The sequence below is a fragment of the Balaenoptera ricei genome, chromosome 7 (assembly GCF_028023285.1).
Source record: "Balaenoptera ricei isolate mBalRic1 chromosome 7, mBalRic1.hap2, whole genome shotgun sequence".
In the NCBI taxonomy this organism is placed as follows: domain Eukaryota; kingdom Metazoa; phylum Chordata; class Mammalia; order Artiodactyla; family Balaenopteridae; genus Balaenoptera; species Balaenoptera ricei.
This window is the reverse complement of record NC_082645.1, coordinates 10,190,112-10,478,469: the sequence shown is the minus strand read 5'-3', so window position 1 is coordinate 10,478,469 and position 288,358 is coordinate 10,190,112.

Sequence of the window (288,358 nt, the reverse complement as noted above, 5' to 3'; positions counted from 1 at the left end):
AAGTGAGGTGGTGAGACTCAATCACACAAAAGTTCCTTTTTTCTCTACCATTATATGGGTCCTCAAGATTATGGTGACCCCAAGTACGTGTTCTTGCCATAAGTACAGTTGGTCTGATTATTTTTACTCTTATGAGGCCTGTCTATTGGCAAGCAATAGCTAATGTGCAGCAAAAACCATAGGAAGAAGGTGGAAAGGCAAGGTGCTCACAGGCAATAGCGATCACACCCTACAGCTTAGGTTGTAAGCACAGCCAGATTACCCTGTGCTCGTCTGCATGTATGGAGCCTGCAAATTATGCACATCAGCAGGCGCTTGATGAAATTTCAGGTGTATTTGGACTCACGTTGAATTCTCTATGAAACTGTACATTTTGACCACGGTAGCACTGCTGTAGGAAAGAAAGGATGAAAGGCTAACTCTTCCTCCTCCTCCACCCATCCCCTTCCTTAAAAGTGTATCAATCCATGGAGACAGGAACAGGTTCTTCCTTGCCTCCTTCAACCCAGGGAGCAACCAAAGAATACTCATCACAGATATTTGTTTAGATCTCTGCTGTGCAATAACATAGGCACCAGCCACAGGGAGCTATTGAATATTTACCTTTAAATTGGATATTGATAGTAAATGGGAATGACTTGCGGCAAAGTATGTCCTAAAAGTCTTGGCACCTTATGCTGCTTCCCTTACAGCATACCAGAAGGATGGTCACGTAGGACTTCTGATAGAGCCTGTGTAAGGGGCAAATCAGAGGAGTGGGTGCAAAGAGTTTGATGGGGGACCCAGAACACTACTGAACTGTCCCCAAGAAAAGGGGTATAATTATTTCCCCAAAATTTATTTGACCATGACTCTCTTTGTGCTTTTTTTTGGGGGGTGTGTGTGTGTGTGTGTGTGTGTGTGTGTGTATATGCGCACATACATATATATTATATATATATATATATATATATTTACTGAAGTATATTTGATTTACAATGTGTTAGTTTCAGGTATACAGCAAAGTGATTCAGTTATATATATATATATATATATATATATATATATATATATATATACACACACACATATATATATATCGATTATTTTCCATTATAGGTTATTATAAGATATTGAGTATAGTTCCCTGTGCTTTATGTTAGGTCCTTGCTGGTTATCTATTTTGTATATAGTAGTGCGTATATATTGGGGGAAGGATAAATTAGGGGTTTGGGATTACTATAGCTCTCTTTGAAACAGAATTATCTCTCATGACTTACAGAACACATTTTTTTTCTTTTTTTGGGAAAATGTTGCTCTACAAAATGTACAATTTTGTGTCTCTAGATCTCCTTGTCCTCACTGGATTTAAATCTGGATTGCATCTACAATAGATAAAAAAGAACTATTAAAAAGACCTCTTTCTACAGAGGGAAGAAACTGAGACAGACCTTCTCAACTTCTTGGGGGTCAGAAGGGAAAACAAGGGAGTTATAGTCAGGGCACAAACCAACCAAGTCATTAAGTTTTGCCCCAGTAAACAACTGTTATATTACTTTTAACGTACAACATTTTTTTTCCCCCTCTTTGTAAGCCTGATGAAATTCTACAGATGAAGAAAGAATGTTAGATTTTCCAGAAAATGTTCTTTCTGTCACGTCAGCCCTTCTTTTGCCCCAGGTTGACCTTTCCCTTGTGATTGGTGAGGATTGACACCTGAAAGAAATCAGTACTCACCTCAAGGCTGGTCAAGTTAATGTTCGGCTTTAAGCTTCACAGTTTTATGTTCTATTGGATGAACTTTCAAAAAGAGAAAGAGAGGAAAATGTAGCTATAGTGGCATGCAGCGATGTACCACCTTAACTTAGGACACTTAATAGAACACCAGTATTCACTCCAAGAAACACGGTTTGTTTACTGCTGTCATTTCTCTTTTGAAAGACTTGGGGGCCTGCTGGTACACACCATGGACATTTTTAGCTTGTTTTCCTGAAGCATTTTCTAACACAAAATTCCAGTGTTCCACTACAACAGCTGTGGCTCTACAAAGATTTATTGTACCAAATATTAACTGTTAGTGTGGCATACAATTGTGGTATTAGTTTCTTACGGCTGCTGTAACAAATGACTACAAATTTAGTGGCTTAAAATAACACAGATTCATTCTCTTATGATTCTGAAGTTGGGAATCTTAACATCAAGCTGTCGGCAGGATTGCATTCCATCTGGCAGCTCTAGGGAAAATTGATTTTTCTTATCCTTTTCCAGCTTCTATGGGTGGCCCATTTTTCTTACCTTGTGGACCCTTCTCCATCTTCAAAGCCAGCAGCATGGCATCCTCAAATTTCTCCATCACTCTTTTATCTGTTTCTGTCACCACATCTTTTTTCAGACTCTGACTCCCTCTTATAAGAACCCTTGTGATTACATTGGTCTCACCCAAACAAACCAGGAGTTTAATCTCCATCTCAAGATCATTAACTTCATCCCACCTGCAAAGTCTCTTTTGACATGTAAGGGAATATAATTGCAGGTTCCTAATATTAGGATGTGGACATCTTTGGAGGGACCATTATTTAGCCTATCACAGCCATCTTAACTCTGAATCACAGGTTTGTTTGTTTCTTTGTTCCTATTGGTCTTCCTGAGGGAATTCTTACTAGATTAGTAGCTGATTAACATTTCTTTGATTGGGTCCATAAAGCAATACTCAATTAAGTGTCTTAAACTAGTTTCAGCCACGGAACAAGAAGCTTGTTTTAAAGAATATGTTTTAAAAATGTACTGGGCCTAGAGATTGTCATACTGTATGAAGTAAGTCAGAGGAAGAGAAATATCGTATGATATCGCTTATATGTGGAATCTAAAAAGAAAATGATACAAGTGAACTTATTTACAAAACAGAAACCAACTCACAGACTGAGAGAATGAACTTATGGTTACGGGGGGGACGGTGGGGAGAGGGACAGATTGGGAGTTTGGGAATGACATGTACACACTGCTATATTTAAAATGGATAACCAACAGGGACCTACTCTATAGCACAGGGAACTCTGCTCAATATTATGTAACAACCATAAATGGGAAAATAATTTGAAAAAGAATAGATACATGTATATGTAGAACTGAATCAGCTTGCTGTGCACCTGAAACTATCACAACATTGTTAATTAAAAAGTTTTAAAAAATTTAAAAAATATGATGAATTGAGAATTAAGACTTAACTGCATAATGTTAAAGGAAGCAATGGCAAATGGCAACACACTTTTAAAGGTCCACAAGTTATTCTCCATTGATTTTAGGACCTGGCTATGCCTCAATTTGAACCATTTGTTAAAAATCTTTGGGATTCTGAACACATAAGAGGTGAAAACAAAGTTGTCCTGCCCTTTGAATTGCAAAACAGAAGCATGTTTTCATACATATAATAATTGTTTGAGCTTGTAGGAGGGAAATTCCTCAAGCCCTATTAGAGAATGGGAGTTCTACAGAGTGATGGAGAGGGCAAACAAGAAGAAGTTCCCGGAACAGAGGATGGATTTCACAGCTTCGTCTAAGGCCACCCCTGAAGGATATTTGATGCCAGAGACCAAAGTAATTTAATGGTTAAGAGAAAGATGACCTGGAAATAGGCAAGCTTTCTTCATACTCAGAGAGAAATACTTAGCCACTTCCAGTGTCTGAGGCTTGTTCTACAAAACAATAAATGAAATATACAAACAGAAAAGTCAGCTACACCCCCCCCAGCGCGCCCTCTCACCACTCACGTAAGAGATGGAGGTATGTTTAAACCTCGTTATCTATATCCTAATAGGAACTCTCCAGGCATTGACTCCGTAGGCTTGTAGCTCAGAAACTGGCATGAGACTACAATGAAAAACACAGAAGACCTGGGTACTAAGACAGCTCTGCCACCAAAATACTATACGATGTTGGGTGTCATAGTTCACTCCTTGAAGGACAAATGATGTAGTGGAAATAACATGGGACTCGATATTTTCAGAGTCCATTTAGATTCTAGAAAATGCTACCACTTCTGAGAAACTCACTACGTCTCTCTCAGTGTTTCTTCCTTTAAAGAACAGGGTTGACATGAGAAGTGAATTAAGTGGTGCTTGCAAATCCCTGATAAGAAGGAAGTTGTTGAGCATTAGTTTCGGTCTCAACTGCTTGTGAGAATTTTTAGGAATCTTACAGTCATTTCTTCCCTCCTGCCATCACCTCTTAATGAATAGTGTGTCATTAAAGTGTGTGCCTGTTAATAAGATAATACCTACAGAAAGTGTCAGGTTTAACAGGAACTTAATGGAGAGGAGCTAAATCTTCAGCTAATCTGCTTTAATCATGGGCAACGTGGCTTATTTGTTCCATGGTCTTTCAGTTGTTGATATAATTCCATAGAGCCTGCACCTACCACAGCTCCATAATTTCCTCTTTTAAGTGAGGCAAGGCACCCAAGGGCACCTTGAAGATGAGTGAGTTATGGGGGAGCCCCTTGGTTCACACCCACAGCATCTCCCATCCTGGTGTAGGCCGCCAGTAATTACTTGGTTGTGCACTGATTGACCTCAGTGTTCAAACATGCCTTATATCTCGCTGCCCTAGTGGGAAGCTTATATTGTCTGCTCTCTCTCCTGAATTTTATGTGATTTCTGTGTGTTTCTCCAGTCACACCTGTTGTGGCTTATGACTTATCCATCCAGTGTCCTTTCAAATATAATCATGCATAATGGCTGAGACTAAATATAAAATAAATGTATATTTAGTGGTTCTTTGTATGCGCAGTTAAACTGCCCTCATTAAGTCACATTATTCAGGGTCAGATTCTATTTTATGATAGGGACAAGGGAACAGTTTAAGCAAGGGAATTACCAAGGACTCTTGTCCAAAGACAAGAAAACCATTGGCTGCACCTGTGTTTGGAATAAGAGCCAAACTGCTCCCGTAACCCTTTCTTGCCCAGATACACAGGAACCCACTAAACAATTTCTCAGTAACAGGATTGCCAAAGACATTAATTACGAATAATTTCATTGGCTACACGCTGTCACAGCCTCTTTGTCCATATAGCCCTTTACAAGTTTATTCAAAATTCTACCATTTCTGCTACCACCCCAATAGGTACCACCATCACTTTTCCCACGGATTGTTGAGTAACTTGCATCCTGACCTTTGTGGCTGCAACCATCCACTCTTAGCCTAGTGGTCACGTCACTTATCCAAACCCTCCCATGATTTCCAGTTCAAGTTGCCAACAATACCCCAGTCAGTCCAGCCCCTCACCTTGGGGGCAAAAGACCCTCCCTTACCATTTTCTTCCCACTCATTCCTCTCTGAATTCCTTGGTTCCCTCTCAGATCCTCACACACGTAGGGTTTATTCCCCAGTGATTTGCTGACTCACTCTCTCACTTGCTTTACATCTTTCCCAGGTATCATCTGCTCATCAAGACCTTTCCTATCAACCTGATTGGGAATTAAACTCTCACTCACAGCATTTCTTTTCCAATGCTTTGCTCTATTATTTTTATCAGAGAATTTAACATGATTTAAGATATTTTATTCCTATACATAATATATTTTTAATTTTTGACTTTCTCTATTCAAAGGAAAGTCCATGAAGGCAGAGGTATTTGCTAATGTGTTGCTGTTCTATCCTGAGCACCATGCCTGGGCCACAATAGACATTCACTATGTATGTGTTGAAAGAATTAAACTATATGAGTTATCTTCAAATGTTAAAAAGATTTTTGCAAACATTTCTTCAAAGGTATCTGAAATTAAATCTGAAGATATCATTATTGAATCAAACTTGGATCTGCTCACCTGGGCATAATAAAGCCAGTCTACTGACACTGGGTTGTGGTGATGAAAGTGAGGCCTTTACTGCAGGTGCCAAGCAAGGAGTATGGGCAGCTAATGCTCAAAAGACCTGAACTCCCTGATGGTTTTCAGTGAAAGGTTTTAAAAGACAGAGTGAAGAAGGGGGATTGTGGGGTATGTGATCAGCTCGTGGACATTCTTCTGATTGGTTGGTGGTGAGGTAATTGGGAGTCAACATCATCAACCTGGAACCTGGTTCCAACCAGTCTGGGGTCTACATGCTTGTGGGCAGCATGCAGTTACCTTCTCGCACTCGCTGGGGGTTTCAGTATCTGCAAAACAGCTCAAAGTATATGGCTCAGAATAGTATCTATATTCCTTAAGGAGGAACTAAAGGTCCTTGACTTTTGTTTTTTGGCTAAGCTATTTTTATTTTGTCTTGCTTGACTGTTTTCCTTTGCTTCTGTATTTTCTCACTTCTTTGATTAAATTTGCTCTTTGGAACTCAGAGAAGGCTAAAGTTTTTCTATAAACAAGATTGGGGGGAACAATATTCAATATCCTGTGATAAACCATAATGGAAAAGAATACGAAAAAATGTATATATATGTATAACTGAATCACTTTGCTGTAGAGCAGTAATTAACACAACATTGTAAATCAACTATACTTTGATAAAATAAATTTTAAAAAAAGAAAAAGGAAAAGAAAATAGTTGCATTTAGGAGCATCCTACTCAGTTACAATGTAAATAGGTAAAAAGTTCTGGAAAAAGTGTGATCCTGTGATTAAAGTGTGATCATCATAACATTGGCTGATAATACATGGCACTTACTATATGCCAAGCTTTGTTCTAAGAACTTTATATATATTTATACAATTTACCTTTACAACAACCCAGTGATAGAGTTATGATCATTTCTCCCATTATACACGTGTAGAAACAGAGCCACAGAGAGGTTAGGATACTTACCCAATGTCACAGAGCTAATAAAATGGGTAACTGGATTTTGTCTGTTCATCAAAACCCTCCACAGTTCCTGTAAGTCCCAGGCCTCACAGAGTGATAACTGAGAAACTCACAGAATCACTGGAGTTCCCAGGGGCCCCGTTTGGCAACCTTCATCTACAGGCTGGGATAGAGACTGAGTGAGACCCATGAGGGACTGACTGTATGGTCTGGCCAGGTCAGTCTTCTCACGCTTGTATATCCGTGCATTTGGTACATGTCGTGTCTTTTTTCTTTTCTTTGTTTTTGAAATGGTCATCTCATCCTCATTTGCCTGGTAAACTGCTGGCATTCTTCATGTGTCTCATTATTACAAGTCTTTGCTATAAAACCCCACAAAGTGCATTTGTCCTTCAATAAATTGTGCACACTCATTAATGTGGTTTTCACATTGATTTACTATTATTTGTTTATGAATTCTAACTCTCCTAATAAACCATGAGCCCCTTGAGTATAAAAACTGTGTCTTTGTTTCCTCTGCATCCCCAGAATCAAGCATCATGGCAGAAGACCTCAGAGACTCAGAGCAAATGCTCACTGTTGTGTAGTGAACCTGCCTATCAAAGGTCACCAACCTGGAGAAGAGAAAATATAGAATTATAACCTGCTCTACTATATTATAGGATAGTCATAATCCCCTAAAATGACTCTGCTTCTCTCTACATCTATCACTTTAGGTACTCAACAAATCATTAAAATCCATTATCTTTCCTCATCCCTGTAATGTCTCTATGGCAACTCCAGAAACAAACCCGACATTCAAAATTACCCTCAGCTAGAGTATTGAAACCACAACTCAGCCCCTTGGTTACAGGTACCCGTGAGGATGGTTTTTTCTGCAGAGTGCCCAGTTCTCATTGGCTTAAGCCATAAAGAGGTTATTATCTATTATAACAAGAAGTTCAGAGGACATAGAGTTTCAGGGTTTTCTCATGGGTCAAGATGACCAAAACAATTTCTAGGCCTCCTGCATAGAAACACAGCATCCAGCTAAAAAGGAGACGAGGATTTTCTTGAATACATCTGTTTTTCTCAAGGAGATGAAAAATAACAAACAATTCTGGACCTAGGTAATGGGAGACTGTATTCAAAAATATAGCACTAAGTGGAGGGGGATATTGCCATAGGGGAAGCACTTACACCATGAGATGTGCAAGCACTATAAAGGTCAGCCAGAAAAGGGTTTTCCTTGTATAGGGAGGGGTAAACAAGGTGGAAAGAGATGAAGAATTGGGTGTGGGGAGGTGGGATGAGCTAGGGTGGTGTGAGAGGACCATAGATCAGAGAATGTTTCACCCAAGGCTCACCTGTTCTCAAGAAAGGCTGTTAAAGAGGGGTCATGTGTGGGCTCAGCCCCACGTTTCAGGACCTGGTGGCAGGAGAGAAGCTCAAGTAAATTGTGGCCAAGTCAAGGACTTAAGTCCTTTGCCCAGATTGGTCAGTGGATTGAAGCAGTTCAGCTACTCATTTAGGAGGCAAAGAATGGGAATTTGGGGAACCTGTGTCTGGCCTGGTCACAGGTAGACAAGGGAGCATCCTGAGTCATCTAAATCATATGGGGAAAGGTGGATCTTTGCAGTGAGCTGTTTCCCAGAATATAAAAGTGGGGGATTTCTTTCACCATCACTGTTTTCCAGGATCACAAGACCAAGTTAAGTTCAACATTGACAGAGAGAACCCTTTTACCCAGAAGCTCAATATGTTGACTACCCCTCAAGATTCCCTGGGTAGCACTGAGTGGCAGGCCAGGCTGTAGCTGCAAGGAATCCTGCCAAAGAACATGGAGCATTTTCAGTGGTTCCAATGGAACAGGGGTCCTGCCGTAGAGGAGGAACAGGGAGAGAGATACACCTTCCACCTCTAGGGACTGACGGACAACAGCTAAAGTGAGGGTCATTACTACACAGTTGTCTTGCTCACTGCACATCTATAGCACTTAGCATAGATCCACAACATGTACTAATCAATATTTAAGTATGATTACATACAGATAAGGGTACATGCCAGAAAATAACTAAAAACCTGAGATTCATTTATTCATGTGATTCATTAAAAGGTAACCAGTTGATTATTTTAATATATCTGTCACCGAATTCTCAATATTTACACTCTCTTCCAGAATCTGGAAGTGTTGCATGATGATTATACATGAAAATCAATCATCTTGCAATTCTGTAACTCAGGCCAGGTTCAAATGACAAGAATGTTTTAAAAATTTTAGTACCCCCTAAAAGCCAACAAGAATTTCTATCAAACTGTGGTTGTCGCTATTGTTGCTGGCATTTGAGTGAATGAGGGTGAGTAGATCTTGTCTTTCTAAGTATGGGCACAGGAGGTCCTTAAACAACAGCAAATTGAAGAGAAGGAAGCTTGGACCTGAGCTGACTTCAGAAGAAGTAGTGAGAAAAGCTGGGTCTCTCCATAACGATACTGTGATTCCTGATAAATGTGGCCTCTCCATTCACGCTCGTAACACCATTAACTGGGGCAATGCGGAACCAACCTAGGTGTCCGCATCCAGGGAGATGTGCAAAACTAACCACATAAGGCCTGTAACACAATGTCACTTATGTAACTAAACATGCATGTAACGTTACACACTTCCCATGAGAATATACAAGCTTGTTAGAATATTTTCCTGTGAGGAGGAAATGGAGGAAAAGGAAATAACCAAGCAGAGGCCTTGCATGGACCAAGTGTGCCATGGGCCAGAAATACAATCACCATCTACTCCTGATCAAAACAATTCCTCTTCACTGGAAGAAGGCAAGTATTAAGTCAATGAAATTTATGAGGAAGAAAGTTAAAGGTCCAGGAGAAAATTTCTACCACATTTTAAAGAGGGCTATCAGCAACAATGCAACTTTCTTTCTAAATAATTTCCATAACTTCCCAGTGCGCCTAGAATAAAGAACAAAAGCACTTATCTGGAATTTAAAGGCTTTCTTTCGGTTGACCCCAGGCTACCTTTCTGGCCATGCCTGTCAATTTCTTTACCTGTTTCTCCTGTGTGTGGGCCAAATAGAACTAAGTGTTACCTCTCATTCATTATTTGAGGACCTATTATGAATTGGGCAAAAGACGGTCATCTCCGCCCACATGGAACTGACATTCTAGTGATGGTAGATAGACAATAAACAACAAACTTTATAAGTAAGTAAAAATATGGTGCTCTAGAAGGTTCTATGTGTGCCAGACAAAAAAGAAAAATCAGGAGCAGACCTGGGGTATCAGGACCGGCAGGGACAGAGGATGGAATTAAATAGGATCCCCTCACTGAGAAGATGCAATTAGAATAAAAGTTTCAGAGGTAAGAGAATCACCAAACAGGTTTTGAGGGAAGAAATTTCCAGGTTGAGGAAAGATGCAAGAGTAAGGTTGATGCATACATGATGTGTATGAAGTACAGCAAGGCCAGTGGGGTTGAGCAGGGCGAGGCAAAGAGAGAGGATGGAAGGAAGTAGAGAGATCAGCCAGACCAAGAGGGAGATTGTGGACTTGGCTTCTACTCTGAGTAAACGGAGAGCCAGAGGAGGAGGTGGTACGTGAAGTACAGGGATGACTTGTGTTTTTTTTATTTTATTTAATTTGTTTGGCCACACCACACAGCATGCGGGATCTTAGATCCCAGACCAGGGATGGAACCCAGGCCCCCTGCAGTGGAAGCACAGAGTCTTAATCACTGGACCACCAAGGAAGTCCCATTTGTGTTTTAAAAGCCCAATCCAGCTTTCCTGTGGAGAATAGATTGTAGAAGAGGCAAGGCTAGGATCAGATTTGCTAAAAGGCTACTGCAGCAATCTGAAAGTCAGTGGTGCCTCAGTGGTTTGGAATGGCCAATATCTGAAAGTATTTTGAGGTAAAGCCAAATGGATTTCCTGATAGGCTGGACATGGGCTGTAAGAAAAAGAAAAAGCAAGGGTGACTCTAACGTTTATAGGCTGAGAGTTAGAACATGCATCTGCTGAGTTAGGAGAGGCTGCAGGAGGAGTAGTTTTGGACACATTCAGTCTTTGATGACCATAGGCAGCCATATAAGGGAGTTCTTTGTCCCCAGGGTTCATATTCTATCTACCCAATTCCCTGTCTTCCACCCTTTTTTTTCTTTTTTCCAATCATTTATCTATCAAAGCCCAGCTCCAAAATTATTTCTTCTAGAAGCCATCTTTTATACCCACCGCTTCTATAGGAAAACAAAACAAAACAAAACACCTGTTCATTTAAACCAGAGTCATTTTCATTAATTCATCCATTTATTCTTATCCAATTCACATCCATTCAACTATGATTGAGCAACAACCACTTTTTTAAAAAGCTGCAGATATAGTGGGAAAGAAGACCAGGAAGATCACTGCCTTTGTGAAACTTTCATTTTTGTTGGAAGAAAGAGAAAAAAAAAATCAAGAAATAATTGGAAAGGGAATTTCAGATAGAGACAAGTGCTATAAAGAGATCATGACATCATGAAACAGAGTGCCCAGGAATGAAGAGACACCTCAGTAGTATAGTCAGAAAAAGGCTTTCTGAGGGAACGAGGGTGGAGGTGACCCAGGGAAGTTAAGAAGGTGTCAGACATACAAGGATGGGGACATTGAGGTATGTAGAGCAGTCCAAATGCAGTGAAAAGCAAATGCAGAATCAAAGAAGTGTGGAAGGGTTTGCTCTGTGTCCAGAACAGCATGCAGGACAGTGAGTGAAGCAGAAGTTCAGTCCACCAGGACCAGGACACGCTTAGAGAACTGCCCTGGGACCAGATTGCCCAGTGCCTCATTAAGCCCGGGGAGGAGTCTGGATTTATTCCTGAAGGTGAAGGAAAGCCATCTCCTCTTCTCCAGTCGAACTTTCTTGAAGACAAGGCACTTGGATGATTCTGAATAGAGAAGAGTACTTCATTTCTCATGTCAAGGAGATGTTATCATTAATAATAATAAATACCACTCATTATGTATTCTGGATCATCACCTTCCATCATCACCTTTCATGTACCCTAGCAATATCGTTCCCCAATCGTCACAAAATCCTAAAGGTCTCTATCATGTTATAGAGTCATGAAAATGAGACTCAGGTAGGTGACTCACTGAGCTTCTGATGAGAGCAGAACTCCAGCTTGGAGCAGCCCCACACTGAAGTGACCCTGTGGAAAATAACAGGGTCATTCCTGAATCCAGGTCTGCTCCCCCCATAGACAAGCACTGCTTCCCTTGTACCTGGCTAATGCCTCTGTGTGCAGTTCTCAGTGTAATTAAGCATATAATGAACACTTATGTTGTGCAAGATCATGCTATTTTCTAAAAAGAATAATGAATATATGGAATAAGTTTTTGAACAAAGAGAATCTACTGGGGTATGTGAAATTAAAATGTTGCCGGAAGGTCAAAATTAATTTTGGAAACATTGGTGAAACAGAGAGTTTCACAAAGAGAAAATTGAGAAAACAAAAACTGCATGAGCTCAATGAATAAAAAGGGTAAAACATCTATCCAGAAGTCTTTTGCCTTTGCCGGAATTCATTAACTTTTATTTTGGCTTCAACTCTTTGAAAAAGTTCTGCCTAAAGGAATTCCATAATTTGGATTTAATGTGACCTGTAGAAGCAAAGTGAGGGTTGGAGGGGCTCAGAGGCTGAGCAGATGCTGGGAAGAGTCCAAGAGCACCCAGCGATGTCCAAGATCAATGGGGTGCCGGGGGCAGAGCAGGGAGGAGGGGCTTTTTGATGTTGGACAGTGTGATAATGACTGCTCCTGAGCCAGAATCTATCTTTCTTATAAAGGCAGACGCCCTCAAAGAACACGGCACCCAGAAACTCTAATATTTATCTTGTCTGTCTCTGTCCTCTGGAGATTGACAAAGTCTGAACACTACGAGTCTGCTCAACTGCAGAATCAGGATTCAGCATTTTCAGGTCTTCAAGGATTGTTTCACCTCTCCTCATCACCAGTTGAAAAGAGTCAACAGTTTTTTCATAGACAAACACATGACCTTTCAATTAATCGAAAAGGAGGAAAGGAAGCAAAGTCCCTATAACCTCCACCACACAAGCACATTTTGTATTTTGTAACACATTGCATTTCTTTTACTGTTTCCTTACATGGGTATCGTTCATTGATCTATTATATACACACTCTTGTTGCTTCTCTGTTTTTCTAATTTGCAGGAATTCTCCTTACCTACACGATGGCAGGATTATATAGTATAACATATTCGTTAAAATTATCTTCTTGAAACCAGGTTGCTTAACATTGAAGGGTGGTGCCACTAACTCCTAGCAATATTACCTGGACAAAAAGAAATCATAATATTTCCCCGATAGTAAGAGCATAATGAATAACCACTCTCACAATAATAATCATTATTTATTTATTTATTTTTTATGGCTGTGTTGGGTCTTCATTGCTGCACACGGGCTTTCTCTAGTTGCGGCGAGCGGGGGCTACTCTTCCTTGTAGTGTGTGGGCTTCTCTTTGTTGTGGCTTCTCTTGTTCTGGAACACGGGCTCTAGGTGCGCGGGCTTCAGTAGTTGTCGCACGTGGGCTCAGTAGTTGTGGCTTGCGAGCTCTAGAGCGCAGGCTCAGTAGTTGTGGCACACGGGCTTAGTTGCCCCGTGGCATGTGGGATCTTCCCGGACCAGGGCTTGAACCCGTGTCCCCTGCATTGGCAGGCGGATTCTTAACCACTGCGCCACCAGGGAAGCCCAATAATCATTATTGTTGTGATTATTTACAAAATATCATCACATAAATTCTCTTATATTTAAGGGTTCTGATACAAGAAAAGGCATGTTCTTAGTGAAGCTTTACAAGAAGTCATTATCAGAATTTGAACACAACAATATTTTTTTCCCATATGATGTGGAACATGCTGCCTGTCATAACCTTTTTGTGCATGTCAAGCCCAGAGCTTCCCACTGAAGTTGGGTCTGTCTATAGCTTCTAGAATGTATGTCATGCACCAAATGTGCCATAAGTGCTGTAGAGTTAATACTCCTGAGAAGAGACCCCCACCAGTGACAGAGCTGGAGGCCAGAGATGGACACCAGCGTACTGGTCCCTCGGATGGAACAACTCTGAAGCACACTTTGTGTATCTCTAAGAAGTCTCCAGTAAGACTGAGCCCCAGTTTCCCATAGTGACAAATTGTTTACCAACCATTATTTTTAGTAGCTTCCTTATTGTCTACCTCAATTCTTGGCACCTCTTACTGTGCTCCGTGTTATCATTTCTCAAACAAACAACTGGGACAAATCCTTATCTCAGGGTCTGTTTCTGGGAAGAACCAATCTAAGATACATATTATCAAAGGTTAACTTTGCTTCTATTTTTTTTTTCACACACACACACTGTATTTTATTTTTACGAGATAAATAAACTGACACCAGGCATTGTAAATGGATGACCACAACAAAAGCAACAGTGATTGCAATTACCAAACACGAAACACACTCATACTATGTCATAATATTGACGTTCAGTCCAGTATTTTCTTCTATTTTATTACACTCTTTTGAAATACAAATTATAATGACCATGCAGTATTCAATGGAGGGGAATATCATAATTTCTTTTACTAAAATCCCACTGTTGGGCATTACATTGTTTCCCAATTCCAATGTCAAAAACACTGCTAGATTAAATAAATAAATATATCAGTGTAAAAAGGTTTAAAAAGTCAAGTACAATTTCCAAAGTTATTCTCAATAATAAGGAGTTCCTGGGTCAAAAAATACAAGCTCTTAAATATTTCTTGAGTGTATATTTTGAAACTGATTTCCAATAAGGATTCACTATTGTCATTAGCAAGGTAGAATGCGCAAAATCTTCAAAATTTTGTTTTCAGAGAGTGCTTGTTTTACTTAAACTGTGCTTATTTCAAAGAATAAATTCATTTCTGATTATCAATTTTAATGTCAGAAAGAGAAAAGCATGGTGCTCAAGAACCTCACTTTGGAGCCAATTAGTTACATCGCAGTGTTGCTTCTTAGTTTAGTTCACCACCCACTTAAAATAACATGTGACCCTTCCTGCAGAGGCTTACTGAAAAGTTATCAGCCACATTCTTCCAGAAGTTACCACTCCCTCTTCTGCACAATATCCATGCTTCTGGGAAGCATTTATAACACACAGCCTAGTAAATAGAATAATAATCATTCCTATTTGCATACTGTAGTTTCCTTGTATACTCAACACCTAAAACAGAGCAGACCTTGAAAATATATTTAAGAAAATGAGAATATCCAGACCAATCTTGGTCAGGAATAAAGATAATTATAGTGGTATCCCTAAAAACAAACAAAAACTATGGATCATTTAAAATGTACCAGATATTTTACATGACAGTTATTCAGTCATGATAACGATCCTACAAGTTAGGCATCACCAGCTCCATTTATAGATGGTTAAATAGTGTCCCACCCAAAATACATGTCCACTCAGAACCTAAGAATATGACCTTATTTGGAAATAGGGTCTTTGCAGAAGCAATTAGCTAAGTGCCTTGAGATGAAACCACTTTAGGTTTAGGGTGGCCCTTGAAACCAATGAAGGGTGTCCTTATACACAGTGGAGCAGACACAGAGACACAGGGGAGAATGTCACGTGAAGAAGGCAGAGAGTAGAGCATCCAAGAGCCAAGGAGTGGCAGGAGGAACCAGAAGCTGGAAGGGACCAGAAGGAGTTCTTTTCTGGAGCTTTCTGAGGAAGTATGGCCCTGCCCACATCTCAGTTTTAAACTCCTAGCCTCTAAAACTGAGAATAAATTCCTGTTATTTTAAGGCTTCGAGTTTGTGGCAATTTTTTATGACAACCCTAGGAATGAATACAATGTGTGAGGAAAATGATGCTCTGAGCATGTCAATTCCCTCCTCTTCAGTTTTCATGCTGGTATGTGAAGGAGCTTGGGTTTTCCTGGGTTTCCAGGATAAATACCACATCTTGTGCAAAGTTTCCCAAGTTACTAGAGATGGACAGCAGGAGTTTTACAGCACATGCAGGGAATGGGATAGACATCAGCTAAACGATGAGTTTAAGACACAATCCAAATTAGCCTGATTTTAACGTCTCCTTCATTTCAGAAACAGTTTATGTTAAATATTCCCATCCCCACCTCCTTTTAGAGTTTCACAGTTATGATAAATGATACAGTCATTTGGCCTTGTGACTCTTGTTTTCATGATTTAATAAAAGTACGCCCACATTTATCAGTCAATCAATCATCTCTCTCTGTGTTTGGATCCCACTTTATATCAACAGTACATGCTCTGATGACATTAATACCTCCATCCTCTCTCCATCAGAAATATCAAATAAGCAGGATCTGTTTTCTACAGTTTTAGTCACACTAAAATGGCACTCCTTTTCTCATCATTGAGGAAGATAATGTTAAACATGTAAAGGATTATTCATTTAAAAGCACTTGAAGTTTCCCTAGAATGATTTCTTTCGTTTTAGGCAATAGAATGACTACCTTGTTTTTTGGGACAGTAGAAAGAAATTTGAGGTGGGACCTATCCATTTGCCATCATGAAGGAAAGATTCGATTTGGTACAATGTGAGTTTTCAAGATGTCACTTTCTACAGACTTGTCATGATACATTTTCATTATCCAAATATGGTATTTTTTTTTTTTTTTTAATTTTTGGCTGTGTTGGGTCTTCGTTTCTGTGCGAGGGCTTTCTCCAGTTGCGGCAAGCAGGGGCAACTCTTCATCGCAGTGCGCGGGCCTCTCACTATCGCGGCCTCTCTTGTTGCGGGGCACAGGCTCCAGACGTGCAGGCTCAGTAGTTGTGGCTCACGGGCCTAGCTGCCCCGCGGCATGTGGGATCTTCCCAGACCAGGGCTCAAACCCGTGTCCCCTGCATTGGCAGGCAGACTCTCAACCACTGCGCCACTGGGGAAGCCCCTATGGTATTTTTTGTGTGTGTGTGTGATCACAGACTCTGTTTTTCAATTTCCCAGAATTGTCCAGAGGTTACTAAATTACCTTATTCTATTTTTAGCTCTCTTGCTTTTTCCAATAGAATATGAAGTAGTTAGGAAGGAAAGTCAATGAGATGCGTTTCCATACGTAAATACGTAAATCCTCTCACCTGACTCAAGATTTGAGGAGATTTGAGGGTGAAAAGGTAAGCAAATTTGAATACAATGAGAAAAACACTAATACATTGTGTGCTACTCAAGTAACATTATTATTTTAAGGCTAGTTCATCACTTCCTTATTACCCGGAAGCTAGAAAGAACTCATTTAAAATATAGTATCTACTAGTGAATATGAGATTTTGGATAAGTCAATAGACTTTCAGGGCCTCCAACTCCATGAAGTTTTACTTGCAAAATTATATCTAAGAATGTCTAGTACCATAACTAAATAAATATTTTGGGAACTCAATAAAAATAATAACTCACAATCGCATAGGGCCACAACTCCTGAGTTCTACGAAATCCAATAATAATGAAATAATAGAGTTGGGTTTCAGTTTCTACTATCAGAAAATCTCAGGCACCAAAATAGGCCATCTGGGGTGAAGGCTTTGTAGGGTGTCCAGTTGGCTAAGACAGAGCATAATTACTAGGGAGGATTAATTACTAGCTAGACCACCATTGTCTCCCTCCAGGCCCATCAGAATAATCTGCTAGTTGGCCTCTCACTTTTCACATAAGCAGTATTTCAAGACTGTCTCCAACAAAAAAAATGCTATTAATTGCTACACAGCCTTCAGTCATAATCCTTGTGTAAGAAATGAATTTCCAAACTACTGACAGTGGTCTTCTGGATTTTTCAAGTTCTGGTCCTTACACACCCTCCATGCCCAGCTTGGGCACTTACCCATCTTGTTCACCACAATCCAGGCTTACAGATTTTCTTTCACTTCTGGAAAAGTTCAAACTTTCCTTTACCAGACTTTGACATAACGTTCCTTTGCTCTAACTTGAATACTCTTTTCCTCAACTCTTGACTAAGTCTTATTCATCATTAAACTGTGAAATGAACATCTCCTGCTTTTGGAAAGACCCACACTATCTAGAGTATCTGCCCTATCTCTTTGTGTCTTCCACAAAGACCTAGAACCTAACCCAAGAGCCTCACTTTTCCTCACCATGAGGATCCATGAGCTTTCCTCACAGGCCCTTCAGGTTTACCCAAATGAACCTCAATTATTATCCAAGTAATCACCTGTTTTTTTTTCCTGTTAGCATCTTTTATAATTAGTGTGGTCACTTGTTTTTTTCTTAATCCTTTTTAATGCTAGACAATGTAAGTGTCGTGAAGAAAGAATTGCTCTCTCTCTTACTCACTATTGCATCTCCCAAGCCTAGCATAGATTTGGCTGGTACATTTGTTACTTAAAGGAATGGATGGGATGGTCAAGGAAGAAGCCTATTGGAGTGGGTTCAGTAGGAAGTGGATAGTGCAAAAGTAAATCACTCTTGAGACTCCTTCTGTGAATCTGAGGCAGACAATTATAGAGGTAGCCAAACAGAAATGAAGAAAAGAAAGAATTCTTTATTTTTAATTTTAAATATAGAATGCACCAGCACATGTCCATGTGCTAATGGAAATGATTCAACAGAAATATGGATGCTTATGGTTCAGGAGAATCACAATAACCAAATAGAGCCAGGAGGGATGGAGCACTGGCCCTAGATGTGCAGGAACTGACCTTCGATAGGATAAGGGACAATTCCTTCTTTGTATTCAGATTAAGAAAGTAAAGCTGAGTAGAGGGAGACTACCAGTTGGTAATAGGGAAATGATGTAGTTTGTCGATTTCTTTTTCTTCCAGTGTCGTGTGAGCAACTTCATAGTTGAGATGAGAGGTAGAAGGAATGGTTTGGCAATCTTATGGAGATAGATATCATACAATATTTATTCCCAGGAGTGAAAAATGATCCCTCTAGAAAAACTCAGAGGGTGTCATGATAATATTGAGTGCCCATTTTGATTTTACTACAGCTCTGAAGTGAAGCTACTGAGAATGGCTGTGTGACTTTCCCCAGCAGCACAGCACCCAGACGAAGGTTTTACCCTGCACTTGAACTGCGGCAAGGATTCTATTGTTTGTCATCAGAAATACTGTTAATTCAATGATTGCAGTGAATGAAGCTTGTAAGTGTTTTACTTACTGAGTCTAAGTAAACTGAAGGTCTTCTCAGGTCTTTACTAGACCTGAGATGAGTGGTAAAATACCACAAGAGAGATAAAATACTTTAAATATTTTAATATGAGTTGGTCACTATTATTATGCCCATTTTACTGATGTGTAAACTAAAGTTGAGAGTGTTAAGTGACTCACCCAAGCTCATACAGTTTAGACGTGGGATAATCAAGATTGCAGAAGCGTATATAAAAGTGAGAAACACAAAGGTTAAACTCAGGGGAAAAGAAGGCAGAGGAGTCAACTGAAAGACCAAGGCTCTAAGCCGGAAGGGAGGTACATGTCCCCAGAGCACTCCAGAGAAGAGAGGTTTCGAGGGCACTTGGTAGGTTCCTTCCTAGCCCATCTTACACCCAATGCTCAGAACCCAGAGCGTCCCTGACAACGTGGCATGTTTTTATTTTTATATTTATACAGATAGAAAATGAACCACTTAGAACTGAGCTTGTTCGCTCTCCGTGGTGGCACCTGCCTCTCCTGGTCAGCCTCTCACTGTCAAGCACCATCTCCTCTGACAACGTTCTGTCCTTGACGATCTGCTGCCTTCGTGTTCTCTTTATTTAAACTAGGAATAAACCAAAGTCCTTCACTTTTATGTAACTGATAAAAAAAGGAACTAAATGATTCTCGGAAATGGGAGCCAAGTGTACAAGTTGAGAGTGACATATTAACATCACGTCAGAAATGAAAAAGGGCTGCTTTCTCCCCTTCAAACACATCTATTCTCATAAACACATTCTAAAGAGTGTATTGTTCATAAAAACTATACCTTTATCTCATTTTTTGTTGTTGTTAATAGGCCCGATGTCAGCAGTGACTGTTAGAAGAAAAACACATGATTTTCCTTGCGTGAAGACAATTCAAATCTCATTTTACCTTGATATGGCGAAAGCTGTGTTAAGTGGACATTTAAAGCTATTAACAATGAGCATCAATTTGATCTTATTTTAATTAGGAAGAGAATATGGCCTTGGGTCCACAAGTGATCATATGTTGGGAGATAACTCTTGAGTGTGCAAATTGCCAAGGAAGAGGGTGAGCTCTCATACGGGTCTCCAGCAGGACTGATGCCTCAGTGAGGGTCTGCAGACCAGTGCTGAGAAACATTGGGTACTTGCTAGAGATGAAAGTAGTCAGGCATTGTAATTACAATACAACTGATGAAATTATCATTTCAAATAGTATGCAATGAAGTTTGCCATGTTTCTTACACTGGACTAAAGCCATTTAACCGCTTTTCTAATTTAATCTTTACAACAAACCTCTCTAAGCTCTAAGTTTCATGGGTGAGAAGAACAAGGCTCTGAGATGCCAGATGAATCTTGATCACAAAGATGGCAAGTGGCTGACCTATGATTCCAATCTAGGATTTCTGCCCTCATGGACTTCTTAACTGTTCTATACAGATTGTCTCAGGGAATTGTGAAGACCCAAACCAGGATGCTAAAGTATTTCATGAAATCTGAGGAGCAAATTTAGGACTAAAATGAGATAAAATTAAGGCTAAGAACCAAGTAAATATGGTAAAGAAAAAGGCTTAGAACAAAGTTCATGCCTGAAAATCGTTCTAAAAATTCTGTAGTTAAAAATTCTGTAGATAAAATTTGCAATGACAAAATCTGTCTGATGTAACCATTTTGGAACTCTGGAGTTTATTGAAGGCTTGCAACTTCTAGATGAAGGCTCAGACAGTAAATTGTGGTTTATTTCTGACAATTTTAGCTCTTAGTATACTAGCAGCAACCCATCTGACATGCCAGCCGTGTGTCAGGCAGCCATGCATGTATTCCTGAAGCGGAAGCCAGGGTGGGCAAAAAGGACGTTATCCTCCAAATATTGGACATCTGTGTTTGATGGCTGATTGCTGCTTCTGATCACAGAGGTGCAGACAAGAAGTGGGCAGCCATTGTACCTGCGCCAACCCCCAATATTTCAAGACCCTCTTCCTCAGACTGAAGAAACTTCCAAGGAATTTAAAGGGCTGGCACCCTTTTTACTGCTCTTCATTTTTCTCTTTTTTCCCCTTTTTAAGACAAAGACATTAAAAACTAGGACATTTAAAAACAACTGCCTGTGTGGGGAAATGTAGAAAATGGCACTGTGTACCCAGGAGAAGGTCTAGTAAAGACCTGAGAAGACCTTAAGTTTATTCCTCAGGCTGATAATCAGCAAGAGATAGCCTAAAATAATAATAATAATAAATAAGCAAAGACAATAACGAAAAACAGCAAACCCCAGGGAAGGGGAAAGTCTGATTTCCAGAGTTACCACATGATTAAATTCAAATGTCCAACTTTCAACAACAACAGCAAAAATCACAAAGCATACAAAGAAACAGGAAAGTACAGCCCATTTAAAGAAGAAAATAAATTCACAGAAACTGTCCCTGAAAAAGACCTCATGGGACATATACTAGACAAAGATGAAAACAACTTCTTAAAGATGCTCAAGGAACTAAAGAAAGATATGAATAAACTCAAGAAAATCATGTATGAACAAGATGAAAATGTCAATGAAGACATAGATAACCTAAAAAGAAACCAAAAATAAATTCTGGAACTGAAAGGTACAATAACTAAAATGACAAGTTTACTAGAGGAATTCAAAGGCAGATTTGAGCAGACAGGAGAAAGAATTAGTAAACTTGAAAGCTTAATGGAAATTATCAAGTGTGAGGAACAGAAAGCAAAAAGATTGGGAAAACTGAAAAGATCATAAGAGGACATTTGGGACACAATCAAATGGACCCAATATGCACATTGTGGGAGTCCAAAACTAAAGAAAAAAAAGGCAGAGAGAATACTTTTTAAAAACCATAGCTGAACACTTCCCAAATGTGATGAAATACATTACTATAAAACTCCAAAATGCTCAACAAACTCCAAGTAGAATGAACTCAGAGACCGTACCAAGACACATTTTAATCAAACTTTCAGAAGACAAAGACAAAGAGAGGATCTTAAAAGCAACAAAAAAGTGAATCCAAACACAAGGAGTGTCCCAAATAAAACTATCAGATTTCTCATCAAAGATGTTGGAGGCCAGAAGGCAGTGGACCAAGGTTTTCAAAGTGCTAAAAATCAAAAAAGAAGCTATCAAGAAGAATTCTGTATCTGGCATAACTATCTTTCAAAAGTGAGGGGTAAGTAGGATATTCCCAGGTTAAAAAAAAAAAATTGGAATTACAATTGCATCAAAAAGAATAAAATACTTACGAATTAACTTAACCAAGAAGGGAAAAGACTTGCACAATAAAATCTTTTAAAAATTGCTGAAGGAAATGAAAGAAGTCATAAGTAAGGAAGCACATCCCATGTTCATGTATTAGAAGACTTAATATTGTTGAAATGTCCATACACTCCAAAGCAATCTACAGATTCAATGTCACCCCTATCAAAATCTCAGTGATATTGTTTGCAGAAATAGAAAGACCCATCCTAAAATTCATATGGAATCTCAAGGGACCTCAAAGAGACAAAGCAATTTTGAGAAATAACAAACCTGCAGAACTCACTTTCTGATTTCAAGCCTTACTATAAAGCTACAGTAATCAAAACAGTGTGATATAAGCAAAAAAAAAAAAAAAAAAAAGACATATAGGCCAATGAAACAGAATAGAGGGCTCAGAAATAAATCCTCACAAATACGGCCAAATGATTTTTGACAAGACTAACAAGACCAGTCAATGGAGAAAGACCATTCAATGAGAATAAGACAGTCTTTTCAACAAATTATTCTGGGACAACTGATAACCACATGCAAATAATGAAGTTGGACCCTTTACTAACACCATATGCAAAAATTAATTCAAAATGGATGAAAGACCTACATGTAAGACCTAAAACCATAAAATTCTGAGAAGAAAACATAGGACAAAAACTTCATGACATTGGATTTGGCAGTGATTTCTTAGATATGACTCCAAAGGCATATGTAACACAATAAAAAATAGACGCATTGGACTTCATGAAAATTAAAAGATGTGTGTATCAACAACACTATGGATAGAATAAAAAGGTAACCCACATAATGGAAGAAAATATTTGAAAATTATATACCTGGAATATATATCCAGAATATATAAAGAATTCCTAAAACTCAACAACAAAAATACAGATAAGCTGATTAAAAGTGGGCAAAGGACTTGAGTTGATATTTCTCCACAGAAGACATCAAATATCCAATAAACACATGAAAAGATGCTCAATATCACTATTCATTAGCAAAATGCAAATGAAAGCTACATGAGATACCAGCTCACACCCATTAGGAAGGCTACTATTCAAAAAAAGAAAAGAAATGTTGGAGAGAACTTGGAGAAATTAGGACCCTTGTGCACTGTTAGTGGAAATGTAAAATGGTACAGCCATTATGGAAAACAGTATGGTAATTCCTCAAAAAAAAAAAAAATAGAATTAATATATGATCCAGCAATTCTACTTCTGGCATATACCCAAAATAATTGAAAGCAAGATCTTAAAAAGATATTTGTACACCATGTTCATAACAGCATTATTTACAATAACTAAAATGTGGAGGCAACCCAAGTGCCCATGGACAGATGAATGGATAAACAAAATGTGGTGTAAACATACAATGGAATATATTCAGCTTTAAAAAGAAAGGAAATTCTGCAATATGTTTCAACATGCATGAAACTTGAGGATATTATTCTAAGTAAAATAAGCCAATCACAAAAAAACAAATATTGTATGATTCCTTGTATATGTGGTACTTCTAGTAGTCAAAATTATAGAGACAGAAAATAGAATGGTGGTTGTCAAGGTCGGGACGGGGGGAACAGGAAGTTACTGTTTAATGGGTATAGAGTTTCAGTTTTGCAGGGTGAAAAGATTTGTGAAGATGGATCTTGGTAATGGTTTCACAACATTATGAATGCATTTAATGCCACTGAACTATACTTTAATAATGTTTAAAATTGTAAATTTTATGTTATCTGTGCTTTACTACAACAAAGAAAAACATTGAAAAAAAATATTCTGTCGTGCTCAACTCTCATTTTTATTTGCTCTTAGTATTGTGTATGGATGAACAGGCTTGGTAGAGCCCAGGATCAGGGTCAGTTGGACACCTACTAATAGGCCAGCAATCTGGGCATCTGCTGGATGCATTGATCTATAAGGGGTACTAAAATATCAGTGAAATAAATAGAAAATATGGTACCAGTTAACATGGGTTTCTGCACATAATTCAAACAAATAGCAAATTATAAATTGCTTTATCTTGCATTGAGCAGACATAATAAAGTTCTTGCTTTGAATACTGGCATAGAACAGGAAGAAATTATTCGCCATTTGTTATAACCTATTGCCTTCTGGAGAGGAAGAGCCCTAGCAACCAGATCACCTTTCCTTTAAACGAGGAACACAAAATACAGTAGCTGGGGCAGAGTGAAATGGCTCTGGCAGAGAAACCTAGAAGACCGTGGGAAGAAGTGAAGAGAAAGAGATGTCAGAAAAAGAGGCAAGATCCAGGAAACCTAAGCACAGGAAAGAAAAAAGAGACTTAGCCACTGATGCAGCAGGGAAGAGATATTGCTACTTCAAAGCTCAGTGCTGGGCCACCTCTACTTCACTTACAGAATCTCCAGTAAACCTTGCATTTCTCCTAATTTCCTAGACAAGTGCAGCTTTGTTTTGGGGGAGCCTGAAAATTTTGAAGAGAGAACATCTTCTCTGTGAGTAACAAACATAAGTAATGAGGTATTCCATTTAGATTAATTGGAAATCTAGTTTCTCTCTGTTTTCAATGTAATAGAATGTTGGGTTGAAGCAGAGTAGAGATGATGTCCTTGTCAAGAGCATCTTAATGTTCTGTTTGGCCTCAGCCTTAGTTTACTTACCAGAGACCTATTCGAAGACATCACTGTCAGTCCTTTCCAGGGGCTAACTAAGAGATACCCATAATTGTGTTTAACTAAGTCAGAAAAGCATAGGCCGTGACTAAGACAGTACCCCCAGGACAGTACAGCATGATATTCCACCCTATAAAATTTGAGTTTTTCCAGCTTACTGATGATTTTGTTGGTTCTGGGTTTTCCTGTAAACTAATTCATTAAACTGGGAATTGGACAGCACATATTGGAAGGTAGAGAGACTTCCCTGGTGGTCCAGGAGTTAAGACTCTGTACTCCCAATGCAGGGGGCCCAGGTTCAATCTCTGGTCATCAGGGAACCAAGATCCTGCATGCCTCACAGTATGGCCAAAAAACAATATGTGTGCATATATATATGAAGGTGGTGTCTAAAGAGAGATGTGACCAGGATTTACAGAAAAATGGCAAAGTCCTGCTGAAATGCCTTGGTTGGTCTCCCCCAGAGTAACCCTATAGAAAGCAACCCCTGGGGAACATGCAATATTCTGTTCTTCAAATGTATTTTTTCTCAGCACAAGGAAGAGGAAAACCAATAACTCTTTTTGAAACAGGAAACAAGATCTTGAAGATATGGAGCTATTCTTGAAACCATAAAATGATTGTAAAAGAGTGTCTATTGGAAATCTGTGTAGGAGAAATTTACAGTATTTAGGCCCCAATATGCCACCATCCAGAAACTATACATTATACAATGGTCATAAAGGAGAAAGACAGAGGACTACCTGTTTGGTGTGAACAATGTAGCTACTGTTTCTGCTGATAATAATATTAGCTACTGTAATAGAATTCAGAGTGAAATTTTCCAGTTGCCCTGTAATTGGCATTTAAGGCCTATAATCAAAAGAAGGTGATCAACAAAAGGGGTCAGATATAGACCCCTGAGGCTTACAAAGATGGGATGGAAATATTTCTGAAACAATCAACACTGGATAACTTGTCAACCCAGGATATATAATGGATGACTGAACAGGGGCAGAGGTGCATTGTGAGACAGTTCTTGAGGAGCTTGACATGTGTGCCTTTGGGAATGTAAACAGAGACGTCTGTCTGGTTCTTGCCAGGCAAGATAATATCTGAACATGGGAGGTGTACAAGAGTAGCCCTAAGCAATGGGAACAAATATGCCATTCCCCATCCCAGATCCCTAAGAACCCCAGAAGACACAGAAGGAAAAGGACCTCAGTAACTCCAGTAGCTCTTTTTGAAGAGAGAATGTGGAGGGGTGTATTGTTAATGGTGGCAGCCAATGAAGGGACATATATGCCCCTCTAAAACTGGTCTTCAAACTAGAAACCTTCTGCACAGCAAAGGAGATCATCAACAAAGTGATAAGGTAACCTACTGAATGGGAGAAAGTATTCACAAATTATACATCTGATAAGGGGCTAATATACAAAATATATAAAGAACTTATACAACTCAATAGAAAAAAAATCCGATTTTTTAAATGGTCAGAAGATTTGAATAGACATTTTTTTCAAAGAGGACATAGAGATGGCCAACAGGTACATGAGAAGATACTCAACATCACTAATCATCAGGGAAATGCGAATCAAAACCACAATGAAATATCACCCCACACCTGTTAGAATAGCTATCATCAAAAGTACAAGAAATAACAAGTGTTAGGAAGAATGTGAAGAAAAGGAACACTTGTACACTGTTGGTAGGAATGTAAATTGGTGCAGTCACTCTGGAAAATAGTACGGAGGTTCCTCAAAAAAATAAAAATAGAACTACCATACGACCCAGCACTTCCACTTCTGGGTATTTATCCAAAGAAAACAAGAACACTAACTCAACAAGATATATGCACTCCCAAGTTGATTGCAGCATTACTTACAATAACTAAGATACAGAAAACAACCTAAGTGCCATCGACAGATGAATGAATAAAGAGAATGTGATTTATATCTATATCTGTATCTGTATCTAAATCTTTATCTATATCTATTATTCAGTCATAAAAAATGAAATCTTGCCATTTGCAACAAGGACAGACCTTGAGGCCATTATGCTAAGTGAAATAAATCAAACAGAGAAAGACACATATTGCATGATCTCACTTACGTGGGGAATCTAAAAACAAACAAAGAACAAGCTCATAGATACAGCGAACAGACTGGTGGCTACCAGAAGCAAAGGGTGAGGGATGGGAGAAATGCATGGGGGGAGTCAAAAGGTGCAAACTTCCAGTTATAAAATAAATAAATCATGGGGATGTAATGCACAGCGTGGTGACTATAGTTAACGATACTCTATTGCATATTTGAAAGGTGTTAAGAGAGTAGATCTTCAATTTTGCATCACAAGAAAAAAAATTCTGTAACTATGTGTGGTGATAGATGTTCACGAGACTTATTGTGGTGATCTTTTTGCAACCTATGTAAATATCAAATAATTACGTTGCACAAGTAAAGCTGATATAATGTCGTATGTCAATTATACCTCAAAACAGCGGTCTTCAGTGAGACACAGGCTAGAGGAATCTGGATACCTCTCCAAGAAAATCAGACGCTTCATACACAGACTGCTATGTCTTCAGATGCCCCACACATCAGGGGAAGGCCAGGGGCAGTTCTGCATGGTGCCAGCACCCCCTCAGTTGCATATGGCCATAGCTGTCTCATTACAGCTCTTCACACAAGGTCCGGAACATCGATGGCTAGAAGTGAAAAAACAAGCCACGCTCAATCTTCACTCCAAGTCTTTTCACCCTCAGTTATAGTTAATGATGGAGACAGAAGCTTTAAATTTGACACAGGATTGGATTTATAAACTGCCCTGGACTAAGTATAATAATCATAAAGGGCCAGACAGTTATGAAATTTTACAATGTCATCCTCTGACCGGAAAATGAGCTTCTATTCAGCAAGTTGAAAACAGTGAATGGAGAAGAAAAAAAAAAATATTTTCTGAGTAACTCCATGGTCTAAATGTTTCACACATCCCGCAAACTCTAAGACATGACATTATTATATCCATTGTGCAAATAAAGAAATTGAGAATGAGAGCAACTTGGCCAAAGTGACACAGAGCATAACTTAGATTCAAACTTGGCATTGACACTGTCAAATGCTATGCTCTTCTATACATAGCACTGTTTTCTCTGGCTTCTTTGACCGAAGTCACATCAATTTCTTTAACATAAAAAACACTAAGATAAAGTAATGTGTATATGTATATGTATATATATATTCCAGCCAACTGGAAATGGTTTTAGGTTCAATTTGGTACATTTGAAAAATATCTCCTCAATACACCTCACTTCCACCAGTCACCCAAATCAAACGCTCACAAGGCAAATTGTGTCAACCCCCTTATTAAACGTTCTGCATGTGATCACATTTACCCCATGCAGTAAGGATCTGTGACAGTTAATTTTCTGTGTCAACTTGGCTAGTCTATGGTACCCAGTTGTTTGGTCAAACACTAGTCTAAATGTGGCTTGTTAAGGTATTAGTGCCCATGATTAACATTTACAATCAGTTGACTTTAAGTAAGTATGTGTGGGTCTCATCCGATCAGTTGAAGGCCTCAAGAGCAAAGACTGAGTTTTCTCAAAGAAGTAATTCTGCCTCAGACTATAATATAGAAATCTGGTCTGAGTTTCCAGCCTGCTGGCCTGCCCTACAAAATTCAGACTCAAATGGCATCAATCTTTATCTGAATATCTAGCCTATGGAATGCAGGTTTATCAGCCTTCACAGTCTTGTAAGCCAATTCTTTTTTTTTTTTTTTTTTGGTAGAAATGGAAAACACTGCTTTTAATCAGAAAGCCAGCAATCTGGGGAGAAGGCAGACTCAGTGTCCCCAGAAAACCAACTCTGAAGGTTTTGTTGGGCCATGAAAGTTTTTAAAGGGAAAAAGGGAAGCGATCTCAGTTAATCATTGAGATGGGAGCTCAGGGCCATCGCCATCTCCCTCTGTGTGCAGGCTTGTGTGCAGACTTGTCAACTCCTCATGATCTTTCTTTAGCTAATATCTTGTTCACACAGTTTGTGAGATTACTGAAGGGGAAGCTAGGGAAGAGATCTGGTCACCTGTTCATTACTTATTCTTTATTTCTACTTCTTGATCTACAGAAAGAACCAACAAGTTAGGCAAGGTATTGTGTGAGCAAAAGATTTGAAAGGTGTGCTTGGGCCAGAGATGAGCAGGGCATGGGGGAGCCTGATTTAAAAGTTAGTCACGATGTAGTTTTGCTAAAGTGACAAGAGAAAAGGGATTTCCTGCAGAGGACTGTTGCCTGCAAAGAGCTACTTAACAAATCCCCCCCTTCAGATATCATTCCATTTCTATGGGATTAAGGACGATCTCGTCTCTGTCTTTGTTTCTGTCCGTCTGTCTCTCTCATCTTCTCCCTCTCTAGGGAACCCTGATTAATATAGTATCCATATTTTTAATTTAGAGATAAAGTTTAGAAAATTTAAGTTATTTTCCCAAAGAGCCAAATGATGGGTCCAATAATTGAAAGTGGATTTTTCTCTTTGATATCTTTTTCTTGGATGCCAACTGATGCCTCAAATTATATCTACCTCAATATAAAGCACTTGTTTTCTTACTTGTTCATATCTTCCCCCAAATACTCAACTATACATTCTTTCTTGGAAGCCAAACAATATTCTGCCTTGTGTCAAAGGAGGTAACTCATGGACACATGTACCTTCTCACCTACACCCTTTTGAAGTGCCAAGGCTGGGCATCTGGGGAAAAAGTACCAGTGATGGAAAGGGAGGTCCATGGATGACGACTCCAGAGAGGTCAGTTCAGCTACTTCTGCCCACCCTTCACTGTTTAAACACAGTGGGCCTTTCAAAACCCCATGCTCAACAATGCTCATTTCAGCCAGAGCCTTAGACTCTTTCTCTGTTTAATCTCTCTATTTTCTTACTATGGACTGATTTTCTTGCTTCTCATCTGTTTTTAAAAATTTTTTAAAATTGACCTATAGTCAGTTTACAATGTTGTGTTAGTTTCAGGTGTACAGCCCAGTGATTCAGATATAGATATATATATATATATATATATATATATATATATATATATATATATATATATATATATATACTTTTTGAGATTCTTTTCCCCTATAGGTTATTATAAAATATTGTGCTACACAGTAGGTCTTGTTGGTTATCTATTTTATATATAGTGATGTGTATATGTTAATTCCAAACTCCTAATTTATCCTTCACCCCCCCCCATCCCCTTTGGTAACCATAATTTTGTTTTCTGTGTCTTTGGGTCTATTTCAGTTCTGTAAATAAGTTCATTTGTATCATTTTTTTTTTTAGATTCCACATATAAGTGATATCATATGGTATTTGTCTTTCTCTGTCTGACTTATTTCACTTAGTACAATTATATCTAGGTCCATCCATGTTGCTGCCAAAGGCATTATTTCATTCTTTTTTATCAGGAACCCTCTTGCACTGTTGGTGGGAATATAAATTGCTGCAGCCACTGTGGAAAACAGTATGGAGGTTCCTTTAAAAATTAAAAATGGAGTTATATGATCCAGCAATCCCACTCCTGGGTATCTACCTGAACAAAACTCTAATTCAAAAATATACATGCACCCCAATGTTCATAGCAGCACTATTTGCAATAGCCAAGACATGGAAGCAACCTAAGTGTCCATCGACAGATGAATGGATAAAGAAGACGTGGTACATGCATACAGTGGAATACTACCCAGCTTCTCATCGATTTTTCACCATAGACCAGCCTGTTTTCTACTTTGTAGTTCCCAGATGGTCCCTCTATTCAGTGGTTGGAACCCTGGACCTTCACCTTGGATTGTACAACCTGAGGTGATTCAGCAAACGCCTTGGGTGGGAGCATGTTCTGTAGGAGAGTCTGATTCTGTACTTCATTTACATCTTTTTGTGGCAGCAGATGTCTACCAATTGTACAAGGTGGCCCTCATAACAACGTTGTGCTTTGGGAAGATCAGTGTCATCTGAACTTGACAAATAAGGACAGTGAGATCTAAAAAGTGTAATATGTTTTCCTACGGATGCAAGTAGACAGAATCCAAATTGGGGCCCAGGTGTCTTTTGGCCTCACCAGATGAACTTACTTCCACTAATAGGCTCCATTTCTTTGTCTTGATGGGACATATGTCATCCAATTCGGAATTTTGGTTGCAACTTCTGAAAAAGAGGCTGAAACTGACTTTTGATTTGGGATAATTAGCTATACAGGGTCACATGTTGTAACTGAGTAATTTTCTAATCCTTTATTCTGTGTTTGGAAAAATAAAATAACAAAAATTTATATTGTAGTGGGTACCTACAATATAGCTAAAACCATTACTAGTTATTTTAGAAAACACTATTGATGTGCAGTCTGCACACAAAATGTGCAGTTGTCAAAACTCAGGTACTTCCTAGATAATATAGTCCTCTCATGTTCAAAAGGGTCATGAGTAGGAACAAGAAGAATATGCTGAAACACTAGTGATTTTTTCAGATTTAAAAAAAAAAAAATGTAATTGCCATAAAAATCAAAGTAGGTACTTTTACTTGTAAGCTTACTTACTGAACAGAAAATCCAAATTGATTTCACTATTATTGTTACTTTTTTAATGAACAATACCATAGGCCAGGCATTATTCTAGAAGTGGTATATGCATAATATAAATTAAGAAAACCTTTTTATGCATTTTACACAGGAGAAAACAGAAGCCCAGAGAGGTCAGGTAAAGTGCCACACTGACTCATTTGCAGAGCTGTGGCTTCATTCGGAGCTGAAAATCTTCAAAACCTATACCATTTACATTCCACCTGCCTGTAAATGATAGATTTTCTCATAAATTGGCATTACTTTTATGCTTTTGCATGTATCTTCATTCCTTCATTTTCCTTTATTGGTCCATGAAAATGGGAGTATCGGAAAAGAGGGATATTTAGATTTTACTCTTAAGGTATGTGTCTCAGGTATGTCATTCCAGGCTTTATAGAAAAAGTAGATCATTCTCTGTGCCATTATTCACAGAGGGAATGACCCAAAGCATTCAATGATGGCAGAGATGCTAATGTAGATGGTAGCAATAGCGTTGCTGGTGCAAATGACTGGTACAATGGTGCCTTTTCTTGGGTAAAATTACTAGAGGAATCTCATACAACATTTGAGGGAGAGTCTTGATGCTTTTTTGTCTCATTTTATACAGGCTGCCAGCATTCATCAACAGCTCTGCTGGCAGAAGAACTGCCAGGAGCTCAACTCCTTACATGGTAAAAACAAAAGGTGTTCCTTTTTCTTTACCTTTTCACGAGGTGAAAACCTGAAAGGTACATATATATTACAAGGGCAGGAAAGGGATTTGTGGGAAGATTCTGGAGCAAGTAAGGATTTGAAGTTTGAAATGTAATTGGATATAAACTGATGTTGAAATCTAGGAAGTATAACAGCAGAATGTGAAATAAAAAGTAGCTAAGAAATATAGGGAAGAAGGGTCAACAACAGCATATCTTCGTGTTCTTATCAGAGCAGGAAAAAAGCTTACATCAAATAGACCATCTTTATTTTCCAAGAAAATGAGGCATCTTCTCTACAAACTTGCTTTGTTTGGGGCATACCGAAAAGAGGATGTGAAAATACTTTAAATAATGCCTGATGCAACTGAAAATCTAATGAAGACTCATCCATGAAATTGCACATGGTTATGTATTTATAGTATGTTGTGCTGTATTGTAGTGCACACAGTCTTTAATTCCACCGATTGGAAGGATCGGCAGACGATTCACTGTTGGGTCTCTTTCTACCCTGACACAGGCAACGCCATTCCCAGCTCCTAGCCACAACCATAAGCTCATAAATTCAGTGAAAATCAAGCACCAAACCATATTTCTTGTAGTTTCAGCTCCAGCCCTTCCTCTAGGTATGTCTCTGACTCTATTTCTTGATAGATTTTCTTTTTTTAAGTTTTTTTAAATTGACGTATAGTTGATTTACAGTGTTAATTTCTACTGTACAGCAAAGTGATTCAGTTATACATATATACATTATTTTTTAATAGTCTTTTCCACGATGGTTTATCACAGGATATTGAATACAGTTCCCTGTGCTCTAGAGTAGGGCCTTGTTGTTTATCCAGTCTGTATGTAATAGTTTGCATCTGCTAATCCCAACAACCCACTCCATCCCTCCCCCACCCCACTCCCTCTTGGCAACCACAAATCTGTTCTCTATGTCTGTGAGTCTGTTTCTGTTCCATAGATAGGTTCATTTGTGCCATATTTTAGATTCCACCTATAAGTGATATCATAGGATATTTGTCTTTCTCTTTCCAACTTACTTCACTTAGTGTGATAATCTCTAGGTCCATCCATGTTGCTGCAAATGGAATTATTGCATTCTTTTTATGGCTAAGTAGTATTCCATTGTATATATGTACCACATCTTCTTTACTTGGTGGCTTTTCTATCTCCTTGTCTCCGAACCCTGGAATTTGAAATTTGATACCATTCTGGTGCTCTGAGAATAGCTCACTTTCCTTCCTCCACTGTGGCTCTCCCAACTTGGATTATACTAATTGGGGCCAAACAGCATCTCGCCCCAGATTTCACAATCCAAAGACACTAGAATTCATTTTGTCTTGTATTCTATTTGTTCTAGATATTGGCAAAACTTTAGCTAGCTGGCTGGCTATAAAAGACATGTTCAAAAACTAAAATCACAGGCTTCATTTATATTTTCCAGCTCATGTTTAAAGGAGTGTGGTATCATGGAAAGAAAAGAGGCTTTGGGGAACAGAAATATCTAGGTTCAAATTCAACTTCTGTCAGTCTAGGAAAACTTTCACTTCTAAATGACAAAAATGATAATTTGAAAGTCATTTCTAAAGCTACATTGCAAAAGGAGAATCACAAAGGTAAAAGTGAACAGATTTGAGTATGTAAAAATCTGAAGAGAAAAAAGTTCTATAGGTACAGTCAAAACAGAAGTAAAGAGCAAATGGAAAACTTGGAACAAACGTTAGCAGCAAGTACTGACATTTGAAATGTCATTGTTTTTAATACATGAGGAACCTTTGAATATAAGTAAGAAAGCCACTAATACTCTAAACCATCAGTTGATAAATGACAAGATAGGACAATCACAAGGCAAGCAATTCAAATGATCAGTAAGTATTTGAAAAATAAAGTTTTCCAAAATAATAAAAGGATAATTTTTAAAAATAATAGTGGGATCCAATTTCCATGTAAATATCAGAATTTTTTAATGAGTACTGTTTGGTAACACTATGACTAGCCACACAATTATTTCCTTGCATGACTAGCTCCCAGGTTTCATTTAGATCTTTCAAAGTCACCTTCTCTAAGAGTTCTCAACCTTCTCACCAATGTTTGCACGCTCTCCCCCACCACTGCTTTGTTTCCTTCACAGAGCTTATCACTATCTGGCATCTTATTTTTTGCTACTAGTTATTATTGTCTTCCCACTGGAATATAAGAATCCTGAGAATAAGACCCTATCTGACTTTTTTCCCCCAACATCTAGAAAGAGTTCCCATTACATTGTATAACTCAGTAAACCTACACTGATTGAAAGGCTGGAAGGAATGCATATTTTACACTTATGAATCACAGTTCTGCAATATACATCAAAAGCTATCAAAATAGTCTTCCTTTTAACTCAAGAATCCCACTTCTACAGATTTATTCCCCGCAAATAATCAGAAATACACATTAAGATTTATGTGCAATGATAGTCATCTCAGTATTATTTATAATAGCAGAAAATGAGAAAATGATATCAATATCCAAAAATACAGAAATGGGTAAAATAAATTATAGTGCATATCAAGTATGTAAAATTATGCAATCATCAAAAGTCATGCTTTTGAAAATTATTTTATGACCTAATTTTTTAAAACTGAAATAAAACCATACATAAGATTTTATACGGAATAATCTCAATTTTGCTAATGCATGTATATAAAGAAAGATATCCTGTATATACCGTAATTCACTGGCCTTTGAGGTCGTTATTTCCTTTATGCCAAATTACAGTTGTCTAAGTAACTGTTCCTGAAGTAACCCTTGTATTTTACCATGTTAATTTCCCTAGTCATTCCTAAGTTGCCTGGTAAATGGTTCTAAGTCTCATAAATCCATCCTAGTTATCACTTGCTATCTCCAGCATTGACCTCATTCTTTCTGAAGCACCAGTCTTGCCAGGCTCAAGCATCTTTCTTTATACACGTGTAAGGTAAACATGGGATGAGCCCTTGCCTTTGGATAGCGGACCAGTCAGCTCCCTGTAAGAAAAAGTATATGGGAATGGAAGTACAATACAGGAAAGAACTTATAAAACCCTGCCTTTGATTGAGTTATCTGTAAACAGACTCTGAGACAGAGAACTAGGTGCAGAACATTTACTGAGGAATGTTCTGAGATAAATTTGTAGGAAAGTGAGGAAGAGAAAATTGGATGGAGGGAGACTCTGTCCCACTAATACACTTACAATGTTCCACTGACCCTACAGGGAGCTCTAGAGCTGGGATGATCCTCCAGAATTATTCCAAATTGAAGTAAGAGGCTGAGGCCTTTGATCCCCATATCAGCTACCTAGGCTGTGAGCCACAACCTGGGAGAAAGCACATTCTTGCACAAGGTGATTCCCTTTGGTGGAAGGTAACATACAGTGAGAGTAGGTGAGTCTTCAGTCCCTATGGGATGGGTGTGTTGGAGCTGAAAAGGGAACCTGGGTTGAACCCCTCTTCTCAGGCTGATACCACAGACTGTGTGGCTAAAACTCTAGGGATATATCTTCTCACAGTTCCAGAGACTGGAAGTCCAAGCTCAAGGTTCTAGCCATTCCATTTCTGATGAGTGTTCCCATCCTAACTGCAGATGGACTCTTTCTTGCTGTGTGTTCACATGGTCTTTCCTCAGTTCTTGAGCAGGAAGGGACAAAAAGCAAGCTCTCTGGTTTCTCCTCTTTTTTTAATTTAATTTTATTTATTTATTTTTATTGGGGTATAGTTGTTTTACAATGTTGTGTTAGTTTCTACTGTACAGTGTGGTGGAGTTGCCTGTGCTATACAGCAGGTTCTTATTAGTTTTCTATTTTATATGATTTCTCCTCTTAAAAGGACGCTAATTCAGTGGGATCAGCACCCCACCATTATGACCTCGCTTAACCTTAATTACTTCTTTAGAAGCCCCATCTCAAGACATTGCCGTGCTTGAGATATGGGGTTAGGACTTTTAACATACAAATTTGCGGGGGAGGCATTCAATCCATTCACTACACAACTGTTACCCACACACTGACAACAGCAAATTTTGGTGAGAACGTGGAGCAACAGAAACTCTCATAAATTGCTGGTGAGACACAAAATGGTAAATCCTTTTTGGAAAGTACTTAAGTGGTTTCTTACAAAACTAAACATACTCTTACCATATAATGCATCAATCATGCTCCTTGCTTTTTACCCAAAGCATTTGAAAATGTATGCCTACACAAAAACTTGCACACAGATGTTCATAGCAGCTTTCTTCTTAATTGTTAAAACTTAGAAACAACCAAGATGTCCTTCAGTAAGTGAATGGATAAATAAACTGTGGTACATCTAGAGAATGAAATACTCTTCAGGGCTAAAAAGAAATGTGCTCTCAAGCCTTAAAAAGACATGGTGGAACCTGAAATGCACATTACTAAGTGAAAGAAGCTAATCTGAAAGGCTACATATTGGATAATTCCAAATATATGACATTCTGGAAAAGAAAAAACTATGGAGACAATAAAAATATCAATGATTGACAAGAGTGGGGGGACAGAAAAAATACGCAGAGCACAGAGAATTTTTAGATCAGTGAAAATACTCTATGATATTATAGTGATAGATACATGTCATTATACATTTGTCTAATCCCATAGAATGCATAACACCAAGAGTGAACCCTAAGGTAAACAATGGAATTAGGGTGATTATGATGTGTCAATATAGGTGTATCCTTGGTAAAAAAAAAAAATATATCAATCTGGTGAGTGACACTGATAATAGGGGAGGCTAAGAATGTGTTGTGGCTGGTGATATATGAGAAATGTTGTCTCTTTCTCCCAATTCTGTTGTAAACCTAAAACTGCTCTAAAAATTAACTTTAAAAAAATTAAAGCAAATCGTTGCAAAAAAATGATAAAGACAAAATGGTACAAAACATAATGTTATCACTCTAATAAATGTCAGGAAAGGAGAAAAAGACAACAAAGAGAAAAATAAATGACATGACTATGAAAGCCCATTGCATAAATAGCATATGATAAGGTGTCTAGAATAAATTCAAACATTCCATAATCACAATAAAAGTGACTAAGTTAAAATCCTGTCCTCCACTCCTTAATACATAAACTGTCAGATTTTATAATAGAAAACAAAATTGGGACTATGTTGTTTACAAGACACACCCAAAACAAAATGGCTCAACAAGATTGAAATAGTTTTATAAATAACACACATGATAGAATTTGTCATTTTAAATATCACTTACAGTTAGGAAATATGAGTGGGAAAAAAAATATGACCTAAGCATTTGCTCGAGGACCTAGAAAAATGACAATAAACAAAATAAAGTAGAACAAAGAAAATAATAGGTAATGGTTGAAATAATAAAAATGTGAAATGGTAGATAAAATCCAAAAGTTAATCCTTTTAAAGGACTAACAAGTGGAGCTAGAGGAAAGACGGTGGAATAGAATCCATTACATGGAAACACGAAGAAGCAAAAAGAAGAGCTTAGCTTTATTTGAAGCAAATATGAGGCAGATCATTCCAATGACACACTTCCACCTTACACATGTTTTTGAGAGTATTCTCTGCCCTTATAATTTTCTAGCACATTAGGGGAAGAGCACTTCGGCTGATAATATCTGTTTCTTTCCCAGCATCAAACAGCATCAAACCATTTTTTTTTTTTTTTTGCAATTGCTGGAAATTAATAACTGTTAAGTTCCTGGCTTTCAGAAAACATCAAAACTTAGAAAAGTGAAAGATAATTAGTAACTCATTACTGAAATACAGCACCATGATGAGGATCCTTTAGGGCGCTCTGTGAAAGGAAGAAGACATGTAACTCATGTCCTCTCCTCACAAAAAGTTACAGTAAGTCCCCTACATATGAACCTTCAGGTTGTGAACTTTCAAAGCTGCTAACCTGCCCCTGGATGCCAGCTGTTGTACTGTACTACTGTACTTTTCAAGGTACTGTACTGTAAGATTTAAAATGTTTTCTTTATTTTTTGTGTTTGTTTTTTATGTATTATTTGTGTGAGGAGTATTATAAACCTATTACTGTACAGTACTACATAGCCGATTGTGTTAGTTGGGTACCTAGGCTAACTTTGTCGGACTTATGAACAAATTGGACTTATGAACGCACTCTCAGAACGGAACTCATTTGTATGTAGGGGACTTACTGTACAATCTCATTAATGACAGAGTGCACATAAGAAATGGCCCAGCCAATGGATGCGACATTCCCGACCCGCACTACAGTGCTGACAGGAGCACAAGGGAAGCTCGTTGCAGTTACATGAATTCGTCTGGAATGTCTCCATCTCTTACTTTCCCTTCCTCCAAAATAGCTCATCATTCCTGTCTTCAAATCTCAACTATCCCCTCCAGATAGCCAGCCATTCTAATTTTTACATGTATAAGACTGTAGTACTATATTTATTTTTAAAGTCTCCCTCTTGAATTAGTATACTATAAATGCCTTGAAACTAAAAATTATTGTTTTTATTCTTGCAACTTTTGAACCCTGGACAGTGTGTATTAAAAAATAAAAGTTTAATAAAAACAGACTGGGGGAGGGCCTTGAGGAGTGGGTAAAATTAGGTAAGCAAGAGAGAGGGCATCTCGGGGATGAGAAGATAGTTTGATTAATGCAAAAAGGTGGGAGTGAGTGTGGAAACCAAGATACCTTCCACGGAAGGTATGTGTTGAATAGCATCTGGATAAATTGAATGGAATCAAATCTAGGAGGGCCTCCCAAGTTTTGGCAAATAAAGTTTATTCAGTGTGGATTTTAGCAAAGCCTAATAGGATATGTGATTGAGGTTCCTCTTTCCTCCCTTTTTTATTTTTTATTTTTTCACAAAGCCAAGGCACCATATGTCTAGACCATGACTTTTGGCTGGTTTGTTTGATATGTGCTGAACCAAAAGAGAAAATGGCATCATATGACTTAAATCATTACATGTACATTAAATGGACAATTTTGGAATTTATTAAGAGAATTTCCATTAACTGCCCACTCCCTCAATATACAATTAAGGACAATGAAGTATTCGTTGGAGCAGAATTTCAATTCTTTGGCAATATTTGATAGGATCAGATAGAGACGCTTCCCTAGGAATTAGATATTGGTACTAAGAGGAAGTTATTATGCCTGATGATGGAAATAGTAACACATAAGCTCAAGAATTATTAGAGGCCAAGCTCTACTTCACAAACAAAAGAATCAGAAGAAAGCAGATTGAGACATAAGAGAAGAATGGAGAACATTTGTGGACCAAAGCAAAGATGAGTGAAGTCAAAAGAATCTGTTTGGTAGCCAGTCCTCGCTTCAAGCTCATTTCTGAGACTGGTGCTTCTCAGCCTTTGTCACTCTGATATGATTCTCTATCCCCTTGTAAGTTTTCTCTTTTTATTTTTCCAACCCAGGTTGTATTGTAAGTTTTGCAACTAGTCATGTAAGTTCTGCAACTAGTAAGTTTTGCACAAATTACAGACATGACGGGGTGTGGCTTCCATCTCAAACACAAATATCAAGAAACATGGGATGAGACCGAAGGTTTTCATATACATGCAATTTTGATGAAACAATGTTTGAAACAACTAGTTAGACTAGGAATTGAGATATGCCATAACACAAGAATGAGGAGGAGATACACCATCACTTTTATATTTGCTTATTCTTGTAGAAGCACTTGTAATAGAAAATGGACCATTAATGTTACATAGCTTTTTTTCTCCAGATTTCCTTTGCTTCTTTTCAGTTGATGAGACTGTATGAATAACTATTCTTACTTAAAAATATGCCCATGGACACGTGCTTATAAGGATGTGGAGGTTAGGTTAGGGCCAACCCATTGGGGAAGTAATAGTGCCCCCATGATTTAATAATAAGCAGCTCTGATGCACAGAGTCTCAAATTGCTTCTCATAATAGTGAAATACAAGGGTAAACTTTATAACTAATGTTCAACTATACAGTGCAATCATTAGCATTGGCTGAGTAAAGACAGATGAAAAAAATGGGAAATCACATTGCAACAAATTTAGGGGAAAAAAATAAGAAAGAATAATGTTTGAAAGTCTAAATGACCATTAGTCATGTGTGTGTGTTACAGATATACATAAACTATATATCAATTGTAGTGCTTTAAGAATTTGCTGATAGATTGTGTGATGTGTGCCTAGTACACATCTAAATGGATCTGTTGAGTTTAGAATTAAGTGGAAAGATCCACGCTGGAGATATAAATTAGAGTCTTCAGAATATAGGTCATATTTATAGCCCAGAGACTTGATAAGACCTTCAAAGGTGTGAATATAGGAGAAGAGTCCAAATAATAAGACCTGGTGAAAGTATATGTATGTATAACTGAATGACTTTGCTGTATAGCAGAAATTAACACAATGTTGTAAATCAACTATACTTCAATAAAATAAACTTTAAAAAAATTAAATAAATTCATCTTCAATTGTGACTTCTGAGTTTAACTAAAACAGCCCAGACTTTTATGTTCTAGTATGCCATTTGCTAGCTGAGATCTAAATAATGTTTTTTGTTTGCGTTAACATTGCCTTCCTCAACTCAAAAACGGAACAGGTCTATACACTGCATGATGTTCTTGAAAGGATTAGGTGCTTTAAGCCAACCCTCGTTACCAAGGAAGTACACATCCAAAAAATCTACCACCCTTTTGGTGACTGTGATTAGGCAGAAGTAGGGTGAAGAATGAAAAAACAAAAATAGAGGAAAAGGATGAGGTTTAGTAATGTTAACATATACTGCAACTCGGAACTCCCACTTCTAGGTATAAACCCTAAAGGACAACTTTAATACATGAGAGTAAAGAGATAAAGATATGATGTTTATTGCAACATTTTGTATTATAAAAAGTTGGGAATAAGTTTAAATGTCCATTAATAGAGAAATGTGTAAATAAATCATGGTACGTTCATAAGGTACAGCATTTAAGTAAGATGACTTAGATCTAAATGTTTAATACTCAGTAAAATGGCATCTTCTACAAAGGGAAGAAATGAGAAAACTCACACAAAGAAGGGCAGTACAAAAGAGACTTCAACTACAGCTCTTTTATTTCTTCAGAAATATGGAACCAATATTGCAAAATATTAAAATGTCTTATGTCTGAACAGCCTATTTATTGATCTTGGTATTTTTATATTAAATGTTAAAATTATTGTATATGGATATCATCTATATTGATTTTGTATTTAAAATCTGCTGGTGCCTGTGTATGTATGTGTGTATGTATATGTGTGTGTGATAGAGAGAGAAAGAGAGAAAGATTCCTCAATTTGAGAAAGACTTTCTGATTGAATTTTGATAAGAATTTTCTCACACGTTTGCTGTTTCCAGAGCCTTTCATTAGCTTAGCAAATAAGGTGATTAAGTCAAGAAACCTGCTATTTCTTATTGGTCATTAAGTGAATTCAAATTTCTTCCTCTTTATTTGCCTAAATCCTAATATGTTTCCCCAAAATTACTGGAAAAACAAGTTTTATTTTCTCTAAATTATTTTGTAAGTGTACAGTCAGCTTTATAGATATATTATCTTTTCATTACTTCATTTCAAATATTGTCTTAGGTGTCTGTTTCTGTGCATTAGTTATAAGCTTGGTTTTAACACTTAAGAATAATAATTATTATCTTTCTTCCCTGTGCTTAGAATTATGATTGTTTGCATTGGTTCCTTTAGCCTCACTCCTTACCTGTAATTTTCAAGATTGCCATCACTTAAAATACCAGCTTTGGCCTCTTTAAAGTTATTAGTAGGTCTGGGATAGTTCCCATACATCTGAACTTTTTAAAGTTCCCAAGAATTATTTTTTTATGGACAGGCCTGAGAAACATTGACTTAAGGTAGTTTCCTGTTACTTTTTCTTTATTTCCATAGCACCATTTTTAAATAATCATGTTAAATTTTGCCTCTTCCTCCTTAGTCTGTTATAGCCCTCCCCCTAGTTATTTACCCACATAATGCACTTGTCCTTCAAGTTTCAGTATAATTTCCCGAGGAAGCCTTCCCTGAACCTCACACTTGAATTAGATTCCCCCACTTTTTGCCCTCTTATTGCCTTCACATTCAGTTGAGATCCTCATTTAAGGCTGGTTTTCCTGAGGATAAAAAAAAAAATCCATATGTATATATCTACATCTATGTTGTATGGATGATAGATAGATAGTTGATAGATACATAGATACATAGTTTAGATATAAGTAGATTAGATGATAGATAAGTTGATATAGGTAGTTGGATGGATGGATGGATGGATAGATATATAGATGGATAGATAGATAGATAGATAGACTGATAGATAGGTAAATCTTTAATCTGCCAGTGCTGAATACAGGGCTTGATACAGAATATTCAATGAATATCTGTTATAAGAAAATAATGTCTCAATAAAAAGACATTTTACCAGCTTTTATAAAAGTACAGGTGCCTTCCTGGGCAGTCAGTATTAGTAGGACAAGCTTGCTCTTATTTTCTATGAAAACTACATTTAAAATTCTCAGGCTGATGCTTCAGAATATTTGGCTAACCCTTGTCAATGGGTCACTTTGCAGGATTATAGACCATAATGTACGTGGAAACAAAACCATCATCTAAAGTCAAAGCAGCATAGAAGGAAACCAACTCTCATCGTTTAATTTTCAAGAAACACTTTTTGCAATCCAAGACAATAACTGACGCCATGAAACAGTGCCTGTTTTTCTGGAGGTAAAATTTCTGACACCCTCAAAGATCTAGATAAAATTAGGTGGGGCTGATAGGAGCAGCCTTCACAAAGCCTGTGCCCTGCATCATGAAGACAGATTTCCCCTCAGTTCCCACTCAATGTATGGACTTTAAAATTGCACCACATTTATTCTATATTTGTATGCATTGTTATTCTGGTGCTAGAGACACTTTGTTTTAATCACCATAATAATTATATTGAGATTTTATATCAAATATAATAAAAAAACAAAAGGAAACTGATCAACTGAAAAATATTTGCAACATGAATGGCACACAAAGTCTAATGAAGGCTAAGAAGGCTAGGAAATTTATAAAAGAACTTCAAATATTCAATAAACAGGTGAAAAGATATTTTGTTTATAATAAAAATTCAATAACCATATATCACATTTCCTATAATTTTGTCAAATAGATATTCAATGTGATCAGTAGAAAGATGCCCTTGTCTATTATTGGACCACATGCATTGTTACAAACTTTCTAAAGGACAATTTGGAAATGTCTCTCAAAGTCTTAAAATGTACATTCCCTGCTTTTCTTGTGCATAGAGATACACAGGGATGCTTATGTAAGCAATTTTAAAACAGTAAACCTATGAAAATGTATTTTAGTAACTAAGAAAATAATTATTGAATAAATGATGGGAGGTTACTGTCACTGAATGGATCATTTTATAGCAAATAAAATCATTTATTGACATATTTATTATGTGCAGAGAAAATGTATGGCACATGTTTTTAAAAAGGAGTGGTTTTTTTTATAGATAACATGCTCAGATGTTAACACCCACCTGTCATAAAATAATAATAATAATAATAATAATTCTGTGTAATGATTTTGTAATTAGTGTTTAGCTCAGTACCAGAGCATGACATCTGGATTTGTGACATGGTACAAAGCACCAAAGTGATCTCCATCTATATAGCCGGGTTCAGTGATGTGACTAATTGAACAACCCACACTTTTCATCGTCATTATTTAAAGGAAAAATAGTTATAATATGACCTGCCAATGACTTAAAAATGGTGAGAAAAGTTTATTCTTTCCAGAATTTTCAGAAAAATTCAAGATTAGATTGAAGCAAAGGAAAGGCATGTTTATAAAACTGTATATAATCTTATTCTGACATTTGTTGAGCTAATCCTATTTATATTAAAACACTCTTATAATAACTGGTGAAAAGGTAATACTTATTGTCCTTGATAAAATAATAATAATAAAAATAAAATGAAAGTGAAAGAGAAATTGAACTAAAATTCAGTTAATAAAACTATCTACCTTTTACAAATTAATATAAGGAATAAGATATATTTCATTCTCTTCCTGAATTATAACTTTGAGAGGTAAAATAAAATAGCTAAATAACATTCCAATCAAGAAATCTGACCTTCATCTTCTTCCCCCTCACAAGATACAGTCGCTAATACACTTGTTTTTTGAAAATTCAGACAGAAATTGATGACCTGGAACTCTTAACAAGCTCTCATGCTGACTCTTCCTGTATTTTCATGAGAGGTGATGTAACTCACCGTTACCACTGATGTGTTCAGAGCTCTTGGCCAGCATCTTTGCTATTCATTTATTCAATCTAGAGTAATCTGTGTTTAATAGAGTGCTGGAACATCCCAGGAACAACAATTAAATATGATTGTTGTCAGTGACAACTGGCAGTTATTGCTAAAAATGTCTCAGGCAGAAATTTGAGCACTGAGGTGTTTATTTTACATAAAAGAGAAGTTTAAATGAAGTAGCTGTTCCAGATAATGACAATTAAATGCTCACATTCAAATCATGCATTTCTCCTCCAGACTACCAGAAATATTAGCAGAGTTGATTTTTTTTTCTTTCCTTACTTGCTAGCATGGGGGACTCATTCATTACCTGGTAAGCCTTTTGACTGAGGGTGTTGATCTGTAATTATTTGGCTTGTCTGCTGGGCAAGATGGAGTGCTGGGTGGGAGTGGGGTGGGGAAGGTGATCATTTCTCAACAGGGCAAGAAGAGGACAGGCCCTTGAAACAGACTATAGAGGACAAAAGACCTCTAGGTAAGCACAGAGAGAAAAACATTGTTTGAAAAGTGAAAAAATAAAATGAGATTTAAATACTTTTTTATTTTTGGCTGCATGGCTTGTGGGATCTTAATTCCCTGACCAGGGATTGAACCTGGGCCCACAGCATGAAAGCACTGAGTCCTAACCATTGGACTACCAGGGAATTCCCAAAAAATATTTTCCGTGGATGTCCTTCTTTTGCTCCAATTATATATCTAAAATTCATGTGATATTTATCAGTTCTCACATGAAATACTTACTGTGTGTGCATGAGTGTGTGTGTGTGTGTGTGTGTGTGTGTGTGTGCATGCCCATCCCGCATACATGGCAGGAGGAGCAAAGGAGAGGGTGAGTGGGGCTGATGTAAGTAAATGCATCTCCTTGGGTGAAATCATTTAAGCTGCTGAAGAGTATAGTTGTACTTTTTATAACCCCTATAGTAGGGCTGCTAATAAAATTTTCCAATATGGAGATAAAAATGTTTCAAGATAGAAATTTCTCATGGTTGACAATGACACTGGACTCTTGAGAGTAATATCCAAGGATGGGTATAAGCGTCGCACTCTGCCAAGAAGGGAAAAAAGAAGTGACCACATGGAGGGGCTAGTGAGCTACTGAAACTGTGTAGATGGTGACCTCAAAGGACAGGCCACACCTGGGCTGGCCACAGATGCACTTTGGGAATCAAAAAGTGAAATGAGAGAGCAATGTAGAGGAAATAACTGGGGGGAGAAAGTCTCTCCTAGTCCCCACTCTCACAAATCCTTGACAAGATGGGATAAATGGCAGATCTCTCATTGGGTATCTGATGTCACCCTCTAGGAAAATTTAAGTGGTGTCTTGTATTTATTTTATCTGGCAACCCTGCTCTCAGAGCAAGCCCAGCTCTTTTATTTTTTTAATTAATTTTATTGGAACATAGTTGATTTACAATGTTGTGTTAGTTTAAGGTGTACAACATAGTGATTTAGTTATACATATACATATATTCATTCTTTTTCAGATTCTTTTCCCATCTAGGTTATTACAGAATATTGAGTAGAGTTCCCTGTGCTATACAGTAGGTTCTTGTTGGTTATCTATTTTATATATAGTAGTGTGTATATGTCAATCCCAATCTCCCAATTTTTCCCTCCCCCCCTTTCCCCTTCGGTAACCATAAGTTTGTTTTCAAAATCTGTGAATCTGTTTCTGTTTTGTAAATAAATTCATTTATATCATTGTTTAAAATTAGATTCCACATATGAGTGATATCATATGATATTTGTCTTTCTCTGTCTGACTTACTTCACTTAGTACGATAATCTCTAGGTCCATCCACGTTGCTGCAAATGGCATTATTCCATTCTTCCTCATGGCTGAGTAATATTCCATTGTATATATACGTACCACATCTTCTTTAGCCATTCCTCTGTCGATGGACATTTAGGTTGCTTCCATGTCCTGGCTATTGTAAATAGTGCTACAATGAACACTGGGGTGCATGTATCTTTTTGAATTAGGGTTTTCTCTGGATATATGCCCAGTAGTGGGATTGCTGGATCATATGGTAGTTCTATTTTTAGTTTTTTAAGGAACCTCCATTCTGTTCTCCATAGTGGCTGCACCAATTTACATTCTTACCAACAGTGTAGGAGAGTTCCCTTTTCTCCATAACCTCTTCAGCATTTATTGTTTATAGACTTTTATTGCTGGCCATTCTGACTAGTGTGAGGTGAAACCTCATTTTAGTTTGGCCAAAAAGTACATGAAAAGATGCTCAACATCACTAATTATCAGAGAAATGCAAATCAAAGCCCAGCTGTTTTCTTTTGCTTATTTCTGTGTCTCTGTCTTTCCCATGATAAAAGATACTTCAACCATGGCAGGGTTTGGCAGTGGGCTCTTACAAGGTCATGAGATTGGACACACAGGTGGGAGAAAGCCCAGTAGGTCTTTGGGCTTCTCACATGTTTTAGCTCAGTTTACCTGAGATCAGCAGTGTGGTTTCTGTGTGTGTCTTCGGGAGATACCTCATCTGGAAAAGAGGTGGCTATGGTTTGGGACAGGATTCTGACCATTCTGGTTTCCCTGCTATGATACCATCTAATAGTAGCCCACATTCTACCCTTCTTCTAACATTTGTCATTTCTCTTCAGAAGTTTCTTTCAGCCTTTTCTGACCAACACAAAGAGGCATGAAGACTCTTGGTTGACGCTTTCCTGGATCTATTTCTCATGAGCTGGACTCCCAGAGGCCCACTCTATTAAAGGTACATAAAGGTGAAGGAAAAGCCTTGATGTATTCCATTCTAGGGATGTCATATGGAAGTGTCTGAACAACATTTTATTTTCTTAACATTTTACACTGGACCCTTTCTAGGTAATTCTTCAAACTACTTGTATTTCAGTCTGCCTGAATGTACCACCTGTTGAATAACCAACCACCTATTAGTAACTGTTTAGCAACTGATAGATAAACTAGAATTTTATTTTATCAGTTGCACACTATTGCTTTTAGACTTTAAGCCTCACCCTCACCATCAAACCCAGGGAGTAAATCCTGGAAATTTATTAACAGGTCTGTTTCCCTACTTTCTGTGGTGTCTCAAGTTGCATCTTTCTATACTGAAGGGAGGGATGAAGGTGCTTTTAACCCATCTTCACAGAGCAAAGTACTAGCCTATGCTACCACACACACACACACACTCCATTATTCAATTAACCAGTATTTACTTCATCTCCTTTGAGGACTGAATCAATAACTAGAAGTATACACAGTCACCCAGTTATCTAGGCCTCATGGTTCCTGTCATTGGTATTTGTTATTGATTTGTTGCTGAGACTAGAGCCCCCAGTCTCCAACCCCAGATAAGAGGCTCCATTGCACTGCTCTGTACTGCTTGAAATGCTTATTTGCCACTATCTTTGTATTTCATTTAGAAATACCTGATTTTCTTCCGAAATCAATTTTAAGTTTTATTTTTTTAAGGTAGAGAATATATTTTTTTGATATCACTCCAAAATTGTTTTGTACACTAGAGGAGGTGTAGAAAATATTTGTTGACTAAGTAATTGATAGACTGCAAAGCATATAAGTATAGGCAATTATCAATTACCCCAAGACTCCATAGTTAGGATTTTATTGACACTTTTTGCATGCTTTTATTTGAAACCTTATTTTTATTATTATTTTGAGCCTAGTGTAGTAATTTATAAATAAAAAAACCTCCCAGGAAATAGTATCGATTGATTGTTTACTATCAGTAAGCTGAAAGTCAAACTATTGTTTATTTTTCTTTAAAATTTTCTTCTCTCTCATGCATTGTATGGAACACAGCTTGCATGATAAGTGAAAGCCTTAAAAGTAAAATAGTAAATTAAACCTTTAATCTAATGAACCAGAAACAATTAAAAATAAATAAGATAAAATATATCAAGTGGTAGAAATAAAATTGAGAAGGAACATGTAAGAGAGAAAGCTATATTTTTACATGATCTTTCTGTTAATCTTGGAGAATTTTCAGAATAGAAAAGAATTTTCTGGCCACTTTCAGAATAGAGTAGAATACAGGTGTCCTCTGTACAACATAAGTTTGAACTGCACTAGTCCACTTATATATATAGATTTTTTTTCGTGAAATATGTACTGTAGTACTACATGATCTGAGGTTGGTTGAATCCCAGGATGCAGGACTGTGGATCTGGAGGACAGACTGTAAAGTTATAGGCAGATTTTCAACTGTGCAGAATCAGCGCCCTAAACCCTGCACTGTTCAAGGGTCAACGTGATTTAACAAAGTTAAGTTGAAGGAGCATACAGTAAAGAAATTAAACGTATACTTAAATACATTTTCAGAGTTCTGGGGACATATCACATGCATACTAGTTTAGAAATGCCAAATATATCCCAAGAACAAAAATAAAGAATTATCTCCTGTTCTGAATACCAGAACTCCCCTCTCACAGTTGGAAACAAAACGGTATCTGCCTTGTTGGCTGTCTTTCTTCAAACATTGCCCTGCCTGGAAAGGTTCCATAGGGGATATGATGAATGAGATCAAGACCCTTGAACAAGACACAGAAACCACAGCAGACAGAGGGCAGTAAGATACCCACATGGTAAGAAGCTCTTGCTAAAAGAAGAACATCTCTGCTTATGTAGACATCAAGTGCATACCTGTCTTTTAGTGGCAGAGTTTGCTTATCTCTTATCCAGCTACAGGATACACGTTATAATTGTAGGCAGGAGCAGAAAGTGAATTACACTTTTTAAAAATTATATACACAGAGTGTTCACGACATGTCAGGACTCCAGCATTAAACATGGCACCTTGAGTTGGGATTTGTCAAAGATACTTCTTAACGAGGTGGCTGTTTACCAAGGTGTGAGCAGAGCTAGGGAACCCACAAGTCCCTATCTAAAGACTAGCAGTAGTGGAAAAATTTTTCCACCCCTAAACGTGATGGAACAGAGGGAAGAAGTGGTGTTATTGGAGCATGATTAGGAGCTGCCCTCATTGCTATATTCCTATGGCTGCAGACATTGCCAGGCCTGAACTAAAGCAGGGACCATGTGGGAGGGCTAAGGGCTCTGATCTTTCTGTTTCCCACTCTCTCATTTCTTTCCCGTGATTTCCATCAGCCTCGTAGAACAGAAGAGCAAGGCACCCAGTTGATCCATCCTTGATCAGCCTCCAGAACACGCACAGCAGGAGAGAGTGAGTTGAAGAATGGAAATGGAGAGTAAATGCTGAGAAAACACCACCACAGGGATGACGCCTTTATCTAATTAAATATTATGAAGAAATCATAAGTTATCCTTAGAGCAGCATGTTCCTGCTGAAAGGCAAGTTGAGACCTGAATTCAAGTTCCAAGTCTGCCTTTGGCTTGCTGACAGCCTTTGAAACAGTCCCTTAAATCCTCTGCGCCTCAATCCCTAGCACTATTTTTACTGACCTTTTCTTAAATAAAAGGGTTTGTTCAGAAATATGTGACAAGAGTTTCAATAAGCCACTCTTCTTCGGGGCAGGGCACGGTGTGAAGGACCTCCTAATTGCCCTTGGCATATGAGTGATCAGAAAGTAGAATGTAAACTTTGCTGTGTTGGGGGCCTGAGAACTTTATGAACTGAAACTTGGACATACTCCAGGAAACCTTGGAAAAAGACTCCGCTAAGGTTAAGCTGTTGAATAGTGGTGCTCTGGGTCTGGAGCTGGGTTCAGCTCCAGAAGGAAGTTGGGTTCTATTTTCAACACACCCATTAATATGCCTTTTGAAATTTTTTTAGATTTCCAAAGAGTGTTTCAAAAGGTAATTGGGGTTGAAGTTACAAGTGGGCAAACAGCAGAGTGTTCCTTTTCTCATAGTTTTCTATTCATCTACAAATACCTTTGGTCTGCAATTTACTTTTGGAAAATGCATGCAATTTTCTTTGATAAACGGAAAACTCCAGCTTCATGCTGCTCTTTTGGGGGAAATCACCGAGGCTCCTACAAGAATAGGTAAACAAAGCTTGACAACTTGTCAAAAGTACTAACATTTGAAAAATTAGAATTGCAGTAATTGGATACATCTATTTTTAAGGGCTCCAGGGAAAATAATCACCTAACACTATTTAACTCAAAGGATTTTAATATCCCAGCTCTGGTGCTCTGGGGCTACCATCAGGGCCAAATATATATCCAAGACAGAGAGATAGAGGTCTCCTGGAGAAAAGCTGAAAGAAGAAACAGCAGCCTGCACTGGGGGGGTGGGGTGGGTGATTTCGTGGTAATCGAGGTTTCATGGAGTCAAAATAGGACCTTAGCATCTCCCAAAATAGTGCAGAAACAAGACATGAGACACATGTGAACATTTTCCTTCCCATGTCTAACTTTGTCCTATGTTTCTTTCATTTGGAACCCTCCTCTTAAAAACTTACAGGTCTTAAATATATTAAATTATTAAACACTAAAAATAGTTTCACCTTGGCAATGACATTTTTTCAGATTATTATCTGTTTATATAATATTGAGATGATCATATGGTTTTTATTCTTCAATTTGTTAATATGGTGTCTCACATTGATTGATTTGTGTATATTGAAGAATCCTTGCATCCTTGGGATAAACCCCACTTGATCATGCTGTAAGATCTTTTTAATCTGTTGTTGGATTCTGTTTGCTAGTATTTTTTTGAGGCTTTTGCATCTATATTCATCAATGATATTGGTCTGTAATTTTCTTTTTTTATAGTATCTTTGTCTGGTTTTGGTATCAGGGTGATGGTGGCCTCGTAGAATAAGTTTGGGAGTGTTCCTTCCTCTGCAATTTTTTGGAAGAGTTTGAGAAGGATGGGTGTTAGCTCTTCTCTAAATATTTGATAGAATTCACCTATGAAGCCATCTAGTCCTGGACTTTTGTTTGTTGGAAGATTTTTTATCACAGTCTCAATTTCAGTGCTTGTGATTCATCTGTTTATATTTTCTATTACCTCCTGGTTCAGTCTCGGCAGTTTGTGCTTTTCTAAGAATTTGTGCATTTCTTCCAGGTTGTCCATTTCATTGGCATAGGGTTGCTTGTAGTAGTCTCTTATGATGCTTTGTATTTCTGCAGTGTCCCTTGCACTTCTCCTTTTCCATTTCTAATTTTATTGATTTGAGCCCCCTCCCTCTTTTTCTTGATGAGTCTGGCTAAAGGTTTATCAATTTTGTTTATCTTTCAAAGAACCAGCTTTTAATTTTATTGATCTTTGCTTTTGCTTTCTTTGTTTCTATTTCATTTATTTCTGCTCTGATCTTTATGATTTTTTTCCTTCTACTAACTTTGTTTGTTCTTTTTTCTCTAGTACCTTTAGGTGTACGGTTAGATTTTTATTTGAGATTTTTCTTGTTTCTTGAGGTAGGATTGTATTGCTATAAACTTCCTTCTTAGAACTGCTTTTGCTGCATCCCATCGGTTTTGGATCATCGCGTTTTCATTGTCATTTGTCCCTAGGTACTTTTTGATTTCCTCTGATTTCATCAGTGATCTCTTGGTTATTTAGTAAGGTATTGTTTGGTCTCCACATGTTTGTGGGTTTTACGTTTTTTTCCCTGTAATTGATTTTTAATCTCATAGCGTTGTGGTCAGAAGAGATGTTTGATATGATTTCAATTTTCTTAAATTTACTGAGGCTTGATTTGTGACCCAAGATGTGATCTATCCTGGAGAATGTTCCGTGTGCACTTGAGAAAAAAGTGTAATCTGCTGTTTTTGGATGGAATGTCCTATAAATATCAATTAAGTCTATCTGGTCTATTTTGTCTTTTAAAGTTTGTGTTTCCTTATTAATTTTCCATCTGGATGATTTGTCCATTGTTGTAAGTGAGGCGTTAAAGTCCCCCACTATTTCTGTGTCACTGTTGATTTCCTCTTTTATAGCTGTTAGCAGTTGCCTTATGCATTGTGGTGCTCCTATGTTGGGTGCATAAATATTTATAATTGTTATATCTTCTTCTTGGATTGATCCTTTGATCATTATGTAGTGTCCCTCCTTGTCTCTTGCAACATTCTTTATTTTAAAGTCTATTTTATCTGATATGAGTATTGCTACTCCAACTTTCTTTTGATTTCCATTTGCATGGAATACCCTTTTCCATCCTCTTACTTTCAGTCTGTATGTGTCCCTAGGTCTGAAGTGGGTCTGTGATAGACAGCATATATATGGGTCTTGTTTTTGTATTCATTCAGTGAGCCTGTCTTTTGGTTGGAGCATTTAATCCATTCACATTCGAGGTAATTATCAGTATGTTTGTTCCTATTACCATTTTCTCAATTGTTTTGGGTTTGTTTTTGTAGGTCCTTTTCTTCTCTTGTATTTCCCATTTAGAGAAGTTCCTTTAGCATTTGTTGTAGAGCTGGTTTAGTGGTGCTGAATTCTTTTTGCTTTTGCTGGTCCGTAAAGCTTTTGATTTCTCCATCAAATCTGAATGAGATCCTTGCCGGGTAGAGTAATCTTTGTTGTAGGTTCTTCCTTTCATCACTTGAAATATACCATGCCACTCCCTTCTGGCTTGTAGAGTTTCTGCTGAGAAATCAGCTGTTAACCTTATGGGAGTTCCCTTGTATGTTATTTGTCGTTTTTCCTTTGTTGCTTTTAATAATTTTTCTTTGTCTTATTTTTTGCCTATTTGATTACCATGTGTCTCCTTGGGTTTATCATGCCTGGAACTCTTTGCATTTCTTGGACTTTGGTGGCTATTTCCTTTCCCATGTTAGGGAAGTTTTCGACTATAATCTCTTCAAATACTTTCTTGTATCCTTTCTCTCTCTCTTCTCCTTCTGGGAACCCTGTAATGTGAATGTTGGTGCATTTAATATTGTTCCAGATGTCTCGTAGGTTGCCTTCATTTCTTTTCTTTCTTTTTTCTTTATTCTGTTCCGGGGCAGTGGATTCCACCATTCTGTCTTCCAGGTCACTTATCCGTTCTGCCTCAGTTATTCTGCTATTGATTCCTTCTAGTGTATTTTTCATTTCAGTTATTTTATTGTACATCTCTGTTTTTAATTCTTCTAGGTCTTTGTTAAACATTTCTTGCATCTTCTCAATCTTTGCCTCCATTCTTTTTCTGAGATCTTGGATCATCTTCACTATCATTATTCTGAATTCTTTTTCTGGTAGGTTACCTATCTCCACTTCATTTAGTTGTTTTACTGGGGTTTTATCTTGTTCCTTCATCTGGTAAATAGTCCTCTGCCTTTTCATCTTGTCTATCTTTCTGTGAATGTGGTTTTCTTTCCTCAGGCTGCAGGATTGTAGCCCTTCTTGCTTCTGCTTTCTGCCCTCTGGTGGATGAGGCTATAAGGGGCTTGTGCAAGTTTCCTGATGGGAGGGAGTGTTGGTGGGTAGAGCTGGCTGTTGCTCTGGTGGGCAGAGCTCAGTAAAACTTTAATCTGCTTGTCTGCTGATGGGTGGGGCTGGATTCCCTCCCTGTTGGTTGTTCAGCCTGAGGCGACCCAGCACTGGAGCCTACAGGCTCTTTGGTGGGGCTAATGGCGGACTCTGGGAGGGCTTGCACCAAGGGGTACTTCCCAGAACTTCTGCTGCCAGTGTCCTTGTCCCCGCAGTGAGCCACAGCCACCCCCTCCACCTCTGCAGGAGACCCTCCAACGCTAGCAGGTAGTGCTGGTTCAGTCTCCTATAGGGTCACTGCTCCTTCCCCTGGGTCCCGATGCACACACTACTTTGTGTGTGCCCTCGAAGAGTGGAGTCTCTGTTTTCCCCAGTCCTGTCGAAATCCTGCAATCAAATCCTGCTAGCCTTCAAAGTCTGATTATCTGGGAAATCCTCCTCCCGGTGCTGGACCCCCAGGTTTGGAAGCCTGACGTGGGGCTGAGAACCTTCACTGCAGTGGGTGGACTTCTGTGGTATAAGTGTTCTCCAGTTTGTGAGTCACCCACCCAGTGGTTAGGGGATTTGATTTTATTGTGATTACACCCCTCCTACCATCTCACTGCAGCTTCTCTTTTGTCTTTGGATGTGGGGTATCTTTTTTGGTGTGTTCCAGTGTCTTCCTGTCGATGATTGTTCAGCAGTTAGTTGTGATTTCCGTGTTTTCACAAGAAGGAGTGAGTGCACGTCCTTCTATTCTGCCATCTTGAACCAATCTCCTGAATGAAGCCATTTCTGTTCCACTTCTCATGCTATGAAACTTGCTAAATTCTAAAAAAATGACCACAAAGAAGAAAGCTCCATCTTCATCACAATATGGAAAAGTTCCCAACTCCAAATGTCATGCTTTGATGATCATTTGCCAAAAACACTGATATTGATTTCAGAATGAAGAAGAAGGCTGAAAGACAGTGCTTAATTCAGACCTTGGGCAGGATTCAGCTCTCCCTAAAGGAAGAATATTGGCCTCAAACAGCCTTTCAACAGTTCACGGTGGAAGGAGGGTACAAAGGAAAAACGGGGGATATCCACATATGGACATCATTTTAAAATAGGTACAGATGAAGAAGGAAAACCCTCATGTGTCATTTTATGACTTCAGTCTACTTTCTGGTTGAGGAACTGCTGGAAATGAAGTTGAAAAGAGGCAAAATGGAAGAGCAGAAATCATGAGATCTCAACACAGAGAACTTAGGACTTCAAGAGGGTTCCTGTGAGCTACACTGATCCACTGGATCTCACACTGATCCAGAGACATGTTCTCAGAACCTAGTACAATAGCCTTCCTTGTCCTCATCTTCAGACACATCTGTCCTGAGCTCACCTTCTACCCTCTGCCTTCCTGCCTCCAGGTACAGCTCAGGTTTATCAAATGCTAACAGTGATTCATTCTCTTTCATTGCATTGGGGGCTTCCTTTTGGATTTTTAATTGTTTCCTTCTACTTTTTGTTTTGTTTACCTTTTTAAATACAAGTAAATCATTTTAAAAATAAAGTGTCAGATAGGGAACCAAGCAATCCAATTTTTCATAAAAAGGAAGTCATTAAGTAATGGCTTAAAGAAGACAGAAAGAATTGTTGATGATGATTGAAATCATACTCTATCATAATTCCATAATTTTCAAATCTACTGAATGTATATAATATGTGTACATATATTATATGTATGTATATAAGCCCTGTGTTTCTATCTATCTATCTATCATCCACCTAAGGAGATTGATAGAGAGAGAGATTCCTCCTCCCTGGTGGTACTTTCGGCCAGTGGTACTGAAGAGATGGTTTATGTGCTCACACTGTATTCTCCTCATGCTCCAAATTCTGGTCCCTCACCCAGAGATGTCTATCCTTGGATTCAAGGTCCTAACTAGCAATTACAGATCTTCCTTAGCTTTCGGCTGCTATTTTTGCTCTCTCTGTGGAGAAGAATTTAACTTGAAAATAAGTCTCCTATTTATTAGTTTAAACATATATTCCCTCATTAGCACATTAACCATCTCACATCAAAAGTAATTTACCATCATCTCGAGCCCAATACCAAGGAAATCATATCATCATTCCCAAGATTGCTTTGCCTGTGTCACAACTGACCTTCATTTTCTCTTGATCCGTAGAATTGTAGACTGTGTGAGCCTAAAGAAAAGGAAGGAGGGGAGTGATTAACATTTTTGAGCACTGTTCGTGGGGCATGCATGTGTGAGCTCTTCACATTTCTCATTTCACTGAGACCTAAAAACAACCTTTCCCAGATAGATATCATTGCCCACATTTCATGGATGAGAAAGTTAAGCCTTCAGTGGGTTACATAACTTGCACAGGGAGTTTGAGTTAATCAGTGGTGAGCCTGGGATCTTAGCCATGACCACAGGCTCTGAGGTCTTGCTGAGTTCACCTCACCGTGCTACCCCAGCTGAGGCTATGGCTTTTATCACTTCATCTTTTATGTTAGGGAGCCGAGGGGCAGAGTGGATTATGGGTCTTACACAAGTTCACGTGGTCAGTTGGGGCTGACCCTCAACCAAGTCCCCTGAATCTTGTCTCAGCTCTTCCACACACCAAGCTGCCTACTCCCCATAGCAGGCATAGCAAGGTCCAAGCCTTTTACACAAGTGGTTATACTGAGCCTGAAGCTCCCCTGGCAGCTCCACTCTTTTATTTAATTGGAGCATAGTTGATTAACAATTATAGTTTCAGGTGTAGAGCGAAGTGATTCAGTTATATATACATATGTACAACTGAATATATATATATATATATATATATATATATATATTCATTTTCCCTTATAGGTTATTATAAGATATTGAGTATAGTTCCCTGTGCTATACACTATGTCCTTGTTGGTTATCTATATTATATATAGTAGTGTGTATCTGTTAATCCCAATCTCCTAATTTATCCATCACCTCCTTCCCCTTTTGGTAACCATAAGTTTGTTTTCTATGTGTGAGTCTATTTCTACTTTGTAAACAAGTGCATTTGTATCATTTTTCAGATTCCACATATAAGTGATATCATATGATATTTGTCTTTTTAATCCTTAGGTCATCCTCATTCTTGCCTATCTTCCTGAGCACGGTGACCATGCACAGTTACTAGGTTCTTTCTGAAGACCTCACTAGCATGGCCCAATAATGGGAGATAAGTGAGAATTAGCACTCCTCCTTTATAATTTCTACTAAGAAATTATAAAATCGAGTCCCAGACCAAACTCTGTCACACATACAACCAATGAGCAAGCATTCAGCCTCAGTGAAATCCCACTAATCTCTTTTGAGGCTCTGAAAATGCCTTGCATGGAAGTTTCTCTGAAAACAAATGATACAGTATTCCAGTTGTATATTTCAGTGAATCATCTCTTCAAGGCTATGACCAACACTCTGCTAAACCAGCAGCAAGACACTAGCTCATTTATGAACCAAACCTCCCATGTAATCTCTAAGGGTATATGGTGAAGGAGACACTAGATTTTAAAGCTCTATTCCTTAAAAAGCAGGGAATGTTTTAAAAATATTTTACCTTATCCACCTGTATGGAATAGCAAAAATGTTCCAATGGAAGCACATTTCTAACCCTCCCTATTCCTAATCAACAACCTTTCTAACACCCATCAACCTTTCTAGTGAATTAGCATAGCCTCTGATATTATTTGGTGAGAAAGGAATCCAAATATTTGTAGTAGCCACCCCTGGAATGTGGGTTTTCTGATTAAACGCTGCCAGATCTTTCTGACACATTTAGAGCAACTGATTAACCCTGGCATGCAATGGGACCAAACTCATATTCACATTTATATCACATGGCCCAAGATGAAGAGCTTTAAAGTAAACTACTACTTACAGTCTTACTGACTCACTCCTTCTCTCGGCCTGTGAGCCTTGTTCCCTTAACTGCTTCTTCTCTGTCTTGCTTTGGGCACCGTCCTCTGCCCTGACCTTCAATACAAGTGTGTTTCCAGGACACTGACACTTGCTCCCCTCTTGTACCAGCCAGTCGCTCTGGGCCTGAGGCTATGGCTCTGGAGGATTTCTGGACCTGCCCAGCCCTGCTTTCTCCCAGCCTCTGTTGCTCACTCCCAACTATGGGATGCACTGTGCATCCCAAGTGTGTTTTTCTGTCCTATCAGGGTGATGAAGCCCCAAATTTCAGCCAAGTCGCTACCTTAGTGGGAAAAAAACCATTTTCTCAGGGGAGATTCAGAGGCCAAGTTGGTTCATCTCTCTTTGTTATCTGGGCTGTAGTGGGAGCTCAGGTCTCGACTTTCTCATCACTCTCAGACCCGACACCACCACCTCCCTCCCTCCCTTTTGCAACAGTGGACTTTGGAATACTAGATGCTTCCAGCTAGTTGTCACTCTTGACTATAAAATAAGGTTCACAAGATGCAGTATGAAAGCTCTATGGCGGCCCTAAGACTGGGTGAAAATTTGCATCAAATAACAAGGGTTCAAATTTTAAGAAAAACACATTTAGTTTAAATATTAGTGAATAAAGACAGACAAGTTTTCAGAACTATTACATTTCTGAGTTTGAGCTGAGAAATCAACCAGATAAGTAAGTAGGGAGCAGGGTCGGAGCTGGAACAGTCCTTTCTGAAGCGGCAGTTGAATGGCTCACCTTTGCCTCACCAGAAGGAAACCTGGTTTGCAGACCTTCCAGTTTTCACAGAGAGGCACACCATCGTGGTTTTTAATATGAAATCAAATTATTTTAAAACGTTTGGGGGTGATTTTCATTTAAAGAAATGCGGTGCAAACAAAATATCACCATTGGTCCGCCTCCCCTGGTGTGGCTGAAACATTGGGCTTCTCAGAACATCTTAGGTTGACAACGAGGGTCGAGGCATCCTAAATATGAGGACAGAGATGTGAGCCACTCTATTGGGGTGGTAAAATGTTTCTCATAATGTGTAGAATTAAAACTGTTTTATGTAAAACCTTTGAAAAAAAAAATGAAGAAGCAGCTAGCCTCCCGTGCTTCCAACGTAGGGGGCACCGGTTTGATCCCTGGTGGGGGATCTAAGATCCCACAGAACAAGCGGCACGGCCCCAAAAAAAAGAAAGCTAGCCTCTTCTAAAAGGCTACTCTATGGAGGATGTAATAGAAGGTTCCTTATCTAATTTAATTATCACAGCAACCCAAGAGGCAGATCTTATTATTTCTGTTTTTCAGATAAAGAAACTGGGAAACCCTGAGGAGTAAGTAACTTCTGCAGCATCCTACAGATATGCTGTACTAGCACTTGAACAAAAGTTATATGTGACTCTACGGCCTTAGCCCAAGATCTGACTCCCTAACTCAAAGTTACTTAAGTCACATTTGTTACTGTTATTTTCTCAGTCAATAACTACTACCGTGTGCCCACATGTCCCCTTCTTATTCTTATTTCAGAGAGGTCATTAGGTACTCCCCTCACGCCTGTTCTGGAAACATGGGTACAAAATCAGCCTCAGTTGTCTGAGCTATATCTATGTATGAAACGTTGGGGGAGCTCATTTCCATTTTGATCCTTTCATTGAAATTTTTTCCACCCTAGGACCTAAAATAAATGGTGTCTGGTTTATTTACTGATTTTAATGTAAACCTATGAAAATAGGTTGGAAGAACCTTCCACAGGATAGAAGAACACCCAATGGCTCAGTTACCTGAATACTTGAAGGAATTCAAGAATCTTTGCTGAAGTCACTGATGCTCCTCTTGATGGCTGGTAGCAGCTTTGAAAAGGCAGAGGGAAAGGCAAAGTTGAAACAGAGCATCAAGTTATCTGTGGTGAGATTTCTGTTATCACTGTGGATCACGGGGAATGGGTTTAGGGAGGGAACGCCTTTCCTGGACACCCCAAATTGTTCCACTAAGTGTCAGGGGATTTTCTCCTTGCCTCCAAGCCATGAGGTTATCCCACCTTGTGACGAGGACACGGAAAGGGGTGAAGAGGAAGTAGAAGGAGTCTCAGGGATGAGCTGAGCACATACGAAAGAGAACTTGCTTATGAGTCAGAGGACCTGGCTCTAGTTCCCTCATTAGCTGCTGTGTGACTTTTCACAAAAACTCAGTTTTCTCTCCCTTCATTGTGAAGACTGAGTAAAATTTAAAATAATCATAATAATCATAGTAATAATAATAACAGCCACATTGGTTAAAACAACAGTAACCACAATTTGCCTGTCACTTTGCATGCGTTATCTAGTTAATCATGGTAACAACCATGAAAATTATGTATCATTCTCCCCATTTTGTGTTACTCAGTTACTCAGTTACTGGTCCAGAAATACACACAGAAAAGGCTAACTCCAAATCCCGTACTCTTTCCACTCAGCTGGAAGGGAAAGTTTATTCCAGTTGTTCACAGGATTCTACTTCCTCCCCCTCTACCCACAGTTCATTTTATTTCCACTGAAATATTGTTTTCTCCCTGAGAGTCATTATGGTGTATGGGAAGATGAATAATAGCAATTTAATAAAGTACATAGTACAGATCTACAATGCCAGGAGCTATCCTTTTACCTAAACGTGTCTTTGTTTAGCCAAGACTAAGAACAGAGTAGGTGCCCTCCCCCAATTTTTTTTGTTCCAGTTTGATTATCTGATGTAATTCAAATAACACCTTGATCTACTCAGTGGCAAATACAGTCAAACGTTTCTCAACTGTTCTCGCTCTACTGTACTTCCCCTCTGGCCTGTTTCCTGCCTCACACCGCTCCTTCCCACAGTTTTCCCACAATCTTTTGGGTGCTTGTGAGTCCAGGACACAGGCAGCTGCCTGCAAAGAACAGGGCATCACACCACACAGGCTGGACAGTTACGCCTTTCCGGAGCTGTTAGCACGGACTAAAATACCTGCGGTGAAATATGCCAAATAAATCCTCCAAATAATCAATAAACAAGGACAATACTAATAACTTCACATGATAAAAAGGCAATTTGTGGTCCACGGTTGGAGTCTCTCCCGCACCCTGCAGCTTGTTTCTTCCTTAGGAGAAATCACAGCAATTCTAAACTATGTTTCCCTTTTTTTGTTAAGAGTTTTAAAAATTAATTTATTTTGTTTATTTATTTTTGACTGTGTTGGGTCTTCGTTGCTGCGTGTGGGCTTTCTCTATGTGTGGCGAGCGGGGGCTACTCTTCGTTGCAATGCGCCGGAGTCTCATTGCGGTGGCTTCTCTTGTTGCGGAGCACGGGCTCCAGTAGTTGTAGCACAGGGGCTCAGTAGTTGTGGCTCACGGGGTCTAGAGAGCAAGCTCAGTAGTTGTGGCTCATGGGCTCTAGAGCACAGTCTCAGTAGTTGTGGCACACAGACTTAGTTGCTCCGCAGCATGTGGGATCTTCCCAGACCAGGGCTCGAACCTGTGTCCCCTGCATTGGCAGGCGGATTCTTAACCACTGCGCCACCAGGGAAGCCCTATGTTTCCATGTAAAGTAATTAAGCAAACACATAAACAGGCACTTAAGGAATAATGAGACAAATAGTTAAAGTTCTTTTTTTCTTCCAGGGATTTCAACAACCATGAACCATACATATTTATATAACATTTGGGAGATAGCCTTGGGATGTCTACTTTGATCTTCATTCATTTATTCATTAGAAAATGAGACCACAGAAAGCCAAATACCATATGACATCACTTACATGTGGAATCTAAAATACGACACAAATGACCATGTCTACAAAACAGAAACAGGCTCACAGACATAGAGAACAGACTGGTGGTTGCCAAGGGGGTGGGGGTGGGAGAGGGATGGAGTGTGAGGTTGGGATTAGCAGATGCAAACTGTTATATACAGGCTGGATAAATAACAAGGTCCTACTGTATATAGCACAGGGAACTATATATTCAATACTATATATATTCAACTACTATATATAATCAATATCCTGTGATAAACCATAATGAGAAAGAAAGTGAAAAATATATATATGTGCCTGTCTGTGTGTATAACTGAATCACTTTCTGTACAGCAGAAATTAACACAGCATTGTAAATCAACTATACTTCAACAAAATTTAAAAAATTAAAGAAAATGAGAGCACAGAGATAGAGATAAGGGAGAGACAGACAGACAGACAGAGGCTACTATTTGTGGAGTCAGAAGAGTAATGGCAATGATGAGTAACTGCATTCAAGCCTCTGTCCAATCCACACCCCTCCCACTCTCCTCCCCAGCTGCACTGAACACGCCCAATTTTCTGAGCCCAGCTGTGCTGTCACCAGGAAGACTGCACAGCCACTGCTTCATCTGCAGGGCATGAGGGGTCCCTGCCCCTTACTCCCAGCCTTGCTCCTTGCCTCAAGTGATCGCTAATCTTTCTGGACTCCACTTAAAGTGGTCTGCTCCAGGACTTCCCTGGTGGTGCAGTAGTTAAGAATCCGCCTGCCAATGCAGGGGACACAGGTTCGATCCATGGCCCGGGAAGATCCCACATGCCATGGAGCAACTAAGCCCGTGTGCCACAACTACTGAGCCTGTGCTCTAGAGCCCGTGAACCACAACTATTGAGCCCACGTGCTGCAACTACTGAAGCTGCGCTTCCTAGAGCTTATGCTCCACAGCAAGGGAAGCCACCACAATGAGAAGCCCATGCACCACAACGAAGAGTAGCCCTTGCTCACCACAACTAGAGAAAGACCACGCACAGCAACGAAGACCCGACCTAGCCAAAAATAAAGTAAATTAATTTAAAAAATAAATAAATAAAGTGGTCTGCTCCAGCCTGAGTCTCCTCACCTCTCAGCCAGATAAGGTGCCTCTCCTCTGAGGACTCATAGGCATTAGCCGACCCTTCAAGCAGTCACCAGACTCTGCATGTTTACTCGTCTGGGTTATTGTGAGTGACTTGTGGGCAAGCGACTGCAGCTCTATCTTATTCATTTCTTTGTTTCACTTCTTTTTACTTTGGGAGCTAGTCACAACTCCCTAGCAAATAGGACAAGCTCAAAACAGTACATGCTGAAGGAATAAAGGGAAAGATAGTTAAGGAAGTCACAGCTTAATGGTAGAGACAGAGGTGGCAGGATAAGCAGAATGCAATAGGACAAGCTCCATGCACGTGTGGAGGATGCCTGAGCCAGGGCTCGTGTGCCTGCAGCACAGAAAGCCAAACCCTGACAGCAATAAAGTAAGGGTTTATTTGCAGGGAACCCAGCAAGGGAGTAGGGGACAAAGATCCACTTCCACTTGGTCCTTGAGTTATCGGTTTTTTAACAGGGAAGAACAAAGAGGCTGGGATTAATCCTTGTCTGGTAACATTTCTTAATCGTAGTTTCGGGAGCCAGGATGACTCTGGTTTAGGATTCTCTGTCCAGGTGGTCCGTGGCTTGGAGTCTGTGAGCTCATCTTGCCCTGGGGAGACAGCCTGTATGTTAATGATGATATCTATACTAGCAATTTTAGTACGTGAATGATGTTTTTGACAATAGCAATCTTAGTCAGCTGACTCTGGTTGATTAGTGTTCAGTTAGCACAGGACTGAGGTCAGAGGAGGGAAGAAAGAGGATAAAGTTTTAGATAGAGAGATTAATCATAAACTCGGTTTTCAAGTGGGCTCATTTTCACCCACAGAGTTAAGGAAGGTTTCACTCCCTTTATCTTTGATAGCGACCAGGGTTCTTGGCCTTCCTTAATCAATAGAAATTGATAAGAAGCCAGGCAAGAAATTTAGGCACTGCTTTATTGGGGCCCCTGAGGCAGCAGGGGGGAGCGAGAACAAACAACAGGGTTCTTTGCTCGCTCTCTGAGGGGGGGCTAAGCCGGTTCCTTATATGGAGTGAGGGTGTGTCCAGGGGTCTGGCCGGAGGGGTGGCTGAGGTGGTTTGCCCACCCTTTTGGTGGTACTGTGTGCAGGGGGCATGCTCAGTGCCCTGCTTTTGCTCCCGACCCTCTGCTTTGGCTGGCTTTTCAGAAGTGGAAGTTGGAGTTTTGGTCTCTTTGTATCTTGTTGTCCATAATTTGCCCCAGCTGCACATGCACTATTTTTAGTCCCTCATAACTTTGTAACTGTTGCTGGAGGAGACATCTGTCCAGGTGCCAGCCCTGCAGCAAAGGGTCCCAGGTCCCAGGCCCCACCTGTCTCATCTTCACTCCCATTTTACCCAGGTAAGCTGTTCACCTCCAGCTTTCATAAGCAGGCTCAGTATTGATGTCTGCCCCAATGTAAAATGCAGGAGAGAGACAGTTTACAAATGAATGTAAACTTGAAGGAGTAAGGAGTTCATAGAGGGGCTATTTCTGCTGTCCAGCCTGAGAGAACACACTGCATCAAACATGAGGGCTGGCTGGGGAAGAAAGACAGGGTATGTTGACAAGGGGAGCAGAAAAAGGTTGGAGGGCGGCAGGGGGGCATTCTGGACAGAACTTAAGCTGTGAACCTGTGTTTTAAGTAGTAGGAGGAAGGTCTTTACCACCCACGAAGATGTTCCTTCTCATTATTTCAAGCTCAGAAGGTTTCTACGAGGCCACCTAATGTTTCTTCCCATGTGAATAAGCTGAGTTAACCCCATGCCTCCCAGGACAAGCCTAAGAAGGTAGGAGTCGGCAGTATAAGGTTAACGTTAAGAGTATAAGGCAGGGGTTTTGGTGCACAAATTCTACCACTCACTCATTCTTTCCACAGTTTCATAGGGAGGAAACTATATTTGCTCAGACACAATATTTGCACAACAGCCAAACTGAACTTGAAAAAAATTTTTTTAAAAAACAACACTTTACTTAGTAGCTAGGTCAGAGCATGACCACACTGTCATGACAACCCTGGGCAGACCTTTTCCCAACAGCTCTCAAGCTTGGGTTCAGATTCAGGAACCTATGTGAGACTTCTTACTTTTCTTTCCCTCTAGTCTAGAAGAGCTGGATGTGTGGAACCAGATCCCAGACAAATGCCCTGTGGACAGGCTAACCTGGCACCTTGTTTCATCAAGCTGAGAGGCTGAAGCAGAAAATGCACACGTAGCTGGGCTCTTTACAGAGGGGCTCCACCGATTTGGTTTTCTCTTGGAGCCAAGGAGCACAAGGGGAAAAACACAGAAGGCGAGAAGTGAATGCAAAGCTCGGGCTTTACTGTGTGCTCCTCATACGAGGAGGTCCACTGTCTAGTAAAACATTGCCTAGTGTCTCAGGCTCTGCCCATTCAGACAAGGAGTTCTTACTGTCTTGGGGTGAGATGGTTAAGAGAGTAAATAACAGAACAGAGAGAGTTTCTTCATGTTCTTTTTCTAAAGACACAGGAAGAGATATGACGAGAGGAGAAAAGGCAGAATCTGAGAGTACCTTTCGGACAAGTGTGTAACTTTCCCAAGACTTATTTTCCTGAAATGTAAAGCGAAGAAAACAAACAAAATTTCCTTACAGAATGGTTGAGAAGATTGAATGAGATAATTTACTGAACAATTATAATATGAACTCAAGTTGGTGCCTCTAACAGGCATGGACTCTTTTCTCTGATGGCTAAGGAATGATATTTTGTGAACACTATTTTTGAATCTGGCTTCTTGGTTCTCTGATTTTAGCAGTGTCCAACCCTGAGACTTGTGTCTCAACTTTTTTGGGTCTCCGTGCTCTAGGAATCATGCTGACTCTGTTCTCACGTCATACATAATACAAGAGTGCCAGGGTGGGGGAAATTAGTATAGAAAAGAAATTAGTTTTCAAGGTGTATTACCAATTCTCCTTTACAGCAATAGCTTGGGGGAAAAAAATTAAATGGATGAAAAAAATTAAAACCTTGGAATTGTTTACTGTGTAGTCAGTGGAGAAATCTTGCAGGGCTAGAGAACAAAGACAATATAAATGGACATGGAGCAACTGGAACAAATAACCATAAGATCTGTGTAATGCAGCAATGTCACATACTTGCTGAAAAAAGCAAAGGCAAAGCAAACAGGTATTATCATAGGAATATACACTCCAAAATAAAGGTGATGATTGTCTCACTGTGTTCTGTAAAGGGCTAGTTAAATCAGGAACAACTTTGTCTGTCCTGGGAAGGCCATGGCTAAGCAACAGAGCATTCAGGAACAACCACCACAAATGTCGGGACCAAGCAGCCACTTAGCCCAGCAGAGGAGTGTCTGAGGTAACTCGGCTGAATCTTCAGATGTGGGCTGCCGTATAGACAAGAAGCCATATTTCTCCTCTGCTTCTCCAAGAGGTAGAGCTGCAATCAATGGTTATAGTCATAGAAAAAATGAGTACAATTCACCTGTTAGAAAGAAAATTTAAACAGCTTTGGCAGTCCAATAATGGAACGGGCTAGCTTACAAAATTATGGGCTTTGTACCGTGAAAAATAGACATGTTGCCATATTGAGGCTACCCCCCTATATATCTTAGCCACTGAAGATGTGTTCTATCTAAGACACAGTAAAACATCTGAAAATGGCTCTAATTGAGAAAGGAGAGAGCTTAAGCATAAAGAACAGGTGCACTCAAGAGAGGAACCCATTTCAGGCCACATATTAAATGGAAAAATGTAGGAAAAGAAAAAGTTCATTTATTGCATCAACTATATTAAGAATCTATTACGTTCAAAAACATATTTAGTTTCAGCACAGTGGAAGATACATTAGATAGATTAGTCAGAATACAGTTCTCATGAAATTTACAGTACAGTAGAAGAAAAGCATGTTCATAAACTATGATATTATCATGTGGAAAGTGACATAAATATGACACATATAAAGTCCTCTGAGAATTAGACTTTACATAAGAATAGAAAAATCATCCTGTGTTTTCCTTATTAAACAATTAAGGGATTAGAAATAAATTACTTCTGATTTGCAAGAAAATTAAATGTAGGCCAAACCAGGTTGAATCAGAGAAACAAAAAAGAAAAAAACTTTAGAAAAATGTTTTTGGTTTCACCTCTCTCATGTTATAAACCTTATTGAATCTCAGGTTTGGGCGGGCTACCCAAGAATACATTTTTAATGTTATTCCAAATAGCTCCCCATTGCTTCTTGAAGAAATACTAGAAAAATTAAAATAAAAATTAAATCATTTCTAAAGAAACTATAACAGCCATTCTTAGGTTTATGCTAAAAATACAAGCTTTTTCAATGTTTTTGTGGCATAGTTCACACATGTATAGAAATACCTTCCCCCATTAATAAAAATGCTCTGTGACATCATCCTTCATGGCTCATTCTTTTGTTGGATGCACTATAATACATTTTTATAAGCCTCAAACTGGAGACACAATTTGTTTCCAGTTTATTATTATAAATGTCACACACCAATAAATATGCATATTTCAAATTATTTTATTTTAAATTTTCCTTCACTTCTGTGCTAAAGTATAGATGAGTGTCTATTTTTGCACACTCCTAGAAACAGAGTACTTCTATTATGTATTCTTTATGTATCTGACAGGAAAAAAGTGGTATCTCAATGCTGTAGGATTTACATTTCTTTTATTTTCAAATAATATTTAATGTTTTTATATCTTTGTAAACTGTATATCATATGACTTCTTTCTTTTTTTAAATCACCTCCTTATATATTCTATGTCCATTTCCAAAGGGAAGTTTTATTTTTCTTGTTTATTGATAATAGCATGTTTACATATATTTCTCAGCGTTGATTTTTAACATTTTTTTGAAGTTTATTAATTTACTAGACTAATAATTTTATATCCTACATTTGATAGTGCTTTAAAATCTATAAAATTACATTTTCATGTGCTATTTAATTAAGCTCCTATTTTAGATATGAAACCCCAGTTTTTTTATACATTCTTTTTTATATATTTTTAACATTTTTAAACTTTTTTGGTTATTCAAACACATTTAAGTTTTATGCAATTAAGACTATTAATATTATTCTTCATGGCTCCTATTTTGGTTTTGTGTTTTTAAAAGTTTTTTCCAACCACCCAAATTATAGATATATTGTTAAAATATTTTTTAATTTCATAATTTACATTTAAATATTTAGAACATACGGCATTTATTTTGGAGTTGTGTAAGGTTGCATGCTCCATGTAATTTTTTAAAGACGATTAACTCATTAACCCATCATAAAGTACTAATTTCATTCTGTTTATGCTGAATTGAGATTCTTCATAGACCATCCTTACTGCCAGGCACTGAGAATATAATAAAAAAAAAATGGACAAAATTACTTTTTTCATAGAGCTTACATTGCAGTAAGAGAAACAAATATTAAACAAATTATCACTAAAATATTTCTAAAAAAAAGCCATGGAGAACAGCCTCAGTTTGGAGACTGGATAAAGATTAAATATAATAAATCTTGCATGGTGATGTGGGCAGAAATGTAATTTTAGAGAAGAAACAATACCCTATTTAAAAGTCCTGGGTCATCTGAACATGCCTCCTTCAGGGAGCTGGAAGAAATCCTCCTTTGGCTTGGGCACAGAAGGCAGGACACCACATATGTTCTGAAGTACTTGGGTCCATTCCACACAAGGCAAAGCTAATCCCTTGACCCAAGAAAGACATCAGCTATTCTAATGTGTTTCTTCTTATAGATACATTTGAGAATCACTTTTTAAACTTCAGCAAAATATTTTGATTGGAATTTCTTGTAATTGAAATATTAAACTGTGAAGGACTTTTTTTTAGGATTCAATGGAGAAATTATTTTTAACTGAATGAATTAAAAGATGTTTGTTTTAGATTTAACACATACTTCTTTTGTTTTATTCATACTTGCCTGTGTGAGCTAGTGTGTGTGTGTGTGTGTGTGTTTTAATGTGACTTGGTTTGTCAAAATTTATTATGAAAACTACATAGCAATTATTTTTCTAAGAGAAATCCTGGCATACATCAAGAAGTGAGCTTATAGGAGATTCAGAGACACTTTTAACAGGCATCCTAAATCATTGGATGGGAAAGGGTAAGGCTATTTTCCAATTGGTTTGGAAGAAACACACCCAAAAGAATACCAAGTATTGCTTAAGATCAAGTAGTCTGTAAGCACGACTTTTCCATGGAGAAAGGGGCTGGCTTGCCGATTTTGAATGATAGTTATGAACACAAGAAATTAGAACACTAAAAATGTTTAACAAGTGGAAGATCAAGATAAAAATTGAGGAGATCTTAAATTCACCTTGTCTTAACTTCTTGGCACTGGGTATTTGGTCAGTCCAAGATTTATATCACAGCAGTGGTTGAAGAGAAATTTAGCCTTTTTCATAACTTCTATTTTCTATTTTTCTTTTTAAGTGGGAAGGTAGACCTTTTCATCTTAGTTTTTTTTTTCCCTCAAGGCTATCTAGAAAGTGATTAACACATGCTGCTCATGAGCTTTAGACATAAGTAGAGTCCAAGTAAGCCAAGAGGGTTGTATTATAGACAACATTTCCAGACTACCAGTCATCACGCCAACGGAGTTCATTTGTTATAAAGCGATGTTCATGCTGCCTTGTTTTTCCTGTTGGTGTTATGCACCAACTCCCAAGTGTGTTTGTGGAGAGCTGCCCCCAGGAGGTGTGGGTTTCTTGGCATATGGGCACATCAACACATCAACAGGGCAGCTTCCCACTCTTTCACGGGAATGGTTCTCAGGCACAAAGATGCAGATACTGGCCTCTGGAAGTTGTCAGAGCACTCTGAAGGGCTGGAGGCCTGTGGAGGTGGGGGCTGGCTGTGTCTGCTACAGCCAAGGCCAATCTTCCTCTGACAATGATAAATTACTGCTAAAGTGTTTCATTTCTTTTTTCAAACATATCTTTACTACAAATACTGTGCATGGAATTTTGTTGTTTGGTGATATTTTCCACTCATATTATTTACATTCTCCATATTGTTAGACCTGTTCCCATCATTCAAGGACCACATAGTTTCCTTCTGGATTGCTTTATTCTAGCTCATTTGGACTAGTGTTTGTCCACTGGCACATCACAGCAAGGGGGTGTGTTGGGAACCCTTCACAGGCCAGCTGCCAACGTGTGAAGAGTTTTTGTTATAAGTATGCATTGTGTATCGACTAAGGATCATATTCTTACCACAGTGTCTCCTAGATGGAACATGCAACTGAACACAAGAAACTGATAAAAAAAACAACATTAAGATTGTCATAGATACACTAACATATATAAAATATATAACTAATAAGAACCTGCTGTATAAAAAATAAATAAAATTTTTTAAAAAAGAAAAAAAAGAATGGATACTCAACAGGGTCCTAATGTATAGCACAGGGAAATATATTCAATATCCCTTGATAACCCACAATGGAAAAGACTATAAAAAAATAATGTATATATCTGTACAACTGAGTCACTTGGCTGTATAGCAGAGATTGGCACAACATTGTAAATCAACTATACTTTAATAAAAATAAATAAATAAATAAAAATTTTTTAAAAACATCATTTGAATAGTAAAGAAAGATTACCTAATTAGTAAAGCACTTGAAGATTTTGCCCAAAGACTACAAAAGGAATTCACATCAGGGAATAAATTCTTTTGCCCGACAAGGAATGAAGATAATGACCAAACAAAAAGCATAAGAAATATGGAATTAACCCAGCCTTTCAAAATTCCAGTGTTCTTAACTGCAGAGAGACACAAGTATATTGTGCCCTATTAACTGAAACATCTTCTGGTTACTGGGAATTTTCTTCTTTTTTTTTTTTTTTTTGGTCTCAGCTTTAGAGTTAAAAGTATAACTTCCAGTAGGGTAAACCATTCTCATTAGCTTATGGAAGATTTTATTCTCTTTTATTTTCTTTTCACTATTGCTGATCCCCAATCTTGTTCTGTATTCCCACATAGGCACTCAATCTGATATATGTGTTAACATTTCCTTGGATATGTATATAACCTTATAAAAATGCAGTGGTCCTCAAAAAATCTAAAAACAATAAATGCTGGACAGGGTGTGGAGAAAAGGGAACCCTCTTGCACTGTTGGTAGGAATGTAAATTGATACAGCCACTATGGAGAACAGTATGGAGGTTCCTTAAAAAACTAAAAATAGAACTACCATATGACCCAGAAATCCCACTTCTGGGCATATACCCTGAGAAAACCATAATTCAAAAAGAGTCATGTACCACAATGTTCATTGCAGCTCTATTTACAATAGCCAGGACATGGAAGCAACCTAAGTGTCCATCGACAGATGAATGGATAAAGAAGATGTGGTACATGTATACAATGGAATATTACTCACCCATAAAAAGAAATGAAATTGAGTTATTTGTAGTGAGGCGGATGGACCTAGAGTCTGTCATGCAGAGTGAAGTAAGTCAGAAAGAGAAAACAAATACCGTATGCTAGCACATATATATGGAATCTGAAAAAAAAAAAAAAGGTTCTGAAGAACCTAGGGGCAGGGCAGGAATAAAGACGCAGATGTAGAGAATGGACTTGAGGACATGGGGAGGGGGAAGAGTAAGCTGGGATGAAGTGAGATAGTGGCATGGACTAATATACACGACCAAATGTAAAATAGATAGCTAGTGGGAAGCAGCCACATAGCACAGGGAGATCAGCTCGGTGCTTTGTGACCCCTTAGAGTAGTGGGACAGGGAGAGGGGGAGGGAGAGGCAAGAGGAAGGGGATATGGGGATATATGTATATGTATAGCTGATTCACTTTGTTATAAAGCAGAAACTAACATACCATTGTAAAGCAATTATACTCCAATAAAGATGTTTAAAAAAAAATGTTTAAAGTCATACATTCTGCCACATAAAAAAAAAATTACAGTGGTCCTTTTTATGTGTTTTTAGGTTATGTAAATGGTATTGTGCTATGGAGATTTGTATATGTACAATGCTGTAGCTTTAAGTCTTCATGCCGTTGTATGTATACCTAAGTCATTGCTCCTAAATGCTTGTTACAGTGAATGTATCCATCATATTTTATTTATTTAGAGATGAACACATAAGATGGCTACAAACAGTAGCTACCACAAACAATGTTGAAAAGAATTACCTTCATACATGCTTTTTTGAAACATATACATAAGAATAGGGTTCCTGGGTAACAGGAAACATAACATATACTACGGAACTACTGCCAGTTGCCCTCCATTTCAACCATGCAAACTCTTTTTAAAGGTTAAAATGATGTTGAATTTATTATGCTGCTTGTGCAAATGTCTTTTAAGACTAGTCAGCAGACCTCAGTTTTTAAAACTTCACACACTGAAAACTTTATGCTGTTATTATCTTGATTCTTGAACACAACAAACTCTTAAATGTCCAGCAAAAATCCTTGGACTATTTTTTCAATGATAAACTGCTAATTACATAGTATGCTTCTCTTAAAAACCAGGCAGCTGTGTCACTAAAGGTATAGTTACAATATTGTAATTTTTGTCCTTGACATAATTTTAGAAGATGGAACTCTGTAAGAAATTTGTATAATATTTAAAAATCTGTTATAATGCAAATCCCTGGGTCAATATTTCTCTGGAGAATTGCTCTAGAATAGATACCACTTTTAAATATTTTACACATTGTTTGCCATGGGCTTATTTTATATATATATATATATATATATATATATAATTTTATATATATATATATAAAATTATAAATATAGACTCATTTATTCAATCTTTCATTGCACATTTTTCTACATGGCCTACATCCACACATACCCTCATCCACATCAACAGTTGCTATGATGCAAATCTTAATTATTTTCTAAAGGGTATATTTTAATATTAGTAAAATGATATACCAGATTGTTATTGCTGATGTTGAATACATTTCCATATACTTCTAGATATTTTTCTTTGCTTTCCATGTTTCCCTGTTGATTCATGGAAGTCCTTCTATATTCAAGATATTAGTCCTTAAGTGGATTTAGTTGTTGAAAATAATGCCTTCTAATCTGCCATATGTTTGCTAGTTGTCTAGATTTTCTTCTTTAATGGATTTCTGAATTCTTATGTAATAAAATCCATTAACTCTTTTTTTCCCTGAAGTTTTTGGTTTGGGGATCTGGGATACTGTCTCTTTCCTCCACTCTTCTTCAAGGCCCCCTGGATATTCTCCTAGATTTTCTTCCTTTAGATTTATAGTGTTTTAGATTTATAAGCACTCTGAATTTCACATTTATGTATTGAATGAGAGGGATCCAACTCCACATTTCTCAGTTTAATGGGCTTATATCCTTAACATTTTCCTATTATTCTGGCATGCCAGTTCTGTCATATATCTCATTGGCTATAAATACATGGTTATATTTCTGAACTTTTAATCCTAAGCTCTCAATCAATTTTGGAATCAGCAGTATATGGACCACACACACCCTTGATGGCTTTTTAGAAACCCTGTGTGTATTAGAATAAAGATTACTGTAGCTTTGTAAAATGAGCTGGGAAATTTTCATTTTTTTTCCTGTAAAAATTTATATTTTTATAAATTTTATAAATTAATATTTGTAAGTTAATAAATAGTGATTCCTTGAAAGTTTGTAGAAGTTATTGGTTAATCCTTTGCTGGCCAGCTCAATTACTTTAACACTTACTGAATGGCTCATACTCTCTATTTCATTGACACTTTTTCATATTTCATGTTTTTGTTGGAATTCACCATTTCATCTAAGTTTGCAAATGTATTAGCATATAATAGCTCATAATATTCTCAATACTTTCAAAATCTCTTTGGTGTCTTATTTAATTATCTAAAATAGAATTTTGAAGTGGGTCTTTTATTATTGAGTGCCAATTGTATTGCATTCTGGCTAAAGACCTTAGTCTACATGATTTTGGGTCTTTGAAATTTATGCAGCTTCATTTGTGGCCTGTATATGGTAATTTTTGTGAGTTTTACCTATGAACTCAAAATATTTATTTTTGACAGTATCTATCTATCTACACATGCATTATACATATGTATAATTCATTAATTGGGTTATCTATATTTTCTGTAATTTTATTATAATCCAATTGATTGACCTGTTAGTTTCTGAAAGATGTATGTTAAATTACCCAACTATAGTTATTAGTTTATCTATTTGTTCCTCAACTTTGTAAGTTGTTGCTTTATATATTTCAAGTCTACATACCTAGGCTCATGTATGTTCATGATTGTTATATCTTCTTGATCTGTTGTTCCTTATTATGTACTCTTATGATGTTTTTAAACTTTGTTTCTATCTTTACTGATACAACATTTTAAATATTCTCTGGATTGAATATGTTGTAAATAATAATCATCATCTTGCAGCCATTGTTGCTCTTGGGATATCTGATATAAATTTGCTTCTTACTTCCAGAAGCCTTTTGGGATCCTCCTTTGTCATTTGATCTACCTAAATTTCACTATTATGTCAAGGATGTTTTGTTTTTCTCTATTTCCATTGCGGTGTCTATGAGTTCCATCAATTTGAAGTCATCAACTTCCATTATTTATGAGAAATCTTTCAGCATAATGTATTCAAGTACTGACTTTTTCCTCCATTTCTTTTATTTTTTTCTTCTGGACCTACTATTTTATTAATCATGTTTTTTCTTCTCCTTTTACTTAGCTTATCTTTTATACTTATTTTTCATGCCTTCTCAGAAAGGAAGCTCCAAATCATTCTTCTTTTTTTAAGTTTATTATTCACCCATATATCAGTTCTCTTATTTCAACTATTATAATTTTATTATTCAGTATTTTAATTTAGTTTTTCTTTTTTTAATGTAACTACTGGGCCTTCTTTTTTCTCATTACCAATATTACCCTCTCTATCTGTGAATATCATTTTAAATTCTCATTCTCAATGGGTCATCAGATAGAGGTTATTTATTTTTTTCTCTTTATTTTTAAGGTTTATGATCCTTAAGTGTCTTGTTATTTTCCCCTGTAGTCACATAATTTCTTGAGACTTTCAGCTACTTTAACAGTTGATATATTCTTGGGGAGAAGAAGCAAACCCTTAAGCTTGAATATATGCTATACTTGAAGTGTGAGAAAGGCCTGGGCAAGAGGAATGTGCCTGTATTGAGAAAAGGATACACTCCAAGGTGCAGAACTACTACTTATTTGCCACATCCCCCTTGCAACCCTGGTCCTTGGGAGGCTTGCTTATCCCTCTTTCCTGGTTTGTAATTTTTGGTGTGATCACCTAGCCCTTGGAGCTATGTGCTAGATGGGTGGACAAGGGATTTCTCAAGTACCAGCTCTCTTACCTAAACTCACTGAGATTTACTTTCCATCAGCTATTCTCAAGGGCTTCTATGTTGATATCTCCAGCATCTCTGAACAGCACGTGGACAGTGTTTCTCTTCCGGACCAACCATGTTGGGTCAACGGATGGGCAACAGTCTATTCTAGGAAATTTGGGGGAGAAAAGGATATCCCCACAATGAAAAGGGTATCCCAACATAATCTCTGACTATGCATCTGGATACTTTTTACTCAAAGCTGCTACTTTTCCCTCAATGAGACTCAGTCACTTTCACTCTTCATAATATTTTCTCACATGATTTTACATTCATATCTTTCATCTCTCTTTTCATTTTTACCCTTCACATCATGCATCTCAGCTTTCAGTTTAGTGTGTCACAGTCTCTGGAAGCAGAACTCAGGAAAAATATTTTCATCCCCATTTTATTTATGAGGAAACTTAAGTTCAGAATTAAGTTAATTTGTCCTACATCACTGGCCAGTAAACAGCAGAGAGGGAGCAAGCACTCTTAGATCTCATTACAAAACTCATGGTCTTTCCCTGGAAATTTATATTGTATAAGATGTAATATACAGGAATCATTTCTAAGAATATCATTTGCTCAATAAATGAAAAAAATTATCTTGTTTTTACAAACTCTGGAGCTGGAAAATCACTTCATATTTTCCCAGCAAAATCATACACCTAGAAGATATTTTCATTCCCAAAGGTTCATTCCCACTTGACGGAGACGAGGAAAGGCTGTTGAATAAGTGTAAAGATAATTTTGAGTTTCATTTACAAAGACAAATGATGCAGAAATTGCATGTATAAACCTCATAAGTGGACACTGAACTGTTTATAGTTTAGAACCTCTCTAGTGACATGCACAGAGCAAATGGAAATCAGTCCTGCTCTCCACCACTAACAGAATATTAGCTCTTCTTTTTGGGTAAGTGCTTTTCAACGTAATGCCCTGAACAACAGATCTTGAAACAATGCAAAACATTTCATTTTAATTACCACATTGTTGCTTGTTATGAGAGTGCCGAGTACTAACATATAGGCTAGTCAAACGGAAAATACCACCTGAGTTGTCATTTCTTTGAATTATTGATGGCAATGTTGAAAAAACTTCCTGGAGTGTTTGCTAATTTTTGTAGGGTTTTTGTCTTTTTATTCCTGTGCATTTCAATTTGGGGAGAAAAATATACTTATTTGAAGGCAAGGGGGATTTTTTTGAGTAAGTATTGTGATTCAGTTGGCAGTGAGCGTTTTCTTTGTAAGTGCTTTAACAGATATTTGGATGACAAATCAAAGACTTTTCATTGGTCTGTAGAACAATCAGTCAGCAAAGCCGCAAGACCACAGTCCCACAATTCATCCTGGATGATTCATTCTATTTTAAAAATTTTTATTGGAGTATAGTTGATTCATAATGCTGTATTAGTTTCAGGTGTACAGCAAAGTGAATCAGTTATATATATACAACTACCCATTCTTTTTTTTTTTTTTTAGATTCTTTTCCCATTTAGGCCATTACAGAGTATTAAGTAAAGTTCCCTGTGATATACAGTAAGTCCTTATTAGTTATCTATTTCATATGTAGTAGTGTGTATATGTCAGTCCCAATCTCTCAATTTATCCCTCCCCCCCCTTACTCACTGGTAACCACTGGTAACCATAAGTTTGTTTTCTACATCAGTGACTCTACTTCTGTTTTGTAAATAAGTTCGTTTGTACCCTTTTTTTAGATTCCACATATAAGAAATATAATATGATATTTGTCTTTCTAGATCTACCCATGTTGCTGTAAATGGCATTATTTCATTCTTTTCTATGGTTGAGTAATTGCTTCCATGTCCTGGTTATTGTAAATAGTGCTGCAATGAACATTGGAGTGCATGTATCTTTTCAAGTTATGGTTTTCTCAGGATATATGCCCAGGAGTGGGATTGCTGGGTCATACGGTAGTTCTGTTTTTAGTTTTTTAAGGAACATCCATACTGTTCTCCATAGTGGCTGTATCAATTTACATTCCCACGAACGGTGTAGGAGGGTTCCCTTTCTCCACACCCTCTCCAGCATTTATTATTTATAGATTTTTTTGATGGCGGCCATTCGGACTGGTGTGAGGTGATACCTCATTGTAGTTTCGATTTGCATTTCTCCAATAATTAGTGATGTTGAGCATATTTTCATATGCTTTTTTGGCCATCTGTATGCCTACTCTGGAGGAATGTCTATTTAGATCTGCTGCCCTAGATAATTTAGTCTTTATGACCAATACTCTACAGCTTTAGCCAAGTCGTGTCATCAATCTGATAGAAGAGTCAAAAGTACAGCTTGTAGCTGAATACAGGATGCAAAGCACACATGACCAATCTGTTTACTTTCTTATTGGGGTGAAAATATTGCACAAATTGGAGAGGAAGAAAATGCCATGTGGAGCAGCCTGTGTGCTAAATATTTTGCCAGTTGCCTAACATTTGTAACTCAACCAGGTTGGTGCAAATCTGTGATGCTGTTGTCAACAATCAGCTTCCCCCTCACAGTGTCCCCACCTTTTTCTGAAATTTCTGGAGGGAACAGGCTCACAGTGTGCCCACCCCTTCCTGTCTGCACCAGCACAGTACTGGCTTTCTAGCTGACAAACCAAGCAGTGCTTCACTGGACAGAACTCACCTCCAGTGAGGACCACACTGTTACGGCTACTCTGGAAATTAGAGATGGGACATCACTTTCTCCCTGTCACATTTTACCCTAGCATAGGGTAGTAGGGAAGTTTATCTACTTCCCTACAGATAACTGACATCAGGTAATAACTCTTTATGAAAATTGTCAGAACTACCATGCATCACCTTCTACTCAGGGACTAGCTTATTCCACAGACAAAAGTAAGAGCTGCCCATAATGTCTTACTTGGCATCCCTCTGCCTCACTCCAGGCTGCTTGCACAGTTCATAGGCACGTTCTCCCCAAGTCCTCTATATTACAGAACTCCAGTCAAGTAAAAGGATGAAACATTAAAATAAAATAAGAAGAATTCACCACTTATTCAACATTTCTATACAAGTATCATTTCATAGAGTGCTAATTTAATCTTTTTTAATATCTGAGGAATGGATATTATTATCCCCCCTTTGAACAGATGGGAAACTATAGCTCAAGGAAGTTAATAGCTTGTCCAAGATCACACCAAACTCAAGTTTGGCCAACTCCATGCTTGATACCTTCAAACATGTATGCTCGATACCTGCTTTCCTAAATATCATAGAGATCTTAGGATAAGTGCTGAAGAAGGAATCTTGTAGATCTGTTTTTGTAAGTCATTTATATAAAAATAGAACATCCTTCATGACGTTATCTTCCTTTTATGGCATGTTGGTTTGTACTCCCATTACCTGGTGAAAGAATACGTCTAAAAATACTCTGGAAAGTTTATAACCCTATTAAAATATAAAGCATTATTATTCTTTTTAAGGTTTAATGGTCTTCATTTAAAGAATATTTTTATTTATACAATGATCTCAAATCTATGCTGTCAGTGGAAGAAAATAATATGGATTTTCTCATTACTTTGCACATATTATGAGGAGGGCTATGAAGTATGAACACTCCAAAGCTGATTGCTTCAAAGTCCTTTATGCAAAATATGCAAGGACTATGTATATAATTTACACAATGTTCAATCTTTAGAAACCCCTCACTGTTGATAAAATGGAGCAGTCACCTGGCTTTGTTTCAAGAATTCTACAACTATGTAGTCATCTATATTGTGAATATATAGTGAGTTAATGCTTATGAATGCATGCATAAACCATTAAAACTTAGGTACTATTATTACTAATAAAATCATGCTAGTGATTTAAGTGAGAGCACAGCTAAAATAATACTAGCTACAATTTATTGACGATATTTTCTGTGCCAGGAGGTTAGATTGTAGATGTTCTATCTGCCTCATCTCACTGCATTTCTTTCTCTCAGTAACTCTCAGAGGCTGGATGCTGAGGCTTAAAGAGGCGAAGCAATGTACTCAGAGTCACACATCTACAAGTTGTGCAGTGCAGAAAGTTTAAATCCCCGTTTATCCACATCTGGAATTCCTTCCTTTTGGCAGACAGCCTCAGAGTTCTGCAAGTGCTTAAGACTGAACCAGAATCAACAGTGCTCTCTCTGCTCACAGCTTTGACATTTCTGGTTTTTTGACCCTCTTGGCATTCTGTTGCTACCTCAAGGTAAACTATGCAAAGTGAAGACTCCTCTCCTAGACTACAGCTGTCATTTCCTTTCTTCCACATCTCCCTCTTATGAATCTAAGCAATAACCTAATGAGCGAAAACCTGTACCTAGGGTTACCCAAGGTCAGTACAAGGTACAGAATAATTTTGGCATGTTAAACTGAAATCACTTTCTTAGAGTTTCTTAAGGATTATCTGGTCTAATGGACAACTTACTAGAACAGCCTGGCCAATGGCACTGTCCCCAAAACAGTGAAATTGTTAAGTCATATGTTGGACTACAGGCTGTCAGAGGCAGAAGGGACTTTAAGAAATGGTTTTATAATCTGTATTTAGAAGTGGAGACCTTGAGTCCTGGCAGGGTGAAGGGACGGCCCCATGTAATTCAATACAGAGGCAGAGCTGGGAATAGATCCTTCAGACATTCAGACTTATACTCTTCATTCTGTTGAATGTTCATATTTTTACCTATTAAAAAATCAGAAAAGTACAAGGAGAATATAAAAACACATATGTATCCACCATCCCAAATGCTCCCAATCCTTTATCCTGTTACCCCAGACACAGCTTCTATCATGAATGTAGGTGTGTGTTTAGTACATTTTGTTTTTACTACATATGTGTTAAGTCAATAAACTACATGAACTGACTTGAGAATCTAGTTTATGTAAGAGGCATCATGCAGTGTATTAGGTTGCACACCATGATTACTCACTCAAAATTGTATTTTAGCAACTTGTTTATACATATAGACATATTTTCATCTCTTTTACTGCTCAATTCTACACCTTATCTACACATCGACCACATATTATAAATATGTCTCATAAATGTATCACAATCTATATTTAGTCATTTCCTTACTGCTGAAAATTTGGTTTTGTCCCCCCCAACTTTTTTTTTTGCTATCCCCAAACCATGCTGTTTATGTACTGCTTATGCTTTGCATCCCAAAGCATACAGTATGTTGTTTTGCCTCTTTCTGTAATTTATACAAATATTATACTTTGGTATACAGTCTTCCATGTCTTGCTTATGTTTCTAACAGTGAGCCATGCTGACTAACAAAGCTATATTTATTCATTTTTACTCATGTATAGTATTCCATTACATTAACATATACAAGTTATTGATCCATTATTATTATTGATAGACATTCAAGCTGTTTCCCACTTTTTGTGATCATGAACAATGGTGCTACAAATATTCTTACACAGATAACCTGGTGCACATTTGAAGGAGTTTCTCTGGAGAGTGGCACTGATGTGATGCATGAAATGTTTATGTTCAATTTTGGAAGACATAAATTAAAACATTGTGTGAGCTTCTCTATATCACATGTTCAGCAACATGTTAATTTTTCCCATGTTAAGTAAAAATAAGAAGAGCTATAAAAATATTAAAATTCCCATTTGTCAGGACTCTTAAATGTTGTCCATTTAATGGATATAAAAATGCTTCTCATTGTGGTCTTGGTTTGTATTACCCAGCTTATTAAAGAGACTGCAGCTTTATATGTATTTATTTATGGCTCATGCTTCTGTGAAACACCCATCTTTTGTTCAGGTTTTCTTTTTATGGTAGTTACCATATATTATACATACACATGTGTCTCTAACTTTTTCTAATAATCTCTAAATTTATTACATTATCTTGATTTTTTTTTCCTAAATGAGATGGAGAACAAAGCAGATTTTAAATACCATTATTGTTTCTTTGCTCGTTTCCTATAAAATCTTCCCTGTTATTTTTGCCTAACATTTGAATTCAAATGCTTTATTCCCCTAAATAACTATGTTTATTTAACTTTTAAACCATTTTTAGTAAATTTTACCAGATTCATTGCTCATCTTTGTTTCTTGCATTCTACTTCTTGTCTTTGGATTCACTTTTATTCCCAATAAAGTACCTGTCTTTGGTAGTATTTTTAGTAAGTTTTAGAAGTTACTGGTAAATTCTCTTCATTTGTGAATATATGAAAATATCTTTATTCTGCTTGAGTCATGACCAGGCATACATTGGTAATGATGCTTTGCAAGCAGTCTTAGGGGATATTTTCATGTTTTCGTGCATGTGTCTCAGGCAATGAGAAGTCAGAATGCACAGCAGCCCCAGTGCTGGAGTCTCATGCTGCCGTGCAGGTGTCCACTCTCTCCGGGCCTGTGTCATGGGGAGATCCAATGTTTCCTTAAGGAGGAGTTGGCAAGTCACAAAGGGCCCTGGTGAAGAGAATCTGAGGCTCAGGCTGGAGCAGTTTAACAATTGGATAGCAAGTACTGCCACACCAAGGTAGACCAAAGGAATGCTTACTGTATATCTTTTGTTGACCTAGTTCTTTCCATTGGTGAAAAATAAGTTTATACCCTTAATGTTCTTTTTATCTTTAATGTTCATCAGTTTCTCTATGATGTGTCTAAGTGAAAGACAATTTTTTTTACATTGTTTAGCACTTAGAGTGTAGTTTCCATCTGCAGATACTTGTCTTTCAATTCTAGGAGATTCTCGGTCACTGTCAATATGAATATTACCTCTCTGCTATTTCATTCTTTCCTCCTGGAACTTATATCGGGTGTGTATTTTTTCCCTTTATTTATTTATTTTTACTTGGAGTATAGTTGATTTACAATGTTGTATTAGTTTCAGGTGTGCAGCAAAGTGATTCAGTTATATATATATATATTCATTTTCAGATTCTTTTCCATTATGGGTCATTACAAAATATTGAATATAGTTCCCTGTGCTGTACAATAAGTCTTTGGGACTTCCCTGGTGGTCCAATGGGTAAGTATCCATGCTCTGTGGTTGGGGAACTAGATCCAGCATGCATGCTGCAACCGAGTCCGCATGTTGCAACTGAAAAAAAAAAAAGATTCTGCACACTGCACCTAAGACCCAGCAGAGCCAAAATAAATAAATAAATAAATACTTATGCAGTAAGTCCTTGTTGATTATCTATTTTATATATAGTAGTCTATATATTTAATCCAAAACTTCTAATTTATCCCTCCTCCACTCCTTTCCCCTTTGGTAACAATAAGTTTGTCTTATATGTCTGTGAGTATATTTCTGTTTTGTAAATAAGTTCATTTGTATCATTTTTTTAGATTCCACATATATGTGATATCATATGATGTTTGTCTTTGTCTGACTTACTTCACTTAGTATGTTAATCTCTAGGTCCATCCATGTTGCTGTAAATGGCATTATTTGTTCTTTTTTATGGCTGAGTAATATTTCATTGTATATATGAATCATATCTTCTTTATCCATTTCTCTGTTGATGGACATTTAGGTTGCTTCTGAGTCTTGGCTATTGTAAATAGTGCTGCTCTGAACATTGGGGTGCATGTATCTTTTCAAAGTATGGTTTCTTCTGGATATATGCCCAGGAGTGGGATTGCTGGGTCATATGGTAGTTCTATTTTTTAAAGGAACCTCCATTCTGTTCTCTATAATGGCTGTGACAATTTATATTCCCACCAACAGTGTAGGAGGGTTCTTTTTTCTCCAGACGTATATTGGTTCTTTGAAATAGATACTCCATGCCTCTTACCTTCTCTTTGATTGATGTCATGTTTTTATCAGCTGTAATGTATTCTAGACAAATGTTCACCATTGTCCACCTCCCTAGTTTGCTCTTTCTGCCCAGCCAAGAGTTTATCCCATTTGCTGACGTCTTTGTAATTTCAACAACTCTTTTTTATTGTCACGACTTCCAATTAGATCCTTTTTCTCTCCTTCTCCTTTGATTCCTTATTTATATATGTAGATATTATTTCTTTCTTACTATCTGAAGATTTCATTAATATCTACTTTAAAGTCATTTTGAAATGGCTCCAACACCTTCAATTGACTTCTAGACTGTGTCGATAGTGGCTCTCTTTCTCCATGGTAAAATTGGAATGAGCTCGGAAGAGCAGGTGCCAATTTTTTTTTTTTAAGTGTAAAGAATAAATATTTATAAATTAACTTTCATTTGTGAACTGGGGAAAGATAGCCATGGCTTGCTTTGAAGGCTGGGATGCAAAGGTTCTTCTTCACATATTCCATCTGTATGTACAGACTCCAGGCAGTCGTATACCTGCCTCTATCTTACAGGTGAGAGTGAGAGCATCATGAAACTATGACCATCTCTCAGTAGTCTCCTAACTCTTGTACACCCTCGCCATGATCTGTTCTGTACACAGCCAGCATCCTGTTAAAAACTCAGCCACTGCCAAACCGATGGCTTTTCATCAATAACGATAAAACTCAAATACTTTACAATGTTTTTTATCTGTACTCAGTGTTTTTTGAAACTTTAATGAGCTAATTGAATCACCTAAACATCACCTGAGGATCTTGTTAAAATGCTGATTCTGACTCAGCAGGTCTGAAGTGGGGCCTGAAGTTCTGGATTTTGTATAAGCTTCCAGATGATGTTGATGCTGCCGATCACACTGAGTTGCAGTTTCCTACATAATCTGGCCTTAGCCTCCCTCCCCTCCCTCATGTCACACGACTCACCTCTCACTCATTTAGTGCTGTCTGCATTGAACTGGCTGTCTTTAAAAACACTAAGATTATTAGAGCTTTGGACTTTTCCCCAAGTATGGGGATTGATTTCTAGTCTACTCCCTCACCTCTTTCAGGTCCTGCCTGATATTACTTCCTCAAGAGATCTTCTTTGAGTAACTCACCTAATATGCTTCCCACTCTACACTGCATCACTCTTTTCCATGTCTTGCTTTCTCTTCATAGCACTTACCATTAATTTAAATTATATACAAATATATACAATATATATATATAAGTATGAATACAAATTAAATATATAATTAGATTAATGGTAAATGCTATGAAGAAAAATCAAAATATAGATAGATAGGTACTTAGATACATAGAGACATAGATATTTCTTTAATTATCGATTTGTTTGCCTTATTAAAACATGCTTTCCATTAGACTTCTAATCTTCTACCTTTGTTATTCACTAAAGACTAAGCTCTCTAAAGTTCTAGAACTTGGTTATCTCATTCAGCACACAGTGTCTCATGAATAGAATTGTACTTAACAATATAATGTAGACAATAACAATTTGGTGAATGAAAGACTAAATGCAAATACTTTGGAATCTTACTTGTGTAATCAGCTCCTAGTATAAACACAGGGAAATTTCAGAGGCTGTGCTGATTCCCACTTTAAGTGAGAATTTGTCCTTGACTTAGAAGGTGTGTTAAGTGGAATTCTAAGACAGTCTCCCAAATTCCTGGCCCCTGATGTACATATACATGCTCTCGGTCATCAAATTGAACACTAATCTAGGTGCTGTAAAGGAATTTTGCAGATGTGATTAACACCCCAAATCAGCTGACTTTAAGATAGAGAGATTATCCTCCAATAGACTTAACATGATCAGGTGAGTCCTTAATATGGACAGGATCTTCAAGAGAGAATGTGAAGCACAAGAGGAATCCAGCATGGAAAAGATTCTCTGTTGCTAGCTTTGAAGAGGGAGAAAGCCACATGGCAAGAGGTGGTTCATATACACAGTAAAGATCGAGAAGCACTGATCTACAGAATATATATATATATATATATATATATATATATATATATATATATAAATATATACAGTGCTATGATAGCCATTAAGTCTGGGGACAGAGGGAACTGTAAAACATAAAAGAGAGTGGCTCTAACTATACCTGCAAATCTTTTCTTTAAAGAGTCAATAAATATGTAAAGGGTTGTATAAGAAAATTTGGAAAAAAATAAATATAACATTGATTAATTCTACTTGGCAGGTGCATGTCATGCATATTGCATTATTGAAAAATTAAATTGTAATTTAATTTTAAATAAAAACTGATATATACCAAAAAATATGAAACCCATATACCTAGCTTCATCCACTAGGATGAAAGGAACCTCCCTGACCTCCTTATTCTGGAGTATAACAACCCCAAATCCCAGCTATGCAAATTAGATGTATGTCTATCTACTGTTTTATGAGTTTCCAGTAGAATTTAAATTTAGATGAGCACCACTGAGATCGGGGAATCCACTCTTCAGAGCTGCTCTTGTTGCTGTAATATTCTAGTAAGAGAGTGACATAAAAAGGCAACTGGATAAGCAGATAAGCCAGCTGAAGAAAATAAAAAAGTGATAGCTACCTTAATTACAGTGGTCAGGAAAGATCTTATAAAGATCATTTGTGCTGAAAACAAAAGATGAGGGAGAGGCAGTTCTTCAGCACTCTGGGGAAAGTGTTTTTGGCAGAGAGAAAGGCAAGAGCAATGGTAATGGAGGAGGTGGACTTGTCAAAAAGCAAAAACAAAACACACATGACTTAAGGTTGGGCAAAATGTGGATGATGGTATATTGTGAGTTCAGAACTCTCGGAAGTATTAAGATCATGTAGAAAATGGTAGCTCTTGATCAGAAATGTTGATATTATTTTAAGGGCAATAGGAAGCCTTGAAGGATTTTTAGTAGAGGCATTAAATCATCTAAGTTGTGTTTTAAAAGCCTCCCTTTGGAAGATGGCAGAATAGGAAGCTTCAGGCTCTTGTCTCTCCATAAGAAACATGAAATAAACTATGGAAAGACCAGTCAAAGATCTACATCAGTCAAGCAAATATATAATCAAGAGAAAGGTACATTAAAAATGGTAGAAGGTGGTTGGTGATTTTACTCACCTAGCCCCATCCTCTTTCTGGTCTGGAGGAAATGGCTCAATTCTCAATTCCCTCCCTCAGGATGAAAGGAGCAGAATGGAACTTGTTTACAATGTTCTAGCTTCTCTCTGGGCTGCCTGGGGGACTGGTTTCAGTCTCATCTGACTTGGAGGTCAGACAGGGAACAGTGGAAACCATGGAAGGCAATGATGGGCATCATGGTTTGTGAACACTGCAGGGAGACTGCAGGCCTATGGATACATTGTGGCAAGAGACTATGGACAGATAAATATAATAGAACTTCTAAGGCCCCCAAGAGAAAGCTGGGGTGAGATACTTTGGGAAATTAAGACATTAAAAACAGCTGTGGGTATGGAAGGAATAAAAAGTGAACTTCCAGTTATAAAATAAGTAAGTCATGCGGGTGTAAAGTACAGCATGGTGACAAGAATTAATAATACTGTATTGCCTATTTAAGAGTTGCAAAGAGGGTAAATCTTAAAGATTCTTATCACAAGAAAAAATTTTAACTATGTATGGTGGCAGATGTTAACTAGAGTTACTGTGGTGACCATTTTGCAATATATACAAATATTGAATTATTATGTTGTATACCTGATACTAGTGTTATATGTCAATTATACCTCAATTAATAAAATAATTTTTCTGTTCTCATTGACGTTATTTTGTGTTGTAAAGCAGAATAGCAACTATAGTAATAATATCTTCCTTTTGAATACAACTTTAGAGAAAGCACTGACAATATAACCTATAATAATTTCTTAAATTTACTTATTATAATAATTAAATAAAATTTTATTTAATTATAATAATCCAAGCAAGATGTTCATTTTGATTCTATTTAAGAAAGTATAAAAAAAAACAGAAATAAAAAAAAACTAAACTTCTATAAAAAGTAAATAAAATTGTAAGATATTTGCATCTGATGGAATATGAGGAAAAATGAAAATAATGGTTTACAAACTTTATAATAATATACAAAGAATAGTACTAATAAAATCCTAATATACAGGTTTTTGGAAAAATTAGTAGGTATTTATTTAGAAAAATTGGAAAGTAAAGAAGAAAGACAAGAAGAAAAGGAGAGCCTAATAGTCATCTCTGTTCCACTATGTGCCAATATTTTAGGAAAACTTAGTTCCTTGGTTTTGTTTTAGCTCAATACATTTAAGTATGAAAATAAAAGCTAACTTGGATCAAAAAACAAAACAACAAAAAACCGAAAAAATAAAACCCTAAAACAAACAAACAAACACACACACACAAGCACACACACAGGCTCAGAGAGGATACATGCCCAGAAAAGACTAGAGAATATCTTAAGCTTCTATCCAGGGATGATTTCAAGTCTTAGGAACCTATTTTTAGTAAAAGTTTTCCATGCCATTGTGAGAGGTAGCTTCTTTTTTAAATGTTCAATTTTCAGCAAATGATGGCAAAGCTTAAAAAGAAAAGGAAAACATGGCCCATTCAAAGGAACAAAATTAACCTCCAGAAACCATCCTTGAAGAAACACATCCATTTTAGTAAACAAATATTTCTTAAACAATTGTCTCCAATACACTTGAAGTCAAGGAAAACATAGACAAAAAACTAAAGGAAATCAAGAAAAATGGTGTATCAAGAAAATAACAATATCAACAAAGAGAAATTATTAAAAAGAACCAAAAAATTTTGGAGCTAAAAGAACACAATAGCTGAATTGAAAAATTTACTAGAGGAGTTTCACAGCATAACTGAACAGGTAGAAAAAATAATCAACAAATTTGAAGGCATCCTTTAAAATCATCAAGTCTGAGAAGCAAAAAGAAATAATGATGGAATGTGAACAAAACCTAAGGGACATAAGAGACACCTTCAAGAAGACCAATATACACATTCTGGAAGTCTCAGTAGAAGAAAGAGTCAGAGAGCTTATTTGAAGAAATAATGGCTGAAAACTCCGCAAATGCTAGGATATATGTGGATATAAGTCCAAGCAGCTCAACATCTCCAATTTGGGTAAACCCAAAGAAATCCACACCAATACACATTATAAGCAAACTGTGGATAGTCAAAGACAAAGAGAGAATTTTGAATGCAACAAGAGAAAAGTGACTCATCAAATAAAAGAGATCCTCAAAAAGATTATTAGTGTAGTTTTCAGGTTAAACTGAGAAATGTATGCCATAAGGCAGTGGGATAATATATTTAAAGTGCTGATAAAAGAATATCTGTCAACCGAGAATACTGTATCTGGTAAACTACCCTTCAAAAACAAGGTAAAAATTAAGACATTTTCAAATAAACAAAAGTTGAGAAGTTCATTACCACCAGACTTCCCTACAATAAATGCTAAAGGGAATTCTTCAAACGGAAACAAAAGGATGTAAGGCTGTAACTCAAAGCCATACAAAAATATAAACTTCTCTGGTACAGGTAAACACATAGATAAACATAAATAAGTATTATTTTATTTTGGTGTGTAACTCCACTTTTAATTATTTCATAGGTTTTAAAAACATAAGTGTAAAAATAACTATAAATCTAAGTTAACAGCTAAACCATACTTAACATGCAATTTGTGACATCAATACCAGAATTAAGAGATAGGGCTGAAAAGGAATAGAGGTTTTGTATGTGGCTGAAGTAAATTGTTAACAGTTTAAAATAGTTTGTTGTAACTATAAGATATTTTATGTAATCACCATGGTAACCACAAATAAAATATCTACAGCATATACACAAGTAAATGAGAAATCAAAAAACAACAAAAAAAGTGTCCCATAAAAATATCAACTAAACACAGAAGAAGTCAGTAGGGAAGAAAATTAGAAACAAAAAATTTACAAGGTATAGAGAAAACAATTACAAAAATGACAATAGTAAATCCTTTCATATTAGCAATTACTTTAAATGTTAATGGACTAAACTCTTCAATCAAAAGCCACAGAATAGCAGAATGATTTAACAAATAAACCAAAGAAGATCCAACCAAGTCTTGTGTACAAGTGACTCATTTTATATCTAAGGACATATATAGATTGAAAAAGTAAGGATGGAAAAAACATATTTCATGCAAATACTAGCTGAAATAAAGCAGGAACAACTTTAATAGTACCAGCCAAAATAGATGTAAGTTAAAAACTGTTACTATACAAAGAATGACATTATAAAATGATAAAATGGTCAATTTACCAGGAAGACATAACAATTATAGATACTTTTTACCAAACATTAGAGTTCCAAAATCATCAAACTTTTGCAAGATTGAAACAAAGTTTTACAAGTTTGAAGAAGAAATAGGTAGCTCTATAGTAATAGTCATCAGCCTGTAATACTCCACTTTCAATAAGGAAAGAGAATACATGAACAACACTATAGACCAATTGGAGCTAAGAGACACAAACAGAACACTCTACCAAACAATAGCAGATAGACCTTTTTCTCAAGGGGCCATGAATCATTCTCCAGGATAGATCACATGTTTGGCCACAAAACAAGACTTAATAAATTTTAAAAGATTGAAATTATACATAGTATATTTTCTGACAATAATAGATGAAACTAGAAATCAATATCAGACGGAAAACTGAAAAATTCAAAAATATGTGGAAATTAAACAAAACACTCTTGAACAACCAGTGAGTCAAAGAAGAAATCAAGAAGAAAATTAGAAAACATCCTGAGACAAATAAAACAAAAACACAACATTTCTAAATTTATGAGATGCAGTGAAAGCAGTGCAAAGAGGAGAATTTATACATGTAAACTCAACATTAAAAAAGAATAAAGGTTTTTAATCAATGATCTAATTTTACACCTTATAGAGATGGAAATGGAAGAAAAAACTCACCCCAAAACTAGCAGAAGGAAGTAATAAATATTAGAGCAGAGATAAATGAAATTTAAAATGATAGAGAAAATCAACAAAGCCAAGTGTAGATTTTGTGAAAAGACAACACAAAATGACAAACTGTAGCTAGATTGATAAGGAAAAAAGAGAGAAGCCCAAATAACGAAAATCACACATGAAAGGGAGGGGTCATTACTACCATTTTTACATAACTGAAAAGGATTATAAGATACTATGAACGGTTGTACATTAACAAGTTGGATAACTTGACAAAATGGACAAATTCCTAAAACTACAAAACCTACCAAGACTGAATCATGAATAAATAGGAAATTTGAGCATATGCATAACCAGCAAGGAGATTGGATTAGTAATCAAAAGCCTCCCAAAAAGGAAAAGCTCAGGACCAGATGGCTTCATACATAAATTCTACCAAACATTTAAATAAGAATTAACACTAATCCTCCTAAAACACTTCCAAAAATTCAAGAGGAACTATTCCAAACTCATTCTATGAGACCAACATTAACATGACACCAAAGCCAAAACTAGTACATGAAAAGAATAATATAGAATAATATCCCTGATGAATATTGATCCTTAATAAAATATGCCAAACCAAATTCAACAACATATTAAAATGATCTTACACTATGACCAAGTAGGATTTATTCTTGGAATACAAATGGTACAACATATAAAAATTGATCAGTGTAATACATCACATTAACAGAATGAAGGGGGAAAAAAAAACACAAGATGGTTTCAATTCATACAAAGTATTTGACAAAAATCAACACCCTTTCATGATAAAAACAACCAAGTAAAAAGAAGTAGAAGGAAACTACTTCAGCATAAGAAACGCCATACATGAAAAACCCACAATGAATATCATACTCAATAATGAAAGACTGAAAGTTTTTCCATAAGATTAGAAACAAGGATGCTCACTTTTTCACTTCTATTCAACATAGTATTAGAAATTCTAGCCAGAGTAGTTAAGCAAGAAAAAGAAATAAAAGATATTCAAATTAGAAAGAAAGAACTTAAATTATCTGACTGCAGATTACATGACTTTATATGTATAAAAACTCTAAAAATTCCACAAAAAACCTGCTAAATCTGATAATTGATATAGCAAATTCACAGAATGAAAATCAACATAAAAAATCAGTTGCCTGTACTTCTCTGGTGGTGCGGTGGTTAAGAATCTACCTGCCAATGCAGGGGACATGGGTTCAATCCCTGGTCTGGGAAGATCCCACATGCTGCGGAGCGACTAAGCCCATGCACAACAACTACTGAGCCTGCGCTCTAGAGCCCGCAAGCCACAACTACCGAGCCTGTGTGCCACAACTACTGAAGCTCACATGCCTAGAGCCCATGCTCTGCAACAAGGGAAGCCACCACAATGAGAAGCCCACACACCACAACGAAGAGTAGCCCCCATTCCCCGTAACTAGAGAAAGCCTGCACGCAGCAACGAAGACCCAACGCAGCCAAAAATAAATAAATTTTTTTAAAAAAATCAGTTGTCTTTCTCTATATTAACAATGAAAATCCCAAAAGAAAAGTAATAAAACAATTGCAATAGTATCAAAAGAATAAAATACTTAGGAATAAACTTAACCAAGGAGGCCACTGACCCTGATGCTAAAATTACGATACGTTGCTGAAGGGAATTAAAGAACACATAAATAAATGGAACACCTCAATTAAAGGATTAAAGGACTTAGTTCAGATGTTAATCCTACCCCAAATGATCTACAGACTTAATGCAATCCCTATAAAAATAAAAATGATATTTTTTGAAAAAACAGAAAAATCTATTATTAGATTCATACAAACACCAAATAACCAAAATGGTCTTGGAAAAGAAGAACAAATTTGGTGTCACAATTCCTTATTTCAAAATTTATTACAAAACAATAGTAATCAAAACGGTATTGTGCTGGCATGAAGACAGACATATAAACCAATGGAAAATAATAGAGCACCCAGAAATAAACCCTCACATGTGTAGTCAAATAATTTTCAACTTGGGTGCTAAGACCATTCAATGAAAATAAGATAGTCTTTACAACAAATGGTGCTGAGAAAACTGGATCTACACATGCAGAAGAATGAAGTTGGACCATTACCTTATACCATACACAAAAGTTACCTTAAAATGGATCAAAGAGATTAATGTAAGAACTAGTACTACAAAATGCTTAGAAGAGAACATAGGGGGAAAGCTACATGACACTGGATTTGGCAATGATTTCTTAAATATAACACAAAAGCACAGGCAACAAAATAAAAATATCAGTAGATAAATAGGGCAACATCAAAATTAAAAGCTTTTGTACATCAAAGTTCATAATAAGAGTGAAAAAGCACCACCAAATGGTATAAAATATTTGAAAATCATATATTTGATAAAGGATTAATATTCAGGATATAGAAAGTGTTCTAAAACTCACTAACAAAATCACACACACAAGAAAACTAAATGATGGGGAAAGAATTTGAATAGACATTTCTCCAAAGATGATATACAGATGGCCAATAAGTACATGGAAAGATGCTCAACATCACTAATCATTAGGGAAATGCAAATACAAACTATAATGAGACACCATCTCAAACCCATTAGGTGACTACTATTGAAATGAAAAAACAAACAGAAAATAACATGGTTGGCAAGGATGAGGAGAAATGGAATCCTGTGCACTGTTGGGGATGTAAAATGGTACAGCCACTGTGAAAACAGAATGACATTTCCTGAAAAAACTAAAAATAGAATTATGTGATCCAGCAATTATACTTCTAGCTTTCTGCCCAGAAGAATTGAAAACAGGGTCTCAAAGAGACATCTGCACACCCATATACACAGCAGCATTATTTACAACAGCCGAAGGATAGAAGCAACCCAAATGCCCATGGATGGATAAACAAAATGTGGCATATACTTACAATGGAATATTATTCGGCCTTAACAAGTAAGGAAATTCTGACACATGGTACAAGATGAATGAACCGTGATGACATTATACTAAGTGAAATAAACTTGTCACAAAAACACAAATACTTTACGATTCCATTTATATAAGGAGCCTAGAGCAGTGAAATTCATACAGACAGAAAGTAGAACATTTGTTGTCAGGGTCTGGGGAATGAGGAAATTGGGAATTAATGTTTAATGATACAGAGTTTCAGTTTGGGATGATGAAAAATTCTAGAGGTGGATAGGGGTGATGGTTACAGAACAATGCGAATGTGCAAATTGCCACAGAACTGATCACTAAAGGTGGCTAAAATATGTATATTTTACCACAATAAAAAAGATGAAAAACAAAGTCTCTTTTTGGCTGAGGAGTGGATAACGGATTAGGAAAAGATAAAAGCAAATGCAAATATACTAATTTTTAGTACAAGCCTTGTGTGATGATCATAGCGGTACACCACATGGATGGTACACCGAAAACAACACTGCATCACGGGGTAGGGGATGGAAGTAGGTGGGAGAATGGCATAAAAGTAACACCCTAAAGCTCTCTAAACTGGTAGTCCCAACAAACACCATTTGATTTATCAGTTTAGTTCCTGTAGAAACCAGACAGATCCCAAAGGAACACATTAAACTATCATAACAAGCTAAACTACAAACTCAAGCAAGTAGTTGTCCCAGTTGCAGCCACAATGCCAAATGTTTATCTTTACAAAAGCACATTAGCATGGCTTCAGGTAAACATATATGGTCATTAATTTGGCCATTAATTTTTCTATTGTTATCAGAAAAAAAGTTCAGACACAATTTATACTGGCAAGGAATGAACATCAGTAAAGTTTCAAGTTTTGTCACGGGACTATATTCACTACCCCAACTTCTGTCATAATGTGGTTCAAAGAGATCTGGATCATCTAACTATACATACCACTCAACATCACGTGATCCAAAACATTGATGACATCATGCTAATTATCATGATTGAGCAAGAAACAGCTAGCATATCAGAAAAATTAGTATAACATGTATTTCTGAGTGTAGGAGAAAAATCCTACAAAGATTCAAGGGCCTTTCATATTAGTAAAAATATTAGGGGTCCATATGTTGGGGACATGCTGGGACATCTTATCCAATTTAAAAGACCAATTATTGCATCTCCCACCTATCACCATGAAGAAGGATTGATAATACCTGTCTTAGTCTGCTCAGGCTGCCTTAACAAAAACACGTAGACTTGAATGGCTTAAACAACAGAAATTTATTTCTTACAATTCTGGAGGCTAGAAGTCTGAGATTCGGGTGCCAGCGTGGTCAGTTTCTGGTGAGGGTTCTCCCCCTGGGTTGCAGATGGCCACTTTACTGCCCTGTGCTCACATGATCTCTCCCTTTGTGTCTGCAGGGGGAGACAGAGGGAGGGTGAGTGAGGTTAAGGGGAAGGGAAAGAGGAGAGGTGGGGAAGGCAGAGGGGAGGAGGGAGAGGAGGGCAACAGTATCTCTCTTCTTACAATGGCATCATGATGGTCCCACACTCATGACCTCATCTGACCCTAATTACCTCCCAAAGGTCCCAATCTCCAAATACCGTCACAATGGGGGTTAGAGTTTCAACATATGAATGGGGGGAGGGAATCACAAATATTTTATTTCATAAACGTACCTAATAAGCCTCTCAAGGATCTGGAAACTGCATCTTACACACCTTAGAACATTGCTTTCACCTACAACCAGGTCATGCAAAAGGTCCCCAGATTTGACATTGGCCCAGAATAGGAAAGGGTCCTGCAGCAGTCCAGACTACGTACAAGAGGTCCTGCCACTTGGCCCTTAAAATGCAGCTGGTTATGATAGCACGGGTAGGAATAGTGGGGAAATATGATGAACAGAATTTCATCACACCCCCACGGGAGAATCACAGTTCAAGCCTCCGGTCTTCTGGGAAAAGACAATATCATAGTCAGTGGAGAAGTACACATTTTTTGAAAAATATTTCTCTTGTGCTTTTGGACGTTGGTAGATGCTGAAAATCTAGCCATGGAACACCAAGTGATCATGAATGTGGAACTGATCACGAGTTCAGTATTGACTGAGTCCTGAATGGAGCAGGCCAAGCACAGCACATGATGCATGATGAATGTAGTGTATCAGTACCTGAACATGAGCAAGACCAGAGGACACAGGCAAGCATCTCAGGATCCCATGTCATTCACCACTGTAGCGCCAGAACTGACCTCGGTCAGCCCACACAAGCAGCCCTATGAGAGAGCCCTTATAACCAAAGAACAGAGGGAAAAAAACAGCTTAGTTTATGGATGGTTTGATTAGGTATGTGAGTGCCAGATGAAAATAGACTGCAATTGCAGTCCAGTTTCACTCAGGGATGACCTCAGTATAGAGTGGCAGAGGAAAATCTCCTCAATGGGCAGAGCTTCGAGCAGTATAACAGGTCATATGTCCTGTGTGGAAAGAGAAATAGCCTGGGATGAGACTATATGGAAATTCATGAACAGTGGCCAATGGATCACTTAGACTGGTCATCTGGCCAAGGGCCTGAATAGAGGAAAGTTGGAAGACTGGGAACAAGAGGGCTGAGATGGAAACACATGGGCGTGGGCACAAAGTTTGAAGATTTTTTATCACATGTTAAGGCCCAACAAGGAAAAGGCACGAAACCACTAACTGACAAAATGTCTCATCTTGTTGACACCAGCCAGCCTCTGACATTGGGCTTCCATCCAACGCTGGCATGAGGGCAACAGGGTCAGAGCAGTGGGTTTAGCAGAGATGGAAGTTACCCATGGGTCCTTCTCCCTGGACTCCTTCTAGCCACGGCTAATCTAGCTTCCTCCTGTCTTATTCTCAAGTATAATTTCTTCTTACAGTGACTGACACTGAGAATATCCATTTCCTACTGATTTATTCCAGCCTCACCCAAAGCAAAGTGACCCAGACCAATATATCAGTTCACACTGTGTTTCTCTGAATAAGGCCTCTTACAAGTGGGTAAAGAAAATGTCACTGGGATTTAGGAAATGAGAATCTTTTTTCCTAGGGAAAGCAAAACTAAGGAGTTATCAATTTAATTGGATGTTCAAGAACTTGCAGGTGCATTTTTTAAATCGACATTGGATTTTATTGTTCAAAATCTATTCCCTGGCTCTGAGTAAGAACATGCCTAACGAATATGTGTTAAAGCACTTCTGAGATCATAATTATCACTGTTTTCAAAACATCCAGATCTTGACAAAGTCTCTTCAGAATGCTTCCACTTCAGGCAAAAGAAGTAACCAATTTTTAGACAAAAACAAGTGACCAACAAATACCCAGTGAGACCTTCTGACTTTCCCAAATAAGAGAAATTAATGACTCAGCACCTACTTTTTGTTCTGATTTTTTTTTTTTCTAAGTTGATAATTCTCTCTGCTATTTAAAATCATGTGTCCAGTTGCCAAAGTATTTAGGTTTTCCTTTTTCCTTTTTAAAAGCCTTGGACATTCAAATGATTGCCACCTGAATGACCATGGAATATTTTAATACCATGACACTCTAAGAGTAGAGAAGGTGATTATTTTTGAGACTGTCCACATGTATTAGGAGTTCATTTGAACCAGATCACTCAGTAAAGCAATCAGTGTCCTTTCTCAAGGTCTTCATATGTTAATATTTCTCCTGTTCTGTGTGGAAATTTTCATTTTCTGGCATGCTGTCAAAAAAAGATGATTCTTCCTCAGATGTGCATCAGTAGTGACTGTATTTTAGGAGAATAACTTCTGATTCAATAAATAATTTTCCCTTCACAGCCAAAGCCATGACATGAAGTAAGTTGTGGTTATGAAGCTTATTAGCTCAAATGGGATTCCTGAGGAAAAAGAGACCAGTTTCAATATAAGCTTCCTGAAATTCATAAGCAGAAGAACCATAATTAGTTTTCCTATTTTCACCTGCCAGCTGGACAGTATTGAATGACTCAAGGGCTCATTAGAAGCTATGAAAATTCAGTCATTACCACATCTCTCCCTGCCCTACGTTCTCATATACGAACAGCCATCAAGGTTCACCATACTATATCACCTCCATGTTTAAATTTCCCCTTCTTTCCTTCCACACTGTTTTCTCTACCTTATTAATCTTTGTTAATCTTTGTTTCGCTTTAGTAGCCTAATTTAACTTTCTGTCTCTGGTCTCTGTTCCTTTGAGAATTTCCTCTGCCCAGCTGACTGGATTCTGTTTCCAAAACAGTAAATTTTTGTATTTTTCCCAGTCTGTATATGCTTAGTTGGCTACCTAACACCCATAAAATGAGGGATAGTATAAAGGGCTCAGGCTTATCCTGACTTCCAGCGTCTATGCTAATAGTCCTCACAAGACAGTCTCTCCATCAGTAAGACAAGATGATTTTAGTGACTCAGATATCTGGTCTTCCATGGAGTGGTGTGCAGTTCCGTATCTATCTTCGCATAGACCTCATCTTTCAAGAACCCTCTGGAATGTGAGATCTTCCCCAGTACCCACAAATAGATTCTTTCTTTTGAACTACAGTAGCAACTTGCATTTATTCCTAGAGGACTCATGACATCTCACTGAGACAGGGTGAAACTTCCACGTGTGAACTGACAACAGCCTAGATAGAGTACCATACCTAGTGCTTCCTCAATAAATACTTCCTGAATGAGTGAACAGATTAATAAAAGAATAATTATCTCAGATCTCCCCTTCCTTTCTTCTCCCCTCCCCCAACTCAAAAGCTGAAATTAGATAGATGAACAATTAACATTCTAGAACACCTGTGCCAGAGTCTATATATAAAATCGTATCTATGTTTGGATTATATACACATATATGTATACTTTTAATATATTCTTTATATATATATTCTCTGCTGAGTCATTTTCTATTTTAATAAATATTAAAATTTGTTCTTCAAATTGTATACTAATTTACATATCCACCAAATTTCTAAACATTAGTATAGATATTCTAAATTTGTTTTCCTAATTGATTATATTTCCTGTAACGTTGCTTGCAGTGTCTTTTTGTTGTTGTCTTTGTGCTTATAAATGGATTATATTTAATGAAGTCAAATTATACTACTTGTTTTCTTTGATTAGGGATTTTATTTTTACTTTCTTCTTGAAGAATATATTCCCCTTTATTGCTTCCAATAAATAAATATATTCCCCTTTATTGCTTCCAATAATTTTGACTCCTCCTACCTATATTTTGCTTTTAAATCCATCTTTAATTTTTTCACTTATAGTATGGGTTGAGAAAATATTTTCATTTAAAATTATATCACATCAATTACACACCCTATATGTTTGGGGGAGGGGTTGTTATATCCTTCAATTCTCATTAAAACACATTTATTTCGTATAATTTTTAAGTAAACATTTTATTGACATGTAATGTACATTCTAAAAGGTACATAATATCAAGCACACAGTTTGATAAATTTTTACCACCACTCCAACCAAAAAATAGAAGAGTATAGCAATACAGAAATCTTCCTTAAACCCTCTCAAAGCAATTATCTCCAAAGGTAAACACTTCTTAACTTATGACACTAAATATACCCGTAATCACAATTCATATAAATGAGCTAAACCCAATTATGAGAAAGAAGATTCTCAGATTGCAAAAAGTAAAACAAACTAAAAATAATTAGCTACATGCTGCTTAAATTATATACATCAAAGATAATAAATAATTAGTTCATAAGGTTATTAAAAAGAAAAAAGATAAACCAGGTGTATTCTAATCAAAATGAAGCTGATTTAATGTGAATATAAGTAATAGAAATTAAACAAACAGGCAGATAAACTATTAGAACCATTAGAACTATTAGAACAGGCAGATAAACTATTAGAACTATTAGAACCATTTTCTTTTATGTCATTTAAAATTTTTATAAATGGTATCATGAAGTATTATTCATTCATATATGGCTTCCTTTGTTTATGCTTTTGGATAGAGCAATGGCTTGTATATTTTCACTGCTTTATGGTATAACATTGCATGAATATACCAAAATGTATTTATCTACCCTAGTGTTGATAAGCATTTGGGTTGTTGCCACTTTGGACTCAAATATCGCAGCTTTGAGCATATATATTTATTAATATATATATATTTTTTTCCACAAATATATATATATATCTTTTCATGAACATATGCATGTCGTTATTTTGGGTATATGCTTGTAGGTAAAACAGATTTCCAAGGGACTGTACCAATTTACACTCCCATCAGCAGTATATGAGAATTTTAATATTAAAGAATTATTATTGTTTTGCTTTTGTTTTCAATTCTAGTTGTTCTGATAGGTAGGTAATAGAAACAGATGGTAGTGTAATTTTCATTTCTTTAATAACTAATCATGTAAGCACATTTTCACATTATTAGCTATTATTTATAAGTTTTTTATTCTGATAGACTTTTAATAAACTGCCTTTTAAATCTTTTCCTCAGTTTTAAAATTGTGTTGTCTACCTTTTTCTTAGAAATTGCTAAAAATTCAGAAGTCTCTCTGTAGTGGTTTGATTTTCACTCCCTTAATAGTATGTTGAGCAGAAAGTCTTAACTTTAGTGTAATACAATCTACCAGTTATTTTCTTTATGATTAGGACTTTTTATGTCCTGTTTAAGAAAATTTTGCCTACCCCAAGATTATAAAATTATTGTCATATATAACCTTCTGTAAGATTTATTGCTTTACTATTCATATTAGATCTACAATCTACCCACCTCAAACAGATTTCTATGTATGGTGTGGCATAAAGATTAGGATTCATTTTTTTCTGTTTAGATATTTAACTGATACAGCATTATTTATTAAACAAATCTATTATTTTTCCCTTCATTGTTCTATTTGTCTTTTTACATTAATACAACACTCTCTTCCTTACTATAGTATTATAATAAATCTTGATGCCTACAAGTATACATTATCTAACTTGTTCCTTTTCAAGTTTTATTTGGCTAACTTTGGCCTTCTGCACTTCCATAAGCATTTTAGAATCAACGTAAAATTTTTCACCAAAAGAAAAAAGAAGAAGCTTAGATTTCAGTTGAGATTATAATATATTAATAGGTCGATGTAAGGAACACCGACAATTTTATTTCATTGAGTCTTTCATCCCTTAACACGGAATATCATTCCTTTTATTTAGATCTTCTGTACTTTCCCTCAATAATATTTTGTAGTTCTCTGTGTCAATGTTTTGCAAATATTTTCTAAATTTATTTCTAGAGTTATTTTGCAGTATTATAAATGATATCCGTTTTTTAAAATTTTATCTTCTAATTCTTTGTGGCAGTATAAGTATAAAAATTATTTCTCTTTATTGACCATGAATCCAGCAATCTTACTAAATTAACTCAATAATTCTAACAATTTATCTGTAGTTTCTTTTGGATTTTCTAAGTAGATAATCACACCCTGAATAGGCGCTATATTACATCAAATGAAATTTCTGCAACTATTGAGGTGATCAAATGAATTTCCTCATTTATTTTGCTAATATGATGACTCACATCGTTTGAATTTCTTTTTTTTAATTGGAGTATAATTGATTTACAATGTTGTGTTAGTTTTTATTGTACAGCAAAGTGTATCAGCCACACATATACATATATCCCCTCTTCCTTAGATTTCCTTCCCATTTAGGTATCCACAGAGCACTGAGTAGAGTACATTGCTTGATTTTCAAATTTTAAAGAAACTTTGTATTCCTGGAATAAAAAATGTATTTATGATGACATCATCCTGTTATCCTATTAATATACCTCTGGATTTAAACTGCTAATACTGCATGCAGAAATTTTTGCATCTAGACTCATGAGAAAGATTGGCTAGTAATTATTCTTTCTTGTAATATTTTGATAGGTTTTGTTTTCGAGGTTATTCAGACCTCACAAAAGGAACTGGATAATTTTCTCCCATTAATTATGAATCAAATTTCAAATTGATTCACATAGAGTTGTTTATGATGTCATTTTATTAAGTTTTCATGTATGCAAGTTCTAATGTGGGTGATTTGTGCATTATACATATTTTTTTTCTAGTTTAGTTTTGCTAGGAGTTTATCAAATTTATTAGTCTTCTCAAAGGATCAAACTTTTCCTTTGTTGATTTTCTTCATTGTGCATTTCCTTTGTCTTTCAATAATTTTCTACCTTCTATTTTTTTAAAATTAATTTGATGCTCCTTTGTTAATATAGCTCCTCTCCCTTGCCTTTATTTTAGCAGAAATATAACTACTGTTTCTATTTTCTTTTTATAGTCATTATTTCTTTAGCTCTATCAACATGCATGGTCAGCAGAATAAAGGTCCCCCAAAGATATCTATATTCTAATCTGTGGAATCTGTGAACATGTTACTTTACATGGCCAAAAAAAGGTCTTTGAAAATGTGATTAAATTAGAGGATTTGAAATAAGGAGATTATCCTGGATTATCTGTGTAGGCTCAGAGTAATTAAAAGAGTCCTTATAAGAGAAAGAGGAAGGCAAGAGAGTCAGACAAGGAGATATAACCATGGAAGCAGAGGTCAGAGAAGGCAGAGGTTTAAAGATGTTACCCTGATGGCTCTGAAGATAGAGAAATAAGCCATGTCCAAAGGGTGCCCGTACTCTTGAGAGGCTGGAAAAGGCAAGGAAGTAGATTCTCCCCTAAGGTACCCAAGGTGAACCAGCCTTGCTGACACCTTGATTTTAGCCTAGTGAGAATGTTTTTTGACTTCTTGCCTCCAAATTTTAAGGTAACAAATTTGTGCTTTTTAAGACACTACATTTGTGGGCATTTGTTACAGAAACAATGGGAAAGTAATACCACATATTTTTACTTTTTTTGTTACAGTTTCATATGAACCTCACTTTTCCACCTAGACACATTATTTTCCTCCTCAGCTACATCATTTAGTGGTTTTTTCCAGGAGGATAGATGAGTAATAAGTTCTTGTAGTCTTTATATTTCTTAAATGTCTTGACTTTACTCTGATACTCACCATGTAGTATAATGGTATAACTAGTGTAAGCATTCTAAGTTGAATACTTTAAAGATAATAGTTTATTGGCCTTGTTTATTTGTAGTGATGAAAAGTCTGTTGTCAAGCTAATTGCTATTACTTTGTAAAATTTTGCCTTCTTCTCCCTCTGGTAGATGTTTAAAGTAATTTTCTATTTATTCTTGATATGAGCAGAGATCTCCCTTTCCCTTTTTAAAGGTAAGTCTATGTATTCTATTTAACATAAAAATACATTTTACCTGCCTTTCATATTTGTTTGGAAGAGATAGGAAAGGTTTTATTTATTCTCCCTCAGTCATATGGACCTAGAAGAGGTTTAGAGATATTTAAATGAGAAATGGAACAGCTGTATTAAGACTTCTTAAAATATGACACATAATAAAAACACATCTCTTATTAATTTTAACACACCTGTGCATTCTTGGGTAAATGGTAATTACCTCATTTGCATTGTTTCAAGTTTCTTAGTATTACCTATTCTGTCCTAACCTTATTTTTCCTCTTAACCACTTTTTCTAAAGCCTCTGAATAGCTTAATATCCAGGCAAAATACATATTAATGCTTCAGTTTAACAACTGTAATAAATTTCTTTAAATTATATAGACAGTGGCAGGTTTCTTAACTTATTTTATTTCACAACTGAATATTAAGGAAGAAGATGATGTTATCTTGTTATCCTTTAAGGAGAAAATGGAGAAGATGGAAGAAAGCAAAAAAAAAATTAATATTTAAATTTTCTGAAGTTTTCTGTAAAATGTAGACAATACATTTATTTTTGTATCAAAATGATGCAAGATTATTTTGATAATTAAGTGAAATAATTAAGTAAAAATAATTCTGTATAATTAGCAGAACTTCCATGTCTGTGTGTATGCACATACACACATGTTAGTTCTCCCTTTCTTGTGAAAAAGCAAATTTTCTCTTTGAAAGTTAAATAAATGTCATTGCACTAAAAAATAATTTTGTTTTAAAATTATGAGTTTTGTATTTTTCTCTTTTTAAGAGTGACTAGTTGTGTAGCATCAATAAATGTTGATAGCTTATGAGACTAGTTCAAAGATATCTTAGGTCAAAAATGACAGAAACTGCTTACTACAGCAACTGCAAGCACATTGGAAAGGAAAAGATATTGACCGTAATAAACTCCTCAAAGCCAGGTCGCTTCCTCAGGCCCCAAGATGTTCTCACCCAACTGGACTCTGAACTTTGAAATACTCCCCCTTCTCCTTGCCAACTCCATCACCAAAACATTCATGTGTGCAGTTGCCTAAGTCAGTAGTTGCACAGAGGAAAAAATCTGTACTAATCCAGAAAGAAACAATACAAAAATCATGACCTATGGAGCTATAGCCTTGCAGTTAAAATCCTAGTGTCACCACCAACCAGTAAATTCACAATCTACCTAGATCTCAATTTCTGCTTCAAGAAAATAAAGATAGAAAATGAATACAGAAATATTGCCTTTTGCAATAATTATGAGGAATAAATGAGATCGTTTGTGAAAATGAACCATATGTGAGATGTGGTCTGCAGATACAGCATGCAGACCCTAAACTAAGATTACAGTATGTAGAAACTGAGCCCTCAATCTGAAATTTAGTCCGAATCCAGTACCTGCATTGAATGTTATTATTTACAATTTTTAGAACACTACATAATAGTTCATTGTCATAATAATATTCTCAAGCAGTATAAATACCTATCATGTTTTACAAGAATTTTTTTCCAATTGTAAGATTCAGTGGCTTTTAAATTGAAGTCTAGTTGATTTACAACATTATATTAGTTTCAGGTGTAGGACATAAAGATTCAGTTTTGATAGAATGCTTTGGCTCTACGTAGTGCATGGGTACTGGCAAGTTACAGAAACTGAAAGCCAGACAGGAAGTACAGATACTGGAGAGAGGGCAGTGTGAAAAAAGCCTTAGAGTGTTGCTTAAATCGTGCATAATTTTTGCTTCCATTAAACTAATTCTTGTACCAGCATTTACATACAACCCACTTAGCAAATTTATTTTCATTCAAACCTTAATGACATTCAGTGCAACATTCTACAGAAATTAACAGCTCTCCCGACAAGCAGCAGCCGGCAGTTTATGTGGCACTAATATGCAGCTAAGTAGTTTGGGCTAGTCAGACATCTGGCCCATGTGAAACAGCTGGAAAAGCACAGCGATTAACCTTTTGTTTACAGTAAGAGGTATTCCTACAGATGCCAAAGCATTATGGTAGGTTCTAAAATGACTCGTAATAGCTCAGACAACTTTTCTAATCGCAGGTGATGGTGTTATGCCTTCTTTTCCTCATCATTGGGAAGGAGAGTCCTGTCTAGTTTTTACTGTTTTATCGATGTCTTTTTGTGTAAGGCTTGTTTAATTTAAGCTCTTCAGATTCAAGCAGAGAAAGGCTTTACAGACAAAAAAAAAAATCCCATATCTAAAACCAAGAAGCACTCTCTTAACCAGAGAGGACATTTGATGAAAGAGAATTTAAATCAGCTTATTATAGGAATTGCAGGGCTAGAGAACTATATTGGATGAGAGCTAGCCCAAAGGATGTTGGTTATTTATTTACTTATTTTCATTTATTAATGTTCACTGAAACATTATAGAAGAAAATGAAGCAAGGAGAGCTTGTGTGGGTTGTCCAGAAGCAGACACTTAGAACATGGCCATTCTGAGATGGAACCCAAGCAATCCTTATAGACATTCCATACAATTCCCTAAGTAGATCAGATTCTAATTTTTGTCCGTAAAATTTTCATATCTGATTAATGTTTTTAATGATCCAAATAAACTCTATATAGTAGTATGTTTGCCTGAACTGCCAAGATCCAGGTATTTCTAGATACTTGGTGTGTCTCAGCGATTAGTTGTGGCAGAAAAAGATGTAGATAAGCAGTGGCATCTCCCTCAGCATCTAAGGTAAAGAGGTTCATATGTGTAAAAAATGAATTTTTAAAAGCCCGTAGCAGTAGGAATGTAAAGGGGGAAGGGGAAGCATCAAAGCAAAATGAACTTGGAGAGGTAGACAAAGGTTAGAACATCTGGGGACTTAAAGATTACAATAATTTTTTTTTCTAGGAAATCCATTACAGTGTTTAAACAGATGCGTGGTTGGTAACATGACTCAGTTAGCATTTTGAAAAACTTTCTTTGGCTGTGGTGGTGCAGAGTAGGATTTGTGAAGGAAGAAAAAGCAGAAGATGAAGGTATGTTGGGCTAGGGTGATGGCTTGGGGAAACAAGTCAATGGATGGATAACGGATTAGACTTGGAGGGTCCTGAAGTAGATACATCAGATGGGAATTGTAGGTTTCTGGCTTGCATAGCAGGATGGATGGAAGTGGTCTCCGTTAGCCCAGGAACACTGGAAGAGGAACTTGTATCAAGAGAAGTCCTTGAGTTCCCTTTGGGACATAACAGTTTGAAGTATATTTGAGACACCCAACTGGGGATATCAAGCAGCCAACTGATAGGAGTGTGTTACACAGCAAAATATCCTGGGATGGAGACATAAGTGTGTAAACAATTCTTATTTTGAAGCCACATGCATGATGGAGATTGCTGAGGTACAGAGAACCAACACAGATGAAAGACTAGGACGGAGATGAGTTATTTCATTACATGCCATGCCAGGTAGCAACACTCAGCTTCAAAAAGCACCAGTCCCTTGGACTGTGTCATAACTGAGCCCTTTGGAGTTGTTCAAAGGGGCAGTCCTGGATGAGGTCTGAGTTCCTAATGACCGAGAGAGAGGAAGATGAGCTAGTAAAGTGAGTGCCTGTAAAGAGAAATGAGGGAAGAATATGGACAAGGCATGGCAGTCAAAGGGAAGATACTATTTCAAGAAGAATGGCAATGAGAAAAATCATGGCTGCTGCTGAGACATCAAGGTTATGATGATTTTAAAAATGACATTGAGCTTGGCGACATAAAAGACATCAGAATGGTTAGCTGGAATTATCTCAGTGGACTTAGAGAGGTGGAAGTCAATTAGAGTAGGCTGAGGAGTGAGAAGGAGTCTTAGGGGTTACCCTTACCTCTCATAGCACTCTGAATTGTGTAATAACACTTAGCTCACTGCATTGAACTTGTATTCATTTCAGCCTTTTAAATGGAGTGTGAGTTCACTGGCATTGCAACTGTATTTGACCCATCTTTGCATTCTAGTCTCATCATGGCAGTCAGAGTGGTCCTCCTAAGTCATAAATCAGATCAGCTGTTACTCTGTCAGCACCCTCCAGTGGTTCCCCATCTACTGAGAGTAAGTGGCAGAATCCTTCATATGCCCCTCAAGACCCTCCATCAGCCATTCCCTTTACCTCTCTGGCTTTATCTTCTACTTCTCTTTCCCCTCACACCATTTACCAAATGGCTATGACATCCTTACTCTTCCTCAAGATGTTAAGAATCTTTGCTTCTCACCTTCTATTCCTTCTACCTTGTGTATTCTTCTCCTAGATACCCTTGTGGTTAATTTCTTGGTTTCTTCTTAGTTTTCATTCAACTGTCACCTCTTCTGAAATTTCTTCCCTGGCACTCTTACTGAAATATGACCCCCTCAGCATCCCATCACAATAGTATCTTATCCCCTTTCCCCTTTTACATTTTTTCTCCTTAGTACTTAACTCTTTTAAGCATATTGCATTCTTATTTATCCTACCTATTTTGCTTCTTCTCCATTAGAATATAAATTCCATGAGAAGAGAAATCTTGCATGTGAGTTTTACTGCTGTTTCCCCAGCTCCAAAACAATATCTGGCACAGAAAAGCACTCGATAATTATTTGTTGAATAAATGAAAATTTCTAGTGCCTAATACAGTACTCTACACATAATAGACACATGATAAATTAATGAATGAATAGACTTTTGTATCATGACCAAATTGCATTGTTAATTACTAAGATTGTATTGAATAAAATAATGCCACTATTTTTTTTTTAATATGTCTGTTTGCCTGTCATTAGTTTTTGGTATTTTTTGGTACCTCATCAAAATTGCAGTACAGTCATTATGGTGAAATTCTTTGAAGCAATTTGAAACTGTAGGGTTTCATTGGTCATCCATATCAATCTTAAAATTATACCAATGTAATGCTTTGCATTCATTTTAATCAAATGCCTCTCCTGGAGCCCCAGAATAAAAAAAGTGGTTTTCATTAATTTCCATAATAACAACACCAAAAGACATGGATTGTTGGAGTCTAATTCCTCTATCTTTTAATCTCATTCTGATCATAAGCTTGGCTTCACTAAGTAGAAAAGAAATATAATGCCATACTCTCAACTTGACTAAGCGTGTAAATTAAAAAATTGGGTGGAAATGTTTCATGACATCTTTACATCTTCTACTGATAGTGATTTCAAATGAGTCAGTGTTCCAAACATTTCAGCTTAGCACAGTTTCACATCATCTTCTCACCAAGGAAAATAAAGACAAGGTTTCTGAGCCATAGCCCAGTTGGCTTCATAAATTTTTGACCTGACATCAAGTATAAGTGTGTGAAAATTGTCCTAATGGCAGGGATTAGTCTCATCAGGGCAGAGGTGAGGTCTTGATGCATAACTTCTAAGATGAATAAATGATTTTCTATGAGGAGTTTCGTGAATGTTTTTTAAGAAATATAGTTCACTGGTGATAGTGTCTCAAAAAAGCTAGCTGTGGTTTTTGGAGAAAAAAAGAAAAAAAAAGATTTAATGATGACAAGGAGTGGCCACTGCTCCCTGAGGTCCAAACACTATAGAAAATGTGTTTTGAGAGTGTATGTCATGGCCAAAGATCATTGTGTAGTTTTCATGTCAAAAGTAAGAAAGGAAAAATTGTAAATTAATTCCCCTGGGATAGTTTCTAGTCCTCTGCCTTTTATCTTATCTGAACTAAGATAACCTAATTCTTTTAATTCGTTAGCACTCGTGATAAATCCTTTTCCAGAGCCTTAAGATGAAGGAAGGAATGATTCTACTCTGATTCCTAAAACTGTAGAAATAGAGCAACTGGGATTCCTCATCCTCTAGCATAATAGACACTGTCATAAAAATCACCTTCTATAGATGTTTTTGAAAGGAAATGGCTGTACAGCCAATGTGCAAATCTCCATGGTACAGCCACTGCATTCACCTTTGCCAGCACAAATCTCTGATGTATCAACTTGCTCAGGATGGATCCAGCTCTCAAAGCCCCAGTGTATTTATTCATTTAAATTTTTATTTTATATTGGACTATAGTTGATTTACAATGTTGTGTTAGTTTCAGTTGTACAGCAGAGCAATTCAGTTATACATATATCTATTCTTTTTCAAGTTCTTTTCCCATTTAAGTTATTACAGAATATTAAACAGAGTTCCCTGTGCTATACAATAGGTCCTTGTTGGTTATCTATTTTATATACAGTAGTGTGTATATGTCAATCTCAAACTCCCAATTTATCCCTCCCTGCCACCTTTCCCCTTTGGTGACCATAGTTTGTTTTCTAAGTCTGTGAGTCTGTTTCCATTTTGTAAATAAGTTCATTTGTATCATTTTTTTAGATTCTACATATAAGTGATATTATATGATATTTGTCTTTCTCTGACTTACTTCACTTAGTATGATAATCTCCAGGTCCATCCATGTTGTTGCAAATTACATTATTTCATTCTTTTTTATGGCTGAGTAATATTCCATTGTGTATATGTACCACATCTTCTTTATCCACTCCTCTGTTGATGGACATTTAGGTTGCTTCCATGGACAGTGGAGCCCCAGAACAAGCACAGGCCACAGACTCAGAAGATGTGGGTTCACGTCCCATCCCTGTGTTAATACTAAACCTCAGTGTATTTAAAAATATCCTTTTCACTTAAATGGTTAATGGAAGAGAGGTGTGACGGTGCTGTCATTAAGGATTTGCTTGCTTTGGGGTCCACGCAGTTGTATACTGATATGACTTAGGTGTGTTTATCCATAAGAAGTCTTTTCCATAATGAAGGACATTTACTGAAGGCCTTATGTCACCTGCCTAATTAGAATAGCTCAGTAGTAGGGAGTGTAGGCTGTAGAGTCTGAAGAATCTCCCAAAGATGCTTTGACAAATTACTATCTGGGTCACTTTGGGCAAATTACTTGAACTCACTGAGTTTGACATGTTTCATACAAAATGGGAGTAAATGATAATTTTTACTTCTGATGGTGGTTGGGGCAAGTATTTGAGTGACTAAAAAGGTTTTGGTTCAGCTAATATCTGACAAGGCAGCCAAGGATACCAATGGGGACCAGATAGTCCCTTTAATACATGGTGTTGGGAAAACTGGACAACCACATGCAAAGGAATAAAATTGGACCCCTATCTTACACCACTCATAAAAATTAACTCAAAATGGATTAAAGACTTAAATATCAGACCTGAAACCATAAAACTCCTAGAAGAAAACATAGGGAAAAAGTTCCTTAACATTTGTCTTGGCAACAATTTTTTGGATATGATGCCAAAAACACAAGCAAGAAAAGCAAAAATTAATAAGTGGGACCACATAAAACTGGAAGCTTTTACACAGCAAAAGAAACAATCAGTAAAATGAAATGACAACCTACGGAAGAATAGAAAATATTTTCAAATTGTATATCTGCAAGGGGTTAACATAAGAAATATATAAAAACTCATGCAGATCAATAGCAAAAACAAACAAACAAAACATAAAAACAACCTGTTTAAAAAATGGGCAGAGGAATTGAATAGACATTTTTCTAAAAAGGACATATGAATGGATACAGGTACATGAGAAGGTGCTCAACATCACTAATTATCAGAGAAATGCAAATCAAAACCACAGTGAGATATCACCTCACAACTGTGGGTATAGCTATCATGAAAAAGACAAGTGATAAGAAGTGTTGGCATGCATGTGGAAAAAGACAACTCTTGCGCACTGTAGGTGGGAATGTAAATTGGTACAACCACTATGGAAAACAGTATGCAGGTTCCCCCAAAAAATTAAAAATAGAACTACCTTATGATGCAGCAACTCCACTTCTGGGTATATATCTAAAAGAAATGAAAACAGGATTTTAAAGAGGTAGCTGCACTCCTATGTTCATTGCAGAATTATCTGTAATAGCCAAGATATGGAAACAACCTAAGTGTTTGTCAACAGATAAATGAATAAAGAAGGTGTGAGATATATACATGCAATGGAACATTATTCAGCCATGTGAAAGAAGGAAGGAAATCCTGCCATTTGTGACAACATGGGTGAAACTTTAAGGCATTATTATAAGTGAAATAAGTCCGACAGAGAAAGACAAATACTGTATGATACCACTTATATGTGGAATCTGGAAAAAAGTCAAATATAGAAACAGAGAGTAGAGTGGTCACTACCATGAGCTGGGGACTGAGAGAAATGGGGAGATAGTGGTCAAAGGGCACAAACTTCCAGTTATAAAATGAATGTGGGGCTTCCCTGGTGTTGCAGTGGTTGAGAATCTGCCTGCCAATGCAGGGGACACGGGTTCGAGCCCTGGTCTGGGAAGATCCCACATGCCGCGGAGCAACTAGGCCCGTGAGCCACAATTACTGAGCCTGCGCGTCTGGAGCCTGTGCTCCACAACAAGAGAGGCCGCGATAGTGAGAGGCCCGCGCACTGCGATGAAGAGTGGCCCCTGCTTGCCACAACTGGAGAAAGCCCTCGCACAGAAATGAAGACCCAACACAGCCATAAATAAATAAATTTAAAAAATTAAAAAAAAAAATGAATGTGTTCTGGGAATCTAATGTTATGTATGTTGATTATAGCTGATAATACCGTACTATATAAATATTTGAAAGTTGCCAAAAGAGTAGATTGTAAATGTTCTCACCACAGAAATGAAATGGTAACTACATGAAGTGATACAGGTATCATCTAATGCTGTGGAGGTAGTCATTTTGTAATATATAAGTGTATCAAATCAACACGTATGTCTTAAGTTTATACAATGTTAAATATCAATTATATTTCAATAAAGCTAGAAGAATAAATAAATAGTGCCTGGCACAGATTTATACTTCAGTGGATGTGAGCATTCTTAATGTCATCCTCCAAACAACAATATTATGGAACTATCCCATGTGGATTAATTGTGCATGTGACATGATAATCCAGTAATGAACTCCACAGTTGCTTTATAAAAGTTAGACTCCTAGAACCTAGTATTAGCAAGAGCATTAGATTATTTGAAAAAATGTACACATGCCAGGCAGTAACAACTCTCAATTCGTTTCCACTTGACTAAAGTTGTTTGACCTCTATTTGTAAGCCTAATCCTGAGAAAATGTTAGATTCATAAGTTCCTTATTTTGCATCACTAGAGATATACATTTCTATCATTTAAAGATTCATGTGTAGCATCCCTTGTTGCAATATGTTATGATATCACACTGTGAAATGTGAATCTAAAGCATCAGGTAATTTGTAATTCACTTCTAGGCTCCTATGGAATGAGAAGAGGTTTGGAAATGGGCTATTTATAATCAGGCCATCTAGAATCACAAGGTAAAAAACAGTTTGTTGGAACTTGTATTTTTATTCTGAACTACATTACATTCCTAATACTCACAAAAATGAACATAGGATTAAGAGAGCTGTCTATCTTTGCATACGTACATACTCTCCTGACCTTTACAATGACACTTCAACATTGTATTTAAACATTCAGAAGAGCCAAAGACCACATTCTCAAAAATATATAAAGCAAGTAAAAATATTCACTCATTCATCTATTAGATACCAACTGTATACAAAAAAGAGAATTAAAAATGGGAGGTAAAAAGCTGGGACTACTGCAGTAAATATGAGAAACATTCCACTTTAAGAGGGACTTGCAGACTAAAGAGAGTTTACAGTAAGTTAAAAGGAATTGAATTGTGCTCATGGTATCACTTTCTCACCTCAAAGTGGCTGTTTATTCAAACTATGTCTAGATGTTGCCTTTAGTGAATGGAAATGTAAACAAGAATCCATTCTGGCTGCGATGCACAAGTTATATAAATTAAATATATCACATTTGTGTACATAAGTTCTATATACCTGCATCTTCACTTAACCAATGGTTAAGAAGACCAAAATGATTATTCTGTGCCATTTCACTGAGGAATAGAATTGTGATCTTTTTTTTTTTTTTAAACAAGGCTGAGAGAGTGTTTCTTTTTCTTTTTATTTATTTATTTATTTATTTTTGGCTGTGTTGGGTCTTTCGTTTCTGTGTGAGGGCTTTCTCTAGTTGTGGCAAGTGGGGGCCACTCTTCATCGCGGTGCGCGGGCCTCTCACTATCGCGGCCTCTCTTGTTGCGGAGCACAGGCTCCAGACGCGCAGGCTCAGTAATTGTGGCTCACGGGCCCAGTTGCTCCACGGCATGTGGGATCCTCCCAGACCAGGGCTCGAACCCGTGTCCCCTGCATTGGCAGGCAGATTCTCAACCACTGCGCCACCAGGGAAGCCCTAGAATTGTGATCTTAAACAGAATTTGATTACCTGTCTTTCTTGCTGTATACTGATTGTTACTGCTATGGAGGAAATATCTACATCATATTTAGAAACTCTCCCTTCCATCATTTAAAAATTACACAGCTGATTTCCCAAAGCTTTGTCTTCACCAGTGATTCTCAGAGTGGTTCCCAGATTAGTGGCACCAGCACAACCTGGGAACTTGTTAGAAACAGAAATTTGGGGTCTCACTCTAGACCTATTGGAATCAGAGCCTCTTGGCATAAGGTTCAGTAATTTGTAGATTTTTTTTTTTTTTGGCTGCTTCGGGTCTTAGTTCAAGTACACGGGATCTTCGATGCGGTGTGCAGGATTCTCTCTAGCTGTGACATGCGGGTTTTCTCTCCCTCTAGTTGTGGTGTGTGGGCTCCAGAGCACGTGGGATCTGTAGTTTGCAGCACATGGCTCTTAGTTGAGGCGCGTGGGCTCAGTAGTTGTGGCACGCAGGCTTAGTTGCCCCTCGGCATGTGGGATTTTAGTTCCCTGACCAGGGATCGAACCCACGTCCCCTGCATTGGAAGGTGAATTCTTTACCACTGGACCACCAGCAAAGTCCCAGTAATTTGTATTTTAATAAGCTTTGCACGTGATTCTGAACCATACTCAAGTTTGAGAACCGTAATTTCCATCCAAAGCATTTCTCTTGGATTGGTTGCAAGCCTGTCGTTCACATTTCCTAGAGCTGCACAGTCCCGCACGGTAGCTAGTGGTGTGTGTGGGTCACGTGAAATGTGACTAGTCCAAACTAAGATGTGCTGTAAGGGGAAAAATGGTTTGAATTTCAAAGTCTTTATTAAAAAATGTAAAATATTTCAATAATACGTTTTGATGAGTAAACTTTATCTTTAAAAGAAGTTTTAGGTTCATAGCAACATTAAGAGGAAGGTACAGAAATTTTCTATATACCCCCTCAGCTCCCAGCCACCACCTGCCCCAGTGGGTGAGCAGACAAGCCTCTCAGCTGGTTAGTGCTGGCTGGCACCGATCCTCTGTGCGGGAATCTCTCTGCTTTGCCCTCTGCACCCCTGTTGCTGCGCTCTCCTCTTTGGCTGCAAAGCTTCACTCCCGCCACCCCCCATCACCACCAGTGAACAGGCTTCCAAGTGTGTGGAAACTTTTCCTCCTTCACTGCTACCTCCCAGAGGTGCAGTTCCTGTCCCTATTCTTTTGTCTCTGTTTTTTCTTTTGCCCTACCCAGGTACTTGGGGAATTTCTTTCTTTCTTTTTTTTTTTTAAATATCTTTATTGGAGTATAATTGCTTTACAATGGTGTGTTAGTTTCTGCTGTACCAAAAAGTGAATCAGCTATACTTATACATATATCCCCATATCCCCTTCTTCTTGTGTCTCCCTCTCACCCTCCCTATCCCACCCCTCTAGGTGGTCACAAAGCACCGAGCTGATCTCCCTGTGCTCTGCGGCTGCTTCCCACTAGCTATCTATTTTACGTTTAGTAGTGTATATATGTCCATGCCACTCTCTCACTTTGTCACAGCTTGCCCTTCCCCCTCCTCATACCCTCAAGTCCATTCTCTAGTAGGTCTGTGTCTTTATTCCCGTCTTGCCACTAGGTTCTTCATGACCTTTTTTTTCCCCTTAGATTCCATATATATGTGTTAGCATACTGTATTTGTTTTTCTCTTTCTGACTTACTTCACTCTGTATGACAGACTCTAACTCCATCCACCTCATTACAAATAACTCCATTTCGTTTCTTTTTATGGCTGAGTAATATTCCATTGTATATATGTGCCACATCTTCTTTATCCATTCATCCGATGATGGACACTTAGGTTGTTCCCATGTCCTGGTTATTGTAAATAGAGCTGCAATGAACATTGTGGTACATGACTCTTTTTGAATTATGGTTTTCTCAGGGTATATGCCCAGTAGTGGGATTGCTGGATCATATGGTAATTCTATTTTTCGTTTTTTAAGGAACTTCCATACTGTTCTCCATAGTGGCTGTATCCATTTACATTCCCACCAACAGTGCAAGAGTGTTCGCTTTTCTCCACACCCTCTCCAGGATTTATTGTTTCTAGATTTTTTGATGATGGCCATTCTGACAGGTGTGAGATGATATCTCATTGTAGTTTTGATTTGCATTTCTCTAATGGTTAATGATGTTGAGCATTCTTTCATGTGTTTGCTGGCAATCTGTATATCCTTTTTGGAGAAATGTCTATTTAGGTCTTCTGCCCATTTTTGGATTGGGTTGTTTGTTTGTTTGTTATTGAGCTGCAAGAGCTGTTTATAAATTTTGGAGATTAATCCTTTGTCCGTTGCTTCATTTGCAAATATTTTCTCCCATTCTGAGGGTTGTCTTTTGGTCTTGTTTATGGTTTCCTTTGCTGTGCAAAAGCTTTTAAGTTTCATTAGGTCCCATTTGTTTATTTTTGTTTTTATTTCCATTTCTTTAGGAGCTGGGTCAAAAAGGATCTTGCTGTGATTTATGTCATAGAGTGTTCTGCCTATGTTTTCCTCTAAGAGTTTGATAGTGTCTGGCCTTACACTTAGGTCTTTAATCCAGTTTGAGTTTATTTTTGTGTATGGTGTTAGGGAGTGTTCTAATTTCATACTTTTACAGGTACCTGTCCAATTTTCCCAGCACCACTTATTGAAGAGGCTGTCTTTTCTCCACTGTATATGCTTGCCTCCTTTATCAAAGATAAGGTGACCATATGTGGGTGGGTTTCTCTCTGGGCTTTCTATCCTGTTCCATTGATCTATATTTCTGTTTTTGTGCCAGTACCATATTGTCTTAATTACTGTAGCTTTGTAGTATAGTCTGAAGTCAGGGAGCCTGATTCCTCCAGCTCTATTTTTCGTTCTCAAGATTGCTTTGAGTATTCAGGGTCTTTTGCATTTCCATACAAATTGTGAAATTTTTTGTTCTAGTTCTGTGAAAAATGCCAGTGGTAGTTTGATAGGGATTGCATTGAGTCTGTAGATTGCTTTGGGTAGTAGAGTCATTTTCACAATGTTGATTCTTCCAATCCAAGAACATTGTATATCTCTCCACCTATTTGTATCATCTTTAATTTCTTTCATCAGTGTCTTATAATTTTCTGCATACAGGTCCTTTGTCTCCTTAGGTAGGTTTATTCCTAGATATTTTATTCTTTTGGTTGCAATGGTTAATGGGAGTGTTTTCTTAATTTCACTTTCAGATTTTTCATCATTAGTGTATAGGAATGCAAGAGATTCCTGTGCATTAATTTTGTATCCTGCTACTTTACCAAATTCATTGATTAGCTCTAGTAGTTTTCTGGTAGCATCTTTAGGATTCTCTATGTATAATATCATGTCATCTGCAAACAGTGACAGCTTTACTTCTTCTTTTCCGATTTGGATTCCTTTTATTTCTTTTTCTTCTCTGATTGCTGTGGCTAAAACTTCCAAAACTATGTTGAATAACAATGGTGAGAGTGGGCAACCTTGTCTTGTTCCTGATCTTAGTGGAAATGGTTTCAGTTTTTCACCATTGAGGACGATGTTGGCTGCGGGTTTGTCATATATGGCCTTTATTATGTTGAGGAAAGTTCCCTCTATGCCTACTTTCTGCAGGGCTTTTATCATAAATCGGTGTTGAATTTTGTCAAAAGCTTTCTCTGCATCTATTGAGATTATCATATGGTTTTTCTCCTTCAAATTGTTAATATGGTGTATCATGTTGATTGATTTGTGTATATTGAAGAATCCTTGCATTCCTGGAATAAACCCCACTTGATCATGGTGTATGATCCTTTTAATGTGCTGTTGGATTCTGTTTGCTAGTATTTTGTTGAGGATTTTTGCATCTATGTTCATCAGTGATATTGGCCTGTAGTTTTCTTTTTTTGTGACATCTTTGTCTGGTTTTGGTATCAGAGCAATGGTGGCCTCATAGAATGAGTTGGGGAGTGTTCCTCCCTCTGCAATATTTTGGAAGAGTTTGAGAAGGATAGGTGTTAGCTCTTCTCTAAATGTTTGATAGAATTCTCCTGTGAAGCCATCTGGTCCTGGGCTTTTGTTTTTTGGAAGATTTTTAATCACAGACTCAATTTCAGTGCTTGTGATTCGTGTGTTCATATTTTCTATTTCTTCCTGGTCAGTCTCGGCAGGTTGTGCATTTCTAAGAATTTGTCCATTTCTTCCAGGCTGTCCATTTTATTGACGTAGAGTTGCTTGTAGTAATCTCTCATGATCGTTTGTATTTCTGCCATGTCACTTGTTACTTCTCCTTTTTCATTTCTAATTCTATTGATTTGAGTCTTCTCCTTTTTTTTTTTTGATGAGTCTGGCTAATGGTTTATCAATTTTGTTTATCTTCTCAAAGAACCAGCTTTTAGTTTTATTGATCTTTGCTATCATTTCTGTCATTTCTTTTTCATTATTTCTCATCTGATCTTTATGATTTCTTTCCTTCTGCTAAATTTGGGGTTTTTTTGTTCCTCTTTCTCTAATTGCTTTAGGTACAAGGTTAGGTTGTTTATTTGAGATGTTTCCTGTTTCTTAAGGTAGGGTTGTATTGCTATAAACTTCTCTCTTAGAATTGCTTTTGCTGCATCCTATAGGTTTTGGGTTGTCGTGTCTCCATTGTCATTTGTTTCTAGGTATTTTTTGATTTCCCCTTTGATTTCTTCAGTGTTCACCTCGTTATTAAGTAGTGTATTGTTTAGCCTCCATGTGTTTGTATTTTTTACAGGTCTTTTCCTGTAATTGATACCAGTCTCATAGCGTTGTGGTTGGAAAAGATACTTGATATGATTTCAATTTTCTTAAATTTACCAAGGCTTGATTTGTGACCCAAGATATGATCTCTCCTGGAAAATGTTCCATGAGAACTTGAGAAAAAAGTGTATTCTGTTGTTTTTGGGTGGAATGTTCTATAAATATCAATTAAGTCCATCTTGTTTAATGCATCATTTAAAGCTTGTGTTTCCTTGTTTATTTTCATTTTGGATGATCTGTCCATTGGTGAAAGTGGGGTGTTAAAGTCCCCTACTATGATTGTGTTACTGTCGATTTCCCCTTTTATGGCTGTTAGTATTTGCCTTATGTATTGAGGTGCTCCTATATTGGGTGCATAAATATTTACAATTGTTATATCTTCTTCTTGGATCGATCCCTTGATCATTATGTAGTGTCCTTCTTTGTCTCTTGTAATAGTCTTTATTTTAAAGTCTAATTTCTTCTGATATGAGAATTGCTACTCCAGCTTTCTTTTGATTTACATTTGCATGGAATATCTTTTTCCAACCCCTCACTTTCAGTCTGCATGTGTCCCTAGGTCTGAAGTGGTCTCTTGTAGACAGCATATATACAGGTCTTGTTTTTGTATACATTCAGCCAGTCTGTGTCTTTTCGTGGGAGCATTTAATCCATTTACATTTAAGGTAATTATCGATATGTATGTTCCTATTCCCATTTTCTTAAATGTTTTTGGTTTGTTATTGTAGGTGTTTTCCATCTCTTGTGTTTCTTGCCTAGAGAAGTTCCTTTAGCATTTGTTGTAAAGCTGGTTTGGTGGTGCTGAACTCTCTCAGCTTTTGCTTGTCTGTAAAGGTTTTAATTTCTCCATCAAATCTGATTGAGATCCTTGCTGGGTAGAGTAATCTTGGTTGTAGGTTTTTCTCCTTCATCACTTTAAATATGTCCTGCCACTCCCTTCTGGCTTGCAGAGTTTCTGCTGAAAGATCAGCTGTTAACCTTATGGGGATTCCCTTGTGTGTTATTTGTTGTTTTCCCCTTGCTGCTTTTAATGTTTTCTTTACATTTAATTTTTGATAGTTTGATTAATATGTGTCTTGTGGTGTTTCTCCTTGGATTTATCCTGTATGGGACTCTCTGTGCTTCCAGGACTTGATTAACTATTTCCTTTCCCATATTAGGGAAGTTTTCAACTATAATCTCTTCAAATATTTTCTCAGTCCCTCTCTTTTTCTCTTCTTCTTCTGGGACCCCTATAATTCGAATGTTGGTGTGTTTAATGTTTTCCCAGAAGTCTCTGAGACTGTCCTCAGTTCTTTTCATTCTTTTTTCTTTATTCTGCTCTGCAGTAGTTATTTCCACTATTTTATCTTCCAGGTCATTTATCCGTTCTTCTGCCTCAGTTATTCTGCTATTGATTCCTTCTAGAGAATTTTTAATTTCATTTATTGTGTTGTTCATTGTTGCTTGTTTCCTCTTTAGTTCATCTAGGTCCTTGTTAAATGTTTCTTGCATTTTGTCTATTCTATTTCCAAGATTTTGGATCATCTTTAGTATCATTATTCTGAATTCTTTTTCTGGTAGACTGCCTATTTCCTCTTCATTTGTTAGGTCTGGTGTGTTTTTACCTGGCTCCTTCATCTGCTGTGTGTTTTTCTGTCTTCTCATTTTGCTTATCTTACTGTGCTTGGGGTCTCCTTTTTGCAGGCTGCAGGTTCGTAGTTCCTGTTGTTTTTGGTATCTGTCCCCAGTGGCTAAGGTTGGTTCAGTGGGTTGTGTAGGCTTCCTGGTGGAGGGGACTAGTGCCTGTGTTCTGGTGGATGAGTCTGGATCTTGTCTTTCTGGTGGGCAGGTCCACGTCTGGTGGTGTGTTTTGGGGTGTCTGTGGCCTTATTATGATTTTAGGCAGCCTCTCTGCTAATGGATGGGGCTGTGTTCCTGTCTTGCTAGTTGTTTGACATAGGGTGACCAGCACTGTAGCTTGCTGGTCGTTGAGTGAAGCTGGGTCTTTGTGTTGAGATGGAGATCTCTGGAAGATTTTCACCATTTGTTATTACGTGGAGCTGGGAGGTCTCTTTTGGACCAGTGTCCTGAAGTTGGCTCTCCCACCTCAGAGGCACAGCCCTGGTGCCTGGCAGGAGCACCAAGATCCTTTCATCCACACGGCTTAGAATAAAAGGGAGAAAAAATAGAAAGAAAGAAGGAAAGAAAGAAAGAGGATAAAATGAAATAAAATAAAGTAATATAAAATAAAATAAAGTTATTAAAATTAAAAATGAAAATAATTATTAAAAAAATTATTATTAAGAAAAAAAATTTTTTTAAGTAAAAAAATAAACAACAAAATGGACGGACAGAACCCTAGGACAAATGGTGAAAGCAAAGCTATACAGACAAAATCTCACACAGAAGCATACACATAGACACTCACAAAAAGAGGAAAAGGGGAAAAAATAATGTATCTTACTCCCAAAGTCCACCTCGTCAATTTGGGATGATATGTTGTCTATTCAGGTATTCCACAGATGCAGGTACATCAAGTTGATTGTGGAGCTTTAATCCACTGCTTCTGAGGCTGCTGGGAGAGATTTCCCTTTCTCTTCTTTGTTTGCACAGCTCCCGGGGTTCAACTTTGGATTTGGCCCCACCTCTGCATGTAGGTCACCTGAGGGCGTCTGTTCTTCACTCAGACAGGACGGGATTAAGGGAGCAGCTGCTTCGGGGGCTCTGGCTCACTCAGGCCGGGGGGAGGGAGGGGTTCTGATGCGGGGCGAGCCTGCGGCGGCAGAGGCCAGTGTGACGTTGCAGCAGCCTGAGCAGCGCTGTGCGTTCTCCCGGGGAAGTTGTCCCTGGACCACGGGACACTGGCGGTGGCGGTCTGCACAGGCTCCCGGGAGGGGAGGTGTGGAGAGTGACCTGTGCTCGCACACAGGCTTCTTGGTGGTGGCAGCAGCAGCCTTAGCGTCTCCTTCCCGTCTCTGGGGTCTGCGCTGATCGCCGCAGCTCGCACCCGTCTCTGGAGCTCCTTTAAGCGGCGCTCTGAATCCCCTCTCCTCGCGCACCAGGAAACAAAGAGGCAAGAAAAGAGGCAAGAAAAAGTCTCTTGCCTCTTCGGCAGCTCCAGACTTTCCCGGACTCCCTCCCGGCCAGCTGTGGTGCGCTAACCCCTTCAGGCTGTGTTCATGTCGCCAACCCCAGTCCTCTCCCTGCGATCCGACCGAAGCCCGAGCCTCAGCTCTCAGCCCCTGCCCGCCCCGGTGGCTGAGCAGACAAGCCTCTCGGGCTGGTGAGCGCTACTCAGCACCGATCCTCTGTGCGGGAATCTCTCCGCTTTGCCCTCTGCACCCCTGTTGCTGCGCTCTCCTCCGCGGCTCCAAAGCTTCACCCCTCCTCCACTCGCAGTCTCCGCCCGCGAAGGGGCTTCCTAGTGTGTGGACACCTTTCCTCCTTCACAGCTCCCTCCCACTGGTGCAGGTCCTGTCCCTATTCTTTGTCTCTGTTATTTCTTTTTTCTTTTGCCCTACCCAGATACTTGGGGAGTTTCTTGCCTTTTGGGAGGTCTGAGGTCTTCTGTCAGTGTTCAGTGGGTGTTTTATAGGAGCAGTTCCACATGTAGATGTATTTCTGATGTATCTGTGGGGAGGAAGGTGATCTCCGTGTCTTACTCTTCCACCATCTTCTCCTCTTTCCCCATAATTTCTTCCCTTTTGGGAAGTCTGAGGTCTTCTGCCAGCGTCCAGTAGGTTTTCTGTTGCATATATATTTTTAATTTTAATATCTTCTTCTTGGATTGATCCCTTGATCATTATGTAGTGTCCTTCCTTGTGTCTTGTAACATTCTTTACTTTAAAGTCTATTTTATTTGATATGAGTATTGCTACTCCAGCTTTCTTTTGATTTCCATTTGCATGGAATATCTTTTTCCATCCCCTCACTTTCAGTCTGTAGGTGTCCCTAGGTCTGAAGTGGGTCTGTTGTAGACAGCATATATAGGGGTCTTGTTTTTGTATCCATTCAGGGAGCCTGTGTCTTTTGGTTGGAGCATTTAATCCATTCACATTTAAGGTAATTATCAATATGTATGTTCCTATTACCATTTTCTTAATTGCTTTGGGTTTGTTTTTGTAGGTCCTTTCTTCTCTCTTTTTTCCCACTTAGAGAAGTTCCTTTAGCATTTGTTGTAGAGCTGGTTTGATGGTGCTGAATTCTCTTAGGTTTTGCTTGTCTGTAAAGCTTTTGATTTCTCCATTGAATGTGAATACGATTGTGCCTGGGTAGAGTAATCTTGGTTGTAGGTTCTTCCCTTTCATCACTTGAAATATATCATGCCACTCCCTTCTGGCTTGTAGAGTTTCTGCTGAGAAATCAGCTGTTAACTTTATGGAAGTTCCCTTGCATGTTATTTGTCATGTTTCCCTTGTTCCTTTTAATAGTTTTTCTTTGTCTTTAATTTTTGTCAGTTTGATTACTATGTGTCTTGGCGTGTTTCTCCTTGAGCTTATCCTGCCTGGGACTCTCTGAGCTTCCTGGAATTGGGTGGCTACTTCTTTTCCCATGTTAGGGAGGTTTTCGACTATAATCTCTTCAAATATTTTTTCAGGTCCTTTCTCTCTCTCTTCTCGTTCAGAGACACCTATAATGCAAATGTTAGTGAGCTTAATGTTGTCCTAGAGCTCTCTTAGGGTGCCTTCATTTCTTCTCATACTTTCTTCTTTATTCTGTTCTGCAGCAGTGATTTCCACCATTCTGTCTTCCAGATTACTTATCCTTTCTTCTGCCTCAGTTATTCTGCTATTGATTCCTTCTAGTGTATTTTTCATTTCAGTTATTGTATTGTTCATCTCTGTTTGTTTGTTCTTTAATTCTTCTAGCTCTTTGTTCTTTAATTCTTCTAGGTCTTTATTAATTATTTCTTTTGTCTTCTTGATCTTTGCCTCCATTCATTTTCCAAGGTTGTGGATCATCTTCACTATCATTATTCTGAATTCTTTTTCTGGAAGGTTGCCTATCTCCACTTCACTTAGTTGTTTTTCTTGGGTTTTATCTTGTTCCTTCATCTGGTACATAGCCCTCTGTGTTTTCATCTAATGTATCTTTCTGTGAATGTGGTGTTTGTTCCACAGGCTGCAGGATTGTAGTTCTTCTTGCTTCTGCTGTCTGCCCTCTGGTGGATGAGGCTATCTAAGGGTCTTGTGTAAGTTTCCTGATGGGAGGGAGTGTTGGTGGGTAGAGCTGGCTGTTGCTCTGGTGGGCAGAGCTCAGTAAAACTTTAATCCCCTTGTCTGCTGATGGGTGGGGCTGGGTTCCCTCCCTGTTGGTTGTTTGGCCTGAGGTGACCCAACACTGGAGCCTACCCATCTCTTTGGTGGGGCTAATGGTGGACTCTGGGAGGGCTCACGCCAAGGAGTACTTCCCAGAACTTCTGCTGCCAGTATCCTTGTCCCCACAGTGAGCCACAGCCACCCCCCACTTCTGCAGGAGACCCTCCAACACCAGCAGTAGGTCTGATTCAGTTTCCTATGGGGTCACTGCTCCTTCCCCCTGGGTCCTCGTGTGCACACTTTGTTGTGTGTGCCTTCCAAGAGTAGAGTCTCTTTTTCCCCCATTCTTGTTGAAGTCCTGCCATCAAATACCACTAACATTCAAAGTCTGATTCTCTAGGAATTCCTCCCTCCGTTGCCAGACCCCCAGGTTGGGAAGTCTAACGTGGGGCTCAGAACCTTCACTGCAGTGAGTGAACTTCTATGGTATAATTGTTCTCCAGTTTTTGAGTCACCCACCCAGCAGTTATGGGATTTGATTTTATTGTGATTGCACACCCCCTACCATCTCACTGTGGCTTCTCCTTTTGTCTTTGGGTGTAGGATATCCTTTTTGGTGAGTTCCAATGTCTTCCTGTCGATGATTGTTCAGCAGTTAGTTGTGATTCCAGTGCTCTTGCAAGAGGGAGTGAGCGTATGTCCTTCTACTCTGCCATCTTGAACCAATCTCTCTCGTTGTTTTAATTTGCAATTCTCTTGTGACATGTGATGTGGAGTATGTTTTCATATGCTTAATTGCCATCTGTAGAGCTTCTTTGGTTGAGATATGTGTTCAGATCTTTGGTCTATTTTTAACTGGGTTGTTCATTTTCTTATTTTTGAGTTTTATGAGTTCTTTTAATATTTTGGATAACATTCCTTTATCAGATGTTTCTTTTGCAAATATTTTCCCTAGTCTGTGGCCTGTCTTCTTATTCTCTTAACCAGTAATATTCTTTCATATTGATTATAGATTGAAATAATTGAATTAAATAAAATATATTACTAAAAGTATTTTTATTTTTTACCTTTGACTTTTCTTAATGCAGCTATCAAAAATGTTTAAAGTTAATAAGTGACTGTTTTTTGTTATTCAAATTATATTCCTATTGGACAGAGTAGTCTTAGAATCTAACACTTGTCTTGAAAAAATCTCCCCTTTCACTGTGAAGCTTCTTGCAGAAAGCAATAATGTCAGGAATTCTGAGATAAATAGTATAGTAATGAATTGAAATGAATTGTGAAAATCTTTGAAAATAATTTACTGGAAAAAAAAAATCATTATATGTTACTGCAGTCAAGTAAACTACCGTGAAAAAGGAAACAGTTGCCCCAAGTCAATTCTACTAGCAAAAGTAAATGCTATTTTTTTATTCAAGGCTAAATATCTACTAGGATTCTGACCTCATACTAGGAAATAAATGTCAAACAATGCCTTCATTTCAAAACTCACGTGTCTATATTCTTTCTCAAAACACCTGGCCCATATGTATCCAACATCACTGCTCACCTCCTTTATCAGACCCTCTTGGACTCTTCTGTTCTTAGCGTCTTGTCCTCGTGCTTTGCCTGAGCAGCCTTGAGCAGTCATGGAGGCCATGGAGTCCCAGAAGCTCTGGCTGCTCCTGCCACTGGTAGACTGGAATGAAGAAACACACTGCAGCATATGGGATCTGGTAATCTGGGCAGCTGCCAGTGTTGCCAGGACACAGTCCAGAACCATCAAGGGGGAGAGAGGGGGGTCCCCTTGAATAGATCTTGATCAACAGGAATCATAAAATGTCAAATATGCACAGATTCATCTCTCACTCTTAATTCTCTCCTCCAGTACAGCCATCTGGAGAGGTCCTGCAAAGCATCATAGAGCATAGGTCAGTACACTGGCCACTCCCCAGGTCTTGCATCCCTGCCTAACATCCTGCTTCTGCTAATATCTGATTCCAAGCATAGGATGTGAGTGCTAGGTGGGACAGAGAAGAAAAGCAGCAATAGGTTAATAGACAGTGAAAAAGTGGTTGGGGTCATGGATCAGAGGCCTCATGACATGGAGATAATGTATGGAGTAAAGACAGAAAAAATATATTTCTCCAAATTAAAAAAAAAAATAGTGTTTATTTCAAATTAAAAGATTTTTAAATTTACATGTGAAATAAGGGAGACTACCTTTCCAAGGCTTATGTCCAAATTCAGTTAACTTTCCCAAGTCGAACTGAACTAATTTCTGTAAATACCAATTGACCCACTTTTTTACTATTATTTAGAGGTAAAATAAAGTTCCTCCAATAGAAAGATTCTCTGACTTATTCTTAGGTCAGCTCCTGCTAGTTGTGAATGTGACAGGAAAGCTAGCTCATTAGTGCTCTGTAGATGCTTGTGTGGGAAGACTTAGCATCCTATTTTACTTTGCTATTTGACATTTTTCTCTCTAATGTGTAATCTATTGAGAGAAGTTAATCCTCAACTCATCCTGCTCAGTGGGAAGTAAAGAAACTGCTAATTATCTCTTCGTGAATCCATAAGTACTGTAAAATTTGGTTTGGGTGTTTTGTATACAGCATTAGTGAACTAACACTCATTCTTCCATGTGTTGATCTAAAGGCTGAATGTCTACTGATACCAGCCTTTGTATCTGCACTGGGCATAAAAATTTGGAATACAGAGGAAAAGTTCCTTCAAATGTTTAGAAGTGGCTGGGAAACTTCTGGCACATTTTCATGGGAGCAAAGATAAAAGAAGCTTCTGAGGAAAAAAAAAACAAAAAAACAAAAAACAAAAGCTGGAGAAGAATATAATATACCCATATGAAGGGCCCCTTTCTAAAAGAAAAGTCACAAATTGGCCATTCTTTGGGCTGAATTCAGCTCACAGACAAATTTTTCTTCAGCTTATTCATTGTTTTTAATAAAGTGAATAAGTTGCCAAAATTTAAAAATTGGCAGGCTTCACATACAAATACAATCCATATTTCTGACTTCCGAAAAAGAGGTTAATGGAGCAAACTGGTCCCTCGTTCCATGTGGCTCCTGTTGGCAGGAGCAGAGGACCACACTCTGGCTGGTTCACCCCTGTTCCCAACTGAACTGCTTCCCTCGTACATTTTAACTGCTTGCCACCTGAAGCCATTGATGTTTACGCTCTCTGTTAAGAATTTCTAAACTTATGGTTACCAGGAGCTAAGGGTGGGGGGAGGGATAAATTGGGAGATTGGGATTGCATATACACACTACTATATATAAAATAGATAACCAGTAAGTACCTATTGTATAGCATGGGGAACTCTACTCAATACTCAGTAATAACCTATATGGGGAAAGAGGCTACAAAAAGAGTTGAGATAGATAGACAGATAGAGGGATAGATAGATGATAGACAGATCGATGGACAGATATAAATACAGATATATATGTATAACCGATTCACTTTGCTGTACAGCAGAAACAAACACAACATTGTAAATCAACTGTACTCCAATAAAAAATAATAATAAATAAATAAGTTACACCTGAGCTCACAGTCATGTCTTTACCATTGGGATCTTCTAGGACAGTGGTTCTCATAATTAACCACATTCTGGAGTCAACTACAGAGCTTTAAACATTCTTATGTTTTACTTGAAAATGGCAGCCTAACTCCTGTGTATTCATTTTGTCTGAAATTGATGAAAGTGACCATTCTCAGGTGTCCTCCAGAGGGCCTACCACAGGGGTAGGTACCTATAGTTGTTTTTCTACAACTTGTTTGTGGATTGGGCTCCATGGCAGATTGTATTTTCTAAAGATAGTCTTCAGATATCTTCCAGTCCATATATTCTTAAAACTTGCCCTTCCTTTATAGGGAAATGAAGTTGACTTCTTTTGCCCTCAGGTCTGGGCAGGCTGCTGACTTGTTTGTAACCAATGGAATGTGATGGGAGTGACTCTGCTTTTGAGACAAGGAAATAAAGGTAATGTAACTTCCACCTTCTTCCCTGAGACTCTTACCTTTGGAGCCCTGAGACATCGTGTAAGAAGTACAACTACCAGGAGACCACCTTGTGAGGAAGTGCAAACGAGCTGACACAGAGAGAACACCTGGAGAAAAAAAAGAGAGAAGTAGGGTCAGCACAGCTGTCTCAGCCTATCACAGTTCTGGCTCTAGCCATCACCTGACTGCCACTGATTGAGAGACCCTTAGCTGGAACTCCCCAGCCATGGAATCCCGGAACTATATACCAACAGCACTTTGAGTTATAATAATAAAATCATAGGTGTTGCTTTAAGCCACTAAGTTATGGGGTGATTTATTTATTTAGCAATAGTCAGTGGAATGCTTTTATTCCATTTTCATTCCATTTTTATTCCATTTTCATTCCTTGGATAGGGAAGGTCCTACTTAATCAGTGGTGTGCTGGTAAATGTTTAACAGCCAGCTGTCTGGACAGGAAAGCCCTGATTTGTAGTAGTGCTGGCTGATCACCTAGGGGTCTTTTCAAACTACCAGTGGGATACAACTCACAGTAGAGCTGGAAGGAGTTACACAGTAGCACACCATTGTAGTTTTTCCACCACAGACTCTCGATAGATGTAAATACCCTCAAGAGCATAGATAGTAGTAAATTGTAGAAAATAATTTTGATTGTTTATCTTTGTTTTTAATACAATTTACTTAATGTTAAATGTCTACAACTTAGTATCTACTACTAGTTGTGTCTAACAACCAGTTCACCAAATTCCTGAGCAGTCAGCTCTCCCGCCAGGACACCATTGTGCTTCCCCTTCTGTATCATTGTGTGTGCTTCTCAACCTTAAACACTAAGGCTAAGGAGAACCATCTCAAATGACAGATAAGGTCTCTTTTGCACACATGTGTCTCACATCCAATCCATTATTCTCCCATTGTTTCACTGACCTTCAACAATCTGATTATCCATAATCAACATTGAAATCCATATCCCAGATCACTTTACTAGGATTTATGTGTAGTATGTCTCACAGGTACCTCATATTCAGTTGAAGAAAAACTGAAGTTATTGTCTTTCCCATCACCCCTTTTCTTCTTCAATCTTCCTTATCTTGATTAATAACATCATGAAAGAGCTGGTCCCTGAGTATCCTTGAATTCCACCATCTCTCCCCACAGTCAGTCATCAGGAAAACCTGCTACTCCACTTCCTTCAGGTTTCTCAACTTTGTTTAATCCTCTCCACTTCAGATTTGACTATCATAGGTCAGGTATTGAGTCTTTCTTTTTTCTTTTTTTTAATCAAAGTATAGTTGATTTACAATGTTGTGTTAGTTTCAGGTATACAGCAAAGTGATTCAGTTATAAATATACATGTACCTATTCTTTTTCAAATTCTTTTCCAATTTAGGTTATTACAGAATGCTGAGCAGAGTTTCATGTGCTGTACAGTAGGTCCTTGTTGTTTATTTTATATATAGTAGTGTGTACATGTTAATCCCAAACTCCTAATTTATCCCTCACCCCACTTTCCTCTTTGTTCACCACAAATAAGTTTGTTTTCTATGTCTGTGGGTCTATTTCTGTTTTGTAAATAATTTCATTTGTATCTTTCTTTTTTAGATTTCACAAATAAGGGATATCTTATGACATAAAATGGAATATTAGTCAGCCATAAAAAAGAATGAAATAATGCTATTTGGAGCAACTTGGATGGACCTAGAGGTTATCATACTAAGTGAAGTAAGCCAGAGAAAGACAAACAAATATCATTTGATTCTTTCTTTATAGATTATTTCAAGGGCTCCCCTAGAAGCCTCCCTACCTCTGGTCTTGTACTGTCCCTTCTTCACCCTGACCTCAGGGTTAATTTTCAATCATGCCATGTTTCTCTAGATTGTTCCCATTCTTTAAGGCTGTGAGAAGCAGTGGCACACATCACGAGCATTCCTTCTGTGTGATTTCATTATCCAGTGAAGACAAACAGAGGAGTCCCCCCTGGGGCACATGCAGGATTTATATACACATCTGCATCTATGCAGTGCCTTAACTCAGATTACATATTTAGTCTGACAAATAGCCTGAATTTTCCTTTAAACCTGTACATATGCTGCTGGTAGAATTTCACTACAGTTGAGGTAAATTGTTCATAGCTCATTTCAGAGATATTTCATCTTTGTATTTATATTCTCTAGCTAACCCAACCAATGGCAGTTGAAATATATCTGAGAGATATTTGCTATTGTCTACAGATTAGTCTTAAGTTTTCTCCTTGATTACACCCAGGGATAGAGCTGGAGTAATACAGTTATGGGCACCTGATTTAATGTCTGGAGAAAAGGTTCCCTAGGGAGCTGTGTCACTTTGACCAAACTTAACTTAAACAACAGGACCATCTGGGGCTTATTTCTGTGGACATCATATTAAAAAGAAAATCAGTTCATTTACCCAAACTGCACCTCTAAGCCATATCATTTTATTTAAGTGACAGCAGCTGCATAAGCAAAAATATATTGGATTTTTTATTAACCCTAATTCATATACTCAGTATTTTAATCTTAATCCTAAAGTACTTAGGTTTAACACAAGTTGCTAAAATGAATAAAATTCGTTGGATCATGAAAGAAGATAGAAAAGTTAAATGATCTGAAATACATTTTATACAAGACTTTCATTTTTCAATAAACCTTCAGAAAACATGCCTATATTCTACAGGATAGAATATATTGCAGTCACATTGGAGATTTCAATAACTTCTGATGTTCACAATGGATTATTTAGATGTTTGTAACAGAAGGGGAATGTTTTCCATCAAAACCTGCTTTATTATGTTTTCCATGGATATTTTTCCAATACAATCTTCATATAGTGGGCAAAAAAGAAAAAGCTTTAGAAAACAGTCTGTCTTAGAAAGAATAACAGATTTTACTGAAGGATCTTCATGTTCTCAATTCTCATATGGAGAGTTTTTCAGTTCTTTAAAATCTACCTCAATACAGACAGCAACACATAAGAGTTGTTTTCACTTTCTGGTGCCTGCCTACTGAATGCTATTTTGTACTTGTCAACCACGACTAAGTGCTGTCAGTCTCCCCTTTATCAAAGGCACAAATGCTACTTGCAAGGATTTACCACTTCACTGTAAAAAGAAAAGATGGCATTTCCACACAACTGTCATGGGACTTCTTGGTATGCCACTTTGTTTTGATCGTTTCCCATATAGATTGTGATGGATCCTGAGTTTAGGGTAGAAAACAAATTAGGATGAACTATTATAGGGTGTTATTTAGATTCTCATGGTGTGCCACTTTACCAAGAACACTGATGTATTCATTCACTACCCATCTATGTTTTCATGAAACATTTATTTAAATAGTGGTTGAAAGTTACTGAGCACTTACTATATGCCAGGCCCAGTGTTCAGCATTTCATATACTATATTGGTATTGTTTGTTTTCGGCCGCACCATGTGGCTTGTGGGATCTTAGTTTCCTTACCAGGGATTAAACCCTGGCCTCAGCAGTGAAGTGCCAAGTCCTAACCACTAGACCTCCAGGGAATTCTCTCAGCATTTCATATATTTACTAATATATACATATTATATATAATATATATATTCCCCTACAAACTGTAGGAGGCATAGACACTATGGTTATGCATTGAAATTTATTTAATACCATTTTTGGAAAGAGGTTTAAGTTAATTCAAAGAAGGGTAACGTCTCATTTATCAACCAGGAAAATGTTGTTGCATGATCTTACAGCTCCTAAACGTCAATATTGATCCCCTACCTAGTATTCACTTATTCTTTCTGGTTAAAAGTCAGTCAGATATAATATATCCCATTTTGAAGTAACAGTGTACAGGAGCAATGGATTAGAAAGAACAGAGACCCGAACTCCAATGCCAACTCTGTCACCCACTGTGTGATCCTGCGTGGATGGATTCATCTCTTTGATTCAACTTCTTTGCATGTAAAATGGTTAGATATTTACTGAAAAGATTGGTCACAGATTTAAAAGGTAATGATTTATAATTGGCTGACACCTAGTGAGTTCTTCAGAGATATTTGTTCTCGGAACTCTTCTGTCCTGGCAATAAATTTTTCTTGCATTTGAGGTTAATTAAACTTAATCTTCTGTATGAAAATGTACATAAAGCCTTTTTTCAAAGACCATCTGTAATTGCAAAGTAGAAAGAACGTTAGACTTGAATCCAAGAGTCTTGGGTTTGGGTCTTAAATGGACCAAACACTATCTCAGGTAGAGTCATTTAACTGCTCTGAACTAGCTTCATTGTCCGTAAAAATGTACATATAAGAAGCCCTTTTCCTTACAAATATATCATTAATTACCCTGCAGTCAAGACCACTGAAAAAAACTCTTTGAATCTCAATATAGTGATATTTGTGAAATGCCTTTGTGTCACAATTGTCACAGGCATTTTCTTTTAACATCTTTATTGGAGTATAATTGCTTTACAATGGTGTGTTAGTTTCTGCTTTATAACAAAGTGAATCAACTATACATATACATATATACCCATATCTCCTCCTTCTTGCATTTCCCTCCCACCCTCCCTATCCCACCCCTCTAGGTGGTCACAAAGCACTGAGCTGATCTCCCTGTGCTATGTGGCTGCTTCCCACTAGCTATCTATTTTACATTTGGTTGTGTATATATTTCCATGCCACTCTCTCACTTCGTACCAGCTTACCCTTTCCCCTCCCCGTGTCCTCAAGACCATTCTCTATGTTTGTGTCTTTATTCCTGTCCTGACCCTAGGTCCTTCAAAACCTTTTATTTATTTATATATTTATTTTAGATTCCATATATATGTGTTAGCATATATTTGGTTTCCTCTTTCTGACTTACTTCACTCTGTATGACAGACTCTAGGTCCATCCACCTCAGTACAAATAATATAATTTTGTTTCTTTTTATGGCTGAGTAATATTCCATTATGTGCCACATTTTCTTTATCCTTTCATCTGTTGATGTACACTTAGGTTGTTTCCATGTCCTGGCTATTGTAAATAGAGCTGCAATGAATATTGTGGTACATGAGTCTTTTTGAATTATGGTTTTCTCAGGGAATATGTCCAGTAGTGGGATTGCTGGATCGTATGGTAGTTCTATTTTTAGTTTTTTAAGGAACCCCCATACTGTTCTCCATAGTGGCTAGGTTGTTTATTTGAGATGTTTCTTGTTTCTTTTGGTAGAATTGTATTGCTATAAACTTCCCTCTTAGAACTGCTTTTGCTGCATCCCATAGGTTTTGGGCCGTTGTGTTTTCATTGTCATTTGTTTCTAGGGATTTTTTGATTTCCTCTTTGATTTCTTCAGTGATCTCTTGGTTATTTAGTAATGTATTGTTTAGCATCCATGTGTTTGTATTTTTTACAGATTTTTTCCTGTAATTGATATCTATCTCATAGCATTGTGGTCGGAAAAGATACTTGATACCATTTCAAATTTCTTAAATTTACCAAGGCTTAATTTGTGACCCAAGATATAATCTATCCTGGACAATGTTCCATGAGCACTTGAGAAGAAAGTGTATTCTTTTGTTTTAGGATGGAATGTCCTAAAAATATCAATAAAGTTCCCTTGTTTAATGTATCATTTAAAGCTTGTGTATCCTTATTTATTTTCATTTTGGATGATCTGTCCTTGGTGAAAATGGGGTTTAAAGTCCCCTACTATGATTGTGTTACTGTCGATTTTCCCTTTTATGGTTGTTAGCATTTGCCTTATGTATTTAGGTTCTCCTATGTTGGGTGCATAAATATTTACAATTTTTATATCTTCTTCTTAGATTGATCCCTTGATCATTACGTAGTGTCCTTCTTTGTCTCTTGTAATAATCTTTATTTTAAAGTCAATTTTGTCTGATATGAGAATTGCTACTCCAGCTTTCTTTTGATTTCGACTTGCATGGAATATCTTTTACCATCCCCTCACTTTCAGTCTCTCTGTGTCCCTAAATCTGAAGTGGGTCTCCTGTAGACAGCATATGTACGGGTCCTGTTTTCGTATCCATTCAGCCAGTCTATGTCTTTTGGTTGGAACATTTAATCCATTTACATTTAAGATAGTTATTGATACGTATGTTCCTATTACCATTTTCTTAACTTGAAGGGGTTTGTTATTGTAGGTCTTTTCCTTCTCTTGCGTTTCCTGCCTGGAGAAGTTCTTTTAGCATTTGTTGTAAAGCTGGTTTGGTGGTGCTGAATTCTCTTAGCTTTTGCTTGTCTGTAAAGCTTTTAATTTCTCCATCAAATCTGAATGAGATCCTCGCTGGGTAGAGTAATCTTGGTTGTAGGTTTTTCCCTTTCATCACTTTAAATATGTCCTATCACTCCCTTCTGGCTTACAGAGTTTCTGCTGAAAGATCAGCTGTTAACCTTATGGGGATTTCCTTGTATGTTATTTGCTGTTTTTTCCTTGCTGCTTTTAATATTTTTCTTTGTGTTTACTTTTTGATAGTTTGATTAATATATGTCTTGGCATGTTTCTCCTTGGATTTATCCTGTATGTGACTCTTTGTGCTTCCTGGGCTTGAATGACCATTTCCTGTCCCATATTTGGGAAGTTTTCAACTATAATCTCTTCAAATATTTTCTCAGTCCCTTTCTTTTTCTCTTCTTCTTCTGGGACACTTATAATTCAACCGTTGGTTCATTTAATGTTGCCCCAGAGGTCTCTGAGACTGTTCTAAATTCTTTTCATTCTTTTTTCTTTATTCTGCTCTGCAGTAGTTATTTCCACTATTTTATCTTCCAGGTCACTTATCCGTTCTTCTGCCTCAGTTATTCTGCTATTGCTTCCTTTTAGAGAATTTTAAATTTCATTTATTGTGTTATTCATCATTGTTTGCTCTTTAGTTCTTCTAGGTCCTTATTAAACGTTTCTTGTATTTTCTCCATTCAATTCCCAGATTTTGGATCATCTTTACTATCATTATTCTGAATTCTTTTTCAGGTACACTGCCTATTTCTTCTTCATTTGTTTGATCTGGTGGGTTTTTGCCTTGCTCCTTCATCTGCTGTGTGTTTCTCTGTCTTCTCATTTTGCTTAACGTAATGTGTTTGAGGTCTCTTTTGAGCAGGCTGCAGGTTCGTAGTTCCCATCATTTTTAGTGTCTGCCCCCAGTGGCTAAGGTTTTTTCAGTGAGTTTTGTAGGCTTCCTTGTGGAGGTGACTGGTGTCTGTGTTCTGGTGGATGAGGCTTGATATTTTCTTTCTAGTGGGCAGGACCACGTCTGGTGGTGTGTATTGGGTTGTCTGTGACCTGATTATGATTTTAGGCAGCCCCTCTGCTAATGGGCAGGTTTGTGTTCCTGTCTTGCTAGTTGTTTTGCATAGGGTGTCCAGCACTGTAGCTTGCTGGTCATTGAGTTGAGCTGGGTCTAACCATTGAGACGGAGATCTCTGTGAGAGCTTTTACTGTTTGATATTACGTGGTGCCGGGAGGTCTCTGGTGGACCAAATTCCTGAACTCGGCTCTCCCACCTCAGAGGCACAGTTTTGACACCTGGCCGGAGCACCAATACCCTGTCAGCCACATGGCTCAGTAGTAAAGGGAGAAAAAAGAAAGAAAGAAAGAAAAAATAAATAAAATAAAATGTTATTAAAATAAAAAATAATATTAAAAATAAAAAAAAAATTTAAGTAATAAAAAAAGAGAGTATAACCAAACCAAAAAACAAATCTACCAGTGATAACAAGTGCTAAAAACTATACTAAAAAAATAACCCTAAGACAAATGGTAAAAGCAAATCTATACAGACAAAATCACACAAAGAAGCATATACCTACACACTCACAAAAAGAGGAAAAGGAAAAAATATATATATATGTATGTATAAAAAAAAAGGAAAAAGGAAGAGAGCGACCAAATCAATAAACAAATCTACCAATGATAATAAACTCCAAGTACTAAACTAAGATAAACATAAAACCAGAAACAAATTAGATGCAGAAAGCAAACCCCAAGTCTACAGTTGCTCCCAAAGTCCACCGCCTCAATTTTGGGATGATTTGTTGTCTATTCAGGTATTCCAGAGATGCAGGGTACATCAAGTTGATTGTGGAGATTTAATCCGCTGCTCCTGAGGCTGCTGGCAGAAATTTCCCTTGCTCTTCTTTTGCACAGCCCTTGGGGTTCAGCTTTGGATTTGGCCCTGCCTCTGCATATAGGTCACCTGAGGGCATGTATTCCCTGCTCAGACAGGACGAGATTAAGGAAGCAGCTGATCAGGGGGCTCTGGCTCACTCAGGCTGGGGGAAGGGAGGGGTACAGAATGTGGTGCGAGCCTGCAGTGGCAGAGGCCAGCGTGATGTTGCAACAGCCTGAGGAATGCCATGTGTTCTCCTTGGATGCTGTCCCTGGATCACGGGACCCTGGCAGTGGCGGGCTGCACAGGCTCCCAGGAGGGGAGGTGTGGGTAGTGACCTGTGCTCGCACACAGGCTTCTTGGTGGCGGCAGCAGCAGCGTTAGTGTCTCATGCCCGTCTCTGGGGTCCGTGCTGATAGCCACAGCTCACGCCCATCTCTGGAGCTCATTTAGGTGGTGATCTGAATCCCCTCTCCCCTCGTCGCCCTGAAACAATGGTCTCTTGCCTCTTAGGCAGATTCAGACTTTTTCCCGGACTCCCTTCTGGCTAGCTGTGGTACACTAGCCCCCTTCAGGCTGTGTTCACACAGCCAACCCCAGTCCTCTCCCAGGATCTGACCTCTGAAGCCAGAACCTCAGCTCTCAGCCCTCACCCGTCCCAGTGGGTGAGCAGACAAGCCTCTCAGGCTGGTGAGTGCTGGTCGGCACCGATCCTCTGTGCAGGAATCTCTCCACTTTGCCCTCTGCACCCCTGTTGCTGCGCTCTCCTCTGTGGCTCTGAAGCTTCCTCCCCGTCACCCAGCTCCCGTCTCCACCAGTGAAGGGGCTTCCTAGTGTGTGGAAATTTTTCCTCCTTCACAGCTCCCTCCCAGTGGTGCAGATCCCGTCCCTATTCTTTTGTCTCTGGTTTTTTTTTTGCCCTTCCCAGGTACGTGGGGAGTTTCTTGCCTTTTGGGAGGTCTGAGGTCTTCTGCCAGCATTCAGTATGTGTTCTGTAGGAGTTGTTCCACATGTAGATGTATTTCTCATGTATTTGTGGGGAGGAAGGTGATCTCCACGTCTTACTCTTCTGCCATCTTGAAGGTCTCCCTGTCACAGGCATTTTAAGCATCTTTTTTTGTTTTTTAATTAGATGGTTGACCACAACAGTTTCTGATCATTAGCAACAGAACCCAAGCCAAGACCAGTCAAGATTAACCTAGAACAGCCAAGTCAACAAGGTGGATTTAAACTCTTAAATATATAATAAATGCCTGTTGTTATGTTTTTAAGACTGAAACTGTTTGTTGCAGAATGGCTTACTGATACATTGTACTTTAAATTCTGGTCCATCTCCTACTGATTCTCAGCAGAGTTCCCTAATTCTCCTGGTTCAGAGTCATTTCTTCTTCTTTTGAATGTCTATGGCATACAACATTTCCACCATTAATTGACAGTCAATACCTTGGAGCGCATGCATATATTTTTATATCCCTAATCTGGTAGTACTTGCCTTGTTTAAGAATATCTAGTCCTCTTTCAATCCATAGTTCCTAACTCAAGACCTTATGCAGCTCAGGGAATATATAAATATTTATTCCTTTGATTAATACACTCTTTTTTAAAACCCCATCTGATTTTTTAAAATAAAGTGGCATTATATTCATTCTACAGCACTAGTTCTCAACAATTCTGACTTAATTAAATTAGGGTGAGTCCTGGGCATTGGTATTTCAAAAGTTTTCCAGGAGATTATAATATATATCCAGGATTAAGAATCACAGCGTTCAGCTTGGCTCGGAATGGATTAAGTCTTTAGGGTCCTTTATTAAAGGCAAAGGGGACTTCCCTGGCAGTCCAGTGGTTAAGGCTCTGCACGTCCACTGCATGGGATGCGGATTTGATCCCTGGTTGGGGAGCTAAGGTCCCATATGCCTAGCGGCCAAAAAAAGCCATTTATCCGGTCATGTTCACTTACTCCAGGTAGTAATCATTGACTGCCCCTTACAAATCTGCTCAGTCTTTTTGTTCATTAACATCCTCTTGCCCCAGCCAGTTCCCCTGTCTCATTCCTGCTCCCAAGCAGAGCTATATGAACTCCTTGGTTCTCTTTATACTTTAAATGCAAACAAATCCTTTAAAACCAGATTGATTCAGCAGAGAGGAAGAGATAGCACCGAGTGGTATGTTGGTATTTTTATAACTTCTAAGTGAACAATCCATTTTAAATGATTAATTCCATTACACTGCAATTTATGTCTAGTGCCAGCTAATGAAATAAATTAGTTTTAACATCAATTCAACACTCTTCCATTTCTCACATGTTCTCATTAACTTCATCCTGAATGTTTTGCTACAACAATTTCTCTGCCACACCAGCTGCACCATTACTGGACTTTTCTTATTGATTCCTGAAAAGTCAGATGTAAGAAAGACAATTGAGCAGGGAGTTGGTTACCATGATCAGTTTACAGTCTAGGGGGGAAAAAGTCATCAACAAGGTATTTATTCTCTTGCCTATTTATTTTCTAGAGGAAATGGTATATTTCTGACCCTACGTATATTAAGAGGCTCTGATAGATATGTAGCTTCTACAACAGTTTTCAGGAATGATTTATTGATTTATTCCATTAAATAATAATGTTACAAATGTTGCAATACATTTCTGTTTTTATAGTGCTTTCTCATCCACTACTTTGAATCTTCATGGAAAACCTAAGAAATCAGAAAAGTAGACATTTTAGCCACATTCTGTTAATGAAGAAACTATAAGTCAGAAGGCTTATGCAAGTGACCTTAGGCCCCTTAGTGGCAGAGTTGGAACCAGACTTTTCCTTTTCCCCATTATCCTTCAAAGTCAAGAATCATAAGTTAAGAAGGTGGGTTTGGAGAATCTTACTGGTAAGTTGTGTAGTAAGGAGAGATAATTCTGTGTAGAAAAGAGCTATATCCTACACACTCTTAAATGTTAGAAAGGGAAAATTGACCCTAAATGCTCCACTGAATGACCACAGTATCAGAAATGCCAACATATAGGGTACACGTTGTCTGACACCTCAAGCAATGTTTTGAATACCTAATCCATTTACTTTCATGGAGACACCATTTAAATCCAATTGACCCCAGATGCAGCACATCATATTAAATTAATGTATCTATAAAATCAGTCAACAAGTCAGTAAAAGCCAGTGAGACGGTAGTCTAGAATGAATACATTTTGATAGTCAGGTGAGGGGTGGATTCAAAGACCATTTAGGAGAGAAGAGCCAGAGGGATATTGAAACGAGCATCCTTGGAGTTGGTATTCAGAGAAGCAGGATGGAAAGAAGGTGATGTACCAAGCACTTCGAGGAGGATGTGGGGCCAGTGTTTCCTGTTCCATTAGTTTGCAGAGGGTCATATCTCAATAGCATGGAGTAATGTAAAAGATGTCAACCTTGCAACCAGAGAGGCAAAATTCCTTTCATCATTGTACCAGCTGAGAGATATTGAAAAGTTGTTTCATATTTCTGAGTCTCTGTGTCATCATTTCAGAAAAATATGTTACCATTGATGAAATGAACTAAGAAATTTAAAACTTCCCCAGAATATAATGTGTGCTCAAAAAATGTTTTCTCCCTTCATCTCTTCCCCTTAGTAACTATTACAGTCCCCCAAACTTCTAAGTTTTAAAATATTTATCTTTGTAGTGGTTAAAAGTTCAGAATATGCAGTCACATATACAAAGGGGCAAATCTTGTCTTTATCACTTACAACTGTAATCTTGGACAAGCAATTTAATCACACTATTTAAGCAATGTCTGAATTCCTTATTTATAAAATAGTGCCTACTTCATATTGTTATAGTAAAGAATACATGAGGAAATATAGGAAAGGTCTCAGTGCATGGCTTACAGCAAGCCCTCAGTAAGCCCTCCTCATTCCCTGCATTACTTTATACTATTTGCAGGATCTTGACCTTCGCTCTATCTCCCTCACAAGCCTCTCCTTGGTAGTGTGATAGTCACCACCTGTGGACAACCTAGGTTTGGCTGGTGTCCCTTTTTTGAGGCAGAGTACCTTTGTCTCTGTCTGCTAGCATCTCTTTCCTTCAATTTCCCCTGGATGGACACACTGGCCACCTACTGACTGAAGCACAGCTGTATCTTCCCACTGAGCATATTTGCTCCAGGCAAGCTCAGCCAGGTGCTTTTAGGCTTTTGGCATGTTTCTAGGTAATGGCTACCCACATAGCAGTTTGCAAGTTGAAGTTGCATGCTTCATCGTTCTGTGATTTGCATACGTAAGGTGAACTGGCTCATTTCAGCTTTAAAAGTACTGTGATGGTCATATTTTAAAGTGAAAAGAATTCAACTTGAAATATAATATTGATATTTTTCTCTTTGGTGTGTATTCTCAAATGGAATATCTCTTACTTAGATATTCATGATTGAGATAGAATCAGCATGTGAAAACTGTTCAAAGTCAGATAATATATTGGAATATATTGGATCTGTTTTACTTTAAAGTCTAGATGATTAAAACAAAAAGACGTTTAGCTATTCAATTTTTAAGCTAAACTAATTTGGAGGAGTCTGGCAAAATTGCAGATAGCTGGTTTTATTGCTAACATTCTAATAGTCAATCAATCCCTTGATGACAATGGTTTTCTTGTCTCCTACCTGCATTTTGTTCTGGTTTCAAGCACACTTCAGCATATTACGTGTTTGGAAATTTTCAATACTCATTCACCGCATCTTAAAATTTTTAGAAAACTCTTGTCTCACATCAATTTAAAAAGGTTTTGATCTTTGATCTTATTCCTGGATTCCTGGAGGACCTGGAGTTTAGAGACTGAATTAGAGGAAAGAGTAGATGGTTCACCTCTCTGCTCCTTTCCTTGCTCACTCTTTGACCTTGGGTGCATTGTGGAATCTCCCTGAGGCACAGATCCCTCCAACAGCTGGCTCTGAGCTTTGGATGGGACACAGTGTATGGGAGCTAGCCCTCACATGAGGCCCTTGGAAAACACAAGAGAGAAGAGACCATAATATATGCTTGTTTGTGGGTGGGGAGGGATTCTTGGTTCTCAGCCTCTTCTCTCAGTATTTAGCAATAACCCCAAAGAAATAATTTGTCACTAAATAATACTACAAAAGTTAACTAGTTGCCTTTACATTCTCCTGGAGTAAGAATTACTAAACATGTTCACACTGATTTTTCATTAAATTCAGAAGTTCAGGACTGGTAGTCATATGTGCGTTGGATAAATAAAGTTATTATATGTTTGAAAGCTGTCGTGAAGTCTAAATCATGAAAGTCCTAGAGGGAAAATAATAAAAGGGAACCTTAATGCTAAAATATAAACTACTGACCTGAACCTATAGGTTGAACTTAATCATTTTAATTTGTATTTCAATTACTTCTCATTCTTCTCATCAATAGAGAAAAAATAAGTGGTTTATAGGAGAGTTACCTCTACCCACATCACAGAGACAATGCTACCCAATTCTATTTTCCCCTATTTCAAATCTCTCAAACACACGTTATCTCATTGAATTCTTTTTTTAAAATTTATTTTTTTGAAACATAGTTGATTTACAAGGTTGGGTTACTTTTTGCTGTACAACAAAGTGATCCAGTTACACATGTATATATATATATATATATATATATATATATATATATATATATATATATATACATACATTCTTTTTCATATTCTTTTCCATTATGGTTTATCGCAGGATATTGAATAGAGTTCCCTGTGCTCTACAGTAGGACCTTGTTGTTTATCCATTCTCTATATGATAGTTTGCATCTGCCAATCCCAAACTCCCAATCCATCCCTCCCCCACCTCCCCTTGGCAACCACAGGTCTGTTCTCTATACCTGTGTATCTCATTGAATTCTCATAACACACTTGAGGGTTCCTACACAGAGATTGGGACAGATGAGGAAACTGAGACCCAGGAAGGCCAAGAGACCTTCATAAGATCAGAGAATTATGCGGTGACTGGCTTTGGGCTAGAGCTAAGGTTTTGATTTGCCAAAGAGCTGCAGTTAACACATGTGAACTCAGCATAAATTGGACTGATCCCATGATCCCCCTAGCCAGAAAACACCTCCCTTGAGTCTCTGTCCCATGCCTGTTCCCCTGCACCCAGCTGGGTTTAGATATGTCTGGTCCTTCAAGAAATTAACATCCCAGCTCAGCCAGGACCATGTTTGCTGCTACAGAGCAGAGAGAAGAGGACCCCCAGGGGCGGTTACTGCCACCTCTGCACTTAAAAACCTTCTGTTTCCTGGTCAGCTTCCTCTATGGCAATGGCTCCTTTTCAAATTATTATCAAGAGTATTAATTTCTCAGACATCATGCTGAGTGATGTCCTGAAGTTTGTCTTATTTTTTCTATCAGTATTTCTCTCCAAAGCTGCAGTCCAGAAAAGTCTAAATCATTACTGCAATGATATAAAAAGATCAAAGAACTGACATTAATTTTTATCACTGGACAGTTTAAGAGTTCAATTGAATTCCTTTAAATTTTACTTCATTATTAACAAATATCAAATGTTTTCATCAAGTACTCAAAGAGTTTCACTTTGTCTTTGTGTTTCCTTTAAAATTTGAAGTTACATTTAGACCATCTGTTCCTTGTGAGCACAAAACAGCATGCTTATTGGTCCAGGCTGAAGGTTACAAGTTGCACATGAGATCATGGGTCTTATTCACATCAGGCTCTTGGGCGTATAGAGCAAACAGTGACCATGGGAAATGGAGCCCAGCAAACCCGTCTTCAGTTCTGTTAGAAAAGTGAAGTACAACTTCTTACATTTGGACAAACTCTTCATGTGTTTTGTATTTGTTTGAGTCTCCTAACATCTTTGAAATATAAACAGTGCAGGTGCTACCAAAAATCTTTAGCTACACAGATCAGGTTCTAGTTCTCTGGTCAACCTGACCAGGCAGTTCACCCAAAGACCATATGAAAAGAGAGCCAGGGAATGCCCATGGTGCATGGGTGTGGATTGAAACTGTCCTGTGACTCTTCCAGTTCGAGGCTAATGGATCCCTGTGACACTTAAGAGGCAGCTCAGGTGAAGCAGTCAGCACCCAGGTTGGCACTGGACAGCATGCAGTACGGAATAGATCTTTTTATCATCAACAGTCGTTAGGAGACCAGCCCGACATTGGGAGCCATCCATGCAGGGACGGGTGAATAAGAGGAAGTACAAAGGACACGCGACCAATGTGACCTGGAGCTGGCAGGACAGCAGGCTGGCAAGATGGAAGAGGACCATTTATCAGGATGCTTATCTCCTGGAAAAGTTGGAAGAAGCACAGTGGGAAAGGATGCACAGGACCCCGGGGACACTGACCCGGGCTACGGCAGCAGCACAGGCAAGCCAGGACCAGCAGCGACAGACTGAGGTCCTCCTGACACCGAGTCCCTGAATCCTGCAGGTCCCAGTGCCCAGGATTCTGCACCACGGCAGACCTCATGCCCAGGGACTTACCCTCTGCTTCCAGACACCAGCTGGTCTGCAGAGACAAGACACTAATTAGAATCATTAGGACAAATCATCACAGTGAATTAATGACTCACCAGCCTCCCCCTGAGCGCCATGGTGTGTTTAACAAAGAGGGCAACTCCTAGAATTGCCACAGACAATAAACCTTCCTGAACTTCTGCAACACTGCACGTGTCCAGGCGACAGTTCATCCGGAGAAAAACAACTTTCCCTGTTCCAGTTTTGGCTGATCTGGTCAATAAAGACACTTGTTTAACTGATTTTTTTTTTTTTTTTTCAGATAAGATCTTGGAGGTTAGCTGGTATGACAGCACGAAGGCATTACACACACCATTACTGCAATTGAACCACACACAAATGTTCTCTTCCTCAAAAGAAAGACGGAAAAAGAAAAAAAATACTACAGTGTTCCTTCTCCTTCACTCTTGTTCCAGAACTACAGGGAGGATTCTGGTATTTTGACAGACATTATATTCTGATGTGTGGTTATATTTCCTTCACCAGAAAGCAGTGAGTGCAAAGCAGTGAGAACACGAAACTCATACCTATGATACTGACACCATGCTAGGTATGTTCTACTCTTTTTAAATTTTTAAAAAAAATTTCTATGGGAATATAGTTGATTTACAATATTGTGTTAGTTTCAGGTGTACAGCAAAGTGAATCATTTATACATATACATATATCCACTCTTTTTTTAGGTTATTTTCTCATATAGGCCATTACAGAGTATTGAGTATAATTCCCTGTGCTGTACAGTAGGTCCTTATTAGTTATCTATTTATATACAGTCGTGTGTATATCTGGTCAGAATGACCATTGTCAAAAAATCTACAAACAGTAAATGCTGGAGAGGGTGTGGAGAGAAGGGAACCCTGCTGCACTGTTGGTGGGAATGTAAATTGATGCAGCCACTATGGAGAACAGTATGGAGGTTCCTTAAAAAAATAAAAATAGAATTACCATATGACCCAGCAATCCCACTCCTGGGCATATACCCTGAGAAAACCAAAATTTGAAAAGATACATGCACCCCAATGTTCATTGCAGCGCTATTTTTTTAATACAATAATTATATAAAGTAAATATTATCTCCAGATGATGTAAGAGAAAAGTCAGCAGGGGATCAATTATGCACCTTGCCAGTAGTTTATACAGAGAGGGAATGACAGAACTGGAGTCAAGGGCGCCTAACTTCACAGCCTATGTGCTTTCCAATGTGAATCCACATGTCCGTCTTACTAGCTCCATCTTGTTAAGAACTGAATGCCCATGCGCCTCTGCTCTGAGACATTTGCCTGAAAATTAAAGGCTGATTAGCTATGAATTGAGACATGCAGTAAAACATTCAATATTCTGCATTTGGAAGATAAGGTAAAATTCCCACCTCAAATTCTTCCTGCCCTCTGAATACTGGAAAGTCAAAACACTCTGAGTTGCTGACTTTCAATCCAGAAAATTAATTCTGAAGAAACAAACAAGAAACCTCTATTTTTTCCAGGTGTGTACAGTGTCATCAATTACATCCCAGACCGACATCTGTCAACAAGGTTGGAAGTCCAGTGTAGAAAAAAGAGCTTCCAGAAAACCTCAGGTCAGTGGGGCCGTGCCTGTGGCCTTTTCAGTGTCAGCAAATAACCCACATTTGTAAGGTGGTGATAAAGTCATCTAAAAGGCATTGAAAAAGACTGGCATAGATTACATTCTTCATGAGGGTGAGCCCATGGCTCTAGCCAACATAGGTGTGTGAAAAGGTAGTCAAAAAATAACTTCAAGTTCCTAATGGCTTTGGGGAAATAGCATAATTACCCATCACACTATTTACTCTCAAATTCCAATGATTTTGAGACCCGATGATGACACCCATGCGTTCTTATCTTTCAGGCTAGAAGAACTAGCATTATACACGTTTTCTCATTTAAATCCCATAATAAAGTTATAAAGTAGATAATATTTATTCCCCTTATGAAGAAAAAAAAGGAAAGAAAAGTCGAGTTTTGCAGAGATTAGACAATACCAAGAAGGCCACAATTAAAACTATTAAACTGGGCTTCCCTGGTGGTGCAGTGGTTGGGAGTCCGCCTGCTGATGCAGGGGACACGGGTTCGAGCCCTGGTCTGGGAGGATCCCACATGCCACGGAGCAACTGGGCCCGTGAGCCACGACTACTGAGCCTGTGTGTCTGGAGCCTGTGCTCCGCAACGGGAGAGGCCACGATGGTGAGAGGCCCGCACACCGCGATGAAGAGTGGCCCCCGCTCGCCACAACTAGAGAAAGCCCTCGCACAGAAACGAAGACCCAACACAGCCAAAAATAAATAAATGAATAAATAAATGTATTAAAAAAAACTATTAAACTATTAAAATTGAGGTTCACAATTGGCTTTCATGATAGAATTTCAGGCACCTGAAAATGAATGAGCGTGTGTGTATGTTTGCGTATGTACATGTCTGTGCACGTGTATATATAAACACACTTTGAAGACTGGAGTGATTTGAGTGCTTTTTAAATCACACCACATTACTGTGAGTAACCTCCTAGCTATTATCTTGAAATGTGTTCTTTCTTAAGTGTAATTGATAGTGAGATTATAAAACTGTAAGGGGGCCAGGAGATCATATTAGCCAAGGCCCTTATTTTATAAAGAAGGACTCAAAGCCCCCAGGGTAGTGCTGGATTACTCATGACCCACATTCATCAAATCGAATGTGTTCCAAGCTCAGTGTTTATCCTGCTTTTAATACACTGCCTCATAGATGGCAAAACATTCTCACACACACACACACACACGCACATGTGCGTGCGCACGTGCCAGTGAAAGAAAAGCTATTTTTCACCCCAGATTACGTTTCCTTTTACTGAAATCTCCACTGATTCTTCTCCCTGAATGCCCAAGTGTTTACCCCATTAGCATCCTCACTGGGGAAAAAGAAAAGATGATTAGAAACAGAAAGTGGCAGAAAAGCCAGGAAAACTCCCACTCCTGCCTGCAGCTTTGAATGCCTACTACGGTCTCCTTCACTTTCTTTCCTTCTTCCCCAGGACTCCTCGTTAAGAAAAACACTCATTGCTCGCCTCTTGCCGGCACTGAGGAGTCCTGGCCCTCGCGGAGGCATCCCGAAGGCGCTGTGAGACGCAGGGCCTTCTCCTTGGGAGGGATGGAGGGAGAGGAGATGCCCAGCGGAGACTTCCACCACCCCCTTTCTTTTCTTCTGTCTTCAGAAGGAGAAGAGTCAGGGAGGAATTCAGTGACAATTCAACCAAACACAAAGGCAGTCACACTGTAGCAGCTGCCACAGGAAGATGGGATGAAGAGTGGTGCATCCTGCGGGGACCCCTCCTCTGCCCCGCCCACCAGCAACGCAGCCAGCATCCGGATCATCGTTCCCTCGCAACAGCCTCTTTGAGAAGCCGCGCTCTGTGTGCAGCGCTTTGCAGAATTAGAGAAGGGAAAAGTCCACGGGCCGATGCCCCTCTCACCCTGGCGTTTGTGGAGCTGGCGGTTTTTACTGCCCCTGGAGGGTCAGGATTTGTGTCTGAACTGCAGCCAGGGGTGAACGGAGTGCTAGGTCCCTGAGGTGAAAGTTTTGTTAAAGCTGCTGGTTCATTTTGACTGAGGCTGGGGGCTCAGCCTTACCCAGTCAGGAAACTCTAGATCACTTCGCAGGCCCACTGTGTGCCTTTCAGGGCCGAGGTCCTCCCCGGGACCAGGGGTTTGACCGTAGTTCAGGAACAGAGAGGACGTCAGCCTGGGTCTTCCTCGGACACTAAGGCGCACAGGCATCCTTGACTAAGTTACTTCTCCCCTCTGGCGCTCACTTTCCAGCTGTGTTAAATGAATATTTGATCAAAGGAAGCATTTTTAGATACGAACCCCCATCTCCAAAGAAAAATTGATAGGAAAGCCCTATATGTGGAACAAACACAAACTACTCTGGTCGAAGCAGCAAGAAGACAGGCTGGGTGCTGATGAAGGAGAGCCCTTAGAATCATGTCAGAAATGAAGAAGATGTCCAGAAAATGTGCCATATTCTCTCTTCCCTCATTTTATGTTAGACTTACCCTAACATTTGGAAAACAGTCATTTGAAATATAACTCTTGGTTCTTGAAGCTGCCAATCAAAGAATATATATACCTTATGTAAAATACCCAGCCGTCACCCTCCATCCACTTAATTTGAATACATTTTTCTTCATAGTACTTACTGTTATCTGACATCATATTGTGACTTTATTTGCTCATGTGTTTATTGTACGTGTCTCGCATTAGATTCACTCTCCATGGGGATCTGGATTCCATCTGCTTTGCTAGTCACTATGTTTCTAGCACTTAAGATAATGCCTGGCACATAATAAATATGTATTGAATAGATGCCTGGATTTCCCAGAATTTGATTGGAATTCTTCTTTGCCCCCCTCACGTGTATCTATACACGGCCAACTTAAAGTCTGAGCAGTGAGAGAAGCTCCCTTGCCTCTCTCAAAGGGTCATTTTCTTTGAGGGATTAAAAAAAGTGAGATTTTAAAAAATTTCCAAACAATGCCAATTCTACACATTTTGTTGTACTCAAAAATAATCATCCTCTTCATCAAAATTTTAAAAACTCAGAGAGGAATCTGGGCACAGGATCCAGTAGAAAGGCTGACAAAGGCAGAGCCGTAGCAACTGGCTGGCCGGCTGCCCACTGGCCTAGGGTGGGCATGAGCATGAAGCATCCATCAATGAACGGAATCCAGGAAGGATGCAGCTCCGTAATCAGCAGCAAAGAGAGGCAGGCCACGGCTTTCAGCTTTCTGAGAGCTTTGCTTGCCTCCAAGTAGAGCCTGGCAATTTGGAAAAGTATAAGTTACTGGATTATTAACACAGCTCTCCAAAAAGTTCTGGGTGCTCTCAGATTTCTTTCCCCTCCCAGGGGTGATGCTGGTCTTCCCCCTAGGAGGTTCGTTGTGCCATAGAATGAGGCTAGGCTTGCCTTAGAGCTGTGTTCAGTCCCAGTTCAGTGCTACTACAGTTGTGCTGGGTACTTCTGCAAAATACTAAACCTCATCTGAAAGCAGGCGTAGCTCCCTGGTAGGAGTTTGTATCATTGGAAATGATGTTTACAAGGTAACCAGAGCGTTATTATTTCCCACCAACTATTACCATTACCATAGTTGATGTCAACTTAGGAGGTATGATTTATATATTAATTTCAACCAACATAAATAGGCATTCCACATGATCACAAGGCAACATAAACCAAGGATGAAATGTAAACCTTGTAAAAATGTAATACAGCTATATAGATGTCATTGCCCACAATATATAAGGTAAGGAAAATATATTTTCTCTCGCTATCCCCTTCCTTCCTTCTTTCCTTTTGCTTCACTTTTCAAATTGACAGGAAACATCCTTTCCCATTTTTCTCATGATTCAATTCACAAATATTTATGATGTCTCAATATATGACCAATAATGTTAACACATTTCAAATTTGTTTCAGATGTATTTTAAATAATGAAAATATGCCCAAGTGAAAAGTTTTCACTTAAAATTTTAAGATAGCAGCTGAATCACAAGGTATAACTAACAATCCTTTGGTAGTATTTTTACTTTCTCTCTAAGAAGGCAATATGCTTAGTGGCTAAAATCTTGGGGCCTGGGGAAGACCAGAACTGTTAACTTAAAAGCTGTGTGAATTTGGGCATGTTAATAATCTTTCAAAATTTGGTCTAACTGTAAAATTGTTCTACTAGCTCCTATCTCTTGGAGATGTTATAAAAATGAAATTAAATAATCCATGTAAATCATTTAATATAGAGCTTGACATAAGCCTTCAAGAATACTTACTGATGTTATTATTATTACTTTATTGTGGTTGTTCTATTTTTATCAAATACTACAAAGGACATGTTGAATAAACAATCATATCTTTAAAAAAATCTGGCAAAGATTTTAAAAAGTGGGTTTTTTTTTGGTATGGAAGGTAAACAATAAGGACCTTTGATTCATGCCTTTTGGGCAAAATACTGTTCCAAACACTATTAAATTTCTCAAAGTTAATCCTCAAATAAAGCAGAATGCTGTTTATATAATAATAAATATCTGGGTACAAAGGAAAACATTAATGATGTATATAAATTTTCTCCAACATGAGTTCAGTCTCCTGAAGATAATTCTGTACATTTTTAGTATACAAAGACTTAGATATGTTAATTTCTTAGAGCTAGTTATATAACAATCATTAATCTCAAGATGTATCTACCCAAAATACAAATTTGTCAAAAAAAGCCAAGAGTGATTTTTATCAATCAAGATATTCATGGTTGGTTAAAGAAAGAGCCAAGAATATGAAACAAAGTTTGGATCAGGATCAGAAAATCCTTCAGTGCCTTGACATTCTCATGATTGTCTTAGAATCACAGAGGGTGTGTTGCAGGAAGGGCGACCCCTTCCAGAGCCCGAGAGTGGGCTCTTGTCTAACACTCAGAAATGAATTGTCCGAGGAGACACAAGTGCTGACAAAGCAAGAGACTTTATTGGGAAGGGGCCCCGGGTAGAGAGCAGGAGGGTAAGGGAACCCAGGAGAACTGCTCTGCCACATGGCTCACAGTCTCAGGCTTTATAGTAATGGGGTTAGTTTCCAAGTTGTCTCTGGCCAATCATCTTGCTTGACCCATAGCTGGTCTGACTCAGGGTCCTTCCTTGTGGCATGCGCCTTGCTCAGTCAAGATGGATTCCAGCAAGAAGGGCCCTGGGAGGTTGGTAGGACATATGGACTGGCATCTCCTCCCTCCTTTTGACCTTTCCCGAATTCTTCTGGTTGGTGGTAGCTTGTTAGTTCCACGTTCCTTACTAGGACCTCCTGTGGTAAGATAACTCATGCAAGTGGTCACTATCATGCCTGGGCAGAGCAGACGGTTTTGGTTAGTGGTTCCCCTAACAGGTGGAGTGAGAAATAATCCCACCCAGCAGGTATAGGTGTTAAGTACACACACTATAAAAACCAATAGGCTTGGCTTCAGGGCTCACCTCAGCTATTGATGAACTTTCTCTGATGAATGGCCCAGCTCAGCCACTGATGGACGTTACCTAACACCATTAAGCTTCAGTGGCCTCACCCATAAAATGAAGCTAATTCCACCAAGCTCACAGGGTTGTTGGAGAGATTAAATGAAGGGAAAAAAAAAAGAAAAAGGATGTAAAAAGGATGTAAAGTGCTTAGCACAATAGCAGAGCTGGGGCTAAAAATCTGATCTGATTTTTAGCTGGGGCTAAAAATCTGATCTGATCTGATATCTGAGTATCATCTGAAGATGATACTCATTCCAAAGTTGATAGGATTAGCATCAGAGGGTATGGGGTACAGTATTTTTCCAGGAAAATGATACATTTTTGGAAATAGTAGATATTTAACAAAAGCTGAATAGAAGATAAATATTAATACTAAATATCACAGGCATTTCTAGTATGAATATGAAAAAAAGTCCATTTTTTCTCACAAGATCATGATCCTTGTGGTGGGTTTGGTTGTTTTGTTGGTGGGGGTAGAGGGTTTTCTTGTTCGTTTGTTTATTTGCTTATTTCAGTTTTTTTGGTTTGTTTATCTGCTTATTTGGGTTTTCTGGTTTGTTTTGTTTTGTTCTATAAAAGGTTTATCTATCTGAAACAGCAAGATTTAACATTTCACTTACTTTGCCTTGCATTTTAGGCTCTGCTGAAGAACCCTTGAAACAAATTAGAGTCACAGTAACAGAAAATATAACCATAGTGGCAAAAGCAAATATCCAGATGCATTGGCAGTAATGGCTCTGGTTGCTAGTTGCTGGAAGTCCCTCATTTTCTGGCTTTTCTAGTCTGTCCTGTTGGCACCATCCTCCCAGGACTCCAGTGGAGAGAACATCAGCCACAGTCCCTACTGCTAAATTGAAACTCATTCTACTCTGCTGCTTTCCTAAATTGCCAAACGACATTTCACATTTGGAAGATGGATTATCCATTCCCAGAAAATTCCTAAATTCCCTGACCCTTTTATATGTTTGTCTTTCCATAAAGGATCTGGCATTCCTTTTTTGTTTATTCTCAAGAAAAGCCTTAAGTTTATGTTCTTGATATCACTTTCCTCAACCCAGATGCCTCTGTCTGCAGGAAAAATGCTTCCCTTCAATGCACAACTAGCAAAAGCCAATTTCTCACCCCAGGACGCAAGTGTTACCCTGGCAGGCCCTTCTGGCACAAATACAGCAAACAGAATATTTAACAGTAGTTTTTTGGGGTTTTTGTTTGTTTGTTTTCTATCTCAGAGTCAGGGTTTTTCACTGAAAAGGATCCCTTTTGGATCGTTGGCAGAACAAACCAGTGTGGGAATGGCACTCCCAACTCCAGAGTCCAAAGCGAAAATGAGTCTACACCTTCATCTGTCATCTTTCAAAACTTTGCTCCATAACTGACTTGAACTAATTTTTGAACAGGGGAGACACATTTCCCAAAAAGAAGCAACACCAGTTTTCAGAGACTGCACTCCAAATCCAATTTAGGTGACAACACAAAACACATACAATAATTTTACCTGACTCTTCAGGGACACCATCTTGTTAATAAACGCAATTTGCATGACTAATGAAAACACTTAACCTCTTGGTTTCAAGCAGTTTTCTCATGCATTTGCATAACTAAAGTGACTCCCTAACGTGGCTCTTTTTCTGGACAAAGGGAAGATGCATTCCAAAGAAGACAAATACGCCTGTGTCCCCTCGGCAACCACCAATGACAGAGCTTCAGCAAACATCAGATATAGTCCTAGTGAACACATCATCCATTTTATTTTATCTCAAAACCAGTAACACTTGCTGTCCTATAACCATTACTGATACAAGACAAAGTTGAAATTCATTCAGCAATTCCTATCAAGCATTTATCGAGAACTGTAATCTACTGCTTTCTAATCCAGAGAGAGAAACATACACACACATGGCAGAGGTTTTGGCATTGGGGACTCACAGGCTATAAGAGCAAAAAAAGAAGCACACAAATAACAGCAATTCAAAGTAAGAAACAATTGCCACAGTAGATATTAAAAAAACTCTGAATGTTCAGAGGAGAAATAAATTACCTTGTTTGGAAAATCAGAAAATCTTCAAGAACAGGGGCTGTTTGAATTGGGTTTTGAAGCACTGAATAGATTTACAGGCATCTTGATAGAAAAGGTAGATGAATATTCCTGGTGGAAAATCTAACATGATCAAAGTTATGAAGAGTGGAGAACATATAAAATGAACAGTATATACTAAATTAGCTTGTCAGTTACTGGTAAAGATTCAATGAATAACAGAAGTTAAAAAAAAAAAACCTTCAATATCTTATTTGAACACTCAAATGTCATTTAATTGCCTCTACAGAAATAATTTCATTTTTTCCTCATCAGTGCCTACACAAGAAAGGCAGGTATTAATGTCCCTATTTTTCTGAGGAGGCAACTGAGAGCAGAGAAATCAGATGACTTGTCTAAAATCACAAGTTACAGGCTTATCCTGACAATTCACTGATTTAATTCATAGAGAGCTTTGAGCAGAGGACCTGATATTTAGTCAGTGCTCAGAAGATGGTGGCAACTATTGAAATTGTTAGTAGTGAGCAACCCCAGAAATTAGTAATTCAAAATCCTTCTAAAGACTGGGCTCTTCCCATAAATGTATGCTATTTCTTTTTTTTTTTTTTTTTTTAAATATTTATTTATTTATTTTTGGCTGTGTTAGGTCTTCGTTTCTGTGCAAGGGCTTTCTCTAGTTGCGGAAAGCGGGGGCCACTCTTCATTGCGGTGCGCAGGCCTCTCACCATCATGGCCTCCCTTGTTGCGGAGCACAGGCTCCAGACGCGCAGGCTCAGTAGTTGTGGCACACGGGCCCAGTTGCTCCACGGCATGTGGGATCTTCCCAGACCAGGGCTCAAACCCCTGTCCCCTGTATTGGCAGGCAGATTCTCAACCACTGCGCCACCAGCGAAGCCCTGTATGCTATTTCTGATTCAATAAATATATATTTGAACAAAATGTTAAATTCCAAGACCTAATTGAAATACTTCATCAATGCAGAACTTCTCTTAAATGAAACTGGACCTAAGGGATGCATTACAAAGTGAGAAAATAGTTAAAATTAGTATTGGGAGTGGACTTCTCTTTAATAAAGACACCAGCTCCTCCTAGATGAAGGTCCAGGCAGGTGAAAAATACCAAAATGAAGTTAAGAGCTACAACAAGGATGCTCTCCTGGAAGGTCTAGGGACAGATGGAGTGGACATTCAGCCCCCATGTGCCCTGTGTGATGGGTGATTCTGCAGTCTACTGTGTTAGTTTCATCTGCTTGGGATGATGGATGACTTCCCTTTAAGCTTTAGCATTCTCAAATCCTAGGTGTCACACGTTACTGGTTACTGAATTTGTATCCAAAATTTGTGTTTAGGAAAATATGTTTTATATTAGATGTATGGGAGACAATGCTTGCAATCAATCACAATTTTGTGAATGATATTTACCCACTTTTGTATTATGGTCAGGCAGTATATATACATATGTCACTGATAAAATAAAAAGGAGGATTCTAGTCCTAGGTGAGTTCTTCCAGGCTTGAAATTTCAATGATCTGTGAAAGTATGCAAATCGCTCCTCATTTTTCCCTGAACAAGGATTAAATTAGTATGTATTGTAAATAACACCTCACAGAGCAAAACCAGGCTGAACAAATAGCTACATTTGGAAATAGAAACTAAAGATGATAAAATGAAATGCAGCATGAAAAAATGCTAAGAAACACAGCCGAGAAGAACATAAAACAGCAAATCAGCAACGTTTATAATACATTAAGGGAAATGAAAGAAAATAATGAGACCATTTGGGCATATTGGCCTAAAGAATCGAGATGGTTGAGTTCCTCTAGGCCTGCTCTTATAGTATTTAGAATCATACAGTATAAAGAGTGCAGGACCAGGATTAAAGAGACATAGGTGTTGCTTTATGACCTGTCTCTAACTACTTGTGAGTGAGAGCAGTTCTCTCCTGGCATCAGTTTCCTCATCTGTAGAATGGGCAAACTACACCCACCTTTCAGGTTTCTATGGGAATGTTATCTATGTAAAGATACTTTGTAATTTGTAAATTGCATTATGAATTTCAGTCGTTAAAATTATCATATTATTTTATATAGAAAGGTACGTGATGCAATGTTATTATTGTATAACATAATACTCATTTTTCAGGTAAGGAAATTAAAACTCAGTAAGGTTACAGTCATAAAGTAAATATAACAAGTACAGTTTAATGATTGCGTAGTGAACTCCAGGCACTGTGTCCCTTTATTCTTTATATAATTTTTACAATTATCCTACAAGGTGGATTTTCTTATCTCTATATTACAAATGAAGAAAATGAGGCTTGAAGAAGTGAAGTAATTTTGCCAAAATCAAACAGCTTTTAAAGGGTGAAGATGAGATTTAAAACCAGTACATCTATTCTAAGGTTTATATTATTAGCCATTATATTTCAATGCAGCAACATCAATAATTAAGTGTCTTACTACATGCAGGAAACTATACCAGCCAAAAAAAGGCAGTGTGTGTTGGTTGGAGGGTGGGGGGAGATACAAGTCAGAAAGGGTTTCACTGTGCTCATATATAATGCTGCACAAAGAGAATCTCATTGACTAAGCATGGGTCCTGGACCCCAAACTAGGACCCCCTACCTGGCAGCCATGGAAAGCAACTTGAAGTCAAGAGGTTAACAAGAAGTTAAAACCAAAGTCCTTAGAACACCAGAGATCAAAATCAGGAAAACCAGGTTCAGTCATCAAAGTCAAAGAGCTGATATAAATTTAGAAGTAAAACAGAAATTCTGTCAGAAATCACTATAACAAAACAATTACAATGAAAATATTAAAGGAGCTAATGGAAAGTACGGACAACATGGGTAAAGAAATGGGGAATTTCAGCAGAGAGATGGAAACAATAAAAAAGGAGAGATGAAAATACTAGAAGTGAAAAATATAATAAAAGGAGAATTCATTTGTTGGAGTTAGCAGTAGACCAAACGGAGCAGAGGAGAAGTTCAATGAACTTGAAAACACTTCTATAGAAACTATCAAAACTGAAACACAAGGATAAAAAAGGGTGAAATAAAATAGACACAATATTAGAGATCTGAGATATAACATCAAATATGTAACATATGTGTCATTGGAATTTCAGAAGGAAAAGGAGGAGAGAATGAGGCAGAAGAAATATTTGAAGAGATAATAAATAACCAAGAACTTTCTGATCTAAACATGAGCAAAATGGTAAACTAGGCAGTTCCATCCTCTCATCTCCCCACAGAAACACTGGAGAATAAGCAGAAATTGTCAGAACACTGGAAAACAGTCAAAAAGTTGGCAGTAACCAAATACTGAATCAAGAAGAAGTCACTTCAAAATGGTAGGTATTTTTGTGACAATTTTATTTTTCCTTGCATCACCACCACTGCCCACCCCTGGTGCAGAAATGGACTTGGTCTTGAAACAATAGTGGCCTGAATTCACAATGTGGTACTCTTTCTATGACTCTGGAGGGAAAAGAAAAAGTATCATGAGCAAATATCATGTATGTCAGTTCTAACTTGTCTGGGGTTACCTGAAAAACAGATGCAAGGTGTTCATCTCTGTTTCATCTAACTCAGAACTCATGCTGGAAACGCAACGAGCTTTGGTTGAAAATACTGCAAGACAAACTAACAGCCCTCAAGATGCTTGTGGCAAAAGTATAGAGTCAAAGCATAAAATAGACTGCATGAAGTCTGGAGCAAAACCTGGGAGAGCTTTTTTAGAAAATTAAAACATTCAAAAGTAGCCATGTATGCTGCGGAGTTTAGAAAGCACATGTATAACCAGGGCAAGATGCCTGCAGGCTGAGAAGACTGAGCTTTCACCTGGTGTGGATGCCTCAAGTCAGTACAAACCTGGCTAAGTGTTCAAGGAGGACACCATTGTAGAGTCAGTCTTCAGACTTGAGAGATCAGTTTTCTATCTCTCTCTCATTTTAGTTTTATTTTTTTGTTTGTTTGTTTGTTTTTCTGTTCGTTTTCTTTGTTTTTTGTTCTTTTAGGATCAGTGAAATAAATTTTTTGAAAAGATAAAAAAATTGGCAAATCTTACAAAGAAAGAAAGGAGACAAGACACAAATAACTAAAATCAGAAATAAAAGTAGGGACATTACTACCAACCTTACAGAAATAAAAAAGATTATAAAATAATACTATGAACAATTGTATACCAACAAATTTTATAACCGAGATGAAACAGACAAATCCTACTAACACACAGATTGGATAAGCTGATTCACAATGAAGTAGAAAATCTCAACAGACCTATAACAAATAAAGAGACTGAATCAGTAATTTAAAACCTCCCAACAAAGGAAGTCTAGGTGCAGGTGGCTTCACTATTAAGTTCTATCAAACATTTAAGGAATAATTAACAAAAATCCTTCTCTAATTCATAAAAAATAGAAGATAACTCTTCCTTATTCATTCTATGAGGCAAACTGATAACAAAGACAGATAAAAATATTGTAAGAAAATTACAGTCCAATATCCCATATGAATATAAGTGCAAAAATTCTCAACAAAATATCAACACTAGCAAATCGACTCCAGAAGCATATTAAAAAGACCAAGTGAAATTCATCTCAGAAAAGCAGGGTTGGTTCAACATAATAAAATCAATCACTGTAATATATCACATTAATAGTACAAAGAAAAAAAAACATATTATTATATCAATTTAGACAGAGCAGACATTTGAAACATCCAAAACCTTTCATAATAAAAACACTTAGAAATGTATGAATAGAAGGTACCTCCCTCAACATGACAAAGGGTATTTATGAGAAAACCACAGCTAGCATCATATTCAATAGTGAAAGACACAAAACTTTTCTTAATATGAAGAATAAGACAAGGATTCACACTTTCACCACTGTTATTCAATACAGTACTACAAGTTCTAGCCAGAGCAGTTAGGCAGGAAAAAAAATGAAAGGCATTCCAATTGGAAAGAAAGAGCTGAAACTATCTCTATTCACAAATGATATGATCCCGTATATATAGAAAATTCAAAAAATTAACAAGAAATCTACTAGAGCTAATAAATAAATTCAGCACACTTGCAAGGTATAAGATCAACACAAAATTCAGTGGTGTTTCTATATATCTGCAATGAGCAATCTGAAATTAAAAAGAAATTAAGAAAACACTTCCATTTATAATAGCATTAAAAACTATCTAAGAATAAATTTAACCAAAGAGATGAAAGATGTGTACACTAAAAGCTTTTTAAAATGTTGCTGAAAGAAATTTAAAATGAGCTAAATAAATGGAAAGACATCCCATGTTAATGAATAGTAGGATTCAATATTTGTTAAGATATTAAAACTACCCAAAGTGTCCACAGATTCAATGCAATCCTTATCAAAATTCCAAAATCCATTTTGCAGAAACAAAACAGTCAATCTTCAAATTTATTTTCAAAGGGAATTACAATGGGCCCTGAATAGCTAAAACAATCTTGAAAAAGAACAAAATTTGAGGTTCACACTTCCCAATCTCAAAACTTACTACAAGTCTACATTAATCAAAAGAGTGTAGTACTGGCAAAAGGATGGACATATAGACCTATAAAATAGAATTTTTAGTCCAGAAATAAGCCCATATATATATATGACCAATTATTTATTTTGACAAAGGTATCAAGTCCATTCAACAAGAAGAGTCTCTTCAATAAAAGGCACTAGCACATGAAAAAGAAAAATGAAGTTGGACCCTTACCTCATACCATATACAAAATTTACTCAAACTGGTTCAATGACCTAAACATAAGAGCTAAAACTATAAAACTCTTAGAAGAAAACATAGGGATAAGTATTCATGGCCTTGAATTTGGCAATGGATTCTTAGGTATGACACCAAAAGTATGAGGAATAAAAAAAGAAATATAGATAAATTGGATGTCATCAAAATTAGTTTTTCTTTGTGCTTCAAAGGACATTATCAAGAAAATAAAAAGACAACCTATGGGAGCTGAATAGAAGATAATCCTTGCAAATTATATATCTGTAAAAAACAATAATATCAAGAATATAGAAAAAACTCCTACAACTCAAAAACAAAAAGACAACCAATCCAATTTAAAAATAAGAAGAGTATTTGAATAGATGTTTCTCCAAAGAAGATTTACAAATGGCTTATAAGCACATGAAAAAAAATGCTAAAATCATTAATCCTTAGGGAAATGCAAATCAAAACTACAATGAAATACCAATTCACATCTACTAGGATGACTGTAATAAAAGAAAAAAACTGAAAATATTGGCAAGGATGTAGAGAAATTGGGACCCTTATGCATTGCTGGTGAGAATGTAAACTGGTACAGCTACTGTGGAAAAAAGTTCAGTGGTTCCTCAAAAATGTAACCGTAGAATTATCAAATGACTCAGCAATTCCACTCCTAGGTATATATTATAATGAGTTAAAAACAAGGGCCCAAATACTGTATGCCAGTATTCACTGCAGTACTATTCACAATAGCACAAAGGGAGAAACAACCCAAGTGTCAGTCAACAAATGAATGGATAAACGAAACGTGGTATATATACACAATGAAATATTATTCAGCTATAAAAAGTAATGAACTTGAGCTAAAACACAGATGAACCTTGAAAACATGCTAAGGGAAAAATCCACATAGAAAAGGACAAATACAATAAGATTTGACTTATATAAAACATCCAGAATCAGCAAATTCATAGAGGCAGAAAGTAGATTAAAGGTGACCAAAGGCTGTGGAATAGGAGAAATGGGGGTTATTGCTTCATGGTTACACAGTTCCCATTTAAGAGGATGCATAGTTTTGGAAACAGATAGTGAATATCATTGTACAAAATTGTGAAGGTAATTAATGGCAGTGAACTGTACATTTAAAAAATGGTTAAATGGCCAACTTTAGGTTATATATATTTTCCCCAATGAAAAAAAAGTACCATACATGTTAGTGAAAAAAATAAAAAGTAAACTAGAGTTTCTCAACTAGACACCTCCTTTTTCCTTTGGGAGCCAGATTCCTGCAGAGCGTTTTTGTTTTTCTGCTTTTCCTTGGTGTGACTCACCAGGTAGGGTCAAACCCATGCCTGAGATGGGCTATCCCAGCAATATCCCCATCCATTTTTCCAGCTGACATTGCCTGGTACAGAGGGAGGGAGTGGCTGCTAAATTAATTCAGCTAGCAGCCCCTTTTCCGCTAACAGAATTCTGCATCCTCTACCTTCCTCTTCATGAAGAATAAAGATGAGGAACCTCCATACTGTTCTCCACAGTGGCTGCACCAGTTACATTCCCACCAACAGTGTACAAGTGTTCCCTCTTCTCCACATCGTTGCCAACATTTGTCATTTCTGGTCTTTTTGATGATAGCCATTATGACAGGTATTAGCTAAAATCTCATTGTCATATTGTTTTGCATTTCCTTGATGATTAGTGATGTTGAACATCTTTTCATATGCCTGTTGGCCATCTGCATTTCCTCTCAAAAACTAAAAATAGAACTACCATATGACCCAGCAATTCCATTCCTGGGTAAATATCTGGAAAAACAAAACCACTAATTTGAAAAGATACATCCACCCCAATGTTCATAGCAGCATTATTTATGATTGCCAAGATATGGAAGCAACCTAAGTGTCCATCAACAGATGAATGGATAAAGAAGATGTAGTATATCTATACCTATATCTCTATCTATCTATATCTATATCCATATCTATATCTATACAATGAAATACTACTCAGCCATAAAAAGAATGAAATTTTGCCATTTGCAGCAACATGGGTGGACTTGCAGAGCATTATGCAAAGTGAAATAAGTCAGACAGAGAAAGACAAATACTTTATGCTATCGCTTTAATGTGGAACCTGAAAAATACAACAAACTAGTGAATATAACAAAAAAGAAGCAGACTCACAGATATAGAGAACAAACTAGTGGTTACCAATGGGGGGGGCAATTTTGTGTGGGGAAGCGGGAGGTATGTACTATTGAGTGTAAGAGAGGTTCAAGAATGTATTGTACAACACAGAGCATATAACCAAAATTTTGTAATAACTGTAAAGGGAAAGTAACATTTAAAAATTATGTAAAAATGTTTTAATTTAAAAAAGGATAAAGGTGGTATTTTAGCTACCCTCCAAAAAAAGTCTCAAGAACTCCAAAATTGATGAAAGATATCAGTCTAAAGCTACAAGAAATTGTGTGAACTATAAATAGGATAAATATAAAGTGTCCCCAATCTAGGCACATCTTAGTAAAATTAGTAAATTTAGTAAAATTACTGATACCCAGGAGAAAAAGCAAATATTAAAACTAAACAAGGAAAAGGGACACAATTCATGCAGGAGAACATATATAAGAATTACAAATGACTTGCCACTGTAAACAATGGAGGCCAGAAGACAATACAACAATGTCTTTAAAGTTACATGAGAGAGGGAAAAAAAGTCTAGAATCCTATATCCAGCATGAATATGCCTCAAAATGAAAGTGAAATAAAGATGTCTTCATTAAAATAAAGGTGAGAGGTGTTTACCTTCAGAAGACCTGCACTATGGAAAATGTTAAAGAAATCTTCACATCAGAGGGAAATGATTCTTAGACTTGCAAGGTAGAATAAAGAGCATCAGTGAAGAAGGTATCTGTGTAAACATAAAAAATATTTTTAATGACTTTAATGACAGAGAAAGAGAGAGAGATTTTAAAGACTGTATAAACAAAAATAATGACAATGTAATATGGAATGTGTGATATTTATAGAATTCAAATGTAAATAAGCAGAGCACAAATAGCTGACAGAAGGATAGATGGGATTAATCAGTAGTAAGATTTTCACACTATGTAGGAAGTAGTGAGATTTTGAAACAGCATTATACGAAGGCAGACTATAATAATTTAAAGATGTATACTGTAATTTCTAGAGCAACTAGGAAAACAAAACACAAAACTAAATCTGAAAAGTTGATGTAAGCTATAAAATTGAATGCTAAAAAGAATCAACACAAAATAATCCAGGAAACAGGAACAATCTAACATGGAAAAATTGGATAAATAAATATAAAACAAGCAAAAGATATTAGAGTTAAACCTAACCTTATTAATAATTATAATAAAATGCAAATGAACTAGACTTCCTCTGATGACCGAGATGAAGTAACAGAGACCAATTTCCCTCTCAATGGAAAAAACTCAAAAGTTAGACAAAAATGTATGAAACAGCAATATTCAACTGGACATCAAGCAATGATGGGCAGTGATCCTGACAGAAAGAAAGCAAAAGAAATGAGTCCAAAGATTTGGTAACTACAAAGCGTTGTCAGGAGAAAATTAAGGGTACCTAAATAAATGCAGAGATATACCATTTTCATGAATCAAAAGTAAACAATATTGTTAAATGTCAATTCTCCTCAAATTAATCTACAAATTCAACACTGTCCCAATAAAAATGATAGAGGTTTTTATTGTAGATATTGCCAAGCTAATTATAAAATTTATATAGAAAAAAAAAGGAACTAAAAAAAAAAAAACTAAGGGAAAAAAATGTTTGGGAACTAATGTTATCTAATTTCAAGATGCATAATAACCAAGACAGTGTGTATTCAAGTATTTGTAGACAAATAGATCAGTGAAACAGAACAGAGATTGCAGAAAGACTCACACATATAGCATCACTGATTTTCAATGAAGACGCAAAGGCTATTTAGTGGAGACAGTATGGTCTTTTTAACAAATGATGTTAGAACAATTAGATATCCATATGCAAAAAAAGAAAAAAAAAAGCAAAAATAAAAAACACAAATAAAACTCTAATACATTCTTTGTACCATATACAAAAACTAACTCAAATTGAGTCATAGGTCTTTTAAAAATAAAAACTAAAAAACCACTGGAAGAAAACATGAGGAAAAATATTTGTGCCTTGAGTTAGGCAAAAATATTTTAGATATGATACCAAAAGCCCAATCCATAAAAGAACAAATTGTTAAACTGGAATTTATCAAAATTAAAAACTCATGCTCTTTGAAAGATATAGTTGAGATAATAAAAGACAACTTAAATACTGGTAGACAATATTAGCCATATAGATGATAAAGAACTTATATCCAGAATTACCTGAAAACAACAAGCCTAATTTTCTTAAAAAATGCAAAAGATTTTAATAGACTCTTCTGCTCATCAAAAGCAACCATTAAGATATCTAATAGTCATACACATGCTCAGAAAATAGTTTTAAATACATATATCTGACAAAGCATTAATATCTAGGCTATACAAAGAAGTCTAGCTTATGTACAATAAAATGATGAATATCCCAATAAAAATGGCTGAAAATACTTGAACATCTCACAAAAGAAGACATATGAATAGACAATAACCACAAGAAAAGGTCCAGAATATCAGTGATCACCAGAGGAATGCAAATTATAATGCCCGTGAGACACCATTTCATATCCACTCGAACGCCACCCCTGCTCTTCATAAAAAGATTACTTACCAAGCCAAATACCAGTGAAACTGTGGAGCAACCAGAACACTATGATGCGGCTGGTGAAGATGTGAAATGGTAAAAACCATTTTGGCTGTTGTTCATAGAGTCAAACATATACCTACCCTATGACTCAGCATTCCTACTCCTAGGTATTTCCCTAAAGGAAATAAAAACATATGTCCACAAAGACTTCTATGAGATTAATAGCAGCTTTATTCACAATAGCCCAAACTGGAAATGACCCCAAACATTCATAGCAGGAGTATGAGCCCACATATTGCACTATTATATACCCATTAGATGGAAAATCACTTAACGATAAAAATTTCTTAACTAATGATGCATGCAAGACCATGAATATACAAGATGCAGACAGTATGCTGACTGAAAAGGGGCCAACAAATGAGAGCTCATATTTTATAATCCTATTTAAAACTGAATTTCTAGACTAGGCAAAATTAACTGATAGTAGAAGGGGTTGCCTGGGAAAGGATTGACTGGAAAGAGACAAAAGGGCATGTCTGTTGATGATGGGAAATATTCTAGATGTTGTTTTAGGTGGTGGTAACATAGATGTATGCTATTGTAAAAATTCATTGATCTGAGCACAAAATATCCATTTTATGATACGTAAATTATACCTCCACAAAAATGAATAAAAAAGAGAGATGCAGATAAGAATTTGCTAGTTTTATAGTAGTGTTGATCAGAGCAATTATTTCTTATCTCCACTGGTAAAAAATAAAGTTGAGAACTGCTTTGAGCTGCACTACGATATGAGCAAGAATCAACCTTTAATGCTGTAAACCAATGATATTTTGAAATTGTTTGTTCCTAAAGCATAACCAAGCAGAAGGTGATTAATAAACTGATCAAGTCTTACTTGTTCTAAGGCAAATTGCCTTCCTATTTCTGCCATTTTGAGATCTCACCATCTTTAAATGTTTCAATGAAATGTATCAATTACCTATAATGTCTTTTTTCTTTTTAACTTGTTGTGTACTGTATTGTTCTTTCCAGTGAAACTATAAAATTCTACACAGGGGAGACCAAGTGACAGGAAGTGTGGAAATTGATATTAGAAGCTGGAAATATGGCATTCAATGGCTTATGCTTTTTAAAAAATAATAACTTGTAAGAGTGATCATGGCTATAAATGGCATTTTTTTTTATATTTGGCAGGGGCGCGTGGGCACCAATTTCTTTCTTTTCTGGATTACTGAAGATTAGAAAAAGAAAGAAGTTTCCCTACATATAATCCCTTCTCCTAACCTTCTTCACTCCCAGGAAAATGTTGAGAGTTAAGATTGGGAGAAGAGAAGGGATTTAAAACTAGCATATGCACTGAACATTATATACTTGGCATTTGCAAGATACTTTGCATACATTATGTCATTTAATCTCCATTAATCTTCATTTAAACCTACAAATTAGGTATTATCTTGCCTGTTTTGGAGATGAAGAAACTGGGGTTCATGAATTAAATAACTTGCCTGTTTTTCAAATACTACACTTTAAGAGCTCAAACTCAGCTGAGTGATGCTGAATCATGTCCTGCCATGTTTCCTGTCCTTATTTTTCCCAGAACCATTTCCAGGAGCTCTCTTCCCTGAGTTATGGCAGCCTTCTGACCCCCAAACCACAGTCCTAGGAACAGGAAGAAAAAGTGTGACTTGATTTGTGGTCAAGACAATATATCAGATTGTTTAATTGCTTCTTCATTATTTAGCTCTCAGAAACACTCTCTATTAATCACCTGAGAGTTAATCATACTAAATTTCATCCATTGAAAGCAGAAGCCATTAGTCTGAGAGCCAACAGCAAAGACAGAGCATACAAGAAGCTATCATTACCTTGGGTGTGGGCCAACATTTACTCAGCTGCCTGTTGGAAGGAAGTGGCAAACAGGAGTAAGAAATTTTATTTGTTTGCCAAAGAAACCAAAGAATAAAAAGGGAAAATGGTACTTTGGTGAAGTTTTTTAAAAACTGTTCTTCTGAAATTTCTAATCACCTCTGAGTTTGTCGTGGCCCACCAAAGATTAAAAAGGCACCAGATGTGATCTGCAAGCTATAAACAGATGGATTATCATGAAGAAGAAACTCTAGGGGATGAATGAGTAAAAAATGAAAACTGGAAGATAGAAGACATACCAGTTTTCCTCTTATTCGGCAGCATTAGAGGGACAAGAATTACATTTCTAAGGAGAAGATTTACATTGATTTTTAAAAACATTTCATCCAATGTTATAAGATGTATAATAGTATATCACTCAAACCTATCCCTACCCCTTCCTTCAAAAATCTAATTGATTTTGAAAGAGTTAAGAGTACTTCTTTAGAATACTGTTAATAAATATATTTAGGCAACCTTAAAAAGAGTAATTCTATACACAATTAGCAAATGCCATTCTTGGGTTCTCCGTTACCTAGTAGTCTGTGCGGAGTTATGTGAGGGGCTCCAGAACACCCTTCACCTACAAGAAATCTATTTCACAGAATGTTCTCAAACTATAAGCTTCTACCACTCAAGTCACAGTTTTAAGGTCACAGCTTTAAGGTGTGCTGTTAATCTTGAAAATGTACTGTAGAGCTGGGTTTTTCAAAGTCTGATACTGGAACCCACTGATGCTGAATTTTGTGGAAGTGGAATCTAGGGATTTGTATGAATAAAATCATACCAAGCTTCCCTGACGATTCATGGGTACACTAATGTCTGAGAACAACTACTTACACCTTCAATATCTTCATTTCTATCCATCATATTCAGCTTAGCTTGTGTGATTTTTTTTCAGGATCTTTCCTCAAAAATGCTCTAAGTGATGTGCTCCAGCAAAAATAGATGGAGCTCAGTAAAGAGAGAAAAGGAAACAATCATTATTTTTTCTAATATTTCAACTTTTCCTGGTTATTCCCATGCTGAATGTCTATAAAGATGTTCTGACTTAGCCTTATACACAGTTATATAATGAAAGAAAATGGAAATTTAGGAGGATAAATATTTATTGAGCTTTTATATAATGTATCAAAAATTTACACATTATCTTATTTAATCTTATCAACGATTGTGTATATGTTCTTCCTCTAAAGAAGTAATCTGAAGATCAGCTAGGTTACCTATTTTGCCTAAATGCATGTTGAACTTTAATTCAGCCACTTTTTATTAACAAATTCTCATGTCTTTGCAGGCATACCTTCTCATTATTTTATAAAGGTATAAGCTCTGCCCCCAAGGAGGTACTGAAGATATTCAGAATATCTAAACATTGGTAACAGCTTCATACATGCTCATCAATGGAAAGACACACAATAAGCAATACTCATATCAGCTTTGTCAGGTTGCCATTTGAAGTTATGGGCTGAATTCTTGAGTGTGGTGATGCCATGCCAAACCAGCTCATTGAAAGAGGAGAAGTTGGTAAACGTGGTAACCACAGGACTTGTCACTTAGCGCAAGTCCCAGGCCTGCCTGCCCTTGGCAGATGGACAGCACAGCATGTCACATAGCTTCACTATTCAGATTTCACTATTTTTATTTTTAAAAAATTAAATTGGAATGTAAGATCTCTCCTCTTCCAGATTGGTTTTCTAGTAGCTTCTGTTATTTTTCTCTGGATTCCACTAGACTCCATTCTTTCTATTGGAGAATAGACTGTACAGCATCTTTCTGATTTCAGGAAGAAGGTCCCTGACTTCTAAACATCCAATAGTCCCCTTAGGTACCACCAATGCCATCCCCTTACCAGACAACACATAGCCTTTATTGTACAAATAACCTTTTGAAGCAAGTTTGTTACTTATATATTATTGAATCCCCAAAGCACAGAACAGAGTCTGGACCCTAGTAAGTACTTGCTCTATATGTGCTGTTTTCCATTCACGCAATAGATATGTATTAAGAATCTTGATATCAGGAGCTATGGTGTCCGTGGGGGCACAGAGATGAACAGGCAAGACAGAGATCAAGGTGAGAATGTGGACATCTATATAACAAGGTCATGATTAAAAGGATACCTTGGAGTACTTGTGAAATGTGAAATGCACATTTCCAGACCCACTTCACCTGACTCTTCCTTGGACCAACCTGAATGAGGCAATCAAGTTAATTCTTGCATCAGACTAGACTGGGACATAGGGTAGAATTTTGAAGGTTAACAAGTGGAAAGAGGGGAATCAAAAGAACAGTTGGAGACAGCTGCCCTTTAACCAGGCAATTGCTCAGAAATATTCTCCACTTATTTTCCTTCCTGGGATTCCAATTCATGAAACATTCACCCCTAAGATAAGAGGTGGAATCTTGTTCTAGCCTGTCTATTTTTTAAAATTTATTTATTTTTTATTTATTTCTGGCTGCATTGGGTCTTTGTTGCTACGCTCGGGCTTTCTCTAGTTGCAGTGAGCGTGGGCTACTCTTCATTGCGGTGCGTGGGCTTTTCATTGTGGTGGCTTCTCTTGTTGCAGAGCATGGGCTCTTGGTGCGCGGGCTTCAGTAGTTGTAACACACGAGCTCAGTAGTTGTGGCTCATGGACTCTAGAGTGCAAGCTCAGTAGTTGTGGTGCATGGGCTTCATTGATCCGCGGCATGTGGGATCTTCCCGGATCCAGGGCTTGAACCCGTGTCCCCTGCATTGGCAGGCAGATTCTTAACCACTGCGCCACCAGAGAAGCCCTCGCCTGTCAATTTTGACAACCTTGACAATCATCAGATGGCCCTCTCTAGTGCAGTCAGCTCAATGTCTGGCTCCACTCAGAACTCTGAATGCTGTTTTGTTGCTGGAGTCTCTTGATACTTCAAATGAGATATGTCTTCCAGGAGACCTACCAGATGTGCTAATGATGATTCCTTATAAGACAGAAGAGACACCAGTTCAGGAAAGAATAGCAAAGAAAGCAGATGATGGCAGGCTTCATCTCAGGATCCAAGCCCTGCTAGCTGGGCCAGCTGGTAGTCACATATCAGGGGAAAGAGATTTCAACTACATCCATTGTATTCAATAAGGAAAAAAATATTAGGTATGTATTTATGTTGATCCATTTTAGAGGAAGATCCAGGTAAAGATGTTCCTGAAGAAAGGGAAATTGTGTTAAGAGAGAAGAAGTCAAGGATGGAGAAAGGAGAGAGAGAGAGAAACTTTCCACCAAGCGTTCCTGTTCAGTGAGAGTAGCTAAAACAAGGCCTTGTCTCTGCCACACACAATGAAATGACCTGTAAATAAGTGCAAGTTTTTGAACTGTTAGTTCAAGAAGAATAATTATGATGTAAACTAATTCTTTTCCGTAACTGCAAAGTAAAGCCAGTCTCTTTACAGATGCACTCCCATCTTCAAGATGCAGTCGTGTGCAGCAGTCAAGTGAAGGCAATCTCTCAGACGTGGAATCCCATTTTGACTGCAGGCATGTAATCAACTTCACCAGGCACTCAGGAAACAAAATCAGCAGACTCTCTTTCTCTCCTTTTCCCTTCCTAGACTTAGTACTTCCTTCTCTCAGATGATAAATTCCTGCTTTCATCTATGTAAAGACAATATTACAGGTTTTGCAAGTACTTACAAGTATCCCAGCTCTGATTCTCCTCTGCTTCCATCTCCTGGGCAACTAACAGACCCAATCCATCTCTGTTCAAATTCTGTTTTGACCCAAATCTTTGGTCCTTACTCCAAGAAAGATTAGAATAAGTATCAGAAATGAGAGAGAAGCAATAAAAATAAATATTCCACTTTGATCTGTCCATTTTGAATATTTTGTGGTGCAAACAGAGAACAGCAGAGAAAGAAGTGGATCTCTTCAAAGCAGCATTCTAAACAGCGTATGACAGCCAATTACTGAATTTAGCTGGGACTTTCACACTTTTACTTCAAATGAGAATCTAAAAAAAGCAGCATGCCTATCCATAGATAACTTCTTTGCTGAGAATGTTTAACCATTAGAAGAAAAAGAATAGGATTATAATGGAATTACACAAATCACTGTACTGCCTTTACAGAAACCATCTGGTCTAGGTGTTATTAAATATTGCAATTGTGTTGACATATATTAAACCACTTGACTTAAAATAATCTAGGGATTTCCACAGTGGTCCAGCAGTTAAGACTTTGCCTTCCAATGCAGGGGTGTGGGTTTGATCCCTGGTTGGGGAGCTGAGGTCCCACATTCCTCGCAGCCAAAAAGCCAAAACATAAAACAGAAGCAATATTGTAACAAATTCAATAAAGACTTTTAGAAAAGGTCCACATCAAAAAAATCTCTAAAAAAATAATAATCTAAAGCCACTGGTTGGGTGTATTAAATATTTGAAAAAGTACCTAGGTGAATATCAGGAAGAGATCATTTACATTGAAACAGAGACAAAATAACGAAACGATAGCTTTACCAAAAATCTATTTTGGAAGATCTTTCTTTAAGAAAATAATTGATTATCACTTTGCAGTAGAAGTTAAGACCGTTGAAACAACAGTGAAGAGAAGACAAAAGATGGATAAATAGTACTCCATGAGAAAATGAGAAGAGAAAAAAAGAGAAAAGAAGGAGGGATGGAGAAGGAAAAAGGAAGAAAACAGAACCCAGGACATGGTCTGAAGCTGTGGATAAAATGGAATGCAAAATTTTCCCCAGTGGGATGGTCAAAGGACTCTAAAGAACAGGGTCTATCAACCATTTAGTGGATTTGGGTTATCTTCTATGAGGACACCACTTCCTCTCTCTCCTCTTAACCAGGTTTCTAGTAAGAGTGGCAAAATACAAATGCCTGTGAATGAGAACCTTTTGCCCATATTATTAAACAGGCTGAATTTTACATCTGGGTTTACTAGCACAAAACTCAAAACATCACAAAGAGAAGGGAATAACATCAATTAATAAATTAAACTTTGCAGAAGCCAGATTGCAATCCAAAGCTCACCATAAAGACACAATTCACTCCTCACTCCACCTCCCACACATACTTTGGTTGCTATTAAAAACCATCCAACAAGAAAACAAAACATGGGGAAATACCACTGACTATTGAAGTTAAAATATTTTAATATTGTTCTGAAGGGCTGAGAGGTACCAGAAGTCATCTGGGTTATGCTGTCTTGAATCTGACCCAGGTAGACATAATTTAAACTCTTTATATGCTCTTGACCTTGCTACATGCACTGGCTCCTGGCATCTAAGGTCCCTGACTGGACAGTTCTCAACCATTCATGAACTAGGGTGGAGAGTCTAGCATGGGCAAAACCATGGCTTGTCTGGCAAGATGCTTAACTCTTGACCTAAGCCTGAAATGATTTCCTGAATGAGAAGATATATGTGGACCCTAATATACCACACATGACCCTGACCTTGACTTTGAGAGAAATATTGGTAAAGACTGTTAAGGACACAGATACATGTACCCATAGATATAGATATAAAAGTAACTTCCTCAAGTGGTTTCATTCCATATTTATTGAGCTCTGTGCACCTAACACTGAAGCAGGTTTATGAAGTTAAATGTTTGAGAAACTATTTTAACTGGATGACAATCTAGAGAAAACATAGCTTTAGTGTCACCTTCATTTTATAAGTCAGTATTTATGTTATCTGCCTAAAACTGGAATGGTAAAACTGAAACTCAAAACTTTACCTCTCTGACCATAAAGTCTACAATCTTTCCATTATTCTACACTTTCCATGTTTCATACATACAGTAGTTTGTAGGACATGTTCAATCTTTTCCTTAATCAGAGTTGTTTCTCAAGTCCATTTGGGATGCACATCTGTAGTCTGTATATGCACATTAATCCATAAAATGTAGCAATTCTCATCTTAGTGCAGAAAAAGGCAACTGATGCTTTGATGTTTTCAAAGGCAGCATGATAAATGAAAAGCAAACGTGGCCTTTAGAGTTAGACTTGGATTTGTGTCCACATCCTGCTACTTCATAACTGAGTGTCTCCTTGAATGTGTCACTGGACTTCTCTTAGCCTATTTCCTTTTTTGTAAATGGGACTTAAAGTATTTATTCTTCATGTGGGTAAACATTTCACATGGATGTATTATAATTTGTTACCAACATTTTGATGGAGACATTTGGAAGGGAGACATTTTAATTCAGCCTAAATAAATGAAGCCAATTAAAAAAAACTGATCAGTGTACACAGAGGGTTTATTTGTTTACTTATTTGCCCATGAGGAGTATTTGATTCTGTCCACTAGCATGACTTAGTGGCACTTTAACCTCCTCTGATTCCCTAGATGGTAAACCTTGCTTCCTGCCTGCACTGCCCAAAGGTACAGTCTTTCTTTCTCTGCATTACTCCCCTGCCTGGATTTAACACTTTCTTTGTCTGAGCCTGCTGTGTCAGCCAAGTGCCTTCCCATATCCTCAGCTCTCTGGGTTTCACTTTCCCGTAGGATATAACTTGTGAGCCAACCCTGGCTATATCATCTGGTACTTCTTGATGCTGAATTAGAGCTGCAAGTTGTATCTACTTGGACTTTATTTCTCACAAATAAACATTGCCAAGGATCTGCAATTCAAAACTTTGCCCCATTTCTCTAATGCACTTTCAAAAATAAGCTCCTGTGTTCTTACATCCAAAAAAGAGGGGATATATGTATACATATGGCTGATTCACTTTGCCGTACAGCAGAAACTTACACAGCAGTGTAAAACAACTATACCCCAATAAAAAAATAATAAAAAAACAAAAATAAACTCCTATGTTCTTTAATAAATAGCCAAAAACTTTAGTTCATGGATACTTCTATGCATAAGAACTAAACATGCACAAAAACATAACAGTTTGGAAATCAAAATACACTCGTTTATTTGTCAGTCAGTCTGGACAATTTTCATCCAGGAATATTCATTCTATATTCCCACATTTTACTAGTCACTACTGATCAGATGAAAAAACCTTTTAACTAACAGACTTCTTGGGTTGTCTCTAATCATTGGTTAATACTTTCTCTTCAATGAAACATGTTAGAAATGTTATTTTATTCATAGTGACATTTAGACACTCCTGATTACTTTAATGTCTGACATAAAGATTTTATTTTTGTCTAATACAGCATAAAACATCTGGATGAAAGCTTAGCATTTAAGTAACTTAGCTCTATATTTTTAATTATCCTCATGTTTGACATCATATGGAGCAAACATCCAGATGTGTCACTGGAGATTTCAGTTTTCAACCAGGTGTTTTAGTATCTACCAGACATTTTTCAAATGAAAAAAAATAGATTTTTTTAACTTTTCTTAATAAACAACACTTTCTCAGCTTTTTAGGTTATAATTGATCGATTCTGTACTCAACAGAAAACCCAATTTCCTTGAAGCTTGTTTAAAAAAAAAAAAAATTCACCCTCTTCTCACTGTACCTTTTCTTTCCTAACCGTGATAACGACTCTTACCAACTGATGTAATAGGAAAATCCCCTCAGTTGTGTGTTGCAAAGAAATTGACTTAGGAAGACGGCTGCTACATAGAAGTGTAGTCTACTTTACATTTGGTAGTGTGCCAAACGTAAAATAGAGAGCTAGTGGGAAGCAGCCACATAGCACAGGGAGATCAGCTCGGTGCTTTGTGACCACTTAGAGGGGTGGGATAGGGAGGGTGAGAGGGAGACACAAGAAGAAGGGGATATGGGGATATATGTATAAGTATAGCTGATTCACTTTTTGGTACAGCAGAAACTAACACACCATTGTAAAGCAATTATACTCCAATAAAGATGTTAAAAAAAATAATATCCATAAAAAAAATAAATAAGAAGTGTAGTCTAAATCATTTCAGAACTCATTTCTTCACAATGCTGAGTATTCAGATCAAATATTTGTTGGGAATCTACTCAGTTCAAGGTTCAGTGACAAAAAGGGAGGAACTTCTACAAGTATGTAGCAACTTTTCTCTCCATCACTGAATTTAAAAGACAGCCATAAGTTTAATTGTCGACCAAAAGACTGTCTTCGCATCATGATCCTTCAGTTGCAAGGACATAAACCAATTCAAATTGACCCCAAAATGAGGATTCGTTGGAGAGATTTACTGAAATATCAAGATAATATGGGGCAGAAATTTCAGCTGTGTCTAGTGAGAACTGAAGCTTCCTGGCTCTCTCCTTCCCCATCTCTCTTTTCTCTGTGGAGGTACAAGGTTCCTCTTGACCTGCACATGTCTTGTCAAATCTGCTCAATCTCAGTTCCTCAGAATGACTTTTCCTGAGTCTCTAAGCCACCCTCCTGTAGCCTACCTGTATTGGCAGCTTTCATTCATGTTTCTATCAACTACACTCATTTATTTCTATATGATGTTGCAACCCAATGAATATATCCAACCCACTTTCCTAAGAAAGATTGTCTAAAAGGCTCAGTGCCTGCTGTGCATTATTTCCACTCTCTTTGAGGTTCCCATCCTGGGGCCAGCAGTCATGACCAAAGGATTGGGTTTATATGGTACAGATATAGGAAGCCTCCAAGAATATACAAGGTGGAAGAAATATTTAAGAAAGGGGCATGATTGGACAGTCAATAATAGATAGATTCCCCCTCCCCAAAATATTTTAACAAAGAGGGACAAGATTAAATACAAACTTAGAGACCAAATATCCAAAACTTCTCTTTTACATTTAGGAAAAAGGACTTGCAAGAAGAAATAACTATAAATCAATTTAATTACTGTCTTTGCTTAATATGTGTTACTTACAGATTAAATAAAATATAAAGTATATTTAATATAATACATAGATTGTGAGTATAATCATAAACCCCCCTCTATTCACATAACTTAGTTTCCTGAATCTGTTTTTCAATACTTTATTTTGGAAAGAGAATTGTTAGCTTTATCCAATGCAAAGAGCTGGTCCACATAATCAAACATCCAACTGTGACCAAGAGTTAATATTCCCTAAATTCTGTATTATTTTTAACATAACCTGCATTAAACATGACTAAGGTCAGGATAAAGAAAACATTAGCCTATGAGACCAAGAGTCAGGCTTCACTTTTGTCCTGCTAATATTGACCTTGAGCACGTCAGTTACTTCTCTAAGTTTTAGTTTCCTCATCCATCATGGTTAATGATTAATGGCTGGTTTATTTCAGCTGCATTGAAACATCTCCCGTCAAATCAGCTCCTTCAAAATGGTGAGCACAAAATACGATATATCCAATGTGTGTATTCAATAATGTATTTGAAAGTGTGTCCCAAATGATTCCATACCACACAAATGCCCTAGGCTAGTTACTTAGCAGCCAATCTCTATTGAAGAGTAATCATTATTAACCCCATTTGAACAGCAGGAAACTGAGACTCAGAAAGGCCCAGTAATATGTCCCAGAAAAACATTCAACTATGAAGAGATAAAATATGAAATTAAATGCAGATTTGGCCAACACCAAAGACTGCAATTTTTCGCCTGCCATGTTGCCTCTGAAAACATCTTAAGCTTGTCTTATCTACCTTATTCCAGACTGAGACAAGTCTTAGTCTAATATCAGGTAGAAGACAAAAAGAAACTTATTTGCTATCGCTGTGGGTGAAATAATCTCAGAGAATCAGCCAAAATAATGTTGTTTGTAAATGTTGATTAGATTTCCTTCTATTGATTTATATGAGAAATGTCCCTTGTGCCAAAGGAACCACATTTTAACTCCATTAAATACCATTTTTTCATTTATAAGATTTTAACTAAAAGAGTAGGGCAAAATAAATGCAGGCATAAAATAAATTTTTTTTTCAGCAGGCCAAGTTGAAAAAGCAATAATCAAAGTATATACTCAGAGTTCCTACATCTAATCATTTTTATTTATAGTTTCAGCCATAAATGAATGATTAGATGATAAATTACTTGATGCATCCTGATGTTCATTCCTAAAAAAATAACTACTTAACAAGAGAGAAGAGAGATAGAAAAGCCACTTAGATTAAAATAACTAGACGGTGGTCATTCCTAAATCTGAAAAATTATAAAGATCAATGCTTTTCTTATGGTTTTCTTTTAATTTACTTATGACAAGAATGAATGTCCTTGTTCTTCATTCCATTAATATTGTTAGAATACTGGTGTTATCCCTTATGTTAACATGTTTAGAAACTATACGGAGAGCTTCCAAACATAATCAATAGTGGATAAGAAGTAGCAAGCAAAATTTCATTCAGTGTTGAGAATATAATCTTTCTTCAATAATGTTTAGGAGAGGATTTGGTACCTATAAACATCTAGAAAAATCGTTTGTGACCAGTTAACTAATGCCAATGAGCAGGCATGGGAGACATGCCTTGCTGAATAGAACTGAAAACGCTGAGCTCAAGGCCATCTGAGATTCAGAAAACCTCTATAGTGATTGAAGAAAAGCCACAGTTTTTTCTTTTTTCTTTTTTTTTTATTGGAGTATAGTTGATTGACAATGTTGTGTTAGTTTCAGGTGCACAGCAAAGTGAATCAGTTATACATATACATATATCCATTTTTTTTCAGATTCTTTTCCTAGAGTATTGAGTAGAGTTCCCTGTGCTATACACACACACAGTTAGTTATCTATTTTATATATAATAGTGTGTATATGTCAATCCCAATCTCCCAATTTATCCCTCTCCCCCTTACCTCCTGGTAACCATAAGTTTGTTTTCTACATCTGTGACTCTATTTCTGCTTTGTAGATAAGTTCATTTGTACCTTTTTTTTAGATTCCACATATAAGCAATATCATGTGATATTTGTCTTTCTCTGTCTGACTTACTTCACTTAGTATTATAATCTCTAGGTCCATCCATGTTGCTGCAAATGGCATTATTTCATTCTTTGAAAAACCATAGTTTAAAGCTGGAAATCAGTTATGAAAGGGGAAGGAAGACCAAAGCCTGAAATTTGAGAAAGAATAATGATTTAGGAAGTTGGGGGCACAGGTAGTACAAGTCAGAGGTATGATGTGTTGAAACAAGCAGTTCAAAACAAAGAACATAAATGAAAAGATGGAAGTACAATTTTCCTTTAACATCAGACCATGTGTATGACACTCTTGGGATGGGGGTAGCTTATAGGAATACTATGGGAAAAGACAAACTGTGAGACAATATTTATTTATTAAACATTTGCACATTACAAATGTTGAGAGAGAGAGAAAATCCTACTTCATTGCTCATGTGTGTCCTTACAGCTGCCAGGTATGGGGCGGGGGGGGTCAGCATTTTCTGATCCCTATTAATAGCCCCTGGCTCTTAGTACTTTTTGGCAGCAATGCAAGCTGGTAATATTATTTCCTTTTCTGAAGAAGGAAACTAATGCCAATTTAGTGAGGAAACTCAGAGTCATGGGCTCTAAGCATGACATGTTTTTATTTGTCCCAATATATACCACCAATGGCTTTATGTCAGTCTTCTGTCATCATGAGTAGCAGGGTCCCCTAACAAAACTTCATCCTGAGTTCAAACAGTTATGACTTTTTTCAGTTATTAGCAGAGTTGTTGCATCTTAAGGCTCACTGTTGTTCACTTACAAACTTCCATCTCACTTCCCATTCAAAATCCCTAGATATACCAAGCCTGTAACTCTAGCTGCTTGGCATGGAGGGAGGAGGGTCTGCTTTTCCACACCCCTCCTCCTTTTCCTCATCTCCCAGCATCCTGGTGTGGAACAGAGGCTGCAGAGAGGACAGAGAAGTTCTTACCTCCTGGCCCGTGGTGCTGGCAAACTCCTCTCCCTTTCTGCAGTAGCACTATCTATCCCTTGGGGTACAAGCAGTTGTATTTATTGTCCTCTTCATGACAGTCCATTAACAAAGAACACCCAACATCTCCCTGTGCACACCTCAGCCCCTTATTGTTAGTTTCATGCAGAAACCGATGCCATGGACACCAGCAAAACAGCTCAAGCCTCCAACCCAACTCCTTCCCATAGCATACAAGACCACATCAAACAATGGGCTTGCAGGTTGTGCACCCAACTCTCACACCTCGACTCCTAGCCCCACCTTTTCTCCACACACCAGGAGCAGGCATTCGGATGGTCTAGTGGCTCAGAACATTCCAGTAAGAGACTAACGAGGGCCCACTAGAATCATGAGCTTGTCATGTTTCCACTCTGGGATGCTAATTTAAAGAATCACTGCAAAGAAGGGACACACAAAGAAAAACGATATGCAAAAACGAAATCCTTGTTTTTTTAGAATGGTTGCTTACAAATCATATTTTTTAAATATTATGTGAAAAACAGTAATTTACATATGAAATATCACATTGAAATATATGAGGTCAGTGTGGGCTGAAGGCAGGGTTATTGATTATAGGAAGTGGGAATTATGTTGGCCCTTGAAAGACAGGGTGGTGTATAGATAGTGAAAAAAAAGGAAAAGAGTATTGGTGCATAGAGATTGGATATTTGGGGGAAGATATCAGAGGGGTAAGTGCCTACTATGAATTTATTTGGGAAAGAATAGACAGCTCTAGCCAGAGAGAATTTTGGAAGTTATTTTTAAGTCCTGATCCTTATTAAAAACACAGTAGGAGGATAAAAGTAAATAGCACACTTCAGGAAGTTGTTTCCATTGATTTCCATTAAAGGCTTAAAAACTGTCAGGCATTTAAGTATAATATTTGACCTGATCAAGGACAATTGTCAGCTATTACTTCCGAAAAGTTAATTAAAAAAATAAAATTGAACTATTTGCACATTCATATTTTAAATGGCATGCTATTGGTTAGAATTAACTCTGTGATACAGTTGCCATAAATTATTTATTTCTAGGATCCTTCTTTTAAAATCAAAGTACAACAGAAGTCAATATGGACATCATTTCAGTTGATATGATACAAAGGTTTGGTTTAAGTAGAAAAATATGAAAACCTAAATTATCATTTTATTCTGGTATTGCACTGTTTTGATAAAGATTTCTCAGCATTGAAGATCAGGGGAAAAGAAGACACTATCACCACCAATGAGAATCAGATTTCCTAAATGTCATGGCTGACGATATTTACCACTTCAGTTGTTGGCAACGAACGTTTCCAGTCTCAAGTCAAAAACTTTGGAATCACCCTTGAGTCTTTCTCTCATACTCTACCTCTGATCCATCTGCAAGTCCTCTCAGCTCTTCCTTCAAAATATATTCTGTATCTTATCACTTTTCACCACCATGGACCAAGCTGCCATCACTCCATATAGGGTTTATTGCAGTCTCCAGGACTCGGAGCTCTGACAGCCTTTGCTCAGCTGTAGCATTGGCCATGTCCCCGCCATGCTGGTTCTGTGGTGTTTATTGGCCGTAGTTCCCTTTTCCTGCCTTGTATCTAAGCCTGGTTAGCTAGCAATTTCTACAGTTTCAGTAACCTGTTTGCAGATTAAACAAACTGTAGTCAATTTCTGTTATTGCTTGCTTTTCTTTTATTTCTTTCTATGAAGTATCCTATCTGATGAAAATACTCTGTGTATGTGTGTGTGTTTATAGGTATACAACTCCATATAAGATATTAAAATTAGAAAATGCTAAAATGATTAGGATATACTAGAATATAAACTTCATGAAAGCATGACTTTATGAGTTGATGTCTCTGTTGTACCAGATATTCAATAAATACTTGTAGAATGAAGGAGTGAATGAATGAATCTTTGCTGTTTGAATATCTGGATGCACATATCTTGTGTTACACTTTTCCACAATTGGTGGATTTATACCCGAAGAGAAATTTCACATAAACTGCGTAATCTTCGTGTTTTAAATAGCGTCATGGCTGTCTGCCTTAAAATATCCCAGAAACTTGCAAGAACTTGACATTACTAAGGCTGTCTTGCAGAATCACACTGATAGCTCGTAATGCCTGAGGGAAATGCCAACGTCCTCCACCTGGTCACCCCTCCAGCCTACCCTCTGCCCCCTCCCCAATCTTCCTCTCTCTGTGGGGCAAACACAAACCTCAAGGTAAATCTTATAGAAGTTCCCCACATTTCTGAGATGGAATGCTATAGGTTTGACTGTCAGTGTTCAAGGGAAAAGGGAACAGATTTCTGCTAAATAATTTGTCATGCCCTTAACATTACCATTCTCTTCCTCTTTTCCTTACTCACATGGTGGGGAGGTACAGGAACACACAGGGTGCTGCACTGATTCCATTGCTTTTGTTTTGCACACATTGTGCTGAGAAAAGGTCCTCAACACAAGCTGAGTTATGGATGTGCAGCCTGCTTGTTCAAAGCCTGATAGGATGGTACCCACTGCAGCCCTCACCTGCTACATGCTTGCCCACACATCGAAGCAGAGATGTTAGGTGAGCCTTGCTTCCACCCCACCAGTAGAAACCTACCGACTTACTTCCCAGAAGGTCAGCATCATTAATGAGAATTTCATGCAATTTCTGAATAGTAATTGTAGAACAAGCTGGCAAGTCTGAATTTTCAAGAAAAATCCATGGTTAAAAAAAAAAAGCTAGCCTATGATTTCAGTTAAAATAACAATTAATAGCAGTACGACTGAAGATGTCTCCTTTCTCTGACCATCAAACCCATTGTATTGACATAATGACGGAGATCTGTCTTTCTCTCTGATTGTCAATTACTTTGCACTGACAATTGTATCTTTATTTATTTTCACCTACATTTGAATACATTTGAGGAAAGGCTCTGCAACGGTGGAGAAACCTATTCTGCAAAAACATTCATTCTGAAAATAATAATTTAAAACATACACACAAACCCTGCTTTATTCATTTCCCCCTGTAATATTTTTAGATGATCGCTTGTGTATTTTCTCATTTTAAAATGGAAATGAAATGTCTGATGACTTAAATTGATTTAATTTTCCCAGGGAAAGGAACTCCTACCCCAGTTCTGTGTTAGGAGCTTGTTACTGTTTCATTGCTCAGTCTACAGCAATGTTGATGGTTTATTTCAGGTTTTAAAACACCCGCTAGGTAGTAATTTAAATCATCAAAAACTATTGTCCTGACCAGGTCATATGTTCTCTCTTTCACTGTGTTTTGACTTATGTAATGTCATGTAATTACATTAATTACATGACATTAATGTAAACAGAAGATAGAAAAAACCCTAAAGCTCTCAAGGTCAGAAAGAATTTGAGATACCACTGAGCTCAACATTGGTTTGAACATACAGAGAAACTGAGACTCAAAATGGAAGCAAATTGCCCAAAGTCAGATTGTTAAGCAGCCCATGAAGCCTGACTGGCTCCTGGTTGGCTACTGGTCCAGAGCTCTTCCCAGCTTTATTGTCTGGTGGTTTGTTATCATGATCTTTGTGAAAAAAAAATAGATGCCCTATTAAAATGATGATGATGATGATGATGACCTATGAAGATGATGACCTATGGAAAAGAAGATGCTGACCTATGGAATAAGAGATAATTCTCTAGGATATTTTTAGAGAAAAACTTCATGTGTGGCCTCATCAACAAGAACTGAGACGTCATACTTACATACATGTATACAATTTTGGATGACATCTACCTTTCTCTTTAGATGCGGTATGAACATCTCTCAAACAGAGTCTTCATTTTGACAGTAATGTGTGTAGTACACACAAGTCCTACACTTCTACGAAACGGGGCTCCTAATGTGTCTACTGATTTCTAATATAAATGCCTATTCCTGCTTTTCCCAACTTCTAGATTCCTCTCCCATGATTCCTCTTTTCTGTCTGCCTATACAGCTGTCCAGGAAAAAATGAATGGATGCCTTTTCCAATGCGGTTCTATCTAGTCCTCTCTGTTCCTCTAAATGCTCCTATTCTATCTCAGTATTAGAGTTGTAGAACACCTGTCTTAGTTTAGCAACCCTCAAAGCGTCTAGCATTTGTTTAGCAAACATTTATTGAGGACATGCTCGGTTTCTCAACACTTTGATAGGCACTCAGCAATGTTGCATGAATGAATGAGTAAACAAATGGCATCTATAAATCCATCCAGGACCATTCACTGGAGAGCAAATTCGCATCTCTTGCTTCTTTCTGCACTGCTCTATTTGATCTCCCATGCCCTGGTTGTCCTATGTCATAGTGCGAACACTACATAAAAATTGGTCTCCAGAACCATCAGATTGTTTTTAGTCTTCAAACTGAATGGTACAGACCAACTTATATTCCACTTTCTACATATTTTCAAGCTCCTTGATTTTGAATGTTACTCTTTCATTCCCTCATTTATGGCTTTCTTCTCTATTCAGACCTAATACTTAATCTTCCTTTTTCAAATCTGAGTCTAGCCTTCCTTCCTTGATTGCACTGTGCCTCTGCCTTTGCATCTGCCTCTGTATCTCTTCTAGACGACTAGTATCTCCTCACACACAACATGTTAAAATCAGCTCTTTTGCCCCTTTCCTGTTTGCCCATTTCTGCTCCCCTCTAACCTTGAAAGAACCTAAGTAACCTGTTGATTCTTTTCCTAGATAAAAAGAAGTAAGAATAAGTAGCTCTCTACTCCCAAGGGTCCCCTTAGCAATCTTGCAGGCAGGTCACTCAGGCAAGATAACATCTGAGGAGAGAGTCAGCCATTCTGCACGCAGTGGAGAAGGATGCAGAACCCAACTTCCTGCCTCAATGATTCACTGAGATTCTTCCCCCCTCCCGTCATTTTTCCCTTCAAAAACGGTCATGGCTGAGCAGAATCTTTGGAACTGGTCTCTGGACACTAGTTCACCGTGTTCCAAAATTGCCGTTTTTTTCTGACTAAAGCAGCTTTCCTTTCTACTGACACTTGCCTCTTGAATTATTGGCTTTGAACAGCAAGCAGCCAAACCTGCATTTGGTAACAATGTGATTAAAAGAACTCAATTTCTTCCTGGAAAATCCGAAGTCAGTGACAATACTGTGTACCAAAATCATGCTTCCCTTCATATTGAGGCCACTATTCCTTAGGTCAATGTTGACACCTCCTCTGTTGCAGGCCCTGCATTGCTTTTTGGGCATCACCAAGATGAATGAGACATAGTTCCTGCCTTCAAGGGCCTCACAGTATAAAGTGAATGATGTGCATGTAAAAGGTAATTACAACAGTGTGAAGAGCACTTAACCTTGGAAACCATGGACCTGGGCACATGGACCTGGGCACCAATGTCAAAGAGGTATGGTGTCAGAGAAGACTTTTTCCAGCAGGTCAAGCTTGAAATAAATCTTACAAACAATAGAAGTAGATGTGAGACAGTTAAAGATGCCTGAGACATCTTTGGATCTTCAGAAAGCATCCCACACAATGTCCAACAAAAAATTGGTGATTGAATGAAGGATGAATCTATATACGCTCCTAACCTTCCATTTCTACTATATTAGTTCAAATATGAGTTTACACCTCACAGTTATATTTCTGTAGTGCTCTTTCTGCCTTTAGTATCTCTTCCTACCCCTCTCCACCATCCATCCTCTGGACTGGCATCATTAATCTCAGCAAACCATCATGTTTTTCATGTGGAGCCCCAGGGCCTATTTAATAAGCTCCAAACTTCACAGCCAAACATTTGAGGCCCCCATACTAAGACTCCAATCTACTTCTTCAACATTACTTTTCTGTGCAAACCATCCGCAGGAGTCAATTTGGTCTACATCTTTCCCCTGAGAGGCATTGGGCAGTCCTTCAGAGGGTGCAAAGCTCCTTTAAGAAGTTTATAAACCAGAAAAATACATCAGTAGCAACAAGAAACAGTGGGTTCCAGGGAAGATTTTCAGGAATACAAGGGCCAGGATGTGACCAGAAGAAATAATGGGGGAACTAGAAAGGTTAGCAAAAATTTTTCTCCTTTGTTTACTCAAATTATGTGGAACCCCTGGGTTTGCAAAACTGATCAAGGACAAAGTTTTGCAAAATTTTCAGCCCTTTTCATCTCTTAGCTTTTCCAAAATGCTGCAAAAAGATATTTTTCCTTTTTATATTTGTAGCTGTACTCTCTGTGACTGAAAGAGCAAAGGCAGCATGAAAACACAAATTAATAGAGGAAAAATATGTCAACTATTTTCAACCATGCCAGGAATCATTGGAATTGAAAGTAGGGGCTTCAAGTGTTATCGGCTTTGACGATTCATTCTGTCCTAGTGCCTGCTTTCTTGCTTTGCTCCTAACCCCTCCGTACTGTTTCTTGCACCTTCACCTCTGTGAGCACTGGCATCTGAAAGAGCCTGAATTTTTCTTCCAGTTGCATCAACTCATTTGCAAATGTGAAACTTCAGCCTTTATTAGTTCCCTCTTTTTGTTTTTTTTAACATCTTTATTGGAGTTTAATTGCTTTACAATGGTGTGTTAGTTTCTCCTTTATAACAAAGTGAATCAGTTATACATATACATATGCCCCCATATCTCTTCCCTCTTGCGTCTCCCTCCCTCCGACACTCCCTATCCCACACCTCTAGGCAGTCACAAAGCACCCAGCTGATCTCCCTGTGCTATGCAGCTGCTTCCCACTAGCTATCTATTTTACGTTTGGTAGTGTATATATGTCCATGCCACTCTCTCATTTTCTCCCAGCTTACCCTTCCCCCTCCCCATATCCTCAAGTCTTTCTCTAGTAGATCTGCATTTTTATTCCCATCTTGCCCCTAGGTTCTTCATGACCACTTTTTTTTTTTTTTTTAGATTCCATATATATGTGTTAGCATACGGTATTTGTTTTTCTCTTTCTGACTTACTTCACTCTGTATGACAGACTCTAACTCCATCCACCTCATTACAAATACCTCCATTTCATTTCTTTTTATGGCTGAGTAATATTCCATTGTATATATTTGTCACATCTTCTTTATCCATTCATCCGATGATGGACACTTAGGTTGCTTCCATGTCCTAGCTATTGTAAATAGAGCTGCAATGAACATTTTGGTACGTGACCCTTTTTGAATTATGGTTTTCTCAGGATATATGCCCAGTGGTGGGATTGCTGGGTCGTATGGTAGTTTTCCTTTTAGTTTTTTAAGTAACCTCCATACTGTTCTCCATAGTGGCTTTATCAATTTCATTTCAACCAACAGTTAAAGAGGGTTCCCTTTTCTCCACACCCTCTCCAGCATTTATTGTTTGTAGATTTTTTGATGATTGCCATTCTGACTGGTGTGAGGTGACACCTCATTGTAGTTTTGATTTGGATTTCTCTAATGATTAATGATGTTGAGCATTCTTTCATGTGTCTGTTGGCAATCTGTATATCTTCTTTGGAGAAATGTCTATTTAGGTCTTCTGCCCATTTTTGGATTGGGCTGTTTGTTTTTTTAATGTTGAGCTGCACGAGCTGCTTGTAAATTTTGGAGATTAATATTTTGTCAGTTGCTTCATTTGCAAACATTTTCTCCCATTTTGAGGGTTGTATTTTCATCTTGTTTATGGTTTCCTTTGCTGTGCAAAAGCTTTTCAGTTTCATTTGGTCCCATTTGGTTTTTTTTTTTGTTTTTATTTCCATTTCTCTAGGAGGTGGGTCAAAAAGGATCTTGCTGTGATTTATGTCATAGAGTGTTCTGCCTATTCTTTCCTCTAAGGGTTTGATGGTGTCTGGCCTTACATTTAGGTCTTTAATCCATTTTGAGTTTATTTTTGGGTATGGTGTCAGGGAGTGTTCTAATTTCATTCTTTTACATGTAGCTGTCCAGCTTTCGCAGAACCACTTATTGAAGAGGCTGTCTTTTCTCCACTGTATATTCTTGACTCCTTTATCAAAGATAAGGTGACCATATGTGCATAGGTTTCTCTCTGGGCTTTCTATCCTGTTCCATTGATCTATATTTCTGTTTCTGTGCCAGTACCATACTGTCTTGATTATTGTAGCTTTGTAGTATAGTCTGAAGTCAGGGAGCCTGATTCCCCCAGTTCCGCTTTTCTTTCTCAAGATTGCTTTGGCTGTTTGGGGTCTTTTGTGTTTCCATACAAATTGTGAAATTTTTTGTTCTAGTTCTGTGAAAAATGCCAGTGGTAGTTTGATAGGGATTGCATTGAATCTGTAGATTGCTTTGGGTAGTGGAGTCATTTTCACAATGTTGATTCTTCCAATCCAAGAACATGGTATATCTCTCCATCTGTTTGTATCATCTTTAATTTCTTTCATCAGTGTCTTATAATTTTCTGCATACAGGTCTTTTGTCTCCTTAGGTAGGTTTATTCCTAGATATTTTATTCTTTTTGTTGCAATGGTAAATGGGAGTGTTTTCTTAATTTCACTTTCAGATTTTTCATCATTCGTCTATAGGAATGCAAGAGATTTCTGGGCATTAATTTTGTATCCTGCTATTTTAACAAATTCATTGATTAGCTCTAGTTGTTTTCTGGTATCATCTTTAGGATTTTCTATGTATAGTATCATGTCATCTGCAGTGACAGCTTTACTTCTTCTTTTCCTATTTGGATTCCTTTTATTTCTTTTTCTTCTCTGAGTGTCATGGCTAAAACTTCCAAAACTATGTTGAATAATAGTGGTGAGACTGGACCACCTTGTCTTGTTCCTGGTCTTAGTGGAAATGGTTTCAGTTTTTCACCATTGAGGACGATGTTGGCTGTGGGTTTCAAATATATGGCCTTTATTATGTTGAGGCAAGTTCCCTCTATGCCTACTTTCTGGAGGGTTTTTGTCATAAATGGGTGTTGAATTTTGTCAAAAGCTTTCTCTGCATCTATTGAGATGATCATATGGTTTTTCTCCTTCAATTTTTTAATATAGTGTATCATGTTGATTGATTTGCGTATATTGAAGAATCCTTGCATTCCATGGATAAGCCCCACTTGATCATAGTCTATGATCCTTTTAATGTGCTGTTGAATTCTGTTTGCTAGTATTTTGTTGAGGATTTTTGCATCTATGTTCATCAGTGATATTGGCCTGTACTTTTTTTTCTTTGTGACATCTGTGTCTGGTTTTGGTATCAGAGTGATGGTGGCCTCGTAGAATGAGTTTTGGAGTGTTCCTCCCTCTGTTATATTTTGGAAGAGTTTGAGAAGAATAGGTGTTAACTGTTCTCTAAATGTTTGATAGAAATCGTCTGTGAAGCCATCTAGTCCTGGGCTTTCGTTTGTTGGAAGATTTTTAATCACAGTCTCAATTTCAGTGTTTGTGATTGGTCTGTTCATATTTTCTATTTCTTCCTGGTTCAGTCTCGGAAGTTGTCCATTTCTAAGAATTTGTCCATTTCTTCCAGGTTGTCCATTTTATTGCCATAGAGTTGCTTGTAGTAATCTCTCATGATCCTTTGTATTTCTGCAGTGTCAGTTGTTTCTTCTCCTTTTTCATTTCTAATTCTATTGACTTGAGTCTTCTCTCTTTTTTTTCTTGATAAGTCTGGCTAATGGTTTATCAATTTGTTTATCTTCTCAAAGAATCAGCTTTTAGTTTTATTGATCTTTGCTATCATTTCCTTCATTTCTTTATCATTTATTTCTGATATGATCTTTATGATTTCTTCCTTCTGCTAACTTTGGGGGTTTTTTGTGCTTCTTTCTCTAATTGTTTTAGGTGTAAGGTTAGGCTGTTTATTTGAGATGTTTTTTGTTTCTTAAGGTGGGATTGTATTGCTATAAATTTCCCTCTTAGAACTGCTTTTGCTGCATCCCATAGGATTTGGGTGATTGTGTTTTCATTGTCATTTGTTTCTGGTATTTTTTAATTTCCTCTTTGATTTCTTCAGTCATCTCTTGGTTAATAAGTAGTGTGTTGTTTAGCCTCCCTGTGTTTGTACCTCTTACAGATTTTTTCCTGTAATTGATATCTAGTCTCCTAGTGTTGTGGTCAGAAAAGATACTTGATACGATTTCAATTTTCTTAAATTTACCAAGGTTTGATTTGTGACCCAAGATATAATCTATCCTGGAGAATGTTCCATGAGCACTTGAGAAGACTGTGTATTCTGTTGCTTTTGGATGGAATGTCCTATAAATATCAAAAGTCCATCTTGTTTAATGTATCATTTAAAGCTTGTGTTTCCTTATTTATTTTCATTTTGGATGATCTGTCCATTGGTGAAAGTGGGGTGTTAAAGTCCCCTACTATGATTGTGTTACTGTCAATTTCCCCTTTTATGGCTGTTAGAATTTGTCTTATGTATTGAGGTGCTCCTATGTTGGGTGCATAAATATTTACAATTGTTATATCTTCTTCTTGGATTAATCCCTTGATCATTATGTAGTGTCCTTCTTTGTCTCTTGTAATAGTCTTTGTTTTAAAGTCAATTTTGTCTAATATGAGAATTGCTACTCCAGCTTTCTTTTGATTTCATTTGCATGGAATATCTTTTTCCATCCCCTCACTTTCAGTCTGCATGTGTCCCTAGGTCTGAAGTGGGTCTCTTGTAGACAGCATATATACGGGTCTTGTTTTTGTATCCATTCAGCCAGTCTATGTCTTTTGGTTGGAGAATTTAATCTATTTACATTTAAGGTAATTATCAATATGTATGTTCCTATTACCATTTTCTTAATGGTTTTGGGTTTATCATTGTAGGTCTTTTCCTCCTCTTGTGTTTCCTGCCTAGAAAAGTTCCTTTAGCATTTGTTGTAAAGCTGCTTTGGTGGTGCCGAATTCTCGTAGATTTTGCTTGTCTGTAAAGTTTTAAATTTTTTCATCAAATCTGAATGAGATCCTTGCTGGGTAGAGTAATCGTGGTTGTAGGTTTTTCTGCTTCATCACTTTAAATATGTCCTGCCACTCCCTTCTGGCTTGCAGAGTTTCTGCTGAAAGATCAGCTGTTAACCTTATGGGGATTCCCTTGTGTGTTATTTGTTGCTTTTCCCTTGCTGCTTTTAATATTTGTTCTTTGTATTTAATTTTTGATAGTTTGATTAATATGGGTCTCAGCGTGTTTCTCCTTGGATTTATCCTGTATGGGACTCTCTGTGCTTCCTGGACTTGATTGACTCTTCCCTTTTCCATATTAGGGAAGTTTTCAATTATAATCTCGTCAAATATTTTCTCAGTCCCTTTCTTTTTCTCTTCTTCTTCTGGGCCCCCTATAATTCGAATGTTGGTGTGTTTAATGTTGTCCCAGAGGTCTCTGAGACTGTCTTCTTTTAATTCTTTTTTCCTTATTCTGCTCTGCAGTAGTTATTTCCACTATTTTATCTTCCAGGTCACTTATCCGTTCTTCTGCCTCAGTTATTCTGCTATTTATCCCTTCTAGAGAATTTTTGGTTTCATTATTGTGTTGTTCATCACTGTTTGTTTGCTCTTTAGTTCTTCTAGATCCTTGTTAAACGTTTGTTGTATTTTCTCCATTCTATTTCCAAGATTGTGGATCATCTTTACTATCATTATTCTGAATTCTTTTTCAGGTAGACTGCCTATTTCCTCTTCATTTGTTAGGTCTGGTGGGTTTTTGCCTTGCTCCTTCATCTGCTGTGTATTTCTATGTCTTCTCATTTTGCTTAACTTACTGTGTTTGGGGTCTCCTTTTTGCAGGCTGCAGGTTTGTAGTTCCCGTTGTTTTTGGTGTCTGTCCGCAGTGGCTAAGATTGGTTCAGTGGGTTGTGTAGGTTTCCTGGTGGAGGGGACTAGTGCCTGTTTTCTGGTGGATGAGGCTGGATCTTGTCTTTCTGGTGGGCAGGTCCATGTCTGGTGGTGTGTTTTGGGGTGTCTGTGGCCTTATTATGATTTTAGGCAGTCTCTGTGCTAATGGATGGGGTTGTGTTACCATCTTGCTAGTTGTTTGGCATATGGTGTCCAGCACTGTAGCTTGCTGGTCGTTGAGTGGAGCTGGGTCTTGGTGTTGAGATGGAGATCTCTGGGAGATTTTTGCTGTTTGATATTACATGGAGCTGCAAGGTCTCTTGTGGACCAGTGTCCTGAACTTGTCTCTCCCACCTCAGAGGCACAGCCCTGATGCCTGGCTGGAGCACCAAGAGCCTGTCCTTCACATGGCTCAGAATAAAAGGGAGAAAAAAATGAAAGAAAGAAAGAAGAAAATAAAATAAAATAAAATTATTAAAATAAAAAAATTATTAAGAAAAAAAATTTTTTAAGTAAAAAAAAAAAAAAACAGACAGAACCCTAGGACAAATTGTGAAAGCAATGTTATACAGACAAAATCACACACAGAAGCATACACATACACACTCACAAAAAGAGAAAAAGGGAAAAAATATATATATATGTCATTGCTCCCAAAGTCCACCTCCTCAATTTGGGATGATTCGTTGTCTGTTCAGGTATTCCACGGATGCAGGTACATCAAGTTGATGGTGGAGATTTAATCCACTGCTCCTGAGGCTGCTGGGAGAAATTTCCCTTTCACTTCTTTGTTCGTACAGCTCCCAGGGTTCAGCTTTGGATTTGGACCCGCCTCTGCGTGTAGGTGGCCTGAGGGCATCTGTTCTTTGCTCAGACAGAACGGGGTTAAAGGAGAAGCTGCTTCAGGGGCTCTGGTTAACTCAGGCCGAGAGGAGGGAAGGTTATGGATGCAGGGCGAGCCTCTGGCGGCAGAGGCCAGCGTGATGTTGCACCAGCCCGAGGCGCACCCTGTGTTCTCCTGGGGAAGTTGTCCCCGGATCACGGGACCCTGGCAGTGGCGGGCTGCACAGGCTCCCGGGAGGGGCGGTGTGGAGAGTGACCTGTGCTCGCACACAGGCTTCTTGGTGGCGGCAGCAGCAGCCTTAGTGTTTCATGCCCGCCTCTGGTGTCTGCGCTGATAGCCGCGGCTCGCGCCTGTCTCTGGAGCTCGTTTAGGCGGCGCTCTGAATCCCCTCTCCTCGCGCACCAGGAAACAAAGAGGCAAGAAAAAGTATCTTGCCTGTTCGGCAGCTGCAGACTTTTTCCCGGACTCCCTCCCGGCTAGCTGTGGTGCGCTAACCCCTTCAGGCTGTGTTCACGCCGCCAACCCCAGTCCTCTCCCTGCGATCCGACTGAAGCCCGACCCTCAGCTCCCATCCCCGCCCGCCCCGGCAGGGGAACAGACAAGCCTCTCAGGCTGGTGAGTGCTGGTCGGCAGTGATCCTCCGTGCGGGAATCTCTCCGCTTTGCCCACTGCACCCCTGTGGCTGTGCTCTCCTCCGTGGCTCCGAAGCTTCCCCCCTCCGCCACCTGCAGTCTCCGCCCACGAAGGGGCTCCTAGTGTGTGGACATCTTTCCTCCTTCACAGCTCCCTCCCACTGGTGCAGGTCCCGTCCCTATTCTTTGTCTCTGTTTTTTCTTTTTTCTTTTGCCCTACCCAGGTATTGGGGAGTTTCTTACCTTTTGGGAGGTCTGAGGTCTTCTGCCAGCGTTCAGTAGGTGTTCTGTGGGAGTTGTTCCACATGTAGATGTATTTCTGATGTATTTGTGTTGAGGAAGGTGATCTCCACGTCTTACTCTTCCGCCATCTTGAAGCTCTCTCTAGTTCCCTCTTTTTTCTGTTGTTCCGTAATTAAGTTACAGTCTGGTCTGTAATCTGTCTCTTCATTCTCTGGCTTTCAGTGTGGTGCAATTGTATTAAAATTGTTGGGCAGGAGTTGGCCATGTATTTTGTAGACCAGTGAATTCAATAAAGGTGTACGTAGAACGTACCAACGCATGTGCACATACACATGCACACACACACAGAGCAAATTTCTTTCCAGAGAGCTTTTATAGCTCTTATGAAGACAGACCCCAAACATTCTCATACCCTGGTCCCCACTGCACTCAATATTTACTGGTTCTAAAATACTCAGTTCACTGTATGATGCTTATGTCTTTACTTTTCACCTCCTCCTCCTCTGGAGTGTGAGCTCCTGGAAAGTAGGGAATAAAACTTTCATTTCTGTATACCAATACCAGCCTAGTTGTGGTATGTCCCAAATGTTTAATGACTCTGGACTGAATACCAATTGAGTTGTGAACTATTTTTTGGAATTGAGAACTAGATATGATTTCCTATGAAAGAATTTCTCTAAAGAAGAAACTCTAAGCCCTTACTTTAAAATAACTTTTTCCTCACATTCTTTAGAGTGTCTCTAAATTATTTTAAGATATTTTGAGAAATTCTCAAATAAAAGTTGCTTAAATAGTAAAAGAAAAAAATAGTAAAAGAAAAAAAGACCTATGATTAATTTATTTCATTTAGGCAAATACGTGTTTTTGCAGGGATGAATACCAGAGCAAACACCAGGAATGTGTCCACATGGCCTTGCTGGTCCATAGCAGGTGTTACAACACACACACACACACACACACACACACACATGCCTGGCCTTGCACACGTCTGATCCCCTGGTTCCCTGTGATCAGAGATACTGGCTTTCTACATGTCTGGCTGAGTTCAGGAGTATAGGCATGGATTAGAGAAAAGCTCACTCTGTAGTAGATTCATTTCCTAGCCAGAAAGATATTAAATACATATTCAAGCTCATTAGTAATTGAGAAAACATAAATCTTAATAAAATGAAATGCCATTTTTACTTGTCAGACTGAAAATTAAAAAAAGAAAACAGAAACCACCCAGAGCTGGCAAGGATGAGAGGAGGGGACACATTCATATCCTGCTAGTGGAAATGTGGTTGTGGAAGGGCAATTTGTGCACACCCTTTACCCAGTAACTACTCCAAAGAATTGTTCTCCACATAACAATGTATCTGCAAAAATATCCATTGCAGGGTAGCTGGACAAAGCTAAAGAACAAACACAAATGAGTCTGGATGTACTCTGGATGTATTGTATTGAATACAATAGTATTCAAATAATTCATAATGTACCCATATGATGAACACTATGCAGCCAATAAAAAGAATTAAAAGGCCTTTATGTATTAATTTGTTCACATGTATTATTAAGCAAAACTCAAGTGACAGAACAATATGTCTAAAATGATATCCCTCTGTGTATGTGTGTGCATATACATTGACATTTCCTTGTATACATTTCTAGAGGGGTACACTCAATATTTTGCAGTTGTGAATTGTAAGTATTACTGCAATATAGGTTTGAAGCAGAGAGAGGCAATGAAAGCACTTTTACGAATTTTATTTATATGCTTAAAACCAGTGAAAACATGGAGGAAAAGTTTCTGGAGGTTTCTTATTTTATATATGTATATATATATATGTGTGTGTGTGTGTGTGTGTGTGTGTGTCTATAATACTTTCTGAATGGTAAACCAATTTATTAATCAGTTCAAAATTAGGGGTACTTTACAACCATTATGGAGAACAGTATGCAGGTTCCTTAAAAAACTAAAAATAGAGCTACTATGTGATACAGCAATCCCACTCCTGGGCATATATCTGGAGAAAACTCTAATACAAAAAGATACATGCACCCCAATGTTTTCAGAGGCACTATTTACAATAGTTAAGATATGGGAGCAACCTAAATGTCCATCAACAGATGAATGGATAAAGATGTGGTACTTATATACAATGGAATATTACTCAGCCATAAAAAATAATGAAATAATGCCATTTTCAGCAACATGGATGGACCTAGAGATGATCATACTGAGTGAAGTAAGTCAGACAGAGAAAGATACTTATCATATGATATCGCTTATATGTGGAATCTAAAAAATGATACAAATGAACTTACTTACAAAACAGAAATAGAGTCACAGATGTAGAAAACAAACTTATGGTTACCGGGGGTCGGGGGGAAGGGGAGGGGAGGGATAAATTGGGAGATTGGGATTGACATATACACACTACTATATATAAAATACATAGCTAGTAAGGACCTACTGTACAGCACAGGGAACTCCACACAATACTCTATAATGACCTATATGGGGAAAGAATCTAAAAAAGAGTGGATATGTGTATAACTGAATCACTTTGCTGTACAGCAGAAACTAACACAACATTTGTAAATCAACTATACTCCAATAAAATTTTTTTAAAAATTAGGAGTACTTTAATTTTAAAAAAAAATTGAATAATAACATTCTTTGAGCATCAGAATATTGTATCTCCTCTTCTCAATGCAGGTGTGGCTTAAAGCAATATGCCAGCACCTCCCATCTTCCAGAGAAAAGAGCCTGGGAACAGCATGCCAGGCTGCTGGCCTGTGTTCCCACTTTTCCTATTTCTGTAGCTGTGATTTAGGCCCAGCTATAACATTAGGGTTGAAAGAAAATCAATCCCATTCAGAATCCCCCACAGGGACTTATTAGCTGGTCCAAGGGCCAGAACATGGAGATATATACATCTCTTCATCTCTTGCAGTCTTGGCAATTCTCACTGATGGTGCAAGCTACAAATCTTTAGGGGACGCATGATACTCCAAATAAATTACATTTAGTTAATGTAAAGTTCAGATGACTATAATCTCAAATGGTGATGATTCTTCAGTTCAACCAAGAATTCAGACATTTCATATGGACAAAAAAACAGAGTTTAGAGACAAAATCCTATGTCTAGGTAAATACATATTATTTTCTTTCCTTATCCCAACTGGAGAAATTAGGTGTATGTTCCCAGTTGTATAAAGGGGGAAGTTGAGGCTGAGAAAGATCAAGTATCTCAAAGTTACACAGTTATAAAACCAGGATTGGAACTTAGGTTTGTCCAACTCTGAAACCTGTATAGTTGTCCCTGGAAAGTGTTGCCTTCCAAAGCATTAAGATTTAGTGTAGAAGGTTAGTGAACTTGCCTTTTCACTCTCCTGGCATTTTTTTTAGAGCCAACTATTTTAATTTCAGTTGTCTGTGTGGTTAGTAATTGGATAGGCATCCACCTGTCCCAGTTGTATTAGGCTGGGATCCTTCTCATACTGATGTTGCTACTGAACTCAGGTTCGGCTGCTCACCACTCAAAAACCAATAATTAGAGAGGCAAGTGTCAGTAGAAAGGAAAGTTGCTTTAATCAGAAAAGCCAGCAATCTAGCACAACCTTCCAAGACTGAACCAGGAAGAAATAGAAAATATAAACAGACGAATCACAAGCACTGAAATTGAGACTGTGATTAAAAATTTTCCAACAAACAAAAGTCCGGGACCAGATGGCTTCACAGGTGAATTCTATCAAATATTTAGAGAAGAGCTAACACCTATCCTTCTCAAACTCTTCCAAAATATAGCAGAGGGAGGAACACTCCCAAACTCATTCTATGAGGCCACCATCACCCTGATACCAAAATCAGACAAAGATGTCACTAAAAAAGAAAACTACAGGCCAATATCACTGATGAACATAGATGCAAAAATCCTCAACAAAATACTAGCAAACAGAATTCAACAGCACATTAAAAGGATAATACACCATGATCAAGTAGGGTTTATCTCAGGAATGCAAGGATTCTTCAGTATACACAAGTCAATCAATGTGATACACCATATTAACAAATTGAAGGAGAAAACCATATGATCAGCTCAATAGATGCAGAAAAAGCTTTTGACAAAATTCAACACCCATTTATGATAAAAACCCTCCAGAAAGTAGGCCTAGCAGGAACTTACCTCAACACAATAAAGGCCATATATGACAAACCCACAGCCAACATTGTTCTCAATGGTGAAAAACTGAAACCATTTCCACTAAGATCAGGAACAAGACAAGGTTGTCCACTCTCACCACTAATATTCAGCATAGTTTTGGAAGTTTTAGCCACAGCAATCAAAGGAGAAAAAGAAATAAAAGGAATCCAAATCGGAAAAGAAGAAGTAAAGCCGTCCCTGTTTGCAGATGACATGATACTATACATAGAGAATCCTAAAGATGCAACCAGAAAACTACTAGAGCTAATCAATGAATTTGGTAAAGTAGCAGGATACAAAATTAATGCACAGAAATCTCTTGCATTCCTATACACTAATGATGAAAAATCTGAAAGAGAAATTAAGGAAACACTATCATTTACCATTGCAACAAAAAGAATAAAATAGCTAGGAATAAACCTACCTAAGGAGAAAAAAAAACCTGTATGCAGAAAACTATAAGACACTAATGAAAGAAATTAAAGATGATACAAATAGATGGAGAGATATACCATGCTCTTGGATTGGAAGAATCAACATTGTGAAAATGACTCCACTACCCAAAGCAATCTACAGATTCAATGCAATCCCTATCAAACTATAGATGGCATTTTTCAAAGAACTAGACAAAGAATTTCACAATTTGTATGGAAATACAAAAGACCCCGAATAGCCAAAGCAAACGTGGGAAAGAAAAACAGAGCTGGAGGAATCAGGCTCCTGGACCTCCGACCATATTACAAAGCTACAGTAATCAAGACAGTTTGATACTGGCACAGAAACAGACATATAGATCAATGGAACAGGATAGAAAACCCACAGATAAACCTACCCACACATGGTCACCTTATTTTTGATAAAGGAGGCAAGAATATACAATGGAGAAAAGACAGCTTCTTCAATAAGTGGTGCTGGGAAAACTGGACAGCTACATGTAAAAGAATGAAATTACAACATTCCCTAACACCATACCCAAAAATAAACTCAAAATAGATTAAAGACCTAAATGTAAGGCCAGACACTATCAAACTCTTAGAGGAAAACATAGGCAGAGCACTCTATCACATAAATCACAGCAAGATCCTTTTTGACCCACCTCCTATAGAAATGGAAATAAAAACACAAATAAACAAATGGGACCTAATGAAACTTAAAAGCTTTTGCACAACAAAGGAAACCATAAACAAGATGAAAAGACAACCCTCAGAATCGGAGAAAATATTTGCAAATGAAGCAGCTGACAAAGGATTAACCTCCAAAATTTACAAAGAGCTCATGCAACTCAATATCATAAAAACAAACAACACAATCCAAAAATGAGCAGAAGACTTAAATAGACATTTCTCCAAAGAAGATATACAAATTACCAACAAACACATGAAAGTATGCTCAACATCACTAATCATTAGAGAAATGCAAATCAAAACTACAATGAGGTATCCTCACACACCAGTCAGAATGGCCATCATCAAAAGCATCTACAAACAATAAATGCTGGAGAGGGTTGGAGAAAAGGGAACCCTCTTGCACTGTTGGTGGGAATGTTAATTGATACAGCCACTATGGAGAACAGTATAGAGGTTCCTTAAAAAACTAAAAATTGAACTACCATACGACCCAGCAATCCCACTACTGGGCATATACCCTGAGAAAACCATAATTCAAAAAGAGTCATGTACCACAATGTTCATTGCAGCTCTATTTACAATAATCAGGACATGGGAGCAACCTAACTGTCCATCAACAGATGAAAGGATAAAGAAGATGTGGCACATATATACAATGGAATATTACTCAGCCATAAAAAGAAATGAAATGGAGGTATTTGTAGTGAGGTGGATGGAGTTAGAGTCTGTCATACAGAGTGAAGTAAGTCAGAAAGAGAAAAACAAATACCATATGCTAACACACATATATGGCATCTAAGCAAAAAAAAGTGGTTCTGAAGAACCTAGGGGCAGGACAGGCATAAAGACGCAGACATAGAGAATGGACTTGAGGACATGGGAAGGGGGAAGGGTAAGATGGGACAAAGTGAGAGAGTGGCAGGGACTAATATACACTACCAAATGTAAAATAGATATTTGTGGGAAGAAGCTGCATAGCACAGGGAGATCAGTTCGGTGCTTTGTGACCACCTAGAGGGGTGGGATAGGGACGGTGGGAGGGAGATGCAAGGGGGAGGAGATATGGGGATATATTTATATGTATAGCTGGTTCACTTTGTTATAAAGCAGAAACTAACACACCATTGTAAAGCAATTATACTCCAGTAAAGATGTTAAAAAAATAAACAAATAAAAAGAAAAAAGAAAAAGAAAAGCCAGCAATCTGGGAAGAAGATGGACTTGTGTCCCGAGACCAACTCTAAAGATTCTGCTCAGCCATGAGAGTTTTAAAGGGAATAATGAGAAAGAGAGAATCTCAGTGAATCATCAAGGCAGGAGGTTGGGGTCTCTATACCTCTCTATAGTTAGATTTTTAAGGTTAGAGGGGAACAGAAATAGGCAAACAGGAAAGGGGCAAAAGAGCTGATTTCATTGTTACTCTGTAAGCCCTAGAGTTTCCAAACGTAGTCTATAGAATCTGAACTCTCTGGCCCTGTTTTTGCCTGAGAGTTCAGATTCTCATTAATTAAACACCAGTTAATGAGAACACAACTAATCACAACCTCAGCTAACCAAAAGTATTTGCTAAAAAACAATTTAGAAGCAGACAAAAGATTATCCTAATGTGGAAACAGACACACATCTTTCAGAGGTTGACCCAAACCCATGAAATCCCTCTAGTTCTTGAGCTTCCTGCAATCCAGGCCAGTGAGCCTGTTCTGGCAGATGGAACTGCATCATGGTTTGAGCACTGGAAACAACCCAGGTTGGATTTTTAAAATGTGGCTTGGAACCCAATTTCCTTATTTTTGTCTCAGTGTTACAATGTCTAAATGACTTAGACTCCTTGAGTCTCAGTTGTTCACCTGTAAAATGGGGTGATAATTAATGCTGCCACAAACAGTTTGCAGCAGGTTGGAGATGTTTACTGTAAAAGCCTTACACAATATATTGGAAATCAACTCTTCTGCCCCTTTCTTGTTTGCCCATTTCTGTCCCCCTCTAACCTTGAAAGAACCTAATTATTGGAATGAGATCACTAGGCAGTTGAACCTAACTCCTGACTTATGCTCTCCTGAACGCACAACATGCCTTGCCTAACCTGTTGATTCTTTTCCTAGATAAAAAGAAGAATGAAGAATTAAGCAGTTAAAAAATGACTAGCTCTCTACTCCCAACACCCACCCCCCCGCCCCAAGGAATCCTGAGGACAGATCATGTGGGCAAGATAACACCTGAAGAGAGAGTCAGCCAGTCTGCACGCAATGGAGAAAGATGCAGAACCCAATATCCTGCCTCAATGATTCACTGAGATTCTTACCACCTCCCCCCATTACTTTCTTTTAAAAACTGTCATGGTTGAGCAGAATTTTTGTAGTTGGTCTTAGAACACGAGCCCACCTTCTCCCCAGATTGCCAGACTTTCTGATTAAAGCATCTTTCCTTTCTACTGACACTTGTCTCTCAAAGTATTGGCTTTTGAGCAGCGAGCAGCTGAAGCTGAGTTCAGTAACATGTTCATTGACAAATGACTTCACAAAATCGTTCACAATTAGTTCTGAGTTCCTCTTAAGTGCCTGGCACATACTTGCAGAGGTTCAATCCTGGATTCCTGGGGGGGCGGGGGTTGAGAGAAGGGGTTGGGGACAAGCAACTGCAAATATGTTTGGCATATAGTACCTGATCATTAGATAATGGCTATTATGACTTCCTTCATATCACACAAAATCCTTAGTGAGACAGATAAAGATCTAGTATCATAACGGCTTTGTTGCATTTCTCTGTGGGGCATGGAGCCATGGGGGCTTGATTTAAATATTTTAACAAGATTTTCAAAGAGGAATTATTTTTAATGTGGTTTAGCTTAAAGCTTTAACTGAGAAATTCAGCTAACTGAAGGCCTCACTTATATTCACCGAGATGATATCAGAATGATTTCTCTGATTTTGGTGAAAAAACAATTGAAGAAAAAATGGTCCCAATGACACAAGGCCAATTTTCTTTTCTTTTTTTTTTTTTTTTAGAAATTCACGTTCTTTTTATTTATTTATTTATTTATTTATTTATTTATGACTGTATTGGGTCTTCGTTTCTGTGCGAGGGCTTTCTCTAGTTGCGGCAAGTGGGGGCCACTCTTCATCGCGGTGCGCGGACCTCTCACCATCGTGGCCTCTCTTGTTGCAGAGCACAGTCTCCAGACGCGCAGGCTCAGTAATTGTGGCTCACGGGCCCAGTTGCTCCGTGGCATGTGGGATCTTCCCAGACCAGGGCTCGAACCCGTGTCCCCTGCATTGGCAGGCAGATTCTCAACAACTGCGCCACCAGGGAAGCCCCAAGGCCACTTTTCTTAGGTAAAAATTAGATCCAATCTCCATCCTACACAAAATAGATGCTATGCTCGTAATATTCTTTAACCTATGGTGGGTTTATAGAAAAAGTAAACAAGATATTTTATAATCCATATTTAGTGACGTGTTTATATAATTAGAGACGTTTATGAATCATCTTCATTATGCATTTAAACAGTTCATAAAAGTTATGAGTCCAATGTACTTACAGCTTTTTGTTGTTGTAAACCTTTAACTACAAATGCAGTAAGAACAAAGGAACCAAAATGTGCATATTCTGGAGGCTTCACACCAGCCCCTGTTTCAATCTTGCATGAATTAACAGAAGTGAATTTGCAGCATTTTATTTCTTGGTGTAATGGAGCTCAAGTATTTCGTAAAGCGTAACTATACAGCAAATTCCGAGCTCATTTTAGAATAATTAGCACATTGATGTTACTTGTGTAGTTAAAAGGAAATGTTAAAATTTTCCCCTGGTAAGCACTTTTTTTTTTTTTTTTTTTAGCGTCTTTATTGGAGTATAATTGCTTTACATGGTAAGCACTTTTTGAAGGCTCACTCTGTTCTCCAAAGTGAGCAATCTTTCACTCAGAAGAAAGCTGGAAGCTCTGTTTTTCCTGCATTTCATCTTCTTCCTCTTGTACCTCGATTACAATACTAGTGTATATTCAGACAAGTCTTAATTACAGCCTGGAGCAAGTGAAAGAACCCCTGCAGATTAAGCAGATAACTTTTTAAAATGATGCATTTACTCCAGTTCCTCCAGCTCAGTCCTTTGAATAATTAAGGCCGAACTACAGGAGACCTAACATCTGCACAAGAAGATGCCTTAATTTAACATTCTCACCACAATTTGACAGTCTTATATCTCTTTCCCCCACCCCTTCCGTAAAAGGAAAGTCATCCTCCTGGGAGGAAGAAGAAACTAACACTTACAGAGTTTCTACTATATGTCAGGCAGTACTGTGTGAGGTCTGTCACCTTCCACACTCTTTGAATGTTCACACAATTCTATGAGGTCAGCAAGGAGCTTAGTCATTCCTGTTTTGCAAATGAGGATAGTAACGCTCAAGAATGTTAAGTAAACGTCCCAAAGTCACACACCCCGGGGGCAAAGGGAGGATTTAATTCAAATTGGTCAAAATCTGGACTCTGTTCTTGCTACATTCTATGCCAGCCCAAGATGACTGACAGCTTAAGGGAACAGAGGCTACTTGAGCATGGTCAGCAAAAATCTCATCAGAAATTCATTTACTTTTATTTAATTCACTAAAATTATACATTGCATAGAAAGTTGTTAGAAAAGCTAATAAAACTGCAACCTCCTAACTCTAGGAAATATGAGCACAAGATGGTGGAGGGCTTTACTGCCAAAACCAGAGGGGTGGCCAAGGGGAACTTGGCAAAGTCCAGGAGCTTCTTTCCATTATTGCAGAGATCTGACTAAGAGATTTGCACTATAAATTATTTTGACCTCCTAGAGATAGCTTCCCAGATAAGATTTTGATATTTGAAACTATGGCAAACAAAAGGAAAAATGAATAAGAAATGGTCTGATTGTTTCTCATAGCCATTGACTAGCACTTACTGAATGACTTCAACATCATAAAAGTGATGCTGGGTTTTGGGAATAAAACTGAAAGAATTGGATGGATCTTGTTCTTACACAGCTAGAGTAAGCATGAGAGATAGACAAAAAAAGTAGATACTTGACAATCTAATGAGGTGTATGTAAGGCAGGCACCTAGGGAGATAGATGCTAAGGTCAGATGCTTTGTTTTGTTCACTGATGTAACCCAAGAGCCTGGCACAAAATAGAGTCTCAATAAATACCCACTTAACAAAAGAGAGTTGGGGAGCACCTAACAGGGACAGTGCATGCAGATTTGGTAGTGAGTGGGCGGGGAGGTGATGTGAAGTTTCCTGAGAGGGAGTGATATCTTAAAAAAAAAGAGAGAGAGAGAGTAGGAGTTAATCTGGTGGTAGGTGATGGCTGAGAGAATGATATATGCAAAGGTCAACAAGAGATAAATGACATCTTCTTCTCTGGGAAAGAAAATGCTTCCACAATCTTGGTGCATAGGCTCTCAGGGCCAAGTTCAGGGGCTGAACAGGGAGGTAAAGAGTGCAGTGAATGCTTTTAGCAATGAGTGTGAGGAGCTGGAAGCCCTCTGGTTTAGATTGCTGGGTCTCATCTGCTGATTACAGCAGGACTTTTCAAAATACATTTCAAGGATTCCTTTCTTAAGGAAATTTAGAAAATGCTGGGATAAACAAAGCTTGTTTGTTTGTTTTAACTTACTATAGAAGTTTAATAAATCCATCAGATGGAAATTTTGCATATATCATTTTTAAGCTTATTTGACCACAAGAAGTAACTTAGGAAATCAGTTTAGAAAACACTAAACCTTAAGATGTTGTTCAAAGTCAACTACAAAGCTCAAATCTGCCCTATCCATTGGTCAGTTCTGAGATTTGTTGGGTAGTGTCAACTGAAAAAAACACACAACCTAAAACTTGAGAATTATATATTACTCGGTAGACAAGACTGAGGACCTAAGCCCAGGAGACAGCATCTCAGATGCTCTGAGGGACTGCTTCGAAGAGGAAAGGGAGGGGCCAGGATCTATGGGAGTTTTTGTAACAAAGACCAGGTAGTCAGAACATCAAAAGATTACTGTTAATTACAGAAAACCAGACATCTCAGGTTAAGGAATTTAGCTCTTTTCTATGTATGGGAAGATGCAAGAGTCTGGGCTCACTGAAATCATTCCTTTGATATGCACCTCAGCTCTCTGGGGCCAGCATCCTGTGCTTTCTCATCCTGAGTCTCCTCAGGGTGCATGGTTGGGGGTGGCTGTAGTGGCTGACTGCTAGACGGGGGACATCCTGTCTCCACCATGAGTTCCCTCAGGGCTCACCTTTGGGAGCAGCTGTAATGTGATGGCTTGATGGCTGCAACATCCTTTGTTTATGGATATGGAAGCAAAATTTTCTCATTTCATGTGGTTGGGGTGACCTCTGGACACACATGTGCCCATGAATCACTGGTCTTTTGGGCATTCTGCCATATGGCCAAATCTCTACTCCTTGGTTTGAGCTTCATATTTCTACTTACCCACTCCTACTGGTTTCATATTCTTGCTGGGAATAGATTTTTGGCCAATCCTTCTCCATACATTTGGAATCCCATCACTGTTCCTAATTCTAACAAAGTATCCTTTTGTTCCCAGTGAAAGGCTCTTGTCTTGTCACATAAAGAATTCAGAAATGCGACAGGGATGAGAAAGTAAAGTGAGGATTTATGCCCTGAGTTTCTTTGGCAAGCTGGTTATGTGAGGCATAGAATGAAACGGCAGAATATTCATTGGGGAAGGAGGGGTTTGGGGTCGTATTCCCTGACTTTCATCTCAGCTCCACCTTCACAAGGGGAGGAGGGATTTTTGTCCTTATTTAGTCTTTTTTTTTTTTTAATTAATTAATTTATTTTTGTCTGCGTTGGGTCTTTGCTGCTGTGCGCGGGCTTTCTCTAGTTGTGGCGAGCAGGGGCTACTCTTTGTTGTGGTGTATGGGCTTCTCATTGCGGTGGCTTCTCTTGTTGTGGAGCACGGGCTCTAGGCTCAGGGGCTTCAGTAGTTGTGGTACATGGGCTTAGTTGCTCCGTGGCATGTGGAATCTTCCTGGACCAGGACTCAAACCCGTGTCCCCTGCATTGGCAGGCAGATTCTTAACCACCGTGCCACCAGGGAAGCCCCTGTCCTTATTTAGTCTTTATTGGAAGGGTCATGGTCTTGGTGCATGATGGGAACTTCCTATCTGCAAGGCTAATTTTATTGTAATGAGAGCATAATGAGCAAAAATTACATTAGGATGCCGGAGATTCCCTCCTTTTCCCATCTTTCTTTGTCTGCCTTCAGGACACTGATCACCCCAACATGTGTGGTTTCCTGCCACCTGGCCTGTGCCCTCCTTTCTCTGCTCATATCTAGCTACCTGCCTGCTTTAACACTTTCAAATGACTGGAACTTGCTTCTCTATGTTCTTGTGATGTACTTATCACCAGAGATTCCCCACTCCTGGCTTACATGGATTATGGTTCCATCGTGAATACTCTTTGTATGCTGACTGAGTCTCTAATAGAATTGAAGCTCCTTACATATCAAAAGTTCATGCATCACAACCAGACCTACCACCAACCTTTGAATGATACTGCTTACAAAACTGCTGATCATCCACCTTGGAGTCTGGCCCCTCAGTGAAGTCAGAGACCTCAGCTCTGGTCTTCCTGGTCTGGGCACATTCTCTCCAACCTCCAACCCCCACCATGCTGTCAAAAGCTGTCGTGCTTTGAAACAAAAACACCCTGAACAATACAAGAGAAAAAATAGGCACAAATAGTTACTAACATAGCAACATTTGTTTTCACAAATGTAATGTGTTTTAAAAATGCAGCTTGTTTTATAAAACTACGACATTTGCTCTTACGCATTTGTTGACTCTGGTTTATTTTGCTCCTTCTAGATCATTGCTACTCAGTGGGGCTAATTTCCACAGGAGGCGATGACAACCCCATTGTCTTCAAATTCAAATTTCCTTTTCCGTGGTGCTTCCATAGTAGCTGACTCTGTCTTCTTCAGTCACAGGTGATGATCTTCATTTCTTATCTTCCCAATTGAAGGTCTTTATACTTCTTATTCATCAGAGTTCTTTGAGTAGATTTTAGATAAGCTTCAATGACATGTTTTGGGCATCTGATAAAAATGTCCACAATGGTGGTTGTTTATTGCTAAATTCCTCTTACACCTCTTATAAATATTGAGATTATTGTTCTAAAAACACTTAACTTGAGGAATATTGCAATGGTGCTATAGACAGAAAGCCAATAATTTCCCCAAATCTAACCTAAAATTTCCCATAAATTTTTCCAAAACTTTGACAAAAGTTCTCAAAAGAAATAGCAAGTTTTTCACTAAAATATTAATATCTGTACAATTCTATGAAGAATTCTGATAAAATGTTAAATTGAGGTAACCCATATTCAAGGCCTAAAAAGGGCCTGCCCTTCTGCCCGTGTGTCTATAGAGAGAGCCAGCCAAGGCCAAGAAGGATGCTGAATCCACTTATAACCAAGCTGCAGGGACCAGGAAGAGAAAGAGAAAGGGAGGTGACAATTCCAAGAAAGGCTGCATTCAACCTCAAGTTAAAAAGAGTCAGGGAACCCAGGCACCAGGTCCCATGGCTGTTTGGGCTGATCTCACATTGATGGTTTGAGTTATCAAGTGTGGTTCTAACTACTAGTGTTAGTAACAAAGAGAACCAAATTGTGGGTGAGAGAAAGTCTGTTTATGATCCTAAACAAAGCAAACTATAATCTGGCCTTGGCTTGAAGAGGAATTTGGTGGGGAGACAGGAAAGATGTTATTGGAGACTTTGGACAGCCAAGGCAATCTTTCTTATCTTAGAGCCCCATCTGCAGAGGCCAAAGCAGAGGCTCAACACAAAAGGGCAGAACTCTGGAGTAAACATGTGGCTACCCCCAGATTCTGTTTTCTCTGCCAGCACTGAGGAGTCTCAAATCAAAATCCTACTGCAGCAGGAAATTTTGAGATGGAAAGATAATGTTTATGATATTAGTGTAGTAGTTAAGATAAAACAAAACCAAAGGAATAAGAAAAGTTGTGTGTGATTGAGATGTGACAAAAGTAGAGGCAGCATGTGGCTTAAGAAAACTTTGGCCTTCTCCCCAGTTTGGGGGAGAATCACATGCCAAAGTCATTGCTCATCTCAAGGCCTCTGAAGACAGTCTGAGGGAAGGTCTGTACTAGCAGGAAAGGCCTAAGAAGTTCTTGAGTCTCTCTTCAGTTTAGGAAAAACCTTTGACAGAAAACAATGTGATGGGGGACTTATCCCCACTTGGTTTGGGATCATGATCCTCCAGACAATTTGCCTCAGATGCTGGGCATCCTGAGATAAAATGGTACATAAAATGTAGAATAGTCTTTTCAAGAATTGGTTCAGGAACAACTGGATATCCACCTACAAAAAAATGAAGCTGAACCCCTACCTCACACCATACACAAAAGTCAATTCAATGTGAGGCGATTGAATCAGTAACCAAAAACCTCCCCACCAAAAAAGTCCAGAGCTATTCTATCAAATATTTTAAAAAGAATTAAGACCAATCCTCTAGGGACTTCACTGGTGGTGCAGTGGTTAAGACTCCATGCTCCCGATGCAGGGGATCCTGGTTTGATCCCTGGTCATGAAACTAGATCCCATGTGCCTGCTGCAACTAAGAGTTTGCATGCCACAACTAAGGAGCCAGGGAGTCACAACTAAGGAGCTCGTCTGCTGCAATTAAAGACCCAGCACAACCAAATAAATAAATATTTTTTAAAAATTCAAAAAAAGAAGACCAATCCTCTAAAATTCTCCTATAAATAGAGTAAGGGCTACCATTTCTAACTCATTCTATGATGTCAACGTAATTCTGATACCAAAACTAGTCAAATACATCAAAAGAAAACAAAATTACAGTCCAATGTCCCTTATCCAAATAGATGATAATGTGCTTTAAATATACTAGCAAACTGAGTCTAACAACATATTAAAAGAATTGTATCATGAACAAGTGAGATTGATCCTAGGAATACAAAGAGTGTTCAATATATGAAAATGAATAAAAGTAATATACAAAATTATTGAAATGAATGAAGAAAAAACACATGATCATCTTAATTAATGTATAAAATGCATTTGAAAAAATCCATCACCTTTTATAATTAAAAAAAATGAGTAGAAGTTAACTTCTTCAACATGATAAAGGCCATTTATGAAAAACTCAGAGCTCATATCATGCTCAATGGTAAAAAAGTGAAAGCTTTTTTCCTAAAATCAGGGAAAAGAAAATTATGCCTGTTTTGTCATTCTATTCAGCATTATCCTGAACATTTTAGATAGAGCAATTAAGCAACAAAAAGAAATAAAGCAATCCACATTGGAAAGGAAGAAGAAAAAACTGTTTGCAAATGACATGGTCTTTCATATAGAAAATGCCCCAAAGTCACAAAAAATATTAGAGTTAGTAAATGAATTCAGCAAATTTGAAGAGTACAAGATCAACACTCAAAAATGAGCTGTGTTTTTATATACTAGAAATGAATAATCCAATAAGGAAATTAAGAAAACAATTTCATTTATCATAAAGAATAAAATGCCTAGGAATAAATTCAACTAAGGTTCAAGACTTGTACACTGAAAACTACAAACATTGCTAAAAGAAATCAATAAAGACTTAAATAAATAAAAAGACATCCCATATTTATGGATTGGAAAACAGAAGATTGTTATGATGCAATACTTCCCAAAGCAATCTACAGATTCAAAGCAATTCCTTTCAAAATCCCAATGACCCCTTTTGCAAAAATGGGAAAGCCAATCTTAGAATTTATATGGAATTGCAAGGGACTCTGAATAGTCAAAACAGTATTGGAAAAGAAGAACCATGTTGGAGGACTCACACTACCTAATTTCTAGACTTACTCCTAATGTACAATAATCAAATAGTGTAGTACTGGCATAAGCGTAGACCAATGGAATACAATCAACTTCCAATTTACCCTTCTATATACAGATGACCCTTGAACAACACTGGTCTGAAGTGTGCAGGTCCACTTATACATGGATTTTTTTTCAATAAATACTTACTATAGTTCTTCATAATCCGAGGTTGTTTGAATTCCCAGATGTGGAACCACAGATACAGAGGGCCGACTGTAAAGTTATATGCAAATTTTCCGCTATGCAGAGGGTCAGTGTCCACTAATCCCTATGTTGTTCAAGGGTCAACTGTATTACCATTTGATTTTTGATGAGGGTGCCAAGGTGATTCAATGAATACAGAACAGCCTCTTCAACAAGCGATGCTTGGGTAACTGGATAGCCACTTGCAAAAGAATAAAGTTGGACCCTTCCTTCACATCATATGCAAAAAGAACTGAAATTTGAGTAGAGAGCAAATGTAAAAACTAAACCTAGAAAGCTTTATAACCTTGAATTTGACAATGATTTCTTAGATATGACATCAAAAGTGTAAGCAACAACAACAAAAAAAATGAATTGAGCCTCATAAAAACTTAAAACTTTTGTGCATCAAAAGAAACTAACAGAAGACTGAAAAGACAACCGAAATCATGGGAGAGTATGTTTGCAAATCATATATTTGGTAAGGGACTTCTATCCAGAATATATAAAGAACTCAATGACAACAAAAAAGACAATCAAATTTTTAAATGGGTAAAGGACTGAGATAGACATTTTCCCAAAGAAGATGCGCTCTTATTTTTAATCTTTAGAGAAATGCAAATCAAAACCACAACAAAGTGTCACTTTACACCCACTAGGTTGGCCAGAGTCAGAACAAAGGAAAATAACAAGTATTGTCAAGGATGTGGAGAAATCAGAACCCTTGTTTACACAGCTACCGAAATCAACAGCTAACACACATCTCCAAAGCCTATTAAGTAAGAAATCTGTTAATCTTACATATAAATAAAATAAGCAAGCTCATAGAATTACGTGTGGTTGATTTATGTCAGTTGGGGCTAGAAGAGCCATAAGTTCAATAAACTCTGGGTTAATAATGAGAACCTCTATACGGCATTTCTAATTTCACCACTATGACCTCTGTAGCTATAATAGTCAATGAGGTAATGTATTAAACAACTGTTTTGACTTTTTCCCCTGTCGATGAATTGACAACTCCACAGGGAGGAGAAGTTACTCAGTAATAATACTTCTTTTAATTTATGCAATAGTACTATGAAATGTGTATCATATCCTCACTGCTTGAGGTTCAGATAATTTAAGTAGATTGTCTAATGTTACATAGTAAGTGTCCAGGAATGAAAGCCTTTGATATCTTGCTCTTCCTGAGAAAACATACTGCTCCCTGTAGCTCTCATGGAGTATTTGCAAAAGAACTACCCTTAAATTTTCTCTATCATGTTTCTTTCAGAAGATAAGCCCACTTATTCTCTCTCTGAGGGGAGGAAGCTGGAAAGGGGTATAGGTAATCTGGCTGGTGAGGGCCTGACATGCCCAGGGCCCTGGTAAGTGTACATAGGATTTCTGTGCACAAGTTGCACCTCATCTTTTGTGCTTGTTTCATGGGTAAGTGGAGCTGCCATGGCCTTCTGAGCTTCTGGCCTATATTTAGGCTGGGGAGGGATCTGTTCTTTCTGGCCCAGCTTCTTCAGCTGCCTCTGCTTAGGCCTTTCTTTCAACGGGGAGGAACTAAAAACAGGCAGTGTGGACCTCAGGTTACAGTTATGCTCTGCAGTCATTTTATCTCAATAAAGCTTATATTGCTACCCCCTATTTGGCCATCAGTTTTTTTAAAGTATCTTCTAATATTTTGAACTCTGGAGCAAAGAAAGGATGGGTCTTGGCATTTCAAGTTCCAAGAGATCAGACACCAGTCCTCAAAATGTTTGGTGCTTGAAGACCATCTGTAACTTGAAAACTATGCGTGTAAATTTGCTTGTATTTATAAAGAAATGTTTGAAATGTTTTGAAATGTTTACATTTCTGAAATCCTAGAGTTCCTTTCAAATACTTGTTACCCATGTATCAAAAGCATTAACAACAGTCTCTGACACATAATAGATACAATATATACATATATGTAAAAATGAATGAATGAGTAAGCAATCTGAAAAGCAGACCAAGATTTACACACAAAAATGTTTATGGGACCATTACGTGCTGAGATAAAAAACGTTGGAAATAAGTGTCTGAAAAACAGAGCTCTGGTAGGCCTTATGATGAATACCTATCATTCAATAAAATATGCAGCCAAAGATTTGCACTTATTAAAATATAATGACATTTTAAAAATGGAACTGATACAATACAACCAAACAAAATAGGACACACAGTTACTTATCTGCATTTTAATTCCCTGTAACTTAAAAGTATCTGTGGGAAAGATGTAGACGTATTGGAGAGCATTCTAAGTTGGAAATCTGAGTTCACATCTCTCACTGTTCCTTCCCAAATCCCTCTGTGGAATAACACAGTAATCAAAAGTAACCACCTGTTAGCAGACAGAGATGCAGCGGATGGCCTGACAGGGTGCTCACTGCAATGGACTGCCCTGATGAGGGGATTAAAGGGCCAAAACCCAGCCCAGGTTCCTCTAAGTCATTCACCCTGAACAATACAGCAGTCACCTGGGGGAAACGCATCCTTACCAACACCATGTGGCTCTGTGTGTCAGAGCCTGATCCCAGCTCTCCTGAGATTGACTGCAATTGTAGGTCTTCTCTTTCCATACCACCTAGTGAGAGCTGATGGCTCAGTAATGGAAAAGATGGTTAGCTTCTCCCAGACTATGCAACTCAAACACAACGTAACTTCCTTCTTTGATAGGCAGGAGGTTAATTTGTTGAAAGAGTAAATATATGATTTATCAAGCAGGAATATGATCAGAATTAACTAGTTGTGATATAGTTTGCCTCAAATAACCACCTGTAGGATTCATTTTGCACCTTCTGTCTGGAGTAAAGTTTAGGAAATGAGATACTGATGTTTGATGCGCGAATGGATTCTGGCCTCTGGTTAGTGAACCTCCAATGCCTAAAGGACTCCTGCAATATTTGTGCAATTCACATTTTTTAGTCTCTTTAACATGTGAATTGATACCAAATAGTCTATCCAAGAGACCCCTACCTCTTGTCTGTTGTTCAATTCAAACAGACAGTAGGACTATGACCCAATAATCTTTATCAATCTTTCAAGGAGATTTGAAAGCAAATACCTCCTCTGGTACTGACTGCATTTTGCAGACTATCACAGGTGTGATAGCACCTATCTGTAGCAAATATTCAAGGAAGAAGGCCACGTAGCAAATCCCACCCCTTATTTCAGTAACAGGAAAAGCAAAGAGTAGCAAATAAAAACAATAGATAGACTTTATAGGGTGCTATGACTTGAGTAGTTGCACCATTCAGACAGGGAAAAACCAAGGACAGCAGAGAACACAGTATCCCTTTCAGCTGGAAAATGTGACTTTTCTGCCAGGCTCTGAATGATGATCTGGAACCCGACTAGCTGGCAATTTGACAAGTACATGCAAATACTTGTCTAACATGGCATACAAAAGGCACAACCAGTTTGGAGAGACTTGGAACACTGTCTCCTAAATTTTAAGTACATACCTTACAATTCAGTAATACCACTATTAGTTAGCTATCTTAGACTCTTAAATACTTGCACAAGGAGACATGTAACACAGTGTTCTTTTCAGAACTGTTGATAATAGGAAATAATTACAGGAAATTAAAATGTCTACCAGAGGAGAAAAAATAATTAAGTTGTTGCTCTTCTTTCAATCCATCAGTTTAAAATAACAAATTAAATGAAGCACAGATAAATAAATTACATATACATGTATCAACATTGGTATGTCACTAACATAACACTGTGAAAAGTTGCAAAAGGGCACATTGTACAATGTCAGATATAAAAAACCACGTAAAATAGTACTAGACTTTTTTATAGACATAAATATATGTTGTAAAGAATAAAGCAGCTACAGAAGGCCACACACCAACCTCAGTAAAATGGTTACTTCTGGCAAAATGGAAGGTTGAGCGGCTACAACTGTACCTGAAGCTTTTATTCCTACAAACAAAAATAACATGAAACAAATACAGAAAAATGTTAACATTTCCTAAATCAGAGTGGTAAACTTGGATTATTTTTATATTAATGTCTGTCCTTTTTGTATGACTGAAATGATTCAAATGAAAACAAATTTAAATGTCATAGAAGTTAGCCATGGCATGGTTGTCCTCAAGAGTTTATCGCTCGCCTCAACATTAAAGCCTACCTACTAGACACTTGCATTTGAAGTTTTCTTCCCAAAATGTAGACCGATTCAATAGCTCCATTGCTCACCCTCTTGGAAGGCAGTGTGCAATGGTGGAAGTTACATGGAAATCAGAGTCAGACAGATTTCATGGCACGAATTTCTTGGATTGATTTTAAATGTGAGAAAACAAATATTGCACAAGACAAAGATCTGTATCCTAACGGCTGTTAATTCCTTACTTTTCCCAAGACACACTTTCTAGATTGGTCAAGTAGATCTTGGTTGAGAACAAGCTACCCGTACATTTTTATAGACTGTGGTATCCCTATTTTAAGTGCTTTCCTATATTTTTCTGTGCTGTGAAAGTTTAAGTGCTCTGCAATGTTAACTAGCCTTTAAATAATTCAAATCCTTTCCATTTCTGCCTTCTGTGTAATTGTTACCTACAGCACTCATTTCAGTATTTAATTCTTCATGTCCCCATTATGCTGCCTCATTATGTGACCCTGGAAAAGTCAATATACCTCACAAACCCTTAGTTTCTCGGTCTTTAAGTTGAGGTGTTGTAAACGATCATTCAGCTCCTAAGGGATTTTTGGCATTAATATTTTACAATTTCAGGATCTTATAAGTGTATAACTTGTCTCTGAAGTAGAAAGGGATGTTATAATGTTATGCTCCCGTCATGTAGAGCTGCACCTTATCTAGGGTGGCAGATGGGAAAGAGGAGTGAGAGGACCAGTATAATCCCCTAGAAACCTATCAAAGTTCTTTGATGGAGAAGGGTATTTTCCATTGAAACAAGCCTATTCTATATTGTAATGTAAATTTATTTGAGAATCACTGAAATATATACTTATATAAAAATGCACTTATTGTTTGAGAACAAATATGATAAACACATGTGTGATGGTGAAGAAATAGAAAAAAATGAGTGAGGAATCATTCCAGTCCAAACCAACTGTTAACGAGGGGCATGATATGTCTGTTAACTCTGAGAGATGGTCTTAGTACACTACAGTTTAATTTTAGAATGCTGCTGTATATTACAAGTGTATATAAGGTTGTTTTTTTTGTTTTTTGTCTGTAAGTATAGCTAAGTTAAAAGACAAACTATTTCTTGTTTGTGGGTCTTAATAACTACATTGGGTTTGAACTCTAAGAGATTATTTTTGTCACATTTTCCATTTTTAAAACGTTCTTCTTGAAATCTCTATGCTAGAAAAGAGGATTTTATCAAATTAAGGGCATTTTAATCTGCCTTTGGGCATCATTAAATTGAGTCGAGTGTTAAATGGCTGATCCTGGTTATAAAACTTTAAAAAAATCTTGTTTCTCAGGTTTCAGAAATGAGTAAACACTACAGATAGCCAAGCCAAGAACAATGCCATTTATTTCTCCAAAAGGTAATTTATACAACCTTATTAATACTCCTCATATTTATGTTTTGGAAGAAGTAGGGATAAATAAAGTCTTTGGCAAGAATGAACATTTTACAATGTCCATAATAAGGTGCAGTGAATACATATTTTTGCCAAATTGTCAAAAAAGACCTAGTTTTTAAAACTAGCTGAACCTTGAAGCCAAAACTGATTATCTCTATCATAGAATTAACTTCTGAGATCAAGAATAAATCTGGAAGGGTGAGGTCAGCAAACTGATGGAGTAGGAAGCTCCAAACTCCTGTTCCTTTGCAAAACCATTAAAAATAAGCAGTACTTGTCAGAATCTACTTGGTCAGAACTCTGGGAAACAATCAAAAGTTTACAGCAACCAAGTGAATGCTGAATCAATATGAAGAAAACTTAAAAATGGTAGGAAAGTTTGTGGTGATTTCACTTGCCCTTGGTCACCCTCTTCAGCTTGATATTGTCTTAAAGATGGCACCCTGAAATCCCAGTGTGGAATCTTGGTTCCTGGTTCCAGATGGAGCTGAATAGACCTTATTTGCTATGACTGGTGTTTATATAAGAAAAAATAATTTGGACATGTTCAGAGGGAAGACCATGTGAAGAAACAGGGAGAAAAGCCTATCTAAATGCCAAGGAGAGTAACCTCAGAAGAAGTCAATCCTGCCAACACCTTGATCTTGGACTTCTAGCCTGTAGATCTAGATCTGTGAGAAAATAAATTTCTGTTGTTTAAGCCACCTAATCTCTGGTAATTTATTATGGCAGCCCTAGCAAAATGATTCTAGTGACAAGACCATTCAATGGGGAGAGGATGTGTTAATAGAAAATTATTGTTTAATGGTACAGAGTTTAGGATTGAGGTTATTAAAAAGTTCAGAAAATGGACAGTGATGATTATTACCCAACAGTGTAAATACATTCAATGCCACTGAATTGTACCCTACATATGGTTAAAGTGTTAAATTTTATGCTATGTATATTTGGTCATAATTTAAGAAAGAATAAAATACATAGAAATTACTTAACCAAGGAGGCACAAGATTTACACATTAAACATTTTGAAACATTGCTGAAACAAACTAAAGAAGACTTAAATAAACAGTATGGCATCCCCTTGTCATGGATTGGAAGACTTAATATTGTTAAGATGTCAAAGTGATCTACAGATTTAATGGAATCTCTGTCCATACTCCAAGGGACTTTTTTGCAAAAATGGAAAATCCAATGCTCAAATTTATGTAGAATTGAATTGGGCTCTGAATAGCCAACATCCTTGAAAAAGAAGAACAAAACCAGAGGATATACACTTCCCAATTTCAAAACTTTCTACAAAGCTATAGTAATCAAAATAGTGTGGCACTGGCACACATAAACATATAGATCAATGTACTAGCATTGAGAGTGCAGAAATAAACCCATACATCTATAATCAATTGATTTCTGACAGGGTCCAAGATCATTACGTGGGAAAGAATAGTCTCTTCCACAAATGGAGTTGGGAAAACTGGATATTCACATTCAAAAGAATAAAGTTAGACCCAACCTTTTACCATATAAAAAAATAATCTCAGAATGGATGAATGACCTAAATATAACAGCTAAAACTGTAAAACTCTTAGAAGAAACTATAGGGGAAAATCTTCATGACATTGGATTTGGAAATGGATTTTTAGAAATGACAAGGAAAGCAACAAAAGAATACAGAGATAAATTAGACTTAATCCAAATTAAAAGCTTTTATGCATCAAAAGACCTCAAGAAAGTGAAAAGAAAACCTAGAGAATTGAAGAAAATTATATACCAATTATAATTCTGATAAAGTTCTAGTATCCAGAATATAAAAGAAATTTTACTAGTCAACAGCAACAAGACATATAACTAAATTTAAAAATGAGGAAGAGACTTGAACAGACATTTGCCCAAAGGAGATATGCGAATTGCCAAAAAGCACATGAAAAAAATACTCATTATAGAGCAGTGCGCAAGTGTGGGCTCTCAGAGCTGCTAGCGCCCACGCACTGGGTCAAGGGTCAGCCTGCAAGGTGGCTGCGGCAGTGACCCTCCTCCGGCTGCTGGGGTTGAGGCGCGGTGGGGGGGGGGGGACGCCAGGTGCTTTGGGGTGTTGACCTCGCAGATCACGGAGAAGGTCGCACACACACCGGCCAGGTTTATGATGATAAAGACAACAGGAAAGTTGGATTTGTAAGTCGTCAGAAAGAGGTGAATGAGAACTTCACCATCCATCTGATAGCAGAGCAGCCTGTGAGCCAAGTCAGCAGTCGAGTGATATCATGTGAGGGCGCTGGGGGACCCTTGCCCACCCCAAAGTGTACATAAACCTGGACAAAGATGGGCCGTGTGGCTACTGTGGACTCCAGGTCAGACAGCACCATCACTAGGGGGTGCACAGGAGTGTTGCAGGAAGGCTTACCCCTTCCAGGGCCTGAGAGTGGACTCTTGTCTAACACTCAGAAATGAATTGTCCAAGGAGACACACGTGCTGACAAAGCAAGAGACTTTATTGGGAAGGGGCCCCGGGCGGAGAACAGCAGAGTAAGGGAACCCAGGAGAACTGTTCTGCCACGTGGCTCACAGTCTCTGGTTTTATGGTGATGGGGTTAGTTTCCTGGTTGTCTCTGGCCAATCTCTGGCTTGGCCCATAGTTAGTCTGACTCAGGGTCCTTCCTGGTGGCACGTGCGTCGCTCAGCTGAGACGGATTCCAGTGAGAAGGGCTCTGGGAGGCTGGTCATCTCCTCCTTCTTTGGGCCCCTTCCGAATTCTCCTGGTTAGTTTTCAGTGGCAGCACCATGTTCCTTATTGGGACCTCCTGTTGTGAGACAACTCAGGCAAGTGGGCCTGGCCAAGGCGGGTGGTTTCAGTGAACTGTTCACTAACAGTAACACTTCCATGATGATGTGACTCATGAGACCCTCGTGCTGTAAGTATCCCATCACTAGTGCTGAAGGAAAGGTGTTGTTCTCAAGGAGAAAACCAAACCAAACCAAACCAAACAAAACAAAACAAAAAAACTCAATATCATTCATCATTAGGGAAATGCAAATTAAAATCACAACGAAGTACCACTTCAGTCACAGTAGGGTGATTAAAACCAGAACACCATAAAATGACAAGTTTGGCAAGGGTATGGAGACATAGAGCCCTCATAAAGTGCTGGTGGGATCCTGTAAAATGGTTCAACCATTGTGTAAACCGTTTTGGCAGTTCCTGAATAAATTAAACATCCAACAGCCATATGAGCCCATAATTACACTCTTGTATGTCCAAAACAACTGAAAACAGCTACCCAAACTAGTATACCTACATGCATGTTTATAGCAGCAATATTCACAGTTAGCCAAAAGATGGTAACAGACTGAATGTCCATCAAAAGATGAATGTATAGGCAAATTTTGATATATATACAATGGAATATTACTTAGCCATCAAAATAAATGAAGTACAGTGTGAATAAATCTCAAAAGCATTATGCTAAGTAAAAGAAGCCAGATACAAAAGTTCACATTGTAGGACTCCATTTATATGAAATATCGAGGATAGTTAAATCTATAGAGACAGAAATCAAACAGGTTGATGGTTTCTAGGGTCAGAGGGGAGCAGGGAAAACTATAATGGTAGTGAGTTCTACTTTGGCATGATGGAAATGTTTTGGAACTACATAAAGGCTGTGGTTGTAGAATATTTTGTGAATGTATCAATACCCACTGAATTGTTCACTTTAAAAGGGTTAATTTTATGTTATATGAATTTCACCTCAATATATTATTTTCTAAAAAAAAGAATAATCCAGAATTTTGTTTTTAAAGTAGTATTAAAATATAATACAACTTTTAATAATTTTCAATCTTTTCTAAATTTTGTTAAATCAAAAAGAAAATATTATATCTAAATTAACTACTTAATGCACTCTTTTTTTTTACATCTTTATTGGAGTATAATTGCTTTACAATGTTGTGATAGTTTCTACTGTACAACAAAGTGAATCAGCTATATGCATACATATATTCCCATATCCCCTCCCTCTTGAGCCTACCTCCCACCCTCATTAACCCACCACTCTAGGTCATCATAAAGCATCAAGTTGATCTCCCTGAATTCACTCTTTCTTAATATTTATGTCACAACCAATTTATGTTGCTATTTAATTATCTGAGAGTTCTCATTGGTTTTTTTTTTTTTGTTTTTTTATTGTGGTAAAAGTCACATAATATAAAACATACTATTTTAGCCATATTTAACTGTACAGTTCAGTGGCACTAAGTATATTCACATTGTTGTGTAACTCTCACCATCATTCATCTCCCAAAATTTTCACCTTCCTAAACTGAAACTGTCATACAGAGTGAAGTAAGTCAGAAAGAGAAAAAAACAAATATATTAATGCATACATGTGCAATTTAGAAAAATGGCACAGATGAACCTATTTGCAAAGCAGAAGTAGAAACACAGACATAGAGAACACATGTATGGACACCAAGGGGGGAAGGGGAGGTGTGATGGATTGGGAGATTGGGATTGACATATGTACACTACTATGTATGAAGTAGATGGCTGGTGAGGACGTACTGTATAGCACAGGAAAAAAAAAAAGACGGTACAATCTGTTTGCAGGACATAGGAATGGATAAAGAAGATGTGGTACATATATACAATGGAATCTTCATTCGTTTTTAATTTTTATTTATTCTTTATTATTTTTAACAGTGTTAAGAACACAAAATGGACTCTACCATCTTAGCAAATTTTTAAGCACACAATACAGTATTGCTAGCTATAGGCACAATGTTGTACAGCAGAGCTCTATAACTGAATCATCTTGTATAACTGAAACTTTATATGTGAACTGAAACTTCCCATTCCCCTCCCACAAGCCCCTGATAATCACCATTCTACTCTCTCTCACTACAAATTTGACTCTTTTAGATACATCATATAAGTGCAATAATACAGTATTTCTTCTTCTGAGTCTGGCTTATTTCACTTAGCATAATGCCCTCAAGGTACAGCCACTTGTCACTAATGTCAAGATTTCCTTCCTTCTCATGGCTGAATAATAATCCGTTTATATACAAATACGACATCTTCTTTATCCATTCATCACTTAGGTTGCTTCCACATCTTGGCTATTGTGAATAATGCTGCAATGAACATAGGAGTACAGATATTGCTTTGAGACTCTGCTTTCCATTCTTTTGGGTATATACTCAGAAGGGGAATTACTGGATCATATGGTAGTTCTATTTTTAATTTTTTGAGGAATCTTCATACTGTTTTCCATAGCGGTTACACCATCTCACATTACCACAAACAGTATACAAGAGTTCCAGTTTCTCCATATTGTCACCAGTACTTTTTACTTAAAAAAAAAAAAAAAGTCATTCTAACAGATGTGAGGTGATAGCTCATTTTGGTTTTGACTTGCATTTCTCTGAGGATTAGTGATGTTGAGTATCTTTTTATGAACCTATGAGCCATTTGTGTGTCATTTTGGGGAAAGATGTCTAGTCAAGTTCTTTGCCCATTTTTAAGTTGGATTATTTGGGTTTTTTGCTAGTGAGTTGTAGGAGATCCTTAAGTATTAAGGGTCTTAATCACCTACCAGATATATGGTTTGCAAATATTTTCTCCCATGGGTCTCCTTTTTATTCTGTTGATTATTTCCTTTGCTGTATTGATGCTTTTTAGCTTGCTGTAAACCCCCTTATCTGATTTTGCTTTTGTTGCTTGGGCTTTTGGTGTCATATCCAATTAGTCATTCCTAGACTGGTGTCATGAAGATTTTCCCCTATGTTTTCTTCTAAGAGTTTTACAGTTTTAGGTCTTATGTTTAAATCTCTAATCCATTTTTATTTTATTTTTTGTAGTTATAAGTATACAATTTTATTCTTTTGCATGTGGATATCCAGTTTGTGAACACCATTTGTTGAAGAGACTATTTCATTGTGTATTCTAAGCATCCTTGTCAAAAATTAGTTGACAGTATGTGTATGTGTTTATTTCTGGGCTCGCTATTCTATTAGTCTGTATGTTTGGTTTTATACGAATATCATACTGATTTAATTACTGCAGGCTTATATATATTTTGAAATCAGGAAGTGTGATGTTTCTAGCTTTGTTCTTTTTCAAGGTTGCTTTGGTTATTCAGGGACTTTTGTGATTTCATGTGAATTTTAGGATGGGTTTTTCTATTTCTATAAAAAATGCCATTAGGATTTTGATAGGGATTACTTTCAATCTAGATCACTCTACGTAGTATAGACATTTTAACATTATTAAGTCTTCCAATCCATGAACAGAGGATGTCTTTCCTATTATTACTGTCTTCTTTAATTTCTTTCATCAGTTGTTTGTAGTTTTCAGAGTACAAATCTTTAAACACCTTAGCTGAGTTTATTATTAAGTATTTTATTTTTTATGCTATTGTAAATGAGATTTTTTTAAAATTTTCTTTTTGGCTAGTTTGTCATTAATGTATAGAAATGAAATTGATTTTCATATGTCAATTTTGTATTCAGCTACTTTACTGAATATATTTATTAGCTCTCACAGTTTTTTGTGTGTGTAGCCATTAGAGTTTTCTACAATAAGATCATTTCATCTGCAAAGATAATTTTACTTCTTCTTTTCTGATTTGGACACCTTTTATTTCTTTCTCTTATCTAATTGCTCTGGCTAAAAGTTCTAGTACTATGTTTAATTGGAGTGGTAAGAGTGGTCATCTTTGATCTTAGGGGGAAAGTTTTTGGTTTTTCTACCATTAATTATGATGTTAGCTGTGGGCTTTTCATAAATGGCTTTTATTATGTTGAGGTAAATTTCTTGTATACATAATTTATTGAGAGTTTTTTTATCATGAAACAATGTTGAATTTTGTCAAATGCTTTTTTTGCATCAGTTGAGATGATCATGTGACTTTTATCCTTCATTCTGTTGTGATGTATCACATTAATTGATTTTATATATTGAACTATCCTTGCAACCCAGGGATAAATTCTGCATAGTAATTATGTATGATCTTTTAAATGTGTTGTTGAATTCAGTTTGCTAGTATTTTATTGAAGATTTTTGTATTTATGTTCATCAGGGATATTGGCCTGTAGTTTTTTGTACAATCTTTGTCTGGCTTTGGCATCAGGATAGTAGCAGGCCTCATAAAATGAAGTTGGAAGTGTCCACTCTTCCTAAATTTTTTGGAAGAGTTTAAGAAGATCAGTGTTAATTCTTCTTGAATAACATATAGACCAAATGTACCTACAGATATACAGAGCATTTTACCCAAAAGCAATAGAATACAGATTTTTCACAAGAGCCTGTGGTACATTTTCCAGGGTAGATGACATTTTAGTTCACAAAATAACCCTTAATAAATTTTGAAAATTTTAAATGATACCAAGCATCTTTTCCAACCACAAGAGTATTAAAGTAGAATCAATAATAGAAGGAAAACTGGAAAATTCACAAATGTGTGAAAATTAAATAACTAACTCCTGAAGAACAAATGGGTCAAAGAAGAAATCATAGGAAAATTAGAAAATATTTTGAGAAAAATGAACATGAAAACACAACATATCAAAACTTAAGGGATGCAGCAAAAGGAGTAGTAAGAGGGAGGTTTATAGCTATAAATGCTAATATTAAAAAAGAAGAAAGATCTTAAATAAATAATATTTCATACCTCAAAAAACTAAAAAAGGAAGAAAAAAACTAAACCTTAAATTAGCAGAAGGAAGGAAATAATAAAGATTCAAGCAGAAATAAAGCATAGAATAGAAAAACAATATGTAAAATAATCAACAAAATTGAGTTGGTTTTTTTGGAAAGATAAACAAATAGACAAAATTAAAGCTAGATTAACTAAGAAAAAAAAGAGAAGACTCAAAATTAGAAATGAAAGAGGAAAAACTATAAATGATACCATAAAAATAGGATTATAAGAGACAATTAGGAACAATTATATACCAATAGGTAGGATAATCTAGAGAAATGGATAAATTTCTAGAAACATACAACCTATCAAGAATGAATCAAGAAGAAATATAATATCTGAACAGACCAATAATGAATAAGAAAATTGGATCTATAATCAAAAACCTCCTAACAAAGAAAAGCCCAGGACCAAATGGTTTCACTGATGAATTTTTTATTGGTTTTTAACATAAATTTAACAGGCTTCACATCAACTTTGATGATTTTACAGCATTTTATAGTTGCAACAGTAAGGTACATTTATACTTTAAGTAAGTAGAAACTTTTCTATGTATAAAGTAGGCAGAAAATTGTTTACTTCAACTTATAGGTAGAAGTCTTTCTATATCTGAAAAAGAATATTTAGGCATTAACAAATCCAAATGGTATGTGTTATTTAGAGTACTAATGACATTACTGTGTTTAAATTGATGGTAATGTATCTGATCACAGAATCAAAATTACATTGAAGTAGACAGTCAGCCTTTTGAAGACCAGAGTAGAAGCCAAATACCTGATTTTGGTCAAATATCAAGGTCAATGCCAAGCTTTAGTGCATTCCTAGTTTGTATTTATTATATACATTGCAAGAACTACTGTAGAAATTTTTCTGTGTTGTATATCTTAAACTTGACCCAAGCTCTCTTGTCTTAAAATGATTTGAATAAAAAATGTTTACATATTATATTTTTAAATTTTTTACAAAGCATTTTTCCTACGCATGAAGCAAGGCAGTACTGGACTAAATAATAGCAGGAATCTACAGACTCAGAAAATTTTTATGAAATAAGAGAGACTATTTAAAAAATTTAAGTCATATCATTGGAGAACTTATAAAATTTGCAAACTAACTGCTTTGGAAAATATTTCTTGGATTCTAAATTTTAAAAGAAATTTTAGTTAAGTGCCAAAATTGTAATATAGCCAAAGAGATCAACAATATTTTTCAAATGTATGGCTGTCACTCTCTTTTGTTTTTAGTTTTAATGCCTCCACTGACAACATGAATTGTACTCAACTGTGTGCAGAAGAATTGATGCTTTCTGTAGCCTAGGATACTACGTTTTTAAAAGCTGATTTTTTTTTCTTTAATTTTGTGTCAAATGTCCTGGAGTGAATGGGTTGAGTTTGAAATTAATGAAGAGTTCATGTTCTAACCAAATCAGTCATGCCTTAATAGAGTGGTCAGAATTTCCAAAAGAAAAACAAAAAGAAAGAAAAAGAAAAGAAAAACAAAGCACTTTAAATGCACACTCACAGGTGTACTTTAGTTTTTAAAAGTCCCCCGCCATTATTCTCTACCCCACTGTGACCACAAAAACTCTGCCTGCTAATTCACAAGAGGCCTTCAGCCTTGCTGTGACAGCTGTAAATCAGTGACCTTGAAGACAAATATATTAAAGATAAGAATGTTTGCCCTTCTCTGTGCAGATTTGATAACCAATCCCAAAGTCCCTCTAGTATATGGTCATTAGTTGTCAATGGGAACTAAGCTATTTTGGGCTAACTTAAAACCACCATTTGCTCTAAACTACCCGGAATTATATTTTATAGCTATGTTAAGCAAATAAAACCATATTTTTGAAGTTTGAATACACTGAACATAAAAACCTTGGGGACGAGTACCAATACCTTTGTTCATTATGATATGCTTCAACCATTTATAACCAAAATATACCTATGGACATCGAGAATTTGTACTAAAACATGTCTTCATCTTCTCAGACTGATGAGATGCTCAAGGACACAACTCTTTAAAATGATTTGAAGGAAAGTATCCAATTTCACTTACTCTGTCTGCAGAAGATATTTTCCTGACTTTGGAGTGAAAATTTTCTGCTAAACACTTGAAGGAAACCCTCTTCTAAGCTACAATAATAGGTGATATCGACTGAGAATTTAGTATGTGTCAGACATGGGTTTTTGTCATCAGCCATCTCGATCCTCAAAACCTCTAAATGTCTTACATGTATTATCTCAATTCCCACAGCGTCATAATGATGGAAAGACTAGCATTCCTTTTTCCATGTGAGGAAATGAGACACAGAAAGGTTAGGGAACTTGCCGGAAAGAACTCAGCCTAGCAGTGGTGGAGCCAGGACTTGAATAAAGGTAGTCTTATTCCAGGGCCCTCTAGCTCCCCCTCTGCATCCACCTCTGAGCTGAATTAACCACTGCACAGTCTTTGGCAGAAGACCTCAAGGGGAGCTTTGTGAAAGATTCGATCCCATTGTCCTGCATTCTTCCACATGCATTTCTGAGGCCATTATTTGCACTAATAAATGCACCCTAGACTTGAATAGAAAAGTAATCTTTGTTTAGGTAACTCACTAAAGATTCCTCTCTCGCTCCCTCTCTTTCTCTTAGAATCTCTCCCCACTCCCAACAACTTCTCTGACCATCACTCCTTCCACTCTGGCTGACACTCACCCTACCCGCTCCGGGTTGACAGGACATCTTGCTATTCCTCTACTCACCTGGCCCACTCCTGCCTTTCCTGCTGGCTGTTTGCTGTGCTTGGAATGCTCCTCCCTTGATATCCCCATAGGTATCTCCTTGAACCTTTTCAAGTCTTTGCTCGATTGTTACCTTCTCAATAAAGCCAGTGTGGGCCTCCCTTTTTAAAACTGCAACCCCCATCCAACCCCACCCTCCCATCTCCCTTAACCTTTCCTATTTTTTCCATAGTACTTCTCACCTTAAAATGTATTATACATTTAGTTATTCATTTTGTGTATGTGTATTATCTGTCTGAACCTTCTAGAACAGAAAGTCCACTTCATTTTTTTTGTTGTTGCTCTCATTGGTACATCCCAAACAGGGCCAGTGCTCCGCCCACACTTGATATTTGATAAATATTTGTTAAATGAATACATAATTTTAGCATAGAACTTTTTCACAAACAAGCAGATTCATTCTTGTCTTTCTATCGTCATTATATGAGCCAAAAATGTCCCTTGTGCCTCCCTAGGGCAAAATTAATTTTCTCTATGAGTACTTTTATTCCATTAAATACTTTTGTTTTTAATTTAAGAAAAATTTGAAATTTCAATTGATATTAAAGGAAAGGATGATGTTAATGTCCAATCAAAGAAAATATGAATATAAGAGGTTGAGAAACATTGCTGTAAAGCACCTGGCCCAGTTCCAACCATGTAGCAGTGCTCAATAAATTCTGATTGAATGAGTGCTCATTAAGTACTATGGGGTGCATAGGAGATTAGAGACCACATGTTGAACAGTAATCACTGATAATAGTTCACATTAAATTCCATGTAGGAATATTGTGTTTATTGGAGCAAGTCCTAAATAAAATAAGCTAAGGCTTTGAAATGACTGATGAGGAGCATTTGGAACCCAGATGTGGTGAAGCAGAACTCCAACGTACTAGTAGGTCTGTAGAAGCTGTTAATATAGATGACGTTATTTGGAGGCTCACTAAGAAATATGGAGTTACTGAAAAGTTAGAAAGCCACAGTGTTCTGAATTATATGATGTCACAATTTTCTAGCCAAAATTCACCCTCTCCAGGCTTTTTTCTCATCACTCTCACCCTCCCATCTTATAGATACTTTTCAGGTATTTATTCTAAATACTCAAATGCAGCTTCCTCCCTTGGATCTGTGCGTTAACTCTCATAGGACATTCTACTTTACTCAGATAAGTTTGTAGGCAGTGTCTCCTGTAAGACTGAGCTCAAAGTTTACTTGTTCTATGCTTTCCATGACCTCTTACCTGATCTAGGTTAGGTATCTTTCTTCTTTGTTCCCACAGGCCCCGTCATATCGTTTATCATAAGAAACTGTAATTGTCTTTTAACCTACATGTCCAACCCTGGGCATACATTGTGGGTTTTATCTCTGGGTCCTTAAAGCAGAATATAGGATCAGACACATAGTCTGTGCTCTATAAATCAACTTGATTTTTTTCTCTCTGCAAATACATCATAAGGATCTTGAAGATTGGACTGTATTTCTTGTACCTTTGTATGAACTGCATCTTAACAGAGCATCTGGCACTCTTAAGTGCTCAAAAAATCATCTTGTCATTATTAGCACTTGACTGGAGTAAGATATTATTTATGAGGATCACACACTATAGATCTGTTAAGGATTAGTTGAGGAGGAACAGGATACAAAATGCTTCAGAATATTAACTAGTATGTTGAGTCCTCTCTTACTTTTCCAGGAAAACTCTTACTCATTGTTTAAGATTCAAGCCTAGCATCGCTTCTTCCAGGAAGCCTTCAGAGACTCCCCTTCACATTGTTTCCAGGATATGTTGCTCATCTGTATTCCCTAGCACTCTAAAGCATGCTATTAAAACTGTTCTCATCAAGGTCAACAATGAACCATGGATACTGATTCCTTGTGAACTGAATTCCTCCTCCTCATTTGAGATTGTAAACAATTTCTAAATTCTCAGAATTCTGTATTCTTTTGGCTTCCTAGACGCTGCCCTATCTTGGTTCTACCCCATGAACTGTATTTCTTCTCAGATTTCTGCTCAGGTTTGTTTCTCTTCCTCTCAACTACATCTTATTTATTCCATTCTTTCATTAACTGGTTAAAGAGTTACGGAGACCTGCCATGTGACAGACATTAACCCTATTGGAACATTTCTCTGTGTCTATCATTTTAACAGTTAAATAAGAAGGTATTTGCTTTATAGAAGAACCCAGGTTTGTGCCCTGCTCTCTTCTCTGGGCATGTTTCTCTCTTGGAAAACGTGACCACTTGCATGGTTTTAAAGCTCACTGTTTTTATATGGAAGACACCTGAAATCATATTTCCAGTCTTGATTGTGTTCTTAAACTTTGACTCTGCATCTCACATTTTTAAAAAATTTTCCCATTAAGATGATCCTCTGTCATACCAAATTTAAACAGTTCTTAGATGCTGACCTGATGCCAGGACACAATAGCATCAAGATCTCTTTGAAAAACTTTTGGCCTCAATGTTTCTTAGTATAGAATCTCAGGAAGAAGACTTTATAATGAAAAAAATTACCCATTTTAAATATATTTCTTAATCACAATGTGTCACTCATATCCAAACAGTTCATAATACAATATACATAAACATAAACACACACATACACACATGTCACTAAAGATTAGTAAGTTGACCCAATGTCCCAATGTGATTGGAAGAGAACCAAAAGACAGTTTCAATTTAATACTGATAAAGTTTTTACTGGCCCTTGATACCATCTTATGGGTGCTGTGCAAAGGAAGGATACTTTGTGTTGCAGCAAGACTTTTTGTTTTGCAAATTTGAAGACTTTTCCAGCCTCTTTGTTATCTCTCCATGTCAGCATGGAAATTTTATCCTTCACTTACTCCCTAGTTTAGCTCATTCTAATTTATGGTTTTAAACACCGAATTCCAGCTTCAATCTTCCTCCTAAGCATCAGATTCATATTTCTCTCTGCCTACGCAATGTTTTCTCTAACCATCTGAGATACATTGTAAATTTAAATACCTAAAAATGGAACTATTTGTTTCTCACCTTCTCTCTCAATATGATTCTTTTTTTGTCTTCCTTATCCCAATAAACGTACAATATACACCCAATTCTTCAGTCAAAAGCCTAGGAGAAAACTTTGATTTCTCTTTTTTTTCCCACATCCCACTTTTTAATCCACCAGCACATCCTGTTGACTCTACTACCCTCAAATACACCTTGAATCAACTTGCTTTCCAGCACTTCCTTCATTACCATCCTTGTCTTTCATCTCTCTTTCTTAACTATTGAGAAACCCTCCCAAGTTGTTTCCCAGAGTTCACTCTGGCTTCTTATTGGCTCTTCTCTACCCCAAGGCCATTGTGATACTTTAAAAACAGAAATCAGTTGATGTGGCCTTACTCACTGTTCTACCCCCATTAAAACCATAGCATTTGGGACTTCCATGGTGGTCCAGTGGTAAAGAATCAGCCTTCCAATGCAGGGGACGTGGGTTCAATCCCTGGTCAGGAAACTAAGATCCCTCATGCCATGGGGCAACTAAGCCCACACACTGCAACTACTGAGCCCATGTGCCTCAACTAGAGAGCGCACATGCTGAAAACTACAAAGCCCACACACTCTGGAGCCCACGTGCCACAGCTAGAGAGAGAAAACATGCACGCCATATCTAGAGAGAAGCCTAAGTGCTGCAATGAAGATCCCGCATGCAGCAACAAAGATCCCACTTGACACAACTAAGATCTGACGCAGCCAAAAATATAAATAAATAAATAAATAAAATATTAAAAAAAAAAAAAACATAGCACTTGATAAAACCCAGTCTCTCTAGCCCCATCTCTGCCCCTGGTTCCATAAACAGCATCTTCCCTGATCTTCCTGCTGTCACTCAGATATGCCAAGTTCATTCCATCTAAGGGATTTTCACCTGCTCTTATCTCTGCCTAGAATATTCTTCCCCATATGCATTGTAATGTATGTCTATGCTCTAATGTCACTCATTCAGAATTTGTCTCTCGCCACCCTATCAGAAATAGCATGCCTTTTATCTCTTTCCCTACATAGCTTTATCGCCTAAAATCGCATTCATGTACTCATGTGTTGCCTTTCTCATCCACTGAATATATGCTTTATGAAGTATTTTCCATATCTATAGCAATGTTTGTGGGAGAGTAAGAGGTCCGATATTTGCCAAAAGAATGTACAAGCAAATAATGCAACTCTCCATCACCAGCTTCTTCATGTCCTAGAGGAAAACACTGGAAACTACCAGAATAATTATAAAGACAAAAGAACCAAAAGAAAGGGTCCAAGAGGATTTCTGCAGACTCCTATTATTTTGTCCTCTGTGGTATTTGTGGGGAGCAGTTTCTAGATCAAGGCACAAAGTCAGGTCAGACCAACATGCCCTGTCATTCAACACCCTAAGACACCTCAGTCAGTTGGTTCTTGCTGGTCTCATGAGGAAAGAGTCCTACCAGCTCCAGAGAATTGTCCTTGAGTTAGATCTTCTACTGAAATATTTGGCATGTTCTCTTTCACACACAATTTTTTTCCTTATTCAACTCATTCCTGCCAATCTCTTTCTTCATTCACTAACATAAAATCATTTCTAACACAGTATTGTAATAACACTCAGTATTTCAATTAAGGTCTGCTTTTATCAGCTAAGTAAACACTTCTAGGCTGAAGAAATCCCAGGCTGGTCACAAATCTCTTTGAGGATTGACTGCTTTAAAAGTCTAAAAAGCCATGTGTGTTCATGTATGTGACACTATCATTCTTTACTTAGGCACCTGTATTCATTTCCTAGGACTTCCATAACAAATGACCACAAATTTGGTGGCTTAAGACAACAGAAGTTTATTTTCTCACAATTCTGAAGGCTAGAATATCAAAGTGTTTGGTTGGTTCCTTCTGGAGACTCTGCCAGAAAATCCGTTCCATGATTTTCTCCTAACTTCAGGTGGCTGCTGGCAACACTTGGTGTTCCTTGACTTGTAGCTGCATCACTTCAGTCTCTGCCTGTCTTCACATAGCCTCTTCTCTGTGCATCTGTGTCTGTTTTCCCTTCCTTCTTTTTTTTTTTTTTACAGTCTTAACTGGTTTTAGGGCCCACACATACAGAATGATCTCAACTCAAGATCCTTAACTTAATGACATCAGCAAAGATTTTTTTTTTTCTAAACAAGGTCACATTCCCAGGATCTGTGATTAGGGCATGAACATATCATTTGGGGAGGAGGAGTCACCATTCAACTCAATGCAGCACCCTCATTTCAAAGACTGGTTCAAACCTCTCCCCATGACTTCAGCTCACTGTCTCAGCCTCATTTCCTGGTGTCAACAATGTCCACAGCTGGATTTATGGGAAGCACACAGGGTCACCCTCCCTCCTTCCAACACTGCCTGCTACACCAGTGCAAATGACCCAAGTGACCTTTTCCAAGAAGTAGATGATCATTTGAACTGATGGTTGCCCCTCCCTAAGAGAACATTAGTACAGTCCCTTTTTGTGTCTCTTACGGCAATAAGTCTAAGATGTGTTCTTCCATCTTCTATTGTGTAAGTTCCCTAATCAGATTCAAGCTCTAATTCTTACCAAACTCCTCAAAATATTTCCTCTGGAATTTAAACTCTCTAGGAAGAATAAAACCCCCATGTTATATATTCAACCTCTTCACAGAATATTCCCTTTGCCTTCTGTTCTACAAACCTGTCTCTCCCCTGAGGTCACACTTCCCTTGCAGCCCTCTCAAGAGATGAGTCTTCTTATCTTGCTGGGTCTGGGATAAATGTCCTCCTTGGTCTCTGTTGCCAGTTCCAGAAGATGGCTTCTTTCTCCTCCCTAAACCTCCCGGTCTTTGATGCATATACTCTCAATTTTTTTTTTAGAAGCAATAAACAAGCTTTATTGAAACATAGATTTCTTTCTTTTTTTTTTTTTAAATCAGGTGTCTTTTTGAAAAACTGAAGTATAGTAAATTTACTATGTGTTAGTTTCAAGTACACAACAAAATCATTCGGATATATATATATATATCTGAATATATATATATTTTTCAAATTCTTTTCCATTATGCATTATTATAAGAGTAGAGTTCCCTGTGCTATACAGTAGGGCCTTGTTGTTTACTTAGTTTATATACGGTAGTGTGTATATGTTAATCTCACACTCCTAATTTATCTCTCCCTCCACATATAGTACTCTCAAATTATACCTCTCACTATTTTTCTTTGTCACAATTTTCTATCTTTCAGATCAATCCCTCTCATTTTTAAAAGTCTTTAGCACCCGAATTAACTCTTAACTTCTCCACTATACTCCTATTATCATTTTCAGTCCTCAAAATCCGTCTAATATTTGGCTTCTCAATAGCTTGTCTTCCTCTTCCAATCAACTTATAGGACACCCCACCTTTCTTCCTTTAACTGTTCATCACTCCCATATCGTTTTGTTTTGTTTGCTTTTGTTTTCAGATTTTATCTTTACCAGTAACTAAAGCATCACTAAGAGCTCCAATCCAGCATCCGGTCTTCTGGGTAGCGACACCTGCTCTTCCACTCAAGGACAACTTCACATCTATTAACACTGCCACCTTCCACCCCCTTCTTCCTTCAGCTCATCACTTCTTCTCTTATCCAGTTCAGAGTCTTTGGTCTATTGTTATTATCATCACTCCTTCCATTTGCCATTCTCTTCCTTGCCTATCATTCTCTCTATCATACTCTTTTGCAAAATCCCAACCCTGGTTTAAATCCAATTTTTGCTGTTCTCTCTTGCACCCATGCAGATGATTGAGGCTGGAGAAATCACAGTACCTGCCAGCTGGGCTTACTTTAAATTTATGATCTAAACTCTGCTTAGGAAACCTATTAGCCCAGCCAATTCACTCTCTCACTCTCTAAAACAACTATTTCTCACCTTTTCTTCACTCTTTAAAATACCAAATGCCTTCCTCCTTCTCATTATCACCTGGTGGCCTTGCTTCTCATTTTTCTGAGAAAATAGATGAACAGAGACTATTTTCAGTCTCATGACACCAAATCTATTAACCCCATCTGCACTCTTATATCTGACCATTCTTCTCATACAGTGAATGAACTCCTCAGACCCCTATCTAAGTAGATCCCTCTACTTATGACCTGAATCCCATTTATTCTTTTCTCTAAAGTATTTTGCACCTACAATTTCCCCATTTTCCCTGTTTCCTTTTAGGCAATCAACCATTTCTTCTCTATTGGGTCATTCTCATCAACTTGAAATTACACTTAATAAATGCCCAACCAAAAAAATTTTTTTTACCTGGCTTTAGTATCTTCTCCAGTTACCATGCTTTTTTCTTCCTCTTTTTGTCAAAATTGACAGCAAATGTTGTTGCTTATACTACCGGTTTTCATTTTATTACTCTGCAATCTCTCTTGAACTCAATCCAATTATGTCTTTATTCCCATCATTGCCCTAAACTACCTTTGTCAAGGGAGCTAATTCAGTGGTCAATCCCCAGTACTGATCTTACTTAACTCTTCATAGCATTTGATGCAGTTGACCTCTCCCTCCATTTGGAAACAATTTCTGCACTTGGCTTCTGAAATATACAATCATTCCTGCTTTTACTTCTACCTCCCCAAAGTGTTCACTTGTTAAATTCTCTTCTTCCCAACCACTAAATGTTGGGAGTTCCTCAGGGCTTGGTCTTCAGAAACCTCTAACTTACAATCACTTCCTATGTAAATTCACCATTCATGCTTGAAAAACCATTCAGATGAACTGATGACTCCTAAGTGTTTATTTCAGCTCTTATCTCACCTTTGCACTCCAAATTCATCTACTCAGCTACTTATCTGAATCTCTGCTTGGAGGCCTAATGTGCATCTCAAACATCACACATCCAAAATTCAAATTCTTGGTTTACCTCTCAAGTCTGCTGCTTCCAAAGTCTCCCTCAACTTCTTAAGTGACACTACCAACCACCCAACTTCTCAAAACATTTTAGAAGCTTCCTTAATTTTTCTCTTTTTCCCTCATTCTGTCTGATGCATCAGCATGGCATGTTTCTTCCAAATCCTGACTATTTCTTACAAATGCCACCACTTCTGTCCTGCCTCTGGTAACCATCACCATTGATCTGCTCCACAGTAATAAGTTTCCTAAATGCCCCTCTGCTTCCTCTCTGCCCTCTACCATCAACTATCCATGCAGCAGCAAACAAAATCTTAAGAATACATAAGGCAAATCAAGTAACATTGTTTTATTTCACTCTAAGTAAAATCCAAATCCTCCACTATGGCCTCTAAACTTTTGCATAATCTGGCTTCCTACCTCATCTTGTGACCTTCCTATCAGCTCACTGCACCCTGTCCAAACTTGCCTGTTTTCTGTTCTTCAAACACACCAAGGATAGTTCAGAATGCCTCAAGGCCTTTGATGCATGCCATCTGCTGGCGGGCTCTTCCCACAGAAACTGGCATGCTCCTCCGTCTTCACTCCAGCCTTTTTTACAGCTATCACCTACTCATATTGGAGTCCCTTACAATCCCTTCCAAAAAACTCCTCTGTCCCCAATTTCTTTCTCCCCATTCTTTGCTTTACTTTGTTCTCACAGCATTTATCATCCATTGACCTTATATTTTTAAGAACAATTTTGGATTTATAGAAGAATTGAAAAGATGCTATAGAAAGTTTCCATATTCTCCACATCCTGTTTCCCTTGTTATTAACATCTCACCTTAGTACATTTGTCACAACGAATGAAACTATACTGGTTTCACCACTGTTATTATGCAAAGTCCATGCTTTACTCAGATTTCCTTAGTTTTCACTTAAGTGTCCAGGATCCCATCTAGGACACCACAGTACATTTACTTGTTATGGCTCCTTAGGTTCCTCTTAGCTGTGATAATTTCTTACATATTACTTGCTTTGGATGACTTTTAAAGTTTTCAAGAGTAGTGGTAATGTACTTTGCAATATGTCTCTCTATGGGAATTTGTCTGTTTTTTTTTTTTTTTTTCTCATTTTTAGCCTGGGATGACATGTTTTGGGGAAAAAAACAGCAGAGGTAAAGTGCCATTTTCATCCCATCATATCAAGGATATATACTATCAGCATATCACTGTTGATGTTGACCTTGACCACCTGGCTGAGGTTTCACCACTGTAAAGTTATTCTCTCCTCACTCTTTTTCACATTTTACTCTTTGGAAAGAAATCATTATGTGCAGTCCACACTAAAGGAGTGAGAAGTTATGCTTCACCTCCTTGATGGCCGAGAAGTTATTATAGTTATATTTGTTAATCAGTGTATTTTCTCCCTCCCTCATATAATACATGCCCAGGTTGAGAAGCTGATTCCCATTGCCTAAGAGTTTCCAGTAGAGCTCCTAACACACCCTGGTTCTCACTAAATATCAACCGACTGAATGACAATCTCCCACCGGATAGGCCTATTCATATGTCTGAGGCTCTACACAGGCACTTTCATCTACCCCTTCATTTACCTCTCCTTGCCTTTTCCCATATTTGGGAGATAAATTCTCACCACTCTTATAACTCAGTTCTTTATATCTGCCTGCATTTAAAGACAAATTCACATATACACTGCAGTCTACTTAGCATATAACTATATTATTGTGCATATTACTCAACATTGCAATTAATTCTTCCCATCTCTGCCTGCTGACACTCTGATGAACTCCTTGAGGCTTGTTCACCTTTGTTCACTAGAATGCCTAGCAGTGAGCCTGGACTAGTGTGAGGTGTTTCTCAACATTTGTTGATTGAAGGAGGTGACACTAGACAAATAGTTTGAACCCCATTGTCACACAGTTCACTTTTTCTAGACTATTCCAGGCACCTGACCTAAGTCATCTGCTCACAACGCATCCAAATCCTTTTTTTGACCAGAGAATCCTGATATGAAATGGCTCTTTCTCTTTCTGAAATCTACATCAGAGCTTAATTGTGTCAAAATCAGCAGGACCCCTTTCATGACAGGAACCCTGGAAGGATTGGCTTATGAGTTGAAGCCATGGCAGAATTGAGACTGAAGAAATAAGAGAGAAGAAACTGAAGTCCAAATCCACAAGCATAACAATCTAGTCAGCATTTTAGCCAGGGTTAGGGCAAGTAACATGAGAGAAACAGGAAGAATATAGGGAAGTTTTGTGGGTGTTTTTGTTTTTTTTTTAATCCCAACGTCCTTATATGGGCAGGCTGCATTCTCTGAACTCAGCCTCTGTGATTTTATGGTATACTGGTCTCAGCCTTCCTGCAGGTGGACTCTGGTACTAGATACTGAATGAGAATGAAGGGCAAAAGAAGCTTCCAGAAAAAAAGGATTGCTCATCAGAAATCATACATGACACTTTTCCATGCCTACCTACAACACAGATTCCAGGAATTTGGTAACATTCCAGATATCCAGAGTAGCATGAATATCAACTGTTCTCATGAGTTACAAAATATGATTTTTTAAAAATTTACTTTCAATTTTAAATAATTTTTCTGGTTACAAAAGCAAAAATATTTATTCTAGAAAATATGGAAACATAAAACAGTTGAGAAAAAAATAAACATTTACTCATATTTACTCACTTTGAAAAAATGAGTTGATATTTTAATGTATGTGCTTCTCTTTAGGTCTTCATAAGCACATTTAAAACAGCTGAAATACAATATATAATCACTGTGCTGTATACCGGGAAATAACATAGAGTTGGAAGGCAATTATACTTCAAAAAACAAATATGGGAACATATGTATATGTATAACTGATTCACTTTGTTATAAAGCACTAACTAACAACAACAAAAAAAAAAACAAAATAAACAAAATTCTAGAAAAAGAGTTCAGGTATGTGGTTACCAGAGGTGGGACACTTGAGGGAGAAAGAATCAGATGAAGGTGGTCAAAAGGTCCGAACTTCCAGTTACAAGATAAATAAGTCCTAGAGATGTGATGTATAACATGATAACTATAATTAGCACTGCTGTATATATCAATATTATATATGAAAGTTAGAACAAATCCTGAGTTCTCATCAAAAGGAAAATATTCATTTTCTCTGTTTTAAACTTTATATCTCTATGAGATGATGGATGCTCATTAAAATTACTGTGATTACTTCATGACGTGTATAAGTCAAATCATTATGCTTACACTTATACAGTGCTGTGTGTCAGTTATATCTCAATAAAACTGGAAGAAAAAAATCAGTTTAAATACATTTATACGTACAACTTTGTACCTTGTTTTTTTAGATAACATTATAAAAAACAATTTTACATATTAAAGGAAAAACAACTTCTCAAGGACAAAATTTTAAATGACTCTGAGGTGTCTCATCACATGGATAACCCATGGTTTTTCAGTTCCCCCGTTGGGGGAGGTTACACTTTCTTGTCATGACAAATTACGTTGTAATTACATTTTTGCCCCAAGACTGGCCCCAGCAACAGCTATAAGCACGAAAGCCTGAGGGAAAACAGAAACATGGTGACTTTACCAGAACCTCCTACCCAAAGAGGTGATAAGTTAGTTGGGTCTGAATATGAATTGGCAAGGTGACAAAGAGGGAGGAAGGTGTTGTAAAAAGAAGGAATAGCATCTGAGGAAATACAGAGGCTTAATAATTCCAGTGATTTGGAGTCACTACAAGGGCATTTTTCTATTTTTAAATAATTTTAATTGTTGGAGGGTCCCTTTTTATAACTCTCGAGCAAATATTTTCTCAATATAACTCTCAAGACTAGTTCTGCTTTCCAGGGCAGCACAGAGTAAGTCCGTATCTCCTACAATATGCCAACCCCTTAAACATCCGCCGGCAGCTACTCAGTTTATTCTTAGATTCGGGTAATTGTCAGAGTCGTGAATGAATGAATAAAAGGGAGTCTGTGATGCTGGCAGAGCACTAAGATGGAGCCAGGAGTCGCTGGAAAGACTATGCACGTCTCTACCTGGATGGAACATGCACTTCGAACTGGGCCAGACCCCAAAAGCATCCTGAGGGATGGCTTACCCAGCGAACTCTTGCCTAGTAACAGCCTCAGCAACCAATAATGTGTAAACAAGAATGGCTCTAGTCTGCCAGCACCAATCGGAATTCTTGCAAAACAATTTATGTAAATTTCCTCCTTTTGCCTTTAAAAACTCTTTGGTTTTCAATCCTCCTCAGAGCACATTTGAGTTTCAACCCAAATCTGAGTCTCCTGAATTGCAGTTTCTAAGGCCCCAGATAAATGCTTTTGTTGTCTTATAGCACTGGTCTTATATCTCAGTCCACAGAGTGAAAAAACAACCACAACCACCTCAAAGATCGTCCACTCCACTCTTCTGATTTTGTAAATCAAGAAAAATTAGGTCCAGAATACGATGATTCCCCAGTCCCCTACATTTGGTGGCAGAGCTGAGCGGATAAATCATATTCCCAGCCCCCAATCCACTTCTCTTTCCAACACGCTGCTGTCACTTCTCCGTGGTGAATCTTCCCACTTCCTCCAACGACCTTTTTCCCAGCTCTTCTGGATCTCGGTCTCCTTCCCCCAATTAGCCCCAGTAATGTTTTATAGAAAAAAATTGAACCCTTAGTATTTTTCATAGGTGATTTACGTTAACACTACTCAGTGGATTCTCGCAATTTCTTGACCCAGCATGTCATCCTCTCTCCACAGATGAGAAAACTGAGCCTCTGAAACACCAGACCTTGCAAACTATTACGAAGATGGTAAGCAGTAAACATAGGATTTAATCTCAAATTTGTCTGTAGTTCCTTGAAAGGGAGCAGAATTGGTTGCACAAAAATATGCCTCTTTGGCCTAAGGATTATTTTAGACTGATTATTTTTTTTAATTTTAGTGAAGTATAGTTGATTTACAATGTTGTGTTAATTTCTGCTGTAAGCAAGGTGATTCAGTTATATATGTATATATATATACAATCTTTTTCATATTCTTTTCCATTATGATTTATCACAGGATATTGAATATATTTCCTTGTGCTATACAGTAGGACCTTGTTGTTTATCTATTTTCTATACAGTCATGTGTATATGTTAATCCCAAACTCCTAATCCATCCCTACCCCACTGATTATTTTTTAAGAATGTGTAAACACAGGGAAAGTTCTGAAAACCAAGCGGAAGTTACTTTTTGCAAGAAACGTTTACATTTATAAAGGAAGTCTCCATTTGTAAGGATGTCTCCTTTTCTGTACCATGAAGAAAAGAAGGACGACTCTCAACCTGGACTCTCAACCTCCAGAAACACTTATCAATGGGGAAGGCTAGGACTGAAATCTGCAAAACAGCCACACCCTGGTCTACTGTGTTTTTCCTGGTCACCTCTTATGACAGCCAACCTCCCAATCTTCTTTTGTCTTTAGCTGGAGATGGTGGCTTGGGCCACTTCAGAGTTATTCAGTTTTCCTGAGTATCTCCTATATATATGGGAGGTATACATGTTATTAACCTTGCTTGTTTTTCCTGTTAATCTGTCTTTTATTACGGGGTGGGGGGAGGATCTCAGTCACGAACCTAGAAGGGTAGAGGGAAAATTATTTTGCTTCCCCAACATCTTCTAATTCAAATGACATTTGTCCTATTTTGGTTTGGTTTGGTTTAAAATCCTCTCATTGTTATACAACTAATTTATAGTAAACAGTAACTAGAATCCAGATGTCCTGGTTTCTGTCATTGTTTTCCCCTTCTTAACCACATTATGACACCCTATAGAAGCAATCAGCCCCAAGTGAGATCTAGATCATTGTACATGGTCCGCTTACACAATCATTTAAATTCTTCCATCGGCCATCAGCATGGGCACCAGACTCTGGATACCTGTATCTCAGTGCTAAAAAGTCTCTGGTTTTAGCCTGCATTTGACTTTTCAGGGATCCCTGTGTTTTGTTAATGCCTTGTTGAATCAGGTAAAAGCTCAGGTCTTCTCCTCAAGCCAGGTTCCTAAATACTCTCACCAGATGCAGCACAAAGGGTTAAGCAGCAGGGTTGTTTCACCACTGGATAAATGCTAGGTTTGTTTGACTTTTAAATTAAGAAGTGTTGTCAGCCTTAACAGCAAGAGCATTGTGAGTTGTTTGGTAAAATGGTTAATGCACTACTATTTATTTTATTTCCAAAAAAGCCACAGCCTATAATTAAATGTTCTCTGCTCAACATGTTCTCCTGTTGTCTTGCTTCTTAAAAATAAACAAGGGGAAAAAAGTGGGTAAGGGGTTGGAGACCTTCCCAGAGACCACTGGACAGGACTCCTGGAACCATCGCCAGCACTGCCCACTTGGGAACCTCCAAAACGTATGTGCCCTTCTTCTCCCCTCTCACAGGGACATCGGCACATTGAATCCACATTGGAAAAACTTTCTAAAGTCACAGAATAAGAGACACTGATGCTTTGTAAATATAATGCAAGTGTGATATATATTATGTATGTAACCATTTAGCAGGAAGTGAAAATATGACCACAATTCATTTTAATCCAAATAAAGTTTCAAAATGGAATCTACTTTACAATGAATTTCCCTCTTTTGGGGTCTTCTGTTTAAAGAAACAGTTTGGTGCAATGGGGAAAACAGAAACCAGAATGAAGATCCTGGAGTGGTGATAATGAAGTCAATGTTGTGGAATCAGGGTGCAGGTCACACACCAATTCTGCCTCAAGTTCTTTCAGGTAAGAGACGAGTTCATTCATTACTTTACTTAAGAACTTTTTATTCAGTCTTTCAGCACTGCCAGCCCCACTTCTAGGGGCTGTGAACAGGAAGTCCCCATCCTACCCTCAAGCGTCTAACATTCTAGAAGAGGGAAAATGAAGAAGAAATAAGAAGGCCAACAATAAAACAAGCCATTTCCAAATAGTGTCGCTTATTGTGAAGACCATACAACAGGCTAAGACAGAAAGTGATTTACGGTACATGGAAGGATTGATGCTAGGTTATGTCTCAATGGCGAGCTCTGGGAAATTTCATGGAAAAAGCACCATTTTAACTGTCCTTTTTTTTTTTTTAATAAATTTATTTATTTTATTTATTTATTTTTGGCTGCATTGGGTCTTCGTTGCTGCGCACAGGTTTTCTCCAGTTGCGACGAGCGGGGGCTACTCTTCGTTGTGGTGTGCGGGCTTCTCATTGCAGTGGCTTCTCTTTTCTGTGGAGCACGGGCTCTAGGCGCGCGGGCTTCAGTAGTTGTGGCTTGCGGGCTCTAGAGCGCAGGCTCAGTAGTTGTGGCGCACGGGCTTAGTTGCTCCGCGGCATGTGGGATCTTCCCAGACCAGGACTCGAACCCGTGTCCCCTGCATTGGCAGGCGGACTCTTAACCACTGTGCCACCAGGGAAGCCCTTAACTGTCCTTTGAATAATGGATTTTTCATGCAGAAACAGGGGCAATATCATCTCAGATGGAGAAAATGGCAAAAGCAGTGGTGGATACAAGGAGGGAGCTGTTCTTATTATAAGTGTGTAAAATAGAAAGTCCGGTGGCTTTCCCTACCTCAGAGATGTCAGAGAAATGAACTTACTGTCCTTTCCATGGTCTTACAGATTCCAAAGAGCCCATCTTTTTTCACTTTTATTATTGGTTGTAATAATCCCTGCCTCAACTACCTAAAATATCTTTCTAAAATGCTGCTTCTCAAATTATTTTGACCACAGCCCCCTTTAAGAAAAATTTATTTTGTGATCTAACACCCACATTTCACAAAGCAATACTTACTTATACTACTTATAATGCATTTTAATGTTTTCTTTTCCATTCTACTTGATTCTATTTCATTAAGAAAACATGGTCATCTGGAACATCTCATTTAATTTCATGGTCCTCATGGATTCGAAACCCCTGTGTACAGCCCCCGGCTATAAAGCAGAAATGTCCCCAGGACTTCCCTGCTTTCAGGGGCTCCTTATTGTCTTCAGGATAAAGTCCAAAATTCCAAGCAGGGCTGAAGATCCTGACGATCCGACCCTTCCACTACCACCCGCAGATTATTTCTGCGCCTCCTGGTTTATTTATACTATACTTCAAGCCTGACGTCATATGGAATTCCTGCAAAAAAAAGCTTCCTCCACAGCTGCTAGTCTGAGCTTGGTTTCCAGCCCATACCCTCTCATATTTCTCTGAGTGTACTTCCAGGGAAGTGCTCAGGTTATTGCATTATATATTTGTTTCCTCTTCTGTGCCTCTCTGCAGCCAAGACAGGGTCTGAGTTTTTAATTTCTGTATCCTTGATTCATGGAGCCCAGTAGGCATTCAAGTAATGTTTGATTATCGAATAAATAAAAAAATGTTTCAATTAATAGGCAAACGAACATAATAAACTCTTCCCAAGGTACCTATTAGTTCCATATATCCATATATAGTTTCCTAGCTAGTTGTGAATCATCTAGAGATTTTGTTTCCCTTTGTATACTCTCTGCTTCCTGAGAGGTGACATTCTCAGACACATAAATGAAGAATTTGCCAATCCGTGTGTTTTAGTTGAGTACAATCTTTGATTCTGTGGCTGGTTGGTAAGGTTCTGGAAGCCCTTCTTTCCTAACAATCTCAGAGGTTGGAGAATCTATGTTGTCTCCTCCTGTGTTAAAGGGTGGAGAAGGTTAACCGGAATATTCTTGTTTCAAAGTATCTTAGAAGGTTTATGTATCACTGACAATTACCAGAAGAGTATAGTTTTCCAATCCTTTATACAGCTAAGAGTTAGGCTTATTCCTGCACATTTAATGATTGATAGGAGGCCTCCTATAGGATTTTTGAATGGGTAGTTCTGAGATAAGGAAGGTTGTGTAACAGTAGGGCATGTGGGTTTATCACATTTCTGTAGCTGGGAAATATGTATGCTGGATTTTTCTAAACGTGGATAAAAATCACACAGAGTTTATATCAAAATACAAGTCACTGCTTTCTCAGAAAATAAGACAATGCAAAATAGCACCCTTATTTTCAGGTGTGCATGATCCTACATACTAATATGCTAATTAATAGATGAAATTGTGGCCTTCTTTTATTATGAACCCAGTAGGAATTCCATTAGTGACTTTCCTGGGTGAAGAGGTTGATAAAATCGTGGTGAGACACATGGTAAATTCTTTACAAATTATGAAAAGCAAGGGAATTTGACAGTTTGTCCTTTGAGTTTGGCTTACTTGGGATCATTAAAAAAAATAAAGCCATAAAGTGCAAAAGATACCACTCTTGTCTGTGTAGGAGAAAAAGAAAGAAAATTCTAGGGATGAAAATGACTTTAAGCTGAGCTCCAGTTTTTGCTCATCAAAGCTGGTAATAACAACAGTAACATCTTACCATCACTCAACTACCATCAGCAGCTCAGCCGCAGAGAGACAATGCCCTTTGACACTGGGATACTTGCTCTTCCGGCAGCAGATGACTAAGTAGAGCCTCAGCAACCATGAAAGGGAAAGGAGAGATGAACGTGAATGAGGAAGAAAAAATGGGGAAAAATGTTACATTCTCTTATGCCACCTCTCCTAGTCTCTATTTGTGAGACTTCACAATTCTAGGTTTCTTTTTTCACAAAAGAATGTTTCTCAATCTTTTTAGATTAAAAAGTTATAGCAGCAGTAAAAAATCTCATTAGCTTTAAATTTATAGATGCAGACCAAATGTGTCTGTGCACACGAAATGTAGGGAAAATGTCAGTGGATTTGTATATTGCCACTGCTTCTTTGTCCATGTGGATGAAGCTACACTCCTATATCATCAAAACCATGCTTAGCGATCTGCTTGTACTTTTCTTGTAGCAACTAAGACAACTCAGGGGATCAGAGATGGCTTTTTGTGCATAGTGGATCATGGTGACCCTGTCAGGTATTGCGCTCTAGCCCCCTTCAAAGGCTCACAGCCAGTGATGGGCTGCTGTAGGAGAACAAAGGCCTCGCCATCTTGGCCCAACTCTACTGAGCCATTCAAGCTCCCAAGCTTCCTGGGAGGTCAGTCAAGGCTGTCACTGGGGCTGCATCGGGGTTAACTTCCCCTCTGCCCACTCACCTGTCTGTCGCCTACTTTTCACAAGGGTTGTTCTCAAAGGCCTTTCCAGAGAACCCAATTTGCAAGATGGAAACACAACAAATGTTTGTTGGATGGTGATGATATGGCAAACGACGACAGAACTTATTTTCTCAGTTGAAGGTAAATGCACTTTCTATTATCTGGGAGAGTGTTAAGATATTTTACCAACTTACCCTTTGACAACAGTAGGTTTTGACTTGTATGTGCAGAACTTTTCATCTAGTTTGATGCTACAAAATCAAATAGAAGCCACTGAGTTGGGAATCAGGATGATGCTATGATTCAATGCACAAGAGTCAGACAGCCTAGATGCAGTCCTCATAACTTAACATCGGTGTGCCCTTGGGTGGGTTAATCAACGTCTTTAAAACCAGGTGTGCTCACTAATGAAACAGGGATACTAGTAATACTACCTTATACACAGAGTTTCCACGAGGACTAATAAACATATGAACACAAAGTGCTCAGCACACTGCACAGCATAACATGAGCATCCATTGTGTGTTCTCTCTTAAACCTGCTGAGTGATGCAGCATAAAACCCCAAGTCCCCAGTGCCTACAAGGCCTTAAGTGACCTGGCCTCCTGTTGCTTCTCCAACTTCATTTTTCTTAGCACCCTCCCCTCACTTGCTGTTTCTACCACACTGGACTCTTTGGTGTTCTGAAACATCTCATTAGCACAACCCTTTCTTATGATTCTGCATTAGTTGTTCCTTCCCTTGGAATGGCTCTCCCCCACATCTTTTCTAGGTCGTTGCTCAAAGGCCACCTTTTCAATGAGATTCAGCTTGACTATCCTATTTTAAAATCGCAACTGATCCCCACGCCCTGCCCCCCAAAATCCTGATACTCTATACCCAGCTTTACAGTTTCTTTTTCTCATTGCACGTATGCACTTTCTAACTTTGTGAAGCGAGCTATAAAACAAATACAAGAAGAAATAAAGTACTTTTACTAAAAAAAATAATATATATATATATATATATGCACACATACTTATACATGTGTTATACATGTCTTTGGTGTGTTTATATACATACATGTATATTGTTGTTTAGTTTTTGTTCATCTATGAAGGTGGGAGTCTGCCTGTTTTATATACTGTCTCATTCCAAGTATCTACAAGAGAGTCAGGTATATAATAAGTGGTCAGTAATTATTTGTTAAATAAAAGCCTAGTAATTGGGACCCTGAAACAAATACTTCCAGTGTATATTGTACTGATTATTAACAAACTAGAGATGTTTCAACCAGGTGAGTTTTCCAAAATTTGTCTTGCATACTCTGTCTGTGCTAGGCACAATGCTAGCTGAAGGGAATATGGAAATGAAGAAGATGCAGTCCCTGCACTTAAAAAGCTCACAGTGGAGCATCGTATGCTGTACAACCAGGAACATGTTCCCTGTTACCCTCAGCTGAGAGTCCAGTCTAAGAATAACATTTCCTTGAAGAAAGTCACCTTGTCCAAGGCCATGTGCGCTTCCTGGAGGCAGCCTGCATCCAATGACTGGTCAAGGAGGGACTATGCAGAGGGACTGGTCCACTGTGAAGGACCATCCCAGTGTCCAAGCTCCTGATGAAAGGGATTGAGGTCTTCATCGTGGCTGCAGCACAGCCCAACCCCTCCCTCTACTCAGCCCTGCTCCCTTTACTCCTCCTGTGGTGTTCATGTTAAACACTTCCCCAGCAAGCTTTCTGCATCCTAATCTCCATTTCAGAATCTGCCTAATCTCAGGTGCCAAGCAACCGAAACTGCAACACTCATATTTTGTTCATTTTTCTATTGCTGTGTAGCAAATCACCACAAATGTAAACAGCTTGAAGCAAGACAAATTGATAATCTTCTGCATGATGTTCTTCTGCACGATAAGAGTCTAGCATGTCTCACCTTGGTCCTCCACACTGGGTATCCCAAGGCTGACATCAAAGTGTTGACCTTACACCCTCATCTGGAGGCTTTACTAGAAAGGATATCCACTTACAAACTTTCTCAGGATGTCACCAGAATTCATTTCCTTGTGGTTGCAAAGCCGAGGTCCCCCTGTCTTGCTAGCTGCCCATCAGGGACTGCTCTTGGCTCATAGGGGCCACTCTGAGGTCCTTGCTCCATGGTTTTCTCCATCAGCACTCTCACATTCTCACTTTGGAATCTCTGACTTCAGAAAGCTCTCAGTCCTTTTTAAGGACTTCCCTGATGAAGTCAAACCCACTCAAGAAATCTCCTTCTTAATTAACCCAAAGTCATCTTATTGTAACCTAATCATTGGAATAATAGCCATCATATTCTCAGATCTCTCCCACATTTAAAGGGAGAAGGTTATATATCAAGGGTGGGAACCTTGGTAGCCACCTGAGGATTCTGTATACCATACACATTCTAGGGAAGGGAGAGAGAGATGCAAATGATTACAGTGTGATCTTTTCTCTATTTAAGGAAAATTCATAGCACAGAAGTAGCGCAGAGAGTCACTGAAAGTCAAGAAATTTCATCTCTAAGGAAAGATGGTATTTGATTAAGAAAGTGAAAGCAAGAGGAGTATTCCAGGCAAGGGAGAGAGCCTGAACCAAAGCCTAGAGACAGATGAAAGCATGATGTGCCCAGAGCACTACAAAGAATTCAGAATCCATTGAACATCTGTGTCCATGGCCTGGAGTTATATATCATGAAATGTACAAAAATGGAAGGCCTCAAGAGGCTTCAAATTTAAATGTCAGGTAATTCCTTAAAAAAATGATAGAACTTGTAATCAACAAATGTGACCCAATCAGTATGACTTTACAGATGGGTATTAATTACTTGGGGAATCCCAGAAGTCAGAGAAAAATTATTCTTTAAACTTTAAATATAGAGAAGATTTGTGTAATGGTGAATTGAAGGTGGGAAGTCTGCATTTCAGGCTGAGAAAATAACATGAGCAAATTCAGGAGATAAAGGGATCTTCATACTGAGAAGACAAGGGTGACAGCATTGAATGAAGGTTGGACCATATCCTAGAAGACTTTGAACATCAAACAGAGGAGCTAACATTGGATGGAAGGATATACAGAAAGCTAGTGTAAATTCTTATAAAGGGAAGTTATAGTATAAAAAACTACATTTGCACAATTATTCTGGGGGTGATAGACAAGGTCATTCAGAAACTCTTGTTTTTTGTGGTCATCTAACTTCATGGGCTTTTAAAATTTCTAAAATTTTTATACTAGTTTGGTATGCTGGAGGCTCTCTTCCCAGCTATATATCACTGCCACATTGCTTGTGATTTATTGCTATTATTGTATTCCTTAGATCATTTCAGTGAGATTTTTGGGTGAGGGAGAGGTAAACACATATGTTTAGTTAGGCTTCATGAGCCATAAACTCTATATGTTTTACACAGTTAAGGTTGTTTTCTATATGTATTTTTTAACATGTCACATTTAAATTTAGGAATTACCTATGCTATTTTTAAAAATCTCCAAAAATATGTTTTGATGATTGCATGGCACTTCATAATATAGTTATATTACAATTTACTTAGCTTATCATGGAATATTTAATGTGTTTCATCTATCTGTCTGTCTATTAATTTACTTATTTGCTTTCATATATAAAACTCCATCTAATGGGGAAACATTGAAGAATGAAACTTTCACAGAAACTTTTCCCATTATAAAATAAATTTTAGAAAAAGGTCACCAGAAAAAATTAACTAGGAAAAAGTCTACAATATTATTTTTTAAACTTTGAGATTTTATGAACAAAGAAAGAGAGGTGAAAGCGGGGCTTAGGACAGATCTTGGTACCACCTCCACTTCTGGAAGATTACTATGGAAAGAAGAAACTTCTGACAAAGCCTGAAAACTATGACTACTAATATGGAGAGAACTAAACTGAAAACATAAGAAAAAATATCAGAGAGAATTGGAAATTGTTTTTCTTAATACTATAAAACCCTCCTAATTGGCTTAGTGTCTCATCAAAAGTGGGGAAAATGAGATTTTTTTTCCAGAGCTGCATGCTGGACTGAGGGAACCAAGGAAAGGCCAGGTTATAACCTTACTGCACATGCTTATATAGACACACACACCCACTCATGCACATATGCACACATATACATGCACATGCACACTCCTAGGCACAGAGTATCATGGTGCAGACATTTAGTGAAACTTAAATGAGCAAAGACCAAATTCTCCAGTGAACCTGGATTAAACCACAGCTGCATTCTCCCTCTCCTACCTGTACTGCAACTTCCCGATGCATTTTACAACAAAAATGTATACGATGGATATGAATTACAGCGCAGAATGAAAACAAATGAGTGAGAAAAGAATTCAAAAAGGAGAATAAAAGGAACATAGGATACAAAAATAAATGCCATTGAACAAAGATGGCGGAGTAGAAGGATGTCCTCTCACTCCCTCTTGTGAGAACACCAGAATCACAACTAGCTGCTGGACAGTCATCGACAGGAAGACACTGGAACTCACCAAAAAAGATACCCCACATCCAAAGACAAAGGAGAAGCCACAGTGAGATGGTAGGAGGGGCGCAATCACAGCAAAATCAAATCCCAGAACTGCTGGGTAGGTGACTCACAGACTGGAGAACATTTATACCACAGAAGTACACCCACTGGAGTGAAGGTTCTGAGCCCCACGTCAGGCTTCCAAACCTGGGGATCCGGCAACAGGAGGAGGAATTCCTAGAGAATCAGACTTTGAAGGCTAGTGAGATTTGATTGCAGGACTTTGACAGGACTGGGGGAAACAGAGACTCCACTCTTGGAGGGCACACACAAAGTAGTGTGCACATCGGGACCTGGGGGAAGGAGCAGTGAACCCAGAGGAGACTGAACCAGACCTACCTGCTAGTGTTGGAGGGTCTCCTGCAGAGGCGGGGGATGGCTGTGGCTCACCGTGGGGACAAGGACACTGGCAGCAGAAGTTCTGGGAAGTACTCCTTGGCGTGAGCCCTCCCAGAGTCTGCCATTAGCCCCACCAAAGGGCCCAGGTAGGCTCCAGTATTAGGTTACCTCAGGCCAAACAACCAACAGGGAGGGAACCCAGCCCTACCCATCAACAGACAAGCAGATTAAAGTTTTACTGAGCTCTGCCCACCAGAGCAGCAGCCAGCTCTACCCACCAACACTCCCTCCCATCAGGAAACCTGCACAAGCCTCTTAGATAGCCTCATCCACCAGAGGGCAGACAGCAGAAGGAAGAAGAACTACAATCCTGCAGCCTGTGGAAGAATAACCACATTCACAGAAAGATAGAAAAGATGAAAAGGCAGAGGGCTATGTACCAGATGAAGGAAAAAGATAAAACCCGAGAAAAACAACTAAATGAAGTGGAGATAGACAATCTTCCAGAAAAAGAATTCAGAATAATGATAGTGAAGATGATCCAGGACCTCAGAAAAACAATTGAGGCAAAGATCGAGAAGATGCAAGAACTGTTTAACAAAGACCTAGAAGAATTAAAGAAACAACAAAGAGAGATGAACAATACAATAACTGAAATGAAAACTACACTAGAAGGAACCAACAGCAGAATAACTGAGGCAGTAGAACGGATAAGTGACCTGGAAGACAGAATGGTGGCATTCACTGCTGCAGCACAGAATAAAGAAAAAAGAATGAAAAGAAATGAAGACAGCCTAAGAGACCTCTGGGACAACATTAAACACAACAACATTCCCATTATAGGGGTCCCAGAAGGAGAAGAGAAAGAGAGAGGACCCAAGAAAATATTTGAAGAGATTATACTCGAAAAATTCCCAAACATGGGAAAGGAAATGGCCACCCAAGTCCAGGAAGCATAGCAAGTCCCATACAGGATAAACCCAAGGAGAAACACGCCGAGACACATAGTAATCAAACTGTCAAAAGTTAAAGACAAAGAAAAATTATTGAAAGGAGCAAGCAAAAAATGACAAATAACATACAAGGGAACTCCCATAAGGTTAACAGTTGATTTCTCAGCAGAAAGTCTACAAGCCAGAAGGGAGTGGCATATATATAAAGTGATGAAAGGGAAGAACCTACAACCAAGATTTCTCTACCCAGCAAGGATCTCATTCAGATTTGACAGAGAAATCAAAAGCTTTACAGACAAGCAAAAGCTAAGAGAATTCAGCACCACCAAATCAGCTCTACAACAAATGCTAAAGGAACTTCTCTAGGCAGGAAACACAAGAGAAGAAAAGGACCTACAAAAACAAACACAAAACAATTAAGAACATGGTCATAGGAACATACATATCGATAATTTCCTTAAACGTGAATGGATTAAATGCTCCAACCAAAAGATACAGGCTTGCTGAATGGATTCAGAAACAAGACCCATATATATGCTGTCTACAATAGACACACTGCAGACCTAGGGACACATACAGACTGAAAGTGAGGGTATGGAAAAAGATATTCCATGTAACTGGAAATCAAAAGAAAGCTGGAGTAGCAACACTCATATCAAATAAAATAGACTTTAAAACAAAGAATGCTACAAGAGACAAGGAAGGGCACTACATAATGATCAAGGGATCAATCCAAGAAGAAGATATAACAATTATAAATATATATGCATGCAACATAGGAGCACCTCAATGCATAAGGCAACTGCTAACAGCTATAAAAGAGGAAATTGACAGTAATACAATAATAGTGGGAGACTTTAACACCTCACTTACATCAATGCACAGAAAATCCAAAATGAAAATAAATAAGGAAACAGAAGCTTTAAGTGACACAATAGACCAGATAGATTTAATTGATATTTATAGGACATTCCATCCAAAAACAGCAGATTACACTTCCTTCTCAAGTGCGCACAGAACATTCTCCAGAATAGATCACATCTAGGGTCACAAATCAAGCCTCAGTAAATTTAAGAAAATTGAAATCATGTCAAGCATCTTTTCTGACCACAATGCTATGAGATTAGAAATGAATTACAGGGGAGAAAATGTAAAAAACACAAACACATGGAGGCTAAACACTATGTTACTAAATAACCAAGAGATCACTGAAGAAATCAAAGAGGAAATCAAAAAATACCTACAGACAAATGACAATGAAAACACGACGATCCAAAACCTATGGGATGCAGCAAAAGCAGTTCTAAGAGGGAAGGTTATAGCTATACAAGCCTATCTCAAGAAACAAGAAAAATCGCAGATAAATAATCTAACCTTACACCTAAAGGAACTAGAGAAAGAAGAACAAACAAAACCCAAAATTAGCAGAAGGAAAGAAATCATAAAGATCAGAGCAGAAGCAACTGAAATAGAAACAAACAAAACAATAGCAAAGATCAATAAAACTAAAAGCTGGTTCTTTGAGAAGATAAACAAAATTGATAAACCATTAGCCAGACTCATCAAGAAAAAGAGGGAGAGGACTCAAATCAATAAAATTTGAAATGAAAAAGGAGAAGTTACAACAGACACGGCAGAAATACAAAGTGTCCTAAGAGACTACTACAAGCAACTCTATGCCAATAAAATGGACAACCTGCAAGAAATGGACAATTCTTAGAAAGGTATAACCTTCCAAGACTGAACCAGGAAGAAATAGGAAATATGAACAGACCAATCACAAGAAATGAAATAGAAACTGTGATTAAAAATCTTCCAAAAAACAAAAGTCCAAGATCAGATGGCTTCACAGGTGAATTCTATCAAATATTTAGAGAAGAGCTAAACCAATCTTTCTCAAACTCTTCCAAAAAATTGTGGAGGAAGGAACACTCCCAAACTCATTGTATGAGGCCACCATCACCCTGATACCAAAACCAGACAAAGATAGTACAAAAAAAGAAAATTACAGACCAATATCACTGATGAATATAGATGCAAAAATCCTCAAAAAAATACTAGCAAACTGAATCCAACAACACATTAAAAGGATCATACACCACGATCAAGTGGGATTTATCCTAGGGATGCAAGGATTCTTCAATATATGCAAATCAATCAATGTGATACACCGAATTAACAAATAGAAGAATAAAATCCATATCATCATCTCAATAGATGCAGAAAAAGCTTTTGACAAAATTCAACACCTATTTATGATAAAAACTCTCCAGAAAGTAAGCATAGAGGGAACCTACCTTAACATAATAAAGGCCATATACGACAAACCCACAGCAAACATCATTCTCAATGGTGAAAAACTGAAAGCATTTCCTCTAAGATCAGGAACAAGACAAGATGTCCAATCTCACCACCATTATTCAAAATAGTTTGGGAAGTCCTAGCCTCGGCAATCAGAGAAGAAAAAGAAATAAAAGGAATACAAATTGGAAAAGAAGAAGTAAAACTGTCACTGCTTGCAGATGACATGATACTATACATAGAGAATCCTAACGATGCCACCAGAAAACTAATAGAGCTAAAGAGTGAATTTGGTAAAGTTGCAGGATACAAAATTAATGCACAGAAATCTCTTGCATTCCTATGCACTAATGATGAAAATCTGAAAGAGAAATTAAGGAAACACTCCCATTTACCATTGCAACTAAAAGAATAAAATACCTAGGAATAAACCTACCAAGGGAGACAAAAGACCTGTATGCACAAAACTATAAGACACTGATAAAAGAAATTCAAGATGATACCAACAGATGGAGAGATATACCATGTTCCTGGATTGGAAGAATCAATATTGTGAAAATGACTATACTACCCAAAACAGTCTTCAGATTCAATTCAGTCCCTATCAAATTACCAATGACATTTTTTACGGAACTAGAATAAAAAATCTTAAAATTTGTATGGAGACACAAAAGACCCTGAAGAGCCAAAGCAGACTTGAGGGGAAAAAACGGAGTTGGAGGAATCAGACTCCCTGACTTCAGACTATACTACAAAGCTACAGTAATCATGACAATATGGTACTGGCACAAAACCAGAAACATAGATCAATGGAGCAAGATAGGAAGCCCAGAGATAAATCCACACACCTATGGTCAACTAATCTATGACAAAAGAGGCAAGGATATGCAATGGAGAAAAGACAGTCTCTTCAATAAGTGGTGCTGGGAAAACTGGACAACTACATGTAAAAGAATGAAATTAGAACACTCCCTAACACCTTACACAAAAACAAACTCAAAATGGATTAGAGACCTAAATGTAAGACTGGACACTATAAAACTCTTAGAGGAAAACATAGGAAGAACTCTCTTTGGCATAAATCACAGCAAGATCTTTTTTGATCCACCTCCTAGAGTAATGGAAATAAAAACAAAAGTATACAAATGGGACCTAATGAAACTTAAAAGCTTTTGCACAGCAAAGGAAACCATAAACAAGACGAAAAGACAACCCTCAGAATGGGAGAAAATATTTTTAAATGAATCAACGGACAAAGGATAAAACTCCAAAATATATAAACAGCTCATGCAGCTCGATATTAAAAAAAAACAAACAACCCAATACAAAAACGGGCAGAAGACCTAAATAGACATTTTTCCAAAGAAGACATACGGATGGCCAAGAAGCACATGAAAAGCTGCTCAACATCACTAATTATTAGAGAAATGCAAATCAAAACTACAATGAGGTATCACCTCACACCAGTTAGAATGGGCTTCATCAGAAAATCTACAAACTGCAAATGCTGGAGAGGGTGGGGAGATAAGGGAACCCTCTTGCACTGTTGGTGGGAATGTAAACTGATACAGCCACTATGGAGAACAGTATGGCGTTTCCTTAAAAAACTAAAAATAGAATTACCATATGATCCAGCAATCCCACTACTGGGCATATACCCAGAGAAAACCACAATTCAAAAAGACACATGCATCCCAATATTCATTGCAGCACTATTTACAATAGCCAGGTCATGGAAGCCACCTAAATGCCCATCAACAGACGAATGGATAAAGAAGATGTGGTACATATATACAATGGAATATTACTCAGCCATAAAAAGGAACGAAATTGGGTCATTTGTTGAGACGTGGATGGATCTAGAGACTGTCATACAGAGTGAAGTAAGTCAGAAAGAGAAAAACAAATATCATATATTAATGCATATATGTGGAACCTAGAAAAATGGTACAGATGAACCAGTTTGCAGGGCAGAAATTGAGACACAGATGTATAGAACAAACGTATGGACACCAAGGGGGGAAAGTTGTGGGGGGTGTGGGGGTGGAGGTGTGATGATTTGGGAGATTGGGATTGACATGCATACACTGATGTGTATAAAATTGATGACTAATAAGAACCTGCTGTATAAAAATAAAAGTCATTATGTTTCTAAGAAATATGTGTAAACAAAATTGCCTGAGGTTATCAAAGTTTATGTCTCTACAATTTTGGAAATATGTTGGGATTTAAGATAAACACAGAATAAAACTGTAATGGTTATATTAAAAAATTAAAAAAATAAAATAAATGACAGACCCAATCTAGATGGAAGCATCATATAATGAATTAAAGAAAATTTCCAAGTAGGGCTTTAAGGTAGAAATAAACTTTATAACGATATGAAATAATGAATAATACTCTTTGCTCTGCCCTTGTATTATTGAATTATGTCTGCTATTCTATTTTCCTCATTACCTCATACACCATGCATAAGCCAACAACAGTAAGAAACAAACATGTATAAACAGTGCATAGCATAAGCGAAAAAGAAATGCTCTCCTCAAAATATGTCAAAGAAACAAAAGTATGAACATGTATATTTTAATGAATCTGCATCCTACAATTATTACCAAATATAACATCTATCTGCATTTGGTGAATAGTGACTTTTGAGCTTTCCTTGAGTAAAATAGTGTTTGACTTCTTTTTCTATCTAAAGGGCACTTTCTGTGGGTTTTCTACAGCAAAAAAACACAAAAGGAATGTTGAAGCCTCTGCATCCCTGAAAATGAGACTGCTTGTAGTTACAGATGGAGACTTTCCCAGACTCCGTCCACTGAGGTTTCATGATACCCAGAACCAAATTTCATCCATGGCTCGCCGTTACAGCTTCGTTATATAATCAAGACCAACATTATGAATTAGACGTTAATACTCCATTTCCCTTGATAAAACTAACATACCAAAAGGTTAAGCAACTTGCTCAAGTTTAAATAGCAGATAAGAAAAGATCTAAGTCCTGAAACCAAGTCTGTCTGATTCCTGAGTCCACGGTTCTTCCTAATCAATGAAGTCAACTTGATTTGCTTTTCTCTCCTGGTCTTCTGACGATAAATATACTGGTTTCGAGTTCACACTCCTGTTAGTGGCAATTGCTCTCAGGCAGCTCACATGTGTCCTGATGGTGTGATGTGTAACCATCAGCCAAACATGTAGGAAAACTGAGCAGGTGCAAAAATCACATGAAGTGTGTTACAGGGACATCAGAAGGGTTTCCATATTTACTCCTGGAATTCCCTCTGTAATTCTTCTGGGTTTTCCATCCTTTGTCCTCATTTTATAAGGGGGGAGGTCCTGATAAATAAGTTAATAGAAATACTATTTGCCAAGTTTCATTAATGGCTTTACATGTAATGGCATAGATTCTGGAGCCAGATGGCCCAGCTTGCATCCACTGGACACAGCCCTAAAGGAGGTCTTGGATTAAAATAATGGATTTTAAAACACACCTCCCCATTTTCCCTTATATTTAATTTTTGTGACTTAATATCCAAAACATGTTTTGATGGTCTTAATATCTGGGGGTCTCAGCTCAGGGATTTTAAAAGACTCAACTTTGTATTATAGTGGAAAACAATAATGGGGCAATAACAATAATGAGATAGGACTAGTTTTGTGCCTTGGATACCTTATCATTTGCTATGAACTTGTGTTTCCACAAAGAATAATACTACATTAAATGTGTGCCTTAGTAATTAAATTACTTAATACATTCTATGACTCTAAATGTTAGTTTCCCTTCTTTTTGCTCCCAAATTTCATGGCAGAATTCTTATAGAATTCTAGAGCTCCCAGCAAATGGGCCTACAAGAACCTGCTGCTTATTGCTCTTTCCATGTTTCAGAATCATTGATTTATTTTTCCCCTAACCTATGGGTTAGGTAAATTAACAGTATCTTTCTCTTTGCCTGTCACAAAAGAGTACTTATTTGGAGGCAAGTTACAAATAGCAAGTCATCCTAATATACTGAGTCCAAAGATCTGCTCTAAGTTGTGTACTTGTCACAAATTCTGGGATTTCTAGCATGCCTAAAGAACAGTGGGGCAAGCCATTGGAGACCTACTTGCAGGAGAAAACAAGACTCACCCTGGAAAAGAACTCAGCCAATGTGGAGTGAGAGTTCAGATATACAGACTTGACTGTGGGTCTGGGTTAGTGGGGAAACTTAATGTACAATACGATGTCTGTAAACCATCCTGGACTCTGTCCCAGCTTCTATAGATCACTACCAGAGTACAGATCCCTATAGTGAGAAGAACACAATGAAGCTACATGGTAACTGGAAAGTCCTTCTGTCACAAAACTTTATAAAGTTCTAAGAATACATAACATATAAAAGAATTTGAAAAAAAAATAGATATATATGTATGTATAACTGAATCACCTTGCTGTACACCTGCAACTAACACAGTATTGTAAACCAACTATACTTCAATAATAAAAAGAACACATGATTGTGTTGCATATAAAACAAGATGGTATCCCAAGTGGAGATGACAACTTTTTCCCACAAATGGGTTTTTTTTTACAGTATGTGGACATACAGAATAGGATCAGAAATCTAGTTATATATTGATGGCAGAAGACACCTGGCATTCGAGTATCAGTGCATGGGCTAGACTAGGAAGGATGTAGGGTAAGACAGCAGAGTAGCTGCTGGAACAAAAGAGGGAAAATATGGGAAATGCGTGGTTGAGTGAACCACACTCACAAACCCACATGTGATACCCCTTGAGGATGTCTGCAACCAGAGGAGCTTGGGATGCTACAATATGAATGAAGATAGATACCTAGTTCTGTCTGTTACCATTTTTTTGATCCTGTTTATCCCCACATGGAAGCAGCCATAGAAATAAGTCTTCAAGAAGTTTATTGCCATCCATTTCCTTTGTGCGTGACCTTGACCTTTGAAATTAAATTGATTCCTTAATAAAAACAACTGCAGGAAATTTTTCTACCTGAAGCAGGGCCTTATATGGTTTGGAGCGTGGGAGATATTTGGTCTTCTGAAGAGGTTCCTCATTTAATCTCTTTATGAAAGACATTTCAAAACACCTTTAATCCAATCCCACATTGGCACATAAGAAATGTGACCTCAACCCAAACATTGTGCTGGGTTCCCCATGCTGGCAACTCTGAGTCCACACCTGCTAAACCCAACCACATCCTTGGGGAAAAAATTCCACAGAGACAACATCTCCTTCCTTGGATCAGGATGTAGAAAACAATCACCCATTTTCATTGCTAAGCTAGAGGGACATAAAGGGAAAATGGGCCAATCTATTATTACAGAACATAGATAAATGTATCTCCATAGTCATTAGGAGGCCTGGGATTGCCTCTGGCTATGACACCATCTTTGGACCATCCTGACCCGGATTGCCTGGCTCTCATAGGGACACTATTAGCCCTTCCTTGTTCCAGCTCTGACCCTGACTACATCCATCATCTGTCTCCAGAACTGTTCTCCTTATTTGACTGTAAACTCCTCTGCATGAAGGACTATACCTCACTTATCACTTGTTCAAGAATAAATGGTGATTCATCATTAATAATACTAATGAATGGGCTTCAGCCTTAGTGTCAATGTAAAGATGAGCAAACTCCTAATTATAGATTTTGTACAAAAGCCTAAGAGGACTTAAATATGGGCCAGCTGTTCCTCTGTGGTTCTATCCACTTACTTAGAACACATGGTTGATCTGGCCTCTTCAAATTCTAACTTGTATCAAACTTTGTGTTCAAAACTTTTTAATTATTGCTCTGAATCCTTCTGTTTTCCACTTAGTGTTCAACAATGGAACTTGGAATGTGGAATGCCCCTGCCAGCTTCTCTCAAATTTTCTTCAGCTTTCAGTATTCACAGCTGCAGAGAACCCAGAGCTGTTCCTATTAGCATGTCAATGACATCAAACAAAGAGCTTCCTAAGTAGACGCTTAGGGGAGATTTCTAGTGAAGGGGAAATTGCCATAATGTCGGTAAGTGGGTGAGCTCCCACTGTCTAGGGGAAGGAATTACGGGTGAGAGGATATGCCTGACAAAATGCAAAGCCCATTAAGGCACATTGCAATTAAAGTTTATTCTGTAAAGACCACCCCTGGAAAATGAGCCTCCTGGGGGACCAAGCCAAGCACCCCATCGTGTCCCTGGATGGGTAGGAAGGACCACTGCTAGGTGGGGTTGCAGAGAGAGGAGAGTGAAATTCTAGGTTGGCTTCTCTTCTCTCTCCTTTCCACTAGGGCCCCTTTCTCCACTTTACTTACTTCAGACCAGTACAATCAGTTCCGACACTCAGCTCAACCTCCTCAATGTGGAGAGAAGGTATACATTCTCACTTGTGTTCACTCCACCTGATAAAGGTTTTAAACTCCAGACCATCCTACTTATGTGTTGTTGGTTTCTATCCCTGTATAGTTTCTGGGCTCAAACTTGTATTCTTGAAGCAAAGTTAGTGAAGAGAGTGGCAGTCGTGTCTATTGATCACCTACTCTGTGACTGATATTAAGGTAAATGATGTATGTGCAATCACATTTAATTCCAGAAAGAAATATATCTACCTCCTCTAGAGAAAGTAAAGCTATTGATTTTAGGCCTCATATATGTCTACCTTTTGTTCCCAAATGCACCCTTTAGTGGTCTTTTCTATAATCCAGTTATTTTTTCTGCGGGAGGTTCTTCATCCTCTCACATTTTATTCAGCATCTTGCAACCTCCCCAGTCTCCCCTTCAGCTTTTGACCCCACTTCCAGTCTTAGTGTTGTTTTTTTGTTCCTATCTGAAGCATAACTATGTGGAAACTCCACTTTCTTTCCAATAGCCATCAATTAGATTTTCAATCAACAAAAATATATTGAACGACTGCCAGATCTTATTACATTAGGTGCTGGGAATATTAGGAATAATTAGATTTAGTCCTTACCACCCAGGAGGTAACAGAGACACGTAATCAAGTAAAAGATGATACAGTGGAGTATATACAATGAAAGAAGAAAAAGCAGGTGGAGGTTTTGTGGGGTCAGAAGCTTAACAGTTTGGGATGTACTCGCCAAGAAAAAGAATACAAAACTCCAAATTAAAAAATCACTTTGAATATCAATGACAAAAAAATTCAAATACAAATTACTTTAAAAATGAACAAATGTGGGCTTCCCTGGTGGCGCAGTGGTTGAGAATCTGCCTGCCAATGCAGGGGAAACGCGTTCGAGCTCTGGTCTGGGAAGATCCCACATGCCGCGGAGCAACTAAGCCCATGAGCCACAACTACTGAGCCTGCGCGTCCGGAGCTTGTGCTCCGCAACAAGAGAGGCCGTGATAGTGAGAGGCTTGTGCACCGCGATGAAGAGTGGCCTCCGCTCGCCGCAACTAGAGAAAGCCCTCACACAGAGACGCAGACCCAACACAGCCAAAAATAAATAAATAAAATTTTTTAAAAAAATGAACAAATATCATAAAAATCACAAAATCTAGAAAACAGCATAGCTTTAATTAACAAACTGACATAACTCTATAATACATACCTTTTGTCTACATTTATAGCTGTAAATTTTTTTAATGCCGTTTTGTATGACATCAATTTTGTAACATTATGAAGGGAATAGAAAGATTATTCAATATTTCTTCTAGCAGCTTGATCCAAGTAACTTTTTAAATTTTCTGATAGTTTAGAAAAGTTTTTTTTTTTATATTTCTTTCATCTACCAAGTTTTTATTGATAATGCCACATACATCTTTAGTATGGCTTTCAAATTTAGGGAAAAATATATCAACCTTATTTGTTATATGAACTATGAGATTTGGGAGAACTTCCCTAGACTAGCCTCCTGCTCCTCATGGATCAAACCTGGTTCCCACTTAGCTGCATACATACTTCTTTTCTGGCACTAAAAGACACATCTATTTTGTGACATCCCTTGGGCCCTGTGCCTTTTTTGTCACTTTGTCAATTGATCTAACATGGCGACTGTCTGGGCTACTCATAGTTGCTGTTTCTTTGCAGTATATTAAAGTGACAGTTGAATGATTCTAAATATACCAAACTAAATGCATTTCTGACTCAACTTCCCCTTAGCTGGATCCTAAAAATGCCCATGCCATTCCAATAAGTGGGGGAAAATGTCAGGGGAAATTGGAATGCAAAGATACATAAGACCATGGTTAAAACACCTCTTTCCTGTAAAAGGTGTTCATTGCCTGCAGTGCTGGGCTCCTGGCTTGGCGGGGCTCCTCCTTTTTTGTTCCCAGCATCATCCTCCAAGGGCACAAGGACATCATGTATTAGAGCAAGGGAGGGTACCCTCTAAAGAGATGCAGGCAAGTGCATCAGTCACCCTGCTACTGCAGGAGAAGGGCGATGCTCTTAGATTCAGGCTGTGCTGGGGTTAAAGCTGAGACCCAGGACTAGGAGCCTCTGTTGTTCATCTCAGCCTTCTCTCCATCCCCACCAGCCCCTCCACAGGCTGTAATTTCTTGTTCGATCTCTTGGGAAGTTTACAAAGCAAGACTTCTGGCTTGTGTGTCCAACAAAAAGGAAAACCTACAGTTCCCCAGCTCCCTTCTACTGTCTTGCTATGATTCTTTCTTATTATTGTAGCTTTTTCTAATATTGCTCTTTGATTTGTGGCCTTGCTCTGACTTCCCTCTGAGGATTACTGCTGCTTTTGCTAGTTCTCTCAGTTTGGGTTTTAATTCTTGCTGTATTGGGAGGAATTTCTCTAAGGATCAGTTTCTGGAGCCGGTTTAGAGATTCGACAATTTTTTTTTTTTTCAGGGTCTGTTCTTTCTTAACACTCACAGGAAATCAGGGCATTTCTGTGTCCCATTCTCCCTGGCAAGGTAGCCTTGCTGGTTGTATTCTAGGGTTACCCCACCTCCTGTCCCAGGCACCCAGCTCCACCGTGCACAAATGACTATTTTCCACTGAAAATCCAAATTCAGTATAATCATGAAAAGAAGACTGTAGGAAAATAGAACAAAACAAAAGGGAGTAAGAAGATCATTCCAAAATCAATAAAAGCAATAACAGAAAGTCAGACACTTAAATATTCAGCTCATGGCCCACCTCTTCTTTGTTGCTTTGCTGATCCTTCATCCTTAAACTATCCTCTCTCCCCACCTCAGGCCTTTCCCCTGAGTGTCACTCTTAGATGAAGCAGGTGACGCTGTGAGGAGTGTTAGAACACTGCCAACTTTTCAGCTAATACATTCACTGAGATAAGGGAAGGAATTCTCACTCTTAGCTCTACCATGTGTTGAGAGGAAGCCACTGCATCTGTTCGGATTGAAAAGACAGAACTCAGACCAACCAGTAGATTAATGAAAAATGCTCTGGGCCATCTCTGCAAGTGAGACACTCCCAGTCACTGGAGGAGATCAGGCAGAGCCTGGGCGCTACTTGTCAGGAATACCATGGAGGGAATTTCTGTGGGTGGAAGTCTGGACTAGATGATAGATATGGTCTATTTCAATGCACAAATATTCTTTTATTTTTCAAGGTGCCTTGAAATCCAATAGAAATATGAAAAAAATTTCAGTGGAATGCTCTAATTTGCCAAACTACAATCAAACCCTAATATGTATGTTTTATTCAATTATTTGAAAAATTCAATGGTAAACACACACATTGTAGATAAACTAAATACTGAGTTGGAATTAGGACCAAACTTCATCTTTTCTTAAATAATTGAATTAAACAACATAAATAACTAAATTAAAATAAAAATCTTAATATTCACTAAGCTGAATCTGAATTAAACCAACGTCCTTAATTGGATCCTCAGTTTACTGTAAAAGAAAAAAGAAACTAAGACCTAGGTGACATTGTTGGTGTGCTTATTAAGTGGGATAAAGTATGTGAAAATTGTGACAAAGGGTCAGGTGCAAGGAAAGAGCATAATTAAGATTACTTCCCATCTCCTTTCCCTTCCTTGATTGCTTTCTTTGGATATGGGGTCTTTATGACCTCAGTCAATGGGTAAAGTATTTCTATAGTGTCCATCTGGTCTACATTGGAATGGCGTTTCTCCTATTCACAGATAATGTCTCCTCAGAGATTTGAACTTTTCCTGTATAAAATATGTCCTGAAAATGCTACTTATTATTTGATAAAAATATCTTCTACACTTACCCTATGTATAGTCAGAACTTGTGAGCGTATTTCGCTGGTTTTCATGTAGCTCACATAGTTGGAAGTCCGTTGAGACCCTGTTGAGAGAGAGAGAGGTGTTTGGGCAGAAATGAGTAGGTTATATACATAAATGGTTGGACAAAGAGGAAAAATAAATCTCTGTACAGCAGCAGCCTGAAAAAACCACAAAAGGGAAGTCTAGACACCATGGCTGCACAGTCCTATCTGCCCTTTGACTCACCCATAGTGCCTGTCTTCAGACCTGAGCTCCATGTGGTGCCCAGTCAAGACTGGCCGGTGTCTCCTACACAGAGAGTGAAGTGGTTGCCTGAGCATTGCTTCAGCACAGGCATTGATGATGCGCCAGGGTGACTGATGTTACAGAGGACAGAGGATGTCTTAGTTGGCATGTGATTCACTCAGAGTAGTTGCCAAGGCTACTGCAGCCACATGGGTTGGTAGTAAGAGTAATAGTTAATATGTATCAGGGACAGTGGTACTCAGCTACTTACAAGCATTGCATCATTCCCATCATACTTGGCCCCATTGTTGTCCTATTTACAGATGAGCTCTCTAAGGCTTAGGTACCTCAGAGGATTTGTCTGAATATAGCATTAAAGGCAGAAGCAGATGTCAGATTCAGGTCACTATGTCTCAAAACTTCTGCTCTGTTCTATTAGACTGTGTTGTCCATGGGAAAATTAATACAGTATAATCATTCAGCCTAAGCACTGAGAGTCCCTTACTGGAATTCTGCAATACTGATTTACCTTCAGTGAACTTTTCCCCACATTGGAATACAACATTATTTGTGCATATCACAAACCACCCTAAAATTGCATTTAGAAGGCCACTTTCTCAGCTGACTGGTTGTCCCTTAGCTAAGAGAAGGTAACCTCGGGGTCTCTCTTCTATAAAGCAACAGGAGTTGGCCAATTTGCTTAGATGCAGCTAATTACCCAAAGTCTTTTCTTTTTATTATTATTTTTTCTTTTTTTTAAGTCTTTATTGAATTTGTTACAATATTGCTTCTGTTTCATGTTTTGTTTTTTTGGCCACGAGGCATGTGGGATCTTAGCTCCCCGACCAGGGATCGAACCCATATCCCCTGCATTGGAAGGTGAAGTCTTAACCACTGGACTGCCAGGGAAGTCCTTTGCATTCTTCTTTCAAATAGTCTATGAAAAATTATTGTATGAGAAAATGATTGGAACAGCAGCAGAGATAATCTTGAAGTATGTCTTGGAATTAAGTTTTGGTAAATAATGATAATGGTAATACTACTAAGTAAGCAAACACTTGAATGCTTACTAAATGGAAATTTTTCATGGGTGAACACATATCCATTGAACTATGATGTCATTTCACTTAAACACACTGTTTTTATAGCTTTATTTTAGTAAATGGAAAATAATGTAAAGTCCACGGTTTTCATTACTTCATTTCCACCTTTCCTTTTTTTCCTCCATTTTGTCAACCATAAATTTCTCCTATGACAAATATCCACAGATTCATCATACTATCCAAGGGTGGGGAGCCAGGAAAATTGGGCTATATATTGACTGTACTATTCACTTAGACTTCTGAACTATTGAAATCACATAATCTCTGTGCCATAGTTATTCTTTTACACAATGGAGACATATGTCCTGTCCTAACACAACCAGGGCTGTTATGAGAATCAGCTGAAATGAAAGTGATTTTACAATTTAAAGGAATTATGCTAATATGAGGTGCTGTTCTTAAGCAAAATAAATGAGCAAAGACAAAGGACAGGGTCATATACTTCTAACCTCTGTTCTCTAGCTACATATAATGGTTATTAATAATTCAAAAGCGCAGAATTGTTATATTTTTTACTTCAGTATAATAGAGTGTAGAATAAGAATAAGGTCATCTTTTATTTGTTCTTGTAAATAAAAGGAATTCATGGTTACAGTTGATTATTTCTGGTGAGTACTCCATTAAATGTCTGCAAGACCACGAATCCATTCAGACCTCAAGCAATGTAACAGGTTTATCACTTTAAAAGCAACCTCATTTGAATAATTAGAAACTATATGGAAGGTTAAATGAAACATCAAGGCTTGAACATTTCTATCAGTGGGACTATCTGTTATTATAAAGCATTTAATCCTCAAGTGGGAATAGATGGGAATCTACTATGTGTCACACCTTAGAGCAGGTACTAGGGCAAATAATGATTAGCAAAAATTGCTCCTGACCTCATGGGGCTTATGATCTAGTGTACAACATAGACGTGAATCCTGTACTCTTACCAATTAAGGTAAAAATTACAATAGAAAATCTGCTTCAGACAGAGGTGCATAGTATTATGAGAAAGACCACTTAATTGGAAAATTTGGCTCAGTTGGGAGGGCCAAAGAGTCCATCTCTGAAGAAGCGACAGCTGATTCAAGCTCTGAAGAAAGGGTTAGTGTGAACTAGATGTAGAAGGGGGACGGGAACAGCACACGCAAAGCTCAGGTAACAGGTGAGGGCAGTGGGTGTGAAAATTCCCAGGAAGTAAAAGTCAGTATGTCTGGAATAAAGAGATTAAGTGAGAGAGACTAGTGTGTACGATGAGGCTGGAGATAAAGCAGGAGGTCAGATTGCCCAGAGCTTTGTGGTTATACTAGGAACTTGGACTTTATCCTACACATAATGGGAAGTCATTGAGGTCAGTAAAGGGCTATACTCTGAGGGATGGCATGATCAGATTTGCAGTTTTTAAAGTACATATCTGGCAGGATGACTACTGGATTAGAGGAGAACCAGTGTGTGTATGGAAGACCAATTTGGAGACTGTCGTAGCTGTCTGAACCTAAGATGATGGTCCTTTGGAGTAGAGGACTGTACCAGTTAAGACAGGTTTATGCTGAAATAAAAAACAACCCCCAAAATTCAAGGACATAAAAAAATCAGACAGATGTGTATCAGTCATTTATTTAGTATCTGCCATGGACCAGACAACTGCCCAGGGATGCTCTCCCCCGGGCACAATACTTCAGGTTGCTCCGACCTCACGGCAACTACTAGTGCTTCCACAAATCCTAGATAGAAGAGAAAGCCTGGAGAACCATATACTGACTTTTAAGTACTTCCTCAAGGAAGTGACTGTGTAACTCCTGCTCATGTTTCATTAGAAAAAAAAATAAGTCACTTGCACCATGCCTTACATCAAGTAGGTAGGGAATGCTCCATGAAAGAAGCAATAAACTACAGCCAGTCTGTAGCCTTTCCTTGAACCCAGTGGTTCTCAACTGGGTGTGATTTTGCCCCCAAGGGGACATTTTGCAATGCCTAGAAACAGTTTGAGTTTTTACAACCGGGTGGTTGGTACTAAACATCCTACAATGCACAGGAAAGCCCCCTATCTGGCCAAATATCAGTAGTGCTAAGATTGAGAAATCCTGCTCTAGCCTCATGCATAACTGAAAATGTAATGCATAGTTGTATCTTCCTTGCCATTCTAAATCAAGGAATATGTAGAAGTGTATGGTACCCTGCTGAGCTTGCTAAGTACTAAAGCATCTGTATCTAAGGTTGTTCAGTGAGGAACCTATATTAATGAGATGCAGCTGCACTGGGTCCTGGGTGCTAGTCACTTATTCCCGAAAGAGCTATATGCTTTTCAAGGGATAAAATGTTAAAAGTGCCACGGTTGATGGCTTCCCTGAGATGAAGGTGTCCGTCCACGCCTTCTCAGTATGATCTCTCATGAAACATTCATGCCAAGTGCAAAGCAACATTGAGAAATGGGAAACTTCCTGGAGGTTATGATCCCTTTGTTGTTGCTATACATGCTGTATTTTTCTTGCCTTATATCCTTTCTAAATGCTATGTATATTTTGTGCTGGGTGAAGCCTATTGTATCTTGTGAGTGTGGTTATCAATCCAGGCCCAGGACCACTGCTCCCTTTTGGAGAGGGCACACTGTACTAGAACTCCAACTCTTGGTAAGCAGCTATAGCGTCTACCTTAAGTGTTTGGAATTAAGATGAAAAGAATGAACAGTTTGAGACATACTTAGGAAGTGATACAGATACTGTTGTTCTCTCCCAGAATCTATTTTGCATCATCTTCTTTGCCAGCGAAGACTGGATTTTGTTCAGGTAACTTCCCTCCCCTCCATGCTTCAGGGTAAGCTGGTTCCAGATCCCTTGACAGTAATTGATTTAGGTATGGGCATGTAGTGTAATTCAAACAAATGATATGTATGGGAGAAGCCAGAGAGGTTTCTGGGAAAATGTTTCTGCATTCTTAAAAAGAGGTGCTTAAGAAGAGATGGCCTTTTTTTCCACTGGGCATTGTTGAATTTATATGTGAAACTGAGATGTGCTTCAGCAGTCTTGCAGCTATAATAGAAATAGTCTGAGGACAAGGCAGACATGTTAATGACAGCAGAGAGAAAAGTGAAGAAAAATATTGGTTCCTGATGAATTACCTCTGACATAACCAACCCTGGAGCTCTCTTACGCTAGGGCTTATTATTATCTGACATTTTAAAAAGTTTAATTTTAAATAAATTCAAATTGACATATTTTTCTGTTAGGTGTAGCTAAAGCATCTGAAGTGATACAGAATTTAAAATCTATAGGAATATAATGGAATAGACATGAGGAGTGAAGAACAGAATATTTAGATTTCTGGGTGGCGGTGGGAGATACGGCGGTCTCAGTAGATATGTAAGGGAGATGCAAGGTTTACTTAGGAACATCAGAAATTTACTTTTGGATATGTTGAGTTTTAGCTGCCCTAAATGATATTGGAAGAGATTTCTAGTGGACAGTTGAATATTTATGCCTGTAGTTAAGAGATCTGGGGTGGAGATATCCATTTGTAAGTTATCTGGGCAAAGGTGATGATTCGTGGGTATGGGCGCCTAGCCTAGAGAAAATATACCAAGACAGTAGCCTAAGATGAAACCTTCAAAACTTCAGCCTATATCAACATCCACCTAGAAAAGGATGAGCTTGTGACAGTGGCTAAGAGGAGTAATCAAAAAAAAAAACAGAATGAAACCAGAAATATACTGTGTCACAGAAATCCAGAGAAGAGAGTGTTTCAAGGAAAGGGGAGAGGTTGACAATAGCAAATGTTATAAGAAATAAAAAAGGCTAAGAGTCAAACATTTCTTCTTAATTTTAAAAATATTGAAAATAAGAGTTAGATTTATAAGACTTATATTTGTGTAGCGCAATTTTTTCACAAGTATTGTCTCTTTTGAGTCTCCTGACAACTGTTAGAAATGGTTAGAATAATTATTATTGAATCAGTACTGCACAGGGACAGCGATACTTAGATATGCTAAGTGATTTGACCCATGTAGTAACGGAGTAGTCAGACTGGAATTCAGATTCACAGCCGACTAACTCTTGGTCCAGGTATTTTTCCATACTGCCCCAAAATCCTACTACAATTTACCCCTTTGCCTGCAACAGTGAATTAATTCTGAGTTCCCCAGGAGGAAAAGAAGAGACAGACAGACAGATAGACAGATAGACAGACAGGCAGCCAAAGTAGATATACATTAAACACATAATAGTTCAGGCACTCTGCAACCTGCATCATAGGAAGAACAAATGTCCTGAGACGCCTTTCAACCATACATCAGCCATGTAAGGACAAAGCCAGCAGTCTGACAGGATAGGATTCTGAGAGACTGAGAGCTGAGGACAGGGACAGATGGAGTGAGATGTGTTCACCATTTGCAGTGGGGGGCAGGACTTTTATTGTTTAGTGAACCACATTATTCCCTTTTGAAACATTGTTTACATATGCTCAAAACAACTATGTAAAATAATTATCAATAAATGTATTAGTGTGCTAAGGCTGTCCTAACAAAGTACCACAAACTAGGTAGCTTAAGTAAGAGAAATGTCTTGTCTCACAGATCTAGGTGATCGGAAGGGTTGGTTTCTTCTGAAGACTTCAAGAGAGAGAATCTGTTCCATGGCTCTCTCCTACCTTCTAGTAGTTTGCTGGCAATCTTTGACATTTCCTGGCATGTAGAAGCATCATTCTAATTTCTGTCTTTATCTCTACATGGCATTCTCCTTCTGTGTGTTTCTCTGTCCAAATTTTCCCTTTTTATAGGACACCAGTCATATTGAATTAGTGTCCATGCTTATGACTGCATCTTAACTAATTTTATCTGCAATAACTCTTTCCAAATAAAGTCACATTCTGAGGTACTGGGGCTTAGGACTTCAGCATATGATTTTTTTTTTTTGAGGACACAGTTCAATCCATGATAAACTTCTCTTAACAATGAGTAAAAATGAAGTCTATGGTTATCTGATAATATGTATACACACACACACACACACATATACACACACATACACACAGATACACACACACACATACACACACATACACACATGCACACACATATATACACACACATACACACTCATGCACACACATATATACACACACATGCACACACACACATATACACACACATATATATACACACATACACACAGATACACACACACATACACACATGCACACACATATATACACACATACACACTCATGCACACACATATATACACACACATACACACACATATATACACACACATACACACAGGTACACACACATACACACATGCACACACATATATACACACACATACACACTCATGCACACATATACACACATACACACATATATACACACATACACACACATGCACACACACACATATATACACACACACATACACACATGTACACATACACACTCGTGCACACACATATATACACGCATACACACATATATACACACATACACACATATATACACACATACACACATACACACACATGCACACACACACATATATACACACACACATACACACATGTACACATACACACTCATGCACACACATATATACACGCATACACACATATACACACACATACACACAGCTGTGTATATGTGTGAGACCTCAAGTCTCCCAGGTCAGAGGTACCCTGAAACACATGGTGTTATTATTCACATGGAAAACAGTAGCCAGAGCATTATCGTGCTGCTGCCATGCCCTGATCTCCTCACAGACGTACTAAAGTCAGGGTTTTAGCTGCACATGCATACACCTCAGAAAGGAACCATAAAATTTGGAGACTCTGAACTGTGATGGCTCTCCTTGCACATCTGCCCATCCCACCCCCTGGAGAAAGATTACTAATTGTCCTGAAACGTAAGAAATTCTTCTCTAAGGGAGAAGGCAAAGGCATCTCTAGGCTTCTTGTCCTGGAACATAGGCCAGTGTCCCTAGAGAGGGGAAGAAGAAGGTTTTACCTTCACTGCCCTAGGGCTTTTAGAGGCTCAGAGAGCCTCTGCATCTCTCTGGAGGGATACATTATCTCTAGCTTCCAAGGGTATTTACTATTCAGACATGTCTTTTGTTCAGAAGGGCTGGACCATGCAGGAACATGAGAAATCCAATGAGAATTTTCTCCCAACCATTCATTATAAGAGCTCAATTGTGAAGGTGATGAAATTGATAACTAGGATAATGTTCGTATTGAATTTTACATACATCTTTCAAAGGACTTAACATATTGCATTTTAGTAGCTTATTTACACATGTGTCTCTTATTAGATTAGCAAATTCTTAAGATCCTAGGCCAAGAATTCTATTTAAATATTGTCAATGACTAGCAGAGCACTTGTTAGCTTATAAGCATTCATTTAATTATTGTTTAATTAATACATAAAACAGAACTTTTCACATATTTTGCTCTGTAACATGTATATTTACTGTCACCTTTTGACCTTTCTAACTTGGAAGGTTAAATGTAATAATGTATCCATTATTTGCCTTCCTTCAATGGCTTTATCATTGAACTGATTCAAATATACCCAAGACTTTTTAATCTTCAAGTTTCTTTCTTTATTTACTTTCCTTCCTGTACTGGGTCTGTCTCTGTCTTCATTTTATCCCTCTTTAATCTCCTAGGCCAAACATTCATGTTTTTAGTACAAATGTTCTAGGTACTTAAAATTAAGTGAATTATTTTTGATTGAAGAAAATGGTATTTTGCAAAATCCGATTAACCTGCTTGTTTAAATGGTTCTTGCATATGAAGAGATGTGTTTCTTTACCAAATGAAAAAGGATTGAAATTTTATTTCAACTCTATCACAAGTTTTAAATAGCACCCTGAAGCAATCTCATTTTTATCCATATTTTGGCCATTTCTTTTTTTTTTTTTTAAAGGAACTCCTTTATTTATTTATTTATTTATTTTTGGCTGTGTTGGGTCTTCGCCTCTGCGCGAGGGCTCTCTCCAGTTGTGGCAGGTGGGGGCTGCTCCTCATCGCGGTGCGCGGGCCTCTCACTATCCCGGCCTCTCTTGTTGCGGAGCACAGGCTCCAGACGCGCAGGCTCAGTAGCTGTGGCTCACGGGCCTAATTGCTCCACGGCATGTGGTATCTTCCCAGACCAGGGCCCGAACCCATGTCCCCTGCATTGGCAGGCAGATTCTCAACCACTGCACCACCAGGGAAGCCCCTTTGGCCATTTCTAAAGCATTTGTGGGTTGTAATCCTCAATAGTATTTCATGTATACAGAGGTCCATATGGAAGTAACTCACTTGACAAAGTGAGTTACTTTTGGACACAGCTGCTTGGGTTGTATCTACCAACCCATTTGCAGGTGATATCCAACCTCTGCTGATTTTCTTTGTATCATTAAGGTGTGTTGCATAGAAATATAGAATGGAGCAATGAATCTTCACTCTTGCAAATGCAACTCCAAAATGCTAGTGTGCTTATTTATTTAGAAAACATCGTTTTATATATTTCAGGTTTTGGACTGGGGCCCTTAAATAATCTAAATACCGCTCATTTAAAAAAATTATAATGGCACTCTGTAACAAATCTAAGAACAAACATAGAGCCACTGAGGACTACTATAGAGTGGCTTACAAGTTAGCTAAAGGAGGAGTGAAATAAGTGAAGAAGGTTTACAAGAGATATATGCTTGTGGATATTTTGCCAATGCCTCAAACTCAAAGAGCATATCTGAAGGAAAAAATAAATTTAAAAAGATATATTGTTTTGGGGTTCAATTAAATACACTTTTAAATTTACAGTTATTCACTTAGTTTGACTGAAAACATTGTATTAGTTCACGCATAATACAGATTTTTTGTTTCCTAACCATAGCTGGAGAAGGACAAAATATTATATATTCTCTCCTGTATAGAGTCAGCAATTTTAACGCTGGTTATAGAGTAAACCTGTGTTTAACTCTCATGTCTTACTTGGAGAGGGACCATGGAATATTACATTTAACACCTCTAAGAGTCAGATTATGTTTCAATCAAATGGCAATAGAATAAAATAAAATAGAAGTTATTAGACTATACTACAAAGCTACAGTAATCAAGACAATATGGTACTGGCACAAAAACAGAAACATAGATCAATGGAACAAGATAGAAAGCCCAGAGATAAACCCACACACCTATGGTCAACTAATCTATGACAAAGGAGGCAAAGATATACAATGGAGAAAAGACAGTCTCTTCAATAAGTGGTGCCGGGAAAACTGGACAGCTACATGTAAAAGAATGAAATTAGAACACTCCCTAACACCATACACAAAAATAAGCTCAAAATGGATTAAAGACCTAAATGCAAGAATGGACACTATAAAACTCTTAGAGGAAAACATAGGAAGAACACTCTTTGACATAAATCACAGCAAGATCATTTTTGATCCACCTCCTAGAGTAATGGAAATAAAAACAAAAATAAACAAATGGGACCTAATGAAACTTCGAATCTTTTGCACAGCAAAGGAAACCATAAACAAGACCAAAAGACAACCCTCAGATTGGGAGAAAATATTTGCAAATGAATCAACAGACAAAGGATTAATCTCCAAAATATATAAACAGCTCATGCATCTCAATATTAAAGAAACAAACAACCCAATCCAAAAATGGGCAGAAGACCTAAATAGACATTTCTCCAAAGAAGACATACAGATGGCCAAGATGCACATGAAAAGCTGCTCAACATCATTAATTATTAGAGAAATGCAAATCAAAGCTACAATGAGGTACCACCTCACACCAGTTAGAATGAGCATCATCAGAAAATCTACAAACAACAAATGCTGGAGAGGGTGTGGAGAAAAGGGAACCCTCTTGCACTGTTGGTGGGAATGTAAATTGATACAGCCACTATGGAGAACAGTATGGAGGTTCCTTAAAAAACTAAAAATAGAATTACCATATGATCCAGCAATCCCACTACATGGCATATACCCAGAGAAAACCATAATTCAAAAAGACACATGCACCCCAATGTTCATTGCAGCACTATTTACAATAGCCAGGTCACGGAAGCAACCTAAATGCCCATCAACAGATGAATGGATAAAGAAGTTGTGGTACATATATACAATGGAATATTACTTAGTCATAAAAAGTAACGAAATTGAGTCATTTATTGAGACGTGGATGGATCTAGAGACTGTCATACAGAGTGAAGTAAGTCAGAAAGATAAAAAAAAAATCGTATATTAACACATGTATGTGGGACCTAGAAAAATAGTACAGATGAACTGGTTTGCAGGGAGGAAGTTGAGACACAGATGTAGAGAACAAACGTATGGACACCAAGAGGGGAAAACCACAGTGGGGTGGGGATGGTGGTGTGCTGAATTGGGCGACTGGGATTGACATGTATACACTGATGTGTAAAAAATTGATGAGTAATAAGAACCGGCAGAAAAAAAAAAAGAAAAAAAGAAGTTATTAGAGTTCTGTACATGCAGTAAGCAAGTATTATTTTACGTATTATATACACACACACCCTTGAATATGTGTGTGTATATATATATATATATATATATATATATATATATATATATATATATACACATATATATGTAGCTGAACCATGATTTAAAATGTATTCATTCTCTGGATGTGTTTATCAAAAAGTTTGAAAGCCACTCTTCTGAAGGGCTTAATTAATACAGAGCAAAAGTTTTTGAATAATTTGAAGTTATTTTCTGTTGGTGGTGGTGGTTTTGGTTTTGATTTATAGGACATGGAACTATGGGCACTGGAGCTACTTGGAAATGTGATCTTAAAACACTGGATAAGTTTGTAGCCAGAAGGTTAGCACTTCCAAAAGGGTTCATATTTTTCCATTGGAAATACTGGTCCCTTTAGCAAGGATTATTGGCTCATTCTGAAAACAGGCAACATCCTTCTGCTTTAATGACACATAGCACTTAGCAAGTGTTTGCCTACAAAAAAGCCACGTTGATTGGAGAGACTGCTTGACTGAAAACGCACAGTTGGAACCACCTACAATTTTACTGCTTTACTTCAAGGAGTCCTGGATTACTTGGGACACACTTGGAAATAATTTTATTTCTTTCCTTGACACTTATTCAGAGGTGAATTTGCCATGCAACTAATAAGCTTAATCTTCAAGGTCCCTCACCTGATGGGCTTCATTTAAAGTCTTAAACCTAATTGTGATCTTATGATTTTGTATTATTTTCATTAAAAGAGAGTCCCAGATTTGAACAAGCTTCAGGTCTTGCAAAAACTAGATCCATCTCTGTACTAATTATAGACTAACTGGCAGTATTAAAGTTATAAAGATCTTGCCTTCTATGTATTTGAAAGCCCCAAAGTTTATACAGTTAGGGAGTTGTTTGGATATATAGTAAAGAGAAGATTTTTTGGAAATGGATCGACCTTGTTGATCTTGAGCAAGTCATTGACTTTTCTGAAAATCTATCAACATTTCCTTAACAGCAAAACAGAAATAGTAACTCATAGGGTCATTTTGAGGATGAAATGTAACCTCCCACAAATATGGTGGTGACAAAATGTCGACGTTTCCCTCCAACCTCAGGCCGGAAATAGATCCTGTGTAGAACTGGGTTGATTCACTGCTCCTCAACCTTCCTTTGTTAAAGACCCCAGTCCAGTAAAAAGTAGAACTGAGAGAAAAAAGAAAGGAAGTGGGGGGGGGGAGGGGAGCAGAGAAAGCAGGGAGAGAGGGAGGAAGAGAGGAAAAGAAAAAAGAAAGAAACCAAAGGAACATGAATCACATTTCCCCCCCTTAAATGCTGTCCTCAAAGCTCCTAATCCAGTGCTCTGTTCTCTGCTAACATGAAGGCATCAGTAAATTTTAATAATTCTCTGACATACAGGTATGTAAAAGCATTGTAGTGCCTGAAATTACAAGTGTTCCATTGGCTGCATCCAGTGACACCAACACCATTTTAATCAACTCAGAAGGAAAAGCAGATACTTGCTATACCACTATATAAAATCAACACTTGCCACCATGAGGCTAAAACAATCACATGAATGACTGAAGTTCTCTCTCCTCACATATTTGTTTTGCCATCATATCAATCTCAACTCCATCCTTTCTATTGCCAACATAAAAAAGACCTCCTCAAAAACATTGGAACATCTTTCCCTGCAAAATTGGTTTCATAACATTAAGAAAATAGAAAGCAACAAAAAAAATGAATTTTATTGTGATAGATTCTGTAGGGCAGGCTTTCTCTCTCATTTTTCCAAATTCATCCCCCAAACCATGAAATACTAACAGTTAAGGAAGGCAGGTTAATGGAGGATTGCTAAATGTTTAGAGAGTGATCATCGATTTCCCATTATTGGCAGACAAGTTCCGTGAGAGCCATGTCATAAATTCTCCCGCTCCCAGCAGCCTGAAGAAAACTGCTCCTGGACAACATTATAGCTCGAGAGCTATGAAGAGCCTGCCCCACCCTTTGTCACTGCTCAGGGAGTTGGCACGACAAAAGAATAACTGAATTGGTAATGCAACAGTACATGACATAGACCACCATTTTCAAACAGGAATGTTTAAGTCATGGATAATGAAGTGATTCCTTCCAGGGTGATTTACGGCACAGGTACATTAGCAGAGCAGGCTTCCCTAGGTGTGTCAATGCACCGCACCTCTGACCCGGGAGAGCTCAGTCAGGTCTCGCAGCTCATTTAAATCCCTTCCTTTGTGACTTCCACTTACTGCGGTAGCAGGGGTGAGGGGGAAATATTTTTGGAAATTTTTGAATTTTATTTTATTTTTTATACAGCAGGTTCTTATTAGTCATCCATTTTATACATGTTAGTGTATATATGTCAATCCCAATCTCCCAATTTATCCCACCACCACCAACCCCCCCACCACTTTCACCCTTTGGTGTCCATACGTTTGTTCTCTACATCTGTGTCTCTATTTCTGCCTTGCAAACCGGTTCATCTGTGCCATTTTTTTAGGTTCCACATATATGCATTAATATATGATATTTGTTTTTGTCTTTCTGACTTACTTCACTTAGTATGACAGTCTCTCGATCCATCGACGTCTCTGCAAATGACCCAGTTTCGTTCCGTTTTTTGGCTGAGTAATATTCCATTGTATATATGTACCACAACTTCTTTATCCATTCATCTGTTGATGGGCATTTAGGTTGCTTCCATGACCTGGCTATTGTAAATAGTGCTGCAATGAATATTGGGGTACATGTGTCTTTTTGAATTATGGTTTTCTCTGGGTATATGCCCAGTAGTGGGATCGCTGGGTCATATGGTAATTCTATTTTTAATTTTTTAAGGAACCTCCATACTGTTCTCCATAGTGGCTCTATCAATTTATATTCCCATCAACAGTGCAAGAGGGTTCCCTATTCTCCACACTCTCTCCAGCATATGTTGTTTGTAGATTTTCTGATGATGCCCATTCTAACTGGTGTGAGGTGATACCTCATTGTAGTTTGATTTGCATTTCTCTAATGATTAATGATGTTGAACAGCTTTTCATGTGCTTCTTGGCCCTCTGTATGTCTTCTTTGGAGAAATGTCTATTTAGGTCTCCTGCCCATTTTTGGATTGGGTTGTTTGGTTTTTTAATATTGAGCTGCATGAGCTGTTTATATATTTTAATCCTTTGTGCGTTAATTCCTTTGCAAATATTTTCTCCCATTCTGAGGGTTGTCTTTTCGTCTTGTTTGTAGTTTCCTTTGCTTTGCAAAAGCTTTGAAGTTTCATTAGGTCCCATTTGTTTATTTTTGTCTTTATTTCCATTACTTTAGGGAGGTGGATCAAAAAAGATCTTCTTGTGATTTATGTCAAAGTGTATTCTTCCTATGTTTTCCTTTAAGAGTTTTATAGTGTCCAGTATTAAATTAGGTCTCTAATCCATTTTGAGTTTATTTTTGTGTAAGGTGTTAGGGACTGTTCTAATTTCATTCTTTTACATGTAGCTGTCCAGTTTTCCCAGCACCACTTATTGAAGAGACTGTCTTTTCTCCATTGTATATCTTTGCATCCTTTGTCATAGATTAGTTGACCATAGGTGCGTGGGTTTACCTCTGGGCTTTCTATCCTGTTCCACTGATGTATATTTCTGTTTTTGTGCCAGTACCATACTGTCTTGATTACTGTAACTTTGTTGTATAGTCTGAAGTCAGGGAGTCTGATTCCTCCAGCTCCATTTTTTTCCCTCAAGACTGCTTTGGCTATTCAGGGTCTTTTGTGTCTCCATACATATTTTAAGATTTTTTGTTCTAGTTCTGTAAAAAAAATGCCATTGGCAATTTGATGGGAATTGCACTGAATCTGTAGATTGCTTTGGGTAGTATAGTCATTTTCACAATATTGATTCTTCTTGTCCAAGAACATGGTATATCTCTCCATCTGTTTATATCTTTAATTTCTTTCATCAGTGTCTTATAGTTTTCTGCATACAGGTCTTTTTTCTCCCTAGGTAGGTTTATTCCTAGGTATTTTATTCTTTTTGTTGCAGTGGTAAATGGGAGTGTTTCCTTAATTTCTCCTTCACATGTTTCATCATTAGTGTATAGGAACACAAGAGATTTCTGTGCATTAATTTTGTATCCTGCAACTTTACCAAATTCATTGATTAGCTCTATTAGTTTTCTAGTGGCATCTTTAGGATTCCCTTTGTATAGTATCATGTCATCTGCAAACAGTGACAGTTTTACTTCTTCTTTTCCAATTTGTATTCCTTTTATTTCTTTTTCTTCTCTGATTGCGATGCCTAGGACTTCCAAAACTATGTTGACTAATAGTGGTGAGAGTGGACATCCTTGTCTTGTTCCTGATCTTAGAGGAAATGCTTTCAGCTTTTCACCATTGAGAATGATGTTTGCTGTGGGTTTGCCGTATATGGCCTTTATTATGTTGAGGCAGCTTCCCTCTATTCCCACTTTCTGGAGAGTTTTTATCATAAATGGTGTTGAATTATCTCAAAAGCTTTTTCTACACCTATTCAGATGATCATATGGTTTTTATTCTTTAATTTTTTAATATGGTGTACCACATTGATTGATTTCCATATGTTGAAGAATCCTTGCATCCCTGGGATACATCCCACTTGATCATGGTGTATGATCCTTTTAATGTGTCGCTAGATTCTGTTTGCTAGTATTTTGTTGAGGATTTTTGCATCTATAGTCATCAGTGATATTGGTCTGTAATTTTCTTTTCTTGCAGTATCTTTGTCTGGTTTTGCTATCAGGGTGATGGTGGCCTCATAGAATGAGTTTAGGAGTGTTCTTTCCTCTGCAATTTTTTGGAAGTGTTTGAGAAGGATGGGTTTTAGCTCTTCTCTAAACGTTTGATAGAATTCACTTGTGAAGCCATCTGGTCCTGGACTTTTGTTTGTTGTAAGATTTTTAATCACAGTTTCAATTTCATTACTTGTGATTGTTCTGTTCATATTTTCTGTTTCTTCCTGGTTCAGTCTTGGAAGGTTATACCTTTCTAAGAATTTGTGCATTTCTTCAGTTTGTCCATTTTATTGGCATAGAGTTGCTTGTAATAGTCTCTTAGGATGTTTTGTATTTCTACAGTGTCTGTTGTAACTTCTCCTTTTTCATTTCTAATTTTACTGATTTGAGTCCTCTTTCTCCTTTTCTTGATGAGTCTTGCTAAAGGCTGATCAATTTTATTTATCTTCTGAAAGAACCAGCTCTTAGTATTATTGATATTTTTTATTGTTTTCTTTGTTTCTATTTCATTTACTTCTGCTCTGATCTTTATGATTTCTTTCCTTCTACTAACTTTGGGTTTTGTTTGTTCTTCTTTCTCTAGTTCCTTTAGGTGAAAGGTTAGATTGTTTACTTGAGATTTTTCTTGTTTCTTGAGGTAGACTTGTATTGCTATAAACTTCCTTCTTAGAACTGCTTTTGCTGCATCCCATGGGTTTTGGATCATCGTGTTTTTATTGTCATTTGCCTCTAAGTATTTTTTGATTTCCTCTTTGATTTCTTCAGTGATCTCTTGGTTATTAGTAACGTAGTGTTTAGCCTCCATGTGTTTGTGTTTTTTACATTTTTTCCCCTGTAATTCATTTCTAATCTCATAGCGTGTGGTCAGAAAAAATGCTTGATATGATTTCAATTTTCTTAAATTTACTGAGGCTTGATTTGTGACCCTAGATGTGATCTATCCTGGAGAATGTTCCGTGCGCACTTGAGAAGAAAGTGTAATCTGCTGTTTTTGGGTGGAATGTCCTATAAACATCAATTAAATCTATCTGGTCTGTTGTGTCATTTAAAGCTGTGTTTCCTTATTAATTTTCTGTTTGGATGATCTGTCCATTGATGTAAGTGGGGTGTTAAAGTCCCCCACTATTATTGTGTTACTGTCGATTAACTATTTTATAGGTGATAGCAGTTGCCTTATGTATTGATGTGCTCTTATGTTGGGTGCATATATATTTATAATTGTTATATCTACTTCTTGCATTGAACACTTAATCATTATCTAGTGTCCTTCCTTGTCTCTTGTAACATTCTTTATTTTAAAGTCTATTTTATTTGATATGAGTATTGGTACTCCAGCTTTCTTTTGATTTCCATTTGTATGGAATATCTTTTTCCATCCCCTCACTTTCAGTCTGTAGGTGTCCCTAGGTCTGAAGTGGGTCTCCTGTAGACAGCATATATATGGGTCTTGTTTTTGTATCCATTCAGCCAGTCTGTGTCTTTTGGTTGGATCATTTAATCCATCGACGTTTAAGGTAATTATCGATATGTATGTTCCTATTACCAGTTTTTTAATTGTTATGGTTTTATTTTTTAGGTCCTTTTCTTCTCTTATGTTTCCCACTTAGAGAAGTTCCTTTAGCATTTGTTGTAGTGCTGGTTTCGTGGTGCTGAATTCTCTTAGCTTTTGCTTGTCTGTAAAGCTTTTGATTTCTCTGTCAAATCTGAATGAGATCCCTGCCAGGTAGAGTAATCTTGGTTGTAGGTTCTTCCCTTTCATCACTTTATATATATGCCACTCCCTTCTGGCTTGTAGAGTTTCTGCTGAGAAATCAGCTGTTAACCTTATGGGAGTTCCCTTGTATGTTATTTGTCATTTTCCCCTTGTTTCTTTCAATAATTTTTCTTTGTCTTTAATTTTTGTCAATTTGATTACTATGTGTCTCGGCATATTTCTCCTTGGGTTTGTCCTGCCTGGGACTCTCTGTGCTTCCTGGACTTGGGTGGCTATTTCTTTCTCCATGTTAGGGAAGTTTTCACTATAATCTCTTCAAATATTTTCTCGTGTCCTTTCTCTCTCTCTTCCCCTTCTGGGACCCCTATCATGCGAATGTTGTTGCATTTAATGTTGTCCCAGAGGTCTCTTAGGCTGTCTCCATTTCTTTTCATTCTTTTTTCTTTATTTTGTTCCATGGCAGTGAATTCCACCATCCTGTCTTCCAGGTCACTTATCCGTTCTTCTGCTTCAGTTATTCTGTATTGATTCCTTCTAGTGTATTTTACATTTCAGTTATTTTATTGTTCATCTCTGTTTGTTTGCTCTTTAATTCTTCTAAGTGTTTGTTCTTTAATTCTTCTAGGTCTTTGTTAAATATTTCTTGCATCTTCTTGATCTTTGCCTCCATTCTTTTTCAGAGGTCCCGGATCATCTTCACTCTCATTACTCTGAATTCTTTTTCTGGAAGGTTTCCTGTCTCCACTTCATTTAGTTTTTTTTCTGGGGTTTTATCTTGTTCCTTCATCTGGTACATAACCCTCTGCCTTTTCATCTTGTCTGTCTTTCTGTGATTGTGGTTTTTGTTCCACAGGCTGCAGGATTGTAGTTCTTCTTGCTTCTGCTGTCTGCCCTCTGGTGGATGAGGCTATCTAAGAGGCTTGTGCAGGTTTCCTGATGGGAGGGACTGGTGGTGGGTAGAGCTGGGTGTTGCTCTGGTGGGCAGAGCTCAGTAAAACTTTAATCCACTTGTCTGCTTATGGGTGGGCTGGGTCCCCTCCCTGTTGGTTGTTTGGCCTGAGGTGACCCAACACTGGAGACTACCCAGCTCTTTGGTGGGGCTAATGGCAGACTCTGGGAGGGCTCACGCCAAGGAGTACTTCCCAGAACTTCTGCTGCAGTGTCCTTGTCCTCACTGTGAGCCACAGACACCCCCTGCCTCTGCAGGAGACCCTCCAACACTAGCAGGTAGGTTTGGTTATGTCTCCTAGGGGATCACTGCTCATTTCCCTGGGTCGTGATGCGCTCACTACTTTGTGTGTGCCCTCCAAGAGTGGAGTCTCTGTTTCCCCCAGTCCTGTCAAATCCTGCAAGCAAGTCCCACTAGCCTTCAAAGTCTGATTTTCTAGGAATTACTCCTCCCGTTGCCGGATCCCCAGGTTTGGAAGCCTGACGTGGGGCTCAGAACCTTCACTCCAGTGGGTGGACTTCTGTGGTATAAGTGTTCTCCAGTTTGTGAGTCAGCCACCCAGCAGTTATGGGATTTGATTTTATTGTGTTTGTGCCCCTCCTACCATCTCATTGTGGCTTCTCCTTTGTCTTTGCATGTGGGGTATCTTTTTGATGAATTCTAGTGTTTTCCTCTTGATGATTGTTCAGCAGTTAGTTGTGATTCTTGTGCTTTCACAAGGGAGAGTAAGCACACGTCCTTTTACTCTGCCATCTTGCACCAATCTCAATTTTTTTTTTTATAATGTTTTATTTTTTCATGCTCCATGGCATCTGGCTGCAAGAATAAGGGGATGTTTGCTAAAACAGCTCAATGTTGAGCATCAAGCAGCTGAAAAGGAATCATAACGTTTGATCATTTCTGAGCCCTATTGAATTGGAGTCATCACTTCTGGTCACATTGCTGAATCTGACCCACTCAACAGTGAGAGTTGCTGACAGGTTAGGAAATCTTGAACAGATGTTTTTTTCTCATTTACTAAATCTACACTCTGAACTATTTATAACAGAGATTTTATTTGAGGAATAAAATAATTCTTACTTATGATGAAAAATCCCAAGGAATTGCTAGTTACTTTTATATCAGTAAAGAAGAGTGTGCCAACAATATAGAAGAAAATGGGAGGGGGTGAGGGAAATAGCATTGTCTTAGGAAGAGAAGATAATGATTAAATACAGACAAGAATGTCGGGGAGAATGTCCATTGGATTCTCTTGTCAACTTGGCTGTGTTGATATCAATGGTTATGGAAAACAAAAGTGGATTAAAATAAAGGCTCACAATTCTTATACCACAGTGGTAGTAATAGTAGCCGCTGTTTACCTATTTCTCACTGTGTATCAGGTACTGCCCTAAACATTTTGTATACATTTTCTTATTTTATCTTACTGATAACTCTGCAGGGTTGGTCATATTTTTGTCCTCATTTTATAGATTAGGAACTAGAAGATCAGAAAAGTTAATTAACTTGATGAAAGTCTACCACTGTCTGAGCTGGAAAGCAAGCCCAGTTGGGTTTTATTCCAAAGGATCAAAACATTATTTTTATCAAGCCAAATAAAAATCAAATTAAATACACCAAGGAGAAAATAATTTATTCTTTTAGCAAGCCTAAAGGGAGACTCTTTCTATACCAAGCACTAGTCTAATCACCAGCAATAAAGAAAGAACAAACATTGTCCCTGGGTTCAAATTGCTCACAGCCTAGTGAAGGAAGCAGAGTCATAAACAAATAATCATAGGTGTGCTCTAATTTTGGTGTGCAATGGATGGTGTATTATCAATCTAGGTTCTTTTGGTACTAGCAAAAGAAATTGACTGTGGTAACTAAAGCAGAAAATAATTTAACTAGAAAATAGAGAGTTATATTGATTGGAGTAATCAGCTCTAGATACTGCAAGAACAACTACCCTTAAATCACAGTGGCTGAATCCAAGGAAGCTTTGACTATTGCTTATGTCCTAGTCTGATACAGGTGGGGTATCTGCCAAACAGTGACCCAGGGATTTAGACTTTTTTTAAATTAAAGTACAGTTGATTTACAACGTTGTGTTAGTTTCAGGTGTAGAGCAAAGTGATTCAGTTATATATATATATATATTCTTTTTCAGATTCTTTTCCTTTATAGATTATTACAAGATACTGAATATAGTTCTCAATGTTATACAATATTTCCTTGTTGTTTATCTATTTTTTAAATAGTAGTGTGTATCAGTTAATCCCAAACTCCTAATTTATCCCTCCTCCTCTCACTTCCCCTTTGGTAACCATAAGTTTGTTTTCTGTGTCTGTGAGTGGGTTTCTGTTTTGTAAATAAATTCATTTATATCATTTTTTTAGATTCCACACATAAGTGATATCATATGATATTTGTCTTTCTCTGTCTGGCTTACTTCACTTACTATGATAATCTCTAGGTCCATCCATGCTGCTGTAAATGGCATCATTTCATTCTTCTTTGTCTATGACTCAGTAATATTACATTGAAGGATATAGGAGGCACACTAGTTCTTAACTGCTTGGCCCAGAAGCTAAAAACATCACTTCTTCTCACAGTCCATTGGCCAAAACAAGGCATACAGCTCTGAAATAACTGCAATGAAGTATGGAAAATGTGGAGGAGCATGTGGAAGACTTGGTGAGCACTAAGTCTCTGGTTTATATAGAACAGTTGGGAAGGCGAGGGTGGCAGGCATGGAACACTCTGAGGAGCTTGGCTGTCTCATCAGGAAACCACTGCCATGGTGAATGAGCTCCAGTGGTTTTCCTTTCTTTATACTCCTCCACTCAAAAAATCTCAGTTCTTGCCTAGACGAAGATAGATCACTTTGATTTACAGCCCACCATGACTGCTTGTGAAGTAAGAGTTAATCCCAAAAGGAAAACAAGGAGGAATAGGAATTATGAGAGGAATAAGAATTATTAAGTGAACAGAAGGAAAGGGGAAAATACCAAGGCAGGCAAAGACACAGCAGAAATGTGTGGCGGGCACAGGAAGTTCCCAGCAATTTTTGGCAATGCCAGAGTATTGAGTCCTAGGGAAGGGAGGTGTCTGGAGAAAATAGGCAGTGGCTGATCTTAGTGAGTGTCCTTTGAGCATTTAACTCAATCAGCTAGTAAGAAAATGGGTGCAAACTGATGTTGGGGGCCCCAGGTCAGTGCTATGCCCGCTGCACAAACTAGTACCACTTTGTCGTTCTCACAATCTGAGGATTGGACAGAAATCCAAGGAGAGCAACACCTCTGCCCATTCTTTGCCAAAACACATCACACATTTACATACACACATACACACATTCACACACTCACATCTGCCACATACATACTTACATATGTCCCTCACTGGTACATCCACATATGTGCACACACACTCATCCATGCTCCTCACACACTCACATACACACTCACTTATGTCCACACAAACACACATTCAGATGTGCCACACACACTCCCATATACTTCCACACACATGTTCACATACACACTTCATCTGCTCATACACACATAAGCATTCACACAGTTACACACTCACATATACCCACACACAAATTCTTGCATGGAAAAGTGGAAGCAAAATAGACATGAGTCTCCAATTTTGTCACTACATTCATAACTTGATATGGACAGTTGTGGAGACTTTGGAAAGATTTAAAAGGAGATGCAGATGATTGATTAAATTAACTCAAAGTGAAATGACTCTGGAATCAGCATTTAATGATGTATGGAGGGTTGGGGGAAGCCCTGGACTAGAGTTGACCTACATGGGTTCATTTGTGTCTGTCACTACTCATGGTGTCACCTCTGATGAATTGCTGGGATTTTCCTAGACTCAGTTTCCTCACTGTTATCAATATGTGAACAATATTATCTTTTTCTAGTTGTGGACTCAAAATGTGATTGTGTGAAAATGATTGAAAAATAATGTGCATTCCACAGAAGTTCACAATTTAAGGAGAATGCTCATCCATTTGTCCTGAAACCTAAAATAAATTTGAACCTCTAGTCTAATAGACATGGTTCTGAGATAGGATGTGGGAGGGAAGGAGCAGCCTTGAGAAGACAGAGTTCCTGTGTCTACTTCCGGGCTGCACTTGCTTACTACCTAGCAGTGCCAATCACATAAGGTACTGGTAATTGGTATGATGTCCTCAGACTCATCAGTAATAACTCATTGAAACTAGAGTGAATCAATTTGTAAATATATCATTTTTGAAACGAAACTTCAAAGTGCTATAATGGCCCTTACTAATGGCAAAGGTGTTGTTAATTCAAATTAGTTTCAACTAGATATTATGCACAGGAAAAGATAAAAATGAATAAGACTGTTTAGCCCAAGGAAAATAATATAAAGTGTCAATTATACATTATCACTAGGTAAAGGATCTATCTCTATGTTAAGGGAAGAACAAGGTAAAATAAAAACATAGCTCCGTTTTACTTTAAAAAATAATTCAAGTTAGACAGAAGGAGGAATTGTAAACACTTGCTAATCAGAATAAATACTAAAGAGAAAAAAGGTGTCAAGCAGAAAATACTGTGGACTGGGGGAAAGGAGGTTATGTTCTTGCCTCACTAGAGGAAAGTGTGTCTTTGGATAAGTCATTTGATTGTGCATGGTCTCAAATCCCTAAATAATTAAATATAAGGACTATATGAATATTATATTTCTTCTCACAACCTAGTCTTCATCCTGCATTATTAATTTTCACTAACTGCATGTCATCTACACAGTCAGCCAGATTCAGATGTCAGAGCCACTCTACCTCCAATCTCTTCCTCATTCCAGCCAAGCTGATGATGGTCAAGCCCTCTCTCTCTTCCTCTTTTTAATTTTTAACTTCTCAATTTTAAATTGAGATACAATATTATATTAGTTTCAGGTGTACAACATAGTGGTTTGATACTTTTACATATCAGGAAATGATCACCACAGTAATCTACTTACCATCTGTCACCATACAAAGTTATCACAATATTATCAACTGTATCACCTGTGCTGTACAGCAGGGGTCCCCGGCCCCCAGGAACCGGGCTGCACAGCAGGAGGTAAGAGGTGCGTGAGTGAGCAAAGCTTCATCTGTATTTACAGCCGCTCCCCATCTCTCACATTACAACCTGAGCTCCACCTCCTGTCAGATCAGAGGTGGCATTAGATTCTCAGAGGAGCGTGAACCCTACTGTGAACTGCACATGTGAGGGATCTAGGTTGCACACTCCTTATGAGAATCTAATGCCTGGTGATCTGAGGTGGAGCTGAGGCGGTGATGTTAGCGCTGGGGAGTGGCTGCAAATACAGATTATCATTAGCAGACAGGTTTGACTGCACAGAGACCATAATAAATCATTTGCTTGCAGATTCATATCAAAACCCTATCAGTGAGTGACAAGTGACAATTAAGCTGCATCTGGTGGCAGGCTTTAAGTCAGAATCCAACACTTACTTTAGTCCACATGTGGCCCGCCCATTATTTTATTTACCACTTCCATCTTCTCCTCTTTTCCTGTGCTGTGCACTTGTCTCAGTCACAGTTTTAGTAAGCCCACAGGCTAACCCTAGCCAAAATGAGTGAAAAACAAATGTCACTGGAGAGTTTCTTTGAAAAGGGGGAAAGACCCAATGATGAGACAGCAGAAGACTCTAAGACTGCCAACAAAAAGAAAGCTGCATTTAAAAGAAAATACCAAGAGTCCTACTTAAATCAAAGGTTCGTTGCAACAGGTGCTTCACATTCTCCAAGCCCACTTTGTATAATATGTGGCGAACGGCTATCCAACGAAACCTTCAAAACTGCTTTGCCACATGGAGACCAAGCACCCTGAATTAAAAGACAAGGCTTTGGAGTTTTTCAAAAGAAAGAAACATGAACACAAAGAACAAAAGCAATTATTGAAGGCCACCACTTCATCAAATGTGTCTGCACGGTGAGCATAATTTTTAGTGGCTAACCACATTGCTAAAGCTAAGAAGCCCTTGGCTATTGGTGAAAAGTTGATCCTGCCTGCTGCTAAGGATGTTTGTTGTGAACCTTTAGGAGAGGCTGCAGTTCAAAAGGTGGTACGTGTTCCTCTTTTGGCTAGCACCATAACTAGCCAAATTGATGAAATAGCAGAGGATATTGAGGTTCAGTTGTTCGAGAGGATTAATGAGTCACCGTGGCACGCAATCCAGGTTGAGAGTCTACCGATGTTGACAACAAGGCAACAATGCTTGTTTTTGTGTGATACACTTTTCAGGAGGATGTTCATGAAGCTATGTTATGTGCACTTTTGTTGCCAACCAACACCACAGCTGCAGAACTATTCAAGTCTTTGAATGATTACATATCAGGAAAACTGAATTGGTTATTTTGTGTCAGCATATGAACGGACGGAGCGGCTGCCATGACTGGACGGCTTTCTGGTTTCACTACTCGGGTTGAAGAGGTCGCTTCTGAATGTGTGTCTACGCCCTGTGTCATCCATAGAGAAGTGCTGGCTAGCCGAAAAATGTCGACTGAACTTAACAACGTTTTGCAGGATGTGATTAAAATTATCAGCCATATTAAAGTACGTGCCCTTAACTCACATCTGTTTGCACAGCTCTGTGAGGAGATGGACACAGAGCACACACGTCTTCTCTTATACACAGAAGTGGGATGGCTTTCTAAAGGTAGATCACTGGCCAGAGTTTCTGAGTTACGAGAGCTGCTCCGGAGATTTCTTTTAGAAAAACAGTCACCACTGGCAGCACATTTCAGTGACACAGAATGCGTCGCAAAACTTGCTTACTTGTGTGACATATACAACCTGCTCAACGAACTCAATCTGTCACTTCAGGGGAGAACGACAACTGTGTTCAAGTCGGCAGATAAAGTGGCTGCATTCAAAGCGGAACTGGAATTATAGGGGCGACGAGTGAACATGGGGATTTTTGACATGTTTCAAACACTAGCAGAGATTTTGAAAGAGGCTGAGCCAGAGCCTTCTTTTCCCAGCTGGTGCATGATCACCTATCTCAACTTTCAAAAAGTTTGAGCATTACTTCCCAACCACAAAAGACCCCCAAAATGGGAAGGAATGGATCCATGACCCATTTGTGGATAAGCCAGGTGAATCGACTTTCTCCATGCCAGAGGAGGATCAACTGCTTGAGATCACAAATGACGGTGACCTTAAAAGTATATCTGAGACAACTTCAAATCTCCATGCATTCTGGATGAAAGTCAAGGCAGAATATCCTGAGATTGCCACAAAAACACTGAAAAGCCTGCTTCCATTTCCAACATCCTATCTTTGTGAAGCAGGGTTCTCTGCAATGACAGCAACCAAAACAGGATTACAGAGTAGACTGGACATAAGCAAAACATTTCGGGTGTCACTGTCTCCCATCCCCCCCAGATGGGACCATCTAGTTGCAGGAAAACAAGCTCAGGGGTGCCACTAATTCTGCATTATGGTGAGTTGTATAATTATTTCATTATATATTATAATGTAATAATAATAGAAATAAAGTGCACAGTAAATGTAATGCACTTGAATCATCCCCAAACCATCCCCCACCAACCCCAGCCCAGTCTGTGGAAAAATTGTCTCCCATGAAACCAGTCCCTGGTGTCAAAAAGGTTGGGGACCACTGCTGTACAGTACATCCCTGTGACTTATTTATTTTATAACTGGAAGTTTGTACCTCTGAATCCCCTTCACCTAATTCACCCATTCCCCTACCCCTTCCCTCTGGCAACCATCAGTTTGTTCTCTGCATCTGAGTCTGTTTCAGTTTTTTGTTTTGTTCCTTTCTTTTAATTTTTAGATTCCACATATAAGTGAAATCATACAGTGCTTGTCTGTCTCTGCCTGACTTACTTCACCTAGCATAGTATCATCTAGGTCCAACCATGCAGTCGAAAACTGCAGGATTTCATTCTTTTTATGGCTAGTTAACATTCCATGGTATATATACCACAATTTGTTTATCTATTTATCTATCAAAGGACACTTAGGTTGCTTCCATATCTTGGCTACTGTAAATAACACTGCAGTGAACATAGGGGTACAAATAAGTTTTCAAATTAGTGTTTTCATATTCTTCAGATAAAAACTCAGATGTGGAACTGCTGGATGGTATAGTAGTTCTAATTTTAATTTTTTGAGAAACTTCCATACTGTTTCACATAGTGGCTGCACCAATTTACAGTCCCACCAACAGTGTAGAAGTGTTCCTTTTTCTCCACACCTTTGCCAATACATGTCTTTGTTGTCTTTTTGATTATAGCATTCTGACAGGCATGAGGTGTTATCTCATTGTGGTTTTGATTTGCATTTCCTGGATGATTAGTGATGGTGAGCATATTTTCATGTGCCTGTTGGCCATCTGTGTATCTTCCTTGGAAAAATATCTATTCAAATCCTTTGTCCATTTTTTAATCTAGTTGCTTGTTTGTTTGTTTCATGTTGAGTTGTATGAGTTCTTTATATATTTTGGATATTAAAACTTTATCAGATGTATTGTTTGCAAAGATCTTCTCCCCTTCAGGAGGCTGCCTTTTCATTTTATTGATGGTTTCCTTCACTGTGCAAAAGCTTTTTACTTTGATGTAATCCCATTTGTTTATTTTTTGCTTTTGTTTCCCTTGCCTGAGGAGACAGATCCAAAAAAGTATGTCAAAGAGCGTACTACCTCTGATTTATTCTAGGAGTTTTATGGTTTCAGCTCTCACATTTAAGTCTTTTATCCATTTTGAGTTTATTTTTTGTATACAGTGTGAAAACAGAGTCCAGTTTTATTTTTTGGCATGAAACTGTCCACTTTTCCTAACACAATTTCTTGAAGAGACTGTCTTTTCCCTCATTTGTCACACATTAATTGACCATATCATATAAGTGTGGGTTTATTTCCGGGCTCTCTATTTGGTTCTATTGATCTATGTATCTGTTCTTGTGCCAGTACCACACTGTTTTGTTTTGTTTTTTATTAATTAATTAATTAATTAATTTATTTATTTATTTATTTATTTTTGGCTGTGTTGGGTCTTCGTTTCTGTGCGAGGGCTTTCTCCAGTTGCAGCGAGTGGGGGCCACTCTTCATTGTGGTGCGCGGGCCTCTCACTGTCGCGGCCTCTCTTGTTGCGGAGCACAAGCTCCAGACGTGCAGGCTCAGTAGTTGTGGCTCACGGGCCCAGTTGCTCCGCGGCATGTGGGATCCCCCCAGACCAGGGCTCGAACCCATGTCCCCTGCATTGGCAGGCAGACTCTCAACCACTGCGCCACCAGGGAAGCCCCACACTGTTTTGATGACCATAGTCTGGTAGTAGAATTTGAAATCAGGGACTGTGATACCTCCAGCTTTGTTCGTTCTCAATATTGTTTTTACTATTCATTGTCTTTTGTGGTTCTGTACAAATTTTAGGGTTATTTGTTCTAGTTTTGTGAAAAATGCTATGGGTATTTTGATAAGGATTTCATTGAATCTGTAGATTGCCTTGGGTATTACAGTCGTTTTAACAATATTAATTATTCTAACCCAAGAGCACAGTGTACCTTTCCATTTGTTTGTGTCACCTTCAATTTCTTTCAGAAGTGTCTTACAGTTTTCTGAGTACAGGTCTTTTACCTCCTTAGGTAGATTCATTCTTAGATATTTTACTGTTTTAGATGGGATTGTAAATCAGATTATTTTCTTAATTTCTCTTTCTGCTTGTTTATTAGTGTATAGAAATGCAACAGGTTTCTGTATATTAATTTTGTTTTCAGCATCTTACTGTATTTTTCGATGAGTTCTAGTAGTTTTATGGTGGCATCTTTAGGATTTTCTGTGTATAGTATCATGTCAGCTGCAAAAAGTGACAGTTTTACTTCTTCCTTTCCAGTTTGGAGTCTCTTTCTTTTTCTTATCTAATTGCTGTGGCTAGGACTTCCAACACTATCTTGAATAATAGTGGTGAGGGTGGACATCCTTCTCTTGTTTCTGATCTTAGAAAACATGCTTTTAGGTTTTCACTGTTGAGTATGATATTAGCTGTGGGCTTGTCATATATGGCCTTTATTATCTTCAGGTATGTTTCTTTTATACACATTTTGTTGAGAGTTTTTTTAAATCATAAATGGATGTTGAACACTACCTTTACTATTTGTTTACCGTTTCTGGTGAGATTTTCACTTATTTTTTTTTAATTATTAATTAGTGCCTTTTCTTTTTAGCTTAGGATGTCCCTTTAACATTTCTTGTAAAGCCAGTTTAGTGATGATGAGCTCCTTTAGCTTTTGCTTATCTAGAAAACTCAATCTTTCCCTCAATTCTAAATGAAAACCTTGCAAAGGTAGACTTCTTGGTTGGAAAATTTTTCCTTTCTGCACTTTGAATATGTCATATCCTTCCTTCTGGCATGGACAGTTTCTGCTGAAAAATCTGCTTATAGCTTTTTGGAGTTTCTCTTGTACATAATATGTTGCTTTTCTCTTGCTGCTTTTAAAATTCTCTCTTTAGCCTTAACTTTTATCATTTTAGTTATAGTGTGTCTCAGTGTGCATCTCTTTGGGTTCATCTTATTTCAAACTCTCTGGGCTTCCTGGACCTGGATGTCTGTTTCTTTCCCCAGATTAGGAAAGTATTCAGCCATTATTTCTTCAAACAGTTTTCTTCTGGCCCTTTCTCTTTCTTTTCTCCTTCTGGGACCCTTATAATGTGATGTTATTTCACTTGATGTTGTCCTAGAGGTCCCTGAAGGTATTCTCACTTCTTTTAATTCTTTTCTCATTTTGCTGTTTTGTCTGTGTATTTTCCATTGTTTGTCTTTTGGCTCTCTGATTTGTGTTTCTGTTTTATACACTCTGCTGTTGAACCTCTCTAGTGTATTTTTCAGTTCACTTATAACTTCTGTTTGGTACTTTCTTGTATTTTCTATTTCTTCGTTGAACTTCTCACTGTGTTCACCCTTTCTTCTCTGAGATTGATAGCATCTTTATGACCATTCAATTGAATTCTTTACCAGGTACTCTGCTTATCACCATTTCATTAAATAAAGATCTTTATCTGAGGGTTTGCCTTGTTCTTTGGTTTGGAACATATTCCTCTGTCTCCTCATTTTGCCTGTTTCTCTGTGTTTATCTGTAAGTATTAGGTGAAATGGTGACCTCCCTCAGTCTCCAAGGAGTGGTCTCATGTAGGAACTGTTCTGTGTGGCCCAGAGTGCAATCTCCTCAGGCCACCAGTGCCAGGGACACTATGGGCATAGTGTGGGCTGTGTGGGTGGTATGTGCCCACCATTTGTAATCGGGCCATGGCTGCTGCATGAGAAGGGTGGGATTTGAGTCGCTTACCCACCCCAGTTGCAGCTTGGTCTCTGTGCAGGTCAGGCAGGGGTCAGGGCACCCAGTCCTGGCCAACCAGGGCTCAGCTGCTTCCTGGGGAGAGCAGGGTGCAGGTGCAGCTCAGCTGCTTTGCAGGGAGGGTGCAACTCAGGGCACTGGCCCAGGCAGTTGCCGCTTCAGTTCTGCCAAGTGATGGGGTGCGGAGCACTCGACCAGCCTGGCTGTGGTCCAGGGTTGGCAGAGCACACCCTCCAGTGCAGGCTGGGGGGAGGACACTAAAACTCGTGTCCATTGGCTCCATCTCCTGAAGTTAGGATGAGATTGCAAAAATGCTGTCTGGCAGTGCTCCCATCTCTGGATAAAGTCCCTGCAGCAACTGCTTTAAAATTAGTAAGTGGGTCTCCCTCATTTATGCTATAGTAGGTTTTCAATCTATCACTTCTACACTGGGTCTCAGGGAGAGTAGGTTTGCAAGCAAGGCCTTTAAGAGTGGGATCTCTGTTTCCTACATTTCTGTGTTTCTCCTGGTCTGTTCCCCTTTGATTTTCAAAACCAGACATCTGGGAGGCCCATCTTTCCAATGCTGTCCCTCAGAGTCAGGATGCCTGATGTGTGGTATAATCCCTTCACTCCTCAAGGGTTCCAGATTTGGGGAATCCCTCCAGTTGTGGGGTCACCACACCTGGGGTGGGGTCCTGGGCAAGGTTGTGTCTCCACCTGTCAAATCCTTCTCAGTGCTTTTATTTGGTCTTTTGTTGTGGAGAGGCTGTTCCTCCAGTTCTCAGGTCCTTTTCAGAGGAAAATTATTTGTAGCTGTAGATTTATTGTGTCCATGGGAGGAGGTTTTCTATTGTGTTCAGGGTCTTCCTGTGCTGCCATCCTGAACTGCACTCTTAGCTCCCTCTCTTGATTCCTCTCCCACATTCCTGCATTCTCACCTCCACTTACGGTCTTTATAACCTCTTTCTGGGCTAGGGCCAATGTCTTGCAGGCAGGTCTCCCTTCTGTGTTGTTCTGCAGTTCAGTCTCCCTCAATCACTGCTTTCTGGAAGTTTAATCTTCTACCACAGAGCTGCAGTTATATTCACTTACATGAGAGAAGCTTGCCCTGGCTTTACCAAATAAACACTGCCTTTTTACTGCTATCTTTGGGGATATTTGAAAAATTGTTCCATTGTATCTTTCTAGCAGCATATCTCAATTCAGCTGCTTTTCTTCACATTCTATATGACTCAACAAAATTGATCTATTGGTCGAAGGGAAGGAGGGAGGAAAGAAGGAAAAAGAGAGAAAGAAAGAAAGAACTGAAAAAAAGGGATATAGAATTGATGAACTGTAGGAGAACTTCAAGCAGCCTAATATTATTGGAATCCCCAAAGAAGATGAGAAAGAGGGGGGACAGAAGAAAAATATTGGGAGAAACAATGGCTAAAAATGTCCCAAATTTAATGAAAACAAAAGCCCATAGATTCAGAAACTCAATGAACTCCAAGTAAAAGAAACATGATGAAAACTGCACAAAGGCATATCATAAGCAATTTGTTGAAAACTAGTAATAAATAGAGAAATCTTAAAAGCATCCAAAGGAAATTATACAGTATGTGCAAGGAACAGATATAAGACTGACTCCTCATCCTTTTCTTCTGAGAACCCTGATGTCTTACTTTAACTTCCAGTCATTTCCCTGCCAAATATGGTCCTTTCCTGTTCCCCCTCAGACACTAAAAGGTGAAGAGT